The sequence below is a fragment of the Rissa tridactyla genome, chromosome Z (genome assembly GCF_028500815.1).
Source record: "Rissa tridactyla isolate bRisTri1 chromosome Z, bRisTri1.patW.cur.20221130, whole genome shotgun sequence".
Classification (NCBI taxonomy): Eukaryota; Metazoa; Chordata; class Aves; order Charadriiformes; family Laridae; genus Rissa; species Rissa tridactyla.
In genome coordinates, this window is record NC_071497.1 from 47331271 (window position 1) to 47619628 (window position 288358).

The 288358-nt window shown below is 40.0% G+C and overlaps 6 protein-coding genes across 26 annotated transcripts in view; 4 read left to right on the forward strand and 2 right to left on the reverse strand.

The window, feature by feature from the left end:
* Positions 1-11899: 11899 nt before the first annotated feature.
* Positions 11900-34224, reverse strand: OSTF1 (osteoclast stimulating factor 1). Its single transcript, XM_054185606.1, has 10 exons — positions 34000-34224; positions 23230-23276; positions 22542-22592; positions 22390-22453; positions 19496-19549; positions 19010-19117; positions 18492-18541; positions 18298-18376; positions 17731-17829; positions 11900-14938 (listed from the first exon to the last, which is right to left on the reverse strand). The coding sequence occupies exons 1-10, from the start codon at positions 34031-34033 to the stop codon at positions 14880-14882; spliced, it is 645 nt and encodes a 214-aa protein (XP_054041581.1). The 5' UTR covers positions 34034-34224; the 3' UTR covers positions 11900-14879.
* A 253-nt stretch (positions 34225-34477) lies between these two features.
* Positions 34478-48921, forward strand: NMRK1 (nicotinamide riboside kinase 1). 9 transcript variants are annotated; one of them, XM_054185149.1, is made up of 9 exons: positions 34520-34556; positions 34588-34626; positions 36731-36790; positions 37230-37320; positions 37970-38018; positions 39455-39626; positions 39708-39779; positions 40759-40865; positions 41343-41849. In XM_054185149.1, the coding sequence occupies exons 3-9, from the start codon at positions 36762-36764 to the stop codon at positions 41486-41488; spliced, it is 666 nt and encodes a 221-aa protein (XP_054041124.1). In that variant the 5' UTR covers positions 34520-34556; positions 34588-34626; positions 36731-36761; the 3' UTR covers positions 41489-41849. The 9 variants fall into 9 exon arrangements, 8 of the variants coding, with proteins under 8 accessions (XP_054041123.1, XP_054041119.1, XP_054041124.1 ...); XM_054185146.1 differs by having other exon boundaries at positions 34523-34556; positions 36675-36790; XM_054185148.1 differs by lacking the exon at positions 34588-34626 and having other exon boundaries at positions 34478-34574.
* Positions 48922-49009: 88 nt separating this feature from the next.
* CARNMT1 (carnosine N-methyltransferase 1) lies at positions 49010-72165 on the forward strand. Of its 3 annotated transcripts, none has more exons than XR_008463745.1 (8): positions 49010-49406; positions 53485-53680; positions 54686-54849; positions 60570-60710; positions 66181-66359; positions 68001-68110; positions 69012-69115; positions 69403-72165. XR_008463745.1 is itself a non-coding variant. In XM_054185140.1 (8 exons), exons 1-8 carry the CDS (start codon positions 49075-49077, stop codon positions 69502-69504), a joined length of 1332 nt encoding a protein of 443 aa, XP_054041115.1. In that variant the 5' UTR covers positions 49010-49074; the 3' UTR covers positions 69505-72165. The 3 variants fall into 3 exon arrangements, 2 of the variants coding, with proteins under 2 accessions (XP_054041115.1, XP_054041117.1); XM_054185140.1 differs by having other exon boundaries at positions 68001-68114; XM_054185142.1 differs by lacking the exon at positions 68001-68110.
* Positions 72166-72464: 299 nt separating this feature from the next.
* CZH9orf40 (chromosome Z C9orf40 homolog) lies at positions 72465-78352 on the forward strand. The gene is made up of 2 exons (XM_054185441.1): positions 72465-72871; positions 76990-78352. The coding sequence occupies exons 1-2, from the start codon at positions 72539-72541 to the stop codon at positions 77149-77151; spliced, it is 495 nt and encodes a 164-aa protein (XP_054041416.1). The 5' UTR covers positions 72465-72538; the 3' UTR covers positions 77152-78352.
* A 142-nt stretch (positions 78353-78494) lies between these two features.
* Positions 78495-179492, forward strand: TRPM6 (transient receptor potential cation channel subfamily M member 6). 11 transcript variants are annotated; one of them, XR_008463788.1, is made up of 41 exons: positions 78495-81352; positions 87375-87534; positions 106067-106146; positions 106986-107024; positions 113482-113662; positions 114029-114242; positions 114810-114934; positions 115721-115892; positions 117214-117388; positions 118732-118855; positions 121220-121292; positions 121413-121513; positions 126724-126858; positions 127369-127422; positions 129809-129949; positions 131648-131782; positions 135654-135925; positions 136987-137215; positions 137799-137954; positions 140747-140881; positions 141959-142087; positions 143617-143868; positions 144826-145000; positions 146826-146940; positions 148658-148857; positions 151192-151324; positions 153057-154198; positions 154904-155016; positions 155950-156076; positions 156982-157079; positions 159209-159267; positions 160701-160726; positions 162573-162623; positions 164699-164764; positions 166682-166968; positions 167239-167321; positions 167858-168063; positions 169957-170008; positions 175215-175321; positions 176227-176412; positions 176870-179492. XR_008463788.1 is itself a non-coding variant. In XM_054185431.1 (41 exons), the coding sequence occupies exons 3-41, from the start codon at positions 87505-87507 to the stop codon at positions 176343-176345; spliced, it is 6111 nt and encodes a 2036-aa protein (XP_054041406.1). In that variant the 5' UTR covers positions 78495-80296; positions 81193-81352; positions 87375-87504; the 3' UTR covers positions 176346-179492. The 11 variants fall into 11 exon arrangements, 9 of the variants coding, with proteins under 9 accessions (XP_054041406.1, XP_054041407.1, XP_054041408.1 ...); XM_054185431.1 differs by having other exon boundaries at positions 78495-80296; positions 81193-81352; positions 176227-179492; XM_054185432.1 differs by having other exon boundaries at positions 153057-154195; positions 176227-179492.
* Positions 179493-214930: 35438 nt separating this feature from the next.
* The window catches only part of RORB (RAR related orphan receptor B), a 123874-nt gene continuing 50446 nt past the window's right edge, over positions 214931-288358 (reverse strand). The window contains exons 3-11 of the mRNA XM_054185798.1: positions 250515-250600; positions 246036-246177; positions 242559-242960; positions 225421-225542; positions 224063-224195; positions 222134-222241; positions 220897-221007; positions 215602-215714; positions 214931-215116 (exon numbers count right to left, since the gene is read on the reverse strand). Coding sequence (XP_054041773.1) covers positions 214961-215116; positions 215602-215714; positions 220897-221007; positions 222134-222241; positions 224063-224195; positions 225421-225542; positions 242559-242960; positions 246036-246177; positions 250515-250600 — 1373 coding nt within the window. The 3' untranslated portion in view covers positions 214931-214960. The remainder of the gene's footprint in view (positions 215117-215601; positions 215715-220896; positions 221008-222133; positions 222242-224062; positions 224196-225420; positions 225543-242558; positions 242961-246035; positions 246178-250514; positions 250601-288358) is intronic.

A 288358-nucleotide genomic window follows, 5' to 3' on the forward strand; every position in this document is an offset into this window, starting at 1 on the left:
TTTTTTCTGTTTTCTTAAGCTTTGAGCCGAAGTGTTTATACATTGTAGTCAGCGCAATAAAAGTTCTATTGTGACTTCCTACATGCCATTGTAAATACCCAGTCATATAACATTCATTTCTGACTCAAGCTGTTTATGGTCTAGTTCAGATACAGCAAAGATGCTTTATAAGGAGTAGTGGAATTAAAAGAACTGAGGATGCACCAAGATATATATCAAAACATCCTCAATTCCTTTTCTGAGTGAGAATGAGGTAGTCTGAGTAGAAGGGCTTTCCTTCAAACAAATGGTTTTAGTGGTAATAAAGCTGAGGGTAACAACAGATAAGATTCGGGGTTACAGAGGGAGGCCAGTAGATCAACATCTGATTTACAGAAAACCTCTAACAGCTCTGCTGTTCCTTCAAACAGCTCATAAAACCGAATGCAGACAGACAGGGGACCTGATCGAGGAAATGCACGGGGACATCAAGACACGTCTGCTGCCCAGGGACGCTTCCGAGCGAAGCCTAAAGATGCACAGTTTCTCAGACACCGTGACATCTTGCTCCACTCAGCTGCCAAGTAGTCAAAATGCTGTCAAAGTAAGTGGTGCCCGTCTGTGTAAATGAACAGCACCCTCAACTTTCTTAAAGCTTCTTTTGGCTTTATTCCTCTTCAACTTTGCTCCTGCACAGTGAAACCCTGTCAACCGCCTGTCCGGGCAGCCACATGCGGTAGTAAGCGTGGCAGGGGAGACTGCTGGCATCTCCTCGCTGCGACGTGCATGGTGCCTTTTCTTTGGAGCCGGGGTACCTTGTTCACATACATTTTAGAGTATAAAGCTAGAGAGCAAAGTTTTGTTTGTTGATTTGATTTCTCATTTTCTTTCTGTCTGTATTTTTCCATCCAAAAAACTGTTTCACTTCCACATGGTAATATTCCTAGCACTTTGTTGAAGCTTGACCTCTTACCGATGCTCCAGCAAAATGTGGTATGTTGTTGTACTACAGCTGTTACAATAAAAGAAATGACAAATCAAGGACTACATTAAAATCCCAGTGAACCAAATCAGTTCACCATAATCTCATACCTAGGGAATGTGTGAGCTTGATTCTGTGATGGGTTAATGATGGAGTCATGGCAAATAAGTATTTTTACACAATAGTGTTTGAACAATCTGACTTATTTGATAAGATGGGGGCATTCCTGCTGATATAGTAATATAAATTAGAGCTTGTAAAACAAATGTTGCCCTAATACAATGCTATATGCAAACCAGAATATTTTGTGGAGAAAAATCAGTTTTGACAAGTTCTTGCAGAGGAGAGGGGGCTCATGAGAGCGTGTCTAGCAGTCTGTGCTTGGCAAAATTTGGTCAGGTCATGGGAGCCACATGAGGCAGAAAGAAGAACTGAGCACAAACCTCTCGTGCCTTCTATGTAAGTATTCAGGATTAAAATAAAAAAACAAAAAAAAACCGAAAACACCAACAAAAACCAAACAAGCTGAAACAAACTTTTGCTCTTCCTCAGTTAAAGAGGAAGGGATGAGTCCTGGGTCAGGGTTTTCATCCTGCGGGTCACCCACAGGCATGCTGACATGGTCCTGTTTCCTGAAAACACAAGAGAGGTTTTGTTTAGATTGTAGTTCAATGAAAGGAAAAAGTTGAAATGTCCGAAGCTTTGGGAAAATAAAGCTTCTGTTTTTCAGTTAGTTTGACTGAAATCAATACAACACCCTTGTGCTGAGAAAACTTTGACCACTGCTGGGTGGGTGGTTGCATTTTACAAACAAACAGCACATGCCTTCCTGTAGTCAGCTGGGGATTTGCAGGAAGGTTGCTTGGTGCGTGCCCGCTGTGGACCTGTGCATGGCTTGTTGCAAATGCTGATAGGTGCAGGTTAGGTGCAGTTTATGGTGTAGGTGCTACCTGGCTAATCGAAGCAGAGATACGAGGGGCAGAGAAAGAACACCAAGGCTGGGAAACCTGGGAGCTGGTTTTAGTGCTGTTACCAGTGACCTCTTGTGGCTCAGATACTGCTGTGCCAGGAGAATATTTCGCTTGGACCAGGATGGGAGACTGCGGAGAACAGTCCACGTTGCTGCTGTCCCACTTGTTTCTCCACATACGTTGTTGCGCACTTCCCCCACCCTTGACTTCCCTCCAGCATCGACGCATGAGTTGTCCACCTGCATGTACGTCGAATCTCTCCTTCTAAGCCTTGTCTAAGGAAAAGGACGAGCTACATGGGAGATGGCTTTATATGCTGCTAGAATCTTGGGGTTTCATTCTCCCAGAGACTGTTCTTACCCTGGGTTTCTGTCTGCTCACTTCTCAGTCATTCCCTCCTGCACGCTGGTAGGTTTTGGTCGCTTTAAATTCAAACCACAGGTGTTAACAGACTTTCTCCATGAAGCCTGCCCCAGTTTCTGTGGAAGATTTCTGGGAAACTACAGGATTTTGTTGAGGGGAATATCACAAAACCCATGATTTCCTCGACACGTGCCTGGAATTTGCATTCATGTGAAGTTACTGCAAGAAGTTGGCAAAGACACTGGTCCATGTTGTAAGATATCCAGGGTAGGGAGTGTATCAAGTGCCTGAAACCCCTGCACGACAAAATTAAGAACAGCACTGGCAAATCTGACAAGTCCATCCTGCTTTGGGGAGTCTGGGCCTTGAGCTCATATCCCACTGACCTACCCTAATCAATCACTGCCCAGTGAGCGGATAAGAAGTGTGCAGATAAGATATGAGCAGATTGGAGGAGGAGACAGGAGGTGCTCCAGAAAACAGTCTGAGAGATATCCTGGGAGCTGCTCACAGTGCTAGATGACCATGACCTCATAGAGGCACGAGTGAGTTTATTGACTGCATTTTCTGGTCAATCCAAGGAGCAGTCTGTGTAGAGTGTGAGCAGCAGTTGCTGTATCTAGTATCAGGAAGTGCTCAGGAACTTCTGACAGACTGAGCAAAGCAGTTGTCAAGTTGTCACAGAGCTGGGGGTCTGAGATCACATGAGGAGAAGGCAGGGGTACAAAGATAGAAACAGCTCTTTTTCCTTGCACATTGTCAGAGGTAAAGGATGAAAGGCACAGGATGGTTTGTTTTAACTTGCCGTTCCTCTTAACTCCTAAGCAGCCAACTATTATAGTATTAGCCCTCACAATACATGTTGCTGAGACTGCTGCATTTTTTAAGTCTTCAAAACTTCACTGAGATTTTCTCCACTTGCACATACACCATAGGTTCATGACACATTAGTTACTACTAAGAAAACTGAAAAGGACTGAACTTCAGATTCTTCTGCCGACTGATTATAAAGAGGAGTGGTGGAAAGCCTGCAGACATTTCTCATCTCAGCACAGATAATCCAGATATGAGGTAAATTAGGTGACTCAGAGGAGAAATAAACCTGGCAACACATGGAACAAGGTAGCGTGGTTGCTGTCACCTTTTACAAAATGGTAAGTAACATTTACAGTGGCAGGCAAGTCGGTTCAGTGAGTTGTGATATTGACCTGCCAGATAAATGGAAAAATATCTTTCATGTAGAGCTGTTAAAAGTACTGTTGAAAGAAAAGACTGGAAGTTAGCATTGACTATATTCCCTGAATCAAACTCAGAAGAGGAAATGTCCACCAGATTAAAACACACACACAAAGCAGCAGAGTTAAAGAAGGATGCAGTTAGTATCTGAGCTTCACTCAAATATTTTACTTTGGGCTTTTTATCTAAGTGAGGGAGGGCTGGTATTAGCCATCACATTACTGACGCTGAGTAACATGAGCTTTCTGAAAAGTTGCAGAACAGCTAAACCCCAAAGTCAAGCAACAGATAAAACCAAAGCTAATACTGGAAGTCCCTGAGTCGTGTAGTACTCTGCAGGGTAGCCACAGGTGTCATCCCAAAATGGAATGGGGAAATTTGGCTTGAGACTCTAGGAAATTCAGGTCACTTCAGAGTCTGCTGGCTAAAGTCCCAAGAATGTGTGTCCCAAACACTTACCAAATGATACAAAATACCATTTTGTATTGCTGGGTTTCAAAAAAGAGCTGTTGGGGGCATCTGTGCTGAAATCCAATTGCTTCAGGGATCTGCTGCTCACGGCCAAGACAGGCAGCATGCTTGGGTTGGTGGTATTCCTCTAAAGGGTCACTGAAAGAGATGCTCAAGACATTTAGGAGTTTCTACATGAGATGAGACATAAAAAACTATCATCTCAACTACAAAACTCCAGGTGTGTGCTAGCTTGCTTGAAGATGACATCCCTAAGGTATCTGGTGAGGGAATGGAAAAGTTGATACAAATTTTTCCAAGAATATAGAAGCTTTCATTCTTTTACAGAGAAAAGAGGCAATCAAGAAAAAAAAAAAAGACAAAAGAAAACTTCTAAAGCGCAGTTAAAATTGCCTTTTATGCCTTAAAGATGGTTCTTAGCTTGGAACCAGCTTTACCTTTAAAAAAATTACTACAGTGGAAATACACACCAGAGTAGAGCTGCAAGCTGTACTAATCTAGAAGAAAGGTGAAAAAAACACCCAGTCAAAAATTAGCAGAAAACTGGACCTGCTAGAGCGCTAATACAGCTATATAGAAAAAGACCATCTAGTAGTAAAATGGTCATTGGAAACAGCAGAGTTTTGCCCCTGAGGATTTATTTTTACATTAGTATGAAAAGGTTCTATTGAAATGCTAAAATACAATCAGGTATAAGAATGCCACTTATCAATTATGACTGAGAGATATTTGGTCTTGCAGCCTTACACACCAGGAAGTGGGATATACAAAGTTTTTGTGTGTTTTTGTTTGTTGTTTGTGACTTTTTTTCCCCCACCAAAGACACCAGCCCTTTTCTCATTTCATTTCTGATTTCTTTTACTGCAGATCAGCCAAATTCTATCACACAATCTGACTGCTTGGATTGCAACAGGTTCTCTAGCATTTGTGGAGAAGCACTGTATAAAGTGAGTTTGTAGTGCTGGCTTTGCAGTAATATTACTAACTTTTTTTCTGCTACAAATCAATATATAATTTAGTGAAAACAGAATAAAATCTCCTTCACACTTGCACAAAACTAACAAAAAAACAAACAAACAAAAACCCCAAAAAACAAAACCCAAACCCACAACAAATTTCAAATTTTCCACCCTTGGTTGCTGTGTGCCAAAAGGTATCTGGGATGACTGATTCATCCGTTTGTGTACAGCAAGGACTGGTAAGAACAGGGAAAAGGGCAGAAAATATTTTACAAATTCTCCCTTAGAGGAAATTGATTTTAGAGAGAGATTACAGCCTGACCAAAATCACAATTCCCTATTCTGTAACTCTGTCCTCTTCTTTTCTCCTTCCTGGGTGCATAACTTTGCATCTGGCTTTCTTAAAAAACACTTAATTTGATCAGATCCTCATAAATAATAAACAGTGTTATTATTTACTGTTCCACAAGTTTGTTATTACATCCGCAGATCTGGTCAACGATGACTGTACATTTTGGTATACTTGATGTGTTACGTAGTTTTCAGCATTTAACAAATCTGTGCCAAAACAGACCTTTTTTTGAGATGTGAGACAGTTAGTAGACATATCTTGCATTATAACTGTATTTGAATATCACGTAGCGTTAAGTTATACATTGTATGAAAATAGATATGCTATTTCTGAAAATTGGTAAACTGCACAAATAGCACCACCAGGTTTGATGAGACACTCAGGCTAATGGTCCATTGGTTTTACACTGCTAGCCTTCATTCATAAACTCCATCGTATCAAGTCTCTGCAGGCTTACTGCAGCTGTGCTGCTTTTGCTTCCTCTGTATGGACCCAACAGTAGTTTTCTTCTGTCTGCCTGGAACGTTCTAGTGTTCAGGGTTATTTTCCAGCTTTAAATACTCATCCTTAACAATGTTAATAGCCTTTCATAATAAGGAAGTGGAAAACATTTCATCGTGATATATATTAATGGATGAGAATATTCGTATTACCATTGTTCCTTTATTAACTCCCCTGGTTTTCCTGCATCTTGGGCTGTGCTTACACTAAGATGGCCAACCATGATACGGTTCCTTAGAACAATCTATATTGGCCATCACATACTTTCTTGAAATGCCCCTGGATCATATATTGACATGACCTTAAGAAAAGTACAGTACAGGTAGGAACGTGTTTTTCTAGACCTGTGGTGGAGCACAGCCGTGCATTACATGATGTGAAGGGGAGGTCTGTGTGCATGGTCCTGATGGTGGGTCAGCAGAATAGGGTATGTAATGGCCTGCCCTTATCAGATTTTTGACGCTTGCCAAAAATCAGCCAGACCCTCCTTTTCACTTAGTCGTGTTACACTCTCTATTTATCCACTCTAGTGCAGAACTGAAGGTGGTAATTTTCTGCTGCATTAGGACTGTGTCAAATGGTTGCGTTTGCAACAACCAATAAAATTTAGGTAACTGAGAATGCAGTGACTTGTCTTGCCCACAAATTATATCCGCTTTGCCTTTCAAAGCGAGAACTAAGTCATCTTTCCAAGTAATTGGTAGAAGGCTAGGAAATTACATTAGCAGGAAAAATGTTTTTAAGGAGGGGGAGAGATACAGCATATCTTGAAGCACAGGCGAGCACGAAAAGACTAACCACAAACCTAAGGAAGTCTTGGCTCTTCCCTCTCATTTCCCTTTCCTTCTTCATCCCCCAGGCTGAACAGAGAGGTATTTATATATAACATTATATACTTTAAGAAATAATAAAGAAGCAATCATGTATGAATTTGGAGGTTAAGTCCACCAGCTAAAAACAGGTGCAAATATGCTGTAGGGATGAGAATTTTACTGTAGAATTCACACATTAATATTTAAACAAGGGAACCACCCTGATGCCAGAGTTGTCTGCATGTATATCCATGCATCCTTTCTCTTAAAAAACCACATTTTACGCTGATTTTGGTAACTTTCCTTCAGATGATCCCTCACACGCTCAGACTGGCCTAATCCCAGTTTCTGGATGTAGTTCCGTGATAGACTATTTCAAGAGTCTTCCTCACTGCCAAACAGTTGAAAATAGCTGGTTCAGAACCAGTAGTAGAAACATGAAGATTGACCTCGAATCACATCTAGACTTCTTTTTTGAGCCTGGAAATCTTGTCATCGTTTATACGCTTAGTTACACACCCTGCTCTGCACCCAGGACAAGTTTAGTTCACAGGAATGCTACTCAGCTAGGCAAAATAAATATTTGCCTGCCTAGTGAAATGAAAGTAAACTTCTGAAGAATCAGTTAACGGGTTTTTGCAAAGTGCCGAGATTATTCGATCAAAATTAGCAAGTTTTACTGCAATCACAGGGTAAGCATTCTTGTAAGCTGAGATGATTATGTTTAATAAACTGCTCAATACAGGAAAATTTTCCATGTGTTTTTGTCAGGGAACCAATCAGAATGTTCTTTTACCAATCGGACTTTGTTCTCTACATAACTCTAAATATAACTCTCATTTTTACAGAAGAGAGTTATGAAAAATTCAAATAAAGAAATTCACTCAGTTTATAGTGAGCCAGTAATATTTTTGTGCTATCTTATGCTGCATCTATTAACCAGAAATCGAGAGACTGGGCACAGCTCTTCAGCTTCAATTTTCTCGACTTCAAGTGCAGCTGCATTTTGCTACGTCTGTCTGCATAGTCACTTTGTGCAGGCAGTAAGTTTGTTTGTACAGCGTAATGATTAGGATCTGGTCAACACAGAATACAGAATTGCATAGAGAATGTGATGAGGTCTGTAGACTTTATATGTCTTATGCAGAAAGCAAAAGAATTCAGCTTTGCTCTTTTAAATCCTAATAGGAGAACCACTTAGCTCATTAGCAAAGTCCACTTGATACGGGAATGAAAGCGATGCATTTGGGTCCACCAAGCCTGTGTGACCAATTTTCAGTGCACAGTATGCAGGAAATCACTAGTTCACATAACTTCATTTAAAATAAAATCAAAATGATTGAATAAATAATAAAGCTCTGATCTAGAAGAGCAAAAATCAGTAATACATTAACATACCAGAGTCTAGGTCAAATTGTCCTTTAACACAAATGGGAAGTACTTTAAAATCAATCAGTGCTTAGCGGCTCTTTATCACTTTGTAAAAAGCAGTATTTTTCAACTTGTGTCTTAATACATGAAGTATTAAGCAGATTTTTTTCAACTCACATCTCAAAGCACTAAGTTATGGGTACGTAAAAACACCAAACATGCGAAAAGTATCTTTTTACTTCTTTCATACAAGACTGAAATTCCCCTTTCTGAAATAAGGCCAAAACAAATGCTTCCTGAAAACCAGAAACAGAGTTGTGACAAATTTAATTTTAAAAAAGCCTGAAATCAAGCCACAGATATGCGCACAGTTTAATTATACAATCAGGCAACAGTAATTTCACGCTGCGTGTATGGATTTACATAAAAATAATGCTATTATGTTGGTGTGCAGGTACTTAAACAGCAGGCCTATCTACCTATCTATGGCAAAGAGATGCCATACTGCACTAACTCTTACCTTTTCGCATCTCAGATGACACATGAGTTTTCACTAACCCATAGGTCAACAAAAATATTAGATTTATAAAGTCCATGTGCTAGGTTTAGTTTTTAATTTATTTTTTTCCTTTTCTTTAACTATCAAGATACTTTTAACTGCTTAAGGAAATCCAGTCACCGAGGTAAGGAGAGGGCTACAGCGCACTTCAGTCTGTCATCCAGTTTGAACAACAGGAAAACTAAGACTAGTACAAGAATATCAAATTTCATTCAAACTTTTTTAAGTATTAGACTGAAATGCAAACAATAACAGTACATAGGCTGCAGGCAATTGGTGTCACTAGAAAAAGTGCAAAGCCAGAGCTCAGATAATTAACAGCCAACAGCCCTTAAAATGGTAAGGTAACACTAAATTGTAGTTTCCCTAAAATGATACAAGTAAAACTGGAATCTTTAAGTGGTAAGAAAACTGATGAAGCTGTGGCTGGTGTAGCCTGGCTTTGGGTAAAACTCAATAGAAATGACTCCTTGTTAAATATAAGTATTACCAGATCCTTTCAACCTATTTTCTCTAGTGTAATAATGGCTGTTCGTGTCACACTCATTTAACTTGCACGACCCTGCTGTTTAACATCTTTGTCGGCAACATGGATGTTGGGATTGAGTGCACCCTCAGCAAGTTTGCCGATGACACCAAGCTGTGTGGTGTGATCGACACACTGGAGGGAAGGGATGCCATCCAGAGGGAGCTGGATGGGCTTGAGAGGTGAGCCCATGTGAACCTCATGAAGTTCAACAAGGCCAAATGCAAGGTCCCACACCCAGGTCAGGGCAATCCCAAGAACAAATACAGGCTGGGTGGAGAATGGATTAAAACCACCTCTGTGAAGGACTTGGGGATGTTGGTTGATGAGAAGCTCAACATGAGCCAGCAATGAGCACTCACAGCCCAGAAAGCCAACTGTATCCTGGGCTTCATCAAAAGAACCATGGCCAGCAGGTTGAGGGAGGTGATTCTGCGCTTCTACTCTACTCTTGTAACACCCCACCTGGAGTCCTGCATGCAGTTCTGGGGCCCCCAACATAAGAAGGACATGTACCTGTTGGAGCGGGTCCAGAGGAGAGCCATGAAGATGATGAGAGGGCTGGAGCGCCTCTCCTGTGAACACAGGCTGAGAGAGTTGGGGCTGTTCAGCCTGGGGAAGAGAAGGCTCCAGGGAGACTCTATTAGCAGCCTTGCAGTACTTAAAATTGGGCTTACAGGGGAGATGGGGAGGGACACTTTATCAGGGAGTATAGTGATAGGACAAGGGGTAATGGTTTTAAACTGAAAGTGGGTACATTTAGAGAAGACAGTAGGAAGAAATTCTTTCCTGTGACAGTGGTGAGGCACTGGAACAGGTTGCCTAGAGAAGTTGTGGATGCCGCATCCCTGGCCCTGGAAGGCCAGGTTGGATGAGACTTTGAGCAACCTGGTCTAGAGGAAGGTGTCCCTGCCCATGGCAGGGGGGTTGGACCTAGATGGTCTTCAAGATCCCTTTCAACTCTAACCATTCTATAACCTTGTCACACCTACGGAAGTAATTCAAGCATTTTCAGCAGTAGTTAGAAAAAGCATATGTGAACAGTTCATCTTCAGAGACATTCCTACTGATGAGGAAGTATTCGCACTGGCTCAGCTTCTGCAATGGTTCATGCTTTTGAATTAATCTTGTCTGACTAGAGAGCACTCTAGTCTTTCAGCAACACAAATCAAGAGAACAAAAATAGATTTGTGCTGAGCTAAAAGAAAGAGGTCCTCCATTTCCCATGTACCTTTACTGGTTTCCAGAGACTTGCTTCAGACCTTTAAATCAGAAATATGATTATAATAAACTTTTAAATGTCCAATTTGCTTGTGGTACTTTATATCTTCATGCCAGTTTTATGTTAAATTTCACTGAAGTCCTTTAAGTTAAGAGTCAGTCTTTGGAGAGAAGAGGAAGAAATAGGATTTTTCATGCTAAGAAATAGTACATATTCCAAATAATCCATCTTGATAAGAAAAAGCTCCCAGGTGATGGTGAGGAACAGATACAGATCCTCTGATGTGTGCTTCAGGATTTCAGTGAAAGCTCTAACTCTCAAGGTAATAGGCTAAGTTATGGATTCTTTCCTGGATGCATAAACTTAATGCATGTGGAACAGGTGAGCACTGGTACCCTGCCAAGATCTGTGCTGTTCTACATGCACTGAAAAACTCCATCTAAATTACCATTCTTTGCAACAGGCTCCCTCAGTCTCTGACCTCAGCAGTTGCTCGCAGACACAGGAAGTTGCCCCTGCTTCTCTAAGAGGGTGAACGTTGGACTACACTCATTTTTCCAGTGATGTTGCTCGTGGGTCGGTTAAGATTGTCTCACCGAAATACCTCTTCCAGCAGAGTTCTCTGGTGTGCTACAGACCTGCTCTACAGAACCCAAAGGAAAACCACTAAGCTTTGTAGAATGATGAAGTAGTGATGCAGACTGAACCCATCATCTTAAACATCAATTATCAGCTGGGAAACAGCATGCATGAGGTAAACGGGTACCTGGTAGTTTTTCCCCTGCCATAGCCAAACTCTACCACCAGTCCAAATTATGCCCCAGAACTTGTGATGTAGAGTTACATTTTTCTGAACTGCTTCTGTACTATTGTCTTACTTTTAGCTTCTCCACTTTCTTTTACTGTGCAGCTTTTAAAGAAATCCAGCTGTTGCCTTTTTATCTGTTTAGTGAATGAGAATACTGGTTTTGCATCAAATTAATTTCTTTTGAAGAACCTTGTTTCAAGTTCTTCAAAACCATTTCTGCTTGTTTCGGTCTCCTGATATGATCACTTTTTGTAACACTTGTTGTAACTTCAACTTATGTCTGGTCTCAAGAAGCAGCAGACGGATGGCCTGTTACTTTTCACTCTGCTCTTTGTGCCGTTTCAATGGCTTCATTAGAAGGTGGCAATGTCTGAAAACAAATCTTTAATTCAGTGAGGTATACCCCGTGCTCAAACACCTGACTTGGTAGCACAGAACTGAGAAGGTCAGGCTAACTTACTTTCAGCAATCTTTGGTCCTTGATATAAAATTCAAACACAAGAAACAAGATGCTCTCTTTGGAAATTAGGATTCAGGGAGGGTTCAAACGGGACACTGTGTTCGAAAATGGGCCACTGAGTTTAAACATCTAATGTGACCTTAACCATTTTAAGCAAATTATATTTCAGGTGATAGGACATGCAAGAGCTGAATTAAGTAAGGTGGGTTTTGTCTTAGTAAAACAGAGTAATAACTTGAAGATTATCCACATGGACTGTTTAAGAACTATACTAAAGACAGTTCAAGAAATGTCCCATGTTATTTTCTAGAAAAGAGGGATTAAGCATTTTATTTTTGATGAAGCAGACAAAAAATTTACTGGTGTAGTTTGAAAAAGCCTCAAATAAATCAGAACAATTTCTATCCCCTAACAGCATAGCACTTCTAATTGGAACATAGCTTATTTTCAATAGAAAGGCACACACTTAATTCAAACAGAAGTACACAAGACAGAATATCCTTCAATGTGCAGTTAGGAGACACCATGAGCTTGACAACTTTCATTTTGCTGCTCCTCTTAAAAATCTGTTTTTCTTATTGTTACAAACCTGAAGGCAGATGTCTTTGGAAAGAGTCTTGAATTTATCCAAGAGCCTGCAGTGGCACACACATCGTAGAAAAGTAAGGGGAGTAACTAGGTTTGCATAACTAGTAAGATACTGTATCATCTTACTCCAGCTGTAATTCCTTCTAGCTATAGGACTTTTGCTCTGTGCTCTTTTTTTTTTTTTTTTTTTAAATCAAAACTTAACTGCTAGAATTAGGCAAAAAGTAATTTATTGCCTGAAAGTTTTCACAGTGATTTCTGTTTCACAAGCTGAGTAGACAGTTGCATAAGGAAAAACAAAGTCGTGGGAAAAAAAAGCAGTAATTCTGGTCCTAGAAACAAATTACAGCAATAGCTAGCTGCCTTGTGATGTAAATGTGCCTCCTTCAGGACACAGCAGTAAGGACTTCACAGGCAATCTTTGGGCCCATCTTGTGCTTCCGCCACCATTCTGCCCCTGCAGCACCTAGATCTGCCTGCAGAAGAACACAGGGTCTTCCGGCAGCAGCTAATTCCACAGATGTGAGCACAACATTAGATTTTTATATCAGATGCTGCAATTAACTTCTAGGATATTGAACACGTGGCAGCAGAAGGCATCACATTAAGAGTTATTTATGACCACAAATTCCACCTCCAAAGCTTGACAGAGAAAACAATGACTTGGAAGAGTCATTCTCTCCACATGCTGTGACACTGAAGAATTTTAACCTTGAGAGCTTTGTTTATGCAGGAAAAAGACTCCTGTAACAGATACATGAACATTCTTGCTTCTCTAGCCTCCTACTACAGGTCCTTTTTTGCTTGCACTGGGAAACTGCATCATGTTAAACAGCATGCATGCGGCTTGACTGTCATAGATGTCCGAGCGAGTAAAAATAGCTGTCTGATAAAACGTGAAACAGGACAGTTTCCATCTATTATAAGTTCTGTTCAACAATTATTCTAATGAAAGCTAGAGAGAAAAACTTGGTGGCTTTGTTTTTAATTTCTTTCCCTCTAGGATCTTCAAGTTCACACAAAATAAAACATCACTGTCCAGTCCACCACAGTATTTCATAGGGCTAAATCATTTGTTGTATGGTTTTAACACTTAAACAGTTTAGAATTATATCTGCAGATGACTATTTGTGCAATGGCTCTATCTTATAATTCTGGTCAATCAAGTGCTGCCTTCTTTGGTAAGTGCTCATAGAACAAGCTTCACCTGTATCTAGTTCTTTCCAGATAATAAAAATACAAAAAATTTGGTTCAGTACATTTTTAAAGTGGGATGTTAGAGTGCTCTAGACTTCTTTTAATCTCTAAAATACTTAGTGTGATTTTTATTTATCCCCAGTCTTTCACAAGAGCTTTTCATTTATCCCCAGTCTTTCACAAGAGCTTTTCATTTATCCCCAATCTTTCACACAAGCTTTTCATTTATCCCCAGTCTTTCACATGAGATATTTTTTGCCTTTTTTTCTTTTTTTTTTCTTTTTTTTTTTTTAAGTATCACAGACTGCTATATGTTGCTAATAGGGAAGTTAGCAACAAAAATTAAAAATGAGATTGTATGTCAAATACTTTTCTTACCATCACAGTAAGGAAGTATCCCTCAGTAGGGTATAATAATTGGCTGCTGCTATTTGAGCAATCTGAAGGAAGTACTTATTTTTTAACTCTGTAGGGAAGCTTGAAAGTGGATCAATTTATTTTTCAGTTCTCTTTAATTCACAGGAAGAAGGAATACATTTTTAAAACGTTTATTCAGATTCAGATATCTCTCCTAAAGATAACTCTGGTATATTTGATATATATCTTCCCTCATTCCGTCAAACACACTTAAGCTTTGAGGTAATTTAGGATAAAATATAAGAACATTTTTAAAAAACAAAAGCAAGAGATCAGTAAAAAAAAATTAGGCAGGATAAATAGAAAAATATTCTGTCTTCCTTTCACTATGAATAGTTTCAGCATAATGCACTTCAAAAAGCAAAATAATAAAGTCGTTAAGTCAGAAGTAAGTGTATTTCTCAAGCAAAACTGACTTAAGCAAGCATTTCACCTGAGTTTACATTTCAGGGATTGGGCCCATAGCAATAGAGAAGACAAAGCATAAAGGGCAGACCATCCCATGTCATTCTACCCCTTATTTACAGGGGTACAGGAAGGAATGGGGGAAAAAAAATTTTGCCAAAAAATATTAAAAAATAAGATCAAACTTTGTCTTGCTGGCTCTATGTGGGCAAAAGATTGTCACCCTCTATAGCAGCATCTCCATTTATGCCTGTCAGCCGGTACTGACTCTGCCAGTATTATCTTATCTGCACAAAGGAACCTATATCCAGGGAGATTTTAAGAAACGTTAGCAATGGTATCTTGCTGTCCCAGAGGGACCTTTCAGTTTGAGGAGTGTATTCCAGAGACACAAGGCACTTGCTGGGAAGGCATGAGATGAAGCCTGTGAGTTTAGAAGATGGTCCTCTGCCCATTCAATGATAAGGGTATGCCACACTTCCTCTGTGAGAAAATTCCAAAGGAACACTGATTTAAAATGTAGCATCTTCTGGCACACATAAAGATTATTCCTTTGGAAAGCATGATTTCACCCTCTCATTTATATGCTATATTGGAAGACTGCAATACTCTAAGTAAGATAATTTTACACTTGTGAAGATATATTTGGGGAATGCCATAGGCAATGCAAGTTATAGTTCTTTAGGCTGAATGAAAAAAGCTAATCGGAGTCTTCATCATCGAGGTATTCTTCTGCATTACTTAATGTTCGGACTGTACCTGGAAAGAAACAAAGATCTCTCTTAATCCAGATAAAATCAGAAAAAGCCTCACATTCACAATGCTTGCAAAGCAGTATTTGAGAAATCCAGTTCCTCTATCATTTAGAGATGTTAGGGCTACACAGATGGGGCAGTAGATCTGGATCTCAAAGGCAGGGCTGAGCCAGTAATCACATCTCCTATACATGAGATTTAGTCTGTTAGTGACCTTCAAAAGCCATCTTCTGGCTCCTTGAAACCTGTACAGCAGAGCTGGAACTCTTGAATTCCATTTTCTGCATATATTACCTCTAAATTGCAAAGGAAAGGATGGGTGAGTTGGTGGAAGAGCCTCTATGGTTTTATTCTGAGTGCCTAGCTGGCTGCCATTCTCTGTTTAAAAATCAAATGCATTCCGTCTATTCTCTCCCTTCCCTCTTTTCTCACCCAGCTTTTTTCCTGAATAAGTATTTCTTAGATCCAGTTGTGAGCTTTTGCTTTTGGAGGATGCTAAGCAGAAAACAGGAGTATTACAGTATATTCACCAGATGCGCAACAGTGCCTGGAGAACTACCTCTACCTTTGGGACTGCACAAAGATAAAGAGCATGGGCTTTTTGTGATAGATTATTATTTACCTACAGATTTTCAAATATACGGGAATAGGAATACGGATTATAGATAATGGAATGACATTGTACTACTAAGAGCCAGGAAGCACAAGATCCTAGTCAGTCATAGCTTTGCAATAACATATTAAACCAAAATATTAAAAATAACATCAGGTTCAAACATAACAAGACTGACATAATTCACAGAAGTAATAACCATACTATCCTAGACTTCTGGAAGATGAAAAATGAGTAAATTTAAAACTGACCTGCTCAAGTACATTGATAAAAGAAATCGAAGGAAAAAAAATTTTTTTTTTTCCTTTTGAGTAGGAGAAGCAGCAAAGGAAGAAAGAAAGAAAAGAAATTGTAGAGCCCTGTGCTCAAGGGGCCATACTTCAAGAAAGGACAAATCCCATTTCTTCTCTATAACAATTGTTCCCTTTTTCAGGAGCAAAAAAGCACAGTCTGTTTGCATTTCTATGAGAAGACTTGGATATATTCTTAGAATATACTTCATCAATCATGACATTTGAATGTGTGTGTATACACATAAACACAAAAGCAAACGTTTAGGTGGAAGCAAAATAAGCTTCCTTGGACAAAACAAAATGTTTTATAGATGGATTATGACAGAATCCACATCTAAATAGGAACAAATTTGAAACTGGGGACAGGAAGATTACTGATATAGGATTGAATCTCTGAAAAAGAGCAATTGTTTCACTTACTCACATTGGAAATATTGAAATGTAGAATCAACAGACACAGAAGAATGAAATGAATAAAAATAACCAAAAAAATACAAAATACAAGGAAAGTATACAGATCAGTGGTGTCAAGTGAGATTATAAAAGGCCAAATTAAGATAGAAAAACAAACAAGAAAGCTAATATTGAAACTGCAGTTAGGCTGAGAGCATCAGCTCTTATATCAAGGCAAACAAGAAAAGATAGTGTGCAAGAGTACCAGAGACTGGGATAGATGAAGTGACGAAGGATGAAAAATCAGTCATCCATGAAACAAAATGAATTTAGAGGGAGTGAAGCAAATGCACCAGAAGTAGAAGACAAGTTACCTAGTTTCAGAAAATGAAACACTAATACAATTATTAGGGACATTAGAACAGAGAATACTCTTGTATCAGGTACCCACAATTGACAGGCAAAGATTAAATAAGTGCTCCTAACAGGGATTAACTAACATTAGAAAAAAAATATGGAAACAGAAAAAATTCTGCCCTTTGTTACAACTGCTTTCTTCAGAGTCAAAACTGAAGGAAATGATTTGTCAGGGTTTTCTGGAAAATCCTGATATTATGTCTATCAAAAAGCTAGACAGTATTTTTGCTGCAACTGCACTTTTTGGCCTTTTAAAGCTGCAGTCAGCTATTCCACCATTTAATTACCATAACCGCTAATCACCCACGGGTTAGCATTTCCCATTGCTAGCCCTGTGACAATACAGTTGCTAGACTACATATCTCACTGATACAAGCTATAACTCTGCCTGTGTTTTTAAGTAATTTCTCATTTCGTGTGTAATTCACCTAAGGTTTCCACTCTAAGTTCAGCCTCCTGAAAGCTACAAGTAACATTAATTATGTGATACTGAACCACTCAGTGTTTGTTCAGCTTTTTATAACAGCCTTGTATCTCTTTAACTCTTTTGTACATGGACACTGTACTATTAGAAGAGATGAACACAAGTGGGAGGCAGTGAGATGATTTTGATAAACACCTGAAAGCATTCTTTATTTCTCTATTAAAGAGTCACTCAGACATAGGAATAAAAAATTTTAAAAATTTAGCAATAAAAGAGGAGCGTCTGTTTGTGTTGTTTGGCTTTGTTTGGAGGAACAGACAGGATTAAGGAGGACATAGCACAACATTTTACTCTCATACCCTATCCGTTGTGCTATACTGCTTTTAAAGTAGTTTCCATCATTGCTTTCTGTCTCTGCACTCTGAAGGGCCTGATGCAAGATGGCATTTTGTGTGGAGTCAGCAACATTGAATGTGACAAACCACAGGTCTCTACCATAGTTCTGCTGAACTCTCGAGCAAACCCTTCCAAACACAGCTCTTAGCCCATGTAGCTCCCAAGTGGCTTTTATGGCTATCAATGTATTGATATTTGGTCAAAATACTAAGTGTCCACTAAAAAGAAAAAAGGTATCAGAATAACAAAACCAGAAATACCTGCACTCTGTTTCTTCTTAAGCAGGGAAGCACAAGCTGCATTGGTTGCCATTTCTAAAGCCAGTTTCTTCTCATTGTTCTTCAGATCTGTTCTTGCCCCTTTATAATAGAAAATTTTCATCATCAATCACTGTCCCAGCTATTTCTTCAGCAATGGTATTATGATATGAATTTCAGTAGCATGGGTAGAACAGTAATGGACAATGGAATCTCATCTGTGGACTGCTCTGAAGCAGATTAAAAGCTATGGATGCTCTTCCATACGCTACAGTTGGCTAGGGAATTCGCTGGCTGCTCTCCCTTTCCAGGCAGCAGATGTCACTGCTGTTCTGGGGTTAAGTGCCTAATTTTGTCTGCAAAGCAGGATGAAATTTATCTTGAGCAGGTGAGAGGTCTACTTTCCAAACAGCTGCCAGAATTTTCTGCAAGGCTTATAAAGTCAGGCAGGCAAGCTGGCTAAGGACTGTACCTGGGTTATAGGAAAACAGTTAAAAAAATACAGATTAATAAACATTCAGGAATCTAGTCTGCCACACAGATTGTTGAAATCTTGGTGAAGATCTTTACCCTTTGCCAGCAGCATCTCTACAATATCTGCATAACCTTTCCATGCAGCAGCATGCAAAGCTGTGTCTCCCAATTTGTTCTGTGGAGTTAGAGGGAAAAGCAACAGGATTAAAATACAGCAAAAAAACTTTCAGCTTGTACCAAGGATGAATAACATCACACCCCTACTGTAAGGGTCTGTTGGTTTAACTTACCTGTTGGTTTAATTCTAGGTTTGCCTGGGTAAACAGAACATCCACTATATCTGCAGAAAATAGCAGGGGGAAATGAAGAGAAAAAGTTAGTGGGAGCAAAATAGGCTTTTTTTTGTTCATAGTATAAATTGTGGTTAAGATTTAATGAAAGAGCAATCCAATCAGCTAATGAAAATCTGTAACAGTCAAACTGCATTGAGCAAACAAACATGAGTCACAAAGAAATGCTACCGCATAAAATACCCAAACAATACAACACTTATTTTTGGTCTGTCCCTCTTCCCACTCCACTTCTAACAGTTACACAGATTGGAATGCCTGCTTCAACAGCAACAACAAAACACACAGGATTTGATGGAGCTGAACCTCCCTTCTAGATTTAACTTTTCTTTTAAAAAAACTAGAATGATATTTAAAAAATCCTGGCTTTATTATTTAGTACTGCAATTTTAGCAATCAGTCTAACAAGCAAATCAAGAAAACCACAGAACAGTAAATTCAAATTAATTCTCCAATACCTTTGTGGCCTCCATGGCATGCCCAGTACAGAGCTGTGTTTCCAGCTTTGTCTAAGCCATTGACCCCAACTCGATTATCCAAACACTCTCTCAACCAGCTTAGGTTGCCTGAAAGACAAATTCAGTTCTGATGATTTTTTTTTTTCATTTGAAAAGTTAACAGAACCATTAAAGGCATGTCGTTCTTTCTGAAGGGTATCAGTTCTCCTATGACCTTATGAGGAGAAAAAGTGATTAGCAGCAACACTTACAATTCATAAAACAACCAGTCCAAGTCACACCAAACATCTATACAATCACACAGTGGCAATTCTACCAGGCTGTAAACTTCTGAAAGCCGCAAAACTTACCAGATAACTTGTTCAAGATGCCAGACAACCAAAACAGACAGGACATCTTCATTCTAAATATATTATTATTGTGGCAGAAAACAAACAAATAAATCATCCTTTAGCATTACACAACTAAAACCCAAATCACACTTACCACGTTTGGCAGCTTCATGCAGTGGGTTATCAATAGACTCAGCTTGCTCTGCCACTGAAATGAAACAGAGTAAATTCTAACTACTTCTGAAAGATATCTGACACCTGGAAACAGAACTTTCATTTATTCCAGAAGAACCAATAATACATATTTGATTCTAATGTGAAAAGGGATTTGTGAGTGATGGACTAGTCAGATACACTTCAATTTCCTGTGTATGGGAAAGCAATTCAAGAAGAGCTTGTGAAAACTTCAAACAGCAGCATCAAATTGATCAGTGGTTGCAAGACACCAGGAATCTGGCAATATTTCATCTCTGTTTTTACTTCCTTTCCTACATTTGTAAGATGGGTTTGAACAGTCTGTAGTTATGAGTGAATTATTTCCAAGGGGTTTGGGAAGGGGAACTAAAAAAATTTGTCAATAGGATTCCTATTTGTTTTATGGGGATTTTATATTTTCCCTGGAAAACTTGCAGGAGATCCGCAAATCCAAACTGCTTAAACAATGTGTGTAGTGATGGGCAAATTGAAGTTCAGGCTTCTGTAGACTTTTCTTGATCTCACAAGCTTTAGGTTTTATTAGAGAGAAGCAGCAAACACTTCCTGGTCACTGTGCTGTTTCAACAGCAAAAAGAAACTGAACAGCGCTGTGAAACAGTTGGGTGTGGGACCATAATCTGGAAACTCCTTTTTAAAAACTTCTTTTTTAGGTGGAAAACTGTGTGACTACTAAGGGTACAGGCAAGCAGGTCAGTCTGCAATCTGAGATGAGCAGGTTCTCTAAGCCCTTGCATTACGACTTGTTACAGGAGGCAGGGAGAATGTGAAAGGGTGTTCCTCAGATCAAACCGCTATTGTAATCAGATGCAATGCAGGCAAATATAATGTATGTCAGTTACCAGAAATAAAAGTGTCAAGACTGTTGTGGCCTATCCAGATCTTTCCTTACTTTGGTGTGTATTTCTCCCATAATGCTTGTAATTGCAAGATTTCACATGCTTATCTGTAGCTGTGAGTAAAATAAAACACAAATGCTAGATTCTAACATTTCAGTTTAAAAAAAATTTGTGCAAACACTAAACAGAATCCTAAAGCAGACTGGGAGAAGCCAGTCCCAGAGCAGACAGTCATTACACAAGCAGAACATGCTAGTCATATCGAGCAGTGCTTGTTATGCACAGCAGAAAGCATTGCAAGAACTTAAAAGCCTAAAAATAACTTTGTCTTTAGAAAATTCTTGTCAGATGTTTAGTAGTAAGTATTTTCAATGCAGCTAACACTGATTCTATCTTCATCAGCTTTTCCATTCACAGTCTTTTCAGATGTGTTCCTTCAAGCCCAGCAGATGGAGCACAAGACCCCACCGGAAGCTCAGCAGTCTCAAGTCTGTCTCCAACATTTGCAAAAAGGTTGGAGATGAGCACAAGAGATCACAGTGTTTCAATGGTTAAGACTGAACCTAGGCAGTCTTAATGGTGGCAACTAGCCCCTTGGGGATTTTGTGATTTGTCTAAATCAGAAGACATGTTCCTCGTATACTCTTCGTTCTTAGGGTCTGCAGAGGCTTCCGTCCTGCTTACACGTGAAATCTTTGCAAATGTGCAGACCCTACCCTCCCCTGGCCTGAAATGGAAGTTAAACTTCTTCAGATAACTTTTCAGTAAAGCAGTCTGGAAGGAACTTTTCCAAATTATCTCAATGAGAACACAAACTTAGTAAGTTGTTGGTTTTATTTCAAATATAACACACTTCAATGTTCAAAAGAAATCTGAGTGTAGGTAAGCATGCGTGATCTATTCTTGTATATAACAGTGACCACCTCTGTCAGATGGCAAGAGTACAATCAGTCTGGAAGTCACAAACTGAAGTGAATTTTGATGTCATGGTATCGATAACCGAACCACAGGCTTCTATTCATGTATTTCTACTAACTGTAAGTCAGAATAGGGAACCATTGCATTGCTACCACATCTCCCAGTGAAGAAGGAACAATATGAAAATACCACAGTTGCTAACGTATTAGCAGCTTTGACACAATCTGCCATGTGATGCTGCTACTCTGCCTACATTTCCTGGGAGGACTGAGAAGAATCGTGCTGCGTTGTCTGTACTCATGGCTTTTCAAAGTGACTTTAGTTCAATCTAAAAAAGCAATTTCTATGCAGTCCAAACAGGTATGGGACATTTAATGTGGTGCAATCCCCAAGAAAACAACATTTTCTGTGGCTGAATATATTCATTAGAAAGCAACAAATGAGAAAAAACCCAGCACTGTTCCTTAAGTGGAAAAAAAGAAATAATCAAAGGAGGTCTATAGAATTGCTCACAATCTGTGTTAGCTCCCTGTCCATATGCAAGTTTACCTAAAAATTCCAGTATTGATTATCTACCTCTGTAAGAAGCCACCCCACACTGTGTAAGATTTCTTGATCTCAAAGCTACTAAAAGCTGTGTCTGTCGATCCTTGGGTCTACTTAAGAAAAAGGCAATGTACACACTGAAGGGATATAGCCAAGAGACTGCTAATGAGACGATCTTAAAAACTGCAATACGTTTATTGAGGGTATGAAGAATACAAGCCTATCAGTTTCATGTGCTGTTTGTAAAACCATACTTTAGATCTAAGTGTTCTTCCCCTCAAAACTGAGAACATCTATTGCTGTTACCTCCAAAACCGGAAATATGAACACTTGGCAAACTCAAGCTATCTTTAGGTTATAAAAACATAAGACAGCCTGTCCACTGCTGATGTCTTCTGAAACGGTCTGGTAGAGGACTGTTAAATGCGAATACTGTGATCAGTGTTTGAAAATAAGTGTATCAGTTATCTTTATTTAGTAATTTCCTTTGATTGTGAATGATCTTACCAAATGAAAATATTCTAGACATTACCATAGTTGCTTGGAATTAGTCCAGTTCTCCCTTTGCAAGTTCCTTTCCACCAATTGGTATCACTCTGCAGAGAAAAGAGAAAATATAATATTTTACAAGGGATATACTGCATCTCAGAAGTATTCAATCTGTATGGGATGTCTTAGACTCACCATGTCTGAGATGTAAATGATATCTCCTTCTTCAAAGTACAGTTCATCTGGCTTTTAAAAAAAAAAAAATTAAAAAAAGGAAGAGTAAGCAAAAAGCTGAAAGTGTGCACTTATGTAAAACATATACCTGGACAAAGAAGAGTACATTCCGCTCTTCGTTCAAAAGAATAGTCACTCAAATTCTCTAGCAAGTAGGCAATGGTCTTTCATACTATAGTTTGACTTGCCTACAGCCAACTTTGTGGATCGGTGACCTTCCTGACAATAGAGAAAAAGCCTGTGGCCTTCCCAATAGACCACTATGCAACAAAAGCAGAGAAATGTATCTTGTGTTTGCTAACTTCATCCCCATTTTGGCTGGTCCCAGTTCATCAAATCTTTTAGTTCTCAATTATCTTTGTTGCCTTTGGAAGACAAGAAAAAAAAAATCACTTAGATTGCTGATCTTAGACTGCAACTAATACAAGAGAAGAAAGCATGCTGCTTTTAAAAAGAGTGGGGCTTAAAAAAGGAGAGTGATGCTTAATGCGGCAGTTTTAGTGACATTAAGAATGATAACCAACGGCCTTTTTCATTGAAAACTGTATAGTAAGTCTAACAGGTCAACCTGAGCAGAACTGAAGAAATGTTATTATAGACAAGATTAAAATTAAGCTTCTCAAAACCCTAAAAATCTAGATGTACTTACCGTTCTGGGCTCAAATGTGTACAGGGCCCTGAAAACTTTAACCTGCCCTAAAAAAGAAAAAAACAAACAGTATCAGTATCATGCCTTCTAAACGCAGCACACACATACAGCCCTCAGATCCAAATAAATTCCTTTCCTTAATCCTTAAAGGTCTTGGTGAATGAATTTGTGCTATGCCTCTGTCAATGAAAATCATGATGAAAAGACTCAACCCAGCAGCATTGGTTTTGAAGGAAATGGGCCAACTGACCAGCTAAATGTAAACTGCCTCTTGTCCATATCTAATACGGTCTTCATAGCTCACCACGTGTGTCAACTGAAGCATTGCCATCAGTTTCTCAGGCAAAGTGTAGTTTCAGTCATATACACCCACACACACTCATACATGTTGTATATATATTTTATTAATAATATCAGATTTGTCAAAGGATACAGAATTAAGGAAAGAATAAAGAAACAAAACAACGACCAATATCTGCAACATGTTCTCATACTTACTTGTAGTCTTTACTAATTAGGAAAATAATGCAGTAGCACAGAAATAATTGCACTTAAGAAAAATGACAAAATGGTCACTGAGTCCTACTTATGGAATGCACAGCTGACCTGGTGGTCAGTTCAGATGCTTAAAGTAAGGAATAGTGTTTACAATTCCACTAAGTGGGCAACACTTAGTTTAAAGAGACTGTCAGCAGCATCCAAGCCAAGAAAAAAATAACCTTAATGCAGAGAGGTACAAATTTAATTGTATAAACCGCAAAAGAAGCACCCCTATAAACATTTTTTAAAAATTCAATAAGGTACATTTCAAGAGCACCAAGCAGAAAGTGTAAGGTGAATACAGGAGAAGAAACATGTATCTTACATAATTTTATTAGCTGAATTGATGAAGTCCACTGAACTCAATGGACAAATACATTATGCAGACTGTTCTGTATTGTTTACTTTTGAATATTTGAAGTCTTAAGTATGTAGGTTTGTTTACTTTTAAATAACTTAAGTATGTAGCTGTGTTTCAGGTTCTTACACTACACTTCACATGTTTATATAGATTAACTTGTGATTGAAGCAGTATTTGGTCCATCAGGATAACGCATTGCTTAGACCACACTTAGCCCAGGCTATTTTGTATCCTCAGAGAAACTGATGAACTTTCTGCCAAAGGTTAGTACTGTACAATAAAACGTGCGTACACAAAAATCTTGTGTAGTATATTATATGGAAAGACCTGAGTAATGAGAGAGTAGGTTTCCTTATGTCTCAAGAGTAAGCCTTTACCTTTCTGTAAAAAAGAATCATTGCTAGAAATTTTTTGCCTGATTTTTTGCTAAATGTAGTCTTTGTTACCCAAGTACCTAAAAAAGCCTACCCACAACAGTGATCATGTTAGAAAGTTAACTTAAGGGCTTCAGTAATGTCAGCCTAAATGTATATATGCTGACAGGCTTGAGACAGGAGTACGGTACTCAACTGTATAAGCTGCCATTTTGCAGCATACCCCACAGTCTTGGGGTGGCTCTTAATACGTGTTTTCAAATACCTCTGGATATTCCCTAGCAAGCACCATGCCACAGCACATACTTATGAAGTGATATTTACCAAGGCATAACTACTAAGCAAACCATTTCTGTAGTCCTCTGCCTCAGGCTTTTTTGGAGCTAAGTGTATGTAAAAATATAACCATAAAATAAATTTGTATAAACTTTCTAGATTGCCAAATACATGTAGACCCTGTGTATATGAGTTTTCTTCCAATGTGTAACTGTATCCCACACTCCCCACAGATCTTATTTTTTAATAACACCATAGAATTTCAATTTGGCTTTACTGGTTCTCTCTCACACAAAGCGGACATTTCTGAGACATAAAAGGTCCAACACTTCTCAGACCTTTGCCTCAGAAACTAAATACTTGCACTGTGGCAACAGCTAAAAAGGATGAAGCATCTGTTCTGTTTGTTACCCATACAGAAATGATGAACAAGGACAGCAGATGTGTTCTAGATCTAAGAGTTTCAGAATGAAATGTCTAAACTGTAGCTGGGGAGAAGCCAAACAAACAAAAAATAAACAAAAAAATAAAAAAGAACAGGAGATGACAAAACAGGGTAAGTGAAAGAGTGCTGTCCCTTCTCCCTGGCTTTCTTACACAGATGGCAGAAAAATGCAAGACAGAACTGCACACTGACGACTCTGGTGACTTGAGCCATCACACACCAAATTTCAAGGGTTTATGTAGTAAAAGGAGGAAATGGACAACAAAATGGAAGAATAAGAAATATTAAAAGAGGAAATGCGAAAATGGCAGAAGATAGGGAAAAGCAAGAAATATAGTTCTCTGTGTGTGGTATGTGTTTCCTGTATTAATGTACTGCATCTGTGTCAACAGGTTTTCTAAAGCCATTACATCCTAAGGGGAGGAAAAGAAGAATGGAAACACTGATGCTGATAAAAGTATTGCTGAAATGTTCTTTAAACAAAAGGCAATTGATGGTTGGGATTTTTTCTGGGTTTTGTTTTTGTTTGTTTTTAATTCAGTACAACTGAAACAGAGAGTTACTTCCCCAAATGTCAAGCTGTGGTGTCACCCATAGCACAAGACATTCTAAAACATTTTCCTGTGATGAAATACAAAGTACAGATTTGCATCTATAGAACTGCAGGTCTGGTTAATGTTAATTTTACAGCACCTTACGTGGGAGTTAAACACTACTTACTACTGGCACCAATCTTTTAAATATGTAATATATATTTATTACATATTATAATTAGACATTAAGCCTGGTTATGCTGCTGCACATAAGAGCTAAGAACAACAGGACTTCAGCACTTGGCATGGCAATTATTTGTGCCAAATTTCAATGCAAAAAAATCAGTCTAGATGACGTAAAATAACAGAACGTAAGGATGCAAAGGGCACATTAAACTTGAATCTCTGTTCTGCAAATACCGACAAATTGTATTCTGCTAGGCACATGCGTACCTGCAAACACTTGAAGTACCTTTACCTAGCAATGCCCACCCCTAGGCATGCAGACAGACTTACAGCTTGCACTGGCAGGTGTCCTTTGGGATAAGCAAGAAGTTAGACAGCACCTAAGGACCTCCCGTGCTCTCCCTTCCTACCATTTCTCCACTACAAACCATATTGTAGGATTCATGGAGGATGGAGAACCTAGTGCATTAGCACTGATTTGAACTTACCAAAGTTGACTGACTGCAGCTCCCCACCATGTATTTCTAGAGAACAAAATAACTAGAATACAGAAGATGCATGTCCCTTTTTAAGATTTCAAGGCACCAGGCAAACATTAATGACTTCATTCTCAGCATGACTAACAAGGGGATTATCCCTTTTAAAAACAAAGGAAATGAAGGCACAGTGCAGTGATGTGTCCCACAATAAATCTTCATCTAAGCACAAGGACAAATTTAAATGGTTCTTCTTTTCAATACCATATTTTAGCCATAAGGCTCTTTTCCCTTCTCACAGGATCTGCATTAAACATCTGCAAAACGACTATTTGACAAATAAAAAAGATAACTTACTACACATGCTAAACTGATACAAATATTATTAGCATACAAACTCCTCAAGCCACAATTTGCAAACCTTCTCCCAGCAACACAACAGGGTAAAGGAGTCAAACTAACGATTAACCAGCAACATAAACCAAATGCCTTTATCAGGTTAAGCTGACAAAATACCTTTTGAATTATTTTGGATAACTTTTCGTATAAACTTCTGCTTTTATCAGGAAAGGAAAGAGGCAACTAAGATTTCTAATATGACCCTTTCCCAGCTAAATGCATAAAAGTAAAGAAACTAAGGTACTAAACAGTAACAGCTTAAAAATTAAGCTTCTGATAGGTACTGAACTGAAACAAGTTCACTGCTGCGCTTTGTAATACAAAGTAATAAAAAAGACCATTTTCTCAAAAGACTAGATGTTCTTTGTTTCCTCCTAGCAATTTTGAGGTTTATTTTTAATTAATTGCAGCATCATTAACAGAGGATTGTTTCCAAAGAAGTGCTAAGTGTTTTCAAAACAAGGAGTTACTGTTTCTCTGAGTGATGCTTCTTCCCCCCCACTTCCTTTCTGTTCTTTTACCCCAGCTTCTCCATACCACCACAGACACTAGCATTAAAATCACCTCTTTTACTCACCTTCCCACCAAAGCATTCTCTGCTTTCACCTGATCTGGATGGGGGCGGCGGGAAGGGCCCAGCCCTGCATGGCATTGCTTATTTAGATATTTGCGTTAGGCTAAACTTCCAGCACTGTGTGGAGTTGACCCTGGCCGGAGGCCAGGTGCCCAGCAAAGCCACTCTACCATTGCCCTCCTCAGCTGGACAGGGGAGAGAAGAAAATATAACCAAAGGGTTGTGGGTCGAGATAAGAACAAAGGGATCCCCCACCAATTACCATGATGGCCAAAACAGACTCGACTTGGGGAAAATTAATTTAATTTATTACCAGTCAAACTCAGAGCAGGGTAATGAGGAATAAAACCAAATCTTAAAACACTTTCCCCCCACCCCTCCCATCTTCCCGGACTCAGCTGCACCCCCAATATTCTCTACCTCCTCTCCACTAGCAGCACAGGAGGACAGGGAATGAGGGCTGTGGTTAAGTTCATCACATGTTGCCTCTGCTGCTCCTTCCTCCTCAGGGGGAGGACTCCTCACACACTTCCCCTGCTCCAGCGTGGGGTCCTTCCATGGGAGAGAGTCCTCCATGAACTTCTCCAATGTAGGTCCTTCCCATAGGCTGCAGATCCTCAAGAACTGCTCCAGTGTGGGTCCTTTCCACGGGGTGCAGTCCTTCAGGAACAGACTGCTCCAGTGTGGGTCCCTCATGCAGTAACAAGTCCTGCCAGCAAACCTGCTCCAGCGTGGGCTCCTCTCTACACAGCCCCACAGGTCCTGCCAGGATCCTGCTCCACTGCAGACTTCCAACAGGGTCACAGCCTCCTTCAGGCATCTGCCTGCTCCAGTGCGGGTTCCTCCACGGCTGCAGGTGGGTATCTGCTCCACTGTGGACCTCCGTGAGCTGCAGGGGGCGCAGCCTGCCTCACCATGGTCTTTACCATGGGCTGCACGGGAATCTCTGCTCTGGTGCTTGAAGCACCTCCTCCTCCTCCCTCACTGACTTTGGTGTCCGCAGAGTTGTTCCTCTCGCATATTGTCACTCCTCTCTCCAGCTGCAGTTCCTGTTGTACAGTAACTTATTTTCCGTTCTTAAATATGTTATCACAGAGGCGCCACCACCGTTGCTGATGGGCTTGGTCTTGGCCACCAGTGGGTCTGTGTTGGAGCCAGCTGGCATTGGCTCTGTCAGACGCAGGGGAAGCTTCTGCCAGCTTCTCACAGAAGCCACCCATGTAGCCCCCTGGCTACCAAAACCTTGCCACGCAAACCCAATACAAGTACTAAAGGGGACGGAAAGAAATTAGCTGTCAATTTATATTACTTTCTCAAGCGAAAAAAAAAAAAGCACTTGGTACAGGAACAATTTATTTTAGTTAAGAAAATAATCATGGCAGCAAGCCAATGTTCACAGGAGCTGCTAAGTGTTGTCCCCAGTGGACTTACATGCGTCTTTTGTTAGCATTTGACACCCTGCTTCACCTGCCATGGACAGACACAATCAGATCTCATTCATGCAAACAAGGTTCTACAAATCAGATATTGATCCTGATGCCGCATCTCTTCATTAGGTATATTTAGAGTGAACAGCTATAGACTGCCATAAAAACCAGAATAATTAACTTAATCAAAACACACTCACTGGGTGTCACAAAAGCACTAACACTACCTATAATACAGAGAAACGGATAATCTCTGTGGTCTAGAAAATCAGAACTGGCCATGGTCATCTACGGAAAAATTAGAAAATTTCAAGTCTACCAACTCCTACAAGGGTTCAAGCTAATCCTGGTCTAATTGTCATCAGCCAGCCTCCTCCCTGAAGCAGCTGAGAATCAGGTACTCTCCAACTTGATTGAAAACAAATAATTTGAATCCCCACCTGTAACAAATGGACAAAAAAGAGAAAACACGTGTAAGATTTGGCATGTGGGGAAGAAAAAGGACAGTTTGCAAGTTCCAGGGCCTATGCTGGTTTGAGAGTCTCCTCCCAGAATATGTATAATGGGGAATATGAATTTTATACATGTTCATATGAATGTCTCTGAAGGAAGTGAGAGGCATCTTCTGCTTGACCTTACAGAAAGCATGGTGGCAAAAGGACAGTGTGTTTGTTTTCTTAATGTTGGCCTAAGAACCTGAAAAGGAACCACGCAACCTGGCAACACCAGCAATCCAAAGTCACAATCTTTTGGTCAAGTGACAATATCAAAGCCACAGATCAGAATAATCTGTGACATGCCTGCAGTTTGCTTAAGTAAACAAATAAATGTTCATGTTATGATCTACATATCTCTCAGGAGATGTGCAATTTTATTGCCATGGCCAATTTATGGCCAACCTTATGGCCAAACTGAAACATTGTTTTCTGGCTTCTCAGGAACTGGAAAATAAGGTGCTTTACACCCACACCTCCAAGCAGGAATAAAAGTAGTGGAAATACGTTTCACTGGAGTGCAGCTTGTATTCTGGCATTTTGCTCACACGATCTTGCACAGAGACACAACTGAGTATAACACAGCATTTAAGGATTGTCACAACTGAGTCAGAAAAAAGTGGAGACCCCACTGCTTAGAGAACCATCTTCCACTTCTAAGTAGTGCTTGTTAGAAAGGGGAAGTGAACATACGGCATACAAATCAGAGGGGAGGGAGAGAGGAGGGTGTATTAAACTAACAAAAAAAGTCTAGGAATCTGTTTTAAAGGAATGTAATGGTTAGACTGGTACCAGGGTAGATGACAAACTGTGGTAGCCCAGGAACAATCATGGACTGCACTAGTTGGTATCTAGAGTGGAAGGAACAAATAGAATTTGCTTACAGAAAATCAGAATTAAGAATATTCTCACAGAAGATGTATGTGAACACAATTTCACACACGAATTTTAACCGGCACAGTTTCATGCTGAAATCTTCTACTTCTTACCAGTTTTATTTCTGCAAATACACAGAATGCCTTCACTTGTGGGAAGCTTGTTTGTGGCCCCAGCAGCTCACAGTAAGAAGAGGGTTTAGGGTCAGAAGTTAAAGTTTAAAATTCGTGTTGAAATCAGACTTGGAACTGTTTAATTGTTCCTCTGATATTTTGCTCCCCTTAGAGCTGATGGCCACAGCACTGCTCCCCACAACTCCACACACTCACATCCCTCTAGCTAACAGAAACCTTCCTTTGACTACAGAAGGAACCCAAAAGACCACCACCTAAGACAAATTTAAGCACACTGCTAAGATCTTAGGCATGTGACTCAATGCAGATCTCCTCCTCCTGTGAATGCTAACTGTCACAGCTCCTACTTTACCTAAGAATTAAGGTAGAGTGAATGACTTCATAAGTGACTTTTGTACATAGGATTAACATCCAACACAGAATGTTTAAGAGGTTTATGAAATCTGCAAAGAATAATGTAGTTTGAGACATCAGTAGGATTTTGAAAGATGGAAGGGAAACCCTTCTCTTGCGTAACACTGACAGAGAAGAAAGTTTCTGCTATTTTCAACGCCCATGCCACTTCTTTGTATTTTCAACAGCAAGTCAAAATAGAAAATACAGCTAGAAAACAATAACAACACACAGGCCCAAGAGAAAAGCAAAGCTAGGCACATGTTTTCTAAAAAAAGTCTCAAAACACTAGAAATTAAAAGCCTCTAAAACCAATCATGACTGAAGGGCTAACCACAGGTGATTGACAAACATATCAGATGATTGTCTAAAATATACTGATGTCAAAACCATCTCTCTGTAACTGAAATCCTAATGTGCTGTGCTTGCCACAGGATTAATAGAAGAGACAGACAAAATGCTCTTAAGTACTGAAGAAAACCACACTTAATGCTACGGCTAGTTAGGTTTTCTCCTTTCACACCTCCTTTTTTTCCCCACATTTTTAAAGCACCGTCTAGCCATCCAACTCTAATGCCCAACACCACTGTGATGAACAGTGAACAGTCACTGTTTTATAAATGATGAATATTTATTTCACTAAATATTCTCATTTCCCTGCCACCTGTTATATTTCCTTCCATTTCTATCTAGCCTGCACTGTTTTTTTTTCCTGAACACAAAGGAAAGGACTACAGCAACCAATGTCTTGCTTTCTCTTCTGTCTTGAATTGTAATGATTCAGCAGCAAGGCAAGCAGGTTTCCTGTTCCCTGACACAGCTTATAGCCCAGTTTATAGACTAGATACCTGACAATAGTCAGTGAAGAAAAATTAACACAGCTTGACCAAATACACTAAGATATCCCAACAAATGCAGTCTAAAAGCCACCAAAAGAGACAGTATTACGCTGCTGTAGCAACTGTTTTACCACATGCAGTTCCTGTATTTACCTGTCTTTAATTAGCACACTTTAACATCTATAGCCCTGAGAGATTCAACGACAGTACCATCGACATAACTGATACTATAGAGAGAACAGACAGCCCTACAACTACAGATATATTTTGGAGTATGCTCAAAGACAGTCCGTTCCTGAAAATGTCTTGGGAAAAAAATGTTTTTTTCCTCCATAAGCCTTTCTCTCTTAAAAAATTAGGGATTCAGCAAAATTAATCTCATTACCCTTAATCAGTTCTGAAAGCCACTACCAAGAGAGTCTTGTTCTCTTCCTCTTCCTTCTTCAGCCATTTATTTATATCCACTTCCTTTTGCTATGTCAAGCACCCATGCGGTAAACCATCTCAGCAAGTTCATTAGACGTAAAAATAACCTAACATAAAAAGTCAGAACACCAATCCAGCTTGTCATGTCACTAAATGGAATGGAAAAGCGATGGCAGGGGAGTGGAGGGAGTAAGGAACCTGTCCTTTTGGTGTCAGTCTGCATTTTATCAGATGAAACACACCACAAAACTGCACCACAGCAAGCTAGTGAGAGACACATATTATTAGACATAACACGTTTGAGTTAGTCTGATAGCTGCTGCAGGTTAGATAGGGCTACGGCCTTTAACTTCATAAGAATCTTAGGTTAAATGTAACTCATCTTTTTTCAAATCTGAAAGCTGAGTTATCAACTTCATTGGAAAAATCTACTCTTCTTACATATTTGGCTTTTAAAAGCAACACTACACCCTTTCAGAAGCCCACAGATTTCCTCAGTACAGGTTTTCAGTGACAGTCCGCAACAACAATGCTTCTATTACTGTCTTTTTCATTTCAAATAAAATGTTTTCAGAGAGGCTTAGCTTCATCCAAACATGAAACTCCACATTCAGAGAGCTTTAACAGATTTTGCTTCTGTGGGCAGGTTGAGACTGATGGTTTAAATGGTCTAAACCAGACTTGCATTTACTTGACTTCAAATTAAAAACTTGTTTTATAAGCTAGTTAAAATACTATATTAGGTTATGTAATTATTTCTAAAAAACTTCAATATTTCAAATACTATTCTAAGTGTGAAAAATACTAAAATTCAGTTGTATTTAGGGATCAGATAATCATATTCTGGAAGACACCAACTAGTCTTATCTATTTAATTACCTTCACAATGAATTTTTACCTTTTAAGTATGAATGTAACCTTTCATGCTGGGAGATGATATGCAAACATGATAAACAGCAATTGCATTTTCCAGATCAATTCCTTATTTAAAAAAACAAATCCGTAAACCTACTGGCTTAAATTTTGACAGAAGAACGCATCTCTGTCTGGAAGATGCCATTGCTGTTTTGAGGTTTAAAACTGTGCAACTTCCAATGGGGTTCAACATACTTTTAGAAAAATCTGTGATTTTTATTAAATTTTTTTAAACTTACTTTGCACTAAATTTATCTGAAAAGGGTGCAGAAGCAAAAATTTATGCATCAATGGCTGAATGCAGTAGAAAGGGCGACTGCGCACATCTGCACCAGAGTGTCGAAGGACACGGGGAGGTTGGGAGTCCTGGAAGAGAAACCCGTGGATGCCATGGAAGAATAACGTAGTGTGGGACCATACTATCAAACCGCTCTTATGCGTCAATATATTGCTAATCCACGCAATCACAGGGCGAACCTCAGAGAGTTTCCAATGCCTTTTTCTTAACAGGTTGAAAAACAGGTTCTTTCCTGTGCACTTCAGCCCACACAAGCTTCTCCCTCGACGGCGGCCGCTGGCTGGGCGCGCCACCACGCCAAGCACCATGGTCCCCATGGCCACCTCGGCCACAACGGCTCCCGGTCCAGGGCTGCGTCTCGGAGGAGGAAGGCCGGGGTGAGGGGGCTCTGCGCGACACCTCGACACGGGGGGCCCGCCCCGGGGCGATGGCTCTGCCCCGGGGGCACTCCCCAACCTTCTTGCCGAGCCGCAGCGGGCGCGGCATCCCGCCCAGACACGACGCCTGCCTGCCGAGAACAGAGCCACCACGGCTTCCAGCGGGGCCGCCGGCGCTAGGGACACGAACGGCGCCGCCTCCCCCGCCGACACCGAGCAAACGGCGCGGACGTTAATGGCGGCGGGGCAGGGAAAGGAAGGGGGAGTCGGCCCTATCCCAGCACCCCCCCCACGCCGCCCTCGGACGGGCTCCCTGTTCTGACAGCCCAGACCCGACTCCTCGGCCGTTCACGTTGTCAGCCGACAGCGGGCTGCTCCGTGCGGCCGGTGAGGCGGCCGGAGCCGGGCCGCCGGGCCCCTCCCTTACCTGGCTTGGCCGGTTTAGGTGGCGGCTTGGACATGGCGCGGGCCGGCCCGAGCGCGGACGGGGGGGAATCGGCGGGGCGGCGATCGGCTGCCTGCGAGCGGGCCCGCGGTTGCTGGGCCGGGGCGGGCCGGGGCGGGCGGCGTCGCAATGCCCTCGCCGGGCTCCCAGGAGCGGCGGGCGGCGGCGGTCGGGAGGAGGAAGGAAGAGCGGAGCGGACGGACGGAGGAAGGGAGGGTGGGGCGGGCACTAGAGGCAGCGCCACCCAGTGGCGGCCGCAGGCGCTTCGCCAGCCTCCGACAAGGCGCCCAGCCAATCCCCGCCCGCGCCGAGGGTCCGCCCCGCCCCCTCCTCTCTTTGCCCCGCCCCATGGGAGGGGCGCGGGGAACGGGAAGAGGACTGAGGCGGCGGCCAATGGGGGCGCGCGGGCCGGGCCCGGCGGGGCGGGGCGGGGCGGGGCGGGGGCGGTAGAGCGCGTAAAGCGGTGTGGCGCGCGCCCCAGGGACGCTGAGCGGCGTCGGCGGCGAGGCCTGAGGAGTGCGGACGGGTCGTGGTGTGGCGTGGCGTGCCCCGTCCCGGTGGGTTTGCAAGGTGCCCCGTCCCGGTGGGTTTGCAAGGTGCCCCGTCCCGGTGGGTTTGCAAGGTGCCCCGTCCCGGGCGTGTGACAGGAGCTTTGTGCCTCGCGGCGGCCGGCCTGCCGCCTCGGGCAGCTCCGTAACCGGGCGTAAGAGACCGGGGGGGGTCGGGGGAGGTGGTGTCTCGCCTTCGGCCGAGCCGGTTTCTGCTGGGTACCCCCCCAGAAGGTGTGTTTAAGCAGCGGTTAAAGTGAAGCGCCAGGCTGAGGGGCGCCGAAGCGTGGTGAGCGGCTGGGAGGGGCGTGGGGCTCTGCCCTCGGCCTCTGCGCCAGCCCCGGGCCTGTGGGTTCGGTGCCCGGGAGAGACATTTCCTCCCCGCGTGTGGTGGTGCCCAGAAAGAAGCATGCCTCGGCCGTTGCCGTGTGCTGGAGCTTTGTGGGGCTGTGCCGTTAAAAACAGGGTGGTGGCAATTAGGGTTATCACGGGGTTACGTTCTGTTTAAAGATGCTAAACCCGGTAGAGTAGAGTAGGATTTCTGTGTTGCAACATAGTGACAGATAACACCTTTGCAATTCGTGTTACACATTACTCTGGGGGGAGGAAGAGCTGGTGGGTTTTTTTTGTCCTGGTGTTTTTTGCCTTAAACTGTGATTAACTTCATACGGACAATGACGTAAATTAGAGTCCAAAGCTCAGTATGTGTGTCCAGATGTTATTTAGTTGGTTACATAGCATTTTTTGTGGGACAAAGGCTAATCCCCTGGAACACGAACCTTACTGATGATTTTTAGAAAACTTTTTGTTGTTCTTGTTTTAAATGGACTGGGTATCATCTCTTCCTGAGAACAGATCATCTCTTTGAGCTCTGTGAATAGATTGCCCATACAATAAACATGCACCACATCATTGAACTTGAGAATTACAATGTTCTTAGAAAAACCTTGTATGCTACCTTATAAAACTTGCCAGTGCCAACTACTGTAGGTACGCAGAACCATTGCAGAGCAATGGCTGTCATACTGGTGATGGCTTGGCCCAGTCAGTATGTCTGGTTTTTTTTTTAAACAGAAAAAACAGATGAAGCAACCATTCAAAGATCACATCACAGACCTGTGAAACAGTTGAACTTCCAGTCATTGCACCAAATGCAAACGGATGTTATTACCTCAGACTCCATATATGTCTAAAACTTACTTTAACAGAAATAGTGTGGTTTTACATTCATACTGATGCCCTGTAACATTCTTTTTTCTAGTATAGTACAGATACCTGTTTGTCAAGGAGTGGAGACAGTGTTACCTGCTTAGTCCTTTCAGGTCTTAGGTGTCATAGGCCTTACCTCCTTATGTGTGACTGAGGAAGACAGAGCAGGTGAAAAACAGGGTGTTTGCATGTGGTTAAATAGTTATTAATTGGTGTGTGCTCTTGGAAAGCAATGTTTGACAAATGTTAAACTGGTCTGACAAACTCTATAGACTAGTGCTGCTGCCAAGAGAAGTAGCCCCATTGTCCTTCTGCTACACCATACTTTTGTAGGCATGGGTAACTGGATGGCAAACTGGAGGAAATTTGTTCAGCTGAAAACTAATATTTTTCCCCCCCCTGCTCCTTTGCAGAACTGGCTTTCAGTTTTTCCGGTATAGTTCACCACGGACTCTGCAAACACCTGCTCCAGAAGAAAGTTCCAGGAAAAGAGCTGGGGAAAGACAGGATTGTGTCTTTTGGCAGCTCTGACCGCTGAAGATGTTCAGCCAGACAGAGCTTCAGGGCTGGTTTCTGTGCAGCAACAAGGGATATAGGTGGACAAACGTAACCTTTTTCAGAGTTTCGGTCTTTGATCTCTTCTGAAGAAGATCAAGTGCTACCCAGTCCTTCACAGCGCTGAATTAGCTAGGATGTCTTAAACTGCCTTTACAGTATTTTAATGACTTCATGTTATTCTGTGGTGGAGCAGAGGAGGAGCAAGTGTATGCAGGTTTTTTGTTAGCATTAAAACAAGCAGTTGAGGTTCTGACAGTAGCTTTGCAAAAAGAAGAAAAAAAAAGACAAAAGACACAAGGACAGAAAATAAGTCTTTTCTGTATTTGATATTTCTTAATACAGTAGCTGCTTTCCTTGTTGCTGAATTAAGAGTTTTCACTGGCTACTATTTTTGGCAGTGAAAAGGAAGAACTGAGGAGAAAACAAACTATGAAAGTACTGGTTATTGGCCTTGGAGGGTAAGTATTAGCAAATTAAATTTCCTCTACAGCTCAAGACTGGTCTTCCTTTCAGAATTAAGTAATGCCATTTCTATTTCTGAATGGATATTTTAAAAAAATAGATTCCAGATACAACATATAATTGTCTCTCACTTTATGGCATGCAACTCTTAAAAAAATTTTCTGTCTCCATTGGAGATCTGAAGTATTACCTCTCTCTAACCTCTTACTTGGCACTGCTAGATTTACTGTCTGAAAGCTGATGGAACTTGCCAGAAAATTTCTAGAGATAGGGAGTATTTAATGTGAATAAACTTTTGGGGTAGTTTGGATTGTGTCTTTGTGTCTAACTATATAGAGATGTGTGTGTGAGCTTGTACATATGTTTAAAAGATTGAGTTTTGGTTTAAAACATTGATTTTTGTCTTGATGCAGTTTTTACTGTTTTCTATTGCAGTGTAACAAATGGGGGGAAAACAACGCTGGCAGAAAAGCTTAAGAAAATGCTTCCCAACTGTGATATAATCTCTCAAGATGACTTCTTTAAGGTAACAGTATTAATGGAAAGAGCTGATAGGTAAAAGTAAAGCTTGAGTAGATTTTTAGTATTGTTTCTTCTCTTTTCAGTTCTCCTATCGATAAACTTTTAAAATTGATGCTGCCGAAAATAATGTTGACTTCATGAGAAAGAGAAATAAAATGAGCACTGGGGTAATTGAACTTTCAGTGGCCAAAACCAGTGAGTGTACTTGAGAAAAAGAAGCTTACAGTCTTCTTTGATACCCTTTTAAAATAAGGAATGGGTGTGTTGGATGCATTTTTCAAGATACATTGTGCTAATAAGTTAATGGTACTGTGTTAACCCTACACCCATACAGCAACAGATAGTTCTTTTTCTCCCAAATCAAAACAGAAAAACAACTTTTGCATGATGTAGGAGCTGTTAAGGAGGGTGAAGGAGCTCTTATTTCTTACGTAAAGCTCTAGTGAACTTAAGAGGTATGATTTGGAGAATTTGTTGTTCCATATTAAATAAAGTGTTTGCATTGTATTTTAACAGTTGTATACATCAGTTTAATTTTGAAGATAAATTTAATCAATTGAGATACAAAAGTGTATAACCCTTATGTTTGTAACTGAAGAGTGACAGTGGTCATAAAAGCAGTCTTGAAAATACTCAATTTTTTTCCCCTTCAGCCGGAGTCTGAAGTAGAAACAGATGAACGTGGATTTAAGCTATACGATGGTCAGTAACTTTGATGCATTGCTTTTGAACATTGTACTGAAATTCTGTAATGCTGAGCTTCAGCACTTCTTCCCCTCCTCTTCTGAGCAGGGCAGTAAACAAATGGTTGTTTCAGAGCAATCCTTTTCTCAGTTTGTTTCAGCTCACTGAGATAAACAAGAAAACTTGCTGAACTAGTAAATAGGTCAAGCTGGTGCTCAACTGTTCATTTTCTCTTTTAAGTCTTTTCCTCTGTTTCTACAGTGGGGTCTAGTGCAGTAGCAAATGGTACTGTTCGGGTAGAAGTCTTGGCTTGCAGTACTGGTGTAAGCTTAACCTCATCACGGAGGTTAAGCTTATGTGATGGTGGATTTTTTTTTTCACTTTGATACTGAACTCGTGGGATATCACTATTGAGCCCCTTTCATCGTCATATTCTAAATCAGTCAAAACTTGGGTCTGATCCTGACACCTTTGTTTCTTGTCTGATCTGACGTAGAGACCAAATGTTTTGACGTTCATGGTTAATGCTGGCTCAACATGCCAATTTAGTCTTATGAACTAGATTGAGATCGACCTTAGGCCAGTGCTTTGATTCAGGTCACATGTAGTTGTGAACAGTTGCTTAATAGCCAATCCCTGTTGATACTTGGTAATCACAAAATGCATTACTCAGAATATTGGCCAGAACCTTAAATTCTATCTGAAAACTGACTCTTATCAGCTAGGCAGTCTTTGGCTCAACTTCTAGACTTCATAAAACTGGAATGTGGAACTGGAGGGATAAGTGGGACATTCTGTTTCAAGTATCTGGGTTTAATGTTGCTCTTAAAAGCTCCTCTAGAATGTGTTTGCTCTTATGTTATCCAAAGGCTGCCTTCTCTCTACCATTCAGTACTTACTCAACATGTTCTTACATGTCTACAGACAAAAACAGGTGCTGCATTGTGCTGTTTTGCTTTGTATGCCATCCTCCTTTCAATCCATCCACCCCCACCCTCCAAATACAAGAACCCAATAAAAACCCAATGCAAAAAATATTGATTGCTGGGTCTCTTCACATTTGTCAGTGACACTTGACAGAAGGGTGGAGGTCTCAGAGTAAGTTTTTACAAGTTTTGTGGAACGGGGGAACAGTCCCTGTAGTTTCTATCATCAAGGGAAAGGCTGTGCAGTGATTTCATACACTTTTTGGTGCCACAGAGTTGAAAGACGACACCTACCAGAAATACCCCAGTCCTGGGGAAAGCTTTGGTCCCAGGGTATCATTAGTTGCAAACATAGAACTACTTATATATGTGTGACAGAATTTTTGGGGTAATCCTGTTCTGTTTCATTTAGATTTGTACATAGATTATTTGATTCTTAATGATTAACCTGGAGGTACTTAAGGGTTCTCTTTTTTTCTTTTTAATTCTCTGTTTTTAAGGGGTGCCTAACTTTCTGTTTTCATCTAGTACTTGATGCCCTCTATATGGATGAAATGGTCAAAAGTATTCACAATTGGATGAAAAACCCAGGAAGCTCAGGTGTTGTAACAGAAGAGCCAGAGAATACGTGTGACAATCTGAGAAATACAGATCATGTTTATATTTTGATTGTTGAAGGCTTTCTGCTATACAATTATGAGTAAGCAGCAATATGTAACCTGGTATATTAAAGGCTGCCCTAAAAAGGAAGAGGGAACTAAATATATTATTATTATTTTAGGCCACTTAATGAACTATGGAATAGAAGATATTTTTTGACCCTTCCTTATGAAGAGTGCAAAAGGAGAAGGAGGTAAGATTATTCAGTTATTGCTCACAAAGGGTCACTGCACAACCTAACCTGGAGTGGTTCTTTTGTATTAGCTTTTCTTTGGACCTTGCTAAATGTAAGCTATTAGTGCCGTCTGTGATTCTGTGATTAACATTCTGTGATTCCCAGGGAAGACTGTGGGTATTAACCAACATAAACAAAAGCATGCAGAGATGTATGGGGGTCTTTGTTTTGTTTTTCATTTTAGAAATGTTAAATGTTTTACAAACACTGAAAAGATAATTTGTTGTCCAGATAAATTGTGTAGGTTACTGACTGCATGTTGGAGTACAATGAAAAACAGTTAAAAATTACTAAGCAGTCTTATCCTTTGTTGAATACAGTTACATGATGATTATTGTCAAAGTAACAATGTTGATGTGTGGTTTTAGTGTATGCTTTGTTTAGACTGTGCATTAGTTGTACTGATTTAGATCATTGAGCCAGTGTCTGACTTGCCTCCAAATTTGGAGCAATACTGTGTGCTTGAAGCAATACATATGCACAAAGTCAGAATCGGCTGGCTGAGTGAAGAAATCCTCTATTCAAGTGGCTTTTGTTGATTCCACTTTCTTGGTTTCTCGCTAGACTCACCCTTAAAGGACTTCAGTGTACAGGCTGGAAGTGACTAGACAAAACTGCTAGTCATTTAAAACTTGAGAAGTCTCTCTACCCAATTAGAAAAGAGAAAAAGTAATTTTTTTTGATGCTTTCAATACAGCTTAATTTATATGTAATACCTTTTTCAGTTATTTTAAGTGTAACTTAATTGGCAGAAATAGGTAAGTTAGCAAGAGTTCATATCGCAGATTATATTAAAACAAAGGAACATCCTTTGCTCCATCAGTTATGCAGCCTGCCAGTCTTTTTTTTTTATTTTGGGTAGATGATCTTATTAAACCAGCTGACAATGGGGGAAAATGTAAAACTTGTATGGGAAAGCAAATATGTTTTTGTGTAGCACCAGAGTCTATCAGCCAGCAGATACACCAGGGTACTTCGATGGACACGTGTGGCCTATGTATCTGAAATATAAAAGTGAATTGGAAGAGAATGCAAGTAACATTGGTATGGTATCCTTAATTTTAAACTTATAAAATGGTTAAGTGTGGCATTTGAGCAGTTTTTGTTGGGTTGAGGGTCTTTTTTTGAATGGGACAATGTTTTCTTCAGATGTTTTTGTGGCTCTTGGACAGTAGGTTCGGAGGTGTTGTTGGTTTATTTTTCAAGTCTGTGGGGTTTTTAGTAATGAAAATTACGATGTTAAAAAAATAGAAAGGTTCTGATTGCTAATTAAGTCCATTTAACAAGCTGTGTGCATACATGCATATGGCTAGATAGGAAGCTTCTGAGACAATAGCTGATGCAGTGGCAGAATTCTTCAGAACAGAATTGAAGTCCTGGTTGAAGTCCTGTAATAAGCTTAAGATACTTCCTAAGTGCTCACTGTACTCACTACAGTCACCAGTCTTGCATGAGAGGCTGGGCAGGCTGGTGGGGCAATGCCATGAGCTTATGTGATGTTCACACTTGCATAGCTCTTAGGCTGCATACTTCTGGAGTGGGGGCCAGAGGAAAGAGAAGTCAGGCGATTGCTTCATTGTTACTGTGCAGTGAGAATGGGAACCACGGTGCCCTTCCTTGATCAAACCCTGAAGCTGAGGAAGAAGCTGAGGTCTTCCACTGCATAGGAACATTTCTGCTGAATTATTCCACTGCTGTACTGTCCTACTGTTATTACCGCTTCCCTTATGGAGACTTCCATACCCCAAAGCAGTGGAAATTCATTCTTAGCTAGGATAGTTTTCCATTGTTATTTTTTAACATGTAAAATGAATTTGGGAAAGAAGAAAAGAGAGATACTGTTGCTTGGTTTTCATTTTTTCATTTCTTCTGATTGCATCCATAGGAATACTGAAAACTTTACCAACTGCTGTTACAGATAACTGGCACAGAACTCATGAAAACATTTTCTTTTGTCTGTCTTAGTTTATTTGGATGGAACAAAATCTCAAGAGGAGCTATTATCCTGTGTATATAGTGATATAATACAGGAATTAAAAAAGCTGAGGGAAGGAAGTAAGTAATGTTACTGGAAATTGAATCTGTTTATCCCTTTCCAAGTTAACAAGAAGCTAATCCTTTTATATGGAAATACTGCAAGGATTATATAGATCTATATCTCCTTATATATTACAGTCCTTATGCATGTTTGCCCATTACTCTAAGTCATCATAAGATATAACTTTTAAGTTCTGAAATAATAGATGAATCCACTATTATCTAATGATAAAATAATAATAAAAAGGGGGGAACAGAAGGAATATAGGGCAAAGCATCAATGAAAGATGTGTTGGTGGTGCTAGTTTCTAATATACAGTGAAGTCGCATGCAAACAGACAAATGACACTACAGTTAAATATGTACTTTTTTTTTTAGATCAGCCGGTCACAGCATGATATGTAGAAAGCCTGTGTTACATTTGATACGAATTGAAAACCTGAAGAGTGTCGTACTTGGCAAGCCAGCCAACTGAGCCGATGTTACACGTGCATCCATAATACTAGTTCATACAACACGGGTAGATTTGTAGTGACTATTAACTTGGTAAGCCTCAGATACTGTTGAGTAGTATCAACAGTGCATTATTCTTTATAATTGCTTTAATCAGTCATGCTTTGGCTGATCTTTAAATCTGATTGAATGTGCATATTTTTGTGTACAAAACAAAACTATAAATAGGCAGTTCTGTTCAATTAATAAGCATATTTGAACATGGATGGATATAATTTGAAATGGTCATATTGGACAGTGATTACCTCTAATATTTTTACAAATTTCTAATCGCTGGTAAACATGGTTGGGGAACTAGCTATATGCTGTAGCAATAGTAAGTTTAAGATTGTATAAGCTGTTACACTGCTTATTCAGTAACTGAAGCTGTTATTCAATACCTTGTAACTGAACTTACTTAGACTTGCCAAATACCTCTGTTGTGTTTGTCAAGTAATTTTTATGTTGTATATTGGTTCAACAGTTGGGAATGGATATTTAAAAAATCCAGAGAAATCTGAAGAGAAGTGAGGTTGTTGGAAAGGGATGGGGGAATAATATGTTGATATTGGAGAGAATGCAGATGCATCGCTAACAAGATTAAGTGCGTATATTGTGCAGATCAGGGATTGGATGGCACAGGCTATTAGACAATAAATGCATGCTTCAGGGAGGAGGAAGGAAGAAATAATTCTTGTTAATATTCATAGCTCAGGTTGAAATTATAGTACTGAAAGTGTTCAGAAAGCAGCTATGCTAAAATATGTTAACATTTTTTGCAAGATTTGTGTACATAGATAAACTAGGAAACTGGAAAGTTGAATCATATTCGGCTGCTGAATAAGTAATGTATTAACTCTTACATTTTCTATGCAATACCTTACATTTTTATCTGGCAGAATAAAAATCAAGCTACAGACATGAAAAGCAAAGGATGGACTACATTACTTATTATGTGTCAGCTGAAATGATCATGGTGATTGAAATGTAATGCTCTATTGTTAACAGTATTAAGACTCCTAAACCTGTATATAAGAAAAAGGTCTTAAGCAGATTAGAGCTGTATAAAGCTATGTTTAAGACAAAGTGCTTCCAAATAATATTTTGTAATTTTATTTTGCAGTAAAAATACTTTGAGTTGCATTTGCTCAAATGCAGTGATGGACTGTCTGACTTTAAACTGTATTTTTGTTTTTATTTCCCTTTCGAAGGGGTGCAACTGGGAGAAATTTAGCTAATACTTGGATGGTTGTGGTGGATTGACCCACCAAGCTGTTCTATTACTCCCCTTCTCAATTGTACAGGAGGAAAAAATACACCAAAAGGCTCATGTGTCAAGATAAGGACAGGGAGATCACTCAGCAATTACAGTCATAGAAAAAACAGACATGACTTGGGAAAACTTATTTAAGTTACTGCCAGTAAAATCAGAATAGGGAACAAATAAGAACAAATCTTCAAAAACCTACATGGAACTTCACTCCCAAATTCTCCACCTCCTTTCCCTGAGCAGTGTAGGGGTATGGGCAATGGGGGTTGTGGTCTGCTCATCACATGTTGTCTCTGCTGCTCCTTCCTCCTCAGGGGGAGGACTCCTCACACACTTCCCTAGCTCCAGTGTGGGGTCCCTTCCATGGGAGACAGTTCTCCACAAACTTCTCCAATGTGGGCCCTTCCTATGGGCTGCTGATCTTCGCGAACTGCTCCAGTGTGGGCCCTTTCCATGGGGTGCAGTCCTTCAGGAACAGACTGCTCCGGTGTGGGTCCCTCATGCAGTAACAAGTCCTGCCAGCAAATCTGCTCCAGTGTGGGCTCCTCTCTCCATGGGTCTACAGGTCCTGCCAGGAGCTTGCTCCAGCATGGGCTTCCCACAGGGTCACAGCCTCCTTTGGGCATCCAACTGCTTTGCCATATATACCTCCACAGACTGCAGGTGGATGTCTGCTCCACCATGGACCTCCATGGGCTGCAGGGGGGAGAGCCTGACCTCATCATGTGCAGGGCATGAGAAGACTTTGCTACAGTAATCTGGGGCAGTTCACCTCCCCCATGGAGTACATAGAGTCCCAAGCATGTCTTATCTCTTTGTTATGGTAACTTGAGGTAGTTTGTTTCCCTGCCCTCTACACATATCCCTGCATGGGCGCCAGCAACAGGTCAGCTGTGAGTCTCAGAATTTGAGCAATTACATTACATTAGAAAGTTTGCTAATGAGCAGAACAGGACATCGTATATGTATGATATGTTAAGCAGTGCAAGTTTTATTATCCCCTGCTGTGGTGCTTTCCTTTGAGCTTCACTCTTAAAGGGGACTCCACTGTGCTGGGTCCCCATTTTGATTAGCATTAGAGTCCCAGGGCTCCCACTGTGGTAATGCTACACTTTCCATAAAGCCAAAGCTTTCACTTGCTGAGTGCTGTGCCTTGTCCCTGAGGGATCTACGCTGCCTTTTCACTGGTAACACCATGGTCTTTACCACAGGCTGCAGGGGAATCTCTGCTCTGGCACCTGGAGCACCTCCTCCCCTCCTTCTCCACTGAACTGGGTATCTGCAGAGTTGTTGCTCTCACATATTTTCACTCCTCTCCTCTGGCTGCTGTTGCAGTTTACAGTTTTTTTTCCCCATCTCAAATATGTTATCACAGAGGTGCTACCCCCATCGCTGATGGGCTCAACCTTGGCCAGCAGCAGGTCTGTGTTGGAGCCAGCTGGCATTGGCTCTATTGGACATGGGGGAAGCTTCTGGCAGCTTCTCACACAAGCCACTCCTGTAGCCCCCTGGCTAGAAGAACCTTGCCATGTAAGCCCAATACAATGGTGAAGGGAAGAAATCTTTTGTCGTTGCTTTTCCCATTCCTGCATGGAATCTGTAGGCTTATGGTGCCCCTTTGGTAAACTTTTGAAGTGTTTTCTTATGTGGAGAAATGCATGAGTAGAACTTAAAGTGGTATGTTGGTTTCAGAGGAATATCAGGGATCCTTTTATGCATTGAGAAGGATAGGAAGTGAAGGGTTAAGACTGAATGGGCTTATCATGGTTTGAGATAAAAAACAACCAATTTTCTGTTCAGTAATTTTACTTTTAAGCTAAGCCTCTTCTAACTAACTGCACTCTGAAATTAACAGCATATTTTTCAGACAGTGTCTGCTTCAATAGTGACAAGACCTGATGTTTATAATTAATACCAAGGAACGGTATGCAGAGAGGTTGTTGTTTATACTTATTGCTATAATGCCTCAGGTCAGCTAACTTTCTCATTTGCCCTGTTGGAGGGTCGGAAGCGAGAGAGCACAGAGGGGTTGCACCTGCGGGGAGGAGCGGACAGGACAGGTGACCCAAAACTGACCCATGGGCTGTTCCATCCCATTGGCATCATGCTCAGTATAAAAGCCGAAGGATCAAAGGGGTCAGCCTCTTTCTTCAGTGGCCGGCATCTGAGGAGGACTCTGTCTGTTTGTCTGCCTTTAATCCCGATGCATGCATTCCTGAATCCAGATCTGGAATTCAGTTCCCATCTATTGCTGAGTCCAGTCTGGGACTTTCCCAGTGCCTGCTGGTGATGTGATCATCATCCTGGGAGCTTGATATGGTTTTGTATATATTGTATATATTTCATTATTTTCTTATTAATAATATTACCTTTTATTTCTGCTCAGAGCAGGTATTTTTGACAGTTCTTCTGAAACCATCACCACGTTGTGGAGCAGCATCAAAATATTAGGTAGGCATCTTACAGAAGTGTATTGCGAACAAAACAGGTGATGCTGCTTCGCTCCTACGTAAAACTGGTGGACTTACGTTTTCAATATAGGGCAGTTCTGGTTTCTATATCTGGAGGGAGCCCATAGTGGAGTTAAAAGAGGGGCAACTAATGTGACCGAGGGAATGGAGGAGACGCTTTGTGAGGAGAGACTGAAAATGCTGCAACCCTTCACTCTTGATAGAAGTCTGAGGGGGGAAAAGGTCAAGGCTTACAAAATCTTGAAAGCAGTGAGTCAAGTGTATGCAGAACTAGTATTCACCAAATTGTACAAATACTAGTTTAGGGGGGAATCCTCCTTCACTTGGAACAGATTTACCAATTACATTAAGGTGATATTTCACACAGCAGACGGTGAGCTTCTGAGATATAAGGCCATAGGAGGCAGACAGTACCAGCAAGTTCAAAACGGATTGGGAAGACTCATTGACACCACACTCGTAAGAAGCAGTAGAAGCAGGCAGGGCTATACCATGGATGGCCTGTAGAAACTGGCCAGGCTCACTTGTGGTGTCCGAATTGTGTGTCCTCTTGACAGTTGCTACAGCAACTCACCTTACTGGGAAAAGACAGTGAACTTCTCTGAGTGTCTTTGGGAGAAAAGTATTTCAGGTGCCATTATAAAAGCTTACAGAATTCCCCTGCAACGCTGGTATGTTGGTAGGATGCTTTTGCTTTGAAGGTGGAACAGCCCCCAAGAGGAAAAATCTAGTTTGCCTCTGGCAGATGCCTTTTGCCCACCAGGGCTGTGCTAGCTGTAAAGTCACTGGGGAGAGCTGCAGGAGAGGAGCCTGTGATTCTTTTGTGAAGAAAAGATGTTTTTTTTGGAAGCGGTGTTACGTTGTGCTGGCTTCAGGCTGTCATAGCTGAAGGAAAGTTTTGCGAAGTGTCTTGTGTATGTTCAGCAACACAGTGGGAATAGAAGCAGCATTGTTCTATAGAAGGCTAATGGCTTATATATAAGAAACACAGAAATGCAAGTACAGGATTAATTTGACATCAAGAAGGTGATTTCTTTGTGTTCTCAAAATAGTGGAAAGAACATAACAGTGTAGTAGTCATAAGCACTGATGTAGTAGGAACAAACTTTTCATGTTGCAGAGCTCTTGCTCCGTCTCTAACCTTCAGAGTTAACTCTAAAAGCTGATTTCTAACTGTTTACACCGTGTATCATTGATTCAGGTATTGGTTTTGTCACATACACAGTGTTTCCTACTTTAAGAAACTACTTCATAAGCTCTTGGCACCAATGGCTCTTTTGCCCATCCAGCTGGGAATGATATCTGTGCTCTCGCTCCAGCACTGCCACTGAAGACCTTTGTAGTCAAAACTGTCCAGTCAGTTAAAGTAGTTGCAAGAGAGCCACAGCAGTGTGAGAGTAAAGAAAACTGGAAACATTAAGAGTTAAGTGAGAGTGTGTGTTATTTCCACAGAGAGAAGGGCAGTGTGCCAAAAAAATTCTGTTCCCTTTTTATGTTACTTGGTTTACTAAATCATTACATAGAACAGTGCTCTTCAGGTTCTCAAACTGAGGGGGGGATGGGCCCTTACAAAGAACGCCCTCTGGTACGAGCTGCCTCTTCTCAAAGCACTTGTGAAGGCACAGGTGACTTGCTGTGGGACACACAGGAGGGTGTCAGTGCCCAGCCAAACAAGTTCTGTCAGCTGGAGGAGGACGTGTTCAATTGTCCTTAGGGTGAAAGTGTGTTATTGTGGGTGGAAATCTATTGTCTAGTGACTCATGCATTGCTAGACATTTGCCTGCTCACTTTTCTCCCTTTGTGGCTGCTGCCTCTCCTCAGCACAGCTCCCTCACTGTGGGCGGCCGGAGGCTGCTGCACGGTGTACCGTACCACAGCCCCGAGCTGCCAGCCAGGCGGAGGAGGCCTGCGGCTCGCCAAGCGAGAGCTGGGGTTCTCCGCTTGCTGAACCCGTACTTCAGTTTTTGTGCGAGGCCCCTGGAGCCTCTGGAGGCACACCCCGGAGCCCTTTCAGCACCCTTCAGCCTGCAGCCCAGAAGGCCAGTTGCATCCTGGGATACATCGAAAGAAGTATGGCCAGCAGATCCAGAGAGGTGATTCTCCCCCTCTACTCTGCTCTCGTGAGACCCCACCTGGAGTGCTGTGTCCAGCTCTGGAGCCCTCAGCACAAGGACATGGACCTGTTGGAACGGGCCCAGAGGAGGGCCATGAAGATGATCAGAGGGTTGGAGCACCTCTCCTATGAAGACAGGCTGAGAGAGTTGGGGTTGTTCAGCCTGGAGAAGAGAAGGCTCCAGGGAGACCTTATAGCGGCCTTCCAGTACCTGAAGGGGGCCTACAGGAAGGATGGGGAGGGGCTGTTTGCAAGGGCAAGTAGCGATAGGGTGAAGGGCAATGGCTTTAAACTAGAGCAGGGCAGGTTTAGGTTAGACATTAGGAAGAAGTTCTTTACAATGAAGGTGGTGAGACACTGGAACAGGTTTCCCAGAGAGGTGGTGGAGGCCCCATCCCTGGAGACATTCAAGGCCAGGCTTGATGAGGCTCTGAGCAACCTGATCTAGTTGAAGATGTCCCTGCTTACTGCAGGGGGTTGGACTGGATGACCTTTAAAGGTCCCTTCCAACCCAACACATTCTATGATTCTATGTGCCATCTCACACCGGCTGGGACCACAGTTTTCCTCCCTCCCTGTGACAGCCAACGCCTGGACAGACAGTGCTTTGTGAGGGCACAGATCTAAAAGACAGTCCGGGGGTGAAGGCGCCCTGCGCCTCGCGTCGGAGGGTTCCACCTTTCCCCTTCGTCGGCCGCCATTTTCCGAGGCCGGGACGCCCCCTGCGCCCGCCCGGCCCCGCCCACAGCCGGCGGGAGCGCGCTTGAGCCCGCCGCTGCCCCACCTCCGCCCGCCCCGCGCCGGAAGTGAGGGAGCGAGCGTGCGCGCGCGCGTGGCAGTGAGAGGCCGTTGGCGGCGGCCGTTGCAGGGATGTCGGCCACGTGCGCCGTGTCCCGTAAAGCGCAACCGCCGCCGCCGCGTCCCCCGGGCGAGAGGGACCCGCCGGCCAAGGCAATGCGCAGGGGGCTGCGCTGGGGCCACCAGGAGGAGCAGGAGCAGCTGCCGTGGGCGGGAGAGAGCGCGGGCGGCGAGCCCCAGGCGGAGCGGGCGGCCTCGCCGAGCGACGAGCGGCGGCGGCGGCGGCAGCCGCAAGAGCCGAGGGCGCTGGCGGCGGCGGCGGCCACGGCAGCCGGGGCGGAGGAGGAGGAGCGGCTGGAGAGGGAGCATTTCCGGAGGATCATCAACGCCTTCCGATACTACGGGTAACCCAGACCTGCCGCCGGGTGTGCGCGGCCCTGCGAGGGTCCCCTCCCCGCCGCCGCGGTCTCCTGTCACACCGATCCGCCTCCGCAGGGGTCAGGAGCTCGCCGTTCCTGCGGGCGGCCCCGCGGCGCTACGGCCGCCTGGCTCCCGGAGCTCTGGTCCCTTCCCAGCCTGTCGTGCGGCCGCCTCTCTCGGCCTGTGCGCCGTGTGGGGAGCGCCGCGCCTGTAGCGGGGTGCAGGGGCGGGAGTCGGGAAAGGAGCTCTGCTCCCCTTTCCTTTCTGGTTCTGGGTACGCCTCAACGTTTTTGCCAGCTGGGAAGCATAAAATAAAAAAAATTAATAATAATAAAAAAAGGAGTACGACGCACCTAAAAAGGGTGTAAAATGTCTGTTTTCTGTAAGATAAAACGCTTTAAGACGCTGTAAAGTACTCAAAACAATAGCAGATCCTGCTAGTAAAGAAATGAAAATGGTGTTTAGATTATTAAGGAGATTTTGGAAAGACGTGTTAATTTACACAAGAGATAAGACCTGTTGACAGGGCTAATGAGTGACTTTTTTTTTTTTTATAACTGTGGTTTTCTAGACATTTGTGAGTCAGTAAACGGCTTGATGGTCCCACAGGGATGAGGTAAAGGACGGAGGGGGGGGAGGGGCGGGGACACGACACCGGCTTAATATCTGAATCCATTGAATGGAAGAGCAAACAAGTTACTCAAATTGCGGGGTGGGGAGGACTGGCTGAAAAAGTCCAGTCCTCTACAGTATTTTGGTTAATTGTGTTCTGTTAGTCTAGGTTTGGGAAACATATTTGGGATGTAGCTACACTACATATTTGTATACTTCAGTTGACAAACCGCTGCCATGTGAATCGTTATTATGTGCTGCACCTTCTTTGTCAGTGTAATGCAAGCATAATTTTTACATGACTGTCGTATCTGGAAAGGGTGATATTTATAATATCTCTTCTGCTTGCTGGTTTTGTATCTTCGGGCTTTTTTTTGTTTTCTGTGACTAGTATTTGAGCAGGAGGTTGCTCTACATTTTGATGTTTTGTCTCTTCCAGACTGAATTTGCTAAATCGGTTTGGCCATACCAAAAACTTCATTAGTTATTACTCTTAGCACAACAGCCAGCTGTAATTTGCTTATTTCAGTGATGTAATTGTATCCTCAGGCCTTAGAAGCTGGGAACATCTTTCTCAACCTCATGCTCGACTGTGACTCTGGGTCGCTTTTGAATACTTCAGTTTTGGTAAACACATAACAAAAGGTTATAACTGAAATTTCTAGTACAGAAATTGAATTAAATTATCTCTGACTCAAAGAAATAACTCTGAGTTTAAGTGAAATTACCTATCTTGGTAGTTAAAAGTCATTTAATTGGAAATATCTGTATGAGTAAGGCAATAACACACTTTCAGATGCGTTCAGATTAAAGTTCTTGTCTTTGGAGGCATAGAATCATTTTGGTTGGAAGAGACCTTTAAGATCATCAAGTCAACCTGTTAACTAGTACTGCCAAGTTAGCACTAAGCCATGTCCCTCAGCACTACTCCAGGGATGGCGACTCAACCGTTTCCTTGAGCGGCCTGTTCCAATGCTTGACAACTCGTTCGGTGAAGAAATACTTCCTAATAGTCAATCTGCACCTCCCCTGGTACAGCTTGAGGCCATTTCCTCTTGTCCTATTCCCTGTTACTTGGGAGAGGATACCAACTTTCAGCAAGTTGTGGAGAGTGATAAGGTCTCCTCCCTTTAGCCTCCTTTTCTCCAGGCTAAACAACCCCAGTTCCCTCCAGCAGCTCCTCATAAGACTTGTGCTTCAGGCCCCTCACCATCTTCGTTGCACTTCTTTGGATATACTCCATCACCTCATTGTCTTTCTTGGGGTGAGGGACCCAAAACTGAATTTGGGTATTTGAGGTGGGGCCTCACCAGTGCGAAGTACAGGGAGACCATCACCTCCCTAGTCCTGCTGGCCACACTATTCTTGATACAAGCCTGGATGCTGTTGGCCTTCTTGGGCACTGGGGCACACTGCTGGCTCATATTCAGCCGGCTCTTGACCAACACCCCCATGTCCTTTTCTGCCGGGCAGCTCTCCAGCCACTCTTCCCAAAGCCTGTAGCGCTGCATGGGGCTGTTGTGACCCGGGGGCAGGACCCAGCACTTGAGACCTTGTTGAACCTTGTACCATTGGCCTTGGCCCATTGACCCAGCCTGTCCAGATCCCTCTGTAGAGCCTTCCTACTCTCAAGCAGATCAACACTCCGACCCAGGTTGGTGTCATCTGCAAAATTACTGAGGGTGCACTCGGTCCTCTTGTCCAGATTGTTGATAAAGATATTAAAAACAGAACTGGCTCCAATACTGAGCCCTGGGAAACACCACTTGTGACTGGCTGCCTACTGGATTTAACCCCGTTTACCACCACTCCTTGGGCCCAGCCATCCAGCCAGTTTTTTACCTAGCAAAGCATATGCCCATCCAAGCCGTGAGCAGCCATTTTCTACAGAGAACGCAGTGGGGAACGGTGTCAAAATCTTTACTAATGTCTAGGTAGACAACATCCACAGCCTTTCCCTCATCCACTAAGCCTGTCACCTTGTCATAGATCAGGTAGGACAAGCAGGACCTGCCTTTCATGAAGCCATGCTGACTGGGCGTGATCACCTTGTTGTCCTGTACGTGCCATGTGATGACACTCAAGATGATCTTCTTTGTGTGTAGTTCTGAGATCTGTGAATTATTCATTCCACTAGAAGGTTGCAATTCAACAGGAAAGAGTGGAGGATTATAGTTCAAAGAATTTTTCTGACAAAACTTTCAAGTTGATATTAAGCTAAGGTGATGTCCTTTATATAGACAATCAGATTATTTTTCTTAACTGTTCCTTCTTTTTTTTGTTCTTAAATGTCATTTTAAACCAGTGGAGCTTTTGCAATGAACATGCCCTTCTCAGAAGCACGTATGTCATGTTGGAGATACTAACTGGTCAAATCTCCAGATTGAGGTTGCAACTCAAATTGCAGCAATTGCAGCTTACTCTCTCTGGTGGCTAGTTCTGAACTCTGTGCTGCTGTATGCTGACACAAGAGTTTGAGAAACTGCAGTATGACTTAACCTGATAACATGATTCTGTGCTGCCAAAAGGGCAGTATCCCTTGTCCTGGCTTTCTGACCTCTCTCTCTAGATGTCTTATGACTGTGCTCAGCCAACTTGACTTGCTAAACTGATAGAAATCAAATCTAGCAAAATCTGTACAGGTTTCTTCACGGTTAGCAAGTTAACTGAGCTTTGTGGCAGGCCTGGTGAGTGCTGGAATAAGATGGAGGGCAGAACTGTTCTGGGTGAGGAGGAGGAAAAGGGGAGAGAAAAAAATAGACCTCTTTCTCTTGGCAGTAGATTCACCTTGTTTATGGAACTTTTATTTTGGGGAATTGGAAGAGTTATTTTTAGCTTGGATCAGTTACATGACCAAATTCACAGCACTCGTACTTGAGGGGAATATGCTGTTAAAAGAAGGTAGCTAGGTTATCTTAGTGACACTGCTAGAACTCCGTTATGGTCCAGCTGTGACTCTTAACGATTCTTTCCAAAACAGTTGATTTTGAGGATCCCTATTCCCAGTCCACCTCTCTTTATTTCTGTAGCCAAAGTTTACCACGGTATCAGCTATTCATTCGATTTAAATTGGATGTGTGAAACAGTCTGGCTGGATTTGGTGAGTTTGGGGGCTGGTTGTTCATTATATTTTGTAGATCCATGTATTAAGGTGGTGATCACTATGAGTGATCTAAATGAGTGGCTGATGATGAAACTGCAAGAAGAAAACAATGGTCATCTTAAACTGCAACATGTTAAGAAGTGGTAGTGAAGAATTAGAGCTTAAACAGACATTTTGCCTAAAAATTCTTGAAAACTTGTTCTCAAGTAAAGAATTACAAAGTCTGATCACTTTCTGTGTCTAAATCAATGAATAATTGTAACTGGAATAGCTTAGAGTGAATTATTTATATTTAGTGTGTGTATTGCTTCTAAATATCTAAAGGCCTTAAACCTTTTGCGTTTTAGAACGAATATGCATGAACGAGTGAACAGAACAGAGAGGCAGTTTAAATCTCTCCCAGCTAATCAACAGAGTCTTCTTCCTCAATTCCTTCCTCACCTTGACGACATTCGGAAATGCATCGATCATAATCAAGAGATACTGCAGACCATCGTGAATGACTGCGTTCATATGTTTGAAAATAAAGAATATGGAGAAGATGTATGTTAAAATGGACTTTTTCATACTCCGAAATTAAATTCTGTACGCTTTGGCATTTTCTGCATTTATTTTTCACACTTTTAGGCCTCCAACTTTCTTTGCTTTTGCCTTCTTTATTTTCTCCTTTCTTACTTCGTGTTCGCTTACACTTTCTCACTCTTGTCTTTCACATCTTGTAGAACTGATGTTTAATAAAAGTATTTGTTGTTAGTCCTTGTAGTTACACTTATGAAAACTAATTGCGGGTCTGGCAAATCACAGTAATCACTTATTCTAAAAAAGAGTTTTTCTCTCCAGAGTTCTAGCTCTGCCCTGGTTACATTTTAAAGTTACTTTTTCAGTTAACTATGTAGAGCATAAATGGTGGTGTCTGTTTTACTCTGGGTTATTATATGTTATGGCATTCTAAATCAGTTACAATTTTAGATAGGCCAAGTATTTTTCATGTTCTTACCTGTAAAAACTTTTTCACTGCTTACCTGCTTTTTCAGTGTGGCATCTCTATCAAACAAAATTCCATTCAGACTAAAAGACTGACAGAGGTGGAAACTAAAGTCCTTTTTTGGTATCTGCAGGCAAGGTACAGTCATGGGCAGCTCTAATGTGAGCTTCTCAGTGTTGCCTCATCAGTACCTAAAGGGGATTCTGTTCTCAGGGTAAGCAGTTCAGCCTCTGCATTATGTAAGCCCTGGTCCTTTCCTCAATAAGGACTACCAAATGTGCTCCGCTGTGCCATACTATGTATTGTTTTGTTGTTGTGGAACGTGATCTCTTGGGTGCCAAATCGAGACCAGCAAACTGAATTTGTTTAGGATTCTAGGTTGGATTTGAGCCCCGGTCCCAGGAGTGAAAGGCGAGTGGTTTGTCAGCTATAACTCCCAACAGCTCTTATAGCATGGCTTTTGTCTGTTTATAATTTAATTCTGTTTTTGTTTTTTTTTTTCAAGACTAAAGATACATGGTACATTTTCCACTAACTTTCTTTTTTCCCCCCACTTTAATCAGGGAAGAGGGAACATTACACCAGCTTCCACATTTGACATGGATAAATTAAAATCCACTTTGAAGCAGTTTGTGAGAGACTGGAGTGAAGAGGGAAAGCCTGAGAGAGATTCCTGCTACCAGCCAATCATTAATGAAATTATAAAGAACTTTCCAAAAGAAAGATGGTAATAGTGTTTTAAAACTTAACTTTATGTGGGCATACACTTTGCACAAATCTAACAAATTTTTTATGGAGTAATGAAAAGCTTGGATTTTAAAATACATAAATTCCTATGAATGCAGTGGAATTTATTTTTTAATCAAGAAAGTTTTTGTTTCTAATACAAGGTGCTGGAAAAGAGCATAGTTATAATCTTCACAAAGGAATACCAGGTAAACCAGAATTAATTTATTTTTTTTTCTGCAGCTTGATGTAACGGGATATCTGTTAACTTTTCAAGTAAGAGACCTCAGGAGATTGTGAAGTTAACTCAGTTGTGCTCAGTGAAGTAGAGTTTGCAGGTTAGCAGATTCTCGGAGTGTGTGTGCTGCAGATAAAGGGAAGGACCCTTGTGGCAGCAGCAGCTATGAGTATTGCCCTTCGTAGGGCAATAGGAAGGAGGGAAGAAGACTCTTAACCTCAAGCGCAGTTTTACTGCACTAAGAATTTACCCTGCAAATACTTAATTCTAGCCTTGGTTTCAGACAGGTGCTACGAGGCAAGTATTATAAAAGCTTTGCTGCGTGTGTGAGGGTAGCTTTGTAACTGCATTGTCTTGTTAACACCACCAAAGTAGTAATCAGTGCGGGGTTTTTTAGGTAACTTGAAGTAGAAGTGTTCTGGTAGAATCCTGGAGGGCACTGCTGCTGTAAGAATTCCTTGTTTAATGGTTCTGCCATTTATTCATCCCAGTCATCACAAAGTACCTTTAGTTTAAACTCGGAAAATTTGTGAACTTTGTATTCGTAAATGTAACAGGTCAGAACTGAGGTTTGATATGGTCCGGTGTTACTGTGGATTTTCTTTTTTCTCAGTTATTGCTAATAAAGCACTTGTACCAATTTTAAAATACCTTCCACTAGCTATCTTTTAATTTTCATTAGTAAAGACTGTTAGTGGCAGCAGAACATGGAATGGACATGGTTGGTTGGTTTCTCTTTTGCCTTAGGTTAACTTATCTCAAGGTGTATGCACCTCTGAAAATGTTTTATCTGAAGGTGAAGTTTCGGCAATGTTTTTAGTGCTAATAGTGCAGTCAATAAGACAAAAAAGAATTAAATACTACAGGTTACCTGATATACCTCTGATGTGTGTATCTGTAGGAAAAGTCATAGTTAGTTTCAAAAGTAATCATTCTAATCTTCAGGGTAGCAATTCACCTTTTTCTCTATGTGCTAGCTTTTTTTGGCTATGGGAGAAGTAACTTATATCAAAGAGATATGTGACTGAAGTTGGAAAGTCTTGACTTTTACATGAATCGTCAATGAGCTCTGTTTCAAACCCTCCAGTTGGTATTAGAAAGAAACAGATTGGGTGAATCTGAAGTTGATAGCCTTGTGCTTTACCAGGCATCCTGTTTGTTGTTGTCAAACATTAAGTCACATGACAGTGCTTCTGCCCCTGTTGTGATGGCTCTGAAATACCAGTTGGGTTTTTTTTTGTCTCTACAGAAATCTACGTACCTATTTAAAGGTTTAATATTGATAATCATTATGGAGCTGCCGTGGCATTTATGCAAAACCTTTTCTCAGTTCATGCGTTATTACTTACTGTTGTCAGTTCACTCTTTTTCCTAGTGACCAAAAGCTCTCCTTCTTAGGTGTATTTACCTCTTTGAGGCAAGAAGCAGAGTTGTTCACAAGGGCCTTTTCTCTTCATGTATTATCAGGCTTAACTGTCAGTGCCACCCCACCCTTGTCTGAGAAGTAACTTCCCTGGCAGGGCAGGCTGATTGGTAAATCTGCTTCCTTTTTTACAGTTTTGGACGGGAGCAGTGGTTTTCAGTTTGAAGGGAAGGACAGTGACTGAACTGACCATAGTGAAGTTATTCTGTCTGGTTGTTGTATATAGTGGGGGCAAAGTCCATTTTCTTTGGGGGGAACTGGCTGTGGGTGCTAATGTGGGAAAACAGCCCGTGGGTGGAACCTCATAGTGCAGCTTTACATTCCTTTAGAGTTCGCCTTTGTAGCACGGAGTGCTGAAGTCTCCTGAGATGATGAGATGAAAGTGCTAGAGAAAAAGTATGTTGTTGGCACTGGGTGATGAAAACAGCTTTGTCTAGATGTACTTTGCATTGAAAAAGACGGAGAAATAATTTAAATTTAAAGCTGTGAGTACAAGTCACCTTTTTAATGGCTTCAGTGGAATTATACATTCAGTTTCTAGTTAACAATACTTGTTAACGTTATTGGTTCCATGTGTTGGAGTTATGTGAAAAAGGAGTTAAATTTTTGAAACTATTCAAGTATGTTTCGCTCTGTGCACGCACATGTTGTATTGCTGCTCTTCTTTGCAAAATTGGCCTATGTTGGTTTAGTTGGTATGCAAAGAACAGGAAAAGAAGTCAAATGCTCTATATGCTTCCCCTTCTGGGAAGCAGAAGAGATACAAGCAATGGTTGACAGCATTTGTAAATTAGAACAGTCTTGTGAGTAGGTGCTGCCGTTATCTTGTGTTTCAGTCCAGTTTTCTGACAAGACTGTCATCTAAAAATAAAATAAAACGGCAAAAGCTGTTTCTGCCTTCCATTCCTATTCAGAAATAATGCTGTCTTTCTGTTTAGCACCTTAATACAGAATCTGTTAGTAGGATCAACAAAACAGTTTAAAGTGAAGTCCCATGAGACAAAATCTTCCTGAAGAGCACACAGATTTCTTGCATTATTCATGTTGGAATTTAATTGTTTTTCAGCTCAGTTGGTCTCTATAGTATTGTCTACCTTTCGATGAAGCCATTTAAATTTCTTTGATTTCTTGTATCTGAATGAACCACAATCACCGCTTTCTACATTTTATTTATTGATAGCTTTTATTTCTTGATGGAATTAATTGTTAAAGCATTTTTATGGGGAAACATTAAGTCAAAAATCTAAATAAGCATACCAATATGTTGGGTTTTTTTTAATCCCCCTTTTCTTTTGTTGTTTTGATTTTCCTTTCACATCTACTGTTACTTCTTATGTGAAAAGGATGTAAGGACCATCAGCTTCTTGTCCAAAAGAAATCAAAGAAATAGTTAACCTTTTAGTTAATTATGATTCCATGGCCAAGAACAGTAAACTTAGGTATTTTCTCCAAAGTTTTCTTTTATTCATGAGCTTGGCCTCTGGAACCTCTAACTTGAAATTTAAATCTATCGCACTGTCCAGGAATTGACTGCATTTTCCAGGATACTGGCAGGACAGTTTCCTTTTTATTTGAAAAATGTAGCATATTAGTCCAAAGCCTAAGCTTGGCTATAGTTCCTGCATATCCTCAGTCACGTTTATAGTGATGATAAAATTTCTGCTTTATACAAATGTAATTTAACTTTATATAAAATACATCTGTCCTTGCAGGGGTTTTAATCTCGTCAAAAATAGCGCTTAGCATAAATTTTGCTTTAAACATTGGATTTAAGAACGAACTATATTTTCACTGTAACTGCAGTCAACTGAAGTCTTTGCAGGTATTTACATGGAAGTATATAAACCTCAGCTGCTAAGTTTGGAAAATATCTAAATTTACAAACGTTAAAGAGAGAAGACATCAGGAAAGAATGAGTCACACTGTGATTCTATGCTGGTGTTTCTACTGATCTTCTGTGTGTGGGGTGTATATGTTTTATCACTTCTTATCATTAGATAACATTAAATTGAGGTGTTTAGTTTATGAAAATGAGATTTGTATTTGATCAGACACACTAATTTTTTGTTTGCTGAACTTCAGTTTACGTCTTCAGCACTATTATTTTTTTGTTAAAGCACAATAGTCATAAAATAAGAAGCCTCTGTTTTTATCAAGCGTATTTTTCCCTTAAAGAAAGAACAGCAAGTTAAAATCTTCATTAATGTCATTAAACTTCTAAAAGCTGAAAATACATCACACTAAAATGCAGTACAGTAATGGCAGGACAGAGTTTAGTTGTTTATGATATTTCTCCACTATATTTTTAAGAGACTGCTGCAGTTTCAGTAGTTGAGCCAAACATTACCATACAGCCCTCTTCCCTGCTCCTTGGACAGCCTCCTCTCCCCACATCTGTCAGGTTAATAAGCCAGTATCTCCTCTGTGTTGCTCCACAGGTTTTTAATGGGTACTTGTTGGATACCCACTTACCTTCCTAACCAATGCTAGATCTGTCATAGAAATCCTGCTACTGCTGGCTAGTTCAAGGCTGGTTTCCCTGTGGATGCCTTTGGGTTATTATCAGTTATTACAGTTCAGGATTATTTTTTTTAAATGTATGTGCAACTGCTGCAATTATGTATCTACCAGAGGAAAAGTGGCTTCACTGGAGTGCTCCTTAAGTAATAGCAAAGTCTCAATTTCCTGCTTCTTGTTATTATCACAAAACAAAGAATCTGAAAGTATAATGGAAGGGAAATGAAAATCAGGAGTTAGAAGAACTTTGATTTTCCATTTGGGAGGCTTCACTAATTAGATGATTAAGCCACAAACCAAAAGTGACTGTTAAGACTGCTTTGTTAGCTTGTGTGGCCTTTAGAAAAGAATAATGCTTTCTTTTGATTTTGATATACTATTCAGAATTTATATTACTCCTACACTCATGTTCATGCTTATGCAGCATACTAACTGTTTTGAACCCTTTTTCACATCCTGAATTTTTATGTAGTCAAAGGCTTTGCATTTTGTTTTCATCATATGTTTGGAAGTGCTGATTGTGGGTTCCTTCATTTAGTTGCATATAAATTGATACACGGATGTTTTGTCTGTGAATGTGATATGTGAAAGGGTGGGTAGTCTTGAATGTTCACACTTGTTTTTTTGGTATATGAAATTATGAAGCCTTGTTCATGACTGGAAACTGAAAAATTACTTCTTTTTAGATTAAGTGTCTTTTCAGTTTGGTGTAGGAGTGTTTTTTGTTTTATAACTGAAGGTTTGATTGCATTGAGGTGGAAGTCTAATGGTTAAAATACGTATATATTGCCTTTCTGCCTGAAAGAAAATTTTGGGGTTCTTAGTTCTTCTATTAGTTACTGAACTTGAAAGATAGGAGAGGTTTTGTAGGTATCACAGTAAACACACACTGCTGGATGTCTTCTGGTCATCTTCAACTTGATGCCTAGCTTAGGGAATTGAAGGCTTAGAGAGCTGAAATGTACTTTGATTTAGAAAAATCTTACGTTACTTAATGTGAGTGAAATTGGTGAACAGCATATGTAAAACCTACAGTTGCTGAGAAGGTAACTACTTTAAGGTTTTTACAGTCTGAATTGCTTATCAACTAATGGAAGTTTTGTTTGTTTTGTGTTTCTGATGTCAAAATACTTCTTAATGTTTCATGTGATGTAACCAAGAAGATTTCTAGAATATTTACCAGTTATCAGTGGGCCTCATAGAAAAATAAATGGTGCTATATGGTAATGTTCTTTCATCAATTCACTTAAGAGATTATTAGCTTGATAACTGCAAAAGTTTACATGAAAAAAATTATTTTGTAATTATGCTCTGTATTCTGAATGAGGGTTGTATATGTTCTTTTGAATAATTTCTGTGAATTATTTTGTACAGTTAACCAATCTGATCAGAACTGGCTCAGATTGTATTTTAAAAGTAAAGTCATACAGGAATTACATTATAGTATCTAAGTATATGGGGGGAAAAATGTTTGACTGGACCTCTTAAGTTTTGTTAAGAGGTATCAGATAAAGTCTTAACTATTATTTTTGTTCTGTTGCAGGGATTTCTCCAAAGTTAATATCCTGGTACCTGGTGCTGGGCTAGGTAGATTGGCGTGGGAAATAGCTAAGCTCGGTTATGCTTGCCAAGGAAATGAATGGAGCCTCTTTATGCTCTTTTCTTCTAACTTTGTACTCAACAGGTATATAGCTTATGTTTTACTTGCTGATTGAAACCTAGGGAGGCAAAATTATAAATGAGAAAAACTTGAATAAATAAAACTCACAAGAACAGATTTGTAAGTCCTAGCACAGGACACACAGAACCGCTTTTTAGGATGTTTTAATGAAAAAAGAAGTAAATCAGTGGGACAAATGGGGGAGGGAAGCGTTGTATCTAAGTCATTAAGATTATAGCAGGAAGCATGGCTTTTAAGTTACGAGACTTACAATCTCTAGACTGTGCTGCAGATTTTCTGCATTATCTTGAATAGGTTTTTATGATTTATTTCACATCTGTTTCTGTAAAATGCACACCTGTCTCACCGGTGTCAAATATGGACTAGTTAATATGTGTGTGGTACTTAGTGGTGGTGATGAGTAACAGGAAACGCGTTAAAGAAAGTGTTACGTTGCATACTAAAATTCTAGGCGCTGTTTTGACATGAAGAACAACCACCAAAGCACGCTGAACCGCTTCTTAAGCAAGTTGTTAAAACAATATAGTTAATAGTTCTGCAGTTAATGCTGAGGTACTAAATTTGAATGTAGTAAATTTCACTTTATAGGTTTAACTTAGAGTGAAATTTTTATATTTGTTACTCTTGTCACTCGCATTGGAAATTCCTGGTTTCATAACGAACTCGTTACAGAGGAAAGAAGGCAACAAATGCAACATTCTTTGAAGAAGGAGGGTGGGAAGTCTGGTAGTGGGTGGGCAGCTATGAAGGAGGTCTGTGGCGGATGTTTTGCTTTTGCTTTATACCAAGTTCAGAGAGACAGAATTTGCCAGGTCATTCTTCAGTCTGAGATTATGCACCTTTGCTGAAAACACCTAAATTATTGGCTTGTTGTATTCTGTTATCATGATGTTTTGGAGCCCTGATTGTTCACAGAGGACTGTGATAATCTTAAATATGTTATAGTTACTGTTCAAAAACAAGGGGAAAACACTGTTTATTATGCCTGCTGCATGTCTGCTTAAAACAGTAGTGTTCAATGTGATGAAAATAAATATTTGCTAGAGGCTGATTTGTTCTTTTTTTTTACATTATTCTTAAATGACTCATCTGGTGGCGAAATTGCATATTACAGTTGAGCTGATCTAATGCCTTGCAGCTACTGAAAGGACGTCACATTCTTCTCATGCTTAGCTCTACAGCCCTGCTGGCTCTAAGGCTCTTTAGAACTTTTGAAATTATTCAAAGCAGCATAAAAGTTTTCATTTCCCATCTTTGGGAGCGCTGATCAGCTGACACAGTGGTTCAAATCTGAAAGTTAACTTCACCCCTAACTACCTCTGATGACGTGTTTTTTGTCCTTCCTGCCTATATGGGGAATTCTCATGAAGATCCATGCTTAGCTTACGATAGTAATCATTCTAAGCATCTAATGCTTATGTGGAGTTTCCTATTTATATAAGATATTTAACAAAGAGGTGTATATGCATTAGACTTGCTAACAGTATTAGATTTTAGACAGCAAAATTTTGTGTTGCTCAGCTGCTGTAGTCCTCATCCTTGCTGGGCAAGTTAAGAGTAACAAGTTTCCTTGTTAGTGTGGAAGAGAATACTGCTAACCTGAGTATGAATTTCAGCCAATTCAGCTGAAGTCCAGGCATTCCTTTCTGCCAGCCTAGGCTTGGGATGTCTATTAAGAAAGTTTTAGGGACTTCTGTGATTTTTTTATTTCAGTCTTAAGTGTCTGTTCCTAGTTAGCCTTCTGAAATGGGCATGTTTGCCTTCCTGGAACTGGAAGAAACAGGAATGATCAATATGAGCTAAACTTACCGGTTAAGGAAGAGTGGTAAGAAAGAAGGATTTTTCAAATTAGCTTTTAACTAGAGGTTTAATTTAATTATTTTTTGTTTTCAGTTGGTAAAAGCATGAGGATTTTGCTAACGTGCTTACAGTTTGGATATACCTTCTTTCTCTGACCTTGGTTTATTTTTAGGAAGACAAAGTACTGTCTTGAGTGTCAAGCCAACTACAACAGTGGGCTCCTAGATGTGGTACAGTGACTTAAGTCTTCTGTATACAAAGTGGTATCTGCTATAAAAAGAAATCTAATTCTCTTAAGTTGTGAAGTTTTGTTACTGTGGATAAAGTTGCATAGCATGCTATGTAGAGAGTGCATCAAGGGGTAATTGTGGTCACTAAAAGTGTTTGAAATTAGTTAGAGAGCATTATTCCATTGAAGAAGCTCTAATTTGAAAATAAAGTGACACTGGAGTAGGTAAGCTACAATGGCTCCAAGGCTGCTGCAGTCCCCATATGGGAAACTGTGCTTTTTCTTGTATGGGTAAGGTTCTTAACTGCTGGTGGGTTTTTTTAGTATTGTCATGGTTTTGGCCAGATTGGCCAGTCAGAATGACAGATGGCCCTCCCTGCCCTGTCTCTCTCCAAAGAGAGGAGAGGAAGAGATAATGAGACTTACAGGTTTAGAAAAAGAACTAAACTTCTTTAATGAAAATCATAATAAATAAGGAAATAATAATAAAGTAAACAAAAAGTGCACAATATATACACAACCGTATCCAGCTCCCAGGATGATGACCGGGTCACCAGCAGGCACAGGGAAAGTCCCAGACTGGAGTCCACGATAGACAGGAGCTGAATTCTGGATCTGGAGTCAGGAATGCTCGGATCGGGATCAAAGGCGGGAACAGACAGGGTCCTCCTCAGATATTGGCCATTGAAGAAAGAGACTTGCCCCTTTGATCCCTTAGCTTTTATACTGATGCATATGGGATGGAACACCCTGTTGGTCAGTTTTGGGTCACCTGTCCTGCCCGCTCCTCCCTGCGGCTGGGACGCCTCTAATGCTTTTCCGCATCTGACCCTCTAACGGGGCAAACAGTGAAGTTAGCTGACCTTGGTTGTTATAGCAATAAGTATAAGCAAGAGCCTCTGTGCATACCATTCCTTGGTGTAATCAGGTCTTGTCACTGAGAGTGAACAATATGCTGTTAATTTCAGAGTTTAGTCAGTTAGAAGAGGCCCAGCTAAAAAGTAAAATTACAAAACAGAAAGTTGGTTCTGTTCTACCTCAAACCAGGACAAGTGTTTAGGTGAGTTCTGGATACAATGACAGATGGCAGAGGTCATCACTGGTGACGTACAGACACGTTTAATTTCTTACATGTTTTGGAAGAGCAAAAACTGCAAAGCGTAATCTGTTTTCCTGCCTCTGGAAAGCATACCAAAATTTTCAGGCAGTCTAGAGGCACAGGACACATGTTGCTTCATTTTGACATCTGACAGGAGGGGAAACAACACTGGGGTCGTATCTATCTGGAGGAGACAGGAGCAGCTTGTTGCTGACTTGCTGTTTTCAGCAGCTGGAGATTCAGAGGACAGGGTCAGTTGTCTTGATCCAACAGCCCTTCAGTAGCAGTAATCCCATTTATGAATATTTGAGAAAGTTCAGCTGAAGTAATATAAAATGACTTTGTACTCAAGTCCAGAGTAGGCTTGGTTTAAAAAACCTTTAATTAATACCAGTAGAATTCGTGCTAATAATTGGGTAATCTATGCTTTCCAGAAGGAATGCAACTTTAGATCTTGACACTGAGAAGGCTGATTAATTGTATTTGTTGCATGTCCATGAATGCGTTAGAATGAAAACTCTTAAGCATTTTATCTTTAATTCAGTTGACAGAAGTAGGATTTGACACACCCGTCTTTTCCACTGAATGTTGAACAGTAAATGCCCTGCCCCTATGGAAAATAGTGAAGTGCATAAAACTTAGTTAAAGATGTTAAATTTTTATAACATAACTTATATCGTATGTTCTTTGTTGGAAGGATGAAATTGTAAAGGACTGCAGTACATAGTTTTGAAGTATAGATTACTGAAGCTGGAAAGGGGGGTTTTCGGGCTTGAATATGGAGAGGGATTGGTCTTTTATATTAAGTTGGAAAATCCTTTGGGAACTGTTCAAAAGGCTACATGAATATTCTTCATGCTGGAAAAAAAAAACAACAAGGAGGTCTGTGTTCCCTTATAGCTCAGAAAAAAGCTCCTTTCTAATCTACTCAGATCTCTTTATTTTCTTTACCTTGCTTTTGGGGAAATTTTCAGTGTTTATCGTATGATATGAAATTTTCATATCATTCATAACAAGAATAACATTCCGAGAATAATAGAAATTGACTGGGAACACATGGAGAGTGCTAGAATGGTTAACACACAACTTCTCTTGGCCAGAGTGGGGAGTTTTGGTGTTTGGGTGTGTGGTGGTGGTGTTATGGTGGGTTTTTTTGTTGATGTTTGTTTGTTTTTCTTTTTTAACCAAAATAGAAATGCCTTTCTTGAAGAAAATGATGCCTATGTTATCAGGGCTTTTTCCATGCTTTCTTTGCTTTGACTGACTGCATATATCTGGTTGATATTTATTTATTCATTTTATATGGAGGCGGTTGGTGACTGCAGTATACTGCTGCCCGCCTGCAGATTGGTTTTGTATTTTTTTTACTGATAAAATGAAATACAAACATGACATGAAGAAGGTAAAAAATGTTATTTCAGAGACTTTACCACTGGTGTTTTCTATACACCAGCCAAAAGAGTGCACTTGCTATAACCTGGTAGATTGCTTGCGGTTTATTAAGTGTTTGATGACATGTGTTTTATGGGACAGATACGTCCTCTGTCTCTGAAAGAAAATGGCTGTGGGGAAAGCTGCTTTTTATACTTCAATGCTATATTTTATCACGTTGTAAAATAAGAGTTGACTTAGTTGGTCATGTAAACCCACAAATTTTATTTTGCAAAAACATGTTTACTTAGTTTAATTGCAATGCTGCAGATGTTGCTAACTTAAAAAGACATCTAGTGCAAAACTACTATGCTTTGCAAAATTGAATTTATTTATTTTTTGAAATCTAAAAGCAGCCGAAAAATGCTGCTGTTCTGCTGTGCTTCAAAATGCCTATGATTATGGTTCAGAAAAGACAAAAGTCTAGAATGAGAACGAATTTTTCCAATAAAACTCATGGAACTAAAGAAATGAAACTAATAGTGGAACTATTTTTTTTTTTGTTTTTTTAATTAAATAGGAAAAAATGATCCATAAAGGCTTAGCTTTTCTGAATATACTAAATCATAAATTTCATTAATCTTACAAAAGAATCTTGTGCATTTTTTTTCAGTGGAGAAGTGAGTCAGGGAAAATTATTAAAAGTGGGAAAAGGCAATTTTAAAATTAAAAAGGACAGTTATTTTGTGATGATAATTTGTCTGTCAGAGTAAAATTGGTTTTTTTGATCAGTTCATAAATTGATGGGCAGTCTGAAGTGTTGTGAAATACAAGTCCCCTAAAAATGCGTAGCTTTTGCAAGAATTTTATCAACAAAACAATGGATGTTTGTGAAAGTCTTTGACTCCTGCATTTCTGGATAATAGATAAGCAATTAGTTGAAACTGAATTGTGATGATTTCTGTATTTTGCAGATGCTCTGAAATTAACTCATGTAAGCTTTACCCCTGGATTCATCAGTTCAGCAATAACAGAAGATCTGCTGATCAGATACGTCCAATTTATTTCCCTGATGTTGATCCTCACAGTCTTCCTTCTGGTTCAAACTTCTCTATGACAGCAGGGGATTTTCAAGAAATTTATTCCGAGTGCAGTGAGTAAATGCAAACTTCAAAGCCATCCATATAACTGTATCTTCAGAATATTTATTATGGGACAGTTAATGGTTGCAAATAGAAGGGAATTGTATCTACAAACATTAAGCATAAAGTACTAACTGTAGCAAAATTTTCTTTTTCCAAATCAGCTTTTCTTATTAGTTATCAAAAGATATGGACACCTCCTTGCCTAACACGTCTTTGTTGCAGTAGTTTCTTTCAGAATAAGACAGCATACACTTGATTTAGAAAAGTGATGTGACAAAGGGAACAATGTAACTAGCGACTTCCCTTCTTTACTGAAAAAAAAAGAGGGTTTTTTTGTTGATTCATTTCCTGTTGTATAAGCAAAGCAAACTGTTTCAGTAGTACGAAATTAGAAATGGAAACAGTATATACTTAGTGACTGTCAATAGTAAATATTTCAGAGGCACATTATGGGGATGATAATTATCAAAGATTGAGACTTCTGTCAGTACAAATAACCTTATTTTTCCGTGTGATACTAGGTTAGTTGTGCTGTCCTCATTGCAGCTATGGAGTAATGTTTTGTGACTCACGTAATGTTGAATTAACCTGCAGAAGACTATCTTGTGTAGTGCCTACTCTACCAATTACATGTTTAGGATGTTATCAAGGGTAGCACTCACCCAGTTCTTTTATATGTGGTCCAATAAGCTAATATAAGCCTATTTAGAAGTCACCATTTTTCTCCTTACACAGTATTGGATTATCACTTCGGGCATTTATTTTCTGTTTCCATCTTTCTGTACCTATTAGACCCATAGCCATTTTTCACATGGATTATATAGCTGTTAATCTACCCTCTATTATGCAGGTAGACTTCCAGATACTTTCTTGCAGGAGCCTTCCTTACTGTTGCTTAATTTTCTGAAGGTTCTCTTACATTAGAAAGTCTGATACTGGCATAAATTGAGACTTCTAATTTTTTTATTTACAGAACTTAAAACTTTTGCAATTTCAAGGACACATGTTTAGAGAAAAACAGGGAGACTCATGCTTTAAAAGGTAGACTTTGAAAGATCCTGCTTGTTAAATTAACTAGGAGAAAACAGCTGAGAAGTGTTCAGATACTGAATAAAATGTTTTAAAGCTGTGTGATTTGTGAAACTACACTTAAGTGTACAGACTTGTATTGTTCTAGATATTAAGTAGAAAGGCTCAAAATCACTGGGTATTTTTGCAGTTGTATTTTTAACTGTTGTGGTAATTGAGTTCGTAGGACAGGTGAGTAAAAGCACACTTGGGCCTTCATTTATATAAAATATGTTACAATGTTAACATTTTACATTATATAATGTAAGTATATCTCATTTTATCTAACGTGTGTGAACAATTTTATAAGATGCATGAATAATAAATACGTATAATATTTTAGAGTGTGTATTTATATATTCACATACATATCTATCTGTAGGTCACATGAACCCAAACATAACTGTTGTTAACGTAAACCAAAATATTTTATTTACTTGTAAATTAAATTAGTAACCTTCAGCTGTTGTTAGTTGAACGTAATGCTGAGCGTATAAACAAATGCTGGGATTAAATGATGAACTTTTACAGGGGTGGAAACATTGAAACTAATCTTTGTATACTTCGCTTTTTTTATGCAGATACATGGGACTGCATAGCAACTTGCTTTTTCATAGATACAGCACATAACGTTATTGATTACATTGATACTATATGGAAAATATTAAAGCCCGGCGGAATATGGATAAATGTAGGCAAGTGTGACCAACCTCTCTTCCCGCTAGCCCTGACTTATGTTAGATCTCATAACAGGCATCTAGTAGTTGAAAAGAGTTATGGGGATTAGTGTGTCTGTACTGAAAACTCTAGAGCTAGAAACATCTAGGGCTTGGAAATTATGTCAGGTGTGTTCAGAAAATGTCCGGATGTTTGCTAGTTATAATCGAGTCAAGACCACGTGATTTTTAAATAGAGAAGTAGATCTTCCCAGTGGCAGGTTTTGCATTCGTGCATCAGACATTCGTTATTTGACAAATGCAGTGTCCTGTAATCTTTTTTTGCTATTTTTGTAAGGAAATGGAACTTGCTCTGTGTGTAAATACATGCTTGCATTTTTTTCTTAATCTGTTTTCTAATTTGTACTGTGCTGCTTCTAAGCAGAAGCTTTGGGAATTAGATTTATGTATGCCTTGTCTCGGTAGAAAAATTAAGTTGAAGGGATGGCAGGCAAAACTCAGGAGTTAAACATTTTGTGTTGTAGAAACTGGTCAGTCACTAGTCAGTCATTACACCAGTCCTGGCCAGTCGTAGAATGCAAGCAGAGCTCTTGAGTAGATCACAGGGTGTCCTGCCTTCTCTTCTAAAGAGACAGCAGTGGTGCTAGACTGAAGAAATTTTAAGATACAGAAAACACAACCTGGTAGGAAATGAGACTTCATTGTTGACTAAGCAGCTGAACTAATTTGTTTTCATTTTGCATTGATTCTGGAATTCATTATAAAAATCATATTCGAGTGACAGAAATGTGTTCTTTTGTCTGTATTTGAATACATAAGTCTGGGTATAAGCATTCTTTGTGCTTTCAGTGCTTTTGATTTTTAAAACATTTTTGTCTTCTTGATAGCCATTTCCATTGTATCTTTGGATTCTAGGTCCTCTCCTTTACCACTTCGAAAACTTGGGAAATGAACTTTCTATAGAATTAAGCTATGAGGATATAAAAAGTGTTATACTGCAATATGGATTCCACATAGAGGTAAGAAGGTGCTGTAGTTTGCAATAAGTAGTATTGGTATAAACCAGACGAACTCCTTTGAATAAACCTTTACCTTAAATTTAGTTCAACATAATTGCATATGTTAATAACTTCTAGAGAATTACATCTTTGTAAGTGTGTTGCAAATTATTTGCTTTCCGCATTTTTAAAAAGTGTATAGATGGGCTGTGAAACCTAGTAGGTGTATAGCAGTATCTTTCTTATTAAGAGAAACTTGCGTAGTTCTTGTAGAGAAGGTGTTTTGAAAGCTGCTGCTTTTTTTTCAGGTGGAAAAAGAATCTGTACTGTCAACTTACACTGTGAATGAACTCTCCATGATGAAATACTACTATGAATGCGTGTTGTTTGTGGTGAGAAAACCAGAATAGAAGTGGTCTGAATAGGCCAATCGGAAAGAAATGTTGGCTTGAAAGCTAGAAATCAGAATAAAATGGACTGGGTGATGTTGGACACAACCTCAAATCAGTGGTGCCTTCTTATTCCTAATAGGATTTAGATAGTGTCTATTTTCTTAATATCTCTTGCTATCCAGACGTGTTCTATGCCATGCATATTTGTAAAATACTTGTGAAAATGGAGGAGGAGATGTTCACATACACTGTCTTTGTGCTTTGGAATGCATTGAAAATAAAAGCAAAAACATTTTCTTGAGAGTAACATTTAATGTTTTCCATAACCACGCTAATATGAGGCATATGCTGCCTCATTTTTCATAGATTTGTAACGATTTTCTTTTTTCTGCTTTCTGATGTTAGGAATGCATAAAGATGCTTACTGTACTAGCCTGTACTGTACTGTCACATTTAGAGAAGTATTTCTAAACATGTACTTAAATTATGAAGTCTGAAGTGTCTGGAAAGTGATAAAATTATTCTTGATAGATACAATAGCCATCAGAACTGATACAGCATTTTCTGTGGAACTGAAATGAAATAACATTATTATGCAAATACTAATCTTTGTACCACTGTTACGAATTTAATCAAAACACAGAGCCTGTAGACAATTACAAATACTATGTGAAAGCAGAGTACTGAGTGAAGGAAAAGCAGCATGTCACAGAGAAGCCGTGTGTGAACCTCATTTTGGGAATGACACCAATTTTGATTAATCTCTTAGTGTTGAAACTGAAATAAATATATTAGATGCTTTACCGTCTTAAAATATATTGATTTCAAGTCATTTACTGCTTAAGCCAAAACAGTGAAGCGGTATTTTTTGTTAAAATTAGTTAACAGAAAGTCATATTATACCTTGAGCTCTTTTCTTTTTTTAAAGTTGATAACATAGCTGAGTTACCCATGCTATGTGTAGGTAGTGCAACAGAAAAATCCCTGTTTCTCAAAGGGTGAAAAAAAAAAAGTTACATGTAAATAACATATGCTGTAACGTAATCATCTACCTGAGTCAGCATATGCAGACTAATTGGTAGACAATTTACTTGGAACTTCAGGCACTTTAGCCTTGTGACTTAGTGACTTCTTGGTTCCTTATCCTAATGGGTTTTTTTTACTAGCAGATGTGGCTTACATGAATATTTAACCTACAAATCATGACACTATACAAGAGGCTGGGTCTTCTATCACTTAGAAGTGACAGATGTACATGAGAAATCATCAAGTAGTAATTGCGGTGCTGAGAGGAGGTGTCATGTTAGCCATTTTGTTTTCTTAATATATTGGTTATCATAAGTACCATTTTTATCCATTTTCAAAAATTTCTTTAAAGTACAAAAATATTATAAGGAATTAATTGATTTTTCATATTTGGTCATAATGGTCCTGGAAAACAGCTTGTTTGTTTGTCACTATTTCTAGACTCTTTTTTTCATGGAGATATCCTAATTGCATCTCTTTAATCGATCTGTTACTGGCTTTTGGATTTTTCCCATTAAGGCCAGAAATTTGTGCCTCTGTTCCTAAATTGAAAGTCTGCAAGGAGGGAAGACAGAAACTGGTTTTTTTTTAATAGTTTTAGCACTGCGTAAGAGAGGGTGTGTTTCAGTACTGTGCCCATTTCTGCTGAGAATCCGTATTGAGAATAAAGGTTTTTGGTCTACAGAAGTTTTCAATTAGAGCTTAGCTTAAACTAGTCTTATTTGAACTGTCTCTTACTTTCTAAAAGTGCACCACCAAAATTTAGCTCCATAAATGAACTGTCAAAGTTCCACCCTGTTCCAAGAAAAATGTGTTTAAAGCTGAAACATGGTGATTGCAGCAAGCCCTTGCACACCTAAAAATAATTTTTTAAAGTTGATTTAATTTCCTTATTGTACTATTTAGGTTTTTTTTTTAGGGACTTTATGATTCTTTGCCTTCACTCCGATTTTTTTTTTCCTTAAAATAGAATATGACTGGTCTTGCTTTTCAAGCTCCTTGGGATAAGACAAGGTGAGGTGAAAGTCAGTTATGCCATTACCGAGTAGTATATATATCTGTAATATTGCCTGATTTCTTCCTCCTGCCCAGTCTGTAGTTACACTTGGAATGTGGTGTTCTTGTTTTCTGCAAGTAGGAAATTGAACTCTTGCTTTCTGGCTGGATGTCAGTATCCTTCGTTCCAGTGGTTTTGTTCTTTGCCACCCCATGTTGTCACAAGTGCCATTTTTTTCGGTGTGTTTTTGGAAAATGTTCTTACTGACTTACGTCAGGTATATAGCAATGTGCTTCTGTTTCTAATCTAGGAAACAAATGCCAGTTTTCCCCAATGTTTTCCCTTTAAATTTTAACAGTCGCATTAAGAGTTGGAAGCAGAACAATCTTGTGCATAAGCTGTATGAGTCAGTAGTGTTTTACCTGCAGTTCTGTTTGTGAGTCCTTAAAATTAATTGCCGGTATTTTTATGCACAGGAATAATTGTGTATTATTGACTGTGATCACATTCTTCTTCTCGGTTGCATACGGAGGGAGAAGCCCTTTAGGTGTTTGTCAGCTGAAGCCAAGGCCGCGTGATTTAGGTCGCTGTTACACTGTACGTGGTATCGGGTGTAAAATAAAATGCTGCATAACCTTCAGCGTGATACTCCTTGACACGGAACGAGTTTGATGAGTGTGAAGCGTCCTGTATTTTTATTTATGCGTAGCACGCGCGGTCAGAAGGGGAAGCGTCACCTCGCCCTGCGCCCACCGCCCCGTTTGCGGAGCCCGCAGCCGGCGCGGTTTCTGACCGTGTACTCTCGGGGACGAGGCGGGCCTTTCCCACCGCCCCCCCGCCACCCCCGCTACCCCCGCTCGCTCCCGCGGGGCCTTTGCTCCGCCCCCCGCCCGTCACTCGTGCCCCGCCCCGCCCCCGCGCGTCCCGCGCACGCGCCCTGCCCCCGCGCGGCGGCGCGGCCTGCAGCGGTGCGTGGGGGGGGTGGGCCGCGCGCGCTCCGCCGAGCCGCCGGCGCTCGGGGCCCCCCTCATGGCCAAGCGGCGCGCGGAGCCGTTACTGTGTCACGTGCACGTCAAACGGCTCCTGCGCGAGCCGCCGCCCCCGCCCCGCGCGGCCGCGCCCGAGCGGCGCCCCCGGGGCGAAGAGGCGAGCGCACGCCCCGCCGCCCCGAAGCGGAAGTTGGAGGAGGCTGAGGCGCCGCCGGGCAAGCGGCCCGGGCTGCGGGGGAGCAGCCCCCGCGGAGAGCAGGGGGACGCGACGGACAGGCGGCGGCGGCGCGGCGGGTCCGCGGCGCCCCAGGACGAGCGGGCGGCGGAGGGATGCGCCGGTGGCCGGGGAAAAGAGCGGGCCGCCGCCGCTGAGGTAACGGTGCGGGGCCGGGGCGGCGGGAGAGGCCTGCCGGGGAGGATGCTGCGGTGGGCGGGCCCGAGCTGCTTGCCGCCGGGGAGAGAAAGTCGTGGGCGGTGTCGGTGGCCGCTGAGGCGTTACCGTGCGGCGGCCACTTCAGCCCGCTGCGCCGGGGCGCGAGTGTCACCCAGGAGGGCCGGCATGGGCGCAGAACGGGCGGGCAGCGCAGTCCCCCGGCCTTGGCGGGGCACAGCACAGCCCTCGGCGCCCCGCAGCCCAGCCCTTCCTCCCGGTGTTGATCGGTTGTGGGCCTCTTAAAAGCTATTATATATTCTTCTTTTCATCTCCCGAAGCAAAAGAAGTAACGCGTCTAGCTTTTTCCCCTCCCTCCCTGTAGAAAAACTGATGGCAAACAGCCTATCTGGAGTTCACCTTAGTTAAGTCTGTATTCAGCGACATCCCCCATCCAAAAGCGTGGTGGAAGCTTGAAGAGTTCCTTTTTATTATATATTATAGATAACATGTATTTTTATATATCGATATATAAAAATATATTTAAATATCTAATATATATATGTATCTTATAGATTTTATAGTATTTTTATAATCTCTGTTGTTTGAGACTGCAGCTCAGGCTTACTACAACATCTGGCCATTTTCTTTCTTTTTGTTTGGGATGGGCATGTAGCAGTGATAGGAACGAAAGTGAAGGCAGTGGTCAGGGGAAGAGGATCAGTTATTTAATGATCAGGATATATACAAATGCGCAGTTGACTTCTGACGTTTCTGGTTAACTTTGAAAAATGTACATTCTTCTCCCTGGCCTTGATCACATTTTATACAGTAGGCCAGAAAACAAAATATGATGCTGAAAAAGTTTTAGTTTTGCAAAAATAAAATGCTAGGTCTAATTTCGTGCTTGCCTATAAGTTTGAAATATGTAAACTCACCTTTCCTCCCACCTGGACCTTTTAAGTGATACTGAAATATTTGATCCAGTGATGTGGGAGTTGCAGAAGGTCTAATCAGGTCAGATGGATTTTGAACTCCGGTTTTAGACTCTCCGGTTTTGAAAAATTGGGACCTTTGATGGTGTAACATGCATTTATGATCTGTAAAGAACATTGTGGCTTTTCTTTTTCAGGCTTTGCCTTTTGGTGGGTTTTTTTGGTGTTTGGTTGGTTGGTTTGTTTTGGTTTTTTCCTGTGATGGATGGTAGAATTAAGGCATAAAAGAATTGAGGACAAAATTCTATGTCCTATGAAAATTTCACATGCTTTTTAGGCAGCACCTTTTAAACATAGTCACATCTTTCATTTTTGAAGAGAGAACAAGCATCTTCTGAAGCAAAGCAAATTAAACAAATTGAGCAGACCTCTATGGAACTCCATCACGAATATGATGCTGAATTCTTTACTTATCTGTAGGGTTATTAGGCATAGTTTTGTAAGGTTTACCAGTGGTAGGAAGGCAAAAAAAAGCCCCCTAGATTTCCAAACAGTAAAGAATATTTCTCTGTATAAAATATTTTTGTAAGACTGTATTTTTCACAGGTTGATTTCTGAAGTACAGTATTGTATAAAAAATATATTTTTTGCTGTAAAATAAAGCAGACAAGAGGTGTTTCTTCCATCTTTTGTGTGTTCTACCTGTATATTTTAAGTCTTTCACAAGGATATTTCTGATGATGATTTCTGCACCTTTTGGAAAATACAGCTGTAGGTTGGGATTATTCTTTCCTCTTTTGTGGATTGTGTAGTTCATTACACTAGTTATCACGATCAGGACACTTAAATTTCATAGTGTTTTTGTTAAAGTTATGAGCAATTCTAATTATATTACCGTTGACAGGAAATATTATTTGAGTTTTATTTGCTAGAATTGGAAAATTAACTCTTTAAAAATTAAACACCTTCATCCACAGAATCTGAGCTGTACCTACCTTGCTAGAATTTCTTCTGAAAACTTGTTTTGAAAGATACTTAGGTGAATGTGAATATTTGATGTTTTATTTTGCATTTTATATACGAATGTTTAGCGTTTGCTTCTGTCTTTTATGCCCCCAGTTTATTGGGAGGTACCAATAAACTGCAGTACTGCTCTTCTGGAGACTTGAATGCTCTTGAGATTAATCCTGTATGCAGTCTTAATTAAGACTATTTAAGAGTCTAAATAAATAACTAAAATTAAGAGTATGCTTATTTTTGTGGTTATGAAGTTTTAGATTCTAATCTCTTTGAAACAAGAATGCTGTCATTTACTCTGTGCATACAAAGCACCTAGCACAGGGGTGTTCTGACTTCAAGTACTTAGGTATCACGCTGTGAGCAGTAACTTACTGAAATATAAGGGGAGTTCAGATGAAACACAGGAAGAATTTGTAAGGGTGGCTGACAGTTTCTGAAACTCCATTGCTGGAGACTTTTTCCAAAGAATTTGTTAGCCACCTGCCCTGCACAGTTCTGTGTGAGTGACGCTGCATCGGTGGTTCCACAGGCTGGAAAATCTTCCTTTCTCTTTTGCACTCTGTTATTAATGCTGTGCAGTACAAAAATTTCAGTTTACAAGAATATTTATGCAAATATGTGCAACTACTTATAGGTTGGATTTCTTCCAGTTTCCATATAATCAATCCTTCTGTTGCTGTGGCACTATATTATTTAACTGGTTTTGGTCTTGATTTCCATTAATGCTAGCTTTGGTTCTTTAATTTTTCCTGAAGATGATCTTTTCCTAGTGAGCAAATTCACATTAGTAATACTGTATAGACAGGCAGCTATCTTGCTGCTATGAAATGTCTACACCTTTCATGCCTTTCTTAATTATCACAAAATCGTGATATACAGGGTTTTTGTAGTATAACCAGGTTACCTACTACAACAAATTGTAGTTCACGAGAGGTTTGTGTGGTAACAAATAGAAAAATGTATTCTTTAAATGGAAAGTATGGTGAATTTATGTACTTCTCTTTTTTGCGCAGAGGGGGAAAGCATAATTTTTCCAGTAACTGAGAGGCTTTATGGATGATACTTATTGTGATTTTTTGAACATTACATTTTTTTATTCTGTTGTAGAGCCAGCAGACAAAGCACGAAATTTTTCAAGAGCCATTTCAAAACAGTTATACCAGTTCATTTGTTAAAAATACTTCTGTTCAGCACTTGTTACAGCTGAGACATTAAAGTAAAATATTTAAAAATTCTGATTGTATGTTAGGAAAAATGCAAACCAATATTATATGGAAATGCATTATTTTAGGTTTGTGGCAGCATTCAATATTTTTACATACCAGAAGAAAGTATATGCTCAAGACCTAAGGAATGACTTGAGAATACCTCTTCTTATGTGTATCATGTCCATAGAAATATGCACAGTTGGCTACTGTTTATAACCACAACATGTGATTATAAACAAACAGTGTGTTTTCTAACAGAGATTTTTAAAAAAAAAAAATTAAATTGTGGTGCCATATTGAAGTAGTACATAAGTACGTGTTCCTCCAAGGTTTTTCTTCTACAACTTACTAGTTCTTAAATTTTCCCCTTCCTGCCCCTAGAAGAGGTCTTAATTTTTCTCATGTATACTCAAGTACAAAATGTAGATACAGAAAAGAAGCAGCAGAATGTGGTAGAAACATTACCCAATGCTTTACTTTTCCTGCAAATATCATCCTCTGAGTTGATGTAAAATAGCTAAATACATTCTTCTGAATACCAGCTTCTAAACATACATTAGATTTGTGTACCATTTTGAGAAGAAAAAGCAGTGAACAGTTTTTGTATGCAAAGTCCAATAGTTGCACAAGTTTTACAGTATTGTTCTGTGCAATAGATTGCAAGTTGAAGAAATTTGTGGAGTTATGGAATATTTCCCAGATGTTGTACAGTAGTCCTCTGCAAGAATATTTGAAAAGACAAAAGTAAATTATCATGTGGTTGAGATTTTCTGTGGTGTTTTTCTTAGAAATAGCTTATATATTTTCTGTATAAAATTATAAGAACCATTAATGTGCAACAGCTGAGTAACTCTTCCTTGTTTCAGTTTCTTATATAAAAGTTTGTTTTTATTATTTTGTACTGTTGTGATACACAGTAATGTTTTGTTGCCTTTTTGTTTGTTTGTCTTTTTCATAGCAAGAAGAAGAATTCTGTGAGTATAACTCATTCCTGTATTGGAGAGCACCTTTGCCTACTCTTGATTTGTCTGATATTCAGAACCTAGATGGAGAGACTCCACCAGAAGCTAATAAAACTCCTTCAAGGACTGATACCATGGAGACTGAAATGGAGACCTGATCAGTTGTTTCATAGTTGTACATCTACTCACAGGAAACTTGTTTCCATTTGCATTCAGGTTGTTCTTCTTGGGAGAAAAATAAGCATGCTTCTGCATTCTTGAAGAAACAATGTTATGTTAGTCTGCAAAAGCAAATCTGAGTTGTCTTAAGTGGATGGGATAATCGCTATTAGGTACTTAATAGTAAGCTGTCTGGAGGTGTACAGTGTGGACGAGGCTATGATGTCAAGCAAGAATGCTTGAACACATGGAGGCAGGCTAAAAGAAGACTACAGAAAATTAGAACTTTGGGATGCAATTAAAAGAAATGGGTGGATTTGTTACATGTTGTTGAAAGGAAATGGAAAGTCATTTTACCTGTCCTGAACAAAAAGATGTAACTGTGGTACCTGAAATATTTCTTATGTGAATTTATCATAAAGCACACAGACTGTAGTGATTTTTAATGTGTTTTTTCTGTGTAATAGCTAAACCAAAAAATAAGAGCCTACCAAAACCAGACAAAACATTCCCTTTTCTATGCAAACCAAAAACAAGTGTGTCAGGGAGGAGGAAGGAAAAGGGGATATTTTTTTCTGTAGACTGCCACTGTTTTAAAAGTTTTTCTCATTTTCCTTGTAAAAAAGTATTTTCACCTTCTCCTTTCACATTATCCAAAGTAGTGGGCACCCAGCTTTCAGGTTTTTGGTCCATTCTTGAGTTAATGCTATTCTTATTCTTTGTGATGTTAGCTCTGAACCAGTCAGTAGCACCGAAATGGCAGGTGTGTGCAGATGTGTCAAGAAGAGTTAATGCAAGATTACCACATAGGCTTTTTCAAACTTGACTGACTGAGATGTAGTTTTTACAGAGACTATGGATCTTGCAAACGTATTTTTTTTTCAAATCTTTTCAAGTAATTTTTTTCAAATTTTCATTGGTTTAGTGTTTGGGTTTTTCTTTTTTGTGAAATACAAACTTAATGCTTGTCTTCTGTAACTTATTTACAAGCTGAAGTACAATTAGAAATACTTGTCTTTAATAATAGCCTGAAGCTGTATGGGCAGACTGTCAGACTTCGCAGATTTGGTTTGTCTTTAAGGATAGCAAACACTGTATTTTTGCTGGAGTCATCATTGAAGAAGGCAACTTGTGAATTTTATTTTTTTTAGTAATGTATTTGCTAAGGACAATAAAGTTTTGGCTGTGTGTATTTGAAAACTTTGGGACTCTTACTGTGTGAAGTTCCTGACTTTATGTCTTAAGATTGTTGCTTCTATGACTTTGTCGTTTTATTAGGGCTTTTTGCTTAAACTAGTTAGCTTGTCAGTCTTCTTAGTAAACATTTGGAAACTTTTTTTCAGTTATTTCTGCTGTAAGGTATCTGTATTTTTTAATTGGTTATTTGTTTAGATTGCTAGTGTCTCTTACTACCCACAGAAGAAAGGAAGTGGCTTAGTGACTCAAGCATTTTGTGGTGCTTGTTTACATATGCTTCTACCAGTAGTCAGATTAGCTAGATACATGTTTAAACAATATTTATTTTTCTCACACATTTTAAATTAGATTTTTAAATTTCAAGTACGTCAGCTTGTCTTAGGAAGTACTTTACAAATGTTTTTAAAAGCACACTCCTTTTCTGGCAAGAATGCAACTGCTATTTCATATTTACTATAACCAAAAATAAATTGGTAAGGAATTAGATTTATTAATTTGTTGAGGTGTTTCTTTTGGGGTTTGTTGTTGTTGTTTTTTTACCCTAGCTAGTATATGCATTCCTATATTTGTGGGTTTTGTAATATTTCATACCATCCAGTATTCTCAGGATCCAGTATTTTGTGTTATTAGCTTATATTTTTGCAGACATACTTTAGTCACTTAAAATCTTCTTGTAGCTTTGTACACAGTAGGTGCGTCCTAGCTACAGAGTGCATTTTAGCGTTAAAATCTCTCTCCTTTCCATTATATTCAAAGGACAGAAGTGGTTTTATTAATGTATTTAAAATATATATTTGAGCTTTTCCATACAAAATAAAAAAGTTCTTTAAAACAAATCAAGCTTGCACTATGTTGTAGGCCGTATGTTTACTTTATTTGCAATTATGCTGTAGGCAAGCAGTTTCCTCTTAGCTTGTTCCAGTCGTGGGCTTTGGGTTATGGGCTGGAATGTTATGGCTACTTTCAGAGTGTTTGCTGAGCTGATTAATTTTTTCCATTCATCTGTTTGCAAATAGAGGCAAATTTAAAAGCCTTGGAAAACTTTCTGTAATGGGTCTGAGAGTTTGGGTTATACAAAAGGCTGGGCAAGGTAAGGGGAGTAATGATGGGTTACATAAACTTAGCATTAGAGCTGTCAGAAGGTGTGATCAAGACACGTCATTGTGCAGTGTCTGGTGTCTCTGTATACCATGTGACCCTGTGGGCTACCAAAACACTGGTCTTGACTTCTGATTCCATTTTTCTAGAGAGCTCTTGTTCAAGGGCTGTGCATAAACTATAAGTAAACTAAAGATGTTTTAATTTGCATGTGCATTCATATCCAGTGAGAAGAAAATGTTCTTTTGAAATAACAAAATGTCGGCACAAATTTTACTCAACTCAGGAGTAGCATAATACCTACCAACTGATGATCTTCATTTGATATGTTCTTAAACTTTCAGAAAAAAAAAATTGTTTATACTCTCTCTAGGTAATTGGGTGTTTGCTTTTGTCTAAAATGTTTCTCTCATTTGCCTAAAATGTTCCTGTCCTTCCAGTGACAGGAAGAACCACTGTCAAAGGAGTACGAAAATGTACAGTGTCACCACAGAGATCATCTAGATACTACCCAGATACCAACCCAGGTTGGTAAGGGTGTTGTATCTGGAAGGAGGACAGTAAAGGTATGGGCATTCTAATGAGAAGTGAAATGCTGTAGGTAAATACGTTTTAGAGCAGATATAAACAGCAAAGTAATATTATCAGCGTGCCGGCCTTTGTAAATTTCCTGTCTCATTCTAAACTTAAAGCCTGTTTTACATGTTCTGATTTGTGTTTATGGAAGGCCTGTACTATGTTTATGGTTCCTAAGATAGGTAAGCCTCCAGGAGAAACATAAAGCTTCCTCAAAGCAGGAAAGTGAAGAACTATTATGAAAAACAGGCTGCATTAATGACCATGTGTTGGGTAAGTAAACTGTGGTAGAAAGAAATTAGAAAGACGAAAGTGGGGAATGGAAGACAGGTGATGATGAGGTAGCGTAGCAACTGAGCGCAGGCATAGTTAGCCAACAGAGCAATGACATGAAGTAATATTTTCAGCATTGGCTCCATCTTCAGCACAGCAACATATACAACACTGTGAATATGGTGATCAACAGTAAATTTATTAGGGTTTTTCACTGTTTTGACTGTTACTGCTTGATGTTTTTTCCTGTTGGCAAAGTCAGTAATTTGATGGATGTTAAAAAAGTACACACTTATCTATCAAGGTAGTTGGAAAATCCACAGGATCATTCATGTCGAAAATAAGAAGAGTGCAAATGTATGTTTCTGGGTGGCACCAAAGGTAATTGCTGTCCAGCATTTGGCAGCTAGATCTGTTTATGGCGGATTTGTTGTGGGGAATTCACATTTATTTATGTGAAAGTAGCTGATGGCAGTTGCAATAGGAGATGTTCGACTGCATGGGCTAATTGTTTGGTATAGCAAAGCTTATGGTCAAAGAAGCGTGTCAAAATAGCTAGTGTGCTTGGGCTGGCTTAATTATTTCCATGCCTACAGTTATAACCTTGACTCTCTAGGTGGCAATACACATACACGGTAAACCGGTAAACTACAGTGAATCTGGAAAATGTTTTGAGCGTGCTTTTACTCTGAACTGCTACTGAACATTTGAGCAGTGACATCATGAATGTTAATCATTTCCTTACCGTGATACATAAATAAAGGCAGATCAAGTCACAAGTTCCTGATTAAAAGGTGACATGAGATCTTCAGCATAATTGGAGTAAAAACGTTTTGTGAAGAATTTTTTGGTTCACCTCTTGTTTCTCTCTTCCCCCTGCCAAAAAAAAAAAAAAGTTACCAATTTAACACATGGGAATTCATTGTCACTGCTCAGCGCTGTTTCCATCAGTTACAACTGGAAAGCAAGCTTTATTGGACTGTATGTTGGATGGAAACCTTGGTCGGTGGTTGAAGGCTACTTGAAATGTACTTCTTAAATATGGAGAAGAAAAAGGTAAGTGCTAATTCCTGAGAAACTAACTCATGAAGTAGTGTTTAAATGTTGGCATATAGGTAACAGTATATTAGAAATGTATGAGGAAATTTCAAATAGTTTTTTTCAAGTAGTCTTATTAAAAGGTTGCTTACTGAAAATTCCTATTTAAAACTTCTTGTATTAGAGAATTTGATGTTAATGCAGCAAACAGTAAATTTTAATTATTGATACTTCATTTTCAAGTGAAGCTGTTGGTTATTAATAAGTATGTTTTAAAGGCTCTTGGTCAAAAAAACGGCGTTCATGACTTCTTAGTCACTTCTAAGGGCTTAAAAATAATTGTTTTTTCTTTTCTTAAAGTCATACAGATCATAACTTTTTCACTGCTGAAGGAAAAAATAGTTTTCTTATTACTTATATGTTACCATTCCCAGGGGAAAAATTGTGAAAGGAGGATGGAGACAAAGTCAATTTTTGTTTCTAATTTTATTTTGCATTTAAGAATGATTGTGGTGGATGGTAGTTTTCCTGGGTTTGTTTTTTCTTCTATTATAATAGTGAATTTTGAAAGAAGGGATATGGACAGGCTAAACATTACAATTTTTACCAGTATTCTTATATGAATACCCAGAGAGTTCATGTTTGGATTGGAATATGACGAAATAAGTGGTTTACCAAGTATGAGAGAGAGAAAAGTAAGCAAAAATAGCATTGTACTATCCTCAATGAAGTGAAAGCCAGAGCAAAGTTTTTTCATGCAGAGCTATGAATGGAAGTGAGCCACGTCTGTCCACTCTTCTCTTACATAGGTGAATTTTGTCATGTCCCTCATTTGAGCAGTGCACAGTGCTTTTCTAATTAAATTGGAACACATGATAATTCATTCCACTGTATCTGCTCTAAATGTCAAATATCCTCTCTCTGAAGCCTCATGCTGTATTGTGGATATCTCCTTTTGATGCTTCAACTTGCAGACTGTGAAAATTGCTTTCAGTTTCTTTTACTTCCTGGCATTTTAAAAAAACAATTTTTCTTCCGATTGCATAAAAGGCAATTATTATGTAAGAACTACTTTGGCATAAAGTAAGCTACCAAAATCCTACTGTTTCATGATTGTCAATTGTAAACTGCAATGTTTTTTTTTTTTATCAAATAAGCACAGCATGTTGCATCTGTGTATCCCTCAATAGTTTTTCTGTTTTTACCATTTAGGAATTGGAGAAACCTGTGATTGAGAAGAGGAAAATCTACTTCAGGCAAACCTCTGTATTTCCAAATGTGTAATGTGCAAATACAGAGACATCAAAGACAGCTTTTCACTGTTTAAACTGAAGCCATAAAAATAATTCTAAAGTGTGATTGTGAAATGTAGTATGATATGAGAGGGAAAGGTATGGCTAACAAGCAAAAAGTATTTATACTATGGATATTAATAGTATTATCAAACCTGGAGTGTAAGTATCAAAATGCCTTAATTTCCATGACATGGCAAGGCTTCAGAGAGAAATTATGATGGTTTTGATGCCCAATATGTTTGGGGTTTTTCTTCTCAGAGTCCATACATACAATGCACATATGCCCAAAGTGCTTTAAGGATACAGCTTGGTCAGTGAGTCAAACAAATAGGTACTGAGAGTGCCTACTTGCTTTTATGCTGACAAATAGCATAAAAGGTACAAGAGGCTCCCCGTTATCTTTATTTCTCATTATTTTGAGCCATGAGACAGATTCTGGTACCCGCATTTTAATGCATTCCTTTCTCCCCCGTTTGTATCATGCAGCTTGTCTGTGAATACCCTGGATTTGTCAGTGCTAACTATTCCAATCTCAAACCCTTTTGGGATTCACATTTTATCTTTGGGTGGTCTTGAATTATTCTGAGGCCAGAATTGCTAATTTATGAAGACCAGTCATTGCAATAATGAGTTCATCAATCAAAATGCTCTTACTCAAATTCCTTAGACCACGTTGTATAGCAATTACCAGTGTCCATCATTGACTTAGAAGAGTGATAAAAGTGCAGTATTAGATTTTCCTTTTCAGTATGGAAAATTAGAAACACTTTGCCTTTTCAAGATATGATTTTGAAGGTGTCTGTATTTCAGTGGTACTGTTGTACTACAGGTTAAAGCAGTGGAATTTGATTTTTTTGAGTTGCAATATTCTGACTTGGAGTTTCTCTAAATGCGGTGTGCTTCTTTTCATGCTTTCAGGACAGCCCACAGTAATGCCCAGTAACTCTGTTTGCAAGAGCAGGTCCTTGTTTTTTATCTTAAAACTCAAGTAGTCAAGGAAACAATTAACAGTATTTTTAGTGTGTTTTCTTAAAAAAAAAAAAAAGGTCTATCTGATCACATAATACATTTTCAAAAAAATAATCACATACACCACTTTGATCCAGGGATGCAACCAAACTCATTTCCTTTCCTAGGCTGGTCAGTTTTTCCTCAGAAAGAAAAAATACATAAGGTGTTTTCATTTGAGGTCAGTATTTTAGAGAACGATTTAAGTTGCCTGTTATGTTAAAAGCTACCATTTAAAAACACAATATAGCAATTAGCAAATGCATTGGTATAAAAGTTGTGTAAAGGCTAAGGCACTGGGTCATAGCAGAAGAATGTTGTTTTTGAATGGGATGATTGGCCCAGAGGAGAAATCCAAAATAAACTTCTTATTTGCTGAATAGAAGTAAGCTTTAATTTACTTTGCTTTCTTCTTAGAAATCTAGGTACCTAAAGGTGAAACTTAACCAGCCAGCAACAAACAGCCAAGTTAATCAGTTTGAAGGTTCACGATGTGGTGCGTTTCTGTCATGTACTATGTGATAGCTCCTCAAAACACAGCCTGGAAGCAGTAATAAATAATCACAACAGCACCCTGCTTAGCTCACACTCGCATCTCAGTATTTTTCTGTGGGATTTCTGCCTGCCATTGACTGCCTGCTGCTTTCAGTGGGGACTGGTCAAAGCCATGCCCTGAAGAGCAGATCCAGCTCATAGGGTGAATCCGTATGGTCACTCGCCTCTTGTGCCGTGGCCTTGCCATCAGGCTGTGCCGCATGAGGAGCCCTTGCCCAAAATCCACAATTGCCAGCACAGCCCCAGAAACCAAACGGCCAAGTGTTTTGGACTCGCCTGCAGAGCAGTCAGCAATTATATCTTAAACGCACAGTGTCACGTGAACAGGGATGTGCCTTAAGCTGCCCCCAGCCTTTGGAAGATTGGCCTGGGACAATACTATTCTGCATGAATCAGCCCATCTTCTTACACTGGATAATCTGTCATTAAGTCTTCTGTACAGACGAATTCAGCGTGTGCTCAGGGTGCTTGACTAACACCTTAATAAGTGTCTTCAGGTTTTCCTGTTGCCTCTAGCCACCGGTCACTACAGGACAGAATTCCTTCTTCCTTTGTGAAGCACAGCACTCCCTGTACATTCGTCCCTGTTTAATTTTTAGGTAAACAGTTTTAGATTAGTTCAAAATAAAGAGGTCATATGCATAAGGTTTGGTTTTTTTTTTTTCAGTCTCAAGCAGGAGGTTTTTTGTTTGTCTCCTTTTCTCTAAAGCTTGAAGCATTTCCTTTGGCATGTGTCAATAGTAACACAAACCTCCAAACCCCCAGTTCTACTTTCTGTATGGTTCCTGTGAGAAGGGTGTATTGTTTCTGGTATGGAAAATGGTGGGAAAGAAATTAACAGATTTTGAAAATTGTTTTAACATGAGGATTTGAAAGTTCTGGAGTGACATTTGAAGAAAGCCTCATTGAAGAATCCATATGCCTGTCATTTGACCCAGGCCAGGGAGCTGACCAGTCAGAGTTCACGTTTTCTAGGAGTACTCTGAAAGATGACACATTTGAAAAATCTGTTAGCCAGCCTGAGGGATAAAAGGAATGGCAGAGGAAACTGGAGAGAGACAGTGTTCCCTGAGACTATTCTACAAAACCCTTAAAGACTTTTTATTCTTAGAAGCAGGGATTGTGTTAACACTCAAGAAAAGCTCCTCAGAAACTTAGAAAAATTTTTAAGGTGTTACTGTTTAGCTACACATATAATCTGAGGAGTCTCTAATACTGAGGTAAGAAGAGCAGCTGAAGGGGTTATCCTTCGATCCTGCGTTTTCCTCCTGCTTGCCTCCATGATTGTTGCCCTACAAAAGTACATTGTGCTTCTCTGTCACCGTGAAGTGTTTCTTCTCAAGAGATGGAGACTACTACGTCTTAAAGCTGCAGAACACACCCCTACACTGAGTCCTCTTAGGCCTTCCTCACTCATTTCCATACCTCTATTATGACAATTGAGTAGCAGAGACCAATGACACCATCTGAAATGTTACTTCTCAATTGTGGGCAGTGGTGTCCTACCTGAGGAAGCAGTATATGCTGGTTTTCACGGGACTATCACTAGAAGCGCAGAAACTATTCATGGCGGTAATGAGAATAAACATTTTGTTCTTTGGGTCTGCACTGACTTCAAAGGTATTTACAGAATGCATTTCGGCAGAATTGATGGTTGGGTATTTGTGGCTGTGACCATCAAGCTGACAAAACCTACCCCACTACATTCCTGGCTGCTTACAGACTTCAATTAAAACTTTTAAAAAGCCAATTTTTCTCATAGAATAAATTCTGCAGTCCTCTTGACTTTGAATAATTCTTCATGCAAATACAATGTCTGAACTATCTTGAAGGATCTTGAGCCATGTTCAGATATCAATAACTACTTGTCACAACTACTGAACGATCTGATTAAAAAAACACTGTAGGAACACATGGCATCCTGGCTGTGTGTAATTCAGCGTTCAAGACTGTCCTTGTTCTTGCCTCCTGTTGAAGTGCATCTATCATGTAGCTGATGGACATTTATATGCGTGCCTGCCTGGGTTCTGTCATCCTTAACTTCAATCAAAAAATCAGTTTATTTGTGATGAGAGAAGTTGTGTTCTCCTGCTTGGAAAAACCTTTGTTGGCAGATCAGTGTCTAATATCAGTGTCTGGGGGTCAGACTAGGTGATCTCCAGAGGTCCCTTCCAACCCTATGATTCTCTGATTCTGTGATTCTGTAATATCAGCATGCAGTGGGCAGCAGGAGGGAAGATTTACTACAATCAATCAGACCTGGAATAATCATTGCATATTCACATACTGTGAAATAAGCAATAAAGGATGACTTAAGCTCACTCCAGGAGTCCTCTATGCACTGTAAGTTGAAGGGGAAGACCAAGGCAGAAGATTCTGTTCTGTTCTAGTCCAGAACCTGCATGGTGAAAAGGAAGACTTAAGTTGTGGGCTATAATGAAAAATAATCTGCTGTGGTGCCTTTCCACAGCGTGCTGAAGCATAGCTGAAACAGTCATCATCTGAGGAGGGTGTGTTCAGTGTATCTGTTGCTGGCCTTCAGTGTTGGACTAATTTATGAGACTTTGTTATTCATGTTGGAAGCTAAAGGTAAATCAGCCTTGTGTCAGGCTGATTTCTTGATGATATGGAACGAGGGGAGAAATCTAGAAGCAGTCTTTAGCAGTTTCGTTCCTTGCTCCTCTCTTTGCTGCTTCATCAGTTCTTGAAGATCTGCTAGGGCACTAAGGCAAAGGTAAAAGTTTGTAGATAGTCTTACGAAATTCAGTGTCTTCAGTGTGTTTGTAGATGATGAAACAATGAAACTGGGAGTTCCCTCCAGTGCATAAGATGTAGATTAGTTCTGGCGTTTTCATTCCAAAATCTGGACACTCCTTTAATAGAGCCTGCCTGATTAAACATGGTTGATGGAAAAAAACATCTTAATATATTTGCTGGATAGGAGGTATGCTCTAACAGAACACAGTGAACAGAGTGGGTATCTGGATGCTGTGCCTCTGCAGGCACTCCATGGTCACAACAGAAACAAAGCCATTCCTGTTTTGGTAAAAGTTTCTGTTAAGTGTATTATCCTCCTTTAAGATCGCTTTTTGGTAGCAGATTTTTGGACTTGGAAAACAATGGAAGGTTATGCAAGAATTAATGCAGTCATACTTTGACATGTCTGCATTTCACTTACTTAGGACGTGAAAAGCAGGAGGTATGAAGTGTTGTTCCTAACGGGCATCCAAGAATTGAGCTGGCTGCACTGCTGTTGAAGTGACCGCTTAGACACTGGGAATATAGGACTTAAGAAAAAAAGAAGCATAAAGGATGGACAAGCAAGACAGCGCTGATCTTAAGGTAAGTCTGTAGAAATAGGATTGATATTCTGTAGTAGGACTGCAGGAGATGACATCTCAGCAGTTATGATTTCTAAAAATAACAGGATGAAAAGTACATGATAGTTATGTAGACTTTGAACTACTAAAATATCTGTCATAAAACACACCACATGTGTTTTCATATCAGTGAAGTGCTGGTGAATTGGGGTGCGAGAATTTGCAGTATGAGAATTGGTTTGTATGGCCTTGCAGAACAGATTTTTACGTCTTCATATTAGATTACGAATGACGACTCTTGATTCCAGGGAAAGCTGAGAGTTTCTCATAACTGAAAGAGGATGCACAACTTGGAAGGAAATGGCAGAAATTTGGAATTAAGAAAATGCTTGCAGTCAGAGGAATATGTACACCTAGCTATGTTCCAGTCAAAGTCCAGAGCATCTGCATGTGCTGGGATACCTGTGTTTCAGGTTTCTTATGGGGTTCGGATTCATATGAAGAAAGGCCTGGTAACAGTGACTGATAAGTATTACTAAAAGAACATTTCTTTCTTTCATTTATAAACATGGTGAAACTAGCAAATTGTGCTGGAAGTTTCTGTGCGGACTCAGGATGACTTGTTTGAGAAAATGTAATTGAAAATAATTTAAGATCTAAAAAGGTGTAACTAGGGAAAGAATGAACGTGCTGTTCATCACCCGCTAAAATTCCTAGCAGTGCATTCTATTATTGGAAGCTGTAATACTTTCTTTAAGGCCTACTATGTAAGAAGTCTAAAGACAAAATAGCATCAGTGTAAGAAGCAGAAATTTACATTTGGGAGGAGACTGGAAGCAGTTTTCTTATCCTCCTTGTCTTAGAAAGAATACTTTCTGTGAAACCACTGCTAAGTTTAACAGCTAATGCTTCAAAAGGCCCTGAGGCATGTCCCAGGGCTGAGCAGACTTTTCTGCACTGGTTTTCGGGGTGCCGCTGAGCCTGGGTGCTTGACCTGACAGTGGGAGTACCTTCTGCCTGGTGCTCTCAGAGGCTTTGCTCCTGGGTTTCTGCACTGAGACAGCGTGGTCCGAAGGCAGGGCTCTCCTGGAGTGGAGGAGGAGGGAGAGCTGGGCACTATGGAGGAAGTTGAGTCTTGGCTGGGCAGGAAAATTAGAAACGGAGAGACCAGAAAATGAGAGAAACCTCTAGAAAGAGTAGTGGATGGGAAAGAGAGATAAAATCCAGAGGCGGGCGGACATTGGACCTCACAGGCAATACAGTGGCACAACTGAAACCTGTGAAATAAAATAAAAAAAAAGGCAGGAAGCGGATGAGAGGACAGGGCAGAGATACCAAAGAACTAGAGGCTGGAGTAGATTATAGGAAGAGGGTAAGTTTGGGACAAAAGAAAATGCAGATTTAAAGAAAAGTGAGGTTTAAGAGACAAGTTGGAAGAAATAGAGGAAACTGGAAACAAAGTGAAACTCACAATAAAGGGAGAATGGCGTATGTGTGCTGTCTTAGTCCACATTGGGTGCAACCGGCTATAGTCGCTGCAGGTGCTTGTTTTGGCCCCATGGCTGTGGTCCTCAGCGTGTTCAACGGCTGCAACCCTGCGGCAGACTGAAGGGGTGTTGAGGTTCCTCTTTTGGGTTTTCTCTGTCAGCGTGGAAAAAGTGATAAAAAAGGTATGTGAAGCAGAACAGGAAGATCAAGAACCTCAGCGTTCAAAAGTTTGAGTTTATATCCAAATTTCACCACTTCACGAACGTTTTAATTAATACAGTGGTCACACACTGGTTTTCTGGTAGGCAGGTGGAGTTGTTCACGCCCAGGAGCTGTAACCCTGTTACGGTTTCTTTTTTTCACCTTTTGCTTTGCAATAATGTGTCAATTAAATGTGATTCAAGTCTTCATAATTGAAGAAAGAATTGCTGGTCTCCTCTTGGACCTTCTCCCCTTGGGTTGCTCTTGAGTGCTGTAACCTTAACTTAAACCACGAGTTTATTTTCTCAACACCCTAAAAAATGACCCGGCTGTCCCGCGTCGGAAAACCTCACCTGCTGCTTTGCAGCGGCATCTACCTTCCAATACTGGGGGGGGGGGAAAAAAGAAACAAATAAACAACCAAGCAACCGAGCAAATAAATAACTAAAAAGCCGGGGGTAAAGGCCGGCGCCCCGGGAGCCGCCGCGCCCGGCGGAGGCGCCGCCCGCCCGCTCCGCCAGCGGGGCAAGGATCGGCGGGGCGGGCGGCATGGCGGCCTGGCGGGACGTGCTCCTCTCCCAGCTGGGCTCCGTCTGCCGCGGCGGCCGGGACTGGCGAGGGGGCGGCTGGCGGCACCCGCCCCGCGATCGCTGCCCGGCGGCGGCGGAGGAGCGGCGGCCGCGGACCCCCCCGGGCCCAGCCCGCCGGGGCGGCCGCGAACCCGTGGCCCCACAGGTGAGGGCGGCGCCGGGTCGGGGTGCCGAGGGGGGTCGGGCTGCCGGATGCCCCGCAGAGGGCAGCTGCCGGAGGAGCTGGGGAAGAAGTTAGGGGTAATGGTCTTTGTCCTCCGCCGGGCCAAAGCCCCCTTGGCCCGAGGGAGAGGCGTGATGGGGCAGCTGTCACCAGAGCACGGCACTGAGACACCCTCTTCGAGAAGGGCCGCGAAGATGATGAGAGGGCTGGAGCACCTCTCCTATGAAGACAGGCTGAGAGAGCTGGGGTTGTTCAGCCTGGAGAAGAGAAGGCTCCACGGAGACCTTATAGCGGCCTTCCAGTACCTGAAGGGGGCCTACAGGAAGGATGGGGAGGGGCTGTTTGCAAAGGCATGTAGCTACAGGACGAGGGGCAATGGTTTTAAACTAGAGCAGGGCAGGTTTAGATTAGACATTAGAAAGAAGTTCTTTACAATGAAGGTGGTGAGACACTGGAACAGGTTGCCCAGAGAGGTGGTGGAGGCCCCATCCCTGGAGACATTCAAGGCCAGGCTTGATGAGACTCTGAGCAACCTGATCGAGTTGAAGATGTCCCTGCTTACTGCAGGGGGGTTGGACTGGATGACCTTTAAAGGTCCCTTCCAACCCAACACATTCTATGATTCTATGATTCTTCGTTTCCCAGTGGTATTCATGGCGCTCGCTGAGACATGAGCGGTGCTTGAGCACATCAGTAAATGGCACCAGACTTCATCTGCAAGTCCAGGTGACATGGGAAGAGAGCAGATCTGTCGGCCTGACGGCAAAGAGGAAAACTTTGGCTACAGGGGGCTGTTTTGTCAGTGATGTGACGTTCCGGTGTTACTGCTGATTGTTGCCCCCTGTGCTTCTGCAGATGTGGACTTGAGTGATTTTATATACACACGCACCTGCTTGTATTCTCGTGGCCATGAAAGGCTTCCAGCAAAAAGGATTGTCCATGGTAGGAGCAGGACACCACACGGTGATTTTGTGGTAATGCTGTTTGAATGCCATGAGGTTTGCAACAGTTAGATGTAACATGTAAGAAAAGTGCCTCTGGCTCTACTAAATTTTGACTTCTTTTCCCCATGATGCTGAGTGAAGCCCTTTTTTTTTTTTTTTTTTTTAAATTTGAAAATGAAACATGTGTGATTCAGATATTGGAGTTTTAAGATCAGAGCTCTGCTACTGTACATAAAATTGTGGGACTGGATGCTATTTCACACAGGTCATGCTGTAGCAACATACCTAATGTATCCACTTCTGATATCCTCGCTGATATAAGAAACATGTTTACAGTGGAATATTCTGAGTATTGCTGTTTATGAATATAATTTTCAAAGTATGCAGTATCTGCTTGTATGCTTAAGAAAAAATGAGCTACTGTTTTAAGTTTTGAACACCTGAAGTCAAACCAAAAACTCTTTTTCTTAGTACCAAAATGGAGTGGCCAGTTTTTGGAGATTTAGTGTATTTTGGACCTCCCAGGGGAACAGCAGTATTACCTATAACTCATAATGGTATGAGGCTAAAATGAGTTTAAGGAAGCACCATCGTTGCGTTTTTTAATGAAAAGTATGCTCTGAAGTTGTGAAATCTCTTTACAGGCTTTTCTTTGATAAGTTTATATTATGCCATAACAACCTTATTTCAAGTAGTAACAGGCTTATAAAGCATTATTAAAAAACATGATAAGCAGCAAATAGGAACCTAAGCTTCCTCAATCGTTTTATGGCTTGATAAGGGAGATTTTTTTGGCTGTTACAAGGCCAGGGGCACCGAAATTACTCAACAGAGAATGTGCTGAAGTGTGTTGTCCCTGGAAGTAACCAGTATCAGGAAGAAAACAAGGATTGTACGGAACCGTACCAGAGAGAGACATTGCTCTCTGAGCTCCGCCTGCACTTCTCGTTGTTGTTGTTGTTGTAGGGACAGGGAGCAGATAAAATAATTGTAACCTTCCTCTCCCCCCTCCCCCGGCAATTTGTGACCACCTGAGTGGATGGCAAAAAGTCATGTTGTAGTTTTAAAAGAGCAGAAAGTAGGCAACTTTAAAATTTCTGCAGCTCGTAAAGGAAAAAGAGGACTCAGTAAACATCTGTCTGTCCCCGCATGCACGCAATGGTGTGCGAGGCGCGCAGTAGCCTGCTCTGGGCTGCAGGTAGCATTTTCAAAGGCATCTGAACGGCTTATGTGCCTAGGTTGCCGTTTCAAAAATGTTGTTGTCACGTAAGAGCGTAGGTGCCTCTGGGGCCAGTGAAACTCAGCGTACATCGTGGCCACTTTGTTTGTGGAGAACCTCAGGGGCCGGGCAGCTGCAGCACGTCACCCCTCTGTCATCCCAAGGAACTCTTGTTCGCCTCTGCGTAGCCACAGTGGTGGGTGCCCAGAGATAACAGAAAACACGATTTAATGGTCATGGGGCCAGAACTGTCCTCAATTTACAGTATTGTCTTTACAGTGGGGTTGCGGTACAGGATAGAAGGCCAGGGGAAGGCTTCGTTGGTAAGAAGAGAAGGTCAATCCCTTCACGTTGCTACCAGCGCAACTCTGAACGTGACTAGTGTTACCAATAAGATGGCACAGACCATGCTGGACTCCTGTATCCCATCTACAGTGTCCATCAGTGTGGATCTAACCTGGTTACATCTCCTGAGGCTTAATGGAACCTTCCCAGGAGGAAAATCTACGTGAACTATGTGCAATACTCTTCCTACTTCTTTTCCTAAATAAGTCACTCCTTCATCCTGCCTTTTCGTGGCTCAGTTAATCTTAAATTTATTTTTCACTCAGTAGCACCACGCCAGCTGAAGAGGTGGGTACCCCCACATGTGTCCCCCAGCAAGCTGACTTATAGGCTTTCCAGCGCTATCTGTCTGGGGAGGTGGTAGGTCCAAGCTGGGTAATGGAATTTTATGAGAATGGCACTAATGAGTTTGAGACTCTTCAGGCAGTTCACGGCACAACAGGAGGCTGAGGTGGCCATGATTTAGCAAGGTTTGGTCTTCCCTCGGTGTTGCTTTCAGACTGGCTCTATCAACTGTTGTGTAAAGCTTCCCTGATTCTTGGCATAGGTAAACATATTTCTGCATGACATGCATACTTGGTGAGCCCTTGTGATCCGCTCTGTATGCTTTGAATTACCAGCTCTTTTGTTTTATGTTCTTATCTCTAACGTTTTACCTCAGTCTTGCTGCTTGCACCTTCTGCTGCCAGTCCTGAAATAAAAGAGACTTTGAGGGGCCACAGCTCTAATCAAAGTGCTTAAGCTGCAAGAAAGGCAGGATTTATTAAGCGCTTGTCTTCATCCTTTCCTTGGGCCGGGTGTTGTTTTGCATCTCTGGCGTAGTGCAGTTGCTGGTACGCGCTGCTCTGAGTTGTCCAGTTCCATCTGTCCGTCGTACGGGAACAGAAGGAGTCATCTAAGAACAGTTTCTGTGGTTTCTTGCTGTTTTTTTCATCAGGACAGGAGATGGACGCTGTCATGCTGTGTGTTGATAAATGCAAGTCAGGAAAAGGGGTTTTTAAAATCCATAGGGGGTGTGAGGATCCTGTCACTGTTTCCAAATCGAATGTCCTTGGGTTGCTAATGAAATGCGTGCTTCTGTTTCTTCCTGATTATTAAGTCTCAGTGACGAGAATTGAGTTCAGCCCTCTTCAGCCTTGTCGGTAATAATGAACCTGTGATGGGGCAGACGCTCACCTCCCAGCCTTTGGTGGTTTCGGGTGTAATGGTCTGGAACTTGGTAAATAGCTGTGGCTGCACCTAGGTGCCAGCCCCACGGTGTCAAAAACCAACATGTTTTCATTATAAAAGTGGTTTCCTAGCTGCCGTGTAGTGCCAGGGATTACACAGGGGTGATGAGGGGCTCGGTCATATCTGTAAAGGTCTGGTAGCCTGTTGTGACTGCAGTGTCAGTGGTGTTTGGCTGTATTGCTGTGGTCCGACTGCAGGTGTGGATTTTTGACCAGCCTGGCTGGGGTGGGACGATCCCAGGTTTGATCGCAGTCCGACTGCTACAAACTACTGCATTTATTTACATTATATTGGTGCAGTTTAACACCCAAAGAGGGGTAGAGGAGCTTCTGCCAGTACATCCCAAATGCAGGTGAAATACATCTGTCCCTCTGCCCGCCAGCTCACCAGCATTTTAGAAAGGTTGGGTGGCAGTAACTGGTGACCCCATCCCTCTCAGCAGCCTTGCAGCTACCTCCTTGCCCCTGCACCCCTCGTCGTGCTGGTGCTGCTCACGAGACTGCCGCACACAGAGGCAGCCTGGGGGCTTGGTGAGGAGGGTGTGCTGCGGGCAGGCTGGGTGGATTTGGGGTTTGGGGCTGCCACCCCAGGGGGAGAGGAGGTGGCAGCGGCGTGGAGCAGCTTGGCGTGGTGGGGGCCAGGAGCTGCATCCTGGCTCAGTGCTGGGAGGGCAATGGCGATGGCTGCCAGGTTGTCCCTTGCAGCCCACCTGCTCCTGGCTGCCTGGCCCCGGGGAAGCCCAAGCCCTGGGGGGTCCCTTTGGCTGCTGTTTCAACCTCCAGGGCAACAAACCCGGTGCTAAGGCTGAAGTCGCAGGCTGCGTCCTGGCACAGGAGGCCGAGGGCACGGACAGGCCCGGTGGAGAGCCCGAGGGTGTGCCCAGGTGGCCTCTGTGGCAAAGGGGCAGGAGGACATTTCCGTCCCCAGGAGCTGCTCCCAGGCCATGGCTGGCTCTTCTTCCAGCTGTGTTGAGGCGGCTGTTTCTAGGTCTGCGGCGTTTGGTGGGTTAATGGTATGTCTTACATTTAAAAGCAAGACAGGATCGCAAAGGAAAGCTTTTTGGTTTTGTTTGGGTTTTTTATTTTTTATTTTATTTTGTAAGGTAGTGGGGTGGGCAGAGCTGAGGAGAGTGGTGAGCTGTGGCCGGGTGGGAAACACAGAGGTGGGACCGTACCTTCAGCCCCCTCAGAAATCACCCGAGCTGTGCTCCCTCTTGCTTTGGAAAATGTGATTTCAGTCCCGTGACAGTCTGCCTGGCAGGCAGCGCGTGTGAGGGCTGCTGTACGCAGCTGTCAAGCCCATGAAGATTTTATTGGTGTGTGTGACAGGCAATGGAGCAAAAAGAGCAGTGCTGTCAGGGGTGACAGTGAACAGTCGCATGGCTCCAGAGGTGAGCTGTGTGGGTCCCTCACATCCTTTAAACTTCATAGTATTACAGTTTAATACAGATGGTTATCAAGCTGTGACTTACTGGGGCCCTTCACGCTTCCTCCAGCTGAATTTGCAAACAGCCTTTGTTTTCCATTTTAGATACTTCAGATAGATCCTGTCTTCAGAGAGTCACCTCTCTAGTCAATATTAATCCCTTTGCTGTGAAAACATAAAACAAATAAAAGAGAGCTCTGAAATTTACCAGCAGGTAATTTTCTTCTCTTCCTCCTCCTGGTTTAAGCTGGGAAGAGCTCTGTGATGTATAATTCTGAATCCTTTGATGGAGGAATGCGTTTTTAACACCATTGGGTGGTTGACCCGCTGTGGTTGCTGGGTGCCGGGTAGGTGAGATCCAGTTTCAAAAATAGCAAGTTGATTACCCCTCTGCCAGCACCAGATGCTGGAGAAAGAAGCAGCACTGGCTTCCATTGATCCCACAGTGGAAATCTAAGCAAGACCTGAAGCACTGCATTGACCCTCTGAATAATACACCTGAAGCATCATTTTCATATGGCTGCCTCAGTTTTCACTTTAAAATAACTTGCAACAAGATCATCTCAAAGGGGTCATGTAATGTGCCTTGAATTGGTGGAATTTTCTGATTATAATGCATTAGTTAATAAAAGAAGACCAAATGTTTGGTTTTCTTTGGGATATGAATGGTACTGCTAACTTCCAAAATATTGTCGGTGAGACAGACAGGAGTGTTCATTCAGGAAACCCTGCAATTTTCATCTCTGAAAGAAACACAGTAAATTAAGGCCATTCTTACCCTTCAGGGTTTATAACACTTCACAAATACAGTTTGGATTAATTTGCCATTTCTTGCTCTATTACTGGTGCTTGCTCTCGTTTGCCACAAGTTTCATGTGTCTTTTACAATTTATTCTGCAGTTTGGACTGTTCTCCCTCAATTAAAATCTTTAGAAGATGTCTTTCTGTATCTTGGATGTTCATAGAAGATGGCTATCTGTATCTAGGTCGTTCAATAATCCACGTTTTTTGCTGACCATTGAATTTGCTTTACAAGAGGAGATGATACATGGTATTATATTGTATTTTAATGCTGGCAATGTAGGACAAGTGTCAACTTTTAGCACGGTAGCTGCCATCAGCTTTGGGCATGGATTTTTTCATTACACGTATGGCCCACAGTTATGAAACAACCATATCCAAACTTTCTCAGCAATCGCTGTGGTTCTAGAGCAGTGGGTTTTGGAGTGGCCTACTTTAGGCGGAAGGCCAAATTATGTTTCACATTGTAGAGACTTTTTGTCATTTCTAGTTGGGGAAAGGACCCAGAGACCTCTTTTTAAGTAATTTGCAGATGTCTGATGCCCATATAGGATTTTTAGCCATGTTTTTTGAGCCCTGTTTCAAGGACAGGACTAAGGAAGATAAATTGTGATTTGAGATTTCTTGTGTTTAGATGATTTGCAGAAGCCTGGGCTGTTGGCAGCTCTGTGCTCCGGGCGTCAAGCCGGAACTTCTTTGACAAGGAAAGAATTTTGTATTTACTATTTCCTGTGTTTTGTTGTCATGACCCTGCTGAAGAATATTTGCATTCAGAAATATTCTTCCAATTGTCTTGCGTGGTCTATTCTGAGATCAGAAGCAACATTTTGGAAAGCATGTTGAAGTCAAAGGGTTTTCCTTTTGTTGGCTAAGTTTGGGATCCAAATATTGGAAACATTTTTATGAGCCTTCTGGCCCCAATCCAGAAAAGCACTTAGGCATACATACTTAGCTTTTAAGTGCAGTTGATTAAATGTGAAAGAAAATGCCATAGCATGCTGTTGGTTGAAGATGGAGTTTATTTACTTCTGAGAAGCTGACGTGCTCCGTTTGTGGTAATGAAAATAATATAAAGTCTCTCTTTAATATGACTGAAGATTTTGAAGATTTCTAACAAGTTCTGTTATCCCTCTCTGACTTTGGTCTGCATCTACCCTGCTTGCACAGGTGACTTCTGTTAGTGTAGGTAGCGTATCAGCGAAGACCTGAGAATATGTTTACAGTGGATGTGTTTGAATTAATTACTAGGAAATAATCACAGAAATTCTGCTGTGACCTGAAATGATATATTATCTTCAAAAGGGGAAAATAAAGCAACTTCTCAGTGCTATTGAATCTGCAGTCTGCCTGCAAAGGCAGTTTGGGATTAACTGATAGTTGTCTTATAATAGGGCATGGCAAACCGGTGAACAACAGTGGAAGCATTCGAATTAAATTATTTGCACAATATTTTCGTAAGTCTTTTTAAAATGTGGTGATGAAAATGTTCTTGCAAATCCAGTTACTTATAATGCAGTGTTTCCACAGATGTGCAGAGTCCTGGACGCTTGGGCAAAGGAGTAGGTAAGAAAGATTGGAAAAGCAAAAGATTCTGGTTAGTAACAGATATCGTTGTGATGTACTGTAGTGATGGAGGTGAGGGGAAACAGAGCACGTCTGTGTTACAAAGCAAGGCTGTTGTGCTCTGACAGGATAGAATCATAGAATGGTTCAGGTTGGAAGGAACCTTAAAGATCACCTAGTTCCACCCCCCTGCCCTGGGCAGGGACACCTCCCACTAGACCAGGCTGCTCAAAGCCCCATCCAGCCTGGCTTGAACACCTCCAGGGATGGGGCAGCCACAGCTTCTCTGGGCAACCTGTTCCAGTGCCTCACCACCCTCACAGTAAAGAATTTCTTCCTAAAATGTAATCTAAATCCCCCCTCTTTCAGTTTAAAACCGTTACCCCTCGTCCTATCACTACACTCCCTGATAAAGAGTGCCTACACATCTTTCCTGGAGGCCCCCTTTAGGTACTGAACACAAGGAAATTCTAGAAGACCTGAGAGTTTGTTGAAAACCTCACATTGCGTTCATATTTTATTGCACAAGATGCTGGAGTTTTACAACGCACTTCTACCCTATGTAGGTCCAAAGTGGTGTTCTTTTTTACAATCAGTTGTTATATTACTTCATACCAGAAGCATGCATGTAATGGAAGCTGAACCAGAAAGTTCCTGCCCTGGAAAGCTTATGCAAGACAGCCTGTTAAGTTGGAAATCTCTTTAATGCTGGCAGTAATTTACCATGGGATGCAGAAATACTGCTGAAGTCCTGTTTTTCACTGAAGAATTATTATGCATAAACTGATGACACCTGCAGGTTCACCTTAGCTTTTATAGCTCGGGAGGCGTTTCCAGGGGTAAGGGTTCGAGAGATACCAACGTGCTTATAGGCTGAGCTCTTGTGAAATAGGCTTGAGGGTTAGCTTACAAGAACTCTGGCTGCATTTCAGGTGCCTAGTGTTCTTGCAAGTGACTTGCTCTATGTGGAGTTAATTTTTAAAAGGGTTTAAGATGTCTTAGGGCACTGTGAGGCCAGATTCTCGCAGTTGCTGTAATTAGGGGAAGTTCTTTCCCTCCCCTCATTGTGTGTTTGAGTAAGGGTTGGTCACACACTGCGCTACACGGACAGGTATGCTTTCACCTGAAAATGGTGAAAGGGGCCCTCCTTCCCTGGCACTGAAAATCACTTTTGGATTTTTTGGATATTTCTACTTCTTGCCATCATCAGTAAAGGTTCTTTACAGGCGCTGTATAAATATACAGGAGTCCTGAGGCAAATCTATTAGCCCCAGGATTATCTGTTGCTATTTATGAGTATTTGCTTTCATCTAATTATTTTGAGGGTAACAAACAGTTTTTTAACTAGAAAAAGAGATATATGATGTGCAACTATACTTTTCTTTTTTTTTTTTTGGATAAGATTCTGCCAAACCTGCTCAGCAATGTAAAAATATTAGCTCCAATAGTTAAGATCTTTAGGAAAGCCCAAATTCTTGAGAAGTGACATAGAAAAGTGGTTGTGTGTGGTGGATTCACTACACACACAGTGCGTGCAGAGCTGAGTTACGGTGCTTGGCAGCACTTTCCAGCTCTTGAAATAGTGTTTTTGCTAAGACACAAGACAGAAATTTTTGCTTTCTGTTATCAGTACAAATTTGTTGCAATTTCAGTAAGTGACTTATTATTTGATTGTTTTGGCTAGCTTTCAGCACAACTGTACTCTGCCTATGTGAACTAACCTGGTAATTAAACTGGCTAGTCATATGATTTCACATTACCTGCCCCTGTCTGGATGGATCTACAGTGTATCACTGAAGGCAGTTGCTGCTGTTTTGTCCGATAAATGGTTTTATTTCAATAATGGAAGAAATTATTCTGACACAGAGATGTGTGCCTCTTAATTTCCCTTTGCAGGGAATTGAACAGTGTCTGGAGCAGCATGCAGTTTCTTTAGGAGCTCTGTGTATCTGTGCCTTTTACCCCAAAGGGGACTTAAGTACAGCTAAAGGTACTAAAAATTTGTTGTTTACTATTGGCAGTGTAACCTAGTTTTCGTGAGTTTGGTACTCAACCAATGAACAGTGCTTATTGTCTGGTCTTGAAGGGACTGAATGTTTCTTGCAGATCTTGGTTTAGTAAAGCTAATTCCGGAGCAGGACAAATGCACGTTAACCCCTACTTATCAGTGTTTAATTGGTGCAGTGCATCGAAAAAGCTTTGACTCTGGCAAGTCCTTTCCGAGGGGGTGGGGTGGGCTGGGGCAGGAGAAAGCAGCAGTGAAAATTGAAGCATTCCCCCTTTTGCACTGGCGGAATCAGTGCGAGTGCTGGTACCGTTGGTGATCGCGGGGCTTTGTCGCCCCGTCCTCTGCGACTGGTGAGCCAAGCGCTGCTTACCTGCTCGGTCACCCCGGCGGGATGGTGGCACGGTCACTCGCCTCGCTGGTGGATTTCGGAGAACAGATGACCTCTGTCCTAGGCTGGGTTTTTAGGCTTTGTCTGCTCTTGCTCCCTGTCAGCAAGGATTTTAAAGAAATGAGTGGTGCAGGTGTTTCTCTACATTTTGTGCTCTGATCTCTCTTTACTTCTGGAAACCTTGAACATTACTTATGTTTAACCAAATTTGACCTGACAGTGTCCCTTTAATACCATATTATGCAAGGATCTCAGACATTAAAGATATTGGAGAAGTGATTAAAAGCAGTTTTCTAAAAACTACTCATGTGCCTTAAATTTCACAGCCAAACTCTTGCCACTTCATTGACTAAATCAGTCTAGAAATCTCCAAAGCCTCTTCTGTGGCAGGGAAGTATAAGCAGCAATCCTAATCCTCAAACTGGCAAGAAATGAGACGGCCAAACTCCCAAACAAAGGTCTCAGACTTTCTGGAAGGAAAATTGGAAGGAAAATTGCAATATAAACTCGGCTTCAGGTCTTCTGTATATCAGAACAGAAATTTCCAGTGAAAAGGAGCACGTAGGTGTATTTTTGTCTCCTGTAGGCTTTGGTGGTAGAAAGGATATGGGTTGATGCTGGCCGAAGCATACGTACCTCACTGTAGTGACAGAAGAAATTTTAATTTGTTGTTGAAGTTCAATTAAATTATGAAAGTTTTGAAATGTTAACCAGAGTTTTAAAAAACTGAGTTTATAAAACATGTTACAGACGTCATTTACAAAGCTAAGAACCAAGAACAAACAAACAGCAGTTCAGAAGTCTTTTTTTGTTTTTACTCGCCCATCCCTGAAGTTATGGACCACTGTAAAAAGTATGAAGGTTTAAAGCCTGTTTCCTGATTATGCAATTATCTTAGAAACCTAAGTAAAGCCTTAGATTAAGAAATTAATGTTATTGTTATGGTGTACATTTTACATACTAAGTGAAGATTTAATCTGATATAAAATTAAGAATAATGGTAAATTTAGTGTTTCAGTTTTGAAATTTGTGCTGCACAAGATGAAATACAGTGATACAGTCTTGTGTTTTATTTTTTCCTACAGTTAATTGAAATTTCAATTTATATATTCTTCAGTAGTACCATCCATTCAGGAGCTTCATTAAAGAAAAAATGGTGGACTTTGCAAATGATGTTTTCTGCTATATTCTTTTTTTTGCTTTATGCTATATTTTTGCTATATTGCTATACTCAAACAACATGTTTATTGTTTGAGATGAAAATAAATGTTAAAGTTACAGGCTTCATCAGGATCATGCACGGATGATATGCTATCTAAGTACTGTTCTCTTAAATGTAAAAATTACAGGGAGCAAGGAGGTGAAAGGGCGCAGCACAGGCAACACTGCAGCAAGCTCCTTATGTAAAGAAGCGAAGATTAATGTTGAAATATCTGCATGGGAAGATATTGACGTTTCTTTGCAGGGCAGGGTGAAAACTCCCAGCATTGTACCCATTGCACTTTGAAATGTTGTTTTCAGTCTTATTTACTGAGAATCCTGAGGTGGTGTTAACCGAGGTGAGTGTTGTGCCTGGGGAGCCTCTGCACCACTGGGTGAGGTGCATCCTTGCTGCTTCAAGATTCAAAAGTCAAACAAATTTCATCGTGATCTTGTTCATCTGAAATAAATAGGATTTTTTTTTTCAGTGACCTCTGTAGTAGCAAGGTTAGATTCATGGCATGTGATATAAAGCTATAGGGTTTATTTTACATTGGCTTTGTTGGACCTTGAGCTGAACCCACTGTGACTGTGGCATGTGTTGGTTGCTGCCCTTACTGCCCCCGTTGCAGAAAAACACAGACGCTTTTGGACCAAATTGAAAAAGGATACAAAAAACAACCTGAATTTTAAGCATTGATATTTTTGTCTTAACCCCCAATTGTCCTCCAAAATCTAAAAAAAGATACTTTTGTAAAACAAAGTATGTTTTTTTAGGAGACAGCTTAGATGTTCAAGAAGCTGATAGTAGACAGGGAGCCTTTTCATCTCCCATATTAGATGTTGTAACTTCAACTCACACAGTGTATTGCCATTGCTGAGGACTGTTAAGTTATATTTTGGTTTGAGATAACCAGACCAAACAGCTGTTGTATACCAGATGACCTCTGCCCCCTTTAAAAATACTGATTTGTTTTTTTATCTTGTATTGTGGAACTTTATGATGAGGAACACTGAGCTTTGGAGAGAAGTTCTTTGACACCCCTTTTCAAGTGTATTTACATATGGATTAGCTGAATGCCAGTGCCTTGCTCAGCTGTCAGCATGTTTTGCTGTTGGTTCCTGATGTGATGTTTCCTTGTTACGCTGGGCAGTGTCTCTCCAGTGCTGGCCTTCGCACCTGGAAAGATACCCAGATAATGCTTGATTTCCCGAATATGTCATGTGGGAGGTAAAGTAGCTCAAGGGAAGCTACCTGAGACTGCAATGCCAACAGCTTGCTCAAAATGACTTTGAACTGCTTGTCCTCTTACTAAATTTGAGTTACAGCAGTTTGGATGTTGTTCTTCTCTCACAAGGCTGAGCATGTTGCCTCAGCAAATGCTGTAAGGCTCATCGACATCTTTCACACCCTTTCCTGTTCATGAAAAGTTTAGTAAAGTTCATTCTTATCCAAGGCATCCCATAACTTAAAAAGATTTTTTTATTCCCTAGTTCTGGTTGAAAACCGATTACCAGCAATACTAATGGGTAAAAATCAGAGTCCCAGGGTATCGTAGTATTAGAAACATTTCACTGTTTTGCTTGGTAGCTCAAATAACTAGAATAAAGTGGTTTAGAAAGCATGAAATAATACTGATTGCTAATGAGAATACTACTGAAAGGTTTTTGGGAGCAGTGTGTGCCTGCCCTCAGGTAATGAAATTTGCTTCACTGTTTCCAAGGTTTTTCTCTGGATTTAATTTTTCCACTTTGTCTTTGGTAGGTCTCTTTCTAAAATAATTTTCTTGCATGCCTGTGCTCTGTCCAGCCCTGAGGATCTTCCACGCTCTTACTCCTTCATTCAAAGCTGAACCGGACACAGATCAATTGGTTGCTTCCAGAATACACATGGTCACCAATACCAGCAAACCGCTTTTTAATGGTCTCTTTCATCTTTGTCAGTGGGGGTCTGTTTCAGAGTAACATTAAAACCAAAGCTAGGACTCCCATTAGTCCTGGTGGAAGCTGGGTCCCCGGTTGCTGACAAGCTGATAGTTCACTCAGGCAGCTCGTGTCCCTCCATAACTGTTTGACTAGCTGGGAGGTTGTGTGGGGGTATGTAGCGATATGAAGCTGAAGTGAAAAACCATCAGATGGACCTGCTTTATTAAGGCTCATAATTCCATTCAGGAGATAAAAGAGAGGTATTTTCTTTTATAAGAATTATTGCTGAACTCCATCCATAAAATGCTCCCAGCAATATTCTCAATAAGTTGAATTACTGGCATTGTCATGAATTGAATTCTTTTCTAAGTTATTGTGCAAAAGACACGTTTTACAAATAAATATGGAGACAAGTACTAACCATAAGTATTTTTACAGGGTAGACATTTTGCAGAGGAACAATTGTTTTTAAACATGAGTGAATAAGGAGTCAATGTTTATTATTTGACTACTGTTTGCCTTGTATCCCTAATCATAAACGAAGACCCTACTGTGCCACTATGACCCTACTTACCCAGTGAGTGGTCTGTCCATGAAATTCATGTCTCTCCAGTTTAGAGATGAGGATATTGTGTGGGACAGTGTCAAACACTTTGCACAAGTCCAGGTAGATGATGTCAGTTGCTCTTCCCTTCTCCACAAATACCATAACCCCATCGTAGAAGGCTACCAAATTTGTCAGGCACAGTTTGCCCTTAGTGAAGCCATGTTAGCTGCGACCAGTCATCTCTCTGTTTTCCATGTGCCTTAGCAGGAGGACCTGCTCCATGATCTTGCCAGGCACAGAGGCAAGACTGACCGGCCTGTAGTTCCCTGGGTCTTCCTTGTTAGCCTTTTTAAAAATGGAGGTTTTGTTTCCCCTTTTCCGGTCAGCGGGAACTTCACCAGACTGCCACAACTTCTCAAATATGATAGATAGTGGCTTAGGAACTTCATCTGCCAGTTTTCTCAGGACCTGCGGGCACATCTCATCAGGTCCTATGGATTTGTGCACCTCCAGGTTCCTCAGATGGTCTTGAACCTGATCTTCTCCTATGGTGGGCAACCTCATTCTCCCAGTCCCTGCCTTTGCCTTCTGCCACTTGGGAGGTGTGGCTAGAGCCTTTGCCAGTGAAGATGGAGGCAAAAAAGTTGTTGAGCAAATCAGCCTTCTCCATATCCTGGGTGACCAGGTCTCCTGTTTCCTTCTGGAGAGGGCTCGCATTTTCCCTAGTCTTCCTTTTATCACCGACATACCTATAGAGGCCTTTCTTGTTGCCCTTGACTTCCCTGGTCAGATTTAATTCTAACAAGGCTTTAGCTTTCTTAATCTGATCCCTGGTTGCTTGGACAATTTCTCCGTATTCCTCCCAGGCTCCCTGCCCTTGCTTCCACCCTCTGTAGGCTTCCTTTTTGTGTTTGAGTTTCTCCAGGAGCTCCGTGTTCATCCACGCAGGCCTTCTTGCATTTTTGCCTGACTTTCTCTTTGTTGGGATGCATCAATCCTGAGCTAGGATGAGGTGATCCTTGAATATTAACCAGCTTTCTTGGGTCCCTCTTCCCTCTGGGGCTTTATCCCATGGTACTCTACCAAGCAGATCCCTGAAGAGGCCAAAGTCTGCTCTCCTGAAGACCAGGGTAGTGAGCTTACTGTGCTCCCCCTTGCTGCCCTCAGGATCTTGAACTCCACCTTCTCATGGTCACAGCAGCCAAGGATGGCCTTGAGCTTCACATTCCCTACCAGCCCCTCCTTTTTAGTGAGAATAAGGTCCAGCATGGTACCTGTTCTCATTGGTTCCTCTATCACTTGGAGAAGGAAGTTACCATTGATGCATTCCAGGAACATCCTGGATTGCTTGTGCCCTGCTGTGTTGTCCCTCCAACAAATATCAGGGTGGTTGAAGTCCCCCATGAGGACCATGGCTTGTGAACATGAGGCTGCTCCTATCTATCTATAGAGGGTATCATCTACTTGGTCTTCCTGGCTGGGTGGCCTGTAGCAGGCCCCCACTGTAATGTCACCTGCTCTCCCTTTAATCCTGGCCCATAAACTCTCGGTTGGCTCTTCATCGATACCCATGATTTATAGGTAGTGAGATGAACAAGAGAAACAATGAGAGAATAATGGTCGATATACTTGTTTTTACTCTTTAGGATAATATATCTATCCATTGTATATTTCACTGTGGGGGTAGTTCCCTTTGATGACAAAAAACCGTCCTTTGCTTCCAGTGTTTACTAAATTCAGTCCCAGAGATTTCAAAGTTCAGCATCCAAAAACTATCATTCCTTTGAGGGAGTTTGATCCTGATAGACCTGAAGAGAAAGAGGTTCAAAGACTCACAGTGAGGCTCTTTGAAAAAAATCTGTGTACCACAGTGACGGTTGAGTTTACTCGGCTGCAACAGGCTTCACTGAGACAGTTCACAATGTCCCAGGAGGCCAGTGGAAAAAAAGCTGTCTGATACACACTCTGAATGCTAGGTCTAGTCTTTACTCCCTTGCTTTTGCATTTCGCTGTAGTCCTAGCTCAGCAAACATCTAACCAGGGTGAATCTATTATTAGCTCTGTTGAGAATAATAAGAGAAGGAATCAACTGCCTCTTTCAGGTAAAAAGAAAATCTTGCCTTTTTTGCCACTTACAGCTTTAGTAAGATTGCCATTTTCTATTCTTCTGGCAGAAGGAAAGTACAGTCCTTTAAGCAGTTCTGATTCATACTTACCAATTCCTCCATCGTACATGTGTTTGACAGATCCTCTAAATAATTTTTATGTTTATTAGTGAGGGGCGGGAATAAATTTTAATATTTTTCTTTCTGTGGAGCTGTGTAAAGCTTGGGGATGAAGGAGTAGGACTGTTCAGAGCTGTAGCTTCAGCTTATAGTGTTTGGTTTCATCTAACATGATGGGAATCATTTTGAGTTATGTGTCATGTGCATACAGATATGTAGATATTATAGTGTATTTTTTGGCATTGTATTATTAAATTGGGGAACACAATTATGTTTGAAATGTCTTTTCAGCCCCCCAAATCTTGGATCGAAGAGGTCTTCAGTAAAAGAGAATGTGCACACGTCATTCCCAATTCAAAAGATCCTCACAGGTAAAACAAGGAATTTCACTTTATTTCTGTTATGTGTAGAAAGAATCAGAAGAATTTTTATGGAAATTTTGTGTAGCTTGGATGAAGTTATTTGCAGTTTTGCAATGCCCCCGTTGGTAATTGCTGGTGTTTATGAGTTTTCGTAGGTACTGTCACCAGTACGTTTTAAATGAGGCTGTTCGTTTGAATTAGAAATGGTCAGCAATTGAGCTTCCTAGGCTTCTTAGATGTGCTGCTCTCAGTCCAATAGCATAAACTCTGGTATGGCATCCAATTGAGGGGTTGAGTTACATTGAGTTACTGCTGCACAGGAATTCTTAATCCTGTACCTCCATTTTCTCCCTTTCTCAGAATAATGCCTGCTGCTGCTCAGAGCCTTCTGAGATAGAGGTTTCTGCTCAGGCTGGTGTAGAGTGTGAAAAGAGTAAAGGAAAGATCAAATCCTCAATTTGTATTTTAGGACCTGAGAAAGCAAACACAATTTGGCATTCCACATTGTGTATCTAATAGGTGGTGTTGCCTAAATAAACTTGGTGAGATCACATTCTGAGGATGTAAACTTGTAATTTTGGTCATATTGTTTTGAACACATGGATAACATAGAGTAGATAAGATAGAGAACTCATCTATGAAATGCAGATTTTGACATACAGTCTGAGGTGTAAAACACCAAACGAACCACTGCAGTTATCCAGAACATCTGCCAGGGGCAAGCACGTAAGAACGCAGCCTTTAATGCTGTTGATGAGGATTTTTTCATAGGTGAATTGATATTTTGTGGATATCGTTACAGATGTCTTTCATACACGCATGTATTAATTATCCATCTTCTATCACAGGTGTCCTGCAGGATGTCAGGTGTGCCAGAATTTAATCAGGTAGGAGTGCATAAATATACATCTATGATTTTTATGAAGGCCTAAAGTTAGTGGTGGGCATTCCTAGTCAAGGATGTAGTGACAATAAAAATAACTTCCCTTTATATTGTCTGAGCAGCATTTCTGGGGGTGTGATGGATATTGTTTAGTGTAAATCTAGGTTAATAAGAGTACATGATAACCTTTAATTTATTTGCAGTAGAAAATTTTATCCAAATGCTTTCTATGGATGAGTTTGTCTTAATCTTCTGCTGAGGAATGAAAGGCACAAATATTCCTTTAAATGGGAGACAATTCTGGCTATATCCTGGGTGATATGAAAGAGAATGAGACAAAAGCAATGAAGAACAGTAAGAATTATGGAAAGAGGAAAAACAAAAGAAAAGAAGAAGAAAGAGGGTAGTAGAAACATTCCTGGTGATAGGTTTTCTGAAGATTTTTTTCACCTTCTCTCCAGTGGGTATTATGAGTCCCTGCTTTTGAGAAGGCAAGCCACAAAATTTACATCACTTCGGTGCTTTTGACTCATGTGCGGGTTTTTCAGACAGCTCCTATTTTGTGGCTTGTATTAATTAGTTGTTTTCAATCCAACATTTGCTGTTCAGCTGGTGTTCCCAAACAGGTTTCCATGCTGTGTGTTTATGATAATAAATTATCAGTTGTTTGTTGGAACAAAAATTTTAACTTTTCTTGACATTTGTTTTGTGTTAAAGGCCTCTGAAGGCTGAAACAACAGAAAACAATGAGTATCCAATGACTAATGATTAGGAACCTGGTGCTAATTAGTCCTGTCACCTGCAATAGAGTGATTACATGCTTTTTCACCGTGTTTCACATTTTACTTTGCTTCTAAGATCTGTGTTAAACAAGAATCACATTTTGCAAAAAGCAAATAAGTTACTCCTTGAAACCAGATCCTGTAAAGGACCGGTGCACACAATTGTGTTGGCTTTGTAAGTGAGGCAAATGATCTTTGTGGCACCTGCTCAGAATTCCCTCTGAGGGAATCGTTGCGTGTTTATTTTGGTTTAGAGCAGAAGAATAGAGATTCGAAGATTTTTGCCCATGTCCTGGAAGTAGAAGCGCAGGGAGGATTTTAATGCTTCCTGCTAACCTGCAGATACCCGGGTGGGTATCTAAGCTGAAGTTAACTTGTGCTTCAAAATATGGTGGTTTAATCCCATCTAAATCAAGCCTACAGCAGTTCTGCAGTCCTCCCCCTTTCCCCCGCAGAGTGACTGTGTTGTTATTTGGTCTGGGAAGCTCATTGGTGTGAAAATAAACCTGGGGGGTGGAAAACCAAACCAAGATTATTTTTCCACCAAACTAGCCTCCTGATCAACCAGGGTTTAGCTGCATGGATGTGAATACTACAGTGTGAGAGAGACGAAGAGAAACTGTAAATGCGCACCCCACTGGTTGGGTTTGGTTTTTTCTCTCACCTTTCTCTGTAAAGTCATCCTGTACCTTTGTGGTTTTTTTTAATCTTGTAGTTGTTTCTTTCACTTTTTGTTGAGCGTTTTCATGGTGTTTAGATTCATGTGAATCCTATTTGTCAGTTTCCCTATATATGTGGAATGAATATGGGCATCTGATGTTCATTTCAGTTAACCAGCCATTATCTTGCAAGTACATTTTCTCAAATGCTAACCGTTCTTGTCGTCTTGTATATCTTAAGGTATAAACAGTGCTTTCCTCTGGGAGAATTTTTCTGTTCCTAACCAGGGGAAATAGTTTTCATGTGAGTGTTATAACTGGTTATATTGCATTTGTTAGATCAGCAATCAAACAGGTTTCGGGCCTCCTGAGATCTGTAATTTTCCACAACAGTCCAAAAGTGATGTGAATGTACTTGATGCCTACTATAATTTGACCTAATATTGTAGGCAAATGAAATGTGTTAATGATTTCTTACTTGCAGAGAACTTCCAAGGTTTGCAAACAGTTTATGAGTGGGTTATGCAACTATTTGCTAATACCAAGTAGAATAACTCCGTTTAGTAGTTGCTAATCAAATTTGAGTAACTTATTGGCACCTTTGTCCCTGCTTCCCTGATGTGTTGAAATGGCTTCTATCTACTTTTCAGTACAGTGCTTACAAACACATCCCAGACAGCACCTAGATTGATCTGACTGCATAAATATTCAGGAATGTGGTGCAAAACTTCTGCATCCTTACATATCTGAGATGTTCTCACAAGTTGTCTCTATGTCTGACTGTTTAGGCATATTTTTCAGACACAGTCTCTAAAGTGCTGCCTACTAGGGCACTGGATTTTCTAATCTGGCCAATGTGGTTACTTTTAGCTCAGTGTCAACCCTCCAGGCTTTCCCTTGTTGCTCAAAGTGTGACTTTTCCAGGAGTCTGCTTTTGTGTTACTGACATTGATCCCTTCATTAGTAGTTTACTGAGCCTGTGAGGCAAAGAAGGTAAAGTCATTGCAAATATGGTTTGAATCAATGCATGTGATATATTCATAGGATCACAGGAAATCTCAGGCTGGCAGGGACCTGGGGAGGTCTCCAGTCCCAGCCCCTGCCCAGAGCAGGCTCAGCTGAGGGTCAGATCAGGCTGCTCAAGGATTTATCCAGTTAGGGCATAAAACCCGCGAGGCCGGAGAGAGCCCACTTTCCTCAAGCCCCAGCTCCACCACTGAGCTTTCCTCCTGGGGAAAAGGCTTCTCCTTATCTCCATCTTGAGCCTCCTGTGTTTCAGCTTGTGTTGCTGCCTCTCACCCTCCTGCTACACACCACTGTGAAGAGCCTGACTGCTTCTCCTCCATCCTCTCCCATCGGTGCCAGGGGTGCTGTTGGGTGCCCCTGAAAACATTCCTCCTCCCAGCTGAACCATCCCTGGTCCTACAGCTTCTTCTCAGAGGACAAGGGCTCCAGCCCCACTGTCTGTCATTAGGATGGTCATTCTCCCCTGAAGTCCCTACAGTTTGCTGGTGTTTCTTCTGTGTTGGGGACCCACACTGGAGGCAGCACCCAGACAGGGTCTGACAAGCACCAAGCAGAGGGGACAGTCCCTGCCTTCCCCTGGCTCTCGGCCCATGTTCTGCTCACATCGCCCCAGGCACCGCTGGCCCTCATTTCTGCCTGGGCACACGGGTGGACCCGGCTTGGCTCACTGCCCACCAGCACCCAGGGCCATGCTCCAGAGCTGCCCCCTCCCGGGGCTGCACATGCCCGCCATCCCTTCCTCCAGGTTGTATGTGGAGAAGGTGAAGAGGACAGGCTCCACTCAGACCCTGTGGGACCCAGCTGCTGGATACCAGCTTCCAGGCAGCATCTGACCTCCCTGATCTCCATGACCTTTGAGAGATGACAGAGATCAGCTGCACAAGGACATCAGCCACCTCCCTCAGCACCTTGGGGTGCAGCCTGACATGTCCCAGGGACGTGTGTGGGTCGAGTGCTCTTGAGCGATCCCAACTCGACCACCATCCCTGGCTGGTAGCTCCTCTTCTCCTTAAGCCCTGTCACTATACACACAGCACAAAACTTTACATAAAAAACCTCAAACAGCTATATGAAATGTTCTGCTTTGGTTTCCTGAGATGCTGTGTCTTGGCTTTTGACCTCCCAGGTAGTTCAGGAGTCATTAGCGCCTTGTCGCTTCCTGCTGGATGGCTAGGTAGAGTAGGCATGCCAGGTTGGAGCAGAGCATGAGCAATTTGGGAAATACCAGTCATTTTGAGTTCATAGCTCTTGCTATGGTAATCTCTAAGGCAAAAGCAACTGCATGTACCCCGCACACTTGTGTATTAGGTTGGTGTGCAGTTCCTCCACTGCCTGCCTCAGCATAACTGAGCTGTCTGAATGCAGCTCACCCTTGGGTGTACTTACATGTAAATGTTAAGTATGTAGTGCAAATGATATTAATGATGAAAAAAATTCGGTGTTCATTGGACCTCTCAGTTTCGAGGTTACTGCACTGATTTGTCTTGTCAGGTGATTAGTTCCTTTCTACAGGATCTCACCCATGAAAAGGCAGGTTGCTCTGGCTCTTTCTGCTCTAGGAGAGGCTGCTGATGTACTGCTCCTGTAAGGATCAGGAATATATGAGATAATAATCATTCTGTGCTCATATTTTGATGAAGGGCTGAAATTAATTTGGACTTTAGAAAATGTAATCCATTGATGATGAGCCTGATTGCTTCTCACTTCTGTCCTTCCAAGCAGTGGTATTTGCTGAGTCAGACTGTTAATGTGGTATCTGAGTGATTAATGTAAGGTAATGTAGTATTTATTTGGGACTGCTATCTTTCAGCATGACTCCTGGATGAAATGTCTTGTTATTGTGAGATGACTTGAGGAGTAGTACAGTGACCACAAGGTATTTTCAGGACAAAAGATCAATAGGATATCTATGTTTTTTCTTGTCTTTCATCTAAATATCATTTTTTTCCTCACTTTCTCTGTATCTTACCCTGGAGTCCCCCAGAAAGCAAGCAGAAAAAACTGGAGCAAGGAGGCCAATAGCTTATCTGTAGAGAAATTTGTCCTCTGAAGACCAATAATAGAATCAAAACTATCTCTTTCTTCTGGTCCTTCCTTTGAGGTATGTAGGGAGAGTCATAAACAAGTATAGTCTCATGCTCTTTGTGGGCAGGTTTTATCCAAACCTGCTTCCATTGTACTGTCTGCTTTGCAGCTACATTGCTCTGAAACATTTAGAGTTTAGATATGTCTCTATAGCGTGGATTCTGAATCCACATGTTATTTGACAAAATGATGTCAGCAGTGATCTTCCATCTGTGTTAATCCCTCACAGCCTTCTGAAATAGTCATTTAATTGTGTATCTGTAAGTGACTTAGTGTGACTTGCTTATTCTCCAAGTTCCAGCTTGGGTACTTCTTGTTTAGTTCATGAGCCTTAATGGGCAATTCTTCTGGTTAGAGTAACTTGGCAATAAAATTGTCTCTGTGAGGCTTTCCTGTCCCCAGCTAGATCATTTCCACTTCATTTTTCCAGGACTCAGTTGTGAGCATACACCTGACTTCATTTTGGCAAATCCCTGGATATCTGTGATATCCTGATATTTGTCTTAGCTAGGGAAAATGTGTACGTGATCCATGTTAGCTAATCCACGTTGAATTAGCTTGAGAAAAATTTTGGCCTTCTGACTTCTAGCTAACCTTCACCATATGCGTGACAATAGAGCTCAGGTCTTCTCTGCATTACTAGGCTTCTACATCTCTTTAATTCTCCACTGAATAAGATTGTTTAATTATGGTATTAATTCCCCAAGAGTGTGGGCGGCTTCCTTCTCCAGTCTGCTTTTGCAGACCATTGAGTCAATCCAGTTTGCCTGTGTTGTAAAACTGGATTGCAAACATATCAAAAGTGCCTTTCTAAAACAGTTCACTTTCTTAATTTGCTTAGGCTTGTTTGGGGTTTGGTTTTGTTTGTTTGTTTGTTATTTTTTCATCTATTTCTCTTTTACCAGTTAGTTCTTACTCATCTCCACAGAAAACTCTCTCTCTTTCTGAATGTACCTCTTCAGGGTTTTGCAGATGTTGTTTACGTCTAACCTGCCCCTAGATCCACAAGTAATACATCTGAGTCCCAAGGCAGTTATTGGAGGCTCTTTGGTGTCTCAAATGACTAAAAGGGAAGAATTTATCTCCATTTCCCAGGGTATATTAACATCTGAAATGTCTAAAGGAAAGCTGGACTGTCAGATGTCACTATAAATTACATTGGAGTTAATCCTGTAGAAGAGACTGGAGCCTGTTGAAGCCTGTATGACAGTAATACTGATTGAATGTGGAATCTGGGTTATTCATCCAGTTGCAAACCTTTAATGCTAACAGAGCTTCTACTAAATTTCCCTTAACATTGCACTTCAATCGGTTTATTTTGTATATTCACTTTGCTGGCACCCAAAGGTTAGTAGAAAGGTCACCCTGAAGTTCTCTCTAGGCTGAGGGTTGCTCCTCTCCTTCTGATTAATGACAGTAACTCCTTGATCTTTCTTCCGTACCTAGAGTAACTTGCGGCATAACCGTAACCATTAGCCATAGCAAACCTTGGTGTCCTAAGATACTCCTCTGAAATCTCACATACAAGACCGGTAAATCTGAGCTGCATTGCTCAGGTCAGAGATGCTATGTGGGACTCTCAAAACATTACAGAGTCACACAGAATCACAGCATGGTTTGGGTTGGAAGGGACATTTGAAGGTCATCCTGTCCAATCCCCCAACTGTTACTAATGCTCCTCAGGTAGACAACAAATTCTGTATCCAACAAAACATACTTATGATTTATTTCAACATTATTTTGCCGTTGTTGAGATTTTTTCAGCTGCATTAATTTTTATTATATTCCGAGTCAGCAAGCTACAATATCCTTCATTGTAGAAAAACTATTTGGGCTAGTCTGATGAGGATTCTAGAGTTGCATGCAAATGTGTTTGGTAAAAAGTTATTTCTTTTTTTTTTGACATGAGATGTTGCTGTGGACGGCTGATTGGAGATCACCCAGGAGTGGACTGTAGCTGGCCTGTTTATCAGGCTGCCCCACAAAGAGATGATGGAGAATGGTCTGTGCAAAAACACACAAAGATGAGTCCAACAGATGCATTTGGTACAATCAATTTTCAAGACGGAGATCACACTTACCACGCCAAGGTAACAGGTGATGGGTTTATATGTCCGACTTTTTTTAATAATTTCAACATAAGAAAGATAAAAAGTGGTTTTGAGTGAATATCAGATTGTTTGTCTTAAGAGAGCAGGGGAATCTGAAAGTAAGTCAGGTTAGTGTGTGGATATGATATTTTTACGTTGAACTTCACTGCAATTAGGCATAGTCTGTCTTGCTGTCTGTATCGCTCACTGATGTATTTTTGTGCTATCGTGTTAATGGTATTGTGAAAGTTCTAATCCTGCACAAAATCTTTAACATGTTAGTGCTGAGAACTTTGCAAGGTGTTGCAGTTTCTTTCCTTGGAGTACGTAAAGGATGTTTCTTTTACCCATTATTATTTCTTCCAGTATATCAGGCTCTCTTACGATAGCAGTTTGGATCAGCTGTTGCACCTGATGGTTAAAGAATGGCAGATGGAGCTGCCAAAGCTAGTGATCTCTGTTCATGGAGGCATTCAAAATTTCAAGCTTCCCTCAAAGGTCAAGCAGGTTTTCAGCAAAGGACTGGTGAAGGCTGCTGAGACTACAGGAGCATGGATAATTACAGAAGGAATCAACAGCGGTAGTGCAATTATTTTTCTTTGTTTCAGTCTTCCTCTGATGTTTTTTCTCTGCATATGAGCATATACATTTTGGGCAAATATAATGAAATTGTTTGATAATTTGTGATATTTTAGTACAAAATTAAGCTTTTTTATAAGTAAAAAAGCATAATTCAAAGAGCGATATCATGTTCGTCTGCTGTTGACAGGTATTCTGAATATTTTTAATATTTTTTTTTTTATTAAAAAGCAGAGAATTCTGCATGTAATACGAAACACTGACCTTAAATGAGAACTGTCTGGTGCATTTATGTAAATAATAAAGTTTTCATGGGGGTAAAAAGCACCATTAGCAACATATTGAGTGTTATTAATTACAAATATGCGTCGAGTTTGAAGCGTCGGTGCATTACATCTGAGCCTTACAATTCCTGCAGCGCTCGTCAAATATACAAGTGGGGTGGCATGGTTTGTTCCTGGTTAAAACATAACTGTAGAATAAATTAAATTATGGGAAACCCTTGTATTGGTGTCCTGTAGCAGTTCTATGAAGGTAGAAGAAAATGATGATTTAATTTTCTTTTTAGGAGTGTCCAGGCATGTGGGTGATGCGCTGAAAGGCCGTGCCTCACCACACCTGAGAAAGATCTGTGCTGTTGGGATTCCTCCATGGGGTATCATTGAGAACCAGAGGGATCTCATTGGAAAAGATGTGAGTCAGACACGTTTTAATAATAAAAGCCTTCATGTTCAGGGGATGTTATATCCTTCTTGGAAACCGTTTTTATTTGCTGGTTGTTTAATTTCATTGGTTTGATATTTTTTTTCAGTAATAGAGGCTTAGATTTTGCTTGGCAGTAGAATTCTGCGGCATGTTGAGGCCTGTATTTTGCTTGTTATATGTAAATGAATAGTTTTAAAATATTTCTTTTCTTACAGGAAATTGCGATTTCTTTTTGAAATTTTGTAATTAATTAGGCAATTCTCTTGTGGTTGCAAATGATGTATTTCTATATTCATGTGACTCAGGACAAGCAATCAGGTTAATGGTATACACAAATAGGCTATTAGTAGGCATGCTTTTTGTTAATAAACTAGAACTTTATGTGAGTGCCAATGTGAGGGCACAATCTGCATAACTGTCTAAAAACATTTGACAAGTAAGGTGAAATAATTCCTGATAAATGATAGCTCACGTGTGTTTAATGGTAATACACCCAGGAAAAACATGCCATTGTATTTCAGCTGTTCCAAAGAAAGGCAGGCAGTGACCGTGACAAAGGGCTGCAGGACTAATCAGAAATGCTTTCTGTGGTATTAATTATGGTTTTGTTGGTGTTGAGAATCAGATGAAAACCTATGTTTGAGTAGAGCAGCAAAGAGAGTGGTGGAGGCTTTCAGAAGATTACAATATGATGCAGAAATACATACAAGTGAAGCAACGTAAACTAAATGGTGATATTTTGTTGGTTTCTTTAAAGATTTTTTTTTTTATTAGGTAGTTTGCCTCTACCAGACTCTTGGTAATCCACTCAGCAAGCTAAGTACCCTCAACAGCATGCATTCGCATTTTCTAATGGCAGATGATGGTACAGTAGGCAAATATGGGAATGAAATGGTGCTCAGGAGGAATTTGGAGAAGTACATATCCCTTCAAAAAATACACACAAGTGAGTACTGCTGTGGTCAGCTTTATGACAGAAAAACCTATCGTAAAAGTTGCGGAGGTACTTGACATTTCCTGCTACATGTTACAACATCTTCATTTGCCATACATGTCACTGAGGTTGAAAGTTATTAATTGCACGAGTCTTGAACTCTGAGTATCAGGAAAATGAAGAGGACAGCATTTTTATAAAGCATTATGCATTTGGGCTAACTTGCATTCTGTTTCTCAGTTGTAGAGACATGTAAACGACTCGGATTATTTAGTAAGTATTGAGCATTTGCTCACTTTGCAATTTTGTGTGGTCTCTGTATCAGCACTAGCTAGTTTCCCAGCATTTTGCTAGGTAGAAAAATTGTCACATTCAGTGGAATTTGAATCCTTCTTCCCTTGTTCATTATTTTTTATCCTCATCACTCTTCTCTATTGCAAGCCTGTGACCTCCTCAGGTACAGAAACAAAGACTGGTTGTAAAAGGAATAGCTTCAGCCAGTGTGTGTTTGTCAGATTGTGTAACTTCCATTGTTTGCCTATACAGTAACTGAGTTATGGTATAGAAATAATGAATAAAATATTTATTACATAGACAAGTATTTCTTTTTATGTGCTAGATTATATAAATTATTTGTGGAAGTTCACTCTTACCTAGTAATTTAAATCTGGAGGTATGTTAAAAAGACATTAGCAGAGTTATGCTGTTGAATCCTTGTTTCCTTTATCTGCTCACATTACAGAATTTAGAAACTTAGAAACCTACCCGTTTTTTAACTGTTCATATTTAGAGCTTCTTACTCAGCCTGTTATATCTTTTCTTACTGTGAGTTTTTGCAAGTCAGCCTTTCTGTTGTTTTTCTATTTCTGTTGCATCTTGTTTGAAATTTATTTCTGATTGTTAAAAAAAACACCCTGCTGCTGTAAAACTTGAGAAAGTCTGTTAAGAAGGGCCTGATTACTCCTCTACGTGTGTAGGCAAACAAATGGACACTGATGACATTTCAACTGCCGTCAGCACCCTTTGTTTGTGAGAGGGTGCTCTCGTAAAGGGCAGGGGGATATTCTGAAGGATGTGTCTTCTTTCCAAGGCAGGGCTGCTTAGGATTTTATCAGGAGGTTTTCATGCTCTTTTTGATCCGGTTGCAGAAGTTCTGTGAAAGCCTTAAAAAGTGTAAGTCGAATTGGAGATAGTGAAGGCATGATTTCCTCTCCATTGAACCACGTATGAGACTCCTTCATGAGTATTTATTTACCAGATGTTCTGATTTTTGTGTGTGTGTGTGTGTGTGACCAAGACCTGTTTGTAACTGGTTAGGTGTGTTTTGAAACAGGAATGGGCCAAGGTGTACCCGTAGTTGGGTTGGTGGTGGAAGGAGGCCCCAATGTGATCCTAATGGTGTGGGAGTACGTGAGGGCCAGCCCAGCTGTCCCTGTGGTGGTCTATGAGGGCACTGGCAGAGCTGCAGATATCCTGGCTTTTACCCACAAACACACGGGTGATACGGGGTGAGTAGTGGCATGATGCTCCTCCTGCTTGGTCTGTTGTATTGGGAGGGACCTGAAAACTCGCGTCTTAAAACCGCTGAGATAATTTCTTATGTTGCTAGCAATAAACCTGCCATGGTCTTTTGCTGGCTTTTACTTCTGTGAAGTGAGAGCATAGCTTCTTCCTTCCCTGCCTCAAACTGGTTCTGAAAGAATTATTCTGCCAAATTTACTAAGGAATTTTTGAAGAGGAAAAAGAAATTTCATCTATCTGAGTTATTATAGTGTTTCTCACCTTTGATGGGCGACACTGCTGGGTGATCCCAAAGTGCCTGCTTGGATTTTGAGTCAGTCCTTTCTCCTGCCATCAGTATTCTGTAAGCGGGCTTAGATTTGCGTTGTACAACGCTTTTGAGACTAGGGCTGGTCTTAGTTGCTGTAGAAGCCTCAGGCTAGGGTAGGAGGAAGATTAAGATTCCTTGGTTATAGCTTGGGTTTACCCAGTGGTAACCCAGATTTATCATCCTCATCTAACTGTAACTCTTTGTGTCCTCTCCAGTGCAGCCTCAGCTGCAGACTCTATTAAACCTGCCTTGATGAAAATTTTACATCCAAAATGGAAATAAGTATATATTTGTGTAGCAAATTAATATTTTTGTGAAAGTTTTTCAAAGTCAAAAGGGCTTTTTAAATAAAAAAGCAAATTTTAAAAATGTGGCCTGGGTTTATTCCAATTAAAAAAAAACCAAGCATCTTAATGAAATTTATATCCTAATTGTTTATCTGTTATCTTTTCTAAATATTCTTTTGTGGGGGTGGTATTTTTCCCTATTGTGTTGTATTGAGAAATTTTTTCTTCACTTGCTTTCTCTTCCCTATTTTTTATCTTTTAAAAAAAAAGATTCTGCCATTTCAAAAGAAAAGGAAATTATGGACAGAAAGATAAATGAGGGGAAAAAAGACAGGAGAGGTATGAATCTTAATGAACGAATAACGAGGAATTTAATTTTATCCCTCTAAGGTTATTGAAAGAAACAAAAAGTTTGCTAAACTTTTAGTGATTTTTAGCTCTATATTCACAGACAATCCTTTGAAAATTGTTAATTTTTTAATTTACTCTATTCCCAATAGTATATAAGTATGGTCAGAACTAACGCCTGTGTGGATAATAATTTATGTTACGGGATGCCTTTGCTTTGTTTTGTTGAAAGAAGGCAGGAATAAATCAACAGAGAAGTGGAAATAAAAGGGTTTTCTCATATGTCTCTGCATAGCACAAATTTCATCTTTTGCTGAGGTGTCATTTGGGCTGGTAATAGGTAGCTAAAAGTATACTTATTCTGGCTTGTATATCCATTTTTCAGGGAGCTGCGCCCTCAAGTGAAGGAGGAGGTGTTATTGATGATTCAAAACACATTTAGCTTGGGACAGAAACAGTCCAGTCATCTATTTCACATTTTGATGGAATGCATGGAGCACAGAGAGTCCGTGAGTAGGGTTCATGCTCTGAGTTTAGAGCATCTTCATTTGCTGTTATCCTTTTTGCTCTTTCTGTGGGGGGTTGGCGTGGGCACAGCAGTGATAGAAATAGTGGTGTTATCTCTAATATAAAGATAACACAAAGGTGTCTGTGGTAATTTATATACTGGCTAGCCCCATAGGGCCTGTTTAGTTAACTTCTCAAGTCTCAGTGGTTGCTTATGAAATCACAGCCTTTCTTATTTTAGTAATAGGCCAGACGTCTTTGGTTTTGGAGAAAAGATCAAGTAGTTCCTACTCTTTTTCTTCTCTAGTAGTGTCTGTCTTCTAATTTAGGAATGTTTCAATCCATTCTTCTACTGATAACAGAATAGTGATAGAACTTCTCTGTGTATTGAAATGTACTTTGGAAATGTGCTGGCATGTTTAGTGTCTCAAGTGCTCATTTGTGAGTAGAATCATAGAATCGTAGAATGGTTTGGGTTGGAACGGACCTTAAAGATCACCTAGTTCCAACCCCCCTGCCATGGGCAGGGTTACCTTTCACTAGAGCAGGTTACTCAAAGCCCCATCCAGCCTGGCCTTGAGCACTTCCAGGGATGGGATATCCACAACACCTCTTGGCAGCCTGTTCCAGTGCCTCACCACCCTCACAGTAAAGAATTTCTTCCTAATATGTGATATAAATCTACCCTCTTTCAGTTTAAAAGTGTTACCCCTTGTCCTGTCGCTACACTCCTTGATAAAGAGTCCCTCCCCATCCTTCCTGTAGGCCTCCTTTAGATACTGGAAGGCTGCTATAAGGTCTCCCTGGATCCTTCTCTTTTTTAGTCTGAAGAACTCCAGCTCTCTCAGCCTGTCCTCATAACATAGGTGCTCCAGCTCTCTGATCATCTTTGTGGCCCTCCTCTGGACTCACTCAAATGGGTTAATGTCTTTTGCTGGACGACCCAGAGCTGGACATAGTACTCCAAGTGAGGTCTCATGAAAGTGGAGTAGAGGGGCAGAATCACCTACATCAACCTGCTGGCCACGCTTCTTTTGATGTGGCTCAGGATGCAGTTGGCTTTCTGGGCTGTGAGTACACATTATGTCCAGTTTTTCATTCACCAGTACCCCGAAGTCCTTTTCCTCAGGGCTGCTCTTAATCCACTCATTGCCCAGCCTGTATTTGTGCTTGGGATTGCCCTGACCCATGTGCAGGACCTTGCACTTGGTCTTGTTGAACTTCATGAGTTTTGCATTGACCCATCTCTCAAGCCTGTCCAGGTCCCTCCAGATGGCGTCCCTTCCTGTTAGAGTATCAGCCACCCCACACAGCCTGGTGTAGTCGTCAAACTTGCTGAGGGTGGACTCAATTCCACTGTCCATGTCGATGAGAAAGATGTTGAATAATCCTCGTCCCAATACAGACCTCTCAGGGACACCAGTTGTCACTGGTCTCCACCTGGACATTCAGCCATTGATCACAAATTTTTGAGTGAGATCGTCCAGGCAATTCCTTACCCACCAAGTGGTCCACCTGTCAAATCCATGTCTCTCTGATTTAGAGACAAGGATGTTGTGCGGGACAGTATTAAACACTTTGCACAAGTCCAGGTAAATAATGTCAGTTGCTCTTCCTTTATCCACCAATGCTGTAACGCCATCATAGAAGGCCATCAAATTTGTCAGGCACAGTTTGCCCTTAGTGAAGCCATGTTAGCTGCGATCAGTCATCTCTCTGTTTTCCATGTGCCTTAGCAGAGTTTCCAGGAGGATCTGCTCCATGATTTTGCCAGGCACAGAGGTGAGACTGACTGGCCTGTAGTTCCCTGGGTCTTCCTTTTTAGCCTTTTTAAAAATGGAGGTTATGTTTCCCCTTTTCCGGTCAGCGGGAACTTCACCAGTCTCCCATGGCTTTTCAAATATGATGGAGTAATGACAAGTATTTGTTATGGGAGTAAAGACAGTTGTAGCAACGATCACTAAGATGGAAACTACCCGATATGGTTTGTTTTTGGTTTTGGTTTTGGTTTTGCTTTTGTTTTTGCTTTTGTTTTTTTTTTCCTTTATTTGAGTGCTTATTTTTTAGTTGAAAACCGAGTAGATATCAACCATGTTGCATTTTTACATTTCTTAGCTTTAAAGGCTAATCAAAAGGAAGTAGACTCATGTTATTATGCAGTAGGTTGATGTCAGTTTGCCTGGAATGCCATTGCATTAAAATCAAAATGCATTTTTTGTTTGAAACAAAGGAAAATCATGTCTGGGCCTTTGCCATTGTTTGTGTTGAAATGTGTATGATTTGATCTACCACAGCCGTTATGAAGAAGAAATAACTACAGACTTCTCTGCCTCACCTCAAATAGTATACTTCTGCAATTCTAACAGATAACCATATTTGATGCGGAGTCAGAAGATCAGCAGGACATTGATTTGGCAATTCTGACTGCACTCTTGAAAGGTACCTGTCTTAAAGCATGACCTGTTTCCATCTGACATACAGTCCCATTGGCTTACCTTTTCAAAGCAAAGGAGTAACATTAATGTGTGTAAACTGCTAGGTCCTTTACTTGTTTCCTAGGTACAAATATGTCTGCTTCAGATCAGCTAGATTTGGCGTTGGCTTGGAACCAGCTAGATATCGCCAAGAAACACATACTGGTTTATGGACAACACTGGAAGGTACTGTTATCTTTTAATTTTCACAGTGGCTTTACTCTTTGTTATGATGACTAATTTTCCATGATTTGCATTTGTCAGGCTTAAAGTAAGGAATAACTTGATGCTTGCAATCAGTCTCCTGGAGTAATCACCTTTGATTTTGGAGAGGCATTATTCTTAAAATTGCAAAGTATTCAACTGCAGAGTGCATCAGATGAAAAATCAAACACATTTATTTCCACAGAGAAGAGGTGATATCTAAAATTCCTGCAGTTTTCACTGCTAGCCTTTCCACATAGTTTTAGTGGTCCTTTTGGGTATGTATTCCTCAAGCCTGTGTTGATAATCATTGGGGGCTGATTTTTCCAGTCCCAAGTGCCTTTTTTTCTTTACAATGTAAATTTTGGAAAATCGACAGTGGGTGTATTTTTTTTTGAGTGACCATAGCTGGTTGTTTGACACAGAGAGCTGAATTTATTGATCACCAGTCCATATTTTCTTGTGGTATATAAGGCTGAACACACGGACAATTATGCTTGAGATGTCTACGATTGGGCATTCGTGAATCAAAGGAGTATTTGTTGTTGCTGCTACCTCTTTGGGCTCAGTTCACTGTGAAATGGAGATGATCACGTAATGTTCTTGCACAAAACCTGGTAAAAAATGAATGGCAAAGAATGAAATTACCGCTTTCATTTTCAGGATTGGAATGGTGTGTGAATGATAAGGGATGTGCCAAGCCTGCAACAATAAAGTTAGAACAAATTGTTGAATAACTCCCTCGTAAGAGAGCATCATTCACTCTGTGAACTGAATAAGACTAAACCCTCTGGGGAAACATAGTATGTGATTGAGCAATGAGTAATTGTATTGTTATTCATGGTGATGAATTATCTGATAACTTTTGAGTGTCTGACTGCATAATCTTAACAGTCTTTCTGTCCAACAGTATTGTTTTTATGGAATGTGGAACAGATTTGTGTATACACAATGATGTGGGCATATTTTTACCTTTATGGGGTTTTTTTTACAATACCTTGTTATGTTTTGACTCTATGAAGAAAATTTATTTTTCCCAATGTTTTCATTGTTTTATAGCATGTACACTTTCCTATTTGTGTTTATTTAGTTTTTTGCATTCAACAGCTGTGCTGTGAACTGTTGATAGGCTTTATTGAAACACATCTGTGTAAGATATTAAAGAAAGGGGGATACCATCTATCTTACTGCTTGAAATTCTATACTATTGGAATAAGAGAGAAGCATTATGCTTTTGCCATTTTTATCACTGAAGATGTATGTTGGCAAGGCCTATGAGTCTGCATCATTCCTTTGTGTTTACATGAGAAGTGTGGCAGGTGAAACTTGCCTTGACTGGCGAATTAATATAAATGATATAATCATAGAATCATAGATCCATAGAATAGCATCATAAAATCATTGAGGTTGGAAAAGACATTTACGATCATTGAACCCAACTGTAAACCTAACACTGTCAAGTCTACCAGTAGACCGTGTCCCTAAGCATCACATCACCACATCACTTTGACTCCATTTCCCACAGCATTCTCCTGGAGAAACTGGCTGCTCATGGCTTGGATGGGCATACTCTTTTTGGGGTAAAAACTGACTAGACGGCCGGGCCCAAAGAGTTGTGGTGAACGGAGTTAAATCCAGTTGGCGGCTGGTCACACGTGGTGTTCCCCAGGGCTCAGTATTGGAGCCAGTTCTGTTTCATATCTTTAACAATGATCTGGACAAAGGGGATCAAGTGCACCCTCAGTAATTTTGCAGATGACACCAAGTTGGGTGGGAGTGTTGATCTGCTTGAGGGTAGGAAGGCTCTACAGAGGGATCTGGACAGAATGGATCAATGGGCCAAAGCCAAACATACGAGATTCAACAAGGCTAAGTGATGGGTCCTGCACTTGGGTCACAACAACTCCACACGATGCTACAGGCTTGGGGAAGAGCAGGATTTGAGCAACCAGGTCTACTGGGAGATGTCTCTGCCTATGGCAGGGGGATTGGAGCTAGATGATCTGTTAGGTCCCTTCCAACCTAAACCATTCTATGATTCTAAGAATGGCTACAAAGCTGTCCTGGTGGAAAAGGGCCTGGGGGTGTTTGTCATCAGCTGGCTGAATATGAGACAGAAGTATGCCCAGGTGGCCAAGGCAGCCAATAGCATCCTGGCTTGGATCAGAAATAGTGTAAATAGTGTGTCCAGCAGGACTAGGGAAATCATGGTCCCCCTGTGTGTATGGGAAATAATGAGTAACATTTTCCTAGTCCCCACCACTTTGACACAGAAGATTTGAGAGAACTATTGCATAATCCCCGCACTTCACTCCTAGCTTTCCCAAGGTGCTGTTCAGCTTTTCCGTGTTTCTGACAATTTTTTCTGCTCTTCTGTGTACTTTTTTTTCAGGTCATAAGGTCATCTTTTGGGATAGGTAGACCAGCACTGTACCCAGTATTCAAGATATGTGGCCCTTCGTGGAGATATTTAGTGAAATACTAGTATTTTATACATTATTCTCTATTCATCTAAATATAAATCCTAATAGTCTATGTGCCTTTTTTACTTGTTTCCAACTTGTATGCAACTTACGTTCATGCTTTCAGAAGACCTGTCCACTAACATTTTTTCTGAGTTAATTTCAAGACTGATGTGCAGGTAGGGTTTTTTCCCAAATGCACATTATTTCACATTTACCAATATTGAATATCACCTGCTTTTTTTGCTGGTTATCCCATATTGCAAGATTTTTTTGCACATCTTCCCAATTAATTTTATGATGAGTATTTTTGTATCATCAGCAAGTATGTGAAGTCAGTATTCAGTATGTGGGATTTTCTTGGTCTCCAATCACTATTAATAATCTTTTTCCCTACCATTTGATCAGTTATTAAACAATTGGAGGACCTTTTGCCTTGTGACAACTTAATTTATTTAAAAATCCTTCAAGAAAGCCATCATCAAAAGCTTTTGTGGAGATACAAATGTACTATGTCAAACTGACAGCCTTATCTTCATTGTCCCCTGCAAAATTCTGGTAGAATTCTGATTTCATTCTACAAAATAACTGCCTCGCTTCCTCTTACTCTACTGTATTTACCCATGTTGCTATTATTGCTATTCATTATTGTAGTTTCATTATATTTGTCCTTACAAAGTTCTAACTGTATTGATATGGTATATTTTGACAACTTACACATTCCTTTGTCTTTTTTGAAAATTGATGTATTTTCTGCTGTCTTCCATTCCGCTGTTAGAGGGGCTGATTTCAGCTATACTTCAGTTCCCTGATCACTCTTAGGTGAATACCACCTGGTCCTGACAATTTGCTAACACTTTAGGGATTACTTCTATAATCTTTTCTACTGACACTTCAATTTGACACAGTTCCTCAGATTTGTCTTCCATAAAGAACAGCTTTGATGTACAACCTTTCCTAACATGTTCTGTAGTGAGCAGTGAGACAACGAATTAATTTATCATTTCTGCAATAGCCTTATCTCCCTGTGTGTTTCTTTTATATCTTGATCATCCTCTGGCATTACGGGTTGGCTGGCAGTCCCCCTACTCTCGCTCCTTGGCTTCTGATATGTTTGAAAAAGATCTATGTACCTGTTCTTATCTATTTCAGTGCAGTTATTCAGCACCGATTTGAATGAAAAGTCAGTGTCAAATAATGAGTATGTTCTCACCTTCAAGTAAGACGCAAAGAACTCATAATAAACAAGCCTTACATCTCTTGCTGCTTCTCCAAGCAAAAATTAGAAGGACTTATGTTCCTGAAAGTTTTTCTTTTGGCTATGCAGGAAAAAAGATCTTAAATAACAATATTTTCATCATGCACTGTGAGGAAGGAAAAAAAAAAGAAAAAAGAAAATGCACAAACACAGTTTTAAAGTTTACGGTGGACTTGGTTACTTTCTTAATTAGAGGAGTACTTCTCTGACTGCTCAGGGTCCGCCAGGCCTACAGGTGTCAGGATCTGCAGTTTGTGCATGGTTATTGTGTTGTGTGTAATTCAAATTTTGAATTAGATATTTAAGCAGCAATTTTTAGGTGATTGTCCACGCAGTCTTAGTATTTTTCTGTCTATTTAAGTGTTTTAAGGAAATGTGCACAATTATGCACAGACTGTGGCCATTTCCTTTCAGAAGGTCGCGATTTAGTGGTGACAAAATTTCAGAAGGTAAAGATTGTAACCAGCTGTAACTATGTTTCTGCTTAAATGTCAGCTCAGTCTCAAATGGATTTTACAACAAAGAATTCTGGTAGTTACCAGATGGCTGTCAAAACCTCTTTAGTGCAAGGAATGACTGCTAGAGGAAATCTGGTACAAAAATGGTCACTTTGAGATATCTCTGGAAGAAACACCAATAATTCAGGAACAGTGCACAAGTTTTCTTTTCACGTGTGGCAGTTCTGTAACATTTATTGGATATCTTTTAGTGTCGCTTCCGCTAAGTGTAAATACGTACATGGAAAGGACTAACTTCACGTGACAAGTCAGCACTAGCACCTGCACCATTTCTGTGCCAGTGTCCTCATTCTGCTCATGCCACTGAGTTTTCTGTGCATAGATGTGCTCTAGGTATTCTTTATATGGATTTATATGAACCTCATATGTCCAACTCCTTTGCTATTTTGCATATAGGAATCCTGCTGAGCGCTGTGCAAGTGCCATGAGTAGAGTGCTTTCACCATTTGGACACTGTTGTAGGTAGAGCTGTGCTTCACAGTGTCTTTGAGAGAGTTTATCCTAACGCAGATTCTCTCTCATGTTTGAAAAGAAGTCTGCTTTAAAGAACCTCAAGTTCTATAGGGAGATCTTGAAATACAGTACCTTGAAATGGCTTTTGTCATATGTCAAAAAAGAAAGGCTTCCCTCCGCCCCCTGCATTATCATACATTAACTTCTGAAGTGAATTAAAGAGTAGGGAATGTATTACCACAATCTGGTTGTAAAGTTAAATTTGTAGAAGTCTCTACAGACATTGGGCTTAAGGAGACTCAGTTTTACTCCCCCACTCCATTGTATTTTTTACACAGATACTTTCTACAACATGTTTTTCTTTTATACTGCACACTTTAAATATAGGTAAAGACAAATCATTGTGATAAAGAGATCTGTAGCTGTTCAGGAATGTTTTATTTGTTTCCAAAAGAAGAGAATAATTTTCTAAGCTTTTCCTTCATCTCTGTCCTTTTGGAGGTTGGTGCCTTGGAACAGGCAATGCTGGATGCTTTGGTGATGGACCGTGTGGATTTTGTGAAGCTGTTAATAGAGCATGGAGTGAACGTGCACCGTTTTCTTACCATTTCTCGTTTGGAAGAACTATACAATACAGTGAGTATTTGAAATCCCAGTGCACAACTTTAGATAAGAATGCCTAGAAAGAATACCGTTTTAACTATTAGGCCACATTTTTATGAAGCATTTTTGAAAAAAATTGAAAATTTATGGGTTTTGATCATTTCTGATTGTAATGTTGGATTTTTGGATTGGTGTCCCAGCTTTTTATTTTTGATTCATTGTCATGACCCAGACTGAGTAGTCACCTTAAGCTGGTGAGAAATATGTTCTGTTTTTTGATTTGTGATACATAAAGAAAATGAGACATTGTCTAACCAAAGTGATACCAACTTATTCCTAGAGTATTTCAAGATTTAAGATAGTAGAGGTGTTGCAGATAGGAGTTGAAATGTTATTGAAGAGGTTTGTGGGGAGGTTTTGAGTGGGGAGAGTTTGAACCACAGTAGTGTGTCACGAAAATCTTTTAGCTGCTTTCTTTCGCTGTATTGATTTTCTAATGTAGAATGACATGTTTGTTTACTCTCTTGTCTTTTCACACCACAGAAACAAGGACCATCAAATCTACTTTTGCATCACCTAGTTCGAGATGTGAAACAGGTAACAGACACAGGAAAGGCTAGGGAGCAAAAACAGTAGCTTAGAACTTCAGTGTCTACTGGCACGCTGCTATTAGGTAATACAGGGGAATTTTAGGAATAGAAGTGGTGGTTTCATTGCTATGCTCCTATATCTACGAAGTGGTGTTTTCTTCATCCCACTGATCCCCCTAAGCAATTAACTAGTGTACTGCTGTTGAATGCTCCCGAGGGTCCTCTACCTTAATTTCAAAGCCAAGCACTTCATGTAGATCAGACTCTCTTTCTCAAGTTACTAAAATGACATTATGAAGTCATTGTGCAAAAGACTTAGTGAATTAGTGCAGCAATTATGCTCATGGCTTTAAGCTTTTCCTTATTTCCCCAAAGCTAAAAAAGTCTTTCCTTGTTGAGCAGTAACAAAAAGATACTGTGACAAGATACATCATTTTAATGTGCTGCATTGCTTAGGAGAACAGAAGATGGCAGTGGATGACTACTGCATGGAGCACTGGCTCCGTTAGTAGTTCAGCAGCAGCTTTATTAGAGCTACACAGTTAATTTATTTCGTGTTTCTGTTATCTATTGTACCTCACAGCGCTGCTTAGCCAGGAAGGCTGTTCTTCCTGCATCTAGTCTCCACTGCAGGAGATGCCTAGATACAAAACTAGATTAATTGGCTGATTCTTTCAGGGTGTGAGTGCTAAGATAAAATAGTAAGTCTGACTGTTTGCAGAGTTCTGTGGTCTCAAGTAGTGGGATTTCATGTCAATCCCATTGATGATGCTGTAGATAGGTGTCGGGTATTCTGGTCTCCACAGCAAGCTGTTTTCTGTGTTTTCCCATACTGATGGACATATTTGGGGTCTAATTTCTGTGACAGATCTGGAAGATCTCAGTGTCAAAAGTACGTAGAACATTTTCAGGCTGAGAAATCTGTCTTTCTCATTGATACTGAAGTGATTTGCTCCTTGATATGACCTCTCTCCTAAAACTTATGGCCTTGCTACATCTCAGGACACTCTGGGAAAACTCAGGGCATGGTCTAAAGTGAAGCTTTTGGCAGTTGAAATGAAATAGTGGAATTTATGTAGAAAACGGGTGCACAATTTCAAAACTTTCTGCACTGTTGGGTAAGCTAAACTCCCTTGGGACCTGCAAACAGGTCTAAAAGCCTTTTTCACCTGAGCTTCTGTAAGTATGCATAAATGCTCTGTGAATGGGCTGTGCCCTTGCAGTCTTATTACACATGGTAACACAATAGCTAGGACAGTCACCAGACTGATGTCACCATGGATTCTAGAGTATTTTCTCCATTAGTGTGACCAGTTTCGCTGCTGCTACTTTTGAATGGAGACACATTGCAGTCTGCAATGGTAGCATAAAATATGCTTTTTAGTGCAGAGAATTATCAGAGTGCAGAATTGCAGAGAAATTAGTCAGAAATACTTGCCTAACTATCAGTGACAGAGCTGGCAAGCTCTGTCCTGTGAGATGTACTTTTGCCCTAGAGTGCTCGGCATGTTGCTGCCTTCTCCTCCCTAGGGCTGGGTGGCCTTAGCTGGCTGTACTGAGGCTTGCCGCTAAATTATATTGAAAAAAACCTTAGTCTAATGAAGAAAATTACTTTTTACAGTCTGAAAGGCATACACCACTAGGAATACGTGACACCTCTAACCCCTTTTATGCACAGGCCCATTTTTCACTTCCAAGAGTTGTGATTCAAGGTTTTACCAATAATTTTTAAAATCTGTATGGAAGACAATCTGTTCTTCAGAGAATTTGTCACAAACCTTGTGTCATGGAAGGACAGTGGAGGTAATATGGGAAGCAGTGGTGCTTTAAACAGAAGTAGTAAGAGACTTAGAAGGTACAGCTAATGCACATGCAGCTGCTGTCCTAGTTGTCATGACAATCTTGAGCCACTACAAGCGATTGATTACCAGTCTCCAGAAATTAGTCTACAACATTAAATGCAGGCTTCATCCACTTCTTCATTTTTAATTAATGAACTAGTGTAATGTAGTACCATGCTAGTTTTTGCTTGTTATGAGAAGAAGAAGATGGTTATCTGTCTCTCTGGTTGTTGGTGATTAACCTGAAGAACCACTACCCGCACTGTTGAATGCGGCTGGTCTTGTGAACATTGCAATATATGTCCCTATGCAATTTGGGTGCAGCGGACTGTAGACATCACACTTTTCAGGCTGAAAATGTGGATGTACCCGTGTTCTGCCTCCTAGGGGATTTTCATATGTCTAACAAATGTATACGCTTTCCTGACAGATGTGGGAGCTCTTCGTTGCACTTTCTTCCAGACTCCCCTTATAGTAGTAGGGCTCTGACATGTTGAGTTGAATGTTGCATATAATAGTGTCATGAAATGCTTGTGACATTTGGTGTTTCAGAATACCCTTTCCTTGGATTACAAGATATCACTGATTGATATTGGACTGGTGATAGAGTACCTCCTTGGTGGAGCTTATCGGAGCAGCTACACAAGGAAGCATTTCCGAATTCTCTACAATGATCTCTACAGAAAGCACAAGGTAACTTCTGTGAAACGGCTACCACTGTCCACCAAGAAAATCCAAAATGTGGCACTTAAAAAAGCTCAGGTTGTCATCGCGGTTTGTCTGCAGAGCATCAGTTAAATGTATGCCATGCTTGTCTGTTTTATGAACCTCTTTGACAACTGTGGAGAGGTTGCAAATAAAACAGACAAATCCCTCCCCAAACTACTCACAGCCCCTCAAGACCACCAGTGATAGTTAAATTAACTATTAATTCAGTAAATTTACCTTTGAGTCTGGTAGCCAGCTTGTGTACTTTATCTATCATCCGTCAATAAAGATCGACAAGGCTGTACCAACCACCATTTTCCCTTTCGTGAAGCAGTTGGATGTTTCTGCTCTTGCAACTTGAACCATATCACAGAAATACTGAATTCAACAGGCATTGAACTAGATTTACGGCATGTCAGCATGGCATAGTGAAGAGCAACAGGGATATCCCTGACCTAAGTTTTTGAGCAAATGTCTTACGTTTTAGAAGCAGCTCAGTGCTAGTGGTGCATCTTCCTGCCCAAGCCAATGAGCTGTGGTTGCCTGGCAGAGCTTTTTCTGTGGCACACTGGTCATCACAGGGGAAGTCCCATGCTGGATATGCCAGGCTGCACCCATGCAGGCAGAGGGTTGTGCTTGGACACGCGTGCTATTCTGCGCCTTTTAGATATTTAAGGCATTTGGCACTATGGCATAGCATTGAGCCATGTCTGCATATCGGTAGCGTCACCTCTACAAACTGCCTCAGAACAACAGTGTGCAAACATACTAGGATTTTCATTTTTCCCATTGGCTTTCCAAAACAGTAACTTGCAAACAGCCTAAACTTCTCCATGTATTAGTCATATGTCATTCTCAACATCACAGAAAGAGCAGATTTACTGCATAAGAATTCTCCCCAGTTTTTGGAGTAGAACTGGACTTTGATTAAAGTACTTCCATATGTTAAAAAGCAAACAACAGAAACCTCTCATCCCCATGTACTGCTTTCATGACTAACAGAAGAAACTCAAGTTGATCAGGGAAAATTAGAAGAAATAATGAAAACTCGGAGTGAATAGAAACACAGTGACAGGGCTTCCTGTGCGTCACTGGCTTAATACAATGCTTAAAAAGAGATATCTGAGCAGTGGTAACACTCTTCAGTGTATCCTCATGAATTACGACCTTATGGTCATAATGATGGATGAAACCACGTGATCCTATAACTAGGATCTGCAGGGAAGAGTGCTAGTCATTCAGCTGGTAACATTCTTCCCTCTCAGTCAACACTGAACAAAGTGCCTAGGGGTGCTAAACATGCTTCGGAGGAAATGCTCAGCAAAAAGTTCAGAGAACTTCTGTCTCTTAAAGGGCTTACAGCACTTTTTATAAGGGTGGGCACTCAGAAGAGCTTCCAGGTTAGGTGATTCCAATCTGGTGCAAGCCCTGTTGTTGTTGTAATTGGTGGATGTTATTGAATTTAGAGATTCAGAGAAATATGTATATTTTAAATTAGATGTGAAGCAGCTTATTTTTTCCTTGGTATAAGCTCCAGTCGTAGTTATAGTGGTTGCTGACTCACTGATCTTTGAATAATGTCAGTTTCTACAGGCACTGTTGCAATCAGGGATAAGTACAGGCAAACTTCATCTTTAATTTGCATTTCTCTCCTTGTGTTTTATGGTATGCCTTTGGATCTAGAGAGTGCTCTCCAGCTTTTCTCAGAGCCTGTCTCATTCCCTTCATCAGAGTAATCAGGGGGGTAGCAGAATGGGATCTGCTGAAAGTACTTTGCATTCTCAATTCTTCAGAACAGCACAGCCTTACAAATACAAGGTAATATAACTGCTTATTTTAGACTTTGCTTAGGACATATTAGGCTGCTAATCATTTTATTGAGAGTTTTTAGACATATGTTGGGAAGGCTGTTATCATAATTCTACTCAAATTACAGCATTTTACTGCTCAGTGTTCATAAAGTGTTTATGAATGTCTTGTAATTTTAACGTTGAAATCAAGCTCTGACTCCTCCTGTGATACTTTTTAACTTCCCTTCATTTGTTGCTAAGGGCTTTTGTTCATTGAAATGTAGTGTCACCGAATTTCTGAACACCGAGCATGGGAGAAAATTCTTACTTGGAAGCAATAGTAGGAATTCTCTGATTTTCCCAATGTTTTCTTATGATTGCTTATTAAAGTAGCTACAGTAAGCCTGCTAAGAAGAGATATAGTTCTGATACCTGAAAATTGATGGCAGAGTATTTTCTTTCAAAGAAATGATGATAAAAGAGCAAAGATCACCACATACATTTATCTGACAGACAAAACATGAAGTGGAATGAATTTATGTGGCTTTCATAGAATCATAGAATTGTTAGGGTTGGAAGGGACCTTAAAGATCATCTAGTTCCAACCCCCCTGCCATGGTCAGGGACACATCCCGCTAGATCAGGTTGCTGAGAACCTCATCCAGCCTGGCCTTAAAAACTTCCAGGGGTGGGGCTTCCACTCTGGGCCACCTCTTCCAGTGTCTCACCACCCTCATGGTGAAGAACTTCTTCCTAACGTCCTGAATTGACCCATCTCTAGTTTTAATCCATTCCCTCTAGTCCTACCATTACCCAACATCCTAAAAAATCCCTCACCAGCTTTCTTGTAGGCCCCCATAAGATACTGGTAGGCCACTATAAGGTCTCCTTGGAGCCTTCTTTTCTCAAGACTGAACAACCCCAGCTCTCTCAGCCTGTCCTCATAGGAGAAGTGCACCAGCCCTCTGATCATCCTTGTGGCCCTTCTCTGGACACATTCCAGCACGTCCGTATCTCTCTTGTAGTAGGGGCTCCAGAATTGGACGCAGTACTGCAGGTGGGGTCCTGATGCAGCCCAGGATACGATTGGCTTTCTAGGCTGCTAGTGCACACTGACGGCTCATGTTGAGCCTCTGGTCTACCAGCACCCCCAAGTCCTTTTCTTCACGGCTGCCCTCAAGCCAGTCACTGCCCAGCCTATATCGGTGCTTGGGATTGCCCCGACCCAGATGGAGGACCTTGCACTTGGTCTTGTTGAACTTCATGAGGTTAGCTTGGGCCCACCTCTCCAGCCTGTCAGGGTCCCTCTGGATGGCCTCTCTTCCCTCCAGCATGTCAGCCGCCCCACACAGCTTGGTGTCGTTGGCAAACTTGCTGAAGGTGCACTCTATGCCACTGTCCACTGGCTGACGAAGATGTTAAACAAGACCGGTCCCAGTACTGATCCTTGAGGGACTCCACTTGTCACTGGCCTCCACTTGGACATGGACCCATTGACAGCCACTCTTTGGGTGCAGCTGTCAAGCCAGTTCTTTATCCACTGAATTGTCAGTCCATGAAACCCATATTTTATCAGCTTGGAGACCAGGATGTCATGTGGGACAGTGCCAAAGGCTTTGCTCAGGTCCAGGTAAATGATGTCAGTTGCTCTCCCCTTGTCTATTGATGTTGTGACCTTCTCATAGAAGGCCACCAGGTTTGTCAGGCACGATTTGCCCTTGGTGGAGCCTTGTTGATTGTACCTAATCACCTCTTCGTTATTCTTCTGCCTCAGCAGTGCCTCCAGGAGGATCTGCTCCGTAATCTCACCAGGCACGGAGGTGAGACTGACTGGCCTATAGTTCCCTGGTTCATCCCTCTTTCCCTTTTTGAAAGTGGGGATTATGTTTCCGCTTTTCCAGTCAGTAGGGACCTCACCAGACTGCCATGACTTTTGGAATATAATAGAAAGTGGTTTAGCAACCTCATGCGCCAGTTCCCTCAGTACCCGTGGGTGTATCCCATCAGGTCCCATGGACTTGTGCACTTTCAGGTTCATCAGATGGTCACGAACCTGATCTTCACTTACAATGGGCAGTTCTTTCCAACCCCTGCCATTATCTTCTGTGACTCTGGGAGTGTGGCTGGAGCCCTTGTCAGTGAAGACTGAGGAAAAGAAGTCATTGAGAACCTTGGCCTTCTCCATATCACTTGTCACCAGCTCCCCCGTTTTCTTTCTGAGGAAATGCCTTCCCTAGTTTTCTTCTTACCATTAATATACCTATAGAAATTTTTGCTGTTTCCCTTGATCTCCTTGGCTAGATTTAATTCTGACTGAGCTTAGCTTTTCTCACCAGGTCTCTTGCTGCTTGGACAGCTTCCTTATATGCCCCCCATTCCAGCTGTCCTTTCTTCCACTCCTTATAAAGTTTCTTTTTGTGTGACAGCGTGTCCAGGAGCTCCTTGTTCATCCAGGCAGGTCTTCTAGCATTCTTTCCTGCCTTCCTCTTTGCCGGTATAGTTTGCTCCTGGACACGGAGAAGGTGATCCTTGAATACTGACCAGCTGTCCTGGGCCCTCCTTCCCTCTAGAGCTTTGTCCCACGGCACTTTGGCCAGCAGATCCTTGAAGTGATCAAAGCCTGCATGCCTAAAGTCCAGGGTCATAAGCTTGGAATACGTCCTCCTAGTTGTCCTGAGGATCTTAAATTCTATCGCTTCATGGTCACTGCAGCCAAGGTTATCCCTGAGCCTCACATTGGTCACCAGCCCTTCCCTGTTGGTGAGAACGAGGTCCAGCATAGCGCCTTTTCTTGTTGGTTCCTCTACCATTTGGAGAAGGAAGTTGTCATCTATGCATTCCAGGAACATCCTGGATTGCTGGTGCCTTGTTGTGCTGTCCTTCCAGCAGATGTCAGGGTGGTTGAAATCCCCCATGAGGACCAGGACATGTGAACGCGAAGCCACTTCTATCTGCCTATGGAGGGCCTCATCTGCTTGGCTCTGCTGGTCGGATGGCCTGTAGCAGACCCCTACTGTAACATCGCCTTCCCCTGTCTTCCCTTTAATCTTAACCCATACACTCTCAACCAGCTCATCGTCCTTCCCCATGTGGAGCTCCATTGATTCTAGCTGGTCACTGATGCAGAGGGCAACACCTCCTCCCCTGCCTGTCCTTCCTAAAGAGCTTGTATCTGCGTATCCCTACATTCCAGTCATGGGAATCATCCCACCAAGTTTCAGTAATAGCCACTATGTCATGGCTTTCCAGCAGCACAGTGGCCCTTAACTCATCCTGTTTATTGCCCAAGCTGCATGCATTCGCGTAGAGGCACTTCAGCTGGGCTGGCTGTGTCACCCTCTTGTGTTCAAGGCCAGGTTTTGAGTAACCTGAACTTGTGGAAGGTGTTCCTGCCCATGGCAGGGGAGCTGGAACTAGGTGATGTTTAAGATTCTTTCCAATCCAAATCATTCTATGAATCTATGAAACATCAAGACATGAATGTATAGCAAGTTTACATTACAAATGTGGCAGACAGTAAAAATCACCTTCAAGTATCACATGTCCATGGTATATGTTTCAGTCTGCTGATTGCTTTTTTTTCTGTCATGACACAAGGACAAGAAAAGAGTGAAAGTAGGATCTTGATATCACGGGGTTTGGAGACTGGCCACCTCTATGAAGGGGAGGCTATAAATGGCATGGGCACAGAGCAAAGAGTGTTTTTCTTCCACTAATGATACCAGCTTCTTTGCATTAGTAATCTGAATGTGATCGTAGCTGTAGTTTGTGACTTATGTGTATGTAATGATCAAATAGTTTGCTACTTGCAAATCAGATTTGCATGTAGTTTTATTTACATGAATCTGAACCTTAACCACTCATTGAGATTTTCTTTTTTCTGAAAAATAAATATATAGGAAAGATCTACTGCTTTCCATAAATGTAAGAAGAAATCAAAAGAGGATATAAACTTTGCAGAGTCATCAGGCTTTATCTACCCCTATAACGACCTCCTGGTTTGGGCAGTATTAATGAAAAGACAGAAGATGGCAATGTTCTTCTGGCAGCATGGAGAAGAAGCCATGGTCAAAGCCGTTGTGGCTTGCAAACTCTACAGGGCGATGGCACGGGAAGCTAAGCAGAGCAACATGGTGGATGACACTTCAGAAGAACTCAAGAAGTACTCAAAGTATGAGCTGTCTCTTCACTGTAATTAACGAAGTTCTGCAGTGCTTAGAATGGTTTGATATTTTCCTAATCCACTAAGAGTTTGTGAGGTTAGTGGTGCCATGGACTACAGAGTGTAAAAGAAATACTTTCAGCTGCCCACTATTCATATGATATAGTGGAGGTGTGCAGTCTGGTCAAGAATTAAAGGAAAGCTATTAGCATGTTATCTAGTTGCATATTTGAAAATTAAAACGTAAGTGAGTAATGCATGGCTCACTATCTACTCAATATCAAGTGGAAGATTGAAATTTCCCTTACAGCTTCCCTTCAAGTTCAACTTGTTAAAAGCCGTATGGCATATATGAGTTGGACTTTTCAGATCTGTAATATGTGGTAATGAGCAAACTAAAATCAGTTCTTAAATCTTGCGCTGTGTAAGACCTAAAGAAAATGTGTGCTGAAATAATTGAGTGAATAATAAATGAAGTAGACCAAAAATTTTCTTCAAGTTTTTAAGTTTCACATTAGTGTTTTCTGGTAGTTTTTCTTGTTAATGACATGTTGTATGCTTTGTAGAAATCATGCCTCAGATTCAGAGTACAATAAGATGTCATGTCTTGTTTTGCATGCAGCTCCAAGGCTTAATTTAAAGAGAGGCATATCTTTCTTGATGAGTCTTCCTTACAGAGATGTTTAAGAGCTAGTGTGAAAGAAGAGGCTTTTGCAACTGCCTACAATGCTTACCCACAGTGGTGATGAGTCTGTTGTTGAAGGAAATAAACAGAACTTCACAGGGTACATTTTGATTGCTAAGTGAGATTAAGAACAAAACAAATAAAAATGTAGAGAACAGTATGACCCCAAACCTTGTGATTAAGACTAAATAGTTAAATTTACTCCCCAGGTTATTTTTTGCTAGATATATTGGTAAAGCAATGGGGAAAATGGAAGAAATCATGCTTACTGAGATTGTTAGCTGAACTTTAGTTAATGGAGTTTTCAAACCAGCCTCTTTGCAGCAGTGATTCTGAGTTTTGACTGATTCCTCTTATATTAACTGTTAATTCCTTTCCACTCCAGAGAATTTGGGCAGCTTGCCTTAGATGTCCTAGAGAAAGCATTCAAACAAAATGAGCAGATGGCCATGAAATTGCTGACCTATGAACTGAAAAACTGGAGCAACTCAACTTGCTTAAAACTAGCGGTATCTGTGGGGCTGCGGCCTTTTGTATCCCATACTTGCACACAGATGCTGCTGACTGATATGTGGATGGGACGCCTCAAGATGCGGAAGAACTCCTGGTTTAAGGTAACATCACTCTAGCTTTTTCTGAGCATTTAGATGCTGTTCACATGCTTCATATATGTCTTTGTGGTTATGAACATGTGTAATGCAGCTTCAGACAGGTGTGCTTGAGAATGGATTGGAATGTGCACAGAAAGGCGGGGAGGGAGGGCAGTGCTTGCTTCTGTTTTACTTCTTTGCAAAAGCAGCCGTGGAATGACATTAAAAGAGTGCATTTTGTGAGGTTTTTTTTGCTGTTTCCATTCTCTCAGCACCCGTCTGTCCCCCCCACCTGGTCTCGCTGCCCTGAGTTGCTGGTTCTCTGGCAGAGCTGCTGATGGGAGGAATGCCTTCTGGGCATAGGGACCAGTTATCTAAAGTATCCCCAGATATCATGACACTCTTCAAAGCCACAAAACAGTCAAGAGCAACACACTTCTTCGGAGGTTGTAGGAGTGTGATACAGAGATTCCTCGCACCAGTGGCTCCCTCCCAGGCCAGTGGAATTGCTCTGTGCTTGTGCTGGCACTGTGGATGGCTTACTATAGCCTAAGGTCTATGCTATCATGGCTGAATTAATTTCCCAAACCTTGTGTCTCTCTTTTAGGTCATTATGAGTATTCTCCTGCCTCCCACCATCTTGATGCTGGAGTTTAAAAGCAAAGCAGAAATGTCTCATGTGCCTCAGTCTCAAGACTGCCACCAGTTCACACGGTATCATGGGGATCAGAGCCCAACCAGCTCTAAAGATGCCTTGTCTCTGGTCAGTCAGTGATGATCAGTCATTTGTGTGTCAGGGTCTGTCTGTTTACCACGGTATAATCCTGAGGAGTGAGGAGAAGGGGATCAGCTGGAAGTGTCAGGGGCCAGTTCTCAAGAAGTAGGGGTTTGATCCCTTGTTTGGATACAGACTGAAGTGACCTTGGACAAGTCGCTTCGTCTGTCCTGGGTGTCACTTCTGTACTGGCCGTGATAAGAAAATCCTTCCCAATATCACAGAATTATAATGAGATTATAATTATCTGTCAGTTACACAGGTATTTTAGAGCATAAACTCTATTCAAGATGCAGATAAATACTTATGTAATTGCATACCAAATAATCTAAGAATGGTTTTATACACAAAATCACATCTGTAAGACTAAATTTATGTTCCCTGGTTGAGCTTCCCAAACAGGGAAACAGCAGAATTGAGGCAGTCCAGGTCCTGTCCTGTCCAACTCATTCCTTCCTCCGGCTCTGCCTGGCCAGGAGCCCAGCCCCACATCTCAGCCACAGCCTCTCCCCCTCTCCATGGCCATCCGTTGCTTTTAGTCTCGTCTTGAGATTTTGTTTCCTGAATTACATCGTAGCTCTTCCAGAGGTCTACCTCCTGTCCTCCATGTTGAAAAACAGGGTATCTCTACTTCTGCATCGCTTGAGCCTGGCAGAGATGATAGTTCAAGTGCACGAGAAGCACTGTGCTTTTGGCTTAGTCACTTGAACTGAGTCCTGAAACACTCCACAGGGACCTGTGGTTGCACAAAAGTCCTTCTTAGGCCTGTCTATGAAGAATCTCCAGCATAGGTGAAGTCTTTGCATTTTAAGATCTGAATTACCCTGGACTTCTCCCAAGCGGAATTGCCTGTCCTTTCTTTTTCTCATTCTCCACAAAGCATTCCTTGAACTGAAAATTTCCAGAAGTTTTCAGTCTGAGGTCAACAGCAGACATGGAGGATTTCCGTCCAAAAGGGTTAATGTTGGTGAGATGCTAACCAATGACAAGGGGTTTGTCAAATGAGGGCTGTCAGGCAACATATTTTGCTCTGCTCTGCTTACCTGACAGCGGATAAGCATTGTAGATTGCTTGGGACCCTCTCAGTTAACTTTAAATTTGTGTAAAATAAAAGAGAGTAGATTGTCACTGTGGGCTTTTGCAGCTGCATGGTAGGCCTGTCAATGCCACGCTCATGTATACGGTGTTTTCTCTCTCTGATGCAGAAAAATGCTTGAAGCTATTATCTCCTGCAGCATCTGTCTAATATAGTCAGTTCAAAAATGCTTTTTATGTATTCGGCTAACAGCTACGATACAGAGGACAGGCCAATTGTAATTACTTGCAGCAGGACCACCCCTGCAGTCTGGTAGAAGGCAATGCAGCAATGTGTGTAAGCACTTTTCTGACCTGCCTCAGAGGGGGCTGTTCCCTTCCTGCAGCGGCAATAAGCTTAAATTCTGATTTTATCTAATATAGAGTGTTGTTTAAAACAAAAGGCCAAGCTACTGCTTTTTCTTAAATACTCTGTTATGAAATATTATAGAAAAATGCACAGAAAATTTCAACAGTGTACAGGTGTCATATAGAGCATCTTTCACACACAGTCATAAATTCCAGTGACCTGCTGCACCTGGAAGTTGCATTTTTCATGGGACAAATTCTCTCCTTCACCTTGGAGGATCTGATATTAACGCGTTGAGATGATTCTGTGTTCCAAATTTAGCACTTTTCTGAGTCTAATGTGATGAAAAAAATCAGTTTTCCCCTGATAACCCAAGGAAATGTTGTGTAGCAGGGACAAATGTGTCACATAAGAAGTGCTATACTGCAGATGTCTAGTAACAGTAAGCTTTAGCACTGACATTAGCCAAGGCAGTTGGCCAGCATTGAAACAAAACTGAACAAGGTAGTTTGGTTCCCTCAGCCTTGCCCAGCTATTAGCTATTTATTGTTCCCGTGGCCTCTCTCCTTCGTCTCTGAAAACTCCTTCCGGCACCTTCTGGTTTTCTCAGTTGCCCCCTGCTGTGGTTCTGCAGCTCTTCTTAGGCTTCAGCAGCAATCACATATTTGTACTTTCAGAGGGTTATTCGGACAAGTGTCAAACTCTGGATACAGAATCAAGTGTGTTTGCCTTTTTTTGTTTTGTTTTGGTTTGGTTTTGTTTGTTTTTTGTTTTTATTTTATTGACCATAATGAAGAAGCTACCTATATTTTTTGTAGGCAGATCTCTGTAAGAGAGTACTTATTTCATCCTCATCTTCTAATCCTACATACAATACATCAAAAATAGCAATTAGATTCTGTATTTAGAATTTCACTGTCTTGACATTTTCTATGCAACAGTATATGTTAGTGGAAATGTGATGCTCCTTCCCTTACTTTAGAACATGCCACAGTTGTCAATGGATTTCTAGCTAACACAGCTACATCGTGTTGGGAGTTGTTGTTTATCTGTATTTCATGAATGGGGAAAGTGAGATACAAAGTGATTAAGTGACTCTTCTTAAAGACTTAAAGAAAAATGTGCCAGAAACAGGAGTGGATTCAGGTGTGCTGGCCCTTAGTCTGCTGCCTGTAGTCATAAGAACAAACTCTAAATTAGTATTTATAGTGGAAAAGCATGCAAGTTAATTATTGCAAATGAGGTGGTTGTAACAAGACAAAATCAAGCTGCAGTAATGGTTTGTTTATTCGGAACAAAGTTTAAATACCTGTGTCTGTCTTCCCTCTAACATGATACAACCTTTGCAGCCATAGACCATGGTTTCTTACTTTTTAAATGCTGTTTCCTTTTAAAGAAGGATTATGATGTGGAGAAGTTTGCTCAGAAGTCTCACGAAAGCCAAGTAGACGGTGGACAAGGAAACCTGCCCGGCACTAGAAAAATCTATGAGTTCTACAACGCACCAATTGTCAAGTTCTGGTTTCACACGGTTGGTCATCACATTAGAACTTGGATCGCCGAAACCATCCTTTGATCCTTCAAATACCACTTGATGCTGCTTTTGCTTTGCCTAGCATGGATTTGTAGACACAGTGGTGGGGGTGGATGGGAAGGCATTTGAGTATTTCTCTCACAATTAAGTGAAAAGTTTTGCAGCTGAAATCATGCAGCTGCGATTAAAAAAAACCAAAACAAACTGAAACAAACCAAAAAAAGAACAAAAAGCAATTATAAGGAATTAAAGAAAAAACCTGAGCACATTTTTTTACAGTGTTTAATTGCATGAGTGTGGGGATTTAAAGCTGGCCTTAAATATCTCACAGATATTTGTGTCCCTTTAGTAACCGTTTCTGAAGGAATGAATATTAATCTATAGGATTTATTGCATTTATTAATGCAATTTATAAATTTATTTTTAATGCATTTATTAATGCAATTTATTTATGCATATAATAAATATGCATTTACTAAGTTTATTTTAGTAACTAACCCTGTGTCAGTAGAGTTTAGGAAGTTTAAGATCAGGTTGCCTGTTGGGTCAGACCACCGTTTACATAAACTGTTACTCCTTTAACAGGGTGTCGTTAACTGCTTTATGAGTTGTTAATCAGTTATCTCAGATATGTTTCTAGTTTGTTCTGATACCTTTAACATATGTGCTTTCCACCTAATATTGTTCCTCCTGTGTTTTGGAGGGCACTGATTAATAAGCAGTGATTCACATAGCTTTGAGACTGGTTACTTGCTCCTACAGAAGGTTAGGATAAAAGCATAGCGCCGCCTTTACATCAAAGTAACATTATGCTGATATAATAGTCTGTCTCATATATGGGTTTTGGGCCTAGGTGAACATATATTGCAATAGTTTTTCTTCTGCTCCCAATTTACCAAAGCATCAATTTACCAAATGACTTTAAAGATATTCCTATAAAAAGATTTTGGGCTCAAAGTCTGACGCTGCCCCAGTAGTTTGAATGCATATAGTCAGGCTAATCACCTGTTAATATGTTTCAGGAATTTCTTGGGGATTTTTGTGCATATGGATTATATATTGTGTGTTTTGTAGATGGCATACATGGCGTTTCTCATGCTCTTCACTTACACTGTGTTGGTGAAAATGGAACCAAGACCAAGTGTGCAAGAGTGGCTTGTTATCATTTATATTTTCAGCACGGCTATTGAAAAAGTCAGGGAGGTAAGCTTTTCTATTCACACTTCTTATCTATAGAGGATATATGAAACCTCTATATATGATAGAATATAGATAAATACATGGGATATACGATAGGATACAGAAAATATCATAAACTGAAGAATGACAAATCCTGCACTCTTTTTATAGAGAATTTAGCAGAGGAAAGAATTATACAGGCATTTATTTCTGAGAAGTCTTTTAGTTGAAAACCAGTACTTGAGCTTTGAAAATGCATCTTAAAGTTTCTCCTTAAATCTCTGTTTTTTTTGTGGTGTAAAGCCAGTGGTAATGTGCAGGTTGCTTGAGAGTAAGTGTGCTGAATTGAGATTTGGAGCCCCAATATAGGCACCTGTTTAATTGTTTTGAGTGGACCAACGAATATGGAATTTGTCTTTAGATATTTACTTTGAGTGTGAACATTGTTATCAGCTAATAGGTATTATGCGTAGAATAACCTATGACTCTCCATGAAGCTCTTCTTTCTAGCTTTAACATTCATTGGAGACTTTGAAATTCTTGTCTTCTACTTGATTTTCTTTGTCCATGTACTTGTTCTGGTCTGCTGTCAAAGACTTTGTAGGACACGTGCAGCTAATTAACTGCTGAGAGTTTTGTTACATGTAACTGCAAACCTCTATTTCTCTAGATTGTATCAACTAATTGTTAAAGCCTTAGGCCCTGATCCCACAACTAGTTCCTCACGTGGATTTGTCCAGCTGAATTGAGTAGGATCACTTGTTTACATTAATGTGCTCATATGCGTAAATTCTTGCAGGATTGGGGCGTAACATTTCAAAGTTTCTCCTTTGCGTTGTACTTATCAGTGTGATCTTACATAGCACGGCATAATTGGCCTCACTTGCAGAACGTGCAAAGGTTTTATTTACGGCCTCCCAAAGATTCCACTTCACACATTTGCTCAGTGAAGCTTAAAATTCCTTTGGGGCACCTCACAGTTCAAGGAGCGAACATTTCATTCTTTACCTTGCTAGTTGCCAGCGCTCCCTTTTTTTAGCATGTCCTTGGTGGAATACAAGGATCTTTATATTTTCAGTCTGAAATAAAAGGCATTAGTTATTTTCCCATGAGCAAGGTTAGGTTGGTACTTTCCATGACTTAGGGGCTTTTGGAAGGGCTATCGCAGGTCGTGACCATTCCTCTAGAAAATGCTCGTTAATTTATAATGATACATATGCATAACGGTTCTATACTGGCTGCTCTTTTCTGCTGAGAAAATGTACTTTTCAGTGAATGGGCTCAGGCACAGAGTCTCATTTTGCGTAGGAAGAACTATCCTGTTTTCCTATTTTCTGTGGCAGGCTTGAGCGATACGACACTATAGATTAAGTACAAACCTCATTTAATGGTGAATGGCAATATGCAATATACCAGCCTGCAAAAAAAAAAAAAAGGAAAGAAATTTATACATTCTCAAATATGAAACAGTTCAGACAGAAACGGCTAAAGAATGTATTTGTGATTTTAAACGAGTTTCATTGTTTGTTTTTTTTTCCCCACGTTCTACTCAGGTATTTATCTCAGAACCTGGAAAATTTCGCCAAAAAGTGAAGGTGTGGATTTATGAATACTGGAATTTTACTGATTCTATAGCTATCATCCTGTTTATGATTGGTTTTGGCTTGCGCTGGTCTGACCCCCCTGTTCAAACTGCAGGGAGACTTCTTTACTGCTTGGATATAATATTTTGGTATACTCGGCTTCTTGATCTTTTTGCTGTGAATCAGCATGCTGGCCCGTACCTGACAATGATTGGGAAAATGGTAAGTATTATGCTTTGGAGCAGTATTTTTGTTACTGTTAAGGCATCTGTTGAGGAACATGTAAAGGTCAGAAGTGACAGAAAAGAATGATGGTCAAAGAACAGGTCAGCTAATAATTCATAGTAAAGGTATTACCTGAAAATACCATGTCTTTTTCTGTTTGTGAGTTCACCATAATCAGATTCCAGTTCCCTCTAATTTATTCATTATTTGAATTTATTCATTATTTGAATTTATTCACAAAACCCATTTTTACTTTGTTCCTTAGAGAAGGGTTGCATTTGAGTTGAGTGTCTGATCCAGCTTGATAATAGGAGAAAGAAAAATCCCTGTCTCTTGCAGATGGGCTCACTACTATAGATAATTCCCCTAGCTCTTGGAAACTGTCTCATTATTATTTTACATTTTGATTCAGATAACTATATCCCATTTTTAGCAGGCAAACTTTCTCTGAGATCAAAGTTAATTTTTTTTCTCTTTTGGTATAAGAACTGCTGCTGAACTGCTGTCTAGTCTTGAGGGACATCTGCAGATTCCCACTCTAATTTCCCTCAGTTATTGGGAACTGTCTCATTAATACTTTTATATTCTGTCTTGCATGGTAATTCTGATGCAGTATTAGAAGGCAAAATCATTTTTACTGCTATTCCTTGCTCTCAGTTTGGAAGAAATACCACTGAGGAAAACCATCATAAGGTCTCTGCATTTTTCAAATCTTGCTTGAAGATCTTAAAAGGGACTTGAGAGGCAAGTAGGACTTGTGGCCTTTTTGGTCCAAGTTGACTTTCACCTCTATAAAATACTTGGGTAGTCCAGGTCATAGAAATAAAATACTTGTATTTCCTCCAGCGTATTAGATTATTAGCCCTGGCTTTATATTATGATTAGTAACAGCAATAATGTCTCCTTTACATATAATTAACACAGATAATTCATTCATGCAAACATGTCTTCCAGACAGCAAATATGTTCTATATTGTGGTCATGATGGCCATAGTCCTGTTGAGTTTTGGAGTGGCACGAAAGGCAATCCTTTCGCCAGAGGAGCCTCCTTCTTGGACTCTGGCACGAGATATTGTATTTCAACCCTACTGGATGATGTTTGGTGAGGTCTATGCTGGAGAAATAGATGGTACGTAATTTTCACAGCTTAAATTTAACTTGTGATGAAACATGTCCACTCTGGGCTAATAGATTTTTGACCACATATGGACTCTATTCTTTCTCAAACAAGTTTGATTACAGTATGTATATGTCCTTAATGAGTAATGCTGCATGAATAAGGGTGAGAATATTAGTTTGTTTAAAAGATGAAGCTTTGAAACCTTCGAATTTACCTTTTCAAATGAAGTATATTGCAAAACTCAGCGGAAAGCACATAGGAAGTAACATTAAGCTAGTTCATGGTCAGTGAATGTCCTATATCTAAAACTGCTGATCTCTTGGAGAAAAGACTGCAAAGTTGCCTTAAAGGAAGAAAGAATCAAGGGAAAACAAAAAAAAAAGGAACAATAAAAAAGAAAAATTGTTTTTCACCATAGTAAGAGTTACCTGGCATCATTCTTAAGCAGATAAACCAGTTGAACATAGGAAAAATAGAACCAATAAGGAAAGTAAACAGGAAATAGGAAAATAAGGAAAATTTCCTTTACAATAGGAAAAGTAAATAGGAAAAAATGTTATATCTTGATTATGGCTTTGGCCATGGCTCAATAAGAGAGAAGAACCAGGTACTCCAGGGAGTATTTCAGCATTATAAATGGCAGGCACTCTCATGCTTCTAAGTGATGGGTACAAGTAAAACAGTCCCTAAAATAGAAAAGTATGTATGCAAATAGGTACAGATACTTAAGTTATGTAGTTCAGCATAGATCTGATTCATTAAAATAATTTAAGATGTTGCATCCATTATTATGGATTATTATCAGACATTGGAATAATCTCCCCAGGGGAGCGGAGGATTCACCATCATTTGATGTTTTTAAGATTCAGCTGAACAGGGTGCTGCGCCATCTTGTCTACACCATGCTTTAGCCAAGAAAGGTTGGATCAGATGATCCTTGAGGTCCTGTTCAACCTGGTATTCTGTGATTCTATGATTCTTTGATTATTGCTGAAAAAGTCATATGATGGCTATGTATTTTGGTTATATAAGTCAAAATTCTTTTAATGAAAGCACACTGTTTCACAGTTTAATCCATTTAATCACTTATTAATGCTAAACCTTTAGAAATTTGACAATTCCCAAATAAAGCTATGTTTTCTCTAATGACTCTTTATGCTGTGGAATATGTCCTGAATTTAGGGCTGCTGCCTTATAAATGTGTTTTAAAATTTCCTCAAAGGTGTAAAATTTGATTAAAAATTCTAAAGATCAAAAGTATTTATTTTGAAAATTTAAAAACATTAAGAGGTATCCCTTAATTTCTGTGATTTGTTACTTCATCTCACAGATATTTGTAGCCATATATCCTTTTGCACATGCGTTAGTATGATCTTACTGAAGCTCTAAAGGAATAACGCTCCATTACCGATAAAGCAGCCTTTGCACCGTACCCTTTCCACAGTGGGGTCAGTGAAAGCTTTGCCACTTGCTTTAAGGATCAAAGATTTGGATTTCCGTTTACTTGAGTGTGTGCCATCTCCCAAATACCTTTCAGCTGCATCATTTTTCCCCTTAACAAAAGGTCAGGGTGATTGGCATAAGAACTTACATATATGAAATGGTGTCTACAGTTTCTGAATTGCAAAGGAAACTATGGGGCGGTAGTATCATGACGAAATCTCAGATGTCCTTTATGTGGAGGTAGACTTTTTCATTAGGGATTTAGTAATGTATCTTTGAAAGTAATGAGGGCTATTCTGTTTCTTGCTGGGGCAAATAAGAAGCATGTGCCGTTGCTGTGCTCTGCTGTGATTTCCATGCTAAACATGCAGTCTTTGTCCTTCATTTTCAGTCTGCGAAACTAATGAAGACTGTCCTCCTGGCTCCTTCCTCACGCCGTTCCTCCAAGCTGTCTACCTCTTTGTGCAGTACATCATCATGGTCAACTTGCTTATTGCTTTCTTTAAGTAGGTACCACGGTATATTGCTGCAAAAGCAACTAATAGATATTTTGCCAACACTTCCACAAAAGCCTTTCACCAAAAATGCCCCAGCAGTGGCACGTTGGTGGTAGTTTTACCCCATCTTCCATGAGGGCCTGGTGAATGAAAAAAAGAAAGGTAGAAGCAAGAAGGTGGCAGGAAGGGGATGGTGATCAGGCACCTAAATTGTTTTGCCATTTAAACAGAATCTGACTCTGTGAAAGTGGACAACTGCAGTTGGCAAAAAAGCAACATTAACTCAGCTCTGAAGTAATTTTTCCTTTGTTCCTAAATGCCGTATTTGTTCTGCTGAGAGCGTATATAATGTTCATCATAGGGTAGCTCAAGATTTAAATTGGCAGATAAGTAGAGAAGGTATTCAAGGGAAGAGGATAATGACTTTGCAGGAGCAAGCTCTTCTGTTAGGATATAATTTGAAAATTCCCGTTGTTTGGTGCAATTTGGTATGTTCTAGTCTGAAATCTAACTGCAGTGTTTTTAGCTATCTGTTTTTTAATGTCTGCTGCTGGAATAGGAAGGGTCTTCATACTAGTTCAATAGTAATTCTATAGTAATTAATCAGTGTCTTTATAGTAATTCTAACCTTTCAAGTTTTAACAGGGAGACTCTTGTAGTGATCAAGTTCTGTAAAATATTAGTAAAGAGCAGTCTAACGCAAGTAGTTAATTATTTTTTTCCTGGAGTTCTAGTATTTCTGGGGAAGAAGAAGTCAGCTGCAGGTTAAAAAAATTTCAAATGAAGAAATGTGGTGATTAATATTCAAGGAAACTGAGTGATCAAAACTCATTCTATTACCACTTCCAATTAGAAATGTCTTTCCTGAAATTTTGGCAAGGCATCAGGGTTTTCTTTATTTTTTTTTTTTTTTTAATACACAGCTGTGAAATTGTAATTTGAATTATTTCTAGATTTAAACCTTCAGCAATGATGATATGTTAAATCTTCTGCCTAGTGATTTGATTGTTCCAGAAGTGGGACCAAAAATGGGTATGAGCGATATATTTAATTATGCTCCCAGAAGTAAAACTGGCATTTTTGTGATTATGTGCTGAGTGTGTAGCACGATGGTACAACTGAAATTACAGTGCCAGAAACCACAGAGTAGTTTTCCTGTACTTGGGTCTAGGATAGTAGATATGGGAAATTATTCAGTGCAATAATAGTCACGTTTAGTAATATCATGGCTCCAAAGGGTACCCTGCAGAAGAATCGCTCCTGTAGCTGCCTCTTTCAGCAAGTGTTTTGTTTAGAGGCAGTATGCTGAAGAGCAGCAGAGCCATTTTGTTAACACTCTTCCCTTAGCCCGACTCCTACACTTAATCCAGTCCAAAGAGGCAGGCAGTGTTGAATTCTCAGTTAGGCTATGTATTAAAGTTTAAATAATCTGGCTGAGATTTCAAAGCTACTTCAGGGATATTTTTTGCCCAGTTCCCATTAATGTGAATGGGAATTGGTCTCCAAATCCGTTAGGCAGCTTTGAAGATCTCATTCTCAGTGCGCTAGCTGCAGGCACACGCTGCTGCTTTGTTAAATGAAAGTTGCTAAGCTGATTTACCTCACTGGAGGGATGGGACTTTCCTTCAGTGTCAAATTAGATCTGTAGACAAGCATCTTGTGCTGTTTTGGGAGTGTTCCTCACAGGAGTGTCTTACCCTCTTTCCCCTTCTTTCTCTCTTCTCAGTAATGTTTATTATGATTTGAAATCCATATCTAACAAGCTCTGGAAGTACAACCGGTACCGCTACATTATGACCTACCATGAGAAGCCATGGCTGCCTCCACCTTTCATCCTTCTGAGCCACATTGGACTTCTGATAAACCGCATCTTCCACCATCAGCCTCCAAATGAGCTGGATCAGGAGGAAGGCGACGTTGGACTAAGTAAGCAGAGCTAAACTGGGGACCAAAAGAAATAGCTGATGAGGAATGCTTTCAGCCTCCCATCACTTTGTAGCTTAGTTCCTGAAAAAAAAAAAAAAAAGATTCTCTGGGTAGGAGGCTGGTTTTATTTGCAAAATTGAATTTAACCTGCCTGTCTGAGAACTCTTGTAGGAAAAAGTGACTAAGGGAATGCTTTGCTTTCTATTTGGCTTTTGCTGTGCTGCATGCTCTGTATCAAGGTACATCACAACTCTGAGCTGAAATAAAGTGACAGCGGCTTTTTCTGTAAGACAGAATAGCCTTATTTTGAAATAGAGTAAACAATATTGGCAGTATGCATTTCTGTACCTTTGTCCTGAAAAGACCAATGACTCCTTTTTAATTGCCCAGAGAAAGTAGCCACAGAGCCGGAGGACAGAGGAGATCCAGTGATGGCGGATGCAGAGAGAGAGCACAGGGGCCTCCCACCTCCTCACTGCATCTTCCCTTTGTGCACTGGCTCATCACTGCACCTTAACCGAATCTCCTTCACCCTTCCCAACCTGGATTTATCCATCCCAGGGTCCTTCCTAATACCTCTTTAAGGTGATGCCAGTTCCCTGTCGCACTGTTGCCAGCTCCTGCAGCTCTGCCAGGAGCAGCCTTAGCTATTGCTGGGAGGGGACCACAAGATGTTGGGATGGGAATGAATACTCAGTAGTGGGGATTGGTGGTTGGTGGGGTGAGGCAGGGGAACGGGGAGGAGGAGAGGCTGGTGGATGAAACCTTATCCAAAAAAACATTGGGGAACGTTGGCACATAGTATTATACAGCCTCATCTTTTTTGATGTAATGTACATCCTTGATGCCTAATAACAGAGGTGAGCAGACCCTGCTTGGGTTGTGCTTCACTTAGGATTTTCTCTTCTGAACATGAATCCCTGAAGATACCTGGCATGCTTACAGGCGGTTACGGAGTTCAAAAATGGGCTTAACTAATCAATGCTGAGCTGCTTTACTGCTGCTCCCAAGCTCAGCTCCTCCATCACAACTGGATACATCAGCTTGCCTTTGAAGTACCACTGCTTATTTTATATGCATGCATAGTATAAGCCACTGATGTAGCACAGGAGGTGTCTTACTTGTAAGGTGCATTATGCACAAGGAAAACTGAAACACTGCTTAGCACATCTGAAAGTCCTTAGACAGAAGAAGGCTCGTGCCTTGCCTACACTTCTCTTAGAAAGAGACTATTTTTTTCTTCTTTTTATGCACCCTTATGCCCCTTTTCTTTATACCTATGCATTGCTTGGTAAGTTTCGTCTACTTAAATTTTGGTGTGGTTATAATTAACTGGTTTTAGCAATGAGGATCCAGTGCCACCCTGTGGAAAATCAATGAAAATACCAAGATCCAGAGAGTAAAATCTTGGAGGCAAGAACACAGGTGGATTAGGGGGGAAAAGAGTTTAGGAGGTGATTAAATCTCATTTTGGAGTGAGTGAGGGAACCCCAGAACACTGTGGGGGCTTCCCCGCTGAGCTGTGGGTTGCAGATGAGTGCTACACACTTGTAGCAAATACTGCCATGTCGCTTGGCACAGATACCCCCTCTAGCAAGTACAGTGCTCTCTAGTATGTAAAAAAGGAAAGAAAAAAGGAGCTTGGAAGATGTGGAGTTTGTATCAGAGAAGCAGCTTTCCACTGTACGCATTTCTTCATACTGACTTATAATCGATCTGTTCTCTCAGAAGTCTCGGTGTGCTAGAAGAATAGCATCGTAAGCAGCCCAAGCCACGGAGCTTTAAACTTTTTAATGCGTTCTTTTTCACCCAGTAATCTTGCTTAATGTTTTATACATATGAACATGTGAAGCAATTAGGTGAAAAAAAAGTTTTGTAGCTTTGAGTACCTGAAAGGACTGTAATTGTTATAGGTGGCTAGCCCTAAACAAATGCCTGAACCAAATCATAGTGAAATCTTCATAAGGTTGGCTAATTGTACGTATCTGTATGTAAATCTTGGGAGTCACACATGTGTAACAAAATACAGGAAAAAGTCTGGGAGAAAGTACATCTTTGTGAGCAGCCATTTGGTTACGTACTTTTGAGGCTTTAAAAGGAAGTGCACTAGAATTTTTGTTAGCGCGGTTTTGCTGCCGGTCTAAGGAAAGATAACACATTTACATGTATTTGGCATGTTAAGTCTTTATACAATTCATGGAGTTATGTCTGATTCATTCTTCTCGAGGGAGGGGGAGGAAACCTGTTCTGACAGTTCTCTTATTTCTCATGGATGCTTACAAACAATTGCATTTGTCAGCACTCCTCATACCAACTCCTGCCTCCTTTGTTCAGAGTTGTACCTGAGTGACGAAGAGTTAAAGAAACTCCATGACTTTGAGGAACAGTGTGTGGAAAAATATTTTCATGAGAAGAATGAAAGCCTGAGTTCCAGTGACAGTGAAAGGATCCGTCTGACAACAGAAAGGTGTGTTTCACTGCAGATTTGTGCTCTTTGCATACATATATCATACAAAAAGCCTTTGATAAGCTAATGCTTTTGTAACAGGCTATGGCACTGGGAACATGAGGAGCACTAACATGCATAGGCCTTGCTAATTTGATGGAAATGTAATGTGTGTGTTTGAACTGCATGGCAGGCCTGGCTGGGAAGCCTTGCTGGCAGAATTGTATCCCTGGATGTATACAGCGTGCAGGGGGCTAAAGGGGTCACAGGTGTCAGTGTCAGTCAGTTTCACTTTTGCAGATGAGGTAGCACCACAAAGACCTGCCAGAGTACGGCAGACAATACATATTTTTATTTAAAGGCTTAACAGCGTGGGAACACTGTGAGAGTATTGCTTGTTATTGAGTATAACTGCTGTTTACAGAAATACCAGTATAACCATTGTAGCGTTATCTGCCATGTAGTGTCTTGATTTGCAAAATGTCAACACACAACTGTCAATGGGGCTTCAAAACGCCCAGTATTAGCCTAATTTAGCTTTCTATTGAAATCAATGGTAAAGCTGCCATTAAGTTTAATGGAAAGAGTTAAGGAAGTTGAGCACTATAAAAAGTCTTACTGAATGCCAGTTCTCATCTAATAAATTTGTTTTGCTTAGAGAAAGATAGCCTCTTAATCTTTGCCTGTTCATAGTCTTATTTTCTGCATACTAAAACAAAACACAAGCAAAATGAATGTACCCTGTAAAAGAAATAAACCAAGTAGATTTGCTCAAAAGCTGTAGAATCGATTACAGCAAGAAGATTTCATTTAGTGGATAAATACAGATCCGGAAAGGATTTTTTTTCTGAGTGCAAAGGTAAAACACACTCATCAGCATTGCATAACATTAATACAAGAAATGCGTTTAGATTAATAAAATATTTTGGAACACTGGTATTTGATTTTATTCAGGCGTTGGTTAAATGCTACATCTTTTAGTTACTCAGTGACAAAGGAAAGAAGCAACTATTGCATATTGCCTGCAGCTAGTTTATCATTGTCTTAGTAATAGAGCACCAGAGAGAGTATCTTCAGGAAACATGAAGATAACGATTTGGTTAAAATGGTATCATTCCAGTCCAAGAAGTTCTTGCATTGTTCACTGGGGATTTGAAGACCATAAAAAAGGCTTTGCTTTTTGGGCAGCTGAATTTTACCTGAAGATAACTGATGGTAGCAGACATACAGAATCTGTTCCCAGAGGCCAGATAGGTTCCTGGGAAGGCACTTTTCTCATCAGTCTCCAGTATTTGAGAAATAGAAGAGCATCTGTAGGTTTGTGTGAGCATTTCTTGTGTGAGCACAAGAAATGTAGAAACGCAGGATGACTGGCTGACAAGAAGCATACTTTACAGCATTTTACACTTACAGCAATAGCCAAAGCAGCATTTCCAAAGCTGTGTCCTGTTGTAGTTCTGTGGCAAGGAATGGATGTTAGTAGGAAAATAGCACTTTTAAAAATAGATACCCCATGAGCAAAAAGCCCATTTCCTTTAAAGTCACTGGCTGTTAGCCCAATAACCTGAATGACATGTTGTAAGTCTGGATGGGTGTTGTAAAATACAGATATTCATGGCAATGGAAGTGACCATTAAAAAAACCCCAAAACACTGGCTTTTTGAAATGTATTGATGGCTTTCTTAATCATCTGGCAAATCCAAGTAAGGATCTGTGTTTTAGTATTTTAATTATCTTTTCTTTTTCCACCTAGAGTGGAGGAGATGTTTCTGCAGCTAAAAGAAGTGCATGAGAAGGTATTTTATATCAAGGAGTCTTTACTCTCCCTGGACAGCCAGCTAGGACATTTGCAAGACCTGTCTGCCTTGACAGTGGACATCCTGAAAGTGCTTTCAGCTGTAGACACCCTGCAGGTGGAAGAAGCTTTACTGGCTAACACAAAACACCGAACCTGTAGGAAATTGCCCCACAGCTGGAGCAATGCACTCTATTCCAAGACCTTGAGCAGCCTGGAGTGTTTGTATGACAAGAAGTACCACTACTACAGCATGCCACCTTCCCTTTTACGGAGCTTGGTAAGGAGTCAGTGGCCATCAGAGTGCAAAGACCATGTATTGAGAGCCGAGAGTAACAAAGTGGTAGAAGACAGCTCTCGAAAGATAGAAATAGAAAGTGACACACTCACTTCAGGAGTATCCTCTGAGACTAAGTCAACCCCTAGATATGGACAATTTTTGCTGGTGCCCCCTGACCATCAGGGAGGGTCTTTCTCTGAGGATGTTACCTTAAATTTGTCCTTTTTGAGCACTCCTGACAGGTACAGGGATGATGCATTCAAAGATGAACTGCAAAGTAGCATTGTGGTGCAGAAAAACTTGCAGAGTGTCAGCCTCATTGGAAAGGAGCCAGATTATCAATGGAGCCAGCGAGGCTTTGTTATTAATTTGCCATCAGAAAAGACTAATACTGTTGAGGCTGATCACCCTCTTGGTCTCCAGCCATCCCTGGATGTTGAAGAGAGCGCAGCACCCTCCTGCCATGACAGAAAAGAAAATGAAGGTGGTTATGTGAACTGGGGATTCTCTGAAGGTGATGAAAAAGGTGTTTTCAGCTCAGAGAAGAAACAAAAGAAGGCCCTGTGCATACATTCTGCCTATAACAGTGACTGCAATTGCACGGGTAGTGCTCCCAGACACGTCCAGATAAGAGAATCAAAGTCCTTCTCCTACAACTCCGACAGGTCACGTCACAGCAGCATCACCTCTCAGAACAAGCTGAAACGCAGCACTTCCTTCCGCATCAGCCCAATCTGGAGGGACTGGAGTTTCTGCAGGAGCAATAGTTTACAGTCCCCTAAGAAAGAGAAAAGCGGGAAAACCTGCAAGGCCATAGGTGGTAATTTTAAAACACTACACCTGTAGAGTATCTTTTATTGGGGAGCCCAAGGCATTATAAAAACATTTCATTTGCACCCAGGAGGCATTAGCTGCAGTTGAAGATAGTAGCAGAGCACGGAGTTAATCCTTCACTTTCTTTGTGCTGGGTCTGATTCCTGTAAGAAATTTCTGAAGTGTGCCTGGTATCCAAGCTGCACCTCGCCTGCGTGTCAGACACCCTGCTTCTCCTCATCTCATGGGATCCCTATGGCTGTGGCTACACAGCCGGGGTGACAGAGGGACTGTGCTCTCTCCGGGGAAGTCTCCTGTCCTGGGGATGCAATACAAGAGTCGCAGGAGCCAAAATAAATCACACAGTCCCTAAGAGATGTATTAGCAGTATCATAGGTCAGATGGATACATGGAGAATGAAAAGGTGCACATTTTATAGCTGATTTAAAACCAACAAGTTTGCTTACCAACAGCTAAAATATAGCAGATTACAGTTCTAACTATGAATAGTATGAGATGATGGGTAACATTTGTTGTTTTATATCTTGTGATGGCGCACATCTTTGCACCGAACTGCATGAGTATTAACTTCGGGTGTCACAAGTCTTTCTCAGCTTGCTTTGGAGATCTGCCAACTCTCAGTCTTATCAGATCTTGTCTTAGTAAACAAAAGCTCTGTAGCTTAATGGTGTTTTTTGACTCTTTCCCACAGAGTCCTTACCATCCAGTGAGCTACACCACAGTGAGGCAACAAAAGCAAAACAACAGAACAGAGCCAGAAAGTCTGGGAGAGGAAAGAAGAATCAAAAACCCCTTCAGGTGCCGGTATGTGCAGATGCAAGAGAGCCACATAGCTGTCCTTTTCATTCATTAAGAGCAGTTCTGCAGTGTGGCTTTGCTGAAAATGTATACATTCAAAATGCTGTGCACAAATTGGGGTGTCTTTTTTGTGTGTCTGGATTTGGTATAATTTCCCTTCTGTTCGAATGTGTGGGATTTCAGTTTTGAACATGTTGAAGTCTATGGGCTTTGCTGGATAGTATACCAGGGGTGTTATTGATCTTACACAGAAAGGGAACAGTACTTGCACTTTACCTGGCAGGAAGACTTGGGGAGGCTTCATAAGATCTAGGAAAGACTGAAGGAGTGGTGAGCCCTACCCAGATGCTGTGCAACTGTAAACAAGCAAGCCAGGCCTGCTGGTGCTGTCTCCTGCCTACAGGAGTCCCGCAGTCTTTTCTTTGAATCCATCAAACGTTTAGCACATTGCAGACAGCATACTGGTTGTGTCATACGTATAGGGCAACTTTCATAACTGTATGTGGGTGTACATATATAGAAATCTATTTAGAAAGTTATAAAGAGATTCCTAGGATCTTTGTCAGCTGGAAAGAGTTATCTCTGTTTAATGAGATGACAGCTGAAGACTGATTTGTTTACGTAGGTTGTTCAGGTTAACAACAGATCTCAGACTTGAATTTTGAGACCTAAAACCTCTGAAGCTATTCTGAGGGACTTCAAACTTTGTTTTAAAAAGCTATAGTGCTAGATCTTTCAGTAGTATTTACTGGACAAAAGAAATGTGTCTTTCTTATGCAACTTGTAATAAAAATGGGAAAATCTGTTTCTCATTTGGGAGCAAGTTCAGTCATTGGCATTTCAGTGATACTCTGAAAGGCCACGTCACGGGCTGTTGGAGGAACTGCAGAGGTGCTAGTCATCTATAAATCGAATGTCATTTTGTCTGTGTCTTGCCAGGTGATTAGAGTGGATGATTGTCCCCAGAACACCCAAGTGAGCTCAGAGCCCGCAGAGATCAATGTCTGGGATGAGCAAGAGAAACACAGCAAGAACTGGCTCACTGTGTCTAATTTCAGTCAGCTAAGTATGTGATATTTTGCAGATGGCAAAACTCAGCACAGCTTTTAAAAAGAAGCAGTAAATAAAAATTCACAAATTCAAAATATCATCCACCACTTTGACCTCATTTTTTACAGAATTAAAATTAGGTTGCAGGCACACATGACTTGGTTGTTTGCTGCATCATTGCAGTGGCAAAAAGGGACACAGGTTGGATGGAAGGTCAGTTAAATCTTTCCAGGAGTGCTGCCTGTCTCGCAAGGGGGATAGTAGAATACCAATCCTCAGGAGTAAGTGGGAAGCAAGGAGGATGATATCCTTGTCTCCTCTCCTGAGGTGTCTTCTAAAGTGTCATCCTGGCTAATTGCAAAAATAAACTCTCTCGTGAATTTCTTAGGGCATTTACACTCACAGGCAGAGCAGCAATACTGTATCTGCTGGCGGATCCTCTGCATGTATTATTCATTACTCATTGCTCAGAAACACATACTCCAAAGGGAAGAAATGAATTCTGTATCATCTCTATTGGAATGAAAAGGGAATGGCATTCTTACTCTTCTTTTAGTAATTCTCCAACTCTTTCATTCTCAGAAATCCTTTGCGTAGTTCCTCTTATCTTTCAGCTTTGCTGTGATGTGGCTTACTGGCTTCATCCTGTGAGCTGCTGGGAGAAGAACCAGGGAATGCTGAGACTCAGCACAGCATAGCCTGAGAAGGGCTGCACTCCTCCAAAATCTGCTGACAGAGAATGGAAACAGTCTGTTTAAACCTTATGAAATTCCATTATTGCTTTTATAGCCCATTACACATTTGCTGGGGCAATATGCTATACAGGTGTTAATTTTATAGTGCTGTAGAGGTGTTTAGTTTGTAGCAGTAGAGCTGTTAATTTACACTCTGGAAATAGCTGACACCTGCTATTTTGGCTAGGTTTGGAACGTCTCAGTTGTATGCACCAGAAGATGAAAAATCAAGACATTGATAGGCACACCATACCATTCTGTGATTACCTGAGGCATTCTCGAGAGGTAAGACCTAAGATTACACATCCTAGTCCATAGTTTTTTGGCTGGGATGAGGCCAGGGTAGCTCTACTGATGTCCCTGGACTTGCTGCTATAGGTTCTTTGTCATGAAATACCTCTTAAGAGATGAGGAACTTTGTTGTCTGCTGGCACAGCACATGTGTGCAAGTAAATGAATAATTTTAACAGCTGTTAACACTCCATTAAGGTTATTGAAGTAACATATTAAATTATTAAATCATGGAGTGGTTCTGAGTATGAAGAATTTGGTCAGAAATGACATGTGTGTTGATGTTTCATTAGGCAATGAGTGAGCACACTGCTTCATCTTGAACCCCTGGGCAGAATTAGTTAGCAGAGTGAAGTATTTTGGCAAGGTAGCTACATTGCTCTTATTCTATCACACAGAGATAGTTATTTCTTGCAAAGTGGTAGTTAAATATTGATGATAATAGCTGCAAAGCTTAGTTTTCTTAACCCCTGGCTTATAAACACCATATCTTATTATTTATCAGAATTAATTTGCAGCTCCATAATGTAAGGGTCCTCTGCCTATGTAAGTCAACATAGGCTCAATGACTTTGATGGAGCTGGACCAATTTATATTTCCTGAAGACTAGGGGCAGGAATCTGGATTATAGAAACTTCTATCTGTTTTAAAAAGATGTAGCTAATGGAAGAAAATGTGTCTTTCACTACATGGCATAGGGTTATCTCAGAGGCATGAAAGGAAATTAACAAAGAATAAATTAAGAAGAGGATCTGTGAAATAATCCTTTCCTCTTCTTTTTTCAACAGCACCCTTCCTTGCCTGTTTTACTTATAGCACTTTTTATTATTAAAATGGTGATCTTTAAAAGCCTAGCTTATTTTTCACTGTAAATGCTATGAGTTGCCTTTTTTTTTTCTTAAGGAGTAAAAATAAACTAGATAGTTTCAGATCTGCTGTTCTGAGTGCTGTAGAGTTTGAATCCCAAATACCAAGGAAGAGAGCTTGAATCTAAATTTTAAAAATGGCAGGTTTTTGTATGAAAGACTGGACGGAGAGAGAGAAAGAGAAATAAATTTATTGATTTTGTGTTCTTTAAAACCTGAGCTTGGAGGTTAAACCTATAAATCTTTGAAACGTGGAACACAGGGTCAGACAAACAAAATACAGGTACAGTCAGGAAAACTGTGGGAAGAGACCAAGTAATCTGGTGCTTCAAAACTCATAGTAAGATGTCTTAGGTAAAACTCAAGGGAGGGATTTTTAAAGTTCTCAGAAGAATTACAGCAGGATTGGAGTTAGGCCAAGACTAGTCACTTCAAGAATGCCAACTTCAAATTTTTTATTCTTTCAAGATACAGCCTCCAGTGGCCAATGAGTTGCTATACCTGTCCTTAAGTGCTGTCTGGCTTATGAGAGTTTACATGTATTGCTGAGAAGTCACAATGATGCTTCATCTTACTGTTCCTCTTGGAGTATGATATATTTTAAATAGATGTATTTTTCCTAAAGCAGTGCTTCTCAGATTTACCCATTGAACACCAGTGGTTCAGAAATCCCTCCTGAAGGATAGCAGAGAGCAAAGTAAGGGTGTATGAAAGAAGGTTTTGGTTTTGTTAAAGATGTTTTCATCTGTAAAGCAAACAATAAGGTGAAAATATGAGTGAAATAAAAAAATTGTGTGTTAAGTTTCAGATAATATTCAAAGCTGAGTTTTAGTTAATTTATCTTTAAACTTTGTTGTCTTTGAACTTTTTTTGGTGCTCTATTTCTTTTGAGGATTGAAATCTGCCTGACTGCTATTCAAAACAATAATGCCATTTCTGACTAGCACATTAGGAGAACCTGCCTGGCCCAATTTTCCCTAATATGGCTGCAAGTTTAAAAGGCTGTTTGAGTACTTCTTTAACTATAAGACCTGGAATATATGTGATATAAATAAAAAACTGTAATGTGAGTAAATTAGTTCCATTTTAGTGTAGGTATGGCAATGCTGTGATTCACCTGCCTGTCAGTGTCATTATTGATGATAACAATAAGCATATCAATAAGTGTTTTCAAGATTGTATCTTTTTGAGTGGTGCAGTGTGTATATAACAGTGATGTGCAGATTTTGCCAGTAAAAGTATCTCTCTTCTTTACAGGATTTGAGTAATAACATATATGGAACCACCAAGAAAAGTAATCTGACCAGGAACTCCTTGTATGTATTATTAGTATGTTGAGATATTCATCACATGCTTTCAGAAAGAAACTTCTGTACTTTCTGTGGGTTTCCCCTTTGGTTCTGCAATATACTTAGGATGAGAAATTTATGTGAAGCCTTAAAACTATTCAATCTGTTTAAGTTTCTTTAAATGAAGCCTTATTAATGGAGATAAAGGAGATCCATTTAAACAAAGTGCATAATTTTAGGTGGCATAGACACCTCTTTTTATTCTAACAATCCAATTTTCTAATTCAATGACTGAGATCACCATAGCATCTTTAACTACCCATTATTCCAATCTAGTGAGCACGAAAAGTTGCATTTGCTTTTGCTGTGCAAATTGCATGTTTCCTTTTTTAATAATTAAAGTGCTAGCAGTTCCTGAAAGCTTCTCTCTTTCTCTGATTCTCTCTTTCATACTGAGTCTGAATATTTACAAAATATTTGGCTTGATTTTCTTAATGGGTTTTCAAGTTATTAAGATTTTATTATATTTAGTGAAAGTATACTGATTTCAATAGTGTTTTCAAATTTTATTGTGGGTCTTTGATATTTTTTCGAGCTTGATTGATCATTATCTTAACATTGGGGATATTTTTTCCACGTGCAGTGCTGTCTCTATGTTTCTTTTCCTTTTCTTTCTTATTTTCATCAATTTCTTTTACATATCTCTCACTTAGTGAAAATGTGTATGTAATAAATAAAAGGCAGTAGAAAGCTGCCACATCCCACGTGATTTCACCATGGGAAGAGGAAAAATGATGTTGTGTTTTTTATCTATCCTATGAGTTGGTTTTTTGTTTTGTTTTGTTTTTTACCTAGTCATTTATAGGCAGTAGGCAAACTGCATACTTATCAGCAGGACCCACAGGCCGTTGAGTGGCCTGATTCTGTCACTTAGTCTGTTGTCTTCAGTGGGATCTCCCTGGTCTGCGAGGTGAATCACACCCGCTGTCTTCTGTAACAAAGGCTGCTTCAACGTTAATGCCGTAGTCTTTCTGCAGCCTTGCTAATCCAAAGGACCATGAATTTAAGAAGTCTGTTTTTGCGCAAGCAGTGGTAATAGCTCTGAGTGCATCTCTGCGTTGAGGAAAAATGAACAAATGTGTGTGTGATTGAAGTGGTCTTTAAGCGATACTGTTATTGCAGTGTAAACGATAGAGACAGCGGTGCAGTGTCGTAAGAGCAGCTCAACATAAATGAGAGAACGAAACATGCAGAAAAATGTTGCTGTTCTTAAGTAACTGAAGATTATTTGCTGATTGTTGCAATGAACAAAGTTGCACTGAAGTTTCTTTTGTTTTATGATTGCTGATCAAACCTTCGTGAGTTTTGCATTCACATAAACTGCATCTCTTTATATGTACTGTTGTTAGATTAATGACAGAAATTTTGGAGTAAAATATCAAATGTTTGCTTTTAAACAGGTTGAGAACTTCAGAGGAAACTGACAGTAAGTTTTTGGCTGCTTTGTCACTCATTTTAATTCCTCTCTCCAAATCACACTTTGACAATTCTGAAGTACGAAATCCAAAAGGAAGTTATTTTATTGTTGTTGGAGGATTATAAGAAAATGTTCAGCTATTGTTTCATATGTTAGTTGTTAATTTGTATTTTAAAGTGAAAATTTTTTTTAATGAGGACGTGTTTTCCTCATGATAAATGCAAAATCCTAAAATAAAAAAAAAAGGTATTTTTACTCTAGTCTGCCCAGTAATGTTGTACTATTCAGTAGGAAGAAACTTTCTAAGATGATGGTATTGCTTTTATGCCTGGCAATCTAAAAGACCTCCTGCGTTAAAGCAGGTTGTATACCTGAGGACAGAGTGTGATATAAAATTTTCAATATACGCTTGGTTTTTCAAGTTGCAGTTTGGTGCCGTTCCTCTGTTTGTGTGATTTCCCTGAAATTATGAAATCAGTGAAGGATTGAACTTACTATGAAATGGCCAATGAAGAAATTCAAGGTTATAGCTAGGAATTGCTTTGTTCCACGGAACCAGACTGCTAGTTAACTTCACTTGTATTTGTTGCCTTTTTAATCTATCTTCCAGTTTTCCTGGCATGCCGCTTAGCTGTAAGAGGCTGAGCAGCTGGGCATCTACCTCTTTTTGAGTCTAGCTGTGACGCAGGAACAAGTCGCTCTTAGACTTATCTCCCCTTCAAGCGCCGCTCTTTCTGGGTCCGGCTGTGCACAAAGCGTGGCAGTGCTGAAGCGCTCCGCTGCGAGCGTACTGAGTTGGGGGGCTACACTCTAGAGCGCACCATTGCTTTGATTAAAATCCATTTTTCGCATCCTCAAAAGGAAAGGCTTAGTCCCCCCCCTTCCCCTTCTCACGCTTGTTGTTTTGCAACATACGAGATGCAACACAACTAGTTGGGTCCAGCAAGAAAGAGAGCAAAAGGGATCTTGAATCACCAAGGGCACTCGGAGGAAATGATGGCCTACATCCCAACATTTATTTACGTGGGTTCTTTTTATTTTTTTTTTTATTTAATATCTCTTTCACTGGAAAAGGGAATATAAGCAAATAAAATACATCAAGAAGAAAAGTGTAATGTTCAAATATTTTGATGAAAGTTCAGTTTTGATTATCTCATTTTTCGGAATTAAAAGTAGTACGGTATATGTATTTTCTGAAACCCGGCATTTTGAAGGATTGTTTTCCAATAGAGCAAAGTCATTTCACCTAATTAATGGACACATGCTCATTAATCTTGGTTTTATTAAAAAGACTTTTTATAAAAAAAAAATTTTGGACTAAATTTGATCTGTCTGTGCCTGTTAAATAACCACAGGAACCACTGCTAAGTAACCACAGAAATTGTCTGTTTTTATTTTAACAGCATTTTAGACGCTGTGGGTTAGTGGGACAGTATTATTATAACTTTGGTGTAATACTATAGTTAATGGAATGCTTAATGACTGAGGATGGAGTTGGAAAAATCATGCCTTTGGGAGGCTGTGAAGCATGATGGACAGCAAAGTGCTTTTAATATCCCAGAGGTGTAATTGGCTTAGAGAAGCTACATGTCCTTGAGGTTAATATCGCAGTTTCCTACCATTTCCCTGAATAAATAAGTCATCTGGCTATATTACGTTGATAACTGAAATCTGCCAATATACTGTACATTATAACATAGTTAAAGCCTATTAGTAATTCTCCTCTTTAGAATGCTGAGACAGTAATTCTGGTTAATCTGTTTCATGACAAACTCTAGGATGGAAGGAATTCAAAAATCATGCATTTATCTCTGCTATAATAATTAATGTAATGATCCTTTAAACATTATTTCAGATATCTTCGCCTGCTTGAAAACATCTCAAGATCTGCATCATCACTACTCAGGTAAGTAGGAGGCACCAGAATGATAGCTGAGTAATTTAACAAATTAAAAGGACACTAGTTCTTCACTTGTCATCCTCTGTGATTTTCATCTTGGAGAATTGCACAGTTGCCCACTGCTAAGAAGATTCTGTATTAATTTATGCCTAACACTCCAGTGAGGAAATAATGAATTATTTTCTTGCTGCTAATTGCTCTATTCTGGGTATTTCTGGCAAATCCAGAGCAGAATGTAGATAATCGCTTTCAAAATATCAGTGGAAAAAATGAATAGAGCTCCAATTCTTGGGGCGGGGGGGGGGGGGGGGGAGGGGGGACGGGGGCGGGGGGCGCGAAGAGGCACTCATTTGTTTATAGCTGTCACTTCCCCTCACACCTCCCACATCCTCCTTTGTACTTTCTGGAATTGGTTTCTTCAGTTAATTGGTCCTGTACTACTTAATCTGTGTTTATATACCTATGAACTCCTGTAAATCTGGCAGGGAATAAATCATTTGAATGCTAATTGCCTGGAGTCCTGTCTTTTCCTGAACTGAGTATGCACAGATTTTCTCACCATGCTTGGATTTCAGTTTTTCCCGGAGGAGAACTGAGCGGAGCTTGCCAGTAGATGTCCCTGTTGCCTACAGGACTTGGCATCCTTTAAATGGAAGCCTAGGGTAAAGCAGAAGCATTAGCAGACTCCTGAAGTTCAAAAAACTATGCGATATTCACTGGGAATAAGACCTCCTGGTTTGTAATCAGTGTACAGGAGTAATTTCTCTGACATCGTGGCATTGTTGCCATGCCTGGCTCTCGTCAGGCATATTATTTGAGATTAGGTAGGACTTTTAGCACAGATGAGAATGGTTTCCAGTATTAGTTGACAAACATCACACTGGGTTTTCTTTCCTCAGGAAGATCATGATAGAATTTAGCCAACAAAGCCCAAAAGTTTGATACTAAAATCCTGCACCACATACTGCTTATGCATTATTTTTGCTATCATGTTGTGTAGTTCTGCTTCTCTGCACACACAAGTTCAGCATCTGATGCAAGTCCACTTCACGTTGCTCCTGGAGGTTCTAGAGTGAGTGCTGGCAGTGTCTCAAAGATGGCACAGGTCTAGCAGCTCTGCTGTTCACGTCCTTGTCCCTGCTACGCACTAAATGTGTGGCTAGAGCATGTTCCTAGTGAGGCATCAAGGGATGACCTTGATTTTCAGTCCATGCTCCAAAGCTATTCAGGCATGTTAACCGATGCCGGTTGAATTCGGAATACGTAAACAAGCCTTCAAGTGGAGCCTGAAATGCAGATCTTCTCAAATGAGGACCCTAATTCATAGGTTGGCATGCCATGGGTCCCCTTTGCTCTCTCCTTCTGGGCCAAATAATCTCTAATTAATTTCTGCTCAGAGAAGTAATCTTAAAAAGGACAGTTGGTGTCCAAGCTCTGGAAGAGTCTGCCATTGGAGCTTTTTGGTTGCTCTGCAGAGAAACACAGATCTGCTGTAGTTCACTCAGCTTTGGATGCTAGTTCTGTCTTCGGCCATTGAATAGGGAAATTGGGCAGACCGCACTGCAGCATCCGAGTTGCCCGCTTTTTCTAGTTTTGCCCTCATTGCGACTTACTTCACGCCTCTCTCCCCCTTTCTGATAATGGAGTCATTGTGAGGATAAATCTATAAATATTTAGCTGGCACTCTGAGGTTTTGAAGATGTTTGCCTGAGAAATAATCTGACAATTAGGGAGATGCAATAATGTTACTGATGATGTTTGGTGAGGACCCCAGATGAAGAAGTAGTGCAAGGGGCTTGTCCCAGAGACCCTGGGATGCAAGGGGCTTGTCCCAGAGACCCTGTTTTCTTGGAAGAAGGGAATCAATGAAGGGGGGAAAGAGTGGCAGCTGATGTTTGTGAGATAACATGGGCACGCAAAGGGAAGTTGCTAGCTGGGTAGAATGGTGCTCAGGCCTGACACAGGATCACACTGCATCCTCCTTGGCAGTGTACACCACAGTAAAGCACCACTAGATGTTTTTGAAACTCAGACAGCTTGTTGTTTATTCAGTTTAGTAGTGAAATCTATGTTGTTTGCAGCTGTTGAAAGAAACAACTTAATGAGACTTTCTCAGACCATACCATTTACACCAGTCCAGCTCTTTGGTGAGTACCAAATTCCTGATGTTGTTTTATGCTTTATAAATAGTTGTTGCATTATCTATTTAAAGACTGTGTTTGAGAAATTTCCTTGGATTAATTTCAGCAATTCTTCTTTTCTAAAAGAGATGAACTGGGATAGAATTGTAGTCATGCAGTAATTTAGGGACTTTAGGAGGTCATCTGTTCTAACTCCCTCTGTGGCCAATTCCAATCAGATTGCTGAGAGCCTGTCCAGTTGCATTTTGAATATGTCTATAAATTGAGATTCCTTAGCTTCTCTGGACGACCTCTTCCAGTGTTTGACTGACTTCGTTGTGAACCTAGTATCTTTCCCAGGATTTGTTGGGGGTTTCCCGTGCTGTAGCTTATATCTGTTAACATTCATGTGGTTACTGTCGATCTCAGAGATTAGTCTAACTCCATCTTCTCTATACTTATCCTTAGGATATCTGAAGACAGCAAAAAGATTCCCCTTAACCTTAATACCTACATTGTCTCCCTGTTTCTCTCTCCCCTCCCCCACATGTAAAGACATAGATAAATAGGTGATAGATAGATAGATAGATAGATAGATAGATAGATAGATAGATAGATAGATAGATAGGATATCCCATCAAGAAGAAAAACAGGTATTTGCTGAAAGGGCACTACTGCTGTACCTGGTACAGAAGACTTGTAGCGTACCAAGGAAAAAAGAACTGTGCTTTAACTGAAGAGCAGTAGAGAATAATACAAAAATCATTTGGAAGGGTTTTGAAATTAGTGTGCAGTATTGGCTTACAGCAGCAGAAGCTCTGCCTCTAGACACTTGAGATCTAGGTGCCTTCTTTTCAATGGGTAGAATATTTTGTCTCACAGCAACTAATTGCTGATACTTGCAGCATCATAGGATTTCTTGGGACCAGATTGCTGCAGATAATTAATATAGCTATGAGCATATTGAACATTCTAATCTTTGAAGCTCCCAGGAGACACCTTTCTAGGTATTAAATTGTCAAAAGATAATAAACTGAAGAATTAATGTAAGATTAAAAAATGTGTCTGGTTATAGTATCTTTATTCAAGTGTCTGTCTTCTATGTAAGATACTGGCTTTTCCGTGACTTTATTTTAAATTGAAATTTGCACATATTGTGGTGTTTGACAGCATCTACATTTGTGCTGACTGGTGAAGGTAGGCTGGGGAGTGGGGAGGAAATCTACTAATCCGAATCCAGTTTGTCCTTCCTCATGCTATTCTTTGCCATTTTGCAGATGTAGTTACGTCATCACACTTGCCGGTGAAAACCCGTATCTTACAAATTAACATTGCAAATAACGTGAGTTGCAAGACGGAAAGCCAGGTTTAAAAAAATCAGTCCACTTTTCCGTTCGTTTACAAATGATGGCAACAGAAAGGTGTCACACTTAGGTTGCAAGAGGGGAATGCTATTAGAACTATACAGGGAAACAGAATGTGACTGAGTTAAAGCTCACCAGGTTTGTTCTGCTTTCAGAAAAACATTATTAGCAGGAGTTGAACATCTCAAATTTTGTACAGTACAAATAACATTGGAATTTCTAGGAAAAAGACAAATCTTTGTTTAAAACACCAAAACTCTAAAATTCCTGTTAATTTTACTTGTTTGTGTGGAAGTGTGCAGGAGGTCTTAAATTCATCTCTGTTTAGAGGCTTAATACAAGCTCTTTGGACAACTTATCACAGTAGATCTTAAGCGGAATGTATGTAGTAAGTAGTGTAACTGTAGGCTGTGGAAGTTGTCACACAGATGAACAGCAATGATAAAAAACCTCCATTTTGAAGTGTGGTTTACAAGGGCTCATAAAGCAGTATGTTATTTTAAGATACCAGATCAAAATGCAGTTCTCTCCTGTTTCTGCAGTGTGTGATTTCTGCTAAAAAAACTTCCTTTTATTTAAGCTGGAGAGGAAGTGACGGTCTATCGGCTAGAGGAAAGTTCACCTATGAACCTTGACAAAAGCATGTCTTCCTGGTCCCAGCGTGGTATGGCTGCAATGATCCAAGTCCTGTCACAGGAGGAGATGGATGGGGGTCTGCGGCGGGCCATGAAGGTCATTTGTACTTGGTCTGAGAATGACGTATTGAAGTTGGGACAAGTATTTATTGTGAAGTCTTTTCTGCCAGAGGTGGTTCAGACTTGGCAAAAGATCTTTCATGATGGCACAGTGTTACATCTCTGCCTGAGGGTGAGTTCAGACCTGAAGGCACACTGACTGGTCTAACCTGATAACCTGATGTGCCTTAAATGTTATACTGCTCACATGTGAATGTCTTCGGCATGGTTGACAAGTGGTTTGATGCTATCTTTTGGAAAGGAAAAAATGTTTTGTGGGAGGTCTGTCTCCCATTTGTAAATGATATACAATCAGGTGTGTGTTTGTTTATTTGTTTTGACAAATTCATGGCGCCTTTCTTCATGAAAATGAAATTAATATTTATAACATTATTTTCTTCAGGAGATCCAACAGCAAAGGGCTGCCCAGAAGTTAATCTATACCTTCAATCAAGTCAAGCCTCATGCTATTCCATATACTCCAAGGTAAAATCACTGTCTATTAGGTGCCAGAGGTTTCTCTTCTTAGCTGTGTGCCAGGTCTAGTGCAGCTTTCTTTTTCATAGTGGGTTGAAATAGCTACTGCTTAGACAGACTAATGGTAGTTAATCAACTCTTTAAGGAGAAAGGTAGGCAGCTTTGAACTTTGTCTTTATAGCTGCATGTGATGGCAAAATAAGCTTCTTCAAAATGCTGTTCCTTAGACTGAAGCAAGAATTGCCTTTTATACAATTAAAATAAGACAATTTGATATAGTTAATTTGCAGTGGGCTGGAGTAAATCAGATTATGTTGTTTGTCCATAAACTATACTGACTGATCAAGTGCTTTTTTTTGGTCAGTTATCAAACTGAGAAAGCCTTTGTGCTGCCTACCATTTGGTACCTCCTGCGGTTCAAAACACTCCAGCTAAGGAAGATGTGTCCTCCTTTTTGGTATATTTGCTTTGCATCATGCTGTGTGCTGACTGTGCGGATGTTCATTACCCTTCCAGCTCTTGATAGACAGCATTTATATCTGCAGGTTCCTGGAAGTTTTCCTCATCTACTGCCATTCAGCGAACCAGTGGCTGACCATCGAGAAGTACATGACTGGCGAGTTTCGTAAATACAACAACAACAACGGAGACGAGATTACTCCCAGCAGCTTGCTGGAAGAGCTGATGCTGGCTTTCTCTCACTGGACCTACGTGTACACCCGTGGGGAGCTCCTTGTCCTGGATTTGCAAGGTGACTGCTAGCGTAGGATCACCCAATGAAAAGCAATTCTCTCAAAAGAGAATTTAATACTGAGGAATGCGCCAAATTCTGTTCTCACTTACATACAAAGCTCAAGAAACCGCTGGATATCTGTTGTGTGGCGCTGATAAACATGGGTATCCACAGAAACACTCTGGATTAATGTAGGTGTAATGAGGAAATAATTTGGCTTCAAATATGTTTGGGCTGAATGGGCAAAACAGCAGGTAGGTAAAGTGTAAAGAAGCATTTCAGCCAGCTCCAAAAAAACACAGTTAAGGTATTTTTATTAAGATACATAAATAATAGAGAGATTCAAGTGTACCTATGTATATATGCACGCTTAATGTATGTGTATATCTGTCAGAAGAGTGTGAACTGCTATCTGTATTTTTTTATTTTTCATATTAATAAATCTGTAAGCAGTTTACATAAGCTGCAAGCCTGAATGCTATTCACAAAGTCTGGTGACTCCTTCAAAGAGCATGTGATCACTTTACTGTACATGTGTAAGTGGGAACATGGCATATTTTAAAGAGATAAAACAGTTGACGATGTTCAGAAGATGAACAGCACCCATCAAACAGTATAAACACTATTGTTTGTCATTTCTGTCAAGGGAAATATGTATGGGTAGACAGAGACTTAACATATTTACATTTTACAGCATCCAGAAGCTGTGAATTACAAAAAGACATGCTTATTATGCAAAATAAACCTATAATTCCATCCTTGCCTTCATTTGGTTTTAGCTGCATATGAAAAAAAATACAGAAAGAGTAAGTGTCTTCACCATAGCCTACTAGAATTTGTCTGAAGTTTGCTTGGGTTTATTATACAACTTTTGACAGTTCCAGACCAACTGTGTTGGCTCAAACGTGGAGAATTTAAACATCTCTGTAAATCTCATCAAGACTGGAGCTTCAGTTTCCATCTCAAATAAACTGAAATCTGCTCTAGTTTTGGCCTCATGTTTATCTTGTAGTTTTCTAATCTGGCAAGGGCTGCTCCCCTTGCAGTTCTAATAGGATTAATCTCTATCACCATTTACTATATAATATGAGGGCCATCTCCGCATACATATACACCACATTTTGTCTAATTCATGTCAACTGAAATGACCTTCATTGGAGAGTATTGCAATTTGGGTGTATTTCAAACACAGTATGCTATTTCCATAATTTCTACCGGTCCTCATTGCAGAATATAAACTTACCATCAGTGGCCTATTGAAATAAAAATACTTGCATATCATACACTTTTTTCATTAGAGTAAAAGCACAACGATTTCCTCAGGCATAAGAAAAGAGCTTTTTGGTAAAATGGTAGAATGCCATCAATTTAGGGAAAACTGCAACACAGGTATCAGCATTCAAGTATCATAATGAAATTATTTATTTAATACATTTTCATTGACACACAGATGAAAAAAGGGATAACAGACCCAAGCATTTGCAAATCTTGAAGTTGTGGCTGTTGTGTTTGTTACCTTGAAGAGAACATGTATCAGAGTAATCTGTTGACATCAGTAAGATCCACATCTGATTAATACCTTTACTCTAACTTAAATAGCACTCTTATGATTGGTCACATTTTGCTTAGTTGAGCTTCAGTATAATATTTAGTGCATTTGCATAAGCCTTCCATCTACATATAAATAAATCTCAAAGCAGCTGAAGTCCGGACTGTAATAAGGACTCTATATGTTTGCCAATACTTAACAGATTTTTATACTCAAAGCATTTTCTTTTTAACTCATGACGACTTTAACTGTGACATTTTATGATCTACAAAAAAAATTGGATAGTTATATTTTTGTTAAGTGCCAGATTATGAAATCGTGACTGCCTTCCTTTGTAACACGCACTGTTGATTTTGTTGTAGGTGTTGGGGAAAACCTTACAGATCCATCTGTGATTAAACCTGAAGACAAAAAGTAGGTTTCTTTCTCATGGAATTATCATTCACTTCAGACATTCTGCCAACAGTCTGTATATTTAGGGTGTTTTTAATGTTTTTCTGTGAGAGATTTAATTATTTTTGCATGGTATTTGTGTTAAATGAAGGTATTATGGCAATGGAGAGACTATATCATCCTGTGCTTTGGAGGACTGTGGGCTTGGGGGACTGTAAGTGTCCCAGCTCCCACAATGTGGTGAGCAGTGTATGAAAGGTGGGAAGAGTCTGCGTAGCTGTGGTAGGAGCACATGAGTTTTCCAGGGCTGTGCAGGGGGAGCACAAATGGGAGATGGAAGACCCTGTAAATCTCTTCACAAATTTGCACAAAGGAAGTCATCAGTAGCTTTAATGTCGGAGTCCAGTTTCCCCTGCCTGGTGGGGCACTGTTTCATGGAGTATATGGGGCCACAGTGGCTTAAGAGGATGAGGAGAGGGCCTCTGGATCTCTGACCTTCCCGATAGGTCCTAGTGGTACATTTAAGCATGCTGCATATTGCAAACTTAGAGCCATGATACACAGATGGTAAATCATGTGTGATAGTTACAAAAACCAGAGAGACTACACAGAAGTAGCAGTCTGCCTTCATGCATCAAATTTCAGAATCAGAACCATGGCCATTCTCCTGTCCTGTGACCTTGCTCCTTGATGGTACTTGCTACAGCAAGAGGAAAAGCAGTGGTGTTGATGGTTGCTGTCTTGTCTGTGGAGTCTTCCTAAACCCACACATCTCTCCAGCTGTGCCCTGATATACTGTCTTATGCTCATCTTGGCTCCCACTTGCTCAGCTCATGTCATCTGAAGGGGTGTCCCATGTTTGGAAGGAAGGAAGGTATAAATGTGAATAGTCTGCTTTTATACAAAGGGTAATTAACTATAGAAATATCAGATGATTTGCCTAGAACTCAGAACAAGTTTATTTTGGAAGCAGGTTCTGGGACCATTATTAATATTTCATTAATAAACTTAGTAATAAATGACTGTATTCATATTGTATGAATGTTTAATTATGAATGTAGGTGTATTGGCCATATAATATTTATTTTGGAAGCAACATAAAAAATATGCTGAGCACCTCACACTGACAAAGTCTTTGTCCTAAGTAGGTCATAGGACCGTGACAAAAGCACAAGGATAGCTTAGGATAGAGAGGCAGAGAGGTCAATCGTGTAGTTGTTCACTAGATTTCAGCAAACATTTTTAAGGTATTGCTACAGATTTATAAAAGTGTGGTTTGCTGTTGTTTAAGTGGATTTTTTTTTATATCAGTGGTAGCATAAATTGTAATAGTTATTACTGAAGACTGTGGCCAGTCATTGACCACAGTACTTCGCATTGCAACTCAGCTTATCCTCTTTAAAATAGGAATAAGATTTATCTACATTATCTTGAAGGTTATGTTTATTAGTGTCATTCTGGATTATTTTTGTCATTAAATACTTTTGTCAAGGTTACTAAAATTTGATCACACAGATCTTATTTTCAGAACTTTTTGTTGTTTTGTTTTTTATCATCTGCAAAACAGTCAAGTCTTAGTTAAAGAGCAAGTGTTGATTAATTAATCAAAACCAGCTTGATTTTCTCACACTCAGGGAAATCTTCAGAACAGCAAGTTTCAAAACTATATTGTTTTGATTCAGGGATCTAAAGGAATAAGGCAGTGAAACCAGGGATGTATTCTGTAAGCAGCAACCAGATACCCAATTTGAAGAAACACTTTCTAAAATAGTAATAACAATAACAATGTAAAAGCACTGTCTTTGCTCTAACCTTTATTTGCTCACAAGAGGAATGTTAAGTTTTCATTTGTTGATAAGATATTTAATCAAAACTGGTGTGCTGCCTCAAAAGTTGCTTTGAGCTCACATTCTCTTAGAAACCTGTGAGAAAATAGATGGCATCTGATTGATGAGGCTGATTCAAATTTTAGCAGTACTTATAGTTAAATTATTTATGTTTTGCTTCTTTAATTCCATTGATTTAGCGGCTCATGTCATTATCTTGTAATGAGTGTTTTCTTTTATGCGTCCTGCATGCCGTCTTGAAATGGACTTTGTAATGGCAAAATGTGACCTCTGTCTCTGTGATAGTGGCATTGTGGATTGGTTTTATATACAGTATCAAGACAAAAATAACAGATCTCTTTAGAAAGTATGCCTGACAACTTGGACAGATCCTGGGCTTATGTAAATCAGTGTTAGTTCATGGATATTTAACATCAATTGAAGATCTGGCCATGTGCACTGCATAGGATGTATGAAATGATAAAATGATGCAGCTATAATGTTCATGAAAAGGTTTCCTTTAATCACCTTGCAAGCAGTACTCCGAATGCTCTTTTTAGTGTGTGTTACTTGGCAAATCCACAACAAAGTCCATGCAGGTAAAGCTTTCACAGACACTAGGTGCAGAGTGTCTGTAGAAAAGGCACAGAGTTGAGGAAAATAGTGGGCCAAGTTTCAAATTGGAGAGAACTGATGCATTAGGCCTGCTGAGAGAGGTGAGAAAAAGGGTGCTGGCAGTCAAAAATCTCATTACAAACGTGAAAAGGAGGAGTCTTTTCCTCTCCCTTTTGAAAGCTCTCAAGCAGATAGTCATGGACTGAAGGGTTTAGTAACGAGTGGAGAGCATGCTCTCTGAAGATACTGATTAGCATGTGTTTTGAAGAACAAATCTATTGAATATTTAGCAAGCTGTGCACTTCCAGCGAAACAATTCACAGCTGAATTGGTGCCAGTAGACAAAACATCTGCATGAACCGGACCTCTACTGTAGAAGCCTGCACAACTGAAATAGGTGGACAGGAAGATAAATCTACAAAAAAATACTGAATAAATGACTTGTGCATCTCCCTGGAAAGGTCCTACTTGCCATGAAACCCCCCACAGTCCTTTACCTTCCATCAGTAAAGCCCTGTAAATGTCTTATTGTCTGCTTTGAGCATTTGTAGCTCTGGCATATCTGTGTTACCTGTGCTGGCCAGGAGCAGTCTGGCACAGTCTGGCACAGTCTGGCACAGTGTGGCACAGTCAGGCATTTATGGAGCATAACTATTAGGTAAGGTTCTGCACAAAAGGAGGATCGTGTTTTGTTTTGTTTTTTTTTTAAGCCCATTAGATCAGATTAATGCACCTGCTTCAGAAATAGGAAAGCTGGGCTCAGTATTGTTCTCTCCTTGGAGAAAAAATCAGACCTTGAATAACCATGAGAATGACATTGTTTATAAAACACTTGTAGGGTTAGAAGGGACCTGAAGAGTCCAGCTGATTCTTCTTTTGCACCAGGTAATTCCTGGCTTTACAAGCCTTGTACAGACAAGTCTTAAGGTCTTCCAAGAATGACTTTAAAAACTTCACAGAGCATCTGTTTTCCTTAGTTTGCTATCATTACTCTCTGGAAGATTTTTACTGATTTCTTTCTTGAAAGATTTCCTTCTGGTCCTGTCTACTGTTGACACAGAGGAAAAAAAATTCAACAAGCTCAAAGGTAGTCACCATCTTCTCCTTCAATTTCTTTTCTTTCTTTTTAGGCTACCCCCTAATCTTTTCATGTATGTCATGATTTCGAGAAGGGTGGTCATTCTTGTTATTTTCCCAATTTATCCCCAAATTTCTTGAAATAGTTTTCCAAATTTAAATGCAGTATTTCTCTTGAACCATTGCCAGTGCTGAGTAGAGAGAAAGGATTGCTTCACATATGTTGCAGACAGTATGCCTGTTTATCTCACAACAGCGTGAGAAAATTATCAGTCTGACTTGTGCTATTTGCTGCACTTTGCATGGAATAATGGTTAGAACAGGCTAAGTATCAGAGTGGTTCGGTAGCCTTGGAGTTAGTGAAGTCTTCTCAATTTCCTATGCCTGCCGAAAAAAATACTTAAGTATGTTCTATTCTTACTGGCATTTTATAGATTATACCAATGAATAGAAATGGCTATATAGCATCATGTCATTTAAACTGTATATATGGCACGTAAGTAGTATTTCACTTCTTGCCTCGTTTGATGTACTAATTTGCACTAAGGGCTGATTAGATGAATCATTCAGATGATCCGGGAGACAGGTAGTCTTTAGTGTCTGCCAGAAATTAGAGAGATACTAAGCTTTCTACAGTAGTTGTCTAATCATTGCTTTTCTCCTGTGTGAAAGGGGAAAGTGTCATATTTGAAAACTGCTTTCTTTAGAGAGAATGTATTTTGTTAGTGTGGATTACAGATAGATTTGAGAGAGTTAAAATCTTTTTCTATAGCTTCTCAGAGCTGTAATTGATTTCAGATTTTAAAATGTGTTGTTTCCACTCTGCATATCATTAAAACAAAATACTAGCATTCATAAAGTTTCTTTGGAAGTGTTTCTTGTGTGCTGTGTTCCGTGATGTCTGGAATGTCAATTAAATTCTTAGGAATAATGGTGGAGCAATATTAAAATTAATGAACACTGATCTTTCAGACTACATTAAGAATCTGTTATAATTATCTGGTACTTCTAATACATACGTGGATATAGCTTGCTTCTGTTTGTAATTGTGTCAGCTTCATTCAGAATATGCAATGCACTTCCACAAATGGATCCCCTAGTAACGTTACTGAATTGGCCTGAGTGCAGACATATGGAAATGAGCATAGGAAGAAGCCAATAAATTTTAAAGCCTTGCTTGTCAGCAGTGTACTGTGGTTTTTTTCTGTGCTGCATATTGATCTGACTAGGGCTCCGCTTGCTTTTGGCTTTCTCTTCTTAAATAAGGTAAAAGTAAGTCCTTGCTAACTCTGGTTTGTTTCTGGGCGCCTACCATCTAAACCGGAACCAAACCATTTGCTTGATGAGAATGAGCGGTGGCTGCATCAGAGTCACTCAGATTCTAGCGTATGTTGTCTAAATGTCACTGTGCCCAAATTTCGTTTGAGTGTTTTAGTAGGAACTGCTAGGTCTGTCCTGTCTTCCTTTAGAGCGTCTCTGATGTGCAGCAGGAAGGAAAAGTAGCATGGAGTGTATGTAGGCTAATACTTTACCAGAATTGGCAGTTTTCTTGTCCCAGAGCTAAGTAACTTGTCATGTACACTAAGCTTTGATTGTCTTTATACAAACGGCTAACATCTCTGATTTAAAAAATACAAAATTTTATCATCTCCCTCCCTTACAATTGCTTTATTTTGAGTTCATTGATTATTTGATAATATTTCTTTTAGATCTGGAAAGATGGTATTTGGACCAGCAAACCTAGGAGAAGGTGCAATAAGAAACTTCATCACAAAGCATCGTTGTAACTCTTGCTGCAGGAGACTGAAACTTCCAGGTATACAAAGAAAAGATTACTTGTGAATCTATGTATAACTTCTTAAGTGCAAGGAAGTAAAGGCCTAGGTGTGCTATAGAGACAAGAACAGAACTTCTATTGATCTGAGAGATCATAGCAGGCACGCTCTCTCTGTGCAAAGGCAGATATGAGAATATTGCTCTTTTACCTTGCTCTTTTGCCCAGCAACTGTGTAATGATTGGAGCCTATCAGCACAAAAACTTCTACCCATTGAACTGTTTCCTTTGCTTTGCAAAATGGTAGCAGGGTCATCACTACAGATAACATCAGCAGTAATTTTTAGAATGAGAAAGAGTGTCAATCTAAAAATTGGCAATACATTAGCTATGGAAAAACTCACTGGAGGTTTCTTGGCTCCGGGATAGGCCTATACGCCGCAGGCCTTACTTCTGCTTAGTTGGAGTGCCTGTTGTTCGTGTTAGATTTGATAGAATGTGCTTTTTTTTGATGTGGGACAGATTTAAAAGATTCAAAGCCAAAATAGATTAGTATTCTGGATTAATTTCCACCCACCTATATTTTTCTAGGGAAAAGCTCCTTCCTTTCAGTGCCTACATGGAGTAATAATTGCTGTTTGATTCTGAAATAGAAACTGCTGTGTTATTGTTCTTGATTATTTGTGTCTGTGGAAGCTAGAGATAAAAGAGGGGGAAATAAGCTGAATGAATGCAGTCAGGGAAGGTTCATTCATATCAGCCCACACCATTTTGGGTCCCCCCAGGGCTCTCATCCCCCTGGCTCTGATTTGCTCGGTTGCAGATTTTCTTCCTCCTGGAAACAGCTAACAGGCTGCCATCAGTCACTGGGTTGAACACTGCTGAGGCTGTATGTGCTTTTCAAACATTTACTTGGCTGCCTCTTTGAATTTATTTTCTTGCCATAGATTTGAGAAGTGACTACATACTGGAAAGGATTGGTCCAGCCTTTGAAATAGAAATGGAAACAATCACCAGCGGAGCTGAGGACACAGAGGAGCCCGTGGAGTATGACACGCGGCTGTGAAGTGGTGGCTGCAAGCAGAGCCCACGTGTTTGAGTGCTCAAAAACCTGCCCGTTATCACCGCCATGGGTCAGTCCAAAAGAACAAAACACAGGTGTCTGAGTGAGGCATCTGTCTGTGCTTCACAGACCCTATAGGCAAGGAATAAAAAAAAATATCTTTAATTACTCCCCTTCCATACTCTTGTGCTAGACTTTCTTGTACAGTTCAGTGAATTGCCTGGAGTAGGTCACCCCTTAGCTGGATGATCTGTCTCATTGGTGCCTTTTTTTTTTTTTTTAAATGTGGATTATGATTCCCAATTGTGCTTTCTTAGCAGGACTGTGACAAGCATATTTCCAAGGGGGAGTGATTTAATGTTTCTCTCTCTGCTGTTTAGTAAATAAATGAATGTATATACACGTGCAAATCATTCATTTTCAGAGGTGGAGCCCACTCAACTCCATGCTCGCTTTCCCCTGGGCTTAGGAGGCTCTCCAGGAAATTGCAGAAATATTACTTCTCTTTATTTTTGATTTTGATGCAGAGACAAACCAAGAATGCATGGGAGCTTCACATTGCATTCTTTTCACGTACCAAGAACAAGTTGAAGAATGAAGGGTTAGATTATTGGACCCACATTTTGAGCTGATGAAATCGATAACTCTATGATCTTCAATACAAACATAAAGATTAACCTTGAACATGACTCAACTTTTAACTAGGACCTGCTTTGCTTTAGAAGATTTTAGCTTTAGAATGTTTTAAAGTTGTAGTTGTCAACAAAGATGTTAGAAGTCACAAAGAATAATATGTTCCATTTGGTATTTAGCTTCTTGTTGTCAATGTCAGACTGTACATAGGGCTTTTGTCTAACAGTAGTGCAGTTACATGTATGCTTTTTCAGCATCTGCATCTGTTTCTATTGATGTCACCTGATTTCAGTAGAAGTTCACAAAACACAAAAATCAATTACGTGCAATATGATTTATCTAGAACAAAGATTGAAATTAAGTGCTCATCAGAAGTATGTCTAAACAACTAGTGTAGTATTATGGATCACATCTACCATTTAAGCAATTTTCTACTTTTGTATTGAGTAGAAATACCTAATGTTGAAATGTAAGTCAACAGAAAACTTAATACTTGAATAAGAAACAAAATCAGCTGATAGTAAATTTTAATGCTCAATGGGGATATTTGTTATGATCTATCATTCATTTGGTATATTTAGCAAATGTCTATATATACATAGGAATTAGAAGTTATATGTTCCCAGTTTTTATATTGTTTATGATATGATGATGGCAATGCAGTAATCACCCACACTGTGTTCAGGTGAGATGCCTTCATTTCCTGGGAGCATCCTGAAGAGTTTCTTCTTGCTTTTTATCTTTTTAAAAATAGTTTTATAACATTATTTTTTGTGGAAAACCCCTCCTTTCTCTTTATTGGATTAAACTATTCATTTTGCAAAAAATGTATTTCCCTTTGGCTCTTTTGGAAACAATTCAATTTGTCAGAAGGCTTAGCTTGTCTGTGAAAGAGATTGCTTAATTGTATCTGTGCAGAATGATGGTGGATTTTGATCCCTTCGCTGGTAAGGTAGTAGTTCTGCTTCCAGTGATTATCGTCTCTAAATTTGGCTTTAGGGAGATATGTGCTAACATGCATACATGCATACTTTAAAGACAGAACTTTCTCTAAAGGGTTACTAACTGTTAGTATGCCTTTAAATTCAGTTAAATGACACATAAATATGTCTTTACATTTAAGTCCTGCCCTGATAGTGTTGTTTTCCTCAACTGTTGCCATAAATTCTGAACACATACGTACTAGACACAAAAGATAAATTCCACGTCAGGCTGGGCCTGCATACCTTTAGTTTCTTTTAAAGTTTTGAAGATAGGCAAAAGTCATAATTCAGGTGATATTTTCTTGACAGCCCTCCTGTTGCCTTCAAGAGTGAATGGCTTCTGCATTCATAGGAATACTTGTGAGAATTCTTGCAGTATATAGCTCAGTGTAGATTCATCTTACTCCTTGTTGTGTACCAGTCAAAGTACATCCTACCTTCCCCTCAAATTGGGGATCCTTGCAAGGTACTAATCTGTGTTAAAATATAGTTGATGTAAATGTGTGTGATATTTTGCTCATTGTGAAGTATTAATGTGATGAAACAAGGAACAGAGGCATTTGAAATTTTTCCATTATATACTTCTATCCTAGCACTAATTTTTCCATGTATAGAGACACTAAATTGAAAAATTCCAGTGATTCTGCTGGTTAATTGATTTTGCCTCACCTTTTTTCACTTCTTTGGGAGGGCCGTTCCACATTTCACTAAACTGTAAATTTGGGTATTGGGGTAAAGACTGTCCCCCCCAACTTTGTCATAGTTCAGTAATAAATTATAATGAAAATAATTTGGAAAAATTATTTTTATTTCTTTTGAGTCCTTGGTGTCTTTCTTACTACAAAGTCCATACATTCTTTAAATTATCTTTTGATGTCTAAATACTGACCTCAGATTGAATCCCATGCCCACTGAAAACATGAAAAAACCCAGCATCCTTTAATGGGAACAGCAATAAGCCCTGTACTAAAACTAAGGTGCATGTGAAATGAAAGATAAGCAGAACAGGGTTCTTTCTCTAGCTGCTTGAAAACTAGTGTGGAAGAGGAAGTCTTGTGTGTCAGAACGGGTTTTCTGATTTGTTTTTGCTTAAAAGCACATTCAGGGATTTATTTAATACTTCTGGTGGGTTCAGAAAAAAAATTCTGCTTACTTTGCTTAAATAAGTCAGGCAGTAAAGTTCTGGGAAAAAAAAATTGAAACAAAAATATTTATAAATTCAGATTTTAATATGAGCTTAAAAGAAGCTTACTTAGGAATTCAGTTGAGATTACTCGAAGCAAAATGTGTCTCTGTCAGTTACTGCATTGGAGATGTAGCTTAGATATACGAAAAATATTCAGAAATTGCAAACCTCATTCTCAGGATGTTTTTTTTTCATTTCTTTTATTCATGGTTGTGGTGTATTTGGTTGGGGTTATTCATTTATTGTTAGTGCAATAAATACAGAAGGGATATTACATCTATATTTTCTAGAAATGGATTTGTATTTGTTGTGGTTTTGTCAATCTGTTTCATGCTGTTTCAAAAGAATAAAAACTCATGTTCAAAATGTTTCTGTTCTTGGTGGATGTAGAACAAAATAATATTTTTCCAAGCAGTAAGGGAAACAGGTGAAAGTAACATACAGAAAATAATGCAATTCTTTTTATTTTTAATCTTAAGGTAATAAACAGGTATTAATTCTATGTTTACCATATGATTTCCAGATCTCCTTTTGTTTTAATGGTGTAGTAGCATTACTTTCTATTCTTGTAGTCAATATGCTTACAGCAAGAATATTTCTACACCTGTCCCATTTCTTTTCACAGAAGCAGAAAGTAGATACTTTATGAGATGTTTTATTTATTTATTAGATCATAATTTATTAGATATTCAATAAACTTTGGATTTTTTTTTTAAGTTGAGATGCATGCTTGATTCCTAGAAAACTTGGAAGTTAGTAAAGCAGATTTAAGAAAAATAAATATCATCTCTTTAATATGGCAGTCTTATTTTTCACTCTAATTCTAGACCTGTGATGTAAAAAGCCTGTACAGCCACTAGTGTAAAAAAGGAGCTGATATAAGTGAATGGCATCACACTGACTTCATTGTCAAATGTGTTATTTTATATCAGCTACCTTTTACATCTGTTCTCCATTCTTAGGATGTTGATGCCAGTCACTTTTTGCTTGGAAAATTGATCCCAAAAATAAATAAAAGCCTGTGCGGAGTGACCCGGGCCTTGTGGTGGTGGGTTGACCCTGGCTAGACGCCAGCTGCCCGCCATAGCTGCTCCATCGCTCCCCTCCTCAGATGGACAAGGGAGAGAAAATATAATGAAAGGCTTATGGGTTGAGACAAGGATAGAGAGACCACTCTGCAATTACCAGCATGGGCAAAACAGACTGGACTTGGCTAAATTAGTTGAACTTACTACCAATCAAATCAGAGCAAAGAGAAATAAAACCAAATCTTAAAACACCTTCCCTCCACCCCTCCCTTCTTCCCAGGCTTAACTTTACTCCTGATTTTCTTTACCTCCTCCCTTCCAGCTGCACAGGGGGATGGCGAATGGGAGCTGCGGTCAGTTCATCATGTGTTGTCTCTGCTGCTTCGTGCTCCTCAGGGGAAGGACGCCTCAACTTGTCCCCTGCTCCAGTGTGGGTTCCTTTCTGCAGGCTGCAGTTCATCCTGAGCTGCTCCAGTGTGGGTCCTTTCCACAGGGTGCAGTCCTTCAGGAACAGACTGCTCCAGTGTGGGTCCCCCATGGGTCCACAGGTCCTACAAGGAGCCTGCTCCAGCACTGGCTTCCCACAGGGTAACAGCCTCCTTTAGGCATCCACCTGCTCCAGCCAGGGGTCCTCCACAGCTGCAGGTGGGTGTCTGCTCCACCATGGACTGCCATGGGCTGCAGGGGGACAGCCTGCCTCACCATGGTCTTCACCATGGGCTCTGCTCCGGTGCCTGAAGCACCTTCTCCCCTTCTTCTTCACTGACCTTGGTGTCTGCAGAGTTGTTTCACTCACATATTCCTCTCTCTGGATGCAGTTGCACATTTTTTTCCCCCCTTCTTAAATATGTTATCACAGAGGTGCTACCACCATTACTGATGGGCTTGGCCTTGGCCAGTGGTGGGTCTGTCTTGGAGCCGGCTGGCATTGGCTCTATCTGACATGGGGGAAGAGTCTGTAATTTTCTCATAGAAGCCACTTCTGTAGCCTCCCCACTACCAAAACCTTGCCACAAAAACCCAATACACCTTCACATCAACTGTGATCACATCAGAGCTGTAAGCCCTTTCCTTGTTTCTAGACGTTTTGCAAGATCTGTTATTGCTTTTCAGCTTTTCTTTACTGTTTCTTTACTTTTTCTGGCTGTGTTCTTGGTACTAGGGATTTAGGTAGATGGCTAAAACCTTCCGTTTCTCAGGTTGTCATTGAACAAATACGATTTGAGTTTTGACTCTGTGCAGGCAGTCTGGTATACCCATGGCTGGCAGAATGGAGGAGGAGATGAAAAATGAGGAGGAAGAGGAGGGAGAGGAGGAAGAATAGGGGAGGTTGAAGTGCAGAGAGCAGTCTCTGACTTCTGAGACTCTCCTGCTGTTTTTCCTGAGTGAACTCTCATCCCGCAGAGATACTACCAGCATCACCTTGTTTCTGTGGCCTGTAGGTTGAGGCAGGCTCTACTAAAATTTATGTCCATTTGTGTGTACTGTGGATCCCAGGTGGCTTCAACAGGAAAGTGCCTCACCTGATGACAAAAGAAGAGATGTTTCTCCTCAGTTCACCCCTGCTATGAAATTTGAAGTATTACCTGACCTTTGAAAATATCTGAGTAGCAAACTATCACGTCACATGAACTAGGACAAACTACTCCATTAAATCAACACTGAGGTTTAGCCTCACAATACACTGGAGAGTGGATTTCAGTCAGACTGTGAGATCCTACCCAGGAAACAAGAAGAATATTCAATTTCAGATAACCTCTGTGGGGCAGCTCGTATTGGTAGTTAGCCTTGTATAACCATCTTCCACAATACAGAGAAAGGATTTCATCTGAGATGACCAGTAAGCAGAATATAAATGCTGAGATTAAACTCAAGCTATATAAATTGCCCTAAATCAAACCAGGAGTTGACCTCACCTGAACCTGCAGCAAAATGAAAGTGCTAGATCTGACTAAACTCAACTGACTGTTGGACAAAATGAAAGTAGAAGACGACCACAGATTATACCAGACTGCAACCATCTAGGAAGGAGATTTGAATGCTCGTGGCAATCCCCTCAAACTAGGCCATAGCTGTCACTCACAGAAGAAGAGCTGACTGTGACCACTCTTAGTCTTTAAGAAGCACAAAAGGGCTGGGGTTGGCCCGTGAGGAACCTTAGCAGAGTGCAGAGTCAGAATATGGCCACAAAAGGGTGAAGAGAAAGAGGTCTAAAATGGATCTCAGATATCTTCTGTGCATCAAATTAAGGGATTGGGGAAAGGAGGGATACTCTTAGAGGTCCCCATTGCATAGCAACTGACTAAGGAGAGCAAGGGAGGTCCAGGGTGGTCTTCAAAGACTGCATAACAGCAAACGAAAACTAGAGATGGCCACAAATTACCCATTGTGCTACTAACTGGATTTAAGGTTGACATCAAGTGACCCTAAGGAAATGTGGTATGGATTAACTTCAGATGACCTCTGGGCACCAAATGAGGCCAGGCTGACCTCAAATGATCATTGGGGCTAACTAGGTAGAATTAAGCTTGATCTCAGATGACTCCTATGCTGGTTAACTGGTTCTGAATTTGAGTTCAAATAACTTGTGGAATGAAAACAAGGGCCAGGGTGACACTAGGCAATTTACTGGGTGTAAAGCTAACCTTCAATGAACCCAGGCATAAAATGAGAGCAGCATTGACCCCAGATGACGCCCAAGCAGATCATTGGATATAGTGTTGTCCTCAGGTGACCCCTTTTAGCTAATTTGATAGCATGTTGCCCTCAGATGAGCACTGGCACTCCAACAAGGGCAACTGGCTCTCAAGTGACTCCCATAAGTAGTTACAAGTCATGTTTACCTGAACTGACCTGCGCCACAACCATGGGGGTTGACCTTAGATGGTCCTGCAGTGAGAGTTGCATCTCAGCTTGAACTCAGATGACCTCAGACAGGAAATAAGGACTGTGACTGACCTCTAATGACCCCTTCACACCAAGTGAGGGTCAGGTTGACCTCAAATAACAAATTAAGCAATTAATTGGATCCCAGGTTTACCTTAAATGACCTCTGTGCACTGAACAAAGGCTGCAGTGACCTCACATGAACCCTAACAGGCTCTCTGGTTGACCTCAAATGAAGCCTGGCTGCTTAACTGGATCTCAAGCTGACCTTAAATGATTGCCCCTCCTCCACACAAGAACACTGTTGAACTTAAAGGACCCTTGTGGTGGTAACTGCATGTCAACTTGACCTCAGGTGATCCTGGTCTCTAAACAAGACCTAGTTGACCTCAAACACCACCTTGTGTATACCCGGGTCTTATGATGATATCATATGACCCCTGCCCCAGACAGGTTAATTGGTCATCAGGATTACCTCAGATGACCTTTATGAGTAGCTATGGTGACCTCCAGTGATCATGGGCAGCTTAGCTGACTCTCTTGTTAACCTCAAATGACTCCAAGCAGGTACTTGGATCTCATGTTCACCTCAGACAACACTTGGAGCCTCTAACTGTATCTCAAGTTGATTTGAAATTACCCCTAGGAAGGAAACGGGGGCTGATGATTGACTGTAAGTGACCCCCAAATAGGTAAGTGGCTCTCACGTTGATGTCAAATGACCCCAGGTTGCAAAGCAGACCCATTTGGTCTGAAATGACTTCTAGGCAGATAAATGGATCCCATTTGAAGATCTCAAGTAAGGATCTCTGCCTTACTTCAAATGACTGCTAGGCAGCACCCAAGGACTTTGCTGATCTCAAATGAGCCTCTTGTCACCTGGTTGCATCTGAAGTTAACCTCAGATGACCCCTGGATGAAATATGAGGGCTGCTTTCACCTTGAATTGGTACTAAGGCAGACCTCAGTTTACCCCTGTGAAATTCACTGGATTTACATTAGGCTTTAAATGACGTGTTAGGCAGGCAATAAGGGCTGTGATTGACCTTACATGACTCCTTGCATAGATAATTGGCTCTGTGGTTGACCTGAGGTGACCCCTGGTCAGGCAATGAGAGCTGGCTGACCTTGAATGACCTCTGTACCGCTAATTGCATCTCACATTGACCTCAAATGATCTCTGTATAGCGAAAGACAGTCAGGACTGCCCTCAACACACATATAAACATAGATTGTCTCAGTTTCTAAGTGTCCTCTGAAGTTCATCTAGTACAACTCTTTGTGCAAAGCAGTTATAATTAGATCATGTTGCTCACACCCTTTCCCAGGTAAATTTTGCTTTTTTCTGACAAAGGAGATTTCACAACTTTTCTTGGTGATCTGTTCCAGTATTTGATCACTCTTGCTTTTTCCTTTAAAAAAGGTTTCCATGTATCTCATTGTAATTTCCTTTGTTTCAAGCTGTGTCTACTGCACCTCTCGCTGTGGGGCTTCCAGAAGTCCCTGGCAACATTTTCTGCTGGCTTCACTCCTGTCTATTAATGTGTTTCTTGCTGTTGATAGGTCTAATTGCTAGACAATGATGCAGTGATGAGTCTGGTCTGACATCCAGCCATGAAGTACAGGCCGCAGGTCATGGTCTAGCTGTGCACAGAGCAGGTGCAGGCAGAAACCAAGCTTGAGGGCCTCAGCTCCCAAGAGAAGAGACAGGGTACCCCAAAAGGCCCTTTGTCACATAGCTCTACCCACAGCCATCTGATCCCAGGTTACACCTACGCTGTGTCAGAGCAGATACAGCTTAACTGCTACAAGTGAGGGGGAGAGATCACAGAGCTTGTGGGTGCACTGAGAGGCCTGACACTTTTTTTTACCACAAAGGCTCTCTGTTAACTCTTCTTAGCTTTTTTTATGTTCACTGAAAATCTAGAATCATAGATCCTTTTTTTCACTAAAAACATCAGGTCCTTTTCTGCAAAGCTGCTTCTCATCTAGCTGGCCTCCAGCCTGTACAGCTGCATGGAGTTAGTCCACCCCATGCGCAGGACTTTTTGCTTTTGTCACATTTCACAATGTTCCTGCCAGCCCACTTCTTTTTCAACCTGTCTGTGTCTCTCAGACAGCTGATACATCAACTACTTATCTCAATTTGTTGTCCTACATTAACTTGCTAAGAGTCCAATCATACTCGTTTTCTACCTGTAATTTTACTCAACTTTTGACAGACTTCCTAACAGATCTTCATTCCAACTTACTGTTTCCCCAGTGGCGTAAGATGATGCCATGTGGCTGGGACTGGGACCTGTGGATGCAAGGCAAACTGGAGCTATGGCTGACTTCAAACAATCCCTGAGTGGCAAAGAAGAGGCTTTTTTTTTTTTTTTTTTTTTTCTGCAGAAGACCACAGTACCTCAAACTGAAGACGGTAGTTTACTTCAGGTGACCTCTGATCAACAAACACGGGCACTACTAAAACTGAAAGAACGTCTTACTGATAAATTGGTGTGATACGTGAGCTCCTCTGTGTATTATATTTGAGAGGAGAGCAGAAAGAGGGAGCTCTTGCTGTGCATGAATCCCAGGCTGCACTCCATCTCAGGCAACTGTTTCATACAAAAAAGACAAAGCCTTTCTATTTCCATGGTCCTTGTTCAAAACAGTGCAGTTGTGCTTGACCACAGCTAACTAACTGCTCTGTATACAGATGTGGTAGGAACTGATCTCTGTTAATCCCAAAGAGTAAACTATATCTCACAGTAGCTGCCCTTTACTAGTAGCTGTGTGGAGAACTGTATCATTATTTTACTTCAGAGAACCTCTGATCACAGAATTCATCACACTGTGTTTGATCTCCACCAATCTCCTCAGCAGAAGGCTGAGGTAGTATTTGACCTGAATATATATTTAAGCATAAAAATTTTCATTTGCTTAACTTCTTTTATCTCCACTACCAAACTGTGTCTCAGTTGTTCACCTCAGATAATCCCTGAGCAGCATATGTAGTAAATAGATTGATATCTGTTGCGTCTGACCAGCAGTCTGGAACAATACTTAGATTATGTTGACCTAATTACAAAGTTTTAGGCAGGTGGGTTTAACAGTATGTCTACGTATGAAAATAAGGCAGCAATTGTCCCTGTTTGGGCCCTACACATATTTCTTGGGTGTTTCATAACACTTGAACGTCCTGGTTCAGTGAACTTCGTCAGCAATTGATAGTCATTCACTTCTGAGATGTAAACTAGGTCAGGCATTGACCTCTAGCCACTCACCGCTGGACACAGATGACCTCGGAAGGTCCAGTGAGGAAAGTCTGTTGGACTTCATATGATCACTGTAAAGATGGTTAGTGATACTTCATTTCATCTAAACTGAATGTAAGCATTAATTTTTACCAATGTTTCCTGAGTAGCAAATTGGGACAGTAATTGAACTTTGGACTCATGACCCCTGAACCCAAATGTGGGACATAGAATAATATTTAATTTCACATTGTCCCTGAATAATTAACTGAAGGAGTAATTGATCTCTTATTGAGGCCTTTGAATTGGGGAAGTAAATGACCCTGTTGCATCCTAAGCAGCAAAACTGTGCAGTGATCCTACTATTAGTCTGCATCTATAGTTAACCTCACTTGACTCCATTACAAGAAGAGGTGGCAGGATATGATCTCAATTAATGCCCCTTCTCTGACATCTGAATTATGAGATTTAAATTAGGCCAACATGTTGAAAGTTAATGACATCTGAACAGCAAACAGAGGCTGACAGCTATCTCAGGAGAGTTTGAGCACCAAAGCATGTTGCAGCTTAATCTCAGATTTCTACTGACTAGGACATATAGTCTGCAAGAGTCTTATGAATGTGAACAGGAAGCTGGAACAGGTAGCTGCATTTCCTAAGGTCACTTGCTACCAGTTCTGTGCCAATCATCTGTCTGATGATTGGCATGTGGAGTTCCTGTCCTATTCTAGTGTCTCACTGCAGCTCCAAGCTCAACATTTAAATCTTCTGAACTGAGGACTCCCAAAATGTTATTCATAGTTCTACATTATCCATTAAAGATATCTCTTTCACACAATTCTCAGTAAAAATCAGGCCTAAATAAAGCCCACAACTTTGCCATTGACTTCAGTGCAGCCAGAATATAAAGCCAGGCTTCAGTGGACAAGTAAAATATCTATCTAACCTAACCTAGCCAGCTAACCCTCCCTCTGAACCTCTTCTGCTGTTTTCCTCTCCCCTAAAACTCATTTGGACCCATAGCTTTCGATCCTTATCAGAACTTCCAACATGCCTTTCATTCTGAAAAAAGAATTCCCAATGAAGATGCAATAACATCTAAACCAGCACATCTTATTCTGTCCATCCTATGGTGTAAGAGTATCAGAATTATTTATGTGTTTAAAATCCCTCTAATAGTTTATGTCAAAACCATCCTTCATAATCCAGAAAAAATCTTAATGTATTAACATCATATTAGGTTTTCTATCAAGCCAGACATGAAATTTACTTAATATTTGAATGATGGAAGCATTTCATAGAATCATAGAATGGTTTGGCCTGGAAAGGTGTAGGTCCAACCCCTCTGCCATAGGCAGGGACACCTTCCATGAGATCAGGTTACTCAAAGCCCCATCCAACCTGGCCTTCCAGGGCCAGGAATGTGGCATCCACAACTTCTCCGGGCAACCTGTTCCAGTGTCTTATCACACTCACAGTAAAGAATTTCTTTCTAATATCTAATGTTAATGTCTCCTCTTTCAGTTTAAAACCGTTACCCCTCGTCCTATCATTGCACTTCCTGATAGAGTCCCTCCCCATCTGTCCTGTAGATGCCCTTTAGGAACTGGAAAGCTGCTATAAGGTCTTCCCAGAGCATTCTCTTCTCCAGGCTGAACAACCCCAACACCCTCAGCCTGTCTTCATAGAAGAGGTGCTCCAGCCCTCTGATCATCTTTGTGGCCCTCCTCTGGACTCGTTCCAACAGGTCCGTGTCCTTCTTATATTGAGGATGCCAGAGCTGGACACAGTACTCCAGGTGGGGTCTCACAAGAGCGGAGTAGAGGGGTTGAATCACCTCCTTCAACACGTGGGCCACCTTTCTTTTGATGCAGCCCAGGATAGCGTTGGCTTTCAGGGCTGTGAATGCACATTTCTAGGTGATATTAAGCTTCTCATCCACCAACACCCCCAAGCCCTTCTCCTCAGGGCTGGTTTTAATCCATTCTCCACCCAGTCTATATTTGTGCTTGGGACCTTGTACTTGGCCTTGTTGAACTTCATGAGGTTTGCATGGGCCCACCTCTCAAGCCTGTCCAGGTCCCTCTGGATGGCATCCCTTCCCTCCAGGATGTTGACTGCACCACACAGTCAACTGACACCACAACGTGGTGTCATTGGCAAATTTGCTGAGGGTGTGCTCATTCCCAACATCCATGTTACTGACAAAGATGTTAAACAGTGCCGTTCCCAATATGGAACCCTGAGAAATGACACATCACTGGTCTCCACCCAGATATTGACCATTGACTGAAACTTCATTAGTGTCCATCCAATTCCTTAGCCACTAAGTGGTCCACTCTTCAAATCCATGTCTCTCCAGTTTAGAGACAAGGATGTGTAGGACAGTGTCAAACACTTTGCATAAGTACGGGTAGATGATGTCAGTTGCTCTTTCTTTATCCACTGGTGCTATAACTCCATCATAGAAGGCCACCAGATTTGTCAGACATAGTTTGCCCTTAGTGAAGCCATGTTGGCTGTCACCAATCGGCTCCTCATTTTCCATGTGCCTTAGCAGAGTTTCTAGGAGCATCTGCTCCATGATCTTGCAGCACAGAGGTGAGACTGACCAGCCAGTACTTCCCCTGGATCTTCCTTTTTCCCTTTTAAAAATAAGGGTTATATTTTCCCTTTTCCAGTCGGTGGGAACTTCACTGGACTGCCACGACACCTCAAACTTTATGTGCCAGTTTCTGGTCTCCACCCAGTTATTGACCATTGACTGGTCAATGGACCCGCGGATGCATCTCATCAGGTCCTATGGATTTGTGCACCTCCAGGTTCCTCAGATGGTCTTGAACCTGATCTTCTCCTATAGTGGGCAGTTCCTCTTTCTCCCAGTCCCTGCCTTTGCCTTCTACAATGTGTGTGGTGTGGTAGAGCCCTTGCTGGTGAAGGCAAAGGCAAAAAAGTTGTTGAATACCTCAGTCTTTTCCATATCCTGGGTGACCAGGTCTCCTGTTTCCTTCTGGAGAGGGCTCGCATTTTCCCTAGTCTTCCTTTTATCACCAACATACCTATAGAGGCCTTTCTTGTTGACCTTGACTTCCCTGGCCAGATTTAATTCTAACAAGGCTTTAGCTTTCCTAATCTGATCCCTGGTTGCTTGGACAATTTCTCCGTATTCCTCCCAGGCTCCCTGCCCTTGCTTCCACCCTCTGTAGGCTTCCTTTTTGTGTTTAAGTTTCTCCAGGAGCTCCTTGTTCATCCACGCAGGCCTTCTTGCATTTTTGCCTGACTTTCTCTTTGTTGGGATGCATCACTCCTGAGCACCCCCTCCTCAGCCCAGTTGCCTGTCCTTCCATTCCAGCACTGCAGTCACAGGAGTGATCCCACCATGTCTCCATGATGCCAGGAAGATCGTAGCCCTGCAGGCATGTACATGCCTCTAACTTCTCCTGTTTATTCCCTATGCTATGTGTGTTTGCATTTAAGTTGGGCCCCCGATGAGGATGACTTACTGTCTGGAGTGGCTGGAATTCCATTGTGCTGCATTCCAGGTGCTCTCCACTTGACCTATGATACTTCTCCAGGTTCTGGGCATCTATTGCTGGCACTGACATCAAACTGGTAGGCGTGGGACAGGTTGAGGTTCCCTTCCCTTGGCAACTTTAGTTTAAAGCCCTCTTCAGGAACTTGGCAAGCCTATGACCAAAGCCTGTGACTTTGCTGTGAAGTTCTGCACCTTCTGCTTAGAGCACTAAATTGCTTTCCATCAGGTAGATTCCTCAGAGGTAAATACAACATGAGTATTTCTGGTAGGATCACTGAAGTTGTCTACTTCTTGGTCCCTTAATTGCACAGCAGACCTAGTCTCTGTGATCCAGACTGTACAGCTGTCAGTGGTCATCTTTTGTCAGCTGAAACTGACCCTCTTGGCTTGTATGGACATGCATGATTCTCTGGATTGTTTTGATTTCAAGATTAACCAACCTAATGAAATTTTTCTGACCACTGCATATTCTGCATGAATAAAAATGGCCTTACAGTAAAAGAACTGAGCCACAGAAAATCCCAGATAGCATCAAGCAAAGATATTGTCCTTTGCTGCTCCTTGTCATTAGTCTAAGGAATCTGTACACGTTCCAGCTACAAGTAAGACAGCTGATACCAACCAGAAAGGACATTAACAGTACAATCACAATACAAAAAATAATAAAGTATTCCATATTTCAAAGAACACCAGCAGCCCCTGTTTCATGTTAACTTACATTTGTTACCTTGCTTTGTATCAGAAATGGAAATGTTTTTCTCTCCTGCATTCTACAATATGCCAAAGGCTTTGCCAGATGTCTTGCATTGAGTGATATGCTTTCACATGGATAGAAAGAAAAGTTTTTACTTCAAGTCAAGTCCATTAGAAACTGAGACTCCCATATGTATTATGTACTTGGCTAATCCCTCATTGGATGCTTAATGTTTAATAGACTTTGAACGTATGGAACTTCAACTGTTTCCTAGGTGGTTCAAGAGTACTTTGATAAAATACCAATGTGTAGCCACTGGAAAAGACTTAGGGTCAAAATTGGAAAAATATATTTATCCCCAAGTTATCCCTCCTTACACATGTCATCGACTCTTATAGTTACTTTACTTCTAGAAGAATATTACAATCATAGGGCATTGGTAAAATTACTCTTGCTGCAAATGTACCTGCGCAGACAGGCCTACTACTGTATACTACTGTGTGTGGCAGCACATGGAGGGGAGAGTTTGGTAAGGGTTGGGACAGAAGACTGGTATTCCCTTTGTGGGCAGAGCTAAGGTGATGGGGTTTGACTGGAAGTATGGCAGACTTGCTTTCTTCATTTAGTGAAATTCTAGCATGGAATAGATATTGATCTAAAATTAATAGACTTTCTGGAGAGCTACATAGAGCTCTGATGTTCAAATTAAATTTCTGTAGACACATCTATATTACTATCCTTTAAGTACATAATAGATCATTATGAAACAAATTGGATAGGCTAAGTATCAGCACAGAATGGATTTGCTGTCTTTTTCTTCTGCACGAATGTGTACTCAATTGGAAACCTTAGGGATCCCAAGAGAGAAGTCAGACAGCTGGCTGTTTACCCTCTGTGTGCCACAAATTTCAGATAATTGCTTTCACCTACCTACATTCTTGCTTCCATTTAATTAATATAACAAAATTAGTTATGTGAATAAGGAAGAAATTGTGCTTTTTGTGGCCTTTAAAAATAACAGTGTTGGTGAGATCCATGGAAGCATCGAAGACACTAACACAAGAACAGTTTTAAGATTTGTACTTTTCTATATCAACTGTGTTTGATTGATAGGAGGAAGAGATGGAAAGCAGCACATCAGGGATGCACAATTTTAATTACAGTGCAGACACTGTAGATTTTAGTTTACCACCATTGACTTAAGTGGACATCAGGCCTTAGTTTTCTTGGGGCATTACACCTTCCTAATAAAAGGCTTACTTTTGCATTACTTTGTAGTTAATGGGATATATTTTTCAAGCCTCTTCTAGTCTCTAATCCTACAGCCTCCCTTAGCAAGCCCAGAAATTCAACACCAGTCTCCTTCACGTCAGTCTCAGGCTATTACTCTAAACGACAACCTTCACTTTACATGATTCATACTACCATTCCTCACCTGCTCTCTATCATGCACCCTTATCTTGGTTTCCTGGAGCAGTCTTTCCCATACCTCACTCTCCTTTTACATGCTTCAGCAACTGTGGGCTCACTCCTCAACTCCTACCCATAAGGTTTCATTTCCTTATCTATCTCATTACCTCCCTGCTATGGGATGCAGTCCTGGATCCTATCTGAACGTCTGAGTCTTGGCCTCAGGCATGATGCTTTGGGCCAACCACAAAGGGGAGCCACAGTGGGGAATTTCTGCCTCACCTTGGGAACATGTACTCAAACCAACAAACACATGAGTGAGCTGCTACTGTATTTGCTGCTCCGTGGTATTTGTTTGAATGCAGACACAAAGTTGTTTGCTCTTTCTTCACAGAGGTCTAAAATACTGCACTTTCATCCATGGGCTGAAACATCTGCGGTCCTTTTGGTAAGCAAGCTGAAACTTTTTACCACTGTAATAACCATAGCTCTTCTCTCATTGGTCTGATTTTCTAGAAAGCCAGATGAAAAGTTTTGTAGCCAGAAATGGTCCACCGCGTTGTATGAGACTGAACAAAAGGAATGAAAATCTTAGGAGGTGGTATGATTTATTCTTCTGGGCCCTTCCTTGAGATTTTTTTTCTCAGCTGTTGCACTGGGATTGCTGTCTTCCAGTCAATACCTTCTGTAGTTCTGTGGCTCTCATTACAACAGGCTCATTACTATTTTCTTGAGCAAGCTGAACCATAACTTTCTCTCAGGGGACGTGGCAGAATGACCCACTGTCTCCTGTGACACAGAGAATTCTTTAATATAGGGGAAACGCCCCTCTATTCAATGTACCAAGTGTGACTAAAATATTAAACAACATATGCATGTTTTAGTTTGGCAGATATCAAGCATCCTCTCCATGTCCTTCATGGAATGGTGTGTCTTGAACAGAGTCCTGACCACAGGTAGGTCTGCCTACATGACTTTCTCTTTTGTTGAACCCCTTAAACCTGAAAGGAACAGCACACACAATTCCTTCCAGGGTATGAGGGTAGCCTTTGCTCCCCAGGAAACCTGCTTAAATTAGTTAAGTCAACCCCTAGTAGTAGACAATGGAGCACCCATACGTCAATCTTTTCATGAACCTCCCATGTGCTTGTTTGCAACATCTCATTGCTTCTTTCTTTGTTTGTCATCTTTCTTACTCTAAATTGTTGCAAATAAGAGTTAAGTACCAAGCTGGGTTCTTCATGCATACAAAGCAGGAGTAATACATAGTGTTCTTTGTTTCCTGCTGAAAACTATTATGTGCTCTTCACCACAGATTGCGTTTCAAAGCTGGGGGAGCCAATCCTGCATTCAGACATTTATAATGGTATAAAATGAATAAATAATATTATGTTGGTATCTCTGTTCTTTAAGGGTAAGCAAACTAAGCAGCCACCTATTTGCTGAAATAATACAGAAGGCAAAAAAGCACATTTTCAAACAGAAACACATACTATTGTCTGACAATGGTTAACCTTTTGATTTGCTCTATGTTTATTTGGGTGCTAAAACCTTTCATTCTCTTTTTTTAGGGTCAGGCATATAATTTGCACAGCAGTTGCACTTGACTTCCCAATACTGCTGCTTATATGAAGTTGGGCTTGAACTATGAGAAACCGGCATTACTTTTTTTGCAAAACTCATATCCAGTACCTTTTTGGCACTATCTGGCACTGCTTACAAAACCAATTACTCCAATAGCATGAGTTTGGATTTTTGTTGTTCTTCTTTTCTTATAAATAAACAGACACACACAAAAAATAAAAGGGAAAAAAAAAAGGAAACAACAAAACCAAAATCCTGTCACAAGGGTTTCTGGAGACTGTCATGCCTGTTTTTAGGAAATCAGATTATAAGCTGCAAAATCTGCACCTGTGTTTTGTGGCACTCACTTTTGGGTACAAATGCCTTCCTCACAGATCAGTCCACCTACCTGCCTGAGGACAGCAAGGGAGTCTGTGCAGTTGTAGCACAACTGCAGAAAGGGAAGTATGGGCTTACAGAGATCCCTCCCCTCTTCTCAGAAAACTGAAATGAAGGGTACAGCAATGACATCTAATTGCAGCACACAGGGTCCACAACGTGGAAGAAATTGTAGTCAGTGCTAATGCCAGCTTTCCAATTAAAATTTGACAGATCTTGTAAAATTACTGTTTCCTTTAGCAAGCACCTTTGTTACTAAAAAAAACAAAAACAAAAACCAAACAAAAAGACCAACAATACCACACTTCCCTGAGCCTCACACCCACTACAAAAGGAAAAGTCCTTATGGATGTTTACTAGCCGATTCAGGAAAAGCCAAATTATATGGAAATAAAATAATAAATAATAAGAAAGCAAAGTGAATGGGAAGGAGAAAGGAAAAGGTCTTTTATTTCCAGCCTTACAACTTTAGGAAGTGCAGCCTTGCAGTTAGCTACTTCCACCTGATCCCAAACCCCTCTTGCTCTGTAAGCCTGCGGTTTCATTCAGGGGCATGCTAAAGTAAGTCTTCTGAAGTGGTGACATAATTACTGTAATGGTGTAAGGAATCAGGTACTTGTATTTTCAGATTAATTTACTATAACAGCTTTCAAGGTGGGGCTACAGGGTTTCTTGAGCAGATAAAGCTTATCGCTTGGCTAATAAGCTCTGAAATCTGATGCATAATATACAAAATAAACCACTTACAAAGAGCAGCTTGTTGTGTGAAAAGCGTTTTTTCTTTTTTTTGGACCTACAGTTCATACTAGAACATACCTGAAACTGAGGATTCAGACACAGTAGTTAAAGCAAGTTTAGATGCCCTGTTTGGGCAGACCTGTAGCTTGAATCCAGCCTGAGGTCCCAGGTGGACTGAGCTTTTGACACGCTTCTTCATTTCGCTCGCATCTCCAGGGGCCTCTGACTGTCATAGCTTAGCAGCTGCCTCCCCATAATTCTCAGTATTTGGAATAATTACATCCCCTTCCTCTCCTCCGAACAGCAGAACTGGTGTTCCCTTCAGTCACAGGTTGCAAAATGGCTCTCAGAGATGCAGGAAGCCCGTTCTGAATATTGTCAGTTGCTTCAATTTTCCGAGCTCAAGCTTACGCAAAAATTCTTTCTATGCATGATGCTCTCTGTACCAGTCTAGTGAGTACAGAGAGCACTCTATATGCTCACTTCTTGCTATAAATATCCTCTGTTTATTAGATACTGTGTTCTACTTAGTTTTCTCTCTTGAATTGGCAATTGTATGCATTTTACTTCATTACCTAGTGGAAAGTCTAAAAAATGCAGACATTAACTGGTTATTTCTGGCAGTGTGCCCTCCGCTCGAATGATAAGGCATAATATACTTTCATCTTCTCTTGCTGTTCTAGGCCATGCTGAATTGGAACATCCCAGTAAAGGGAAAGACTCCTCCTCCTACTCAATTCTGAATTCCAGTCCCCACCTAGATGTTGAACTCAGGTTAGTAAAATGGATGGATTAAGGCACCGAGCTCCCATGCTGACTCCATGAAAGCTTTTCTTTGAACTTCTCCATTATCCGAACAGCTCTGTTAACCAAACCTATTATCCTTCCCTCTTGGTTTTCAAGTTGAGAAAGGAAAAGCAACTTCTTTAATGGCCCACAGATTGATGATTAACATTTTACATGTCCCTGCTGGTAAGTAAAAGAACTGCTTTGTGGACAGTGAAAATGCCAGAGAGAAGGAAGCGGGAGTCAACTTATGTTATTAAGTTGTACTGCTTCATTAATCACAATCTTTTTTTATTGCATTGCTCAAAGCCAAATCCATTCTACTTCTCGGGAATGAGTTAGATCAAAACCAAGTGCTCTTAATGCACCTTTGACATCTGGCCTAGCAGCTGGCTATCTGCTAATATTGCTCTTAAGAAATGTCAGGAGCCACATTTACTGTGACCATTCTAGCCCTTCTGATTTAAGGTACTGTAGAGGGCAATGAATTACCTTAAAGGAGCTCCTCTGGAAAGCCCTAAGTTTTATTCTGGACCCCTGCCAGCCTTACTACTTCATGAGTATGAACAATCAGACAATTGAACTGATTTGACTTTGCCACTCCTGGAGTTTCATTGCCTTTAACCTTGGGATGTAATGATGGTAATGCCATGCTAAGTGCCTCTCCTACCAGGGGGAATAGGGTTTGTCGGCTCAAGTAGGGCACCCATTCTTGTTAGCTGAAAACTGCACTGATTTGCAGTGAGAGGGGAAATAGATTGAGCATGATTAATACCACTTTGAATGCAGCTTATTTCTTTCAAGCCTTTTGAAGGTGGGAAGCACCCAGATATATTTATTTCTTTTTTAATTGTAAGCTCATTACTAAACAAGGCCGGGCTTAGCTTTCTTTTTCCCCTCCCCACCCCACACTCCCCCGCCCCAAGAAATTCTTTGATGTCTACTAAAGACTCAATGACATAAACCTAAAATCTTTATACTCTCCTGTCTCCAGGAAGAGCCATGATGACTTGGTTTGATTATGGGCTGAGTTAAATATGGAGGCAATTGTTCTGATGAATGTGCTGCGAGAGAAGAGTTTTCTTTTCCTAGCAGCAGAAGGTAAAGAAATAAGAGACGGTCAGTGAAACTTTCCATTCCACGTCAGGGAGGACATACTACAGAGTCCTCAGCTTTCCAGGTGCTACATTACCTGCCTTCTTTCCAAGTTATTTTCCAGTGTCCTCTCGTGTTGTTGTCTGCTTCTGCCTCTCTGACTTGGAAAGACGCTGGGAGATGGGATGAAGACAAAACTGAACAGCCGTTTAACAATTTCTATGATAACTTGCCCCTCCTCAGACTGAAGGCTTTTGACAGAGGCATCAACTTGATCCGCAGGTGTTGTGGTCAGAAGAAACTGTTGGACTCTTGTGTTCTGACGAACAGGAGCCAGAGACTCCTGTCCAACATTGCCCAGGTTATTGAGCGGGAACTACTGTCCTCACTGGGGCCTCTACAGGGACTCTACATGTTCTAGGAGGAGCTTTTCTTGTCATATTGCAACCTAAAAGCTCTAACTAACACTTTCTAGCAAATCTCAGTGTGATAGATAATGGAGGCTTTGTTTAATGCATCAGCCTGTGAACCATATGGTATAGGGACCAGCATTCATTCACTGCTGCCATTCCTACAATCAATAACACCCAGCAAAATAGCAGAGTGGATGCTGGTGACCTATGAGACCTTAAATGCCTGCAGCTGACTTCACCAGAAGGTGGGGACCAGAGACGTAATTCTTATATTACAGTTAAAGAGAAGAATGGAAGACCCTTTGGGACAAACTGGTCCAAAAAGGATGGTCCATCTTTGCCCACTGAGAGAAGAGGGAATGCTGGGGAACATCTCTGAGGGCTGAGTCTTGCCAGGGGGTCGGAGAGAGATGCTGCTCCCTCTGTGAGCAGGATGCAAGTCCAGAAGCACAGTGATGTGCTCTGGTTAGGAGTCCTGCCTGACAGTGGGATGTACTGTGGCACAGAGTTGTAGTGTGTCAATGGGAAGTCAGCGGCTTTTGTTTAGAAGGAGGGAGGAAACTTCCACAGAAAATCTGCACCTCTCAGACCTTTCTCTGTTGCAGAAAGACAAAAATAATGACTCTCAAAAGCCTACTGTCTCTTACCAAACAGCAATGCTTGTTTCAGGCCATTTTATAATACAAGTGGGACCTCAACTCTGCAAGTACTCATCTGTATCTAGTCCCACTTGACTCAGATGAGTCACAGAAGGAGCCTCAGGGTGTTGAAGGTGGGCTGGGAATATGAAGAGGTCACAACAGTTAGCAGATGGTTTTCTGATCCTGTGGGAGTTAAATGGGCTGAACTCACTGTTTCTGGGAGGTTCAAATTCAAACTGAAGTGAAGATTAACCACAGAGAGTTAAACGAGATTTCACTGAGAGGAGAAACTGAGGGACTATTCTAGGGTATTTGTACTGCTGTAGCACCTGAATTAGAGTGCAGGCTCCATTTTCTTACTGAACTTCGTTATCTTCCTGTTCACCATTTACACCTTCACACTGCTTCACCTCTTCCATGTTTCCCTAAACTTTGCTGTCTCTCTGTGTCAAGCATTTGTTGCTGAAACTTGGTACTTCACAGCATCCTCTATTTATCAACATGTTTCAGCAGAGTAGTTCTCCAAACAACAACTCTGCATGTAGAAATGAGCTCAGTCACACACAAGAAGATTTGGCAGGAACACAGGCTCCGATTCACGTCACTCATATTCAGTGATTACACAAAAAAGGGCATGAAAAACACAGGGAAGAAAGAACAGTGTTGTGACTTAAGAATGTTGCAGAGTCTCCCAGTGGCATTGATGAGCCGAGCTTGGAGCTGACTCAGTTACCTGGTGCACTCAAATTGCTGGTTTCTGAAAGCAAAGTGTTAATTTTGGAACTCACCCAGATGTTTCCATGTGCTGGGGCTGCAGCATGAGCATGGAGGTATTCAGGCAGATGTGATGGACAGAATGTTTCTTTTAATTTCAGGTGAGTGGTGCTATACAACCCTATCTTTTTGGGCCATCAGGGCTGCAGTTAGAAGTAGGTGACTATGAGAATTACTTGATGATGTCATCTACATTTCATAAGGAGTAGAATTTAACTCAGCTTCAGTGAATACTATTTCAAAGTCTTCTGTTTACAGCTCCCTTCCAAGGCTAAAAGCACTGCCACAAGAGAAACGACACAGACCAACACACCAAAATGGCTTGTGTTTGACCTATGGGCTGGAAATTCCTGCTTACGCTAGAGTTCTTCATAACTAAGATCAGTGACAAAGGACCAGCCTATGTAATGATGAAAGATACTGAGATAAAAAATTTCCCACCTGCTCTGAATGTTTTCATGCCATCATACCAATCTGCAAGCTGTTTGACCAAAGGCAGATGAGAAATAAAATTCAGCAGACAACCTTCATGAGACAGAGGTGTTCTTTTGTTCACTCTGTAGGTTTGTGCAGCCAATGTCTGGAAGTCTGGGCTTCAGTAGGAGGGTTTTTTTTAGCATAAACTGACTGAATTTATGCAGAAAATCTAGTGTTTGGTAGCAGCTGTAGACCTTTCTAGCCTGCCATTATTTTATTTTACACTTAAAAATATGTAGTTTCTGTAGGCATTTATTAATGTAAATTTTTTACTCACACAATGATTTCCTGACCCCAGTTACATCACTGTCAAGTAATGCTGCTGATTTCAGAGTGACTATGGGTTAATTCTCCTATAAAAGCAGTGCTCTTGACTGTCAAATGTATCAATGCTTGTTTCACATCCTCGATTTTTTTCTGCAGTTTACTTATGAAAGTTTTCTAAGGAAATCCCTGTGACTGGTAAATAAGTAATTATTATTATTTTTAAAATTCTATTTAAAAATAACACAATGATGGCATTTGAAGCGTATAATTATATGGGTACTTTTTTACTTAATATTGGAAAAACAGAATTTCTAATGGAACAAAATAGACTGCACCAACGTGAAGCATTCCTGCCTCTATTTCTTTGCTGGAGACAGGGTGAAATAAATATTTTCACTTTAAGTTGATCTTTCCAACAGAAAGTAATGTGCCAGTGACTCTCTATGTTGTAACGCTGTTCCATATTGGAAAAAAAGTTACAGCAGCTCAAACAGAGGTCCAAGTTCAATGCAGTACTGGAAAGTGAAGCTCTTGGGAAGCAGCTAAAAAGATACTGGCAGAAGCTTTTAACGCCCCAAACTTAGCTAACAGAGACCAGCCATTACCTCAAGTGAATCAAATCTGTAAATTTAAAACAGAATCATAGTCATTCTCTGTGCACTTGATGGACACATTTTTTGTCACATTTGATAATAAATAATGAGTTGTATAGAGACATTAAAAGACTGAAGAATTTTAAATGGAACTGATGTCAGTGTTCTGTGGTGTGTGTTCTGATTCCTAGTCTTTCTATGGAATACCATAACAAGACATAGCATTTTATTTTAAATTTAATGAAAAAATGCATCAGGTTTATATAACTTTCTATTACCTATCAATGCAATATTCCTCACAGGAAAACAGCCCACAGGAGAATTTTGTTTTTCACTTAAAGAACACTAGATCTACTAATAACTGCATTATTTTTTGTTAATCTTTTGACTGTATGATGTGCTTTCATTAGCATCAGTCACAAATACCCTCAAACAGTTTCTGGTGGATAACATCTTTGCCTGGGGCCTAAATGTTCAATGCCTTTGAAAGTGCAAAGCGTATTTTGATCGTACCCACTGAAAGCTTTCAAAATAAAAGCAAAAATATCAAATTTGGATTTCTTATTTCATGCAAAGTTCTGAAGTCTATTGTTTTGGTTCAGTGATCTGTAAAAGGCATGGCAGCTATGCTTTGCTAATGTTTGAAGAAGACGGAAACAGTGCACATTTTAGTAGAGCCGGATATCCTTTAACACGCAGCATTGAAGGTTAGGAGTGTCAATTTAAAATCCTGCAAACACCCACAGCTTCTCAGCATGCTGTTTCAGTGATATGGCAGGATTCCAGGATGAAAATGTTACAATTCAGACTTACTTGCACAGAAGAAGTCACTCTGAGACACTGGAACGATAACTCACCTTAGAGAGCAGCAGAGTGGATTTCATTAGTAATCCAGATGGCAGCAAGAGAATGAGCAAGAGAATTGCCAAGACAGTATGAGTTTATTTCATAACATCTGGAAAAGTTACAGTAAAGAGCAAGACAGTGCTTATACCTTAGAAGTGCCAAGAAACAGATAAATAGATATACAGATACTGAATGATCTGCTTGCCTAAAATGACAGTAGTCGTCAATGATCAGAGACAGCATCCCCAAAACATAGTGTTTAAACTTGGCGTTGTGCTCATTTTCCAGCAGGCCTCTCAAATAGCTATACAGTGGTATTACGATTTAGTTTGTGGACAGAAAATAATAATTTCTTAAAGCAGCATTTTTTGTGCAAAGCATTTGGCTGGTAAAATGTTCTGCGCTTCCCAAAGTTGCATGGATAGCTACATTCCGACAGTTATTTAAGCACACGTCTAGCTTGAAGCTCATGGAGGAGGTATTGATTTTCTTCGGTAGGGTATGAGCTTAAAAAACACACACAAAGTAATGCCACTGACTCTTCAGGGACTCCTCAAAAGCATGGCCTTCAACCTCCCCTTTGTTATAAGGCAAGGAGGGTAGAGAAGAAAATGAATAATAAAAGGACCTTTAGAAGCGACAGAAATAGGGACTGTCCCCGAAATGTGCTTCCCTTTTTAAATTACCCTGAAATGCAAGCTGTGGCATTCATAGCAGGCAAATACATGGGCTAAGTAACAAAAGGAAGACATCTTCTATTCCTCTTCACATCTGCTGGGAGTATCTCCAGAAACACCTAGTACAAAGCACTATGCATAAAACTATTTTGTAACCTGGAGAAACAACATTAAGTTTCCTCTTCCTTTTGTAGTGAGGTGATGGTCATGCTGATGAGGGCAGCGTGGCCTTTTAAAGAAGACGAAGGTAGGATGAGCTGTCTCCTAACATCACTACCTCCCCACCAGCCCTTTTACCTCCCATTTGATATCACAGTGCTCCTGCATGCATTGCCTCCAGAAAAAAACGGGGAGTCAATTATAAGCCCAATAAATGAGAAATCTAACTTTGAAGCCAACAGGAATTTTTTATTGGCAAGAGAGTAATACCAACATATACTTGCTAAAACATAACAATGTTTGGTCATCAGCTGTCACAAGGAAGCAAAGGATATGCTAAACCTTGCCTATGTCAGTCACTGAGTCTGAGCCATTTAGAGGAGTGTTGCAGAGCTTATCAACCACTATAGCAATTTTAGTGATGCCATCTTTGTAACTGAATGCATTTTTGAATGCCAAAATGGAACAAGAACAGGGGGATAGAGGATGCAATCTTTAAAGCCCTGTCCTGGTTTCATCTGGGAAAGAGTTAATTTTCTTTCTAATGATTGCTTTGAAAGGAATGTCAATAATACCTACTTTTTGAAGTTGTTGCTACGTGATGTTTACAACATTCAAGGACTTTTTTCAGCTTCTCATGGAAGGATAGACAGAACGATGGAATGGACAATGAAATATTCCATACTATAGATGCCATGCTCAGTATATAAATGGGGTTACCCATGGGGTGGGAATCCACAATCACTGCTCAGGATGGTGCCAGTTCACCAGGTGGTGAGAGTGATCAGTGTCATCATCATCATTATTATTATTATTATTATTACTACTATTATTATTACTACTATTATTATTATTGTTATTATTATTCTATTAAACTGTCTGAATCTCAACTAACAAGTTTCTTTTTCTCTCTTTCCCCTCCTTTTTTTCCCCTCTTCCCCTCAGAGGTGAGCGAGTGGCTGCGTGGTTTTAGTTGATGGCTGGGGTTAAACCACAAGCCCTCTAATAAAGGCTTTTATTAATCTGAAGAAATTCCAGGCAAGCTCAGCATTTGCTTAAAATTGCTATTGTTTAATTAGTTGAAATGGAAGCATCTTACGCACCAGCTTTATTAGGAGTGGTCTGAATCTGCTGATCATGGAAATAGTCTCTTAAACTCTGTACTGCAGTTACTGTTGTGGGGATTTTGCAAGGAAATCGTAACAATTATTTCTAAATCACTGATGGCGCCTAATCTATTTACTTTCATACGTGCAAAATTCCAGGCTTTCATATAAAGTATGTATGCTACATGCTTAAAGTCTCTATGGACACCTGAACACAGTGATGTTGCAGCTGCCAGAGGTTATCCAAAATGTCCGTATACTGGGGAGAGCTATGAGAGCCCTGAGTCCCTGAGGAGCAGCAGGTGGAGGTCAAGCAGGGTACCCAAAAGCAATGCAAACAGGACCACCTCTCTGGCCAACTGAATTGAGCCCTAACAGGTAGAACACCTAGATGAAAGATTTGCTCAGATTAAGACAGTTTTAATGCATGTCTGTAGGGGGAGATAATATTTTTATTAGCCTGTTCAATATAATTGGGATAAAGCCCTTCTGGGATCAGAGTCCCTTCATCAGAACTAATTGAAGCTCTTAAGTCTTCTGTAAATCTCACTTCTCTCATATACACAGACCATTAAAGCTACAACAAAACTGCTGCATAAATAGGAAGGTAAGCATACATTTTCCATGAACAGAAGCATGGCCTGTAACACCAAAATTACAGCTGCCTTCCCTACTAAACAGGCATTTCACACCTGCGGCAAGACAGATCAGTCTTTGTCCTCCCACAGCAACCTGCAGTCCAGTTTTCAAAGGATTTTTTTTAAGATTTCTGTTGGGGATGGGCATGAGAGGCGAGGTGAACAGTAAGAAGGGAGAGAGGCAGAAAAATTGCTTAGCTAGATTTTGATTTATCCAGTAAAAATGCTGGACTATTTTTAGGATATCGATCACGTTTCATGAGACAGTTCCTGTTATGAAGATGTTGGTCAAAGTGTATGGTAAGCTATGGTCAAATACATCCACGATACACCATGATCCAGAGGGCTGCGTTTGCATGGGTTTGTAATTAAGTGAACACCTGTAGGTATGTAATCCTTCTGGGACTGACAGCTATTTTTTTTTTCATGTTGCTTTGTCTAATGCATTTCACCATTGTCTTTCTTGAAAGCTTATTTTAAGTCTTTGAGAAACTGTAATGTGCAAAATGTATGCGATAGGTCATACACGTCGAAGCAAATCTATTGTGGGCCTGGGCACACTGACATTTACACTGACATTTAACTGGCACAACAGCGTAGTAAACGATGCCTTGTAAGACTTTCATACAGCTGTGTTTCAAAATAATGTTCCACTTGTCTTTTCACAAAGTGTTGATCACTGTGCTATTTGCCAGTCAGAACCTATGAAAATTAGTTTATGTCTTTCGGGAAAAGTGGATGTTTTAGTAAAACTTTTTTTCCTAGGCAGACTAGAAAGATAAGGCAGTCTTAAAATATCAAAGACGATGGAACAGTTAGGAAACATGAACTTCACAAAATCGGTTGATATTGTTTTAACTATCACTGCTTCTGATTTTCTAACTGAAAAAAATACAGTTTAGTATAAAATGAGTACCTCTCACACTGTGACACTATATATTTAAATACCAACTGCATATCTGCAGTGTTCCCTGGTTTGCCACATGTAAATACAACAGTCCATTATTTCATATGGCTAGTAAACTCGTCAGCTTCATGATATCTGAAATTTAAATGTTTATATATGAACTCCCTATTACATTTGTCTGAAATTATTTCAGATGGATGTGAAAACTCCAAATGAGCCTTAAATTTCTGGGACTTGAAAATGTAATCATACTAAGCTGCACTTACTGCATCTCAGAACCCAAAGTTGCTTGCTTGCTTGTGATGCACAAGATGTTTAAACATCTAGCTGGCTTTAAGTGTATCCATTAATCCTGCTGAAGTCAGTAACACTATAAACAATTGCTTAACAGTTTGCAAAATGAGGCCTTTAGATATTGCCTTTTAAAATTTACTCCTGCTTTAAATTTAGGGTCCTGAAAATGAAAAGATAGTGTCTTTGAAAGGTACTATCTTCAGCTTCGAGAGCTAGCATTTTCTGTTCCATCCTTCAGTATTAATTATTACTAGACAGAAACAAACTTAAAAAATATTTGATATTTTTATAATGTATTTTAAATACAATACCTTCTTTTAAATAAGATAACCTTTTGTTACATTACTGAGTGGTTTGCCTTCAAGCAAGTGTTTCTTAAGTTGTTTTGCTTTTCTACTGGCTGAGGCTTTCCCCAAAATAAATAGAGAAATAAATGAATAAATCTAACAATTTGCATATTCAAAAGTTGCAGCTCTAATTTAAATTGCAAAACAGAGCCACTTTTGGTGCATTGATGGAGCAACATGCTATATTTAATTCAATAGGTTAAGAGAAAACCTGAAAATAAGTACAGGCTCCTGATGTTTAGGTTTTTGTTTTTACCCTTTGGAAATGCATACCCTGCACCTTTTCCTGACAGATCCAGGTAATTTAAGGGGATGGGGAAAAAAGTCACACAAGAGAATTTATTTTCTTATACATTTTTTTTTTTAATTTTGCGTTAAAGAAAGGAACTTCATCAACATTGATTGTCATTTACAGAAAACATTCAAAAATCATGTGTGCATTATTATGGAATGCTAACAGTATTGAACTAATAACTTACAGGACATAAAATAAGACAAAAATCTATTACATTCTAAAGTAATATAGAACCTTTTCATTTGACAGGGATGCTGGTCCTACAAAATTCATGGTAAAAAATAAAACCCTCAACAGTCACTTTCTAAATGAATCAGGCTGTATTTTTACTCACATACACATAAATTAGGTTGGTTATATTAAACAAGGGAGAAAGATCAGAAGAAAATTGCAGATGTAAAATTGCTGGATGAACTCCTGACTCCATGGAAATCAGTGAGGGGTTTTGCCGTAGGTTTCAATGGAGCCAGAGTTTTACCCAGCATGCCATGGTTCATTTGCAGTTTTTGCTTTTAGCATCTACAAGCCAGTTAAGATACATCATAATTATTATACAATTATGCTTCAAAAAAAAAAAAATCACTGTTGACTCTATGAGGCATTTGATTTTAGAAAGGAATTTGTATTCAGCTTTTGAGAGTGATTCATTCTGAGTGTTACTCATATTTTATTTAATTGTTTTTTATGCCACTTCTTGACAGGCAATGCAACTCCTTTGTGTTACCAACAGTGGTAAGCATGCTTATCAAGTAGCAAACAACACACTCTCAAAATTCAAATCAAATTGATTTGCAACAATATAGCTACAGCCAAGCACCAAATAGCTCAGGGCTTGGAGATCTGGGTCTTAACATCTCATTTCACTCTAACAAAATGAACTGGAAATAGGATAAAAACATTAGATATTTGAAAGTGGGGAGTATATGAAAAATCAGTTTCTCTCATAATCCTAAAAGCAAGGAAGCATTTTCAGGGATATTTCAAAAATATTAGAAAGTTTCATTTAAATCTAAATATCTATTTTAATTATGTTTTTCTTTTTTATAAATTGGTAATCATAAAATACTAGCCATTAAAGTCATATTGAGATGCCAGAAAAGCATCCAAATACTTTGTGTGTTATTTATGCTCCTGCCTGTGTTATTATAGCTGTCGATAAACTGGACATAATTTCTTTTTCTATTATGATCTTTAAAACATGTATTTGGTGAAGGTCAGTTATGGCTTCAGATTACAGCTAATGAGTGACCTGACCTCAAATTTGAATAAGAAATTGAAGACATACAAAAATATTTTGCTCGTTGGAAAGAAAGAAATGTTTCTATTAATATAATTCATGCCAGAAGGATTCATAAAAGCCATATGCCGTAAGGAAACATTATTTGCTTGAGCAACCTTTCTTCAAATTATATTAGTCAAATGCAGTCTGCAGGTATTAATACAATACTCACTGTACAGACTCACTGGGGTCATGTTTCATTGTCAATCCCATCTTTTTTTTTTCCCCATTACAAACAGAAGTATACACTAAACATCAATGGCTGGTCAAAAGGCTTTATCTATTACAATCAGTTTCCATAAAAACTGAAGAGTACATTACACTTACAGGAAGCAAGTACATAATTTGCTCTTTGATGTTTTTCCTCTTTAAAAAAAATCGTTACAAAGTCTTATGCTTAAACAGAGACATAGAAAAAGTCAGTGTATTCACTGTCCCAAGTTATTTACAGCAAAAATTGCAGAGACAGCATACATAGTATCAGACCTTTCACAAGCATATATTAAAAGTAATTACATTTGAAAAAATATTTTATTTGTCTTCTACATTTCTACAATACATACTCAGGTTTCTTTCTTCTTGTTTTGTTTGTTTAGTTTTTAAGTAACTTTCTTTAGTGTTAATCAGATGAGGCAGAGAGTGCAGCTGTAAAATAAGGGATTTTGTTGCTATTCTCATTCCTATTTTATTTATACCATCCGTTCATTACAACCAGAGTAATTAGTTTAACATGGGAATTATCTCACAGCGATTAGCATAAATCTCAAAATAGCCCATGCATTTGATTTAGCTGGGTGTTGATAACAGCTTAGAGTTCGGTTGTGCTTTATTTGTGGCCACAAGTACAATCACAGAGCCGCTCCCCGTAGCCTACCAGAGGTCACATTGCAGTCACGCAAGAGGCAAAGACTATCACGGCTAGTTCACTCGCTATGCTACTCAGTGGCTTTTTAAGAATAAGTGCACGAATAAATCCCCATCTACTGCACGAGAATGTGTGGTCCACACTCTGTAGGGTTGAATGATTATTCGCTTTTCTTACTAACAACAAAACACCTTTTTTTGCCTGATTCTGACATTGAAGTGACACATTAAAAAAACACAAATGTAGTGCATCTGAATCTGAATCCCCAAAGTCAACAGCCTAATGTAGTTACTTGGACTTATTAAGCTGTGTGTCTAATCAAGACAAGTATAAGTGCTTTTTTTTATATTTTTTTATTTTTTTGTTAAATAAGCTGGTTTTATCTGGAACAGTCTTCAAGGTAAAGCCTGTTCTTTCCTGTTCTTTGTGGTTGACCATCTGGCCCTGCTTGTTTTTCAATGCAGTTGCGTTCTGGTTGCCCAAATAAGGGACCAACGTGATTGTAATATTGAAAACTAAGAGATGTTTTTTTTAAATTCTGTCCAGACAGAGTTTTATATTGAACATACTTTACTGCTGCCAATGTATAGCCATAAACAAGGGCCTCAGCCTTTTCTTGAAGCACATACATTTTTCTCAACAGCAGTATCTTCGCTCACAAGTTAGCAGCTCCATCCAACGAATCCAAGAAATACGCAAAAACACTGTGATATCTACATTAGATGAAGTTTTTTCTTTATGTTATTGTACAGAACACCACGTGCAAAGCAAACAAATTCTGCAAGTACAGTTACAAAGAAACACTTATAATTTATTTATTGCTGCTATATCCAATGATGTTTTCTTTCACTCTCCCTATGTGCTGTGCTTGAATTGTGAGGATGATGAAATTATGTAAATGTAGTACATCATGTTACTGAACTCACTGTGAGCAGTATTATCCTCGCTGCCTGCAGTAACATCCAGGAAATATCTCTCTTTTCCCAGAGCATTTTGTGCTTTGCCTTATTCCCTCAGCACAAATGAAATGCAAGGATCGTTTGGAGGACACCGACACACCCACCATGTCGCTGGACATTCGGGCTGCCTTTTTAGGAGAGTTACTGATCTGTGAGCTACCACTGTAGAAATTTTACATCGCTTCTCTTCACAATGGCTTTTGTCTGCAGACTGCATGCACAAGTGGCTTTTATAGTCAAGTGATCTGCTGCAAACAGCTTCTCGGATGGTAAACTACTGGGGTGTTGGGCTCATTGTCACACAGCCTTACTTGCAGGGACAACACATGCAGGGACAACACAGGTAAGTGAGGACATGGAGGCTGGGAGAAAGAGGAGGAAGGAGCCTGCTTCCTACCTCCCAGGTGGAGCCTCCCTTGCGGGCTGCAGGTGAGGATCAGCTTTGAGAAACAGCAAAGTTGAATCATTTACCACTCCAGGCCTCATTTATTAGGAGCTAGGTATAAAAGGAAAGAGAAGCAAGGTCTTCTGGCCAGAAGACTGTTCTTTTTAAGAGGCAAGTATAATGCTAACAAGTATTTCAGTCACTTGGACATGTCTCCTAGCAACCTCAAAGACTAAAATCCAAATTGCAATGGGACAGCTGGCAAAGAATATAGTTATGAAAACTTTGATGCATAAGGATATTGGCCTCTCCTTTCCACCTCTTGAAGTTGTCCACCCATCTTCTAGGTGTAGGGAATTCAGAAGATGGAAGGGGTCAAACCCCATACATACTCACTGTGAGAACAGGAGCAATGATCGTACTTAGAACTGAGGAAAAGCTCTTGGTTGGAGATCTAGAATTAATTCAATGACTGGCAATATAATCCACTGTAATTTGTCTTTCTGTGTGTGTTCCTGTAATGACAGGTCTGTAGAAAACATGTGGTGTAAAGCTAGGGATAAGCAGAAGCGCATTTAAAAATTCTAGGAGATGGGAGCATTCTTCACTAGCGCAGTATCAAATGGGGTCATGTTTGCTTGAGGTAAGAAAAGGACTGGTCCTACCATGGAGAAGCATTGCTACAGAGGCCTGGCAGTAGCTATGATTTTGTGCATCCCTGAGAGGAAAGGGTAGCTGTTAGCCACTTTATATTACTTGCTTTTTATTGTCATTTCTCCATGTGGTAGCTCAGCATAACTGTTGCTGTCATTGCTGACATACTATCATTAATTCCACGTCTTAACCTTTCTTCTTACCTGCCTGCAGCAATTCTGAATGTGAGCTCACATTAATGGTACCTAAACTCAGGATCTTTAAACTGCACTTGCTTTTGTCAGTTGTCTAAATTCAGTAACTCATACAAAGCTTGCTTGCATTTTGTTTCCAAAGGGACTTTAACATCCCAAACTGACAGGTCAGTAGGGCTCCACTGACTGTGAAACAATGGGTGAAGTGAGTCCTGCTTCAAGCTGAGGAAATGCTGACAGTGAATTCAGTTTATACCAATGTTACCCCTAATCACCGGCTTGAAAGCCTTGTCTGGGTCACGTTCATTTGGGCAGCTCTACCTGCGCCCTTCGAAGCCTCTAACATTCTTTTCCTTATTATCACTGTTATATTTATATAGCTATTTTTAGTAATGAAACATCCCTGAGTGGCATACAGTGCAACATCTGCATCAAGCAGTGATTGTCATTTACAAAGCGTGAAACTTAAAAAGGAAAGAAGAGGACTGGGTCTCCAACACACTGTTCCTAATGGACGTCAGAGATAGGAGTTAGTTTCTAGAGTGGAGGCAGAAAGTGCTGGGACAGGTTGGTGGGCGTAAATACACTATTTTCTTATTGACAGGGAAAAGCAAGCTGTTCTGTCTCAGGTTTCCATTTCATATATGCTTAGACATAATTTATTTGGACAAAAAACTCTTTCATGTCTGAGTTTGATCTTATTGCCCAGTTGTATATTCCTGGGACGTCCAATAGACAATGACTCTGAAAATAGGAACCAGCTTCCAGGCCGGACCTTGGCTCTTTTGGAAACAGCACAGTCAATGCAGAGCCAGGACAAAGGAGGATGGGGGAGGCTGACCATCACGCAAATGTGCTTTGTAGCACAGCAGGGTGAGTGAAAAAGACAACAGGGAAAGGACCCATGAGCTGCACATCTCTAACTGTGCTGCCTGGCCACTTCGTGAGACTGCTGCAGCCTTGGAGCAGCTCACACAGCCTGGTGGTGGGAGGCTGAGACGCCAGAGCACAAAAGCAGCTTTGCATCCCCTTTGTGTAGAAGTTGTTACGTCAGAAATCCCTGCAATTTCTCCCAAAGGGAAACGTACACCTGTGCAAGCTGCCACCATGAAAACAAAGAATATCAGATAATAAAGCTCATCTTCATGGGAATGTCTGGTAACTGCTCTACCTGGAGCACCATAACCTGGCACAGGCATCGGGACAGCATTGGTGCCCAAGGCACAACAGGAGGAATAAACTGATCCCTGTGAAATGGAGCTGAAATAAACAATGGGAAGCGTGAAGTAAAAACATTAAAAAGCAAGTATGAGGATAACATCTGACTTGTGCTCTGCAAAGCTCAAAGGGGACCTCTTAAATCTAAGGGCCTTCGACTTTATGAGGGCTTGAGCACCTTCTGTGTGGTGCTGAGATGCCTCCATTTTTAGTGGCGCTAGATAGAGCTAAGGGAGCCTGACAACTTGCAGAATCAATTCCTAAATGCTGCCTATCACAAACCAATCAAAAAATATACGTTGCTTTTGGAAACAAGTTAGCTCAGCTGAGTGCCTTCTATTACCCTGTTCTTTTTCTAGCAATTGCTAAAGCAATCTTTCCATTAGAAGGAAATATGACTCTTGGAATTAATTCTTTATACAAAGAGCTGGCAAGAGTGACATTTACACCAAAATTAAGTCTCTGTGGTAGTGTAACGAATGGCTCACATCTGCTTACTTGATGCCAAGGATAATTTAGATCAATGTAGTTGAATTATCTGAGAGCAATGATAGAAGTAGAAGATTCAATACATGCTTTAAATATCCTTTTGTTAAAGATCCCAGGTTAATCAATCATTAAAGTATGTGTCCCATTTGAAAAGCTTGTCACTAAAAAAATCAACAAACATAACCAATTACCACAGAAAGCAGATGTGACAAATCCTAGTTCTAGAGATTTAATTGCAGAGCTTCAGATACTGATGAAAGCCAAGAAGAAATTAAGTGCAGAACTATTATTTTCTGAAATGCATTTTATGAGTGGATTATGCAGTTATTTACTTGAATACATGCTATTTTATTAAAGTCTATGGATAACTTGAACATATGAATCCAATACCAAGAATTGGAACTCTGGGTATAAATGATCATGTATCAAAACCTGCAACAAAAATCCAGCTTGTAGTGTGCAATCATTATTTGCTGTTCTAAACTCAGCCAATAAAGGGCAAAAGAGGTACTACTTTACCTATTTGACCAATCCCAAACCACAGAAAATTAAATAAAATTAATCAGCCTTAATATCAGTTACCACAAATAAATAATGTATAAGAACGAATTTTTATTTTCCAAATAAACAACAAGGTTATTTGCTCAAATTCCGTAAAGGTAGTAACAAAAATAGAGCATTCTGTTGATAGTTAACCTTATTTGAAGATAAATATTTGTTTAGCAATATTTGCAATTGTTTGTACAGGCTATCACCTATCAATGGCAATAAAGATGTTGTGTACCAGCTTCTTAACATTTTTAGGACCAGAATGTATGGATCCATTTTTATTGTAGGACTGGGTATGGCTACCCCTGTGGTCTCTGGCAAGTCATTTAACTTTTCCTTCATTTCCGCATCTTTAAAAAGTGGCAGTAATCCTTACTGATTGAAAAGGTCATCAGGTTGCAGTGATTTAAGAATAGTGCTTTAAGGATTAAAAGCCCTGCGGATAATGATTGAATAATGTCTTTTTCACTGGTGATCTCTATTTGGTTATCTTGCCTAAGACATAAGTCAAAAATCCCAAGGACTGATTCACTTATTTGGAAAGAACAAAAGATTTTCAAGATGTAACATGTAATTGTGAAGAACTATTTATAAACATGACAAACCTTTTTATTTATCAGCACTAAGAACAGTAATATTTATCACATATCCTATATTTCTGTGGGTTGGCTAAATATGTTACTTTTGATATACTGAAAACAAGTTTATAAAGGATTTCAAAGAAATGTATGTGTGTGTGTTCTTGTGTTGGAAAAGACAAGGAAAACATGAATCCCTTGCAGCTAAAACAGAGCACTTTTAGGGTTCAGTTTGACAAGTTTTTTCACAAATAAATTCACACAAGCAGTACATAAATATAGTTAATTAAGTATTTTGACAGTAGAAAGAGTGTGAGTTTGAGGTCTTTTTCATGGATTTGCCTTGTAAAAGGGGCTGCAAACAGATAAATCACCTTATAAGGGAATGCCAATCTTAGGGTTTAAGTGGTATACAGAAGCATCAAGAGCAATGCTTTATTGTGTTAATTGAAGATATTTTAAGGTAATCAGTGGAGATCAGAAAATGTGCTCTGAATTTGGAGCAAAAAAGGTATTTTAGAAGTTGCTGTTCTATAGGGATAAGTAATTTTGAAGAGCTTGTCATACTTGCAACAAAATTCTAAGCAGAACTAATTTTGCTATGCATTTTTTTTGTTTTTGAAATTGTAATGTACCTACAGAGAAATATTTATTAGCTGAAGGTTTGTAACTCTTCTTGTGTCTGGTCTGGCATTGCTAAACCAGAGCAAATAGATGTTGATGTTGTCTAGACTGGATTCTACCATGAAAAATGAATGTAAACTTGCAAACCGGCTGATGGAGGGCAAGGGAAAACTCCACAAAATACTTGGAATAGCTTGCGAATTACTTGGTCATGCAGAAAAGGGAACAGAAGATCGGGACCAGAGCCGCGCGAGTCTGCTGGAAAAGCTGGAGGCATTAAGTTGTCACTGCAACAAACCAAGTTTCCGCAGCACCCCCGTGTCCCAGCTGTGTCCCTGTGGGCTCCCTGTGACACCGCTCTGCTGTGCAGCCTGGCAGACAGCAGGGCCTTTGACCTCCTGGACAGCGTGCTGCTCCTCGCCTTGCCTTGGATGGCACTGACTTCTCTTTGAAATTTGAAATAAAGAAATGTATCTGCTCGTGATCCTGCCTTCACTTCGTTTCTTCCCCACTGTCTGCTTCCTCTCATTTCTGTTCTACACCCCCCACTGGCGTCCCTGGAGGAGACTTCTCTGAAAAAGCTCACAATGGGTAAAAGTGGTGGTAAGGACACAGCCGCAGCAGAAATGGAATCCCTCTTCCATACCTAAAAGGTCTATGTTTTGTATCTCTGGCAAAATCCAAATACATTAATCATGACTGCTAATTAAACTTAATTAATCCAAAAGATTAAGTCCATGGCAGTCTTCCACTCCTCTCTGTGTTTGCCTTTGGTTTTGCAAGCAAATGCACATAAAGTCAATTCAGAGACAGACAAAAAAAAAAAAAAGCCCCAATACTTTGCTCCCCTCCTGAAGTAGACTCAACCCTATATATGTATATATATACAGTTATATACATACAGACCTATACATACATATAGGCATGTGTATGTAACATACATATATGTATGCGTGTAATGGAAACCATCAGTCCCATCTAGATGACGGCTTTGTCAGAAACAGTGATAGTTATATTCATGTTTGTAAGCATGGACATTGCTCGATTTGACTTTCCTCCTCCTTCCCTCCCTTCCTCCCTCTGCCACTACTCTTCAGAGCTACATTTTAGGCTTCCTGTGGTTTTCACTGAGTTCATTACGTGTCTTTCCATTGAGTTCAGCAAAAAACAAACCAAGCCTTGCAACGACTTTTCAAAGCAATATATATATAAAATAAAACCACGTGTCAAATCAGAAAAATATATGTGTGGGATAGTCTACATTTTTACTCCATGTTTCAGATACTTTGCTCACATCAGGTCCTACAATGTTTGCTTTTATATATGCTCTATCCCTGTAGCAGGGAGAAAATAAAAATAAAAAGTTTTCCTCTCTCCACTAAAATCCTCCAGACAAGGCTTTTGCACCATTGATACATTCCTGATGTTTCATTTACAGACTGCACACATGCACTACATTACATATATCTCAGAAGTGATCCTGTCATTACACATCGGCAGCTGATAATTTAACTCTGACTGGCAAAGCAGATCTTGTTTGCCCAAAGTAAATCTAATAAATTACTCGGAGAGTAAGAAATGCATGACAGCTGGGCTGAGCATCCTTTAAAAGTAGGCATGGGATTTTTAAGCTACAGCATGTATGCATATAATACCTACATATATATATATAAAAGTATATAGCACATATATATATATATGTGTATTCCATACATGCACCATAATTTTCAAGACAGCTACAAATTTCCACATGCATTAAACTATCTAAAAACATAGAAATAGGCAAGTCTAATAAGTGGAATTTTCTTAAATTATATTTTAACAATAAACAGCAAGAGTAATACTGCAAAGTACTGCTCTATTCTCATGTATATCTACAATAAAATTCTAGGAACAGTTGTCTCCCAAAACATCCCCCAATAAAATAAAATAAAATAAAAAAAAGGAAAAGGTAACACCCAGTGTCCTATATTTGTATATTCATTGTCAGTTCAAAAAAAAAAAAAAGTAAACAAAGAAAAGAGAAAAAAGACATCCCCACTCAGAGTTGCATATTTACATTCTTCAAACTGTAGCGGTGAAAAATAATTCTATTAAGTGCAGGACATTCCTAGTGTTGCAGTAGTGACATTTTTAATAAGTTCTTCATGAAAACATTTCTTTTTGTCTTAACAGTGACGCATTCCATGACTACGTGAAAATTCTATTATCCCCTTCACTTGCAGCCAGTGGTTGAGTCTGGGTTGAAAAGCTCCTTGTATAATGGAGGAAAGAGTGTGTTCACTATATCTGGATGAGATTGCTTAAATACCTGTAGTTTCTCTCCGTGCAAGTTGCAAAGTGCAGTAATGGTTGGTATCTTGGCTATTAACTGCGAGACGTTAAAATAAAAAGAAAAGGAAGAGGGAGGAAGAAAATTTAGTATAAATTCTGGTTTCCAAAATGAACTATGTTATCATCTTGTTGGGTAACTGAATCCAATATTCTGAATGCCATCAAAACTACCCATCCAAAAGACCAGACATTGTCCTACCGTAAGAGTCTAAAAACAACTGTCCTGGAAATTTTAGTCAAGTGCCAAAAATGCATTTAACAATTGCATCTAGGGGTATTTTTTTAAGGCAGTCTCATTCTTGCTAGGATACCAATTAAAAATATTAGTAGACTGAACAACAAATGGAGTAAGAGGAGCCAGGGACAAGAGAAAAACAAGCCTTACTTCTCCTATACATTGCAAGCACATAGTGTGTTGCTTTTAACTTACATTAATGAAGCAATGCATGGAGAAATGGCTATCAAAAAAAAAAAAAAGAGTGACGATCAAGGAGTGCTTGGCTCTTCATTTTAACTATGTACCTTTGTCAAAGTCTCATCGTCAAGGTGGTTCTTCTGGATCACATGTTGAAGTGCAAAGTAAATCTTTTCCTGAAGCTTCTGGACCTTCCTTGGCTCTATTAACCAGGCTCGATCTGAGAAAAAAAAAAATCAAGACCCAAAGTCAAGAATGCACAGGCATGGGGCAGGCTCATGGATAAGCACAGTGTCCCATGCCGGCAAGCATTCACAGCAATCATAATTCCCATGAGGAAGGACTGAATGATAATTAACACATGGTTTCGGAGGCAAAGTATCTTAATCCATTAAAGGAACACCTGAGAGTTTAATTAACAGCTACAGTGCTGGCTCTGCATCTCTTTGTTTAAACCAGGATGTTAGAGATAAAGATGGGAGTAGAAATGAAACCAGGCCCAACCATTTTATTATTCTCTGCTGGTACAATCAATGTTCTTCTAACTTCATAGTGGCTAGGTGAAAAACATGGCATGTTATCTCAGTGTCTTAATACATAAATAATAAACATATTGATCAAAACAGTTCTTTGAAAATAATAGAATATAATTATTTAAAAATTAAAATAAAATATATCTCATTATTTACTAGGCTAACATTTTGAGACCAAATATTATATTCTGAATAAAAAGAAATGGCTTCCTTCAAAAGAATTTCTTTAATAATTCAAAAGAATTATGAGTTGTTGCAATGTCTTGAAGTGCAAATTTCTCATTATTTAAAAATGTTCTCTTTTTAAACAACACAAAAGAAAAGATTATCTGGGAGAATAACAGCTACAGACACAGCTGTTTGGAAACCTATATGGTTTCTACTGAACTCAAACCCCAAGTGTAGGAGGTCTTCCTTAAGATCTGTATTCTCACAAGTCATAGCTTCTGGAGACAAAAACACAAAGAAAGAGAAGTAGCAGACCCCAAGGCAATCCCAAACCCATTAATGCAATGTGCTTACAGCACCAATAAACCTTCCATTTTCCCATGCTGCAAACTTCTTTCTTCCTCCCTCTCTCCCTCAATCCAGAACAACTCTTGGGTACAGATTTTAGCTTTCAAACAGAAAATAAGAAAATCTACTTCATCACATGGAGTAAATCTTCATGTATAAATTGAAAAGTGCAGGAAAATCCCTGTCACTTTCGGACCTCTTTCACCCACTCCCTGTCACAAAATAATCCGTAGAAATAATATGAGTTGACCATTTCAATAAGAACACATGCCACAGAGGCTGGAGCTGCATAGTATTTCATCACAGGAGAAGCAGGATTCTGTCACATGTCTGACTGTCTGTGGAGAAGGCTGTATGAAAAGTGTCCATTGCCAGGTACTATGGAAAGAGAGATAACTAAACCTCCATCTACTTAATGGATGATCGGGAAAAAGAAAATAATCTTTTTGCAAAGCTTAGAAAATCATGCTCCCAGAAAGTAAGCCAATGGATCCTATGCCACCAGTGGCCATAGAAACAGAATTGGCTGAGAGGACATGTAGCATCTACACAAATAAGCACACAGTAATATATAGAATTCACAGGTTAGGTACTAAAATTTATGCTTTTGCAAAAACACACCTTTCAATAATGTTAAACTGAGGCCTATTGTGGCAGACTGGAGCTAAATTGATTTATCATAGGGAGGAATCCTTAAAGATTTATCTTTCTGTCACAAGAATAAGCCTAAAAACAGACTGAGGCTCTTGGAGGACAGGCTTAATCACTTGTGTGTCATGAAACATGCTGTATACAACACAAGAGTTCTTAAATTCATGACAAGAGCTAGGTGAAACTTTTACAATGGATATTAAGTTCGTCTCCCAAAATGTGGTTTCTACCACCTGAAAGCCATCTGCAAATTTGGTTGGAATTCTCCAGGTCCCTCTAGTTATATTCACAAAAGTGCAGGAAAAAGTCAACAGATCAGTGGCTACCCACACAGGATATAAGAAGCAGTGGTTCAATTCTGTACTTTTCCTTTTGGGTTTTGAACTTGTGTATCTTTAAAGAGTGCACAGGCCACCAGGCTGGAGAATAGTGTAGGAAAGAAGGTGAGAGGCAGCTCGCAAGATCTGCTTTTGTAAAAAGGAAGATGGAAAAAAGGAACATGGCCAGTCAGAATTTCAGAAGAGGGACTGGCACACAGCAGGGAGCCAGGTTACTGTCTTACCACCTGGCTTTGACATGTTTGCAGGTGGAGATGCCTCTGCAACCTTCACTGGACTCCTTCTACGATATTTTAACCTTTGAAATCAGAAACCAAGTTAAAGTATCACCTTCAAGCAGAGTGGTTAGGTCCACCCTAAAGTGGAAAATCTGGATTTGTGCTCTGAATTAGATGGAAAATGGGTCTGACACTGGGCTTTGCAACCTTAGCGATTGTATTAATGGATGTTTTTAGGTCCCCTGACTCCCGGTGGAACCACTCTGTTTCCTGTAAACTACCTAAACACTGAGACCAAGGGCACAAGTATCACCTTTCAGGATGGTGGCTTCTGTAGAAAAGAAACTTGAATATGAGTACTTTGCATAGGGAATCTCTGTGTACTTATATTAGCAGATGGAAACACAGGTGTGCAGGTAATTCTGTGAAGAAGTGCTTCCTTTTTTAAATTTTTACATAAGTTCCCAAGATGAAACAATTTATTGTGAAGAAACCAGAACATTTAGTGTGGAAGGAAATTATTTCTTTCTGTATTGTTTACTGATATAATTTTTCTAAGAAAATAAATGGCAAATTTCAATATGAGTTCAATCTGTATTGATTCGCCCTGCCTTCTCACTCCCAAACTTAGCAGCCCACCTAAAATAGGAATTATTTGCACAATCCAAATTGGCAGTCTTTTTGTGGAGGAGAGATTGCTTTCACTCATGTACATGCTGCTGCAGCCTATCATTTCTTTCTTCTTGCGTCTTCTATGACTAAAGATAAACATGCTTACAGACTACAGAAATAAGCACTCAGCATGAATCAAGCACTTTCACTTTTTTTTTTTTTTTGGTTAAAGGAATAGGAGACACTGTATGTGTCCTCTTGCTTGCAAGGAGAAAAAATCCAACTTGGATGGGGAACTGTGGATTATTTAAATATTTCAACTTGCAGCACCACCTTTAACCCTGAATCTTGATTGTAGTAAAAAAACCCTTAGAATTGCCTCTAATTATCTGTACTACTTAGCAGAAACAGAAGTCACTATTCAGGAGACACCCACCTCTGAAAGGGTGTATAAGGACTGATGTATTTCAGGACTGAAATGCATTACTAGAGGTAATGGAGAAGCTTTTACAACACATGCCTGTAATACAGCTGTCTCAAAGTCAGTGCTGAGTTGCTATTCTATCAAGTACTTAGTAGAGCTGCAAGAAGTAGAAATGAGAGTGTGTGTGTGTATGTGTGTGTGTGTGTGTGTGTGAGAGAGTGTGGACACTCAGGCAACATGAACTGCTGGCAGAATGCAAGAGATTTTGGTGCTTTGCAAACTGAAGGAACATACGTAGAACTGCAGAGCTGAATCAGAATTTTGATGTCCATCTAATGCCTACCTGCAGCTAAACACATTTCATAAATTACTTGTTCCGAAATCCATTAAAATCATTAAAATCTTTCCATTACTTAAATAGGTTTTGCTCAGGCCTAAGGCACTGGACACTCAGATGCTAGAAGCTTTTTGCAAGCAGATTTTGTTGAATAGGGCTATAAATTGTTCTCCTCTCCAAGATTACCTGGGAGACAGAAACATGACTTCCTTTCAATTTGGCTAGAAATTACATAACTGAATTCTCTTTCTCCCTACAGATGAGATGCACCCATCTAATCCAAAGTGCTTTGAAGGCAGCTTTGAAATGATCTTATTGTTGTCTGTTCGGTTAACTCCTACTTTTCTTGTCCCTAACTGTAAGAAAACAAAACGAAGAGTAGAAAAACCTCCTGCTGCTACAAAAGAGAAATACAGATCCTGTCTACAAGGATCCCACCACCCTCTTCCTGCTTCCCTTGGCTTCATAATGTGAAGTCAGTTGGAAACACTGAACAGTCTCTATTAATATCTTAATGAAGAACTTTGCAGCCCAGACCCCAAACAGATTTCCAGGTTGTCTTCAGCTTTGCACTGAGTCAGTGTGCTGAACTGGCCACTAATGCTAACTAGGAGCATGCACTAGCTGCACAACCCCTGTCACGTTCACAGCTTTGGTCTTTTCAGACAGAAGGAGGGTTGATGGGCAGGGACCCACCAGGACGCTTGCAAGTACCCCATCCCAGAGAAAGTCAGGGCATCTGGGGGACAGGGCACAGGCAACTCACACCCCTACGCACACTTGGGACGCCTCTGAGGTGGACACGGTTGCTGTTTGCAAGGTCATCCCAGGAATATCCTGGCCTAACACTATGAAGAGCCACCAGCTCAACCATTTCACCTCTGAATAGACGACCGCAAGAACTGCTCAAAGGGAAAATAAAAGGAGCAGAGTCCTTTCAGTAGGTGTCATTAATGATGAGAATGAACATGTTGACACCATCTGTGCTAGTCTAATTCTGCCTAACATAATCTCCACCACAGATGTGCAAAAGGGCAAAGTGACCTAGAGGAAGTCTTTAGCAGAACAGGCTGGAAAAATAATTCATGGTGGGATTTTTTGTAAAGGCCCTTTAAGGGAACCGGGGATCTACCTCCCCTGAGGTGTGTTTAGAAATCTCACACTGAGCTGTGAGCTTATGTATCAGATGTACCATCTGAGTAAATTCAATCACAAAACTCTCTTTTTTGTGGTCAAACAGCCAGCGCTAACTGAATGCATGCTTGCCTGTGCAGAGTTATACCATATGAATACGTCAAAAAGAGGATGCTGCCCCTGGAATCACCACCTCTCACCTGGACCTAAATTTAGACAGGACCTCATACAGATTTTTACTGCTCATGTTCTTACACCTACAGAAAAAAGCCCATCATAGTTAGAGACTATATAACCTGTTCAGGGCTGTGAGGTTTGAGGTCCCTGAAAATGCTCAGAGGAACATGCACCTCCTTGACTACCATGCTTCTCTGCCCATGGTCTGGAGGAACGCCAGCCTGCATGGCTTGTCCGTACAATCCTGCTCCATGTCTGTACCCCCACACTTTGGATCTGTTTCCAGTACGTGTAATTCATGACAGTCTACCAAAAAGAGAGTGAGGTATATTTGGCTAATTCAGCTATTCTTCCATTGCTTACTATTGCTTAATACTGCTCAAACAGATGTTTAAGCAGGTAGAAATAGAGGTGGACAAGGATGAAAAAAAAATCATTGTGGTGTTCGGAATGAAAAACTACCTGGTGATATCAGAACAGCAGATGAAAACAAGGCAATCTCCTCCTCAGTCAGCTGTAAGGAACATAAATTCTTTGCAAAGTCAAAGGCTTCATTCACCAGATCATCAGAACCTGCAGAAAACAGAGGACAAAATCAATGCTAGAAATTCATCAGCTCTTTAACCTGCCACGAAAAGTGAGTTGTTTTGGTGTTGAAAGAAATTGTAAGTGAATGTCTGTACTTCTAAAACAAGTGCCTTTCATCAGCTATTAAAATTCTACCTACCAAGAAAATGCATCACTAAAACACCCACTGGAGCACAAAAATTATCAAGAATTGGGGGCACAACCTGTACAAATATTGCAGAGACATCTTAGAAGAGGGTTTTCTTTTCCCAGTGTGGAAAACAATGCTATTTCTAAACATATATTGAAATGAAGAGGTATGAATGACCTGTCCTAAATAACTTTCACATATGTAATTTTATTAATCAGCAGTACAAATATTAATGAAAATATCATAAAGACCAAAATAAATCAACTAATGCACATTCAATGCACATTCATAAATGCTTTAAACTTGTAAAGTAGTGTTACGTTTATCCATATGCAAATAAGAAAAAATATATACCTATATGATAAATGTATACATTTGAAGCACTTATCTTTCTTTGAGTTTGATCCTGAATAAATTTCTGATAATGTATCAGTCTCATGGATGGGCAAAAGTCACCCATTTAGCTGTTAACATTTCAGGTAGCACTCAACATCATGTTCGAGAAATGAAGCAATTGTTTCAATCTAAATGAGCTTAAAAGTTTTAGGCAAAACAGTATTTTAGGCAAGTCTTTGTCTATATTTTGTAATAGTTCATCATTTTAGTCCCATTGTTGCTGGAGCTAAAATTGCCTTCTGCGGGACACAATTAGTGGGAGTGATTTGATGTATCAAGCGTAACTGAACCATGAAGATAAACTGCTTGGCTCCTGCCATAAACATACATTTTATCAAAACTTCAGACGGCAGATTAAGAAATCTATCTGAAAAACCCTCATGCTGCTCTTTTTATTAGAGAAAAACACCTATCACTGCTGGCAGCTAGTGGAGTCACCTTTTTTCTTTTTCGCTTCCAGACATTTGGAGGTTTGGGGATTCAACATTTACTGGAGATTTTCATTATGGGTCACTATTTTCAGAAAGACAAATCTGTCACTATGTGGTTCAACATAATTGGTTGAAAAGAAGAAGATCAACATACCCAAGGCTTTAAACATTTGCATCCCTCCATACTTTCCTTCAAACAGAACAGTATTGTTGAGTGGGTTGAAGGCACGGCACATCCTCACCAAAACCACTTCCAGGCAGCCTATCAGACACAAAAGAGAGCAAAAGTACTGCACATTACTGCAAAACATCAGAATACAGGAAATTTCAAGAGAACATTTAGGAAGATATCAGTCATTAGAAACATCGGCAGGGATAAACACTCTTTGAAGGCATGATATGTCTCCGAACAAGAGAAAAAATATTTCTGTCTGCTTTGAGTATAGAAAGGTGTAATTTCCGTTCCAGCCTAGCCACCTTTTCTTTAAGTTGATTTTTCCCCCATTGCAGCAAATTGACAGTCTGGACTTAATCTGGATTTAGGCCTGGGGCAAATATTTTCAATTTGAAATATTTCATACTGAAAATTAGGCACTTATTGAAACTCCTTTTTAGTAACTAAACCTTTTAAATACAATAAATCAGCTTCATTCAAAGTGCATATAAATCCCAGTTTCATTTGGCTGGAGGGAGAGAACATCACAAAGTGTTTTTAGAGAGAAAATAAAAGTTAAAATACTGTCAAGAACACCCCTAAACTGGGGTTTACTTTTGTTTTCCTTGTTTTAAGCATCCCTTAACTGAAGCCAAATCTCCTGTAAGAGGAACTCTGAATTTGAGGATTCTTTTGCAGACATGCTTTTGAGTGAACAGTCCTGATTTTCTAACTCCTGCTCAGCACTAACAGTAAAACAGAAAATAAAACCTGACATATTTATACATGCTGAAGCCAAACAGAGTTGTCCGACAGTACAGTCAAATGTAACTCTATCTTTCGCTGAAGGTGCAGTTATGTTGTTTGCTTTGCCAGCCAAATTAAAGAAGTTACTTGGGGTGCACTGGCAGCTGCAGCGTTTTCAAAATTATTACGAGCTTTAAAGAAAATAATTCTCATGCTGCCACTCCATTTTTCCAGGAGGTGGCCTGTGTGTTCCTGGGGCCTCTGTATCTCTTCCCTTTGCACCTGTGCCCACGGTCTCAGTCCAGTCCCACACTGAGCCACAGCCCTGCGTACGAGCGCTGAATCACACCAGCTTTCAGCCTTAATGAAGAGCTCTCTCCTGAAACAGGAAGCACTTCTTATGCTTTAACAAGCCGCCTCACACAGCATCCTGCCTTTTACACATGGAGGGAGCAAGAAACTGATATGACAGGGCAAATGCAGTTAATTACCAGTTGCGGTTCACTTGGTCATGCTATTTTGCCTTCCTGAGTTTGGCAATGTTACTACATAGTCACGATAAATCTTGTCATGATTCTTCCGGAGGATAGAAATTGACGAGTCCCGTGACAGGGAAGGAAACCCTTTTCCCCCTTGCCCCTGTGCACGCAAGTGCACACGCCGGCACGCACAGGGAGCACGGCCGGCGCACACTGCTGTAATCCGCTGTCATTTATTCTGAAACCAACTGGCGCCAGCCGGGATTTTCCCTCCTGTGCACTGGCTGGAGGGTATTTCTGTAGTCTCATTAAAAAGATTAGAGATGACCACAGAGGCAGGCCCCGGTGAGCCTGCGTTCGTTTCACTAATGACAAGTGGGGATTTTACAGGGTGGCAGATGACTGATTCGACCAGCTCAATTCGCAGGGTCCTTCCACCACATGTCAGGTTGGAGACTGCAGTTTCTGCAATGATTGTGTGTGTGTGTGTGTGCTTAATAACCACAACTGACTCTAGAGGGAAGGGGATCAGTAGGCAGTAACATCATTAATGTGGAAAAATACTGAAGGGTTAACGTAGCTAATGAAACAGACTGAAATTAGGACTCCTACAAAATTAAAATGATTTGCAGAACGAGACAGCAGAGCACATTTCTAATGTGCGAGGTGCAAAACCAGTCTCAAGCCTCTGGCATTTACCCACCTGACTTAAGGAGGAGAATTTGGTCATTCTGACAGAGCTCCATGAAGCCTGTTATGCGCTTCGCAAACTCCACCACGTACTGGATAGCATGGGTGATCTGAATGGCACACTGCTGCCACAGAGCTTCTCTGGTCTTCCGGGAAAACAGACATGGAAAAGTAAAGCAGTGAGCAAGCGGGTTCATCAGTGCATTAAGATCTTTGGGTGGCCTTGCAGAAAGGCGCACTCCTCAGACTCCACCGCCATCCCCAGGCAGAGCTAGCAGCATTTCTGCTTCTCAAGGTACCCGGCGCTTTTCATTAGAAGGGTGTTTTCACAAGCTGACTGCCCCAGTGATCTGAGCTCTGGCATTGCCTCTAGAAAGGGTGAGGATGCATTGTCCAACATCAAAATGTGATTCTAATGTCGGCTTTTGTGCAAGACAGGCAAACAGTGGCACAAAGAGTGTAAACATCCCAGAGCACTCTTGAAGAAGAAGTGGCACAGTGCTATTAATTTGTCCAACAGAATATTTTTGCTAGTTTAAAACTTAAAATAATGTATAATTAAAGCATCATTGCAATGTGAGAACTGATTGCATCAACATTTTGCTTCCTTGACAATCCTTTTCCCTGCCCAAGCAAGTGTGCAAATGTAAAGGAATGCTTTTGGTTTGCATGCCGCAGCTCTGCAAGCTGTGGTGTGTATCTGTTCTTGCTAGTACTGCATGGCCCCTCGGCTTTCAAAGAACAAGCTGGAGTCTATTCTGTCTCATGGGCAACCAGCTAATGTGCCAACTGAAATCTGACTGAAGAGTCATTGCTGGTGATGCTGATGCAAGAGACACAAAGAATTCTGTTGGCTGGACTACATCTGAAGAGGTGACAGTGGGAAATAGTCTGAACTTGACCTAGGAATGCAAAGGTAGAACAAAAATGTAGTGTCACGAGATCATTTTTCCACCCAGTTTTGGACATCTTCAATTTGAGAAGTACTTTCAGTTTGTCATTATCTATTGTCTGTAAGTGTCAGATATTTGTTATTCACATAAAAAGGGTATGTGTGTTCAAAATTATAAAGGAGAAAAGTTACGTTGTCTTATTTTCTTAAAATCCTTACGACAGAAGATGCAATCCTGATCACATTAAAGTCAACTGAATTTCTGCACAAAGTTTAGATCTGTGATAACAAGCGAAGCATGGAAAGGTGGATTCCATAATCATGCCTAAGCTTCAACATTAGCAAACATCCCAACATGCTGGAAAGCTGCTGCTTCTTTTTATGAAATGTCACTCCTCATCAGCATATCCTTGCCAAACACATTACACTCAAAAATTTCAAATCATAGGGAGCAGAATAAGTGTGTTACAGGATTGTACCTTGCTCTGGTAAACTTTAATTTCTTCATATGTGTGGGTCTGCCATGCTAGCTGGTGTAGTTCCTCCATTGTATATTGACATGTCTCCAAATGAGATTTAATGATATTCTGTGCAATTCGATCTGCGAAGACGAAAACAAAAAATGGCTTGCATGAAACAGTGTGCAGTGATTTGTAATAGCAAAATTTTGAAAATGTTAAAGTTGTTGGAAAATGCAGATTTAAAAAAAAAAATATTTTCTTTCCAATGCTACCTTTCGTATTTTTTTTATTCCGAAGATGACTGTTGCAAAATATTTCAGTATTCAACCCAAAGCCAAACGATGTTTGATAAATAGTGGATCTGCACATGAAAATAACAATGAATCTTGTGAAACTATTCAGACTCTCATTCTGGAAGTGATTTCCCCACCCCCCCACCCCTGCATTTAAATAAATGTCATTTGGAGACCCTGGTTACTTGATCACTTCTGTCTGCCCCAAGCCTGTGCAGCTGCCCAGCTCTGGCTGCTCAGTCCTGACATAGGCATTTGTATTACCTTGGGGTGACTCATATCGGAGAAACAGGAAACAGGTTTCTTCTCTTTTTTCTCAAGTTAGTTTTCAGATGGATCAATTTCTGATTTAGCACAAATTTCTGATTTAACACAAACATGGAGACTGGTGCTAACAAGGAGTGAAAGCTAGAACTATTATCCTGGGTTTTAGACGGCGAGATGGGGGAATAGATCTCACATACAGAATTAAGTTACCTAAACTTATTCTGAAATCGCAGTCTTAAAAACTACTGCGTAACACAGAATGCAGGATGCAAGAGGAAAAGGAAGTATTCAGTGCTGGCATGAGATCCCACTGAAACTAAACTTCTCAGCGAAGCATTTTAAAGTAGATCTTTGCCCTTTAAGCCACTTGAGTGGATTAAAAAGCTTTTCACAAAAACTTCCAGCCTGAATTCATTAGCACTGGAAGTTGAAATGTCTTGATAAAACATGCTGTAGAAATCTGATGATTTCTTATTTTGCAGCTTTGAGACCTATATATCTAATGAAGCTCAGCGCTTCAGCCTGAAGACATTGCTTAAGCTGAATACCTGTTAACGGAAGAAAGTCGAAGGCACAGAACTGAACTGAAGCTCTTGTGGCAGAACTGACATTTCATGGAAAACATGTTTGTCAAAAAAGGAAAGGACATTGACAATGCATTAGCCAAGCCTGAGCATGGGAAATGGAAAGAGCTAGGAATGTCATCATTTACTCATTCACATCCTTGTGTTTTGCATACAGTGGGTGGATCTGGTGCTTGGAGTCCTAAAATAAGACTGTTTTTTTGGCCCAACGTTGACTGAATTTAAAAACACTAGCAAGAAGAAAAGCTGAAAAATGAATGTAAACATGTATATGCTCCCTGCAATCAGTGCTATGGGAATTTTACCATTTAAAAGAGAGATGCCTGCGCTACTGTCACAGTTAATAAGCTGGGACTCAGTGGAAAGGTGCTGAAGAAACACAAAAGAGTTCCAGGTTTGTGTAGGAACAACAAAACCTACTCAATTCAATCTTTACAGGTATCTCTTTAAAGGTCAACACTATCTTTATGTTTCCTGATGGAACAATTGATTCAGGCATAAGGATAACTAAAAGTATATATTAGTGAGTACAGGGATCTACCCATCATTCTTTTATGGAAGGCTGGATGCAAGTCTTAACCCATGATGGTAAGCTATTGTATTTTACAGTAAAATCCTTACAGGTAAATAAGCATGTTGGAATAAAGGAATGATGAATTTATACAGATATTTTTTATTTTTTATGGATCACCAAATGTTTATTTGCATTTCTTTAACCAAGAAAAGCAAGTAAAACACACCTTTTTTAGAAAGATCAAATTTCAGATGTTTGCCCCCATATTGTTCTATTTAAAGTACAGTTTTAACAACATCGACTTTCTGGGAACATCCTCAGCCACAGTAAACCTGACTGCAGGAGTTAAGCTCAAGCTATAGGTCTTGTCACCTATGTTCCTGGAAGGATTTAACCAGACAGAACTGAGGTATGGTCAGAGGAACATTTAGGCCTTCTATCTAAAACAACAATGAAAGAAGTATGATTTCAACTTTATTACAATTCCGTAGGATGACTGGTGAAGGATTTTGCTTCCTGAATCTATTGGCTGGTCTTTTTCCCTCTTGCGCTTCCTAGCCCAGCTCTCCTAGCCTCCATGTTCGTTACAAAAGCTGGAACTATTCACAGTCTTGACATAATGAAAATGTTAACAATAAATACCTCAAATACTTTAATATTACTGCTTAGACAGATTTTGAATTAGATAAGATGACCTGATGCCAACAATCTGAAAATAAGACCTTTTAATTTCATTGACCTCAAAATAGACATGATTAGAAGTTCTACATTACTGCAAAGATCCTTAGTTCCACACCCTTTCCTACCATTTATGTATTTACCTTAGAAATGAAGACAAACTCTTCAGGGTTTTGTAGGGGTGGCATCCTGTGTTTTACGCCCCATACATCTCCTTCTTATGTACTTGGGCTTATGTTGAGCTGACATTAAAACCCATTTAGATGTGTGAAGGCCTAGGGCAATCGCAGCAAGCAGCAGCTCCGAATGCTGACATCCAAAGAGGAATCAGGTGCAAGACAGACTTGAAACCCTTGCGCCGCAGGCTAGGCAAGGCTGAGTGTGTGATGGAAAGGGTACACTGTGTCTCAGGGGAGGAGGTGACTGCTCATTCAGCAAAAGCTGCAAAGGAGGCTGCTGGCTTACACTCAACGCTGGAGTCCCTGCAAGGAGCTTTACAGAAATATAGCATGCACTGGGTGTGCAGAGCTGACACAGTGCAAAAAGTAAAAGAAGTGTAAGCTTGTCTTGGCTTCTCAGATGGTCCAGCAACAGAGGAACCAATGCAGGCAGAGCAAAGAACACCGCTCTCACAGAGTTTCAAAGATCATAGCCTTTTCTTCTGACATTTTCAGATCTTAGCATCTTTTCACTAATGAAGTTGGCACCAGTACACATCTGAGCAAAACCGGTACACATGCAGAAAAAGGTTCCTAAACCACTGGGAACTATGTACTGACATCTAATGTAAACTTGTCCTGTTACATGGCACAGGCACTGTGCTGTATGCAAAATGTGATACATTTACATGAAAGCTGGCAGCTCTGAAGCACTGTTGTCAACTCAGTTCAACAGATTAACTCTTATAGTAGAACTAGAAAGAAAGGGACAATGAGGAAAGAAAGTAAACAGCTTCATACAGCGTGAGGAGAGCTACTGCCTTGATGCAGAGCCTGTGGCCTCGATCCTATGGAGGTATCCTGCTGGGGTGATGCTCAACAGCTATGTCCCTCCTGTTCTCCAGGCTAGAAGAGTCCACCACAGTTAGTCCACGCGTCAAGCCTGGACTTTTGTTCATTTTGTTTTCAAAAATCTTGAGACAGAGATTTCAAGGGTCCCATTACACTGGAAGCTGCATGGATAAAACTATGAACCCTGTTTGAATGGGCTGCAAGGACTACAAAAGACAACTCCATTTTTGTGACCTCAATGTGAACTGCATTTCTGCTTGAAATGTTGTCAGCCTCCATTTTACATGTCATAGCAGGTTCGCAAGGCTTGCTTTATGAAAAGGAAAACAAAAGAGATGATGCTGGCTGCTCAGGTGTGAGAATCAAAGTCTGCAACATGTTATTTTACAAGCACCAACTGCTGCAACTGTTGAGTGAAAATTAATAATTCCAAGTGAAAGAATTACTGAGCCTGCATTATAGTACACCACCAGCATTATAATAGCTACGGCTACAACTGTGGGATTTGTAAAGCTTATCTGCCGTAGTATGTAAACAGAAATGTAGACTAGGTGATTCACTCCTCCCCTTTTGCCTATATACTGGGTTTATTATATTAGGGCTATATCTCCTACCATGCATCATGATCACTTGATACTACGTGATACCATGGGGAATCTGAAAGCCACAGCACATCCTGGCTGACTTCGTCTGGGAAACACGGCCCACAGAAAAAAGCATGTCCCTAGTGTCTGATGCCCAGCATGCACTGTGACATGGAAGCATTTACACCAGATAACTTGGTTTTAAATTTGAAAATTTCTTCGTATTGGTACCTTGAAATTTTTCACAGAAAGCAGACACTTTTTGTACAAATGCTGTTTTAGTAAAAAAAAAAAAAAAAAAAAAAAAGGTCTAGGAAAAAGGATTTGCTTCCAGAGAGACAAACCAGAAACAACATACTCACTCAAGAAAACAGCCAATAGTTGTAATCAATCTGAGGTCTTGAAAAATCACAAATACTCAAGCAAGATATATCCTGGAATGACCACCTACATTTCATCTCTGTCCTACACATATCCCGCTTGTTTTCTGTAATGGCCCGTTATTCTAGCTGTAAAGTCTCTTCCATCCTCAGGGGTTACAAGGAAACCTAGATATTGTTTGTTGACGTGGTTGGGGAGCAGAAACCCGAGAGGCTGGACTGGTCTCTGTGCTCTGCACAGCAGCTTGGGTATTGCTGGTGGGGCCCTGAAAGGTCCCAGCTGGATGGGGAGGTAAATTAGTAGGGATTTTGCAACACAGCAGTGTAAGACAAAAGTCAAATGCATAGTAGGAGATGTCCAGAACAAGCTGAAAATTGTACATCAAGAAGCTGAAGGATTCTCTGCCAAAAAGGTTTGTTCTCTTTCAAAGAAAAATTTGTAGGTTTCTTGAAAGAAATACTGTGTGCACGTATGTAATTTTATGGTCTGCGACATGCATCTTGTCAGACAAGATGGCCACAATGCCTATGACTAGATGGAGCAATAAAATGTAACAGGAAGATGTACGTGTACTGTGGGTGAAACAAAGGCTGTACAAGATGCAAGGGTGCATGGTAAGAGAATAAATAAACATCTATGGAATGTGCTCCGGGCTTGTGGCTTGGTGGCTAAAAATTAGACTGTTGAGGCCAATACCTGACAGAGGCCACATCCAAATATTGATGGTAACTGTCCTGAAGCATAGCGAGGACCTCACTGGTGCTAACAGAATTAAGCTTCCAGGGAAAAGCAGCACCCGAAGGGTGAGATGTGGAATACAGGACATAGGCAAGACAGGGATGAGGAGGACCATGAGAGACCAATGCTGTTAGCAAAATAAATGGCTTTTAAATTTGGCCTGACCTACGTGAAACTACTGAGATAACAAAAAGACTTGATTCGATGAGGATGGCTCAGTGAACAGTGAAGTAAACTATATCACAATTAGTGCAAGAAGCGCATCCTGGTTTCCTTACAGACCTGTCAAATATTTCTTGCCATTCCCTCTCTGACCTCCCATCCACCATGTTTGGCTGGGGGGAGGCACAACGAATGTGTACGAGGGGCTCGTCTGCTCAGGCCAATTGGCCAGCAGCCACCACTTTTTGGGTGAACATGGGCCTGGGTCATGGCTTCTGCCTTTCAGCAAGGTTGTCTCTCTCCTCCATCTGCTGAGTAGCCTCTTTTACAAAGTCTGTGAGAAACCAAGTGTCTGAGACTTCTGCTTCCCTTTGTTGAAGCTGGACAGTAGCTAAAGAAGTATTGGATGGTCCTGGCAGAAGGACTGGGCAGACAGCAAGACTGCAAAAGCCCTACCCCATCAGCAATGCAAGGGAAGAGCAACAGTGCACAAGCTACACAATTCTCACATAAACCCGGGACTACAGCTCACAACTTCCAGAACAGCAAATGACCTTTTCTGCTTCCAGTTTTGGCTACTCTGCTGGGCTCTTCTTTTTTTTTTTTTTTTTTTTTCCTTTTCCCTTCCTTTCTTTTTTTTTTTCCCCTACTGTAACTTCTTATTTTAGATTTCAGCAGACATCTCACAAAAGGCGCTCTCCAAAGGTTATGATAGCTCAAACAGGTATTGCAGTGGCTTAGGAGCTGCTTAAATCCAAGGTACACACATAAAACCGAACATTGCAACCTAGATAGTATAGATCAGCATAGCACAGACCTGCAGGGGTGTATCATCAGCTGATGAGTCAGTCCTACCTTTTTCAGACATTTCCTTGTAATATTCGGAGATCTCAAGCTACAATACTGAGGAAAAACTCCAGCTTGGGGTCAAGTACAATGCTGGTGGGGATGGGTGTAATAACTCCATGGACTGCACACAGCATTCACCAGCTGTGAATTTGGCCTGCTAAGTGGAAATTATCCACAGTACTTGGCAGTGTCTGTTTCCTACAGGCTCTTTAGTTCTTTCATTTGTCTCTCTTTTCTCAGGAGAGACTCTAGCTTTTCTCAGCATTCCCTTCTTTTGCACTGGGAGCTGAAGAACTTTGAAGTGTGCCTCCTAAAACACTGATAATCATCCTCAATTAAAATGAATAATGAATTTTTAATTTGCCACTTACCCTTAGGATCCAGTTGAGTAGCTAAGAGCTCATCTCAGCTTATATCCTAAGTTGAGCTCTCGCAGGGATCCACTTTGAATTAATGCTGCAATAACACCACAGCTTTGGCTGGTTGCTGTAAGCATGCGTATCAGTTCGTGCAACTATCAAAACTCCAGCTAGACATTCTAAACAAAATCTTTGTTCTAGGACCCAAAATAATGCCAAGCTAGTATCAGATCAACACTCTTCTGTAACCTAATGCAGGGCACTAAGACTTCAAAATGAAAAGTTTTGCAAGCTGTTTTCAATACACAGATTACCTCAAGAAATTCTTAGACAGTAGTAGAGGCAGTGATGCAGGGAATAAAGCAAAACTATGTCTTGTGGTTGCTGTCAAACATGAATAATGGGTCCCAGTTTTTTAAAATGAACTGGCTGAAAAGTCTGAACATTTTTTGCAGAAAAGCAGGAACACTTTTTCCCAAAAGTGGTTGCAAAAAGCTCGTCTCATTTTTCTTCTGTCCCTGGCATTCTTAATGTCATAATGCACAAAAGATTTCCCTTTCAAAAAATGTTATAGACGGACTAGCAAGTTTCATAACCCTCATTTGTTTAATAAATTTGTAACACTACACAGTATGCCACCTAGGAAGACGATACAAAACATTAAAACACTCATATGAGACTAGAAATGCTTGAATTTAGCATTTTAGGTTCAGGAATAACCTTCCCTTGCATTAAAGTTATTGAATGCTTACTGTCAGGCACAGATTGCACATTGAGGCAATGTTATGTGTGTGAATTCTCTATTTCCTTTCTCTCCCTTTGAAATAAATCAGTGTTTCATCTGCCTTTCAAAAAATGCTAACAAATTACAAGAAATGACAATGCAATTGAATGAAGTCCTAATCTGGATCAAGCTAGAGGATGGACCCAGAATTCTGTTAAATCCTAGAGGATCTTTATAAATGCTTAAAGGTCTCCACTTAATAATACTTTTCCTGGATCTCAGCCAATTTAGTAAAAAACGTATATTTTGTACTAATTAGAAATCATTTAGCTGGCAGCAAAAGCACTAACCAAGGCAATAGCTAGAGCTTACGGGACATGGACTCCACAGGCACCATATAATTACCACAAATTTATTGAGATGATCTGTTTCCTAACTTCTTCCAGCATAGCTTACACAAAGAGATCTTTATATTAAAATTGAGACTGTTCCAAAACAAGAATGTGGTTTCATTTATTACAATTAAGCAGAGATTGCTTGGAGTGGACATTGTTCACTATGAAACCTAGAAACACGCATGGAACAATAGGAATATTAACGGTTTTAAACTAGGGTTGGAAGGGTTTGCCCTTTCATAGTCTACAAAGAACAGGGAGAGGTTAGACATACATCTTAGCACTTCTTTCACTGTCACAGCTTACATTTAGCTTTTTATAAAGATTTTAAGCAACCTAGGTATAGAAATGTCTTCATAAGTAATGATAAAACATTCTATGATGGTTCTATTTTCCTGTAGTGTGGCAACGGAGTTGGATCAAAGTAGTGTCAGCGCATAGTGTCAGAAAGTGAAACAATTTGGTTATCACGAGCAATGCGAGAGACTTCACTGATCAAGAGAAAAAATGTCCATGCAGTCAAAAAGGAACAGAAGACAGTGCTCCATGTCTATTTATCTTGCTTTAACTATTCCAATTTGCATGTGACTTTCATCCCTGCAAGATTACTGCACTATAAAAACTGCGGTCTGGTAATGTTTCAGCATTTGTCAGAGCCCTGTGTCTTGCTGCGTTGCATTTTTCCACTAAACACATCCATGATCCTCTCCTGTGTGTTTCACTCCAACTTTTTTCTTATATATTTTCACTCTTGTATAAAAGAATTGCTGCTGTTCTGTGGAATAAAGTATCAAAACTGAATAGGCTGAAGAAAAACGTCATTACCTATAGAGTTGGGAAAAACATCACAAACTGCGTAACAAACAGAATTACATTATTCTCAAGAATAAGGTGTAAAGTAGTGAAAGCATGAAGTGAGTGATGAAATCTGCTAGAGAGAAAGCACACAGTGTGAAAAAGTGGCCTCAGGAAGTCAAACTTAGGATGTTGCATGCGTACTGTGAAAGAAAAACATTTGTAAAACAAAACTTCTGTTGGCTTCCTTGCGCCTGAGGATTGAAGAATGATTGAACAGTGCTGTCCAGGATGACAAAGAAATACAGTATCAGTAGAGGTAAATATGCTTATCGTCAGTGCTGACTGCCCGTAAACAACATACACAAATGTTAAGGATAGGGAGCATTGACTCTGAGATAAATGGGTTGTTCAGATGACGAAGTAAGCAGCATACCACCACTAATTCAAATCACACCAATTTTTGCAGATAGTATGTCACTTCCATATACCACAGTGAGTCCTAAATCATCACTGCCTTGCCTTCTTGATTCTCCTCTGCAGTGCTGTTTGCCTCCTCACGGGTTGTGTATGAGACACAACCCTGCAAGACCGCATCCTTCCTGTGTCCCAGCCCCTCCATGCTCCACCACCTGCTCCGGCCTTCTCTTTTTGAGGGTTTCTTGCAGTAAGCCAGTTATCATTTCTTCTGCTACTGACATTGCTGCTCTGAAGCGTACGACCAGCAGTCAGCCAAACGGCTATTCCTACGACTGGCAGCAACAGCACGCCTCAGTAACATTAGCTTTACATTGATCTTTTTGTGTGATTTCTAATGTGACAATATTCACAGCACAGTGCTATTCCTGAGAAGGCTGTCATGATATATGGTAATATATGGGATGTATGATACGGTATTTTACATATTTTGACTGCTACAAATGGTTGCTTTCTAACTGCTTTTTGGATTCTCAATAGAATGAGTATATTTTGTCAAGTTTGGTTATGCAAGAAAGTATTCATATCTTTTGAGAAAAGGAGGAATTTTATATACTTGCTTTAATGGATTAGAAACATAGCCACTCTAAAGAACTACATTATCATGCTTTAGAAATGTAAGCTATAGATAAGTCTGTTTTTAATATCGTTTACTGCAACTTTTGAATTCATTTGTAAAACAATCTGAAAAGTAAGTAAAACAGAACAAAAGATCACAAAATGTTCCCCATCCTCAATCTCAGTTACAAGATGCCACTGATTATATTAATTTCCTTGCTTAAACCAGCTACTTATGTTGTTCAGATAGTCATAGCCACAGTTAAGACGGGACCTGATTGTCTCGGGTGCTGCAGGAAAACAGTGTCAGCAGAAAATTTTTGTTACTTGAAAACACGCATCATATGCCGCAAGTAATTAAACTTTACATCTCTGTGAGCAGAACTCTTGATTGTATTCCCACTTGCAACACTTACCCCCACATTAAACCTAAAGGACGATATTTAAAATGGCATTTTTTGCATCATCTATAGTGCAGTCTGAATGGGGTGGCCAATGACCGTCACTGGTAAAATTATTGTAACATTACTAGTAGGCCTGCATTTGACATATGAATTGACTTAACTGAAAGAGAAGTCAAATTGCTATCAGAAATAGCCAAAAAGCTTTATAATTTGCAGGAAAACACAGTCTGAGGTATACTTTTAGGCCATCTACTGCATTTCCAAATAGCTTTAGATTAATTGCTTTACTGTATAAATTTGAACTAGAGTTAATAAAAAGGCAGATTGCACCGTGCTTACTGAACTGCTACAATTTGTGTTAAGTGTAGTCCAGCTGGACTGCCAGAACTAACATGTGACTGATACGAAGTCCACTGCAGTTACTGTGAGTTAGTGGATGCCCCGTGATTTGAAAATCACAGGGTGAAAAAACTAGTGCTTAAATATAGTACCTTCTAGAAAACAGCCTTTATTTTCTAAATCTACATGAAGACTAAGAACACAAACTCTGCCCTCCCTAATTCTTCTTAAATCAGTAAGTGCTAAAATACGCACTTAGTAAAGCATAATAACGTAATCAGTTATTTTTGAACATTTGGATCATTTAAACTACTGGGTTGGGCAACATAAACTCATTAAAGCCTTGATGTAAATCTGTAATTATGCTGGGTTTGGTCTAAATTTACAAATAAAGAGAGATTACTAATTTAGAGGTGGGAAAAGATGGAACTAGAAAATTTTACAAACTTTCAAAAATATTACATTTTTAACAACATTTCTGCCAAATTATTTTTTTTATTTTATTGGTTAAATTTATTTGTAAATATATGCTTAAAAAAATTCAAAATCTACAATTATAGAAAAACACCCTTCACTCCAGCATCAGTTCAGCTAGAATGCTTCAGCGTCATAATGCTATAATTTATTCCTCCGCTTGTCTGTCCATTTTTTATGAAGTTGAAGCATTTTTTTTCATAACTGCGCAATGCTGTCAAATCAGTTTTAAATCTTGCCATTCTCTGTTCTCACCTTGAGTGTATGAAAAATGGGAAAAAAATTAATTACTTAAAAAAATAGCAGAAGAAGTTCTAAGTTTTGTCACATGAACTGAAATGAGTACAGAACTGAAATCTTAATTTATTCTGATTGTCACCTTTAAATAGGTAATGACGGTAAGATATAGTGCCCTAAGGGTATCTCTGCAGAAATGCACGTGCTGCACATTTTCAATCGCTCACTAGATGGCAACATTGCTCTGCTGAAAGACAGCTGTAAGGCTGTAGACACCTGCCCTGAAAAATTTGACTATCGCCTTGGTAGGAGGGGTATGAAACTATGGCTTAGAAAAAGAGGTGAAGAAACATCACACAGAACTACAGTCACAAAAACATAATTTCTGCTTCATTGTGTCACGGGTGGTGGCCTTGTAAAGTGAACTTCAACATAGACATTAATGTCACGTTAAGTATGCATTTTAGAATTCATTGCATTTTGAGTGCGATGGTCCCTACAATGTCCCTTCAAATAACATCTAACCGGACAATACATGTTCAGTAAGCTGACCATTAACACTTGATTTGGCACAGGGAACGAATCCTGGAGATATAGGGAAGGGAGTTAAAGAATAATAATAAAAAATGCTTATCACACTGGAGAAGCGCTTTTGCAACCTTCAACAACAAGGCATAGCATAATTTTTAAGACATTGGTCTCATGCTGGTCTATATATTGCATATGCAACATACAGTGCTGTGGACATCCATAGCATAGTATAGGCATAGAGGAATAAACTAAATTCTTCTAAAGTTAATGGGAAGATTTCTACTGAAAGGATAAAGGACTGGCTTTCAAATATATCCTCATCAGAGCAGTTTGGAATGTTTCCAGGTGAAGATCTCCTCTCAGGGTGGCATAATGAATGAACTAAATGCTAAGCTCCTGCTTGTATGGTATTGCAGCAATGGAAATTTAATAACTTTACAGTATACAAAGTTGTTCACTATAGGTACTGGGATGAACGTATGAAGCCAGCTAAATTAAGGCTTACATAAACACAGGGTGTCATTTGCAGTTACCAAGGGGGCTTTTCTTTTACATACCCATCCTTAAAGAGCCAGTCTTTAAAACATTTTGAAGGTTTTACTTTACTGTCATTTTCCAGTCAATGGGTCAGGGTCAGAAGAGCTGTGCACTACGGTGAATTTGGCAAGCCGGGCAGGTGGTACCTTCTCCAATTCTCACCATGTAGCTGCCCTAGTGAGCTATTGCCCACCTTCAGATACACACAGCAGAGCAGGGTCAGAGGGGCCGGGGAAAGTGAAGATCAAGCCCGAGCCTACCAACCTTATGTACTATTTGACTTTAATTTTGGTAGAAATATAAGTTCTCCTAGTCATTGGGTACCTTCAAATAGTGCTGATGTTGAAGAAATGCCATGTAAGTATCTGTAAACAACACTTTTTTCTGTAATTATACAGGCTGGGCTATGTGACCTTCTGTATGCTCTAGTGGTGTCTTATTGACTACCTAAATACACACAGCTATAGGGCACTCTTCAATTTGACCTGGAGTGAACCCTTAACCAATCTGTTTACTCCACAGCCGTGTTCGCTAATAATTTTTTCTCATCTTTAAGAAATCATAGGCTGGTAATCTCAACTGCAGTCAAGGCAGGGAAACTTTTCCATTAACTTTTGCAGACCAAGATCTGAGCCACATATTTTGTGAGGAAAATGCAATGCTCATCTCAGTGACAGATAATATTATGCACATATATTTAAACAAGATGGTCTTTAATTTGACCGAGTCTAAAAATAAGCCTTTAATATGTGCTAATTTAAAATCACACCTGGGAGCAAGCTTTGCTGTCCCTCTATGGGGCTACCAGGCTCAGAAAACAGAGCTCCCTTCTCCCTTTAGGATTTCCCATGCACCAGCTGACTTCTGTGACTCTCTCTGCAAGGAGAAAGCTATCCTGCAAATGACAAAATTCTCTTTTTTGACACGATGAGCAGATTTCACCCTTCGGTTTGAGCACCCACCACAGCATCAGGAGTTTCTGCCTTCCCAGATATGCAGGTGAACAGGACCATGTCGCAGGGTCCCTGGCAGCATGCACCCTCAGACCATGGTTTTCTCCTGGGCTGGTAGCATCGCTGACTATCAGGACACACCTGGGTCATGCCATCTGTGGGCAGCAGGACAGGCAGAGAAAGAGCCTGCCCACCTCATCTGGTCACTGCATCTGACCTACTTTGTTCTCTGCCCACCCTGCTACAAATCCAGATCAAGTCTCCAATACGATGCCTTAGTTAAGGATGAAAATACCTCCCTTAAAAGAAAAAGGAGCTGGCCTGGAAACGCAGCTGATGCCAAGCTGAGGCTCTGCTCCTGTGTGCTTATTTACGAGCTCTGGACTGATTTCTTTATGCTTTGAATGGAATACTGACAGAGGCTAAGCCTAAAACACAGTTCTGCCTAATAGGGAGTTACCTGATTTTATCCAACTTTTCTACATTTTAAGCTCTGGCAATTACATGAGAAATTTGTGTCTGTATCTGAAACTGCTCTTTCTTATACTTAGTCCTCTCTTCTATAACCTATCCTGCTTCTCATAGTGATCAGATAATGTGCAGTTGTACCCTGGACTAGTCAACTCATTTAGAGGAATATACTAATACTAAATAAGTGTGAAGGAGTGCTATATAACTTTAATTTGGCAGCACCTCTTTCTCCTACACTTATTTCCTGGCACAGTATTTAGAGATACTCGTAAGCGTGAAATGCAGGATAAGTTATATTTTGCTTGCTGTGCCATTCTAATACGATGTGTTGAAACATTCGCTGTGTAAAAATTTCAAATTTCAAAACTGTTAAGTTGAACAATTGCCATTTCCACTACAAAGCCTGCTGTAGATGAAGGTATGTTCAGGAAAAAGAGCACTTTCACATTCAAATTAAAGCATAGAACTGTTAAAGATCAAAGTAGGCCTGACCATTTTGATTCCTTTTTGTTGGAATTATAAAATTAACATGTGAAGAAAAGAATGTAAATGAGGTGTAAACTATGTCATAGGGTATCCTAGAAAATATTATTTTTGTAACAGTATCAGACTGACGGGGAAATGAAGACTACTTGCATGGATTTTTCAGAGAACCTTCCTGATGGACAGCAAGAAAAAGTAAATACTAAAGCCATTTATGCAACTGCAGCATGTTGTTTTGCCAGGTGCAGCAGGGACCATTGTTAGAACTTGTTTTACAAGCATTTAACATTTTCGTTAATAATCTGAAAGAGAGTGTTCACAGCATACCAATTAAATGAAGAGATAATTCTAAATTGAAAGAAGTCACAAAACATCAATGAGGACTGAGACATAATGTAACAGGGTTGAAAAGGTCAGGAAAATAAGGAAAGGGAAAATGAGATTCAAACTTGGAAATGCGAGGTCAGAGGTATCTTAATAAAAACTGCCCTATACAGGAGAGAAGTGAGCGAGAAACAAGCGAAGCAATAACACTGAAGGAATAAGTGAACTGGGTATTGGTTAGCATGCGATGCAGAAGCAGCAAAGACTGCTTTGATTATGGGCTGCTTGTGAATAAGTCTGTCTCTTGAAGAGCTTATAGCAACTTTTAGGACCTCAAGGATGGAAGTAGTCTTATGCATTCATTTATGAGGAAAAAATTAAGAGGCTTGGACTCAAAACCAGGCAAGGGGCAAGTGAGGCTGTGCTTAAAAATTACATGTATTTGAAGAATATAAAGAAGGAAACTAAGGCTGGAAATTTGAATCTGGTAGAAAGTCTTCAGTGAGGAAAATAACTAACATGATCTGGGATACCTAAAGCAACGTTTCAGTATACCACTAGACGAGGTGGTATAAAGGAATTTCTACCAGGTGTGAGGATCAATGCAGTATAGCAGCATATCTCCTACATATTCTTTGTGATTTCATCTAACAGTTAAGGCAGTGACTTCCATTTAAAATGAGTTGAGCTTATTCCTAAATCTCACTGCGGTGAGTAAGATACAATGCTGCAGTGAAATTTAAGCACACTGTAATATGAAATCAACGCATCCCAGTGCTTAAGAGTTTTCTTGCTTTGACTGGAAGCCTGCAGCTTTACAGATGGTTCAACAATCCACTGCAGCATTAAGAGGCATTTTCTGTTTGTTTTTAAACACTGAAAATATCATTGGCCTGTATGCTAATCCCAATATTTTATGGTACATCTCTTCCATTTTTTCAATTGTGTCAGCTGATCCGTTATACTACATTATTTCTCACTGACACCCTTACCTCTCTGCTATAGGTGCCAAAAATTACATGCAGCAGTAGTTGGGTAAAATCCTAGCAATTTAGGAGCCTCAGTTTCAATTTCAAAAGGAAGAGAGGAAAATCCCAGCATCTGCATTTTGCTGTCAGCTCAGAAACAGGCCCTGTGCTATGTTCTGCTCCCTGTGCTCTGGGGTTTTCCCCACTCTGTGTTCTCCAGAAGGAGAACCCTGGCCAGATGACTCAGAGGGTGAAAGACTGGGAAGTCTGGGGTGGCTTTAGAGATGGCTGGTTTAGGGCTAGGGGAGCAAAAACATGCATGAAAATTTAACAATGATGCATTATTTCTAAGCGATCCTGCAAGAGATAAAAGTTACAGGATTCTCTAGAGATCCATGAGTCAAAAGATGTAGTAGGATCCTTTAGCCAATGAGGACCATGGCCATATTCCTTCTTTGGGCTCACTTTTGTAACTGAGCATAAACCCTAATTCATGGACTATCAGAATTGTCATATTTCTGGTACGTCCTCTGAGTATATATTCTCTGGGAACTTTTCCGTTTGGTACAGGGTGCAGCAGGGAAACAGCTCTTATGACTGTTTAAATTGTCTCTCAGCTGTTTTGGAGTACTGCGAACCACTGTTGCAGGACTGAGGTTTGCACAAGCCACATGTGAGCAATATTCACACAGCCGCAAGAAGCTGAGAGGGAAGCTGGAGCAGATGTTCCTCACTAATCCTCTGTATTGCTGTGCTGTGGGTGTAGGACTTAAACAGAGTGGCAGAAAAGCATAACTGTCTACTGAGCAATTCACAACTAAAGCACACAATTTGTTACACAGCTTCCTGCACGTGACCATCCATGGGTAGAAAGCATGCTACCGATTCTAGATGGACCTTCGTTTTTTATCGGACAGTAACTACTACACACATTCTTTCTGCAACATGTATTGAGAGGATGCCACCTCTCCAGGGCCCTCAGTAGGTCTGAGCACACACATAAATTTACACATCGCAGTGTACATCCATGAGGCAGCAAGGCCAGGCGAGAACTATAGAGGGTTTTTATGATGTGACATTAATTAATTTGTTACGGGTGCTCTTGAATACCATCTTTCTTCCCCCCCTTTCTTTCTTTTTAATTAAATTCCATTAACGAAGTGTTACCCTTTGATTATATTCTCAACCACAACTGACTCAGCATACTTCACTTGTTGAGGTGGGAAGTACCTAATTAGGATGCCAATCTTCTTTCATGTTATTTCTTTATAATAGAAGTAATACTTCCAGTTGTGTTGGAGTCATATGACTAGAGGCATTAGAGGAACAGAAATCCTCCTTAGAGAAGAATCACCATTAGCCATTGCCTTTCAAACCGTCTCATCTCACAGAGAGGTCTCTTTGCTACTTTTCAAAGAAGAAATCAAGGGACAGGTTGTCTAAGACATTCAAGCAGAGGAGCAGGGGTATCCATGCAACTACATTCAGAGTTCGTGAAACTCACGAATTCAGTGAATTTGCTCTGCATGTACATCTACGAACGAGAAGTAGCAAGCTGGTGCTTTTTGACAACAAATACCCTAGAATTAGCTGCCATGGGAATTCTGGGTGTTGACAAGAATACGGATGGCTGGCTGAAGAGATCATTTAACCCTGCTAGTAATGAGCTCATTTGAAATAAGCTCCCTGCTACTAATTATCACTTGGTTCTGATTGATTCATCACCTGCTTTTGTGCTCCTATTTCATAAACAAAACATGAAATGCTGAGTTTAAAAAACTGCATAATTTGCAGATTTTGGTAAAAACAGAACTGCCTCAATACTGTGTCAATTACCACCAGACTGATTTTCTTTCCTCTACTCTGTGCATGTGCGTGCACGCATGCACACATGTGAACATGTAATTGTTGTGTGTCTGTGTATGGAATGCCTATACAATACTTTAATAAAGACAGTATTGCAATCTAGCTTTTATATATATATATATACACACACATTTTTATATCTATATATATATATACACACGCACAAACACGGTACACTAGAGGAATTAGAATTTTCCTTACCTATTTCGGTCATGGATATCCCCGGAGCTAATTGCCCATTGTTGAAGGAGCTATAGGTAAACAAGTTTGGTACAGAGGTGAGGTCATAGATAGGTTCCTGCTTTATCTGTTTGATTCCAGTCATGTCTAACCCAGACTGGTCTGGGGAAGGCTGGGCAGAATCCACATTATAATAACCCTCAGACTTTGGCAGGTCGATGACGTGCCCATTGGAGTAGGTGCTGCCAGTTTCGTTATTCAGGTTGCTCAAGCCGTTGCTGATGCTGTTGCTGTAAACCCTGGCGAGGGCTTCTGCCTCACCGCTCTGCTGCTGCCGTTGTTCCTGCAGTCGCTGCTGGTGCTTCTGCACTTCAGCGTACAAGCTGTCCCTCTGCTTTTTGGACATTCTTCCAAACTTCACAGCTGAAAAGCAAAGCACAATGCGAACCATTGTAGTCTTTCATTTTTTCTTGATTCCCCTCAACCCCACCACTCTTTTGATATTTACTTTCAGCGTTACTTTTGCTGTGGAAACTTTTCTTTTTCTGTGGAAACGAGAGAGGATTTGAAGCTTTACACCATATGCATCTCGCAAAGGACAAAGTACTGTGTGCTTGGATTTACAAGGTGACGACAATGATTTCTATTTGACAGGAGTGCCTCAGTCAAGCAACTCACTTCCCACTGTGCATGTTAAAACGACCATGCATCCTTTTATATCTCTATGTTCACTGAACAACAACCCAGAGCTGTATGAAATGTACAGTCTGTAGATTCATATCCCATGTGATTTACCAACTTTCCACAAACCTTTAAACAGTGCACTAACACGATTAGTACTCTGGATGAAAACAAGCCCTAAAGCCTTATTATCACATCCTTTCAATGGGGTGTTATCTTCACACTTTAAAAAAAAAAATAAATCTTACAGGTTAGAGTTAGAACCTAGAGGAAAATAACAGATTTGAAGGTAAACAGCACAAGTGAATGTCATATTTTCTACGGAGGAAAGTCTCAGGGATTTACACAATCAATTTACATAATCTCCATGCACAAATCCATGCATTCCTTCTGACAAGAAAGGGAGGAAAACATCACAGTGCAAAACACCCTCCCCAGGAACAGGGTTCATTGCACTGAGACTGAAATTTCCAAAAATGACAGGCTGATTGCTGTGGAACTAGGAGTAAATCCACGGCCTGCATATACAGTGGGTCATAGATGATTATCTTCCTGCCCCCACCGCCACCCTGCCCCCCTCCCCGCCCCCCCATCTCTCTATAAATTCTGGCTTTTTAGACCTTGGGATCTCAGAGCACAGGTAGTTGTTAATTGTGCTCTACAACAAATAAGGGGTACATCCAGCAGAATTTATCAGAGCACAGGTAAGAGGATGGTGCTCTGGAAATATTAATTTGTATGTATTGTGAGGTATATTTTCCAATACTGAGTATTTCCAGTCCATCTGTAATTGCAATCAATTCAGAATCATCACATATATAAGCACAGATGGGCCTGGCTCTCATATTTGCTACCTCATGCTTTAGCTATAGCCCTCGAGAAGAGTCTGAGCCTATACGTGTGGATGAATGTGAGAAACTTCAGTCAAGAAAAAGAACAGAAAAGGAAGAGTGTAATATGAAAAGGCAGTGCCAGAACATCAAGGAGATGGCAGCCTCTTCAATTTATTTGCACTTTTTTTACACTGAGAGTTTTTTCTTTTTTTTCTTGTTGCCAACCTCAGCTTACTTGCAGCCCTTCACACAGGCTGCAAGCTACCTCACACGAACACAGCCTGCCCCTGGAATCAGTGCACTGCACACCCTTACAGACAGTGTACAATGACTGTATTTTGAAAAATACAACTGTGTATTTTCTTCAAATTTAGGGCCTTAGTAATAAAAACAAACACCCACTGTTTATTCTCATTATATATTCATTAATTGGATTCTCCAGCTGCTGTCAATTAGCATCCTGCCTCTGCATGATAAAAATGAATCTGTTACATCGCTGAGAGGTAAAAAGCACGTTCAATTTCTCTGTTAAAAAAAATCCATACAGGCTATTTTAAACTTGCAAGAGCTCTTAATATCATTAAGTATAAACACCCTTACATAAACAATGAGAGAAGGGAGCGATGCTGTCAGAAGAATCACTCCCTTTGTCTGTACGCACTGGTCCCTGAATTATAGGTTGGGAAGACAGTGCTGTCAGTCACATTAAAATGCCCCTGTGATACCTCAAATCATTGGAAGGTATTACTTTTAGGAGGAAAGCACGTGCTGTTAAATTACTGAAACGTTACAACTTTAATCTCCTCTGGGAAAAATCAGGAGCTAAGGCATCAAGTAAGCTGCATGCTAGGACCAAAAAGAGTTCACAGATTAAAGGCTGGGCTGCAAGGCCCCTCCCAGACTGGTGAGACTGGTGTGCAAGTTGTTTCAGCGAGGCGTGAGACACTGGGGGCAGAAAAGACCTTTTGCAGTCCAAATCTAAACCAAGTTTATAATCTGCAGACGATCTAAAGAAATAGCTCTTTAAATCAATGACTGTTAATTTCAAATGACACATTTTGTGTAAACTTTCTAAGACAGAAAACTGCTGCCCGGCCAGACAATCGAAATTAATACATTCTGCCTTCAAAAACACAACATTTTCTTCTCACGCTTCCTGGCCATTTAAAATGTGTTTGTGAGCTGGAAACCCGTGTATGAGCCGTGGTGGCTGGGGCAGGTCGGTTGCGGGCAGCCTTGCCCAAGCCTCCCACTGCCGGCAGCTCTGGTGTGGTGCACATCCTCAGCCTGCCCAGCATGGCTCATCACACCACAGCTTGGAAGGTGGACCAGAGCTCTGCAAAGACCAAAGGATCCTGCTGTCAGATACACGGTGAAGCTTTGCTCTGTTGTAGTGTCCGTTTTCAGTGCTAAACTATGAAATGTTTCTTCTATAGACGCAGACAGGGACAGTGGGCAATGTACAGGTAAAATAAATGGGATTTTAGCAATGCAAAATATTTGGTCAAGTGCTCTGAATAAAACAAACAGAAAGCCCTAATGCTATCAAGGCGTAAATTTCTTAGCTGCCTATTTACTGTCACAGACCTTTAGAGAACTCAAGAAAAGGGATGCTTTCACACATCAATTTGTAATGTTAAGATAAACATTAATGTTTAATACAAGAGGTTATCTAAACTGGAATATAAGTCCACCTCTCCGGAGGTGCCTTTTTTGTGCTTTTGATCAGAACAACACATTTAGCTTCTGACTCGTTTTGTTCCAAACTGCTACTGCTCTCCATTTTGTGATTTCCCCACCCTCCCTATGAAAATAGCCTCCTTTGTTAACTGAATGGCAAAGATCTGTGTCTCAGTGCGTGCATTACAAAGCAAGGAGCTTCTCTTCTCTCTTTTTTCCAGAAATCTACAGGGAGTTTAAGTAAGTCAGCAGTGAAGAGGAGTTTCAAAGGGTTTAGGCGTGAAGCAGGAATCTGACTCCTTACCATCTCGAGACATTCCCAGGGCAAGACATTTCTGCAGTCGGCAGTGTTGGCAACGATTTCTGTTGGTTCTGTCAATTAAACAGTTTCTCTGCCTTGGGCAGGAGTAGGAGGCATTGTTCTGCTGACTCCTCCGAAAGAATCCCTAGGGGCAAGAGAGCAAGAGAGACAGAGTATTACCATGTGCATGTATGTGTGCACACGCATGCACACGCACAGAGAACCACGTAAACGACTATAATAAATCTCTTATTTAGTGCAATGCTACTTATGCTATGGCTTTGCATATGTGTTGGCCTTGTATAGTGAAATTAAAGAACATTTACTTATAATAAGGAGAATTGTGCTTTATTCTGTAAAGAATGTAATTCTGCTTCATTAAAACGCAAACAATGATGTTACAGAATGCATTCTTATTGTGCAATTATGACCATCTATCATCTAATGCTGGCTCCTAATAGAGGGAAAGCTTGTTGGCATGTGTAAATAGATGACTTAAAGTGCTTGTTCTGACTATTTTCTTCCTTCAGTGAAAGAGATTGGTAATAACCGGCACTGGCTATGCGTAGCATTAGAAGCTGAAGGCTGCTGTTCAATTTAACCTGGCAAATCTTGATCTGATCTGGAGGGACCGTACACTTCAGGAGTCAAAAGTAATTCAAATTCAAGCATCACAAAAGCACTAGGATTTAATGACTGTATCAAGTAAAGCCAGTACACAAAGGAGAAAGCAACACCTTTAGACACTGCCATGAGAAAGTGAAGACATTTTCCATTTCAATGGAATATAACATCCATTTTATCTATGTAAAAATTTGTAGTTATTCTATCTCCTGGAAGATTTTTCTGGCCAGCTGTGGGCTATTTGGCTAAGGATTAGAGGCCTAGGAGAGTATTTTTACGAGCTCCCAGCTGCTATGAATGACACTGAGAGGTACCATTATGGTAGAAGTGACGTGAAATGGCAGAGGTCACAAGAGGAATGAAACCAAGGGATGAGGATTAGAGAAAGAGGGAGGGAGAGGGCATTTTATGATATTCCTGTGTTTCCTATAAAATAAAGGACAGGAGGAACAGCAAGTCCAGAGAGAGAGAAACAAAGAAGAGAAGTTCCTTGGCCACTTTGTCACCTTTAGATGCAGTAGCTGCAGGGTTGTGTGGTGGGAGAGCTGAAGGATAGCCTAGCCACTGCAGGAAGCCACAAGGAGAAAAAGGGCAGAAAGCATCATTACTGCAGTTACACTAGTCACCAGAAGCGATGCCAAAGTAGAGCCAGAAAGCAATAGCTAACTTCATTTGTCAGGCAAAACCAGTCTTACCTCCTCACAGGCTGACAGACAGCAATACCGAGCAAAGGAAATCACGGCAGCCATTCGTGTCGGGGGAAAGAGAGTGGGGAGGCAACAAGGTGACAGCGTCACAGGGCTCAATTTGCTCCCTACAGGTAGTGCCTGAATTCTCGCTCAAGTCCCGGTGAACCCAATACGGATGGTGTGGTGTGTCAGTAACAACAGGTGACAGACATGGTGTCCCACCAAGGACACCAGCAGCACTAGTAACTGAGGTCGGGCACAAACAAACTCACTTCATCTGGCCCATGCTGGTTTTATCAGTCACTATAGTATATCTAACAACTAAATTAAATTTTATGATTTGCACTTTTGAGAACAGGGATGTCCTTTAAGACAACTCTTAGAAAAAATCTGGTGGGGACTTATCTGATGCTGGCTGAGCAAAACTTCCCTGAAACTACAGAGGCGAGTTTAATTTGAGGCTAAATGGATGCTAATTGCAGATATTTCTACTTTATTTCCTGAACTCTACAGACAATTTTGGTTTTGACATGCAAGAATTTTCTGGTTTAAAGGTTTAGATTTTAACAGCTCCTATATGGATACGGCTTTGAGAGAAGAAATGAAATAAATAACATTAAAAAAAATATCAAGCATTGACTGTGCCTCCTGAGTGCTGTTTTTTCCCATCATGGTTGATCTCATCTCAGAAGAATTTGTTTGTTTCTGCTTTGCCCCTCTTAGGAAAAAATCAAGGGTTTCATAATAAAATTAATCTACAGCAGGTAATTTATTTTTCTGAGGTGACTTTTGTACTCTCTTCCTCCTGCGTAAGATCTAAATGTTGTCTTACAAAGTACAGACAATCCTTTCATTTCATTTTTTACGGGATCTTTATATAATATTGGCTACGTTTACTAAGAATAATTCCGTTTGGGGGAAGGAGCATGCAGTTCATTACTGAGGAGCTATGGACTTAAAGACAGGTTTCCCGATATTCCCAAGACTGAGAACAAGTCTTCCTGCATCTTGAACAAGTCACTTTGTCCATCACTGACAGTCAATCTGAGAAGGAAAATGGTAATGCGAACTACTCTCTAAATCATGACAAAAGAGTGGTAGCAAGTATTTTGCTCTGGGGGTATGCAGGAGAGATGATAAAAGGCTTCTCAGCAAAAGAAGGAGCCATGGAGACAGATGGGATGGACACCTGTCATCAGGTTCACCCTTGCAGTGACGATAGTGGCAGAGCCACCATTTTCTTCGATGGGTCCAGCAGGTTATTCAGCATACGCACCCAAAACAGCAGGAATATTCATGATGCCCCTTAATCACTTATAATATGCCTTTGCAGCGGCACAGCTAATGTAGGGACACAGCGTTAAAGGATTTCCTGTCCCTTGAAGTCTGTAGCACCACCACGGGCAGTACAATCCTCGGATGCTGTGTCCTGAAACACTGTGGCTGTCTGGTGCCTGGCGCAATGTGTGTGCGTGCTTGTGGGGCGGTTCTCACCTTTTTCTTCCACACATGGTCTCCCTCTTAATTAATTCAGATTTCTAACACATTCAGAAAAAAGGAGCCAGAAATGGCCAGTTATTAGTATGCAGGCTGAGCAAATAGTTATTTAATTGCTGGGCAATGAAGAGCAGAGCTGCCTGAGACAGCGCTTACCTTAAAAGAGAGCTCTGACAGACTGAGATGCCTCCCATTGGACCCCATGTGAAAACTGACATCTTTTTTCACAACAGGCTCACAAAATAAGATTAGACTAATTGATCTGATACTGCGAAACTGGCACGAAAACAATAGGGTTAAAACTGTCGTAAGTGGAAGAGAAGCTCTTTATCTCAATAAGCAGTCTGCACACAGAGCTGAGGGGTATCATCTCCTCTTGAGGCACACACAAGGGCCAGCATTAACCCTAATCACTTCTACAGGAGACTCTACCCCTAATTGCTCTGTGGGCACTGAGTACCAAGACAAGACACTGTTTTTATGCTTAAAGCATTTTTCTCCTGTAGCTTTTGTGACGATTTTGAAGTATCATATCAATTAGTCTAATCCTGTTTCATGTGATCGTCATAAGAAGATGCTTATTTCTAGTCCGTGACACACTGTGGGTTGTTCTGTTTACAATTGTTAACATTTCTGAAAGAAATCTGATCTTTGACAATAGGTCAAAATTGACAACAATTGCTTCTCAATTTGTTGGCATTAAAACCATTCTTTTTGGGAATGGGTGCACCCACATTTTCAGATTTTTCACATGTTCTAAAATTTTGTAAAACATTAAGTAAATGCAGACTTGCCATTTCACTCTACAAATATGCACTCGCTTTTAAATCTACCAGTTGGTGTGTTTCCACATAGAAGAAATCAGAGATGCTGCCTCTCCATCCTTGCAATTTCACATTTACAGTCAAAGCCAAAATACCAACATGTAGTAAGAAATTCTGGTTTTTCATAAGTAATGATATAATTTTTTAGATAATAAAATCACAGACTATTTTTGAAGTTGAAAACTGAAGCCCTTCTTCCCTTGGCTTGCAGTCTTATTTGCTCATTTGTGTTACTTGAAATAATGCCTGGGATAATATGTTAATAAGAAAAGCCGCATGAAAAAGTTTTTTGCCCTTTTTTTTCTTTTAACCTCCGATTTCCAGCAATTGCCCTGTACTGGAGCCTATAAGGAAGAAGTCAAAGGATCCTTTTACACTACTCATGATGTAAGGCATTTTTTTCTTTTCAAGATTACAATTGGGCCAGCAGAGAATACATGCGGCATAACATAGGACCAAACTGACACCTATAAGCTTTTAAGATGTTGAACTGAGATACTGCACCAACTTTTAATGCTACGTGGATTGTATAGGAAACAAGATAAAAAAATCCATCTCTCAAGCTGATTTAAGGTAGAACAGGTGTGACTTACAGTTGCCAGCTTCTGTATCAGCACTTATACCGCTTCAGATGCAATTAATTCATGTTTCAAACAAGGATGTAACTATAAAGACTATTTGATGAAAAGGAAAGCTAGTAAAATTAGGCATGAAACACATCTATATCAGCAGCAGGCGTTACAGCCTTTGGCACCACTTGCTTGAAAGCATGTAAGAGTGTATTATTGTACACAGATGCCTGAGGTTAATGCAGATGCTGATGACTATGCTGTATTAAAATCTCATACCTTGCAGCCTTCACATGTGATGACTCCGTAGTGTATTCCAGAGGACTTATCACCACAAATTTTGCATGGTATCACTTCAATTTGCGCTGAAAAGGAAAACAAGACAAATATTTTGAGTACATAATTCTATTTAAATTATTTCTTTCTGGACAGCAGATACCCTGTTCACCCCCCCGACAACATACAACTGCTTTGTATTGTACTGTGTATTTCTGAATGCTTTGATTTGGTGAATTTTAATTGCTTCACATTATGTAGTTTCTACCATATCCCACAAAACTCTGCAACAACTTAAGCTATCTCATGATTAGCAAGTTTTTCCTCATATTCTCCTTTTTTGGTTTTACTTGTAAATTTCATCATCATTGCTGATGGCAGTCATTAAGGGTCCTAAATAATTATCTAGATTGTTCTTGCTTAGACATTTCAAATATTCACGACTTTTTGTTTCGCTGAGGTAGAATTACATGGTATATTTTGATGCATTTTTCAAAGCAGTAGAAGTGATGAAGTTTTCACATCCTTCGGATTATGCTTTCAAACACAAAAAGATACCAACCCCACTGGCAGAGATAGGCTTGCAAATGATTGCTTAACCTCTCCTTCTCTTCAAACTGTTTGTTTTAGCACCAGGTCACAGACATGCAAGGCCCACAGACTGAGTTTAAGTAGCCAGTGGCTGTGTGCTGGAGAGGCAGGTATCTGAAAATGTTTGAATAAGGATAAGCTTCAGATCCTTTTATAAATATAACGGTGATTTAATTCAGAGAAGGAACACATATTTCACTATCTTCCACATATATTTTTGCTAACATAGCTGTTTGCTTCCCTCAACTACTTTGAATCCTGTGTGTGTTTCCTTTGACAGTGCTGTAGGAGCGCATTCTCTGAAACGTAAGGAAGGATTGTGCCTTTATTCTAGTCAGATGTGTTGAGAAGAAATGGAAAACCTATTTTATTTCCCTTTCTTTGTTTTTTCAATGTGGGATGCATGCCTCCTTGCAATTCTCCTGCCTCTTGGAAGTAGCATCATACTTGGTAAGGATCAGTACTACTGGTAGATGTCCTTCCTCCATGCCCAGGGCAACAATAGCAGCAGATCTCTGCAAGACAAGTCACTCCTCAAATCCTTGGGTAGCAAAGCTGAGAGCTTGTGTAGTAAGGCTACCCTGAGCCCAAGGATTGCTAACTGTTAATATTTTAACTGGACACATCCAACCCCAAAATGGATTGGAAGACAGGGAAACAGGATTATTGTCCAGATGCTCATCTTAAGAGAACCATTCCATTTCACACCTTTGGGCAGTCAAAAAGGCTATAAATGCTGCAAAAAATGTATTTACAAATGACTGCACATTGTAAGCTAAGCAATACACATGCTTGTACAATGGATGCTGTGACAATGTAATGATATAGTCTGGATGTTGCCCCGTTCCTACCTATGGTTATCATTTATCACTCTTAGCAGAAGGCAAGAGTTACCTTCCTACTACCATGTGGTTAAACAACCAAAACTCAGAACCACATCCCACAGAGCCACCACACTTCCCAGTGAAAGGTGCATTGCATCCCCTACTTAGCGTAGAGGCTTACCAAGGTAAACTCCAGAAGGCGAATGCTAGGAGCTCCTCTTCTCTGGAAAGTCAACCATAGCCCAAAGGAACCAAGGAAGAGGGACGTTCATGGATGGCTAAAGAGGTTTTAGTTCCCCACTATGAGCTCAGTTTCCTGAGATGCCGTCTCTGATCAAGCACATTTTTAGGCAAGGCTTAGGCAAGCAAACCAGTTTTTAAACTGCTCCTTATCCAGGATAGCAATTTTTTGTTAATGATCTGGACGGAGACAACACAGAACCAAAATCTTGCCTGTCTTTGTATTTATGAAAGTTCATATCTAGAAATAAAATTTCCTATGTCACCCACAATTTTTGGGTTAGCTTCTGTATCCCATTTTGTTTTCATGAACTGGGTAGTGATAGTTTCTTTCCCTTCTTAAGAAATTATTACTCATTAGCCATCCTGGCATGACAGATGCATAAAAAAGAAGGCAGTTCCTTACAGAAAAGTATCTGCTGTTCCTTGGCAATTTTGCCAGGTTGATCCTGCTCAGAAATTCCTATACTTTATCCCCATTGAGTTAATTAAAACATTTAAACATGCACGTCCAGGTACTGCTATTTGAGAGGCTAGTTTGAGTAATTGCTCACAGGTCTCTGCTTAGAGACATGTGGTGGGAGGAAGGCTCAGCTCTGGGACCACACACTGCTTTATGCTGACAAGCCTCAAAGACATATGTCAATGTTAGAGGCAGGAGAACTACAGTGGGAATGTGAGGAGATCTTCAGGAAAAGACCAGACAAAGGAAGAAAAAAACCACAAAAACAATATGAAGGTACTTTTAATGTGACTTACATATGCAGTTTGTAACTGCAGTAGGAACAGAGACAGAAGAATTGATCCTGTGACACTCATTGCATTTAGTACATTACTCGTTACTGTGAGCAATCAATAATTCCATGCATGACTCGCAATTATGAGCCCTACGTTCATGGTAAATATTTGTGGATCAGGTCACTAAATGCTAAGGCTCTGGGTTTCAATTAATATGAAATAAATACTTTAGACTTGCAACTCATCAGTTAATCCAAGCCTTTATTCACAACTAAGCATTCTATAAATTAATAAATACAGGATGTCTAGGAAGTTGCTACCATGGCTCCTTAGAGAGCTCACAGAAAAGGCAGCATCTTTAGGACACAGAAGGCATTTGAAGAAGTTTGGAAAAGTAGACTCTGCTACTGTCTCCAAGGCATTTCTTTTTGTTCATAAAACAGCAGAACAATTTAAGGATTCGTAACAGAAAACTCGAGTCATTAATTGTACAGGCCAGATGAAAAAGAAGCCACTGTATTCCCAGAAACCTCTTGAATTACTGTAATTAACACCCAGTGTACCAGGTTTCTTTTGCAGATTTAATGATTGTCAGAGGCTACTACACCTTTTTCACACTGTATCTTTGTTCAGCCACCTATAATTTTATGTTGTTTTTCTTCTTCTCTTCTCCTCTTAGATCAACAAACAGTTTAGGGACCTGTATATCCTACCTCTCTTTATAGCTATTATAAAACAAGCAGCTTGCTTCTGAATTCCTTACAAGTATAAAATTCATTGATTCAGTACCTCCTCCTGAATATTGAGGCAAAAAAGGAATGAACTAATAATAGTGGAGTTGCCACAATAATAACTTTCAGCAACACAGGAATAGAACTTGTTTTCTCCCAATGTAGTAAACATGAGGACAGAATAAGAGCAAAACTACTTATGTCCAATTTTAAAGTCCTTCTACTTGCCTTCTTACCCACCAACCTTAATAATGCAATTAAGAATAACGTCTCCTGCCTCTTTTCAAGCAATAACACCCATCTCAACTGTCCATTTGTCCAATTTTTCAACAAGCACATTCAGTTTTCATCCTGTCTTGAGCCATGCCACTCAACAGAATCCTGCAAAACCACCATCACCCTGATGTCTAACAAAAAACATTTATAGTGTTTGGATACATGCTGCATTGTGATTGCTCCTCATCACCAGCTGTAGCTTCTCTCATCAGTACCACAGGGTTGTCCCATCTCTCTGCAGCATTCATCCCTTATTTTATTCTTAAGTTTAAAGTTCTTTGGGGCTGGGAATTGCCTCTAGTTTTATATGGCACCCTACAAATTAGAATGCCACAATGGAAATTAATTAATTCTACATGACTAGTAATAATAATCCACAGATGCTGGGTTTACCACCTGGAACCTAATTCATTCTCTCAGGAAAACAGGAAGAAGGGTGGAATTCTATTAAGTAAGCAAATACAAAATAACCTCACACATTTGAAATCAACACTTGGATAAAAACAAATATGTACTTAAAACCATCTTCAAACCAAACATTAGCTATTTGCTATTGTCTCAAATGCTGCCCCAAGAGAAATAAAAAAGTAGACAGAACTGCTTTTTTTTGTTTGTTTTTTGGTGTTGGGTTTTTTTTCCCAGCAAAAAATTTACTCACGGGCACAAAATTCATTATCCTAAAAGTAGGGCAATAATCAGGTTTCATGAATTGTTATACTTGTGAAATTAGGAATAAATCTGGAAGGAGATACACAGTTAATTTGCTGTATTCCTCTTGAAACAAAGGTAAGAGTCAACAAGGCAGCTAATGTGTCCGTTGTGTATTTGTGAGGACTGCCACTCACAGGCATATATTGTCGAACAAGAAAAAAGTGAAGCTTATGTTTTATATAATCCCAGTTTAACATCTGAAGAATTTAATTCGGGGGAGACGGGACTATAATCTCCCAGACCTGTAGTTTTGGTTCCAAGGGGAAAAAAAGACTCGAGCTTTCAATATTTAGTTCTTGATCAAAAGAGGATACTAAAGCGTGCTGGGCATGAACTTTGAAGACGTAGTCCGCTCTCTAATTTGTTGATCCAGGAGGGACTGCACTTGGAAACATCAAGGCTAATCAGAGAACCGATAGCAAAAAAAGCAGCTCCTTCACCTTCTAAGAATTCCCATCATCCTTAAGCTGGAGCTCTTTGAAAAATGCTTGCAGATTGGCCCAGCTCACTTTCATGTTTGTATCCCTAAGTGATTTCAAATTAAGTATATTCAGCATTTTTATCTAATTGCCAACTCTGCTTTTTTTATCGTTACCTCTGTGAGTAAGACAGTTTTTTTTCCCTTGCATGTCACTATCAACAAAACTCTCCCCTATAAATTAGGATGCCAACAAGATCTTGGTATCCCCTTTGCCACTGGATTAAATATTCTGTGGCTTCACAGCAAGACTTCAGGTGCTTTGCATTTGTATTTAATAATCTGAAAATATACAGCTGAGGATACTAGTTATGTTTTCAGCCTGTGTTGTACCTCATGCAGTGAGAGCCACATAGTAAGCAATATCTCAGCAAGCTAATTAATGCCAGCTAATGTTAATTAATGTGTCTGTAGATACATTTGCTGTCAGCCGTACCGCAAATGAGCCATTAGAGTAAGCAGATATGATGGAATTCACCCATGAAAATAATGTTTTCATAAAATCTTATAATTTTTGCACAGTGATACTCACAACTCTGGCTGTGAGTCTGGACTCTCAACTTTGTTAGAGCTATGAAGACTACCAGGTCCACTCTGCCCAGGGCCCTCTCTGCCTGTGCAGCAAGGCTGATGACTCCCAAATATGCCAGTCCTACAGCTCTTATGCAGAGATGTGCAAATTCCCCAGAAACAGAAGTTCCTTTCTATCTATATGACTCACTGGGCACACATAGTAGGTTTGATCTGTATATGATCTGTAAAAACTCGTCATGAATTTCAAAGTAAGTGGTAGTCCTGGAAGTTGGCTATTGAGAAATCTGATAGATCTTTGCTTGGAATAGAAGAGGAGTGATAGATTATGGCTAAAAAGACTGTTTTTCCCATAAATCCACATACTTGTCAGGTCTGATTTCTTTCATGGTGTCACAGTCTTAACTGAAGTTTTTTTAGTTTATAGTCAATGTCACTCGGCATGTTTTTTGGTGACACGTTTTCTTTTCCCCTTCCTTTTTTTATGATTTTCTGGTGGGAAAAAAAAGGCAAAAAAAAGCAAAAGCACTGAATTGTACATCAACTCTTCTTACAGATCAACTCTGCCCTTTATTGCATGGCTGTTCTAAAGACTATTGGAAAAGAACCTTTTAAAACCTCAAGTTTTTTGATGAAAAAAAGTCTTTATGTAGTTACCCTGTGCATCCTTATTGTGTGCATTTAAAATTTATTTTTTAAAAGAAAAGCTAAGATCAAACCTTAGAAATACGCATGACTGTCTGCAGACTGATGAAAAGTTTCAAAATTACATGCTATATATTAGGCTTTTTGCAGGTTTTGAATACAAAAGAAATATGTTTATATCTGCACTGTAGATATATACTTTGGGAGACTTTTTGTATCTGTTCCATGGCCATAATAGTGTTTACAGATGATTGTCAAATGCTTTGAAATAGATGGAAGTAATGCAAGTTCAAATTATTATGGCTGCTCCAGAGTTAAAGGTAATCTTCAAACTGTTTGTATTATCTGATCTTTTTGTATGTTATTGTAAAATACTAATTTTGGAACAAATCTGGAAAGAATGATCTGCACAGATTACTTGCCTTTACATTCATCAGAAAAGGTGAAAATATATGGAAAAAGATGAGTGCAGTAAACCAACCTTTTCCATCACAATAAGAACAGAAATAAGAAAAGAATGTTTTTGTTCAAATGCCCTTTCTTTCCTTTCCTGAGCGTAGCTACAATGGATCTGGCAGTGTTGTTTAACAATTTATGAATAGTAAAAAGTTGCTATGTTTGTGATGGTCCAAGCATATAGACGAGATGAGATTTTCAGATAGAAGTGATATCTTTCATTAGACCAAGGGATACACTCTTTTAAAAATAAAAGCTTTTGTACCCCTAACTTTTTATCACACCTTAGATAGATAGGAGCAAAGGACTTCTAGCTTAAAGCAGGTTAAGGATAATTGCTCACACCTGAATTTTGTTATGTTAATCAATTAGAAAAGCTGCAAGATTTGCAAGGTTAGATGATTCTTTGTGGAACAAAGGTAGTTGTGAGCAAGACAACTGCAAGAGTCTTAAGAGCAGTGACATTATATTGTAAGATAATTGATATATACTTATTTTGGATTACCAGTCCTTTTTTCTGTAGAAGTGATGATTTTAGTGAGTTAAAAGCATTTGTAAATTAATAGAAAATCTGGATTTCCATGGGGTTATTACAAGACAGTGGTGGTGATGCTGTTTCCTGGACTCCAAATAAAAGTTGTGCAGCTTTTTTGCCAGGAATGGCAGCCTGACACTCAATGAAACACTGAAAGATTAGGAAGATGCCAAAGGCACAGAAATTGCTACCTAGCAGCTTGTTTGTTTCTTTATTTTGCACAAGACAGTGTGATTGAAATGCATAAGAAGAACAAGTGTTTAAGGCTGTCCTGGACTTCTGTAGGATGATTCACAGGCAGGGAAGGCAGCAGAAGAGAAGCAGAATGGCCTATATCCTCTGCAGGGCGGTGATGGCTAACACAGACAAGTACAACCCAGTGTCCAGATCCAAAAAGATGAAAATCACCTCCCTTGTCAGAAGCGCCGGCTCAAAGCCCGACCCCTGAAAGGCTGTGCTCAAAGTCAGAAAGGGTCAAAGGATCAGTGAACTTTGACAACTCACCTAGCACTCTGTAAATCTGTACAGAAGAATTTTCATTGCCTCTCAACATGCACTTCGCTATATTAATCTATGAACTCTTTCCCTAGTAACTCATGTGCATGGAAGTTATGCGTGTAACTTCAAAGGGTGGTGCTACAGTAAAACAAGTTACCACACAACAAAAACAGGTTGCCAGACCGATGGTTTGGGCTCCATAGGTGAGTTCAGATCAGAGATATTTAATTAAATTCTCAAAGCTTTATCCTGGGCCCCATAAAGAGCCCAGATACTCACTTTATTCACAGGGAAAGATTTAAGTGTATAATAAATGCAGAATTATTACTGTACAGTTTCTACTTCCCTTAAAGACTCAAGCAATGGTTCTGCTGATACTGCACACTTTCCCTGAAGAGATTATTATGGTAATCCCAAATATTATACTACCCAAGCTATCTTATAGTTGAGCTCATCAGATCCAATGTTCTGCAAATAATCTCTAGCAGCTTTAGCTAGTGTTTACATAAGCTGGTCAGGACGGCTATTTGAGCAGTGATGACCATGTTTTCTATGCAATTATCTACACAGTAAATGTGCACTAGGTCAAAAAATAGTAGCCTATACAGAAAACACGTTGCACACACGAAGTTCTTTCCTATGACAAGTATACTTAGTATTTACTCTGCCAACCTATTTGTCATAATTTGTGGATGTTTCACTTAAATGGTTTACAATATAGCAGGCATTTAGCAGGACAAGTTCTTTTCCCTCCTTACTTGTCTTTACTCAGAAAGCTGCTCAGAGTGTGCCCAGTGTTTCTGAATTACTGTTTGCTGATAGACAACAATCCATGGCTATTTTTTTTTCTCATCTGGATAAATGGACTAATGAACTTTGCAAGTGAAGAGCCGAGATAGCATGATAAATATTTACAGTCCATTTTGCCTGTCGCGAGATGGCTGACATTCTCATATAGTACTCAGCACCTTAGTGGGAATTCTTTATGTTAGATATGCACAGGCCACTGCTGCACAGTTATAGAGCATAGCAGCACAGAAAAAGGTGTTGCAGAAGAGGTTCTGAAGACCTTCTGTTTTCAAGGCTGTGGGATCACGCGTGACCTTATCTTTCCCCACATCCACCCAGTGTTGCTGCTTACCGGAGTACGGTGGAAATGAACTTAAAACCTACTACAGGTTGCAGTGGAAGGAAGGTGTAGTGCTTATTCTTATCTCTGTCTGCGGCAGCACACTCTTCAGCTCTTTCTTTGCTGCTGGACTGCAGCAGCACCACGCTCACAATCCTCACATTCCCCCCCTTCCCCCTCTCTGCTTCTGTTGTTTTGTTTGAACATCCCCAGTTTCCTATACTTCCAGTACACTCAAAGCTGTGCAAAATCATCAAGGGAAATGAGGACCGTTGCACAGTTCAGGTCTCCACACAGAACCAGCTGACACTCAGCAATTTGAGTATTCATGACTCAGTTGCCACTAAACGGAGCCTGAAGCCAGCCTCTCTGTAACTGGAAGCTTCAAGTATAATCCTATTTAACTCCTCTTCTACAACTGTTTATTTTCCAAACTGCTTCCCCAGCACTTCTCAAGATAAAGGGAAGAACGGCTGCACCAACATCTGGGATGGACAGCTATAAGAAACAGCAACATCATATGGGATGGGTGTCAGTAGTGAAATATTGCAGTGTGTTGTGAATGATTAAGGATTTAGGAAGTTTGTTCAATCTGTGGATACACGCAAAATAGAATTGCTGGATCTACAGAGAATGCAGTTTCAGAGAAAGTAACAACTGAGTCAGAACCTTCTTCTATTGTCCCACCCCTCAAAAATATTTATTTCTTTCAGTATTTATACTTCATGCAAAACTTGTCTGCAAATTATGAAATACTCAAAGAATTTAAAATTATTTCGTCCTTCAGAAACATATATGAAAACAAAGAACCAAGACATCTAAATCTTTACTTCTGAAAATTAGTAAGTTATACAATTAAAATTGTGATAAAAAAATCACTAAGTGATACTTAGAATGGAAAAGTACTTTGCCTTCATATAAGTAACCGGATTTAAATAACTGGGTATTTGTTTTATAGTCTTCCTTTTCTGCAGAGTTCCATACTGATTTTTATTGAAGTCTCAGTATGCTCTACTTTTTATGAACAGCATATTGGAAAAGGAAAGAAGGGAGGTTGAGATGTGAAAAAGTCCAACCCTAATACACACTCAACAGGAATAAGTAGTGCCATTTTTAAGATTTCATAGGAAAAAGCCACGTTTAAAATGTCAGCCTTATTAGGAAAAAAAAAAGCACTTCAAAGTGCAGAAATCACTACATATGAGAGCATACATAAAAAGTCTAATAATTTTGTAACCCGTGTGCACCTTTAAAAACCAAATTTGTTTTTCTTTTGTAGCCATTTTTACAGTTACCTAAACATTACCTCTCAGGATACTGTTCCCAAAGTTGGCATTTTACTTTATAAGTTATGAAAATGTGATTTCAAATGACTTAAAGACAACGTTAAGGTATACTCGGTGGTTACTAATGGCTTTTGCAAACTTTGAACTATGTTATTTTCCAACTTTTCTCTTTCTTCTACATATAACATGTTATAGGGAAAGTACAGAAAAAGATTTCCGCATCTAACAATGATGTGTAACAAGGATATTTTTCATATGGTAAGTATTCTGATGTGGAAATCACATAGAAAATAAAATAATGTTTCTTTTGCTTTATCAAATAGCCTAATATCTTATTTGTCAGACTAACATAACTGATTGCCTATACCACATCACTGTTATTAGCAAAACTCCCCTCTATATTTATTTGAATATCCATGCCTGCAAGATTGTTTGAACATTTAATTACATTAATTGATCATATCCTCATTTTCACCCAAATATTACATCCCCGGTATGAAATTTTATAGTTGTATCACTTACTGTAGCAAGCAAATGTTACAATAGTTAAAGGTCTGGAAATTTAGCCCTGGGAGTTTTATTTTATCTGATACCGGAAATTAAGCACAAAAGGTAGCCCAGCACTAACCAGTGAAGTATATACACTGAGTCATCTGAACATGTGCATTCAATCACAGAAAAGCCAAAGGACTTTCAGGAACTCCTGCATACAGAATATCAAGCACTACAGATTGTGGACCATGAACAAAGGTATGGGAATGGCATAACAGGGGAGTACAAAGGGTTATATTGCACATTGCTAAGTAAAATTCTTGTCAATATCCCTTTTTCCCCCTGCCCCGACCCTGAACACTCCTATTTCATGGAATCTATGTAAATCTAGTTGTCCGTTACAATTAAAAATGCTTAATTGTACTTTTTTTCTGAGTGCTTTACACAAGATATCTTAAGGAAAATTTTAGCTGTTTTGTCTATTACAATCATACACTTTGATTAACAATACTTTGGTGAACAACAGGGCATGATGCAACTTAAAAACCCAAAGCATTTTAGTAAGCTAAATATATGGTATATTTGCAGTCCTGATAAACCGCTAATTAATGCAGCTTTTAATGTTAAATGTTTTGCAGCTTAAAGCTTCTTGCCAAAATAGCTAACTGTAATGCTCAAGGAAAAGTTGAGAGGGAAGAATACATAAGCATAGTTTATGTCTTTATTTTTGTTAATGAGCATGATTCAGTAGCAAAAGCCTGCTTAAACATGGGAGTTGCTTTTTTTTCTTTTTTCCCTTTTTTTCTTTTTCCCCTTTTTTTTCTTTTTCCTTTTAAGGCTGAAAATCATCAAGCCGGCTGCCCAAGGGAAAGAAGGGATGGGGAAATGTGTTTCTGCTGGTACAGATTTTGGTTCTGAGTTGCACTAAGTAAATTTGGAGTAATTCAACACATACAAGTAGAATTACAGCAGTGCAGAAAAAAAAAGCCGATCTAACTTGCATTGTCTGGGACTTTATGTAACTGCCATCACAGTCAATGGAATAATTTCCAATCCACGTCTGTGATCACTTTCCTTACTATACCATCCCCTGTACCTTAGGCATAATATGACTCCTACAAGGCAAAATGACAAGAGACGTAAGCAACAACAAACAAATAATAGAAGTGATTTCAGTCTGAAATGGCTCTGAAATCTTTCTGATGTACCCTTCTTAGAGCATTTTGAATTTGTTCTTATTTTTGATCATCACTACGGATTTCTACTTTTGCACATTTTCATTTAAAATCTTTGCCCCATCTTTTGAAAGGCAATCAAATCAGCTGGAGATATTCTTGGATTTGCATCTGTTGCTGTCTGAAAAATGTTATACTTCCCAACTGTCTACTTACCAATTTAATCTGCCATCTTTTAGAGAACTAATCTTTAGTAAAACTCCAAGTGCAGTTGTCTCAAGGGTAGATTTGGTAGAGCATGATTAGTATTTCAATATTTATTCTTCATTGGAATACCTTCTATTGTTAAGGAAGTGAAGAAGAAAAATGTTTCAACTCACCAGTTGCATCAGTTTTTATTCTGGGTTGAATATCACACATTTTGTCGTAAATAAATAAGACTCCTAGAAGCAGAACAGTATTCTTCCTACTACCCTACTTATTCACAGTTACACCTGTTGCAAAAGTGGAGTCTTAACAGACTGCATTAACAAGATTAAATGGAAGAAGTGATAAAGGCATAGACTGTTCCATTTCATTAAGGAAGGGAGGAAGACTGCTGGAGGAACTAAGTATTGAAATATTTTCTTTTGCTACTGTCCTCACGTAGAATGCATTTCTTATTCCAGTCCAATCATTTAAAAATAATACTTCTTTTCTGGAAATTCTGAAAAGAAAGCTCAGCTTTCCTGTACCATCAGTTGTTTTTGTTTCAGGCATCTATAATAAATGGAGGATTATAATGGCAGATGTAAGATGCCAAAGTATTACAAATAAAAACCTCATCTTATGAAATAACAACTATATCCTACCTACCTGCATCCAGAACTAAAAATTTAATTTGCTCACAATGTTTTTAGACTCCATGTGACAGACCTGACTCAGCTCCCCCTGTTGGACGCCCATTACATTAAAGAAATAGCAACTGAGTACCTCTTGCCCTTAGTTGCCAGGGAGAATTTAGGGGTAAGCTCTCAGTATGAATTGCTAACAGTGTTCCTCACAGCCTCGAACTACTATTTTTTTTTTTTTCATAGTCTCGCACATTGGCTAGAATTGCGTCCTGGTTCACAGGTTATACTGGCAAGTGCATGCAGTAGCTGTCACGCTCCAAGCATGGTATAGACAAACGCAAAGAACTGCAAGCTTTACACAGGCTTTCTGTCAAAACCAAAACAAAGCAAAACAAGACACAAGAAGAGAGAGCACTTTTACAAGACAGCTAGTACATTAAATACAGTGCCTCTCACTAATTCACTTTTCCCTTGGGAGTCCTTGTGGGTTCTCTGTGCTTGGAAAGAATTCCCCGGGTTTTTTTTTCTGGAAGAGCTCCGCAAGGTTACCTCATTTCCAGCTAGCCTTTCCTTGTTAAACCACTTGCTCATGTCCTAACCTTTTGCATAATGTACTTGTTGGAATAAGAGATGATTCAGATTTTAACAGTTCTGTCCTGCTAACTCTGCATATTCATTCCCTTGGAATTTGTGCCAAAGATAAAACAGAGAGGACTTCTTTTTCAAGATTCAATAAGCCTGATACATACGGAAGACTGTTAATCCTACATACTATTAAAAAAATAGATGTTCAAAATTGCCACCATCTCAGCTGCTATGCTTTGAATTCTTGTTCTGGTTAGATACAGCAGTTAAGGAATTTTCAAAAAAGAAACCAATGCATGGGGAAATATTAGGGGAGAGTTCCAAAGTTTACGAAAATAAGGAGAATTATTGAAGATTAGGACAAGTACAGAAAACAAACAAATACATGAGCTGAGAATAGGCAGCCTGAAAAAATATTTTTCCAATAATGAGGAAAACATTATTTGAAGGATAATAAGAAACAGGATGAGTTAATTACTTATAATAACTCATTTAAATCTGCATAAACATTACACAGCTATTTTTTCCATGACTGTTCCTCAAACCAGTCACGTAGGCTACATGTAATGCTGTGGGATTATAATCTTAAATAAGGTCCCAAATTCTTGGCCTGCTGCATTTCAGATGAATAAAAAACTCCCTAACTTGCTAAAAGAATAGGAATCACCCTCTCTCTATTATTTCATAAATGGAAGCCTTTGATGTTACGGGGCATAATTTTTCTTGACTGGATAAATAATTGGTGTATAATTTTCCTCCTGTTGCAACAGCGTTTCATTCTGCTGAAGTAGTGATTGCCTAACAAGATTTTTAAGTCTCACTGTTTCATAACATATTACAGTTCCCTATTAGACACACCACTTTCCTCTCAGATAAAAAACACGGATCAAAGAAATGGCCAAAAGAAATGAACAACATTTAAGGGTTCTTTTTGCCTTTTCTCCCTCTCTAATTTGTGTAACTGAAAATTAGTTCTGCATGAGTCAGAAAGAAATCAATAGATTGTTGCCAAATATCACAGACCCTTCTGATGCAGGAATTAGTATCAAACTGGTACTGAGCAACGATTCCAGATGCACTGGCTTTCAAATCGAGAATTATCACTTGACTAGCAGCCTAATAAATCACCCTGTATGTCCTGACAGGCATGTTCTGCCTCTACAGGCATCAGGGCAGGCAGAATTTGGATGCAGACGTCTTAGGCAATGTTTGCATTTTGTAATAATTCAGTTCCAGAAGAAAATGGCGATATTTAAACTCTTACAAAAATATAATGATACAACATGGTTTTCAATTCTATTCGTATTTCTAGAAATGTACCCCACTGACTCTCAGCTGAAAAAAAATGATATTGAGGAACAATTACAAGAGCTCAACAACTATAAAACGAAAACTCCGTTCACTTATAGCATAGAGTAAAGCAAGCCCTGACATCCACACATTGCTGGCTGGCTGCCTTTTGACCAGGAAGCTGTCTTATGAGCTGGCTTAATAGCCTGAACCAACGGACAATCTGAATAAAAGGGGTTATCATGCACTTAGCTTTCTTTTTAACTGTTTCAACACAAAGGGATCACAGAATCATAGAATGTGTTGGGTTGGAAGGGACCTTTAAAGGTCATCTAGTCCAACCCTCCTGCAATGAGCATGAAAAGGTCCTATTTGCACGTTCATGAAAAAACGTCGCCTGTGTTCATTTCTTCCTGATAATGGTCAACAGGAATGAAATTTTTTTAAAATATGATTAATTTTTTTAAGATCTAGAAAGGGAGGACTTTGACACCAGTGAATACACCAAGGAATATAGCCTTATTCCTTAATGTCCCGACAGTTAATTCTCTCATCAGTCTAATTTGCTCAGCAGTTTGTAGGATCTTATAACACACACAGTCACAGGATTAACTATGGAAAGGAGAAATATGAAAATTTATCCCAGTAACTTAGAAAGAAAATAAACTATGAAAGTTGTTACACAGAAACTATTTCACTACAGTAAAAAAAAAACCAAAACCAAACCAACAAACCAAAATTCAAAATATACCAGTAATTTAGAAAGAAAATAAATTATAAAGGTTGTTACATGGAAACTGACTATTTCACTACAGTAAAAAAAAAAGCCCAAAATTCAAATTCAAAACAGTAATCGATTGGATATTACAGGTTCTTGTAGAAACTACAAATACTCGAGGACATGGTCTGTTGCAGCCACCTCGTGCACTTTGATAGCTCCGGGAGTCCTTCAGCTGTTGTAGGTAAAACCTGTTCTAGGTGATAGCTCTGGTAAAAATGATTTGGCTAAAGCAAGGGCAACCTGGCCACCACTTCAGAGACCAACAAATGTGGAGATTGCGAGGGAAGCACAGTGGGATTCACTTCCATCCAGCCGCCCTGCTCTCGTTAAGAGCGGGCATCAGATGCAGCCATAGACAGGATTTTTTTTCCTCTTGCTGTTCTTGCTGTTTTTATCAAGAAGAATTGAGCTGTCTGGGGAGTAAATGGAATGAAAAAAGTGTGTGTGTGTGTGTGTATGTGTGTGCGCGCACGCGTGCACACGAGGGCAACACTGTACTGGTTCAGAACCTCATTTGGTGCGAACTGGTGCAGGGCTGCTGAATTCAGTGAAGCTGTGCCAAATTATACTAACTGCGGGTCGGGTCCTCTTCTCATTTACTCCTACATTACATGACAGTTAGAAAATAAAGGAAGAGAGTGTTATTAGAGAGGGTATATGTAACTGTATCACTCTCCTCCTGAAGGCTGCATATGGTAAATCTCCCTGGTCTTAACTGCCAGAACTATAGGAAATTGAGCAGCAACTTCTAGGTTGTGGCCCTGCACAATTTCAAAGAAAGCGTCTCTGTTCTTTCATTTTCGGAAGTAGGTATTGTCCTCGGGGAATGTGATGAGATGAACCTTGCTCGCTTTTGCTTTGTATATTCTTCAGCCATGCAAGCTCTGATCCACCTTGCAAACGTCCTTTCGGATGCTGCCCTTCCTCCCTTGTGGATGGGTACAGAACAGAAAGAAAAGTCTTGCTGCATCCTGAAATCTTGTGATCTGTAAATCTAAGTCTCTGCAGCCCTGGGGACATTTCAACAATGTGAATCAAGTTTTATTCCACTTGCAGGCTAAAGATACAAAAATGGTGATGCTACCTCCCGGTTTAAAGAAAAATCAATACAAATGTATCGAGAATCCAGTGCTTTAATCAGGGCTGCTATGTATTGGGGGAATAATAGCAAAGGGATTAGCACAAGAAATTGGTAGCAGGGCTTTCCGTCGCTTCTTTTTTTGTTCTGGTTTTTCTTCTGGTGAAAAATAACCCCACCAGAGTGGGTGAAGGGGAGCCATGAATGAGAGGGAGCATGCTCTAAGGGTCTATTAGTCCACTGTGCAGTGCATTTTAAGTTCAAAGACTTCAGAAATGATAAGAAAGGCTATACCTTTATGTGCAGAAAAGAATCTTTGGAAAACCTTGTAACTTTAAGGTGACAGACTTCCTCTGTTGGTATGACCTCTAATGGCTTTGAAAAACATCGAATGAGTTTTAAGAACTAAGGACTAGATGGTTTTTCATAGAAAATTTGAAGAAAATAATGGAAGTGTAGGAAATAGTGTCTTTGAACCAAACTGAAAGTGCTGACCTCAGATTTTTAGTGGGTCTATTATTATACTTCCCTGTGGAAACTTGCAGCATCCGGGTGACTTGTTCTGAGTGACTTTTTTGTCTCACCACTTCTTGTTTCACCTTCCAAGGAGTGACAGGCCCCTCTTGATAAAAAAGTCTTTTCCCTAAAATGGATGCTACATCTTTTTGGCACACATAAAGAGAAATTTATGGCTCAATCCATTCAGAAGTGAGTCAGATATTTTAGATTTTACAGTCCAGATGTTTACACACCACTTAATCAGACTATCAAAATTTTGCTGTAGGAAACCACTGATTTGCCAGAACAATTATCACTGTTTTCATGATTTCAAACCTCATGTGTCACGTCTCATGAGTTAATCTCTTGCTATTGGATTTTAGTATTTGAGCAAATGGTTTTTCATCGGCTATTGCCTGTGGAACTACTGATTATTTCCATGGGTCCACACTTTTCCAGTGTGACTGCAACCATCAGAACCATGAAGATGTACCTAACGGGGCTCTTTTGGAAGCAGAGTAGCCACCTGTAGCTGTAGAGCAATTAAGCTCGACTACCTAGAGCTACCACCAAAATTCATATTAGGTTGGACATAAACAGAACACTCTCTTCCACCCCCCATCCAATATTGCAGTACTTCTGTACAAGCAGCTGACTCATTCTGCATTCAGACACATCTCCAAAAATTTGAAGCACTGGACAGTCTCAGCCAACATGCTGTGCTCCAATCTCCGTTGGTTGCCCGATTTATTGATATTTTTACTATGATTAAAACAACCAGCAAATGTTCTCTTAGTTGTGAGTCACCTTCTTAGAAGTAGGAATACTTTTATGGCTGCTTTCATGTTGAACCCATTGGTCTATATTACTTGCTTTTTAGCTTGATAGCCTGAATATGAATTATGTAGTTTGGCTGCAAAGGATTTATTTGCTTGCAAAGGGTAAATAGTTACATGCCCCAAATTTTGGCGATTTACAGAAATTATTTCATTATGGTGGCTGCATAAAAAGCGTCACAGTGCTTCCTCCAATGAACCAAAGCATAATTTGATATTTAAGTGTATATGTATATGTACATGTATATATGTATGCACACATATATACATATATATATTGCCCTTCTGTTGCCATCCACTGTGATGATAATAAGCCTGTCAGCTGTTTGGCCATGTCTCTTCTTCCCCTAGACCGCATATCAGACTGATCTCAACCTTCCTCAGGATCCTGGGGGCTCATGGATATCGTAGAGTAAAGAGTCCAGACTCTTCTGGGCTCTTCTCAGAGTATGAAAATAACTTATTCTGGTGGACTCTGACTGACCATACATGCATGAAAGCTTCACAAGGAAGTTGTCAGTTGATCTGCTGTACAAACACGGGATGAGCAGAGGGAAAATAAGATTTTATCATATTTTGTGGCTTTGCTATTGAGGTTCAACAAACTTGACATGAATCTAGTCTCTTCGTGGGTCTCTTTAAGTTTATGAAGCCTCATTACCTTGCCTAAGTCTTTGTGCCTCCACAATAAATTTCAGCTTTCTGGAGCAACCGAACCGTTGTCTCCGGAGAACTTGGTCTGACCTGTTAAGGAAAGCTGTGCTTTACACAGGCTTGTGTCTCACAAGAAAAACAGACATAAATGTAAGGTGGTATTTTGTGGGAGTTTTTTTTTGTTTGTTTTGTTTTTGTTTAAGAATGAGTAAATTGCTTTCTGCATTTCTTTGTAAACTACAAGAACGATCAACTCAAATATTTTTCCATAATTACTGAAGCGATCTGTTAAGATGAGTAGCCCCCACATCTTGACAATAAAAAACAAAGCAGAAGGATTTAAGGAAGTTTGGTAATTAAATAAATCATATTAAAAGGAAACATTTTCAAGACTTTTCTAGTATTTAATGCAAGCCTTAGTCTTCAATACTTTAAGCAAGGTATAAACTGAAAGCTCTTGTTTTTACTCCTATAAACTATTGTGAGTGCACTCTGCTTCCTATAATGTAGTCCACTTTAAAATCTCTGGATTACAGTCTATAACTATAATGTGTAGCTGTAAACCTAGCAAGATGGGACAGTTTATCTGCCAATGACCACAAGCACCTTCAGTAAATTAGTGAGGCCAGTGTAACTATACATACTTCAGTCTGAGACCTCTTCATTTCCACTTCAGTGTAAGGAAACAATAATATGCCTCTGGCATCTCTGCATTATATGTATCAGCAAATGGTATTTGATTGGCAGCAATGCTGCTTCTGAACTGGGCTTGTATCATGTCCCTTCAGTCTGCCAAGCCCAAATGTTGGAAACAGTGGGGTGAAACGACAAACGCAGCAGAATTATTTCAGTGAGGATCTTGAACCTCTCATGAATTTGTGTTACATCCAGCTGGGGGGAGAATGAGGATTTTGTGTCTTACATTAAACTCAAATAAGCTTCCACAAACGAGAACGCTGCCTGCCATGCTATAAGGTCAGCCACAAAGAAAGCATCACTGCTGGGTTTCTAATCTTGAATCTCATGCTCATTAATAATACACAACAGAACATCAAACCTTTCTAAAACAACAAGCCCAGAACTTTGCTTTAATACCTCTGTCAGCACTTCTCCTTTGCGCTCCTGAAGATATGGATTGTGCTTTTGACAGAAAGAGCGAGTGCTTTTAAGTCACTCTTCTAAATGCTACCACAGGCTTCTATTTCCATGTGCAGCATGTGAATAATAGATGCAGAGGTCAACAAATTTCAAAATAATGAAAAAAATTAATTACTAACTAAAGATCGTATCTGTTGCAGGCAGAAGATGTTTAACTGAGGGTAAGCATGAACGACGCAATGTACTGTGCTGCTGCTTTAGCTATTGTCTTCAATAGGATCTCCAAGCATAAGACAAAGCTTGTGCCACCGTCCTTTCAAGTCCTCCAGAAAGTCATGAAATGGCGTGGGGAGAAACTGCAATCAGTATAACAGCTTCATTCTGACTGATGACATGAAAAAGACGCTCATCCACACTAAGATATGTTAGGGCCAGATCAAAAAAAACAAAGAACAGAGGCTCCTAAGACTTTGGTTCTCAGATACCTATAATTTGAGAGTGGCTTGATTCAAAGTGGGATTAGTAAACCTGTATGAAGTGCCTAAGTACTTCTACAGGGTATAGGCAGTCCAATGATTTGCCATTGCGCCTGACAGTTTCTGGACTGGTCACACACAAAAGCTGGAGAAGAAAAGGAAGTATCTTAGTTGCCTTCGGTAACCTATTAAGGGAGGTTTTAATTTTGAAAATATATCTAATTTCCTTCTCAACAACAACTAACCAATAAAATTATATTAGTGGCATCAGAATATAGGGGAAGGACTGAATGAGCTATTCTTATACACCCATTAGATACACCAAATGCAAGCATCTGCTTCTTGAGATGTTTTTGCCCCTCTGCCTGAAGTACCTGACTTTTTTTCTGACGAAGTTTTAATGAACGTAGCTGTAACTTCATTAAGGCTAAATGGAATACAGCTTTGTCATCCTAGCTGTATAAAAAAGACAGGGTTTTTTTTTTTTTGTTTGTTTGGGTTTTTTTGGTTAAAGCTACAGGGTAAACGAGAACCTGTTTGTAAGTCCATGCCTGGCCGCCTCTGAGACAAAGTACAATAGCTTGTAAGCCTCAAAAAGCAGTACAGACCAAGAAATGCAAAATGTTTTAGACACGCAGAACTTTGGGGACATTACTTAATTAGGGAAATGTGCCTGGTGTACTAGGAACAATGTGTCAGAACACTTTCACAAGATGCAGTGAGAGCCCTCACCCTTTTCAGCGACTGATAAAGCCTATCACCATCTACGGGATAAAAGGAAAGAGCAATATCAAATGAATCACAAGTACAGCTTCCTGCCATGCTAGTGAAATAATACATCCTTGTCAGAAGCCTTTCATACGGCCATTTTAAAAGAAAAGAGAACAAGCTGTAAGGAGAGAAGAGACCACCAGTAGAACAGTGGTGTTACTGTAATTTTTTTATCACTGTCGCCCTGCTTTATCATTAGGTTCGGTGTGCTTTTATGGCTTCCCCTTCCAGGAGCTGCCAATGAATTTAGAGCAATGAAATATAAAACTTTACCATCTACCTCTTAGATTCAAAAAAAACCCCTCAAAATAAAAAAAAATAGGGAGAAAAAAATGATCCACTGTTAGTCAGCTTCACGAAACACAAAAACCTATAGAAAGGGGATTCTGCTTTTCTAGACCATGAAATATAACCCTTCCTCTCTGGTATATTTTGATTTTTCTTGAAAACGATAAAAGATATAACCTTTGATAAAGACATTGACATGATTAGATGCAAATTTGATACCTCCTAATGAGACAGGATAGCTGATGAAATCTATGAATCCAGTAAGAAAAGTACAATCAAAAATATGTTTCTTGGAATTTTTAATTCTGATACTTATGTAGACAAGACACATCTACTTGTCTAACTGAAAGTGAAAAATTTCCCACTGTAGGTGCTGAGACTGAGAACTTAATTTGCTTTAAAAAGCTAAATGAAGGGTACAGCAGAACAATCATATTTATCAAGGTTAAGTACCAAGATACTGTCTGTTGTATTCTTAAACATGGAACTACAGTTATATTACAGCTGTCAGAAATGGCATTGCTATTAAAAATGTTTTAATGGTACAGTATACTCAGGTCTGCTTATAATGACCTTTTTATCCATTTTTCTTCTCTCTACAAATGCTCTTTCTGAGGGGGGAAAAGTGTATATCATCTGCCCCTTTGCACAGTTCTCATGCATAATGCAATTACTATGATTTTCTGCACCTCAAAAGTGCAGCCATTTCCCATAACTACACAGAGAGAAAGAAAATGACCCGAATTCAAATTACTGTACAAGAGACAGACCTTACTAGCATAGCTGTTATTACTTAAGATGATAGTGAATAACTACAGATAGCATTACTATTTTCAATTCAGGTGGTTCTACGTTAGGTTATTAACCAGCCCTACCTGATGTTCCCTTGGACACTAATGACTTCTGATCATGTGACTCGAGAGATCTGAGAAAATCTGTAATATTGGTCCCACCGAGAATTACCTACCTAGGTAAGGGGAAAACAATATGCCAGGGACATATGCCATAACAGCAGCCCATGTTAACATCCTCTTATTCAGCATAGCTTTAGCTGTTAAAGCCAAGAAGGCAAAAGAAATATAAAATCCTGCAGTATTTGGAGATTTTCCTGTTACTCTCTTAGCAATTATTGCTAAGCAAATCTGGCATTCAGGCACAAATGTTTTGCTTTGCAGAAAAATGCTGGAAAATCATTATTAAAAATGTCAGGAAAATTGTTATATCTGGTAAAAATCACAGACATTAAAAAAAGGAAAGAAAAGCAATTCAACACAGATGTTTTCAATATGTCTACCTGAAACCTTTTATAACAGAGTTCTCTCTCCACATCATCGATCTAAAGCTTTAATTGGCAGACAGAAAACTCTGATGGGAAAATAATGGTCTTTTAAATACCTGGGAATGAAAAGCAAATTGAGTTAGCACAGTGTAAGAGGCAAGTAATTACATAATGTCAATCCTGTTTTATACAGTTCAGTCTTTAAACAGCATGCAAAGAAAAGACATGTCTGGGAGAAAATATGAATCTCCGTACTTCAAGTGACTCATGTGCTCTTTTCCCAATAAGAAGTTAGGGCTATTATGTGTAACAGCAGGCTCTTTGCTTAAGGGTTTCTCAAATGTGGCTGCTGCTAACACTGTTAGTTTGTGACTATTTAAAATTTTCTCTCCCTCTTGTCAAATCCAAATGTCAGTCGCTAGCTATGAGAGTAAAAGTCTTCACTGGGCAACTTCCAAAATGATCCTCTCTGCAGAAAGAATTTCTATTATCTCAGAAAAACAAAACAAAACAAAACAAAAAGTTGACATAAGGCTAAAAGGCTAATTGAAATCTCAAGAATATATACTATGTAACTGCATATTTTCATTGACATAATATTTAATTTGCTGAAATGTAAGTAAATCACTGAAAACAAACAAAGAAGGGGAGTTTTAGATGGCTCACGTCTCAGGTCTTCACTGATTCTGCACTTCTCAGTTTCTGCTGTGTTTGTACCATCACTTGTCCTTATGCCATATACGTTGCGTCAGCAGGATTTCACCTAACAGACTCAACATCAGAGAACGCGTGTAGAAAAGGGGGCAAGAACTGACAGGACGACAGAACTCACTACCAGATGTCAGCTAATTTTTCTAAGCAAGGTGGTCATGTGGCATTGTAATGTTCCCAGGAAATATTACCTATTAGTTTAACCTTGAGTATTTTGCATTTGTAAACTTTTACCTTAGATTGTTCCAGGTATGAGGTCTACCCAACAGCAATCACGCATCTCCATTCTATATAGGAAAGAGAAGATGATTCTGGTCCACAGCAGTATATTTACTTGAGCAAATTTTGATTATGTATGAAGACATGATCTCAGAATCCTTTGCGTAAGTAAAGCACCTAAATATATTCTCAATAGGATCACAGACACTGAGCCGATAAAGAAGGAATTGAGAACAGCTATTACGATCATGATTTTCTTTTATTATAGGCCTTCACTGTTACTCCTAGCAGGGTGCACGCAATTAAGTTATGGTATAGTACTGGGTATCTCAAACAATGATAACCTTTGACCACTTGGCTTCCTCCAAAACAGGATGAATTGCATGCTTCTCCAATTTAGGTCCATGGCGAATTTCAATCTTTTCTTCTGTCAAGGTGCCTAGAAGCAGTTAGAGGACAATGTTTGGGTCTTCTTTTGCCTTCTCTTTTTCCTCTTCCTTACTGATTTCAGAACAAATGAATTCACCACTGTTGCTTGAGGTTCTGTCTCCTTTCCCAAAGGCCAGCTTAAGATGCCTTTCTGCTAGCCTCCCAACATTTTAACTGCTCATCGTATGCTCATATCCTACTACCACTTCGTTTCCTGAAAGTTCTCATGGATTTTATGCAGACATATATATTTTTCCCCTGCTTTCTCCCCAGTAGAAGCTGAATGCATGAACTCTTTCTTTCAAATTCCTCTTTCTTCCCTACACCCAGAACAAAAATATGTGAGACTCTCTCAGACTCCTTTGTTACGGCCACCTTTGACTCAACATACCATGTGCAATTTTGGAAGTGGATGGTAGGTTTTTACTGCAGGGATCAACTGCCTGTCCATTCACTACTGTGCCAATGACTCATACTTGCTCACCGGCCCTATATGCTGGTCACTCACGATGACACATTGCACACCGGGATTTTTCCTGCAATTTTTTTCAAACTTTTTTTTTAAATTCCCACAAATTGCAATTCTCTTGTTGTTCACAGCAAGTAACTGTGGTGTCACAGTTCAGCTCTTGCCATGTGGAACTGTTGCAGAAACAGTCCTTGATAAATATTTTCAAATTAAATTTTTTGACATACAGGCCACAACCAGTCAGGAGAAAAATAACAACAGGCTATTGGAAGAGGTCAGGATTGCAAGGCCATTAGCATCCACGGGCTGTGTTTTAGTAGTCAAAATGTATTACAGAGGCTCATGATAAAACCCTCTATAACAGAATTCCTTTAGACTCCAAATGTAATTTGTTTTGAATCAAAACTATTAATGAAAATCACATATGAAGTGAGCAATAAAGACATAAATGTCAAATGTTGTGAAAGACAATTTTCACCAACCACCTGGCAGGGTGTACCTCTTACACAGACTTAAATGAAGAGTTAACTAGGTATTTTGAAGTAATAATCATGCTACATTTGCTAATTATGTTTTTATTGATCTTAAATACCTAAAAGGGTTTATTTTTCAAAGCTAATACAATAGCTAAGCCTTTTCTTTATAGAATCTTCAAAACAATGCAAATTAATAAACTGAGTAAATTTTCTAGAACAGAACTACATTTATGTGGTATTTAAGTAGTAGTTACTGACACATTCAAGAAAAATATCCTGACTGATGAGTAGCTGTAACTGCATGAAATGACTCAAAGTATTTCAACTCCATAGGTCTCCACAGGTTTTGAGGTGTGTTGACAGAATATAAAACATGGATATATTTCTACTGATACAAACATTTGGACTGCAGGCAAACAAATGTACGCTAAGAGCCTTCTGATGGCTGGAAAATCAAAATTGTTAAGCTGTGCATAACTCAAACAAAAAGTCCATTTATTTTTTTTCAGCCATTGATATCTTCTTATTCTTTCAAAGAATTCTTTGGGCCTTGACATTTGCCTTAGAGACCAACCAATATAAAATGCACTGAATTCTTACTATTTATTTTACTAACTTTTATTCCTGAGGCTGCTTAATTTGCCATTACTTAAATGTGCAGATGAAACAATAAATTTGCAGTGCATGATAAAGTGTTTAAAAACCTCTTAGAAATTTTAGGAGCTCCACTTTCAAAAGTAACATAGAGCTTTTGAAAGCCTGCAGGAAACCTACTTACGATTTCAGTGGGCACTGTTTAATGAAATCTTGGCAGTACCAAGTAGTTTTTGCTTTGGTGCTACAAACTAGTTTTGGTTTCTAGTACCAAAAATACTTTAAAAATGATTTTTAAGAACTTGAGTAGACAAGCTTAACTCTTTTTGGAAGTTGATTTAGACCCTCAATTTACTGGATTAGTTTTGAAAATGGCACCCAAAGCTTTAGGACCTTCATCACAGAATCACAGAATGGTCAGGGTTGGAAGGGACCTCTGGAGACCATCTAGTCCAACCCCCCTGCCAGTGCAGGGTCACCTAGAGCAGGTTGCACAGGAACGCGTCCAGGTAGGTTTTGAATGTCTCCAGAGATGAAGACTCCACCATCTCTCTGGGCAGCCTGTTCCAGTGCTCTGCCACCCTCGAAGTAAAGAAGTTCCTCCTCCTGTTTAAGTGTAACTTCCTATGCTCAAGTTTGTGCCCATTACCTCTTGTCCTGTCCCCGGGCACCACTGAAAAGAGCCTGGCCCCATCCTCCTGACACCCACCCTTTCAGTATTTACAAGTGTTGATAAAATCCCCCCTCAGTTGTCTCTTTTACAGACTGAAAAGACCCAGGTCCCTCGGCTTTTCTTCATAAGAGAGATGTTCTAGTTCCCTAATCATCTACCTGCTTGAAAACCATGCCTGTAAAGACACCTGTAAAATCCTTTCTGCTATTATTTCTGTATCTCTCTATTACAGATGGAAGAGAATTGAGGTCTAAACAAGCAGTAAGACTGTCTGCAGTCAGCAAGTCAGATTACTTTCACTGGTACATAATCAAAACTATATTATTAGTAGTACTAGTATTAGTATTAGCCATTTAGGGAAATTAACAAAATGTGATGATCTCCCCTACTCCAGACATTTTGTTTACTAGGTGTTTGTTTGCTATAAGGAAACTGTTTCGGAGCCAGAAACAATAATTTCTCCTTAAGAAAAAGATCAAACGTTTATGGATCTGAACACGGAATCAGCAAGGAAATGAAGCTGCTGACATTCCCTTTTACCAAATGGATTGGTTAACAATTGTGGCACACTTGCAGGATAAGTACTTCTTGTTGCCTAAGGGATTCAAAGGCACATCTCTTCTGTAAATTACTTAATATGCTGCAGCAAAGTCTAAAATGGGATTTCCATTTCACTCAGAGCTGAACCGTCTAATTTCTGCAGCTGGAAAAGCCTTCTTCTATTCCAGGACATGGGAATTTTACTGGATATCAGATGTTTCATGTGCCCAAAAACACTGGGTGCAGGACCACAGTCATTTGGTTTGAGCAACCTGCATTTTACACAAGGCAGGCAAAATTTAAAGACTCCAGTATTATGGATCTTACTGACCCCGTGTGTAGAGCACCTTTATAAGCCATTCACTGTAGGTAGAAGAGGAATCATGTGTCTGAGCCACAACTACCTCCAGTCCCTAGATTAGAAGAGAAAAAGCTGCATCTTTAATTCAGACAGTGCTGCTTCTTAGTTTTCAACGTTTAGCAAAAGAACCTTGTTTTTTAAAAGGACATTGTTAAGTTTAACGACTTTGAAGTCAACAAAGAACCACCTCATTCGGACACTGGAGAAAATAAATAACTGTAAGGATACCAATTGCCCCTGTTGTCATTAAACAGGGAGTCAGAGAAAGCAGAGGAGGCTTTGAGCTCCTTTTGACATGAGTTCAGAAAAAAGATAAGAGGGATAAGGTACCTGCAGAATAGAAAGATGGTAGTTGGTAAAGGGAGGACTAATTTTTATTTTAGGGACGATGTTGATGCACAAGAGTAAAGATCTCACCCCAGATCTCTCCTAAGAAAATACCTTATTTAAACATATTTTTCCATTTAATCCTTCTGGATTACATTTCCATTAATCTCCAGATGAAGCCCTGGGTTCAGTTGTTTATTTAACATACACTCCATTAACAGAGGTGTCATTGAGCTTCTTGGTTTACAGGTAAGCTTATCAGCTGCTACTGCTATAGCTCTATGTGAGCTGTATCCTTCCTTTGCTGGCCAGGTGTCTATGGGCTAAATTGTGAAGTTTAGTACAGCTAGTAGCAACAATCCTGAGAAATCCTTCTGTGAGATGCACGGAACAATCTTATTTGTGGCTAAAAATCTGTGGCAGTTTAGGTGTACAGGTCCTACCCAGAAAGCTGGCTCCAGAAGCGTTTTGCTCTATTTCTATTTATTTTTCCAAGAGGATGATTTCGGAAAGACAAGAGATTTGTGACATATAAAGGGACAGGCAAAACATCAGAAAGAGTGTAATGTTCTACGCCATGTCCCACACAACTGAATGTAGAAATGGGGCTTGTCCTGGGATTCTGGAAATATTTAAACTTGTTACTTTACATATCCATTGAGAGGGCTTTGAAAAACTCCAGAAAAAAACTGCATCAAAAATTCCATCTTTGCTTTTTCAATGTGGTGGTGTTTCGTTTTTTGTTTTTTGGTTTTTGGTTTTTTTTCGTATTACATTTTATTTCCCTTTCTTCTAATTGCAGGCCCTGAAAGCTCAGCATGGGGCCTGAGAATCAGGCAGATTCTTTCTTATTCTATAAACAAGGCAGTAAGTATTATCTAGAAAAATAACCTTTATTTCTGACTCCACTGCCTCATGGTTAGCCTTCAGTGAGTGACACACAAAGTGCGAATTCCTTACCTGATTGGCTATAACTATCTGAAATTTAAAAATAAACCTGCTGATGCACAAAAACAAGCATAACACAGTTCATTCTCTCTCAGCTGGTCTGGATCTTACAAGTGCAGCAACAGTATAAAGGATTAAAATAAATCCAATTATATCTTCCTTTTTGACTAAAGTTACTATAAAAGTTGAATGCACAAATTTCAGTCAGAAAGTTTCATTAGAGAGGTTCCAATGTAATGGTACTTTAAACAAATAAAAAACCTAAGGGTGAAGGATTTATTAAGACAATGAGAAATGAAAACTGAGAACACTAACAGGCATCTCACAAGACTTTAAATAGTTTACCTATCTACACACATATCTAGATAAACCTTCTTGAACCTGTGCTATTCTCTTTTTATCTACAATGAACCTAAGGATGAACCTACAATGAAACCTAAGCCTGCTGAGTAAATTAATCTGTTTATTTTATCTATTACTTTATCTATTTTATTAATCTTGATATAGATATGAAATAATTCATTTAACTACAATCTTAAAAATCTATTTTCTGTTTCAGGATCAAGTTGATCTTTTTAAAATGCACTGTTCTGAAGAAGAAAAACCCAGGTTAACGTCTTCGTTTTCTTAAACTATATGCCACTCTTAATACTATGATTAACAGGGCTGAAAAGCATTGGCGGTTATTTTCATCACTAATGGGTTTTGATCACCCAGTGGGTTTTTTGCATTTTTAATGTGTTGTCCCTTTCCCTTGAGAGGATTCAAGATCTGTTTAAGTTCCTGAATCACACATTAGGTATCAGGCCCAAGCTTCATTTGAGCAATACAACTCTGTTAACAGTTTACACAGTATCACTTTGGGCAATACAACTGAAAGCTGATATTAGCTGATCAGATATAAATGATTTGCAAGGCTGGACAGTACTTGTGGCAGGTTAGTTTTCCACTACTGTTTCCTCTTCTCCTGTTTCTAGAGTTTCACATCCAAAAGGTATTTTAGAGTGCTATTACATATAGGGACATAACAGCAGGTCTATTTCAAGCTTATGACAGTATTAGCTCACAACTAATGTGTCAGCGCGTATATAAATTCAAATTGTTAACAACACCTATTTGCTGAATAATTTCTCAAAAATACATTTCTGTGCTTGTATGCTTCACATATTACATATCCAAAGTATATGTTTCTTGAAATGAATTGCTAATAGGAAGTGTTGGCATACATGTGATATTTTCATCGTGGAGGTCATGGATCATGGAGGGCCAAACACAAAACTCAGGGCTCAAAGACATAATGCTGGTTTGTGATTGTCTAAAGTACTTTGGACCCATAAATGAATGAATGCCTTACATTCACATCTATAAGCAGTGTATCATTGCTGACAGATATAGCACGGGTAACTTTAAAGAGGTAACTCAACTAATGTGCAATGTGGGTAACTTATGTGAATCAGACACATTAGGCCTTTCTAGTTTAGCACCCAAGAAATTACAGCTTCTGATGTAACTTAACTCTGCATCAAGGGGTACAATTCATCTCTCACTGGACACCCTACGAGTAAAATTCTCAATTAGATAAACTTCAAGCATAACACAAAATCATTTGTGAGTACAGAACTCATGAAAAGAACACAAGCAATGGAGGTAAAGCATATATTGTGTATGACCTGGGAAGGCATATTGGTCACATTGTTTGAAGCTTGTGATGTCCTACTAACATAATTTATTTCTACTTAAAGTTAACTATCTACTTTGATGACTGAAGATTTATCAGCCCTGTATGATAGGATGAACTGAAATGACCCATGTTGACCTCTTAAGGACTGCCTGCATGAGCTGAGTACAAAGGACAACTGTGTTCATAGCTGTAATCTTACATCCATATGTATCAGAACAAAGTAATAAGTACATTTTTTCAAACATTTTGAAATAGACATTTAGTACATTTGGACAATCACTTGCCATCAATATTGTTAAGGGATGAGGCAAATTTATCACCCAATACGGTACTGATAAACATACGCATCCCATGCAAATAAATAATTACGTCTCATCTAATTCACTTTATTTTTAAGCACAGGTTGTGACATAAGCTTGGTGGTGAGCAGTGACCAAGAAAAAAATAGGAGGAAAAGCACTGTGTAAAAGTTCCAGACATTTTACTTTTTCTTAGCCAGAGCAATAGAGCAAAGGGAAACACTAATGGTAATTGCCAACAAAAATGGAATTGACTGGGAGCCGTCTGCTCAGCACCAGGATGCATAGATGAAGTGTAAATGTCACAAGGAACACGTGCCCAATGTTTACAATGAGTTATCTGGCATTGAACCAATAAGGAAAATTGACCCCAAGGGAGAAAAATCCACAGAGATACTCTTCACTTATCTGAGACAGGATTGTATAACTGGGGTTGATGTTACACTAAGCTGGCAAGAGAAAGTTTTAGAAATATGTATATATAGCTACCAATAAAGAGACAGCTAGCATGAAATCAGTTTGGTTGCAGTTTGAGAGAACACCAATGCTTTCTGCAGTGTCAGCTGCTTACTTGGTCCTGCATGGCTTATTACAATCTCCACCCTTAAAGACAGAGTTTACAAATAAATTATTTTCACAAAGAACTAGTGACTAATGTTAAAACTTGATTTGAAGGAAGTATGTATGAAGTAATGGGCCATTCGATGGGAATAAGACACCACAACAGAACTGGACCATTAGTGAGTGAGTACAGCTGTTTTTCCCTTTCCCCCTCCAGTATTCAAAAGTGGTCTCCTTTACTTAGCTTTGCTTTTTGTTCCAAAAATGTCAAAAGCAACAATGACATTCCTCATGAGAAAAACAAAGCAAAACGAAACAAAAAAATCCCACAGTATATTTATACAATGCAGTAATAGTAACTGTACAGATTCCAAAATATTAATTGTCAGAACCTGGCCCAAAGGGAAGTAGAGAGACTGATCTGAAAGAGCAAATAGAGGAAAAATGGTAACTGAAATCATCACTGCATAAAATCAGCTTATGGGTCAGAGATGGATTGACAGGCTCATGACAATGATGACACAAACATGGGCCACAGTTTGTTGATATGGTGTTAGGAAAAGGCTCAAGTGGGATATATTAAAGTTTCCCTATAGCTAGAAAAATGGCAAGAAAAGCCTCCCTGGTGGTATTTAGGCAATCTGTTTAGAAACTTTGAAAGAATTATAAAGTTCATAGCAACTGAACAGCAGAGGAAATATGTCAAATGTTTTTCTATACAAAGTTTTTGTACCATCTTTTTCAAAAAACCTCTTGAAATGGTTAATTGACAGTAGATACTTCTCCAGCATAAGCAATCTATTGTAAACTGTTTTGCAATTTTATCTAAATAATCAAACAATCATTTAGTTTTGCCTGCTTTTTGTATCCATTCTTATTTTGAATAAAATATATTTTCCATGCAGAAATACCTGTGTGAAAAGGAGCTTAAGATTTATGCAGGTTTTGAGGAATAACCCAGTAAATGAGGAAGAAATGCTACAAAATCCACAGTGAGGGATAAAAACGATAAAGAACAATTGTAAAAAAATTATGACCTGCAATTAAAAAAAAAAAGAATTAAAAATACCCTATAATTTTAAAAAGACAATATCTGTGGTCTGTGAGATTTCAGTCCTAAGAAAGTGAGTTGTAACTACCAGAGGTTTTCTTTCAGTGAAACAGAAAGGCTCAAGAAAATAAAAGATTTGAAAAAAGGCTTAAACAATTTTTTCTAGTTTGATATAATCTGCAAATATATTTATACTGCTTAGTCCTAATGACTCCTGTGAAAAATGGGACCTTACAGAAATTGCAAGTTGCTATTCAAATGCTATGTAGGAACAAATGCACTTATACACATTAATCTTAACAATAAAAATGTGTCATAACCACTTTCTCAAAGAGCTAGAGCAGATATATTTCAGTATGAAGCATAAAAAAAAGATGTATTTTAATATAGATATTGAAACATTATATTAGAATATGTATTTATTATATGTATTGTGTTAGAATATGTACTAGCAGTGCCTGATAAAATTGTAGAGAAGGTCATTCTGGGAGTTACTGAAAACACTTCAGAGAAAGTGCTGTCATTGGTCGTAGCCAGCATGGGTTCATAAGGGGAAAGTTCTGCTTAACCACCTTAATTTCCTTTTATGACAAGGTGACTCATCTATTTGACCAAGGGAAGTCAGTAGATGTGGTCTGCCTTTTTTTTTTTTTGGAAAGCTTTTGATACTGCCTTTCACAGTATCCTTCTGGACAAAATGTCCAGCACACAGCTGGACAAGTCCATAATAGGTTGGGTGAGCAACTGGCTAGGGGTTGGCCTCAGAGAGTTATAGGAAATGGGTTTACATCAAGTGCGTGGCCATTCGCCAGTGGGGTTCCCCAGGGCTTGATAATAGGGCCTGTGCTCTTTAATGTTTTTATAAATGATCTGAACACAGGAAGCAAATGTGCATTAAGTAAGTTTGCCAATGATACTAAACTAGGAGCTGTAGACTCCTTTGACAGTAGAGAGGCCCTACAGAGAAATCTGCATAGACTAGAGAAATAGGCAATCACCAACTGCATGAAATTTAACAAAAGCAGGTGCTGGATTCTCCCCCTGGGAAGGGGTAATTGTGGTTATACATACCAACTGGGGGAAGAGGGGCTGGAGAGCAGCCCTGCAGAAAGACATCTGGGGGTTTGGGTTGGCAGCAAGTTGAATATGCATCAACCGTGTGCCCTGGCAGCCAAAAGGGCCACCTGTGTCCTAGGGTGCCTCAAGCACAGTGTGGCTAGCTGGTCGAGGGAGGTGATTGTCCCACTCTACACTGCACTGGTGAGGCCTCACCTCGAGTACTGTGCGCAGTTTTGGGTGCCTCAATATAAGAAGGACACCAAACTATGAGAGTGTGTCCAGAGCTAGGATGGTGAAAGGCCTCAAGGGCAAGACTTTTGAGGAGCAGCTGAGGTCACTTGGTTTGTTCAGCTTGGAAAAGAGAAGGCTGAGGGGTGACCTCATTGCAGTCTATGGCTTCCTCAAAGTAGGCGGTGGAAGGGGAGGTGCTGATCTCCTCCCTGTGGTGACCAGCGGTAGGACACAAGCAAAGGGAATGAAGCTGTGTCAGGGGAAATTCAGATTGGACATTAGGAAAGGGTTCTTCACTGAGAGGGTGGTTGGTCCCTGGAACAGGTCCCCCAGGGAAGTGGTCACGGCATCAAGCCTGTCAGTGTTCAAGGAGCATCTGCACAATGCTCTTAGTCATATAGTTTAGTTTTAGGTAGTCCTGCGAGGAGCAGGGAGTTGGACTCAATGATCCTTATGGGTCCCTTCCAACTTGAGATATTCTATAATTGATTCTATTTCCATACAACGGTAATGGTTAGCTGTGATAGCCTAAAAACATAGCTAAGCCAAGGTTCAGTGTTCAATTGAATATATATTTATAAATGAGAAAAGTGGTCAAACTTACACGTACTCTTCCCCAGAAACTTCAGATTACAAGCAAGGTTTCAGATTTAAACTTCAGAGTCAAAGCTGTTTTTAGTTTATTTTATTAGTTAATAAAATTAGAAACGCATAGATACCTTTAAAGGTATAGAGCAAAGAAAAATCTTGGGAGAGTGTTCATTTCCCATGGTATTTAATTACCCCAGTGCAAAACTAAAGTGGTGACGGAAGTCAAACACAGGTCACAAGCGAGCTTGGCTGAACAACCTTACGCATTTTAAAATTTTCTTCCAAGTGCCAGAACTCCAGGGAGAGAAATACAGCAAATGTGAATGAAATGATAACAACAGCGAAATATATTCTTGACTAGCCTTGTATTTTGACACATTTAGATAACCTTACAGGATTGTGTTGATCAAATGGTCTCTGTTAAAGTACAAAGTACCGTGTTCATTAATGTTCAGACTTTGATAATGTGCACATTGTCCTGTCGCTGTAGTCACATTCAAGGTGATCTTTATTAGGTCCTTTCAGACAGCATGTAGCTGCCATTCCCCACAATGTTTTAGCAACTATAAGCACTAGGCAAGAATAAACACAAATCCTAGTCACATCAAGGACTTTTTGAAAGAGTACCTTCATGCCCATCCCCAGAGGCATACACTTCATATAAATAACTGTAGTAAACTAGGAATTTAGAGGACTGATCTGGACAATTTTTGGTGCCTTGTTTTCACTTTCTGAGCGTCAAGCTGGGAGAAGGGAATGAAAAGTAGGGCCTGAGAGCAGGGTGATGCCTCATACACCACCTGCCCTGCGCGCTTATCTGGGCTTTCTCAAGGCTGTCCCACAGCATTTCCAAAACACAAATACACAAGCAACGGGCAGAGAAGCAGAGCTCTAAGAAACATTTCATGCCTCACTGTTAGACAATGAAAAACCCACAGTGTCAAATGAAATTTATTTACCACATTCTGTTATTTGTCTGACAGCCAGCATTAATATACTGCAAAAGGAAGAACAGCAAATTACAAACAATTAATTTAAAACAGGTTATGTTAAAAAAAAAAAGGTCCAAAAAAGTGTATCTAAACATCTAATCACACAAATACCCACGTGTATGTATAAAAATACACACACTTTACAAAAGGGCTTCACTCTTTCAACTTAATAATATCAAGACAGCTTCCTGAGGCTAACAACGATAACCAAATTCTCTCCTGCACACTTGCCTGGAGGTGGGGAGCAAAACACTTCTTCAGTCTCTCCTTTTGCAGAAAAGGATAAATAACCTATTTTTGTCTTGCTGGCTGAACCAGAATATCACCAAAATCAGTTTCAAGCTAAGACACCTTTTTTAAGCACCAAAATGCATTGTTTCACCTTACTTACTTTTGGAGTTACTTAGGAAATTCTAAAACAGATTTATTTTTCCACATGTGGACTGAAATGCTTCCTTTGCTTGTCATTTCTTCATGTAAAAATTGTGCTTTCCTTTCCTACATTTGTCAGTACGAATTATTTTTTTTTAATTTTTCTCCTGACTTACAAGTAATTTTTTTTTCTCTGCTCTGCATGGCAGATCTGCCTACAGTGTTTTTCTGTTATGAACTCAGCACTCAGCTATGTTATTCATTCATGGATAAATGTCATTCCCATATATTTTAAGTAACATTTTCTCCTTTATATTTTCTTCCAGTGAAAATAATCACTGCTTCTTCACAGGATGTAAATATTTTCTTTGTAACTACAGTGTGAATCTGAAGCTGTTTTTAATCTTTGTGTCAGTGAAATTCTGCTTAGCAACCACAAAGATTTTGTTTCCCCAGTGCAGTGAATGATTACTGCCTTCAGGCTGGGTAGCAAGGGAGCATCAGTTCTGATGGTGCAACTATAAATGCCTACAAATTGCCTATATCTTAGGTCATTGTTTTTAACCGGGGCCTGTCTAAGAGGCCTGAAGTTTGGTGCAATAATTAAAATATCATATTACATAGTTTCAACTAACTGGCTTAGATTGCACAACAGTGGAAAAATGAATCGCACTTGGAGAGCAAAACGTGGCTACCTTTATTACCTAGAGTCCAGCTATTTCAAGGTGGAATTTGTTGTTCTGCAAACGTTAATGGTGAGCTGCCTTACCCTCCCTTCACCCATTAATGCATGCCAAGTGCTGTAATAAGAAGTAATCTATAGATAGTCTACTTTTCCTTACTACTGGGTAGCTCCTGCCATCCTTAATCTTCTGTACATAACAAAACTTGGTAGCATTGGCTACACTTGCCAGCGTTAATACACAAAACTTTGCTGAAGTTCAGCTTTTCTCTGCAAAAGCTCCCTAAAAATAGCATTGCGAAGCTCCACATGCTCTTCTTCTCTCAATAATTACCATTCTAAATGCACTTGGTTTAAAAGTAAGTGGAGAGAGTTCATTTGTCACTGATAGCTTTGTAAACTCAAATTCTCATGGGGTCCCACTGGGTCCTTTTTGTATCATATATTATCACCTGGAGCAATGCCTTTAAAACAGGAGCTTTTAAAGCCCTGGTGACATCCTCTGTTACAGTCATGTGATGTGTCCCGTCCCGTCCCCTGTCCCATCCCACACGGCATGAAATTCGCAATACTTATGTAGGTGACATAACAGAGATCAAGTATCTGTCCTTCAGTTCCCGGAGTCAGCCATACAATATCTATTTCTCATTCTTCCTGATAGCTATTGCAGTCTTGACCTACACTGAAGTTTTTGATATCAAAAATATAAGCATTAGTTGCATAACGTGACACACTTTTCACTCAGGCAGGTGAAATGTGGCTAGAAATAGGTAAGAAATTCTGTTTAAGCTGAGTCTGGGAAGCTATCAAAATGAAACCAATTAAGATTTTTAAAAAATTTTTTTCGTAGTTAAAAAACATAGCCATGACAGCACTGGACATTAACAAAATGCTTAGCATTTGAACAGTGACAAAAATAAACTGCTGAGTTCTGAAATTCAGCAACAGCAGTGGCAACCAGAATAGTCTCTTCTACATGTCCTCAGCCCTTACTAGATGATCGCTTTTTTCCAGTTTGTCCCTAGGCCTACCATGAGTAGAGACCTGATTAAAGTTTACTGCGCATAGTAGAAGACTCCAGCTTGGTGGGCATTATTTTGTTTTAATTGTCAAAAATACATCACAATGAGTACCGAACCAAGCACTAAAATATAAAAAAAAAGACTTTTTTTTTCCTCGAATGTTATATCCTATTAAGTATTTAGAAATACAAGAAGTTTGTGGACTTTACATTTCAAAGATAGCCCATTTTTTATTTACTTGTTTCTGAAATGAGGGCAAGTCATAAATCTGAGAAAAAACCTGTTATCCCTGTCACAGAAAAACAGCTAATTAGATGTTAAAAGCGGAAGTCACTCAGAGAGTAGTATAGTACCAGCTGTACAACCACATATATGCATTTTTATTTCCTGTAACCAGTTAGATATACTGTGAAATTGTACAAGATTGACAAATATACCAAAAGGTACAAGCATGACAAATACACATATCAGTTAGAGTATCAATCTCCAATGATGCAAAAACCACCAATTGTGTTTGATTTCCACTTTTATTCATGTACCCTCCCTTACAAAGAGTGTGTTTCTACCTATGAAAGTGCAAATGCACACCAATTTGTGTGTAAATCACTGTGACCATATATTCATTTCTGGTAACCAACCAATGTTTTTTTCTTAGCATAATTTTTTATTTATGCCACCATGCACAAAAGATAAATATGTTCAAGGAAATAGGCAGCGGGCCTGATTCTTCCTTCCATATTGGATACACTCCTATAGATTCACTAGATGTATATTGGCCAAGTTCTGAGTTTTCATTGAAATCTCATGAAACGGGGGATAGTTTCTATCAGATTAAATAAAAGGGTAGTGGGATGCAAAAGGATCTTCATTTGTCAGACCTTTGGCCCCTCAGGTAGACATTTCACTTTCTGAAGAACAGTTTCACATACAAAACAGAGTACTACCTATTTCTTTTAGAAATTATGTAAGTTGCTATCAGGTAATACAAACAAAATAAAATACCTGAACAATGAACCTACTTTATTCTGAACTGACCTAGTAACCCAACTCAAGTTAACACTTTAATAAACTAATTGCATTGAGGGCTAACCTACATACATAGGGCTAAACAAACAAGTGTCATCCAAACAAGAAAAAAGATTTAAGAAAACAGCAGGAGGCAGGGATGATAATGATTTAATATATTACAAGTTCTTGGTAATATTGGAAGAAGCCAAGAAACAAAAACAATCTGTAACAGAATCCATCCAATATTGCTTAACAGTACTGATCAGTTATATGATACATTGAAAAGATTAAACCCCTGCATTTCAGAAAGAACAGAGGACCATACACTTCACTTGAACAGATCTCACCACACTTTTATTTTCTTAATAAAAATGTTTAAGAACAACTCAGCGACCAACACAGATAAATTTAAGAACTGTTCAAAACATCCACATTTTCCTGCCATTCTGGAGAATAAATATACCCAGCCCACTGTCTAAGATGAAGTGAACTTTGAGGGTTCGTAGTATCTGTACAATTAATATTTTATTGGTGATAAATTTTAATAACTCCCAGAGAAACAATGTTACTGAACACTTACTTACCAGAGGGTGGGCTCAGTCATGCCTACACCAGTAGACAAATGGGGTCAAGCTGCCATTCCAGATTTAATCACATGCGACTATCTCAACTCTTAGATTCAGTTTTCATGCACCTCAAGATGCTGTTTAACTTGCTCTTTTTCTAGCCGAGGAAGAACTGTCTGAAT

Bases quoted from the DNA above. Each gene is read 5' to 3' on its own strand.
- CARNMT1 (XM_054185140.1), top strand. From the start codon at position 49,075: ATGTCGGCCACGTGCGCCGTGTCCCGTAAAGCGCAACCGCCGCCGCCG. The intron at 54,850-60,569 runs GTAATAGTGTTT...GTTCTGTTGCAG, and splicing joins AACTTTCCAAAAGAAAGATG to GGATTTCTCCAAAGTTAATA. The intron at 66,360-68,000 runs GTGAGTAAATGC...TTTTTTATGCAG, and splicing joins AGAAATTTATTCCGAGTGCA to ATACATGGGACTGCATAGCA.
- CZH9orf40 (XM_054185441.1), top strand. From the start codon at position 72,539: ATGGCCAAGCGGCGCGCGGAGCCGTTACTGTGTCACGTGCACGTCAAA. The intron at 72,872-76,989 runs GTAACGGTGCGG...TCTTTTTCATAG, and splicing joins AGCGGGCCGCCGCCGCTGAG to CAAGAAGAAGAATTCTGTGA.
- TRPM6 (XM_054185431.1), top strand. From the start codon at position 87,505: ATGGACAAGCAAGACAGCGCTGATCTTAAG. The intron at 126,859-127,368 runs GTGAGTATTTGA...TTCACACCACAG, and splicing joins TGGAAGAACTATACAATACA to AAACAAGGACCATCAAATCT. The intron at 168,064-169,956 runs GTGACTGCTAGC...ATTTTGTTGTAG, and splicing joins CCTTGTCCTGGATTTGCAAG to GTGTTGGGGAAAACCTTACA.
- NMRK1 (XM_054185148.1), top strand. From the start codon at position 36,762: ATGAAAGTACTGGTTATTGGCCTTGGAGG. The intron at 39,627-39,707 runs GTAAGCAGCAAT...TTATTATTTTAG, and splicing joins TTTCTGCTATACAATTATGA to GCCACTTAATGAACTATGGA. The intron at 40,866-41,342 runs GTATGGTATCCT...CATAGCTCTTAG, and splicing joins AGAGAATGCAAGTAACATTG to GCTGCATACTTCTGGAGTGG.
- OSTF1 (XM_054185606.1), bottom strand. From the start codon at position 34,033: ATGTCCAAGCCGCCACCTAAACCGGCCAAGCCAG. The intron at 22,454-22,541 runs GTGAGTCTAAGA...TTTTCTCTGCAG, and splicing joins TCATTTACATCTCAGACATG to AGTGATACCAATTGGTGGAA. The intron at 19,118-19,495 runs GTAAGTGTGATT...TTTGTCTTTCAG, and splicing joins GCATGAAGCTGCCAAACGTG to GCAACCTAAGCTGGTTGAGA.